At 43.3% G+C, this 265000-nt stretch overlaps 3 protein-coding genes across 5 annotated transcripts in view; all 3 read left to right on the forward strand.

Moving 5' to 3' along the window:
• UBTD2 (ubiquitin domain containing 2) overlaps nt 1–21036 on the forward strand; it is a 109404-nt gene extending 88368 nt beyond the window's left edge. The window contains exon 3 of the mRNA XM_056574822.1: nt 20504–21036. Coding sequence (XP_056430797.1) covers nt 20504–20901 — 398 coding nt within the window. The 3' untranslated portion in view covers nt 20902–21036. The remainder of the gene's footprint in view (nt 1–20503) is intronic.
• Nucleotides 21037–87681: 66645 nt separating this feature from the next.
• STK10 (serine/threonine kinase 10) lies at nt 87682–211795 on the forward strand. 2 transcript variants are annotated; one of them, XM_056574824.1, is made up of 19 exons: nt 87682–87869; nt 124071–124235; nt 156849–156897; nt 158360–158509; nt 165189–165261; nt 166843–167037; nt 167426–167507; nt 172746–172877; nt 173001–173504; nt 177430–177560; nt 178534–178657; nt 180096–180275; nt 180763–180855; nt 181530–181659; nt 191592–191716; nt 192879–193067; nt 196266–196391; nt 208096–208209; nt 209875–211795. In XM_056574824.1, exons 1-19 carry the CDS (start codon nt 87834–87836, stop codon nt 210010–210012), a joined length of 2736 nt encoding a protein of 911 aa, XP_056430799.1. In that variant the 5' UTR covers nt 87682–87833; the 3' UTR covers nt 210013–211795. The 2 variants fall into 2 exon arrangements, with proteins under 2 accessions (XP_056430799.1, XP_056430798.1); XM_056574823.1 differs by lacking the exon at nt 87682–87869 and adding an exon at nt 89587–89866.
• Nucleotides 211796–247882: 36087 nt separating this feature from the next.
• The window catches only part of SH3PXD2B (SH3 and PX domains 2B), a 153642-nt gene continuing 136524 nt past the window's right edge, over nt 247883–265000 (forward strand). The window contains exon 1 of one of the 2 annotated variants that reach the window (XM_056574825.1): nt 247883–248281. In XM_056574825.1, coding sequence (XP_056430800.1) covers nt 247976–248281 — 306 coding nt within the window. In that variant the 5' untranslated portion in view covers nt 247883–247975. The remainder of the gene's footprint in view (nt 248282–265000) is intronic. The other variant, XM_056574827.1, reaches the window with a different exon arrangement.

The raw sequence follows: 265000 nt of genomic DNA on the forward strand, positions 1-265000 counted from the left end.
GAGGCCTATGTCCCCCAAAAATATCGCCATTGATGAGTCCCTTTATTAGTTTGAAAGGAAGGCTCCATTTCCGCCAGTACATTCCCAGTAAAAGGGCAAGGTATGGTGTGAAATTATACAAGCTCTGTGAGAGCACCTCAGGGTACACTTACAGATTTAGGGTATACGAAGGGAAGGATTCCTGCATTGAACCCCCAGAATGTCCCCCCATCCTGGGAGTTAGCCGGAAAATTGTGTGGGAACTTGCGTACCCACTGCTTGATAAAGGTTACCACTTATACGTAGATAACTTTTATACAAGCATCCCCCTCTTCAAGTCTCTTTCCCCCAGAGTCACTGTTGCTTGTGGCACTGTGCAGAAAAATCAGAGAGGCCTTCCAAAACATCCTATAAAAACGCCAATCCCTAGGGGTGAAAGTAGGGCCTTTACTAGTGACAATATATTGCTGGTCAGATATAAGGACAAGAGGGATATCCTTATGCTGACCACCATTCACAGTAATGGCAGCACCCCTGTCACTGTACGAGGTACCGCAATACCGGTCCTCAAACCGGATTGTGTCCTGGGGTACAATCAGTATATGGGAGGAGTTGATCTCTCGGATCAAGTCCACAAACCATATAGCGCCATGCGCAAAACCAAAAAGTGGTACAAAAAAGTAGAGGTGTACATGGTCCAGACGGCATTGTACAACGCTTTTGTACTATTCCGGAGCGCAGGCAATAGGGGAACATTCCTTCATTTTCAGGAGGTAGTGATCAAGGCCCTGATCTTTGGCAACCAGGACAGAGCGGGTCCAAGTACCTCTGGAACTGAAGGCGCCCGTATTGTACCAGTTCAACATTTTCCAGGACAGGTCCCACAAACTGGAAAATCGTCACGGTCCCAGAAAAGATGCCGAGTCTGTTCTAAAAAAAGGGAGAAGAAAGGACATCACTTTCCAGTGTGACACCTGTCCTGAAAAAACGGGCCTCTTTATGAAGGAATGCTTCAAGGCGTATCACACGTCTATAAAGTACTAAATTTAAAATTTTCCCCATTTTTATCTTTCCCAAAATTATCTGCGCTTTGTACATGAGCCATTTGTACAGCGCTTTTGTTCTTTTCCAATGCCTTGGTGACGTTGTACAGAAGCTTGGGACCACAGCTATGTACATCGCTTTTCCGATGCATTAGCAACACAGGGACTTTTCAGTCCCTGGTTGTAATAATCCCCAAAAAGTCTCAAGAACGTTGATCCAGGGATTAATTCTGATTGCCATATTTGGAGTCGGGAAGGAATTTTTCCCCCTGGGGGCAAATTGGCATCCGCCTCAAGTTTTTTTTTTTTGCCTTCCTCTGGATCAACACAGTAGGGCAGTGTTTCCCAACCAGGCTGCTTCCAGCTGTTGCAAAACTACAACTACCAACATGCTGGCAGTCAGTTTTGCAACAGCTGGAGGCACCAAGGTTGGGAAACACTTCAATAGGGGAAGGTTTACTAACTGCGGTGTTTTGGTACACCGCATGTAAGTAAAACTCTGCAACTGTCAGCCACCCCTATGCAAATCATTAATTTAGGCCTCAAATGTGCATAGTGCTCTCTCACTCCTGAGCCCTGTTCCATTTGCCTGGCAACAGTATAGGGCCACATAAGGGGCATTTCTATACTCGAGAGAAATAGCTTTTTCTCCTTTTACCTCTTATAAAAAAAATGTGGGCTACATATGCATGTTAGTGTAAAAAAAAATACATTTTCTACACTAACATGTTGGTGTAGCCCCATACTTTTAAGTTTCACGAGATAAAAGGAGAAAAAGACCCCCAAAATTTGTAAAGCATTTTCTCTTGAATACAGAAATACCCCATGTGTGGCCTTAAAGTGTTCTGCGGGTGCACAACATGGCTCAGGAGTTAGAGAGCACCTGAGGCCTAAATTGGTGATTTGCACAGGGGTGGCCAATAGTTGCAGCATTTCAGACATAAACCTAAAACAAAAACCTCCCACATGTGACCCTATTTTGGAATACACCCCTCAAGGAACGTAACAAGGGGAATAGTGAACCCTAACTCCACACAGGTGTTTGACGACTTTCCGTTGAATGGGGATGTGAAAAAGGAAAATTGTATCTTTAACACTAAAATGGTGCTGTTACCCCAATTTTTTCTTTTTCACAAGGGGTAATTGGAGGAAATGGACCCCAAAATTTGAAGCCCAATTTCTCCCGATTTAGAAAACACCCCATATGGGGATAAGTGCTCTCCTGGCGCACTACACTACAGACCTGTAGTGCGCCAGCAGAGCACTTATCCCCATATGGGGTGTTTTCTAAATCGGGAGAAATTGGGCTTCAAAATTTGGGGGGTATTTTCTGCTACTACCCTTTTTTTAAATGTAAAATTTTTGGGAAACCAAGCATTTTAGGTAAACATTTTTTTTTTGTTTTTTTTTTTTAACATATGCAAAAGTCGTGAAACACCTCTGGGGTATTAAAGCTTACTTTACCCCTTGTTGCGTTCCCCAAGGCGTCTAGTTTCCAAAATGTAATGCCATGTGTTTTTGTTTTTTGTTTTTTGCTGTCCTGGCACCATAGGGGCTTCCTAAATGCGACATGCCCCCCGAGCAAAATTTGCTCTCAAAAAGCCAAATGTTAATCCTTCTCTTCTGAGCATTGTAGTTCGCCCGCAGTCCACTTCAACTCCACTTATGGGGTACTTCCATACTCAGAAGAGATGGAGTTACAAATTTTGGGGGGTCTTTTCTGCTATTAACCATTGCAAAAATGTGAAATTTGGGGGGGGGGAACCCACATTTTAGTGAAAAATAAAAAAATTTTTACATATGCAAAAGTCGTGAAACCCCTGTGGGGTATTAAAGCTTACTTTACCCCTTGTTACGTTCCCCAAGGGGTCTAGTTTCCAAAATGTAATGCCATGTGGGTTTTTTTTTTTGCTGTCCTGGCACCATAGGGGCTTCCTAAATGCGGCATGCCCCCAGAACAAAATGTGTTTCCAAAAAGCCAAATGTGACTCCTTCTCTTGAGACCTGTAGTGTGCCAGCAGAGCACTTTTCACCCCCATATGGGGTGTTTTCTGAATCGGGAGAAATTGGGCTTCACATTTTGGGGGGTATTTTCTGCTATTACCTTTTTTTAAAAATGTTAAATTTTTGGGAAAACAAGCATTTTAGGTAAAAAAAAAAAAAACATTTTTTTTACTTATGCAAAAGTCGTGAAACACCTGTGGGGTATTAAGGCTCACTTTATGCCTTGTTACATTCCCCGAGGGGTCTAGTTTCCAAAAGGGTATGCCATGTGTTTTTGTTTTGTTTTTTTGCTGTTCTGGCACCATAGGGGCTTCCTAAAGGTGACATGCCCCCCAAAAACCATTTCAGAAAAATGTTCTCTCCAAAACCTCCTTGCCGCTCCTTCGCTTCTGAGCCCTCTACTGCGCCCGCCGAACAATTTACATAGACATATGAGGTATGTGCTTACTCAAGAGAAATTGGGTTACAAATACAAGTAAACATTTTCTCCTTTTACCCCTTGCAAAACTCAAAAATTGGGTCTACAAGAACATGCGAGTGTAAAAAAAAAATGAAGATTTTGAATTTTCTCCTTCACTTTGCTGCTATTCCTGTGAAACACCTAAAGGGTTAAAACACTTACTGAATGTCATTTTGAATACTTTGGGGGGTGCAGTTTTCATAATGGGGTAATTTATGGGGTATTTCTAATATGAAGACCCTTCAAATCCACTTCAAACCTGAACTGGTCCCTGAAAAATAGCGAGTTTGAAAATTTTGTGAAAAATTTGAAAATTGCTGCTGAACTTTGAAGGCCTCTGATGTGTTCCAAAAGTAAAAACATGCCAATGTTACGATGCAAACATAAAGTAGACATAGTGTATATGTGAACCAGAATTTTTTTTTATTTTGAATATCCATGTTCCTTACAAGCAGATAGCTTCAAAGTTAGAAAAATGCTAAATTTTTTCATCAAATTTGGGGATTTTTCACCAAGAAAGGATGCAAGTTAGCACAAAAATTTACCACTATGTAAAAGTAGAATATGTCACGAAAAAACTATCTCTGAATCAGAATGAGTAAAAGCATCCCAGAGTTATTAATGTTTAAAGTGAGTTATTAATGTTTAACCTGTGCAGAGGAAAAGTTTACCAGTTGCCCACAGCGACCAATCAGATCGCTGCTGCTTCTTTTTTTTTCCAGAGGCCTCTTTAAAAATTAGAAAAAGCTATCTGATTGGTTGCTATGGGCAACTGGTTAACTTTTTCTCTGCACAGAGTTTGATAAATCTCCCCCAATTAAAGGAGAAATGTGGCGCAAAACTTTTACCTTCCCTTGTGCCCGGGCTGCAAAAACAAAAAAATAAATAAACAAACTTTCTCCTTCCTACGTTCCCCCATTGTGCGGATATCGGCGTCCCGGCGCTGCTCTGCTCCCTGCTTTTTAGGCTCGGAAAGTCACACTACAGTCAGCGTATTTCCGGCCGTAGCAATGTCCCGCCTTGGTAAGTGATAGGCTGAGCGCACTGTCATGTAAGGAGCTTGGGCCCAGTCTTCTCCCTGCTGCCCGGCCTCCTTACATGACAGTGCGCTCAGCCTATCACCAGCCGATGTAGGGCATCACTGCGGCTGGCGATACACTGACTGCAGTGTGATATTCTGAGCCTAAGAAGCAGGGAGCCAAGCAGCATTGGAGGACCGTGATGCCAATATCTGCGTAACGAGGAAATGTAGGAAAGTAAGTTTTTTATTTTTATTTTAGTTTTTAGTTTTTGCAGCCCGGGTACAAGGGAAGGTGAAAGTTTTTTGCACTGTATTTCTCCTTTAAACTATAAACTGCTCCACACTTCTTCACACAAGCTTTGATATATATTCCCTATAGAGTCACTTTTCCAAGTAAATTGCAAATTTATTTTTGCTAGTTAAGAACAAGGATCAGTAAAACCTTTATCTGTGAAAACCTCTAAACCCAATGTTCTCTTCAGCCATTTCTGTGGTTACATTTGTTCTAACAGTGTAGTGTTGATGTTCTTTGCGTTTTTTTTTTTGTTTTTTTTTCCTCCTGACAGATCCCATTCCTTGGTTTCGTCAGAAGTGCACATCAAAAGCCAGCTGTTCTTAATTGGGCCATTTTTGTTCTCCCAGATTTCACATGTCCCTGGTAAATAATACACTGGGGGGAGATTTATAAAGCTGTCTTATAGAAAGATTCATTTTTTTTCGGCCATAGCAACCAATCACAGCTCGGCTATCATGTTACCAGAGCAATATAGCAAATGAAAGCTGAGCTCTGTTCCCTTGGCTACAGCGCAGTGATGGGACTCCTTCGGCACATTCAAACATGTTCAATCTTCTGTCTGAATTCAATTCTGCGTTGAAAGTTCTGTTACAGAACTTCTGGAATATGAACTGAGCAGCAGAATCCAATTGAGATCAATAGGAGTCTGCTGCTAGTGTAAAAAGGCATTTAGGCTATGTTCACTTGTCAGAATTTCTGCATGAATTTATATTCAATACACCTTAATGGGATTCTGCAGTCCCACTGAACTGCTGCTGCAGAATTTCCACGTTCTGCTGCTGCAGAATTTCCGCCGCAGGAATAACATTGAAGTGAATGGGCAATTAATTTCTGTGGAGTTTAACATAGCCTTCGACATAGCCATAGACAGCTTGATGACTCTTCCACCCTGTACTTGGAGTTGCTGCACTTTGCTGCCTTGTTACTGCAGAGGAAGTTATCAATAAATGGTCCATTTCTGTAATACAAAGATAGGACAAGCTTGAAGTAACCTGTGTATATGTTAGTTAAAACTAGTTTTCCCTAGTGAAAACTAGTTTTAACTGAATGCCTTTGTGAAAGCTAGTATTCACTGCTTTCCCCCAGTGAAAACTAGTTTTTACTGACCACCTTTGTAGAAACACCAGTTAAAACTTGTTAAAACCAGTTTTTACTGAATGCCTTTGTTGAAACACCAGTTTTTACTAAACGCCTTCGTACAAACTAGAATGTATCCCTTTGTGAAAACTAGAATGGACTTATTATTTTTTAAATTTTTTTTAAATTTTTTTTTTGCTTGGTTATTTGTGACATATTGTACTTTATATTGTACATTTTGATGATACATGCATTTTTTTTTTTTTTTTGCATTTTTCTAGATTAGAAATGATCTACTTGTAAGGGAGAGGTCATGCCAAATAAATCTATTTATTAGGGATGTCCCGATACTATTTTAAGACAGAGTATGAGTACCAGTACTGTAATTACAATACTATTTTAAATGTCATGTGACAGTTTTTTTTTAATGGGAAAAATGGGATGTTTTCAATTTGTATTAGGGAAGGGCTTTTTTTAGATAAAAAAAAAAAAAAAACATAATGAAGGTAAAATTAAAACCCCCAGATTGGTGTCCCATAAATGAAAACCCTCATATAAGCTATGTAGGTAGTAGGTAGCACCCTTATTAGCTTGGTAGTTAGCCTCCATAATAGCTTGTAGGTAGCAGATAGGAAGGGGTTAAAACTAGTTAACTAATCAAACCTGTTTGAGGTAAATGTCTCAAATCTTTCCTCTGACCCCAGCAGGCTTCTGTGTGAGTAATGTCACAGTACAGGGATAATAACCCCCATGATGTCACAAGTACAGGGATAATATACACAGTGATGTCACAGTATGGGGATAATACACAGTGATGAGTGATGTCACATTGCAGGGATAATGCACACAGTACAGGGATAATACACAGTGATGAGTGATGTCACATTAGTGATAACCCCAATTATGTCACAGTACTAAGATAATCCACTCAGTGATGTCACAGTACAGGGATAATAACCCCAATGATGTCACATTACAGGGATAATGCACACAGTACAAGGAAAATAACTCCAATGTTGTCACTAGAGATGAGCGAACTTTTGAAAAATTTGATTCGGCCGGTACGCTGAATTTTCCGAAAAAGTTTGTTTTGATCCGAAATTTTTCGCAGTGAATCTATATTAAAAAAGGCGCTTTCTAGCCTACACACAGCCTCTATAGGGGTATAGAACACTTTGCTGTGTTCTAAAACGCATATGGAGTGTGCTGGGGTAGTGAAATAATACTGTTATTCAGAATAACATGCAGATTACCGGCATCGCTTTTAGAATCACTGCCGCAAAGCAGCACAATGACAGAGCCTGGTGGCATCAGTGTCAGGAGACCATATAGTGGCTGAATGACACAGCGTGGAGGTGTTGGCAGCATGAGGAGACCATATAGTGGCTGAATTACACAGTTGGATGAGGCTGAAGCATGAGTACACCATATAGTGGCTGAATGGCACATAATGGAGGTGTTGGCAGCATGAGGAGACCATATAGTGGATGAATGGCACAGCCCGGAGTTGCCAGCAGCATGAGTAGGCACTAGGCCTTCACACTCCCTAAGATTAAAAGATTAATTTAGAAATTTAAACCGAATATTTTGGATAGTGTGTGCTACCTATGATAAAATATAAAAATATGAATTTCCCAGGCCCAGGCCCAGCAGCGGTATCAGTAAACCATATATTGCCTGAATGACACAGCCTGGAGTTGGCTGATGCATGAGGAGGAGATCATTGAAATGTCTGGGTTTTTTTATTTGAAATTTAAATCAAACTTTGAGGGGCCCGGCCCCCATCGTGTGGGTACGAAGGACCAAATCCAACAAGCTCCCACAGCAACATCAGTAAACCATATATTGCCTGAATGACACAGCCTGGAGTTGGCTGATGCACGAGTACACAGCAGGGCTTCACAATCCCACCAAACCAACACAACAATTTTAGAAATTTATGAAGAAGACTTTTGGATAGCGGGTGCTACCTATGAGAAAATTTTAATACCCAGGCCCAGCAGCGCCATCAGTAAACCATATATTGCCTGAATGACACAGCCTGGAGTTGGCTGATGCATGAGGAGACCATTGAAATGTCTGATTTTTTTTATTTGAAATTTAAATCAAACTTTGAGGGTCCCAGACCCCAGCGTGTGTGTACGGAGGACCAAATCCAACAAGCCCCCACAGGGCTCATGTGGCTGTGAGATGTAGGCGCAACATCTCCATTGCCCTGACCGGACCTTAAATGGTGTAATGGTTATTATTCTTGAAAATTAAAGTTTATTACTGAGAAAATTATGATAAAATTTTAAAATAAATGTACCCAAGAGGGTTTAATAACCCCATACATTGCACCATAAATGTTGAAATTTTAATTAAGCATGTGTGTATCTATTTCACCAATTGTAGAATTAAAGGCCCAAGCCCAGAAGCATCACGAAGGCAAGTAGTTCCTGGAAGACACAGAAGCAGTCCGGAGTAGGCATCAGCAGTACCCAAGAGGATTTCATAACCCCTTACATTGCACGATCAATCGCGAGATCGAGCAATAACAGGTGTGTGATGCCCTCAGATGTCCGGGGCTGCACGCACGCTACACTGAACCGACCAGCATGTGTCTATCCTTCACAGACAAGTGCGGGTAACCCGCTCAACCCCGTTCGTTATAGGGATTGGGGATTGCAATTATTTGCCATGAAAGAAGAATTCCAACTAAGTGCAGGTCATAAGCTCAGGTTCATGAAGTCCCTGGCCTTTGTACACACTGCCTGTCTCTACTACCAAGTGGATGGTTTAGTGAGGTGCTCGGATAGCCATCGGGGTAGGCGATGGCCCTGGCAGAGCGCCGAGAATTTAAAGATCATTGTTGAAATTAGCATTAAGCATGTATTAGCTACTGCTAAACTTCCAAAAATTAAAGGCCCAAGGCCAGAAGCATCAGTGAGGCAAGTAGTTCCTGAAAGACACAGGATGAGCCAGGAGCAGGCAATCACAGTACCAAAGAGGGTTTCATAACCCTAATTGATAACCCAAGAGGGTTTCATAACCATAATTGGGAAGTGTTGGTGTAGCAGCATGGTCAATCTACTCTGAGGCATCTAGCATTGGTGGCTGGAAATCCTGGCTGATCCATCCCTGAGTCATCTTGACAAACGTCAGTCTCTCCACATTTTCAGTGGACAGCCGAGTTCGCCTTGGGGTGACTATGGCCCCGGCCGCACTAAACACCCGCTCTGATGGCACACTACTGGCCGGGCAGGACAGCTTTTCCACAGCAAACTCTGCTAGTTGCGGCCATAAATCAAGTTTGGCTGCCCAGAAGTCCAGCGGATCATAAAATGGTTGTTGGCATGGCCATGTCAAGGTATGCCACCACCTGCTGGTTCAGGTCCTGCTCCATGTCTACCTGCTGCTGATGAGTTGCTTCACTATGCGGGTGAAGAAAGTTACTCATCGGCGACTGTAGACTCAGGCTGATGCTGATTGAGCTGGTACTGCTCCTGCCCCTCCCCTCCCCAGCAGCCATGGCAGTGGAAGGTGAGCGCAGAGGGCCCCCCCCCCCCCCCGAGTCAGACCTGCGAGTGGATGGACCATGTGGCCGATAGGCATCGGACAACTTACTACGTAGAATCTCTGTAGTAGGTCAGTTTGTCCTCCCTCTCAGTGGGTGTAAAAAAGGCCCCCATTCTGGGACGGTAGCGAGGGTCTAATAAGGTGGAGATCCAGAAGTCATCCCACTGACTAATTTTGACAATTCGGGGGTCACTACGCAAGCAACTGAGCACTCATCGTGCCATTTGCGCCAGTGACTTGGAGGGACTACCTGCCTCCATCTCCACTGCATACTGCCACGGTGTGTCTGGGTCCTCTGTCTCACCTTCCTCATAACCCTCCAGGTCCTCTGGCTGCTCCTGCTCCTCCTCTACTGTCCGATGACTAGAAACACCGGCCATCTCATCCAACCTAAACTGTGCTCCACTCTGCCCCTCATCCTCCTCCTCCAGTTCAGCCCCCACAGGGCTCATGTAGTCTTGAGATGTAGGCGCAACGTCTCCATTGCCGTGACCAGCCATCGTTTCAATCATTTGTTGTAGGAAATGTAGGAGTGGAATGACGTCGTTCATGGCGTTATCCAGGCGACTTATAAATGTGGCTTCCTCAAAGGACCTGAGCAAACGACAGGTGTCACGTATGAGCTGCCACTGGTTCACATTGAAGTTACACAGGGGAGTAGTCCTATCTGCTTGGATCATCAAGAAATCGGTGATGGCTTTTCTTTGTTCGTATAGTCTGTCCAACATATGGAGGGTGGAATTCCAACGTGTGGCAATGTCACAAAAGGACTATGTTGTGGGATACCGTTCTGACGCTGCAGCTCAAGGAAGGTGTGCTTGGCGGTGTACGAGTGGCTAAATGCATGCACAGTTTCCTTGCCATTTTCAGGATGTTTTGCAAATGGGGTGAAGACTTGAGGAAGTGCTTGTCAACCAGATTCAACACGTGTGCCATGCAGGGCGCATGTTTCACACGGACACAATGTTCTTCCCGTTGTCAGTCACAATGGTTCCCATTTCCAGATTTCGTGGAGTAAGCCATACTCTGATTTCTTTACGAATGAATTTTAGTAGTTCCTCCCCTGTGTGACTCCGTTCGCCAAGGCAAACCATGTGAAGAACCGCTTGACACCACCGTGCCCTACACACATGGTACGATGAAGGGCCACCAAGATTTGGATGTGCAGTGGAGGCCGAGGACACGGTAGAGGATGAGGAGGCGGTGTCGCACACTGTAACAGGACCAACTGCCTGAGAGCATGGAGGAGGAAGCGATGTGACCTGTCTCAAGTTGCTGTTGTGGCTGTGCAGGAACCAAATTTACCCAGTGGGCCGTAAAAGACAAGTATTGTCCCTGCATGTAGTTACAGCTCCACATGTCGGCGCTGCCGTGCACTTTTGAACACACCAACAGGCTCAAGGACTGGCCCACCTTCTTTTGTACAAACTTATGCAGGACTGCAACTTCTTCGCAAAGAAATGACTGCTTGAGACTCTCCACCTCGGCTCGGCACAAGCCATCAATTATCTGAAAGGTGCAGAGTCCACCACTTGAAAAGCGAGGGACTGCAGCACCAGCAACTTGGACAGGAGCACATTCAACTTCTGGGCCGTTGGATGAGTGGGCGCATACTGTTGTCTCTTGGACATGGCTTTGCCGATGGATTGTTGGCGGAATGGCTGACTAAAAGCAGGAGAAGCGGGAGCATCTGGAGCGACAGGAGGGTTTGACACACAGCTCCCTTCAGCTGAGTTGGTGGAGACTTGGCTGGATGAAGGAAGGAGCGGATGGCCACTGGGTGATGCAGCAGGCTGGACCACTACATCGGAGCCATGGTTCTCCCAGGCAGCTTTATGGTGGCGAAGCATGTGTTGATGCAGGGCCGTGGTGCCGACATTGGGACCCTGGCTACGCTTCACCTTCTGCCGACAGATCTTGCATGTGGCTACGTGAACCTCCTCCGGATGCCTGATGAAAAACTTCCACACCGCCGAGTAGCTGATTTTCCCACCCGCAGTCCGCACTAACTGACTGCTACTGGCGCCGTCTCCAGGAACCCCTGTTCCACTACCTCCTGTAAAGTTGGCTGCCGCGAAGCAGGTGGTCTCCCCCGGGCACGTTTGGCTCCTGAATTTCCACTCCTGCCACCATGCTGACTGCCAAACGTGCTACCGCCTTGCTGCCTCAAGGGCAACCTGTAACTCTCTTCTCCTGATGATGATGAAGCCCCTTCTGCACCCGGCTCCCAATTGCGATTGGCTTCATCATCATCAACAGGTGTGTGCACGTCACTGATGTCCTCCTCAGGTTCCCCAACAGTGTCTGCTTCAGGACCCTGAACCCTTGCAACACCGCCTCCCACGTCACTCTCCGCATCCACTCTCCCGGCGCATGTCTCCTCCCCTTCTTGGCTGGGCAGTAGCTGCTGACTGTCCTCTATTAAATCGTCCTCAGTAAATGGTGAAGCTGAACCCACAGCATAAGATACTTCTCTAGGAGAGGGAACAGCATAGGACAAAGGCAATGGGAGGACAGGGACTGCTCCCGGGCCATGTCAACTGAGGGTTGTGTCTGAGGAACCCACCGACTGTTGACTGGGGGTGTCAGATGTCACTTGTGGTGATGTGGATGAGTGTGTTAACCAATCGACGACGGCAGGTGGGTTGCTGGTCGTGACACGACCGCTGGCTAACGGGAGCTCAGGCCTCTCGCTGCGACTCCTGCTGCCACTCGCTCCTAGTCTGCTGCCAACTCTGCCTGAAATATTTAGGCCTCTGCCACTCCTCTGTGCACGTCCTGGCACTTCTCTGCCTGACATACTTAGTGCGTATATGAGGATATTACAATACGCTACACTACTCTTTAACCCCTTAACGACCAAGGACATATATTTACCTCCTCGGCCGACTCCCGCGATATAAAGCGGGGGCACGCGGTGACCCCGCGTCATATCTGGTCGTTCCGGCATGTATCTGATGCTATTAACCCTTTAGACGCGTCGTTCAAAGCTGAATGCCGTGTCTAAACCGGAAGTGAAAGCTGCCTGGCTGCTCAGCGGGGCTGATCGGGACTACTGCAGTGAAAATGCGGTGTCCCGATCAGCTGGGACACGAGCGGAGGTCCTCTTACCTGCCTCCGGCGTGTCCCCTCGGCGATTGATTGCTCCAAGCCTGAGATTCAGGCTTGAGCAATCGACCGCCGATAACCCTGATCACTGCAAAGCTATGGCTTTGCAGTGAACAGGGTATATGATCAGTGTGTGCAGTGTTATAGGTCCCTATGGGAGCTAGAATCACCCCCCTTTTCCCATAAAAAAAACACCATGTAAATAAAAATAAATATAAACATATGTGGTATCGCCGCGTGCGTAAATGTCCGAACTATAAAAATATATCATTAATTAAACCGCACGGTCAATGGCTTAGGCGCAAAAAAAAATTCCAAAGTACAAAATAACGTATTTTTGGTCGCTTTTTATATCATGAAAAAATTTATGGTACCGCTAAAAACTTCAGATCAAGGCGCAAAAAATAAGCCCTCATACCGCCCCATATGTGGAAAAATAAAAAAGTTATAAGGGTCAGAAGATGACAATTTTAAACGTATACATTTTTCTGAATGTAGTTATGATTTTTTAAAGAAGTACAACAAAATCAAACCTATATAAGTAGGGTATCATTTTAACCGTATGGACCTACAGAATAAAGATAAGGTGTCATTTTTAACAAAGAATGTACTGCGTAGAAACGGAAGCCCCCAAAAGTTAAAAGATGGCATTTTTTTCTTAAATTTCCTCGCACAAGGATTTTTTTTTTCCGTTTCGCCGTAGATTTTTGGGTAAAATGACGGATGTCACTGCAAAGTAGAATTGGTGGCGCAAAAAATAAACCATCATATGGATTTTTAGGTGCAAAATTGAAAGGGTTATGATTTTTAAAAGGTGAGGAGGAAAAAACGAAAGTGCAAAAAATGGAAAAACCAGTGGTCCTTAAGGGGTTAAACAGTATTTAGCAGCAGATGATTACTTATGGCTGTCCTTTCACGGTATGTAGGCCCTTGACAGATTAACAGGTACAAGATGGTACACTACTTGGATGTACGTATGCGGTATGCACTGATGAGGGCAGAAGTATGCGCAACAATACGCAGAAAAAACTGTTTTTTTTTTTTGTTTTTTTTTTTAAAACACCAGCCGGTGAATACTATTGTTTGGACTTTGACAGTATGTAGCCCCTTGACAGATTAACAGGTACAAAATGGTACAATACTTGGATGTACCTATGCGGTATGCACTGATGAAGGCAATAGTATGTGCAACTATACGCAGAAAAAATAAGTATTTTTAAAAAACACCAGCAGGTGATTACTTTTGCTAGGAGTCAGGACTTTCCCTGTATCTAGACTTGTTACAGATACAGAATAGTAGACTGCTTCGATGTAGGCATGTGTTATGCACATATTAGGGCAGACAAATGCACTACAGTCCGCTGAAAAAGAACGTATATGTGAACAGCAGCAGGACCCAACAGTGCAGCACCACAAAAAAAATACAGGGATTAAACCCTAAATTGCCCTCTGTCACACAATTCTGAGCAGCAGATGATTTGTGGAGCAAAAAAAACTAAATTGCGCTGAAAAATCAGGTGGTAAGATGGTTGATAAAGTTCAGGCAGCTTGGAGATCTGTATGAGGCAGCTGACAGCTATCTGCCCCTCTCTGCTGCAATGCACAATAATGTGAATAGGAGGTTTAGCAATCAATGATCCTTCTCAGTGTAACAGCACAGCACTCTGCACTCCTGCCTTTCCCTAATGCTGATGTGACTAGCAGTTGCAGTGTAACACTGTGGTATGAGCTATTCACACACTCACAGTCCCGTCCTCTCCATCTGAGTGCATAGATGTAATGAAGTGAGGCAAGATGGCCGCCGATTATATAGGGGCTGTGACATCACAGGGGTCAATGAACACTGATAGGCTGCATCTCACATGTGATTCAGGGTCAGCCCGCCTATCTTCATGCCCGCCGCAGTTTCCCGCCCTCCCATAATCCCCTGCCCCATGTACTCACATGTGGATCCGCCATTTTAGCTCTCCCAATAGCCTGGAACGCTGTAAAATGAAGTTTAATGAAGCAATTCGCACGATCGAATCTTGGCGATATTCGCATTCGTTGCAAATAGAATATTTCATGAAATTCGTAACTAATTTGGGTTCGTCAGCTTCGATTCGCTCATCTCTAGTTGTCACAGTACAGGGATAATACACACAGTGATGTCACAGCACAGGGATAATGCACAGTGATGTCACAGTACAGGGATAATGCACAGTGATGTCACAGTACAGGGATAATGCACACAGTACAGGCATAATAACTTCAATGATGTCACAGTATAGGGATAATACACAGGGATGTCACAGTACAGGGATAATACACAGGGATGTCACAGTACAGGGATAATACTCTGTGATGTCACAGTACATGGATAATACACACAGTGATGTCACAGTACGGGGATAATGCACACAGTACAGGGATAATACACAGTGATGAGTGATGTTACATTACAGGGATAACCCCTAAGATAAAGCACACAGTGATGTTACAGTATAGAGTAAATATGCAGTGATGTCACTGTGTTGGGGTGGGGTAGTATAAAATGGCAGGGGCCAGGGCACAGTATTTATGCTCTTACCTTTGTAACTTGCTAATCTTCAGTTCTCTTGCAGTCTCCAATCTTTGCTCTGACCCCAGCAGGCCTCTGTGTGAGTCTGAGATCACATTCACAACAGGAGACGGGGTGGCGGAGCTGAGCAGACAGGCAAAGATTGCTGAGTGTATGGCAGTGTTTCCCAAGCAGATGTTTCAAAACTACAACTCCCAGCATGCCCTGACAGCCTTTGGCTATCTGATAATGCTGGGAGTTGTAGTTTTGCAACAGCTGGAGGCACCCTGCTCCGGAAACACTTATATATGGACTCACTCAGCAGCTGACATTTGGGCCACTTGTCTATTTATTTGGAGAACAGGCCCTGAATGTTTTAACCTAGTGACACCCCTGGCTCTCAGCATATTACAGAAGTCAATCACATATCTGTAAAGTCCTGCACTATCCGTAGCTCCGTAACATCCCACATCCAATTAGCTGTTTTCCCCTTGTGCCGAACTTTGCAAAGTAGAAATATTTACAGAAAAATATAATGGTCTCCCTTGAAGTGAATTTCCATAAAAGTTTATGAACTCCTGGTCTTCTGCTGCGATCCTCAGAGGCACCTAGTGCTGATGCTGTAAATTCATGCACGCTCACTACTAGAAGCTTCACGCTCCCCCAGGCAAAGTGACAGACCGGAAGTGACCACAGCAGTGCTCTAGTCCCATCCGCAGCTTTGTCCATCAGCCATCTTGTGTCCATGACTCGTGGACAAGCTGATGCTGCTGCGGGATTAGTCAGGGTCCCAGGAGTTATGGGGACCCCCAGTGACGCGATTTTCTAAGACCGTTTTCTTTCATAAATGTGATTTTTTTTTTTTTAAGAAGCATATTAGATAAACTATTGTTTTGCCAAGATGTACAGCATATGAAAAGTTTTTTTTTGGTGCTTTGCGGAGGGGTACATGGCTATGCAAGGATGACGTGGTCGGCCCGCACGACCGTGCTTAGCGGAGGGGGTATGTGGGTAGAGGCAGCGTGGTCAGTCCACATGCGCGTGCTTAGCAGAGGGGGGGGTACACAGGGTATGCGGAGGCGGCGTGGTCAACCCACCACGAGTCGGGTGACGTTACACAACCAATAAGAATCCTTCTCAAGCACCACGTGTGAGCTAGATGAACTTTGCACGTGTGAGCTAGATGAACCTTGATCTCAAGCACCACATCTAAGCTAAGTGAACTTTGACCTCTGTGGAAACAGTTTGAACTGAGTCATTTTGTTAAAACTAGTTTTCTTTACTTTAAAGCAGTTTTAATTGACATTAATTTTTTGATTAGCAGTAAATTCTAGTTTGTACCAAGGCGTTCAGTAAATATTCTAGTTTGCACAAAGTCGTTCAGTAAATACTTTAGTCAGTAAGAAGGCGTTCAGTAAAAACTGGTTTTAACTAGGAAAAATCAGTCAATTCTAGTTTTCACAAAAGCATTCAGTCAAAACTAGTTTTCACAAAGGTATTCAGTCAAAACTAGTTTTCACTGGGGAAAAGCAGTCAATGCTAGTTTTCATAAAGGTATTAAGTTAAAACTAGTTTTCACTAGGGAAAACTAGTTTTAACTAACCAAAAACTAGTTTTAACTTTAACATAAATAACCAGTGAAAAAGAAATGGAGGGGGTCCAGCTCCTGGGTAGAGGTATCCAATAAAACTTAACCTTTAATGGCAACTAATTAAAACATGGAAATTCGCCACAAGGTGGCGAGTGACATGTCACTAAAAACAAAAAGGGGGGTGAAACGCCGACGCGTTTCGAGCAGTTGCTCTTAGTCATGGCGTTGGTACCTAGTCACACGGGGGTTTAAATACCCACTGGCATATGGTCGGGTCCCACTGTGGAAAAAACTCCCCGCCTCCGTCAAACAGGATGTGACGTGGCATAGGGAAGGTAGTCAGAGAGAAGGGAAGGTGCGGCCAGGTAAGAACTGACCAAGTGGAAAAAGATGGCTGATTAACCCATGAGTGACCGGTATGTCATGTCAGTCTAGGGATGGTAACATCCAATGTATGCAAGCAATGCAGTATAATAGTGCAGCGGCCGCTCGTGGGGTATACCCGGGTAATTAGACTGTCATAACATAGTCAGCATTAGAAAGAACCCCGGGCACACTAAAAACAGAATATGGTAATAAGTAAATAAATAAATAAAACGCATATTGTGAATTCCACCCTATATGTCCAAACTCGCATATAAATATGATAATATGCATGGGAGTTTAACCCATAGCAAAATATGATATTGTAATAAACATATTTAACGATTAGGCGAGTTAGATGCTTAAATACGATGCGCACAAGACCACTAATAGAAAATATATATATATATATAAACACATGTTGAGACTGTCTCAGAGACATAATAAATTCATAAATATTTTAGTATTCAGACACATGGGAACCTGTGGGTAAGCACATATTGCAATAGGGGACAGGAATCGCAACAAAAAAAAGATAGAAAATAAAACTCAGAAAGTAAGTAGGTTCTACCATAGCCACGGTTAAATGATATACAGAAAACACCATATAAGGCTGGATGAAAAAAAGATACTAATTTAGTAAAAATACATGAGGTCATTTCTATAGTTAAGACCCATAGGAGCACGTGTTTCCATCCTTAAGATCCAAAAAGCCTCTCTCGTGTGAAGGGCATGTAACCAATCACCCCTGAATGGGGTACTTTTTCAATTCCCTGAATGGAAATGGTGTTACTTTTCCCTTCATGGTGCTCCACTAAATGCCTGGTCAAACCAGACATTGATCGGGAGGAAAAGTTAGGGCGAATGGCAAGATGTTCATAAATCCTTCTTTTTAATTTTCGCCCCGTGCACCCTATGTATTGCATTCTGCATGCAACACATGTTGCACAGTATACAACATATTCGCTGTCACAATTAATAAAGCTTTTTATAGTGTAGCTAATGCCTGTTGCTACTGACACAACCTGGTGGGAGGAGGGCATTAGAGTGCACATGTTACACCGGGACCTACCACATTTGTGGCTCCCATTAGTGTGGAGCCATGTATTAGCGGGTTTGTCAACCGGTAGATCACTGGGTGACAAAATGGACCCCAGAGATCTAGCTTTCTTAGCTACACATCTAACCCCTCCAGACAGCAGTTTCGCCATGTCGTCGTTTTGTAACAGTACCGGGATATGCTTGGTGATTATATTTTTGATTTGATCAAAATTTTGGCTATAAGGAGTGGTGAAAGTAGGAGTGAAACACCATTCCTTATTTTCTTCATGTGTCGGAAGCAAATACTCATCCCTAGATTTGGCATCAGCAATGGATTTTGCCCTAGCAAGTGTGGCACCACTGTATCCCCTACGTTTTAGGCGTCCAGTGATGCCAGCACTTGCTGACTGATAGAATGTGTCATTCGAGGATGCCCTTTTTGCCCTTATGTATTCTCCTATGGGGAGATTCTTTGTGGTATGTGCAGGATGTCCACTTTGGGCATGCAAAATGCTATTGCCCGCTGTGGTTTTGCGGAACATACTTGTATCAATTTTTAGAGTATGTTTGTTACCCATCAGGGTGACATCAAGAAAATTGATCGCTTCTTTTTCTCTGATCATAGTGAAGCGTAGATTCAAATCATTGTCATTAAGGCCAGACAAAAAACCATCAAACTAAAATAAAATAACCAGTGCGTTTTTAAGATTTCTATAAGCTTGGTTTTGACAATGCTGCCCACTAGCTGGTAATGAATTACGTTTCAGATTCACGCAAATTATCAAGTTTCCCAGTTAGTTTGTTTAGAGTTGCATAGACATAGTGGATTATACAGTGTGCCAATAAAAAAGTATAAATGGTCCCCAACTTTCCGGCAGTTCATACGTACCTATTCATTTAAATGGAATTCAAAGTACAGAGTCTGTATGATGGCACAGGAGACTCCAGGTGGCATTATAGGATACCCTATACAGAACTATATTAGAGGTAATTTATCATCATCCTTGCCAACTTTCCTGGAATGTCTGAGGCCTAATGCTGAGCAGCCGGGCAAAGGTGAGTTTTAAATGTCTGGTCTGAGGTCTGTAAAGGGATAAAGTAAAATATACAAAATAATTAAATATTACAATGAATCGTGGTAAAAAAAATTGTATAAAATCTAATAGCCGGCAATTAACATATTAGCAGAGCTGGATACTAACTTGTTTATCTCCAGAACTGGACTGTGGATCCAGGTTCATGCCTCATTTTAATCGGGTTCACCTGCATTATAACCCTGTGTATTGGGTTTACTGGAACCGGTTGTCCGTTTCCCTTAAAAATAGAAAAACTGGTGTTCAGGAGAATGGTGTTTTATAGCATTTTTCTTATTTTGTTGCAATGCTCGAGAGGTGTGATTACAGAATTATTGCCAATCTCTCTTGATAAGAATGAGGTCACGGGATACACATTGCAGTGTAACCACAAAGCCACTGCTAACCGTATCTCTGTGTCATACCCAGGCAGCAAGAAGCTGTGCCAGCTGACACCAATACAAAAAATAACACATTTTTAATGAGAACCGGCTGAGAAACATGTGCAGAATAGCAGTCCAATAGCAATTGAAGGTTCTTAGGTTTGGGGACTTGACATCTGCTTAGTTTTTGTGCGCCACCTGCAGGACAAAGTGGTTACCACAAGAAATCACTTTTGTAAAGCTTTTTTTTAGGAATTTTCATAAAACGGAGTAAGGTATTTTTAACTGAATATATGCCTAAAATTATTGAAAATTGAGGGTAAAGAATTATTAGACAAGTGCTACAGTTTTTAAAATAAGGTTTAATGCATTATACAGATTAATGTGGTTGAAAAAAAATACGGTATTATCTGTGAGCTGATTTGTGGTTACAGTGATATATTTGGAATCTGCTTTTTACACCAAGCAGCAAGATGTTTATTGCTAACTGTGGAGTACATTGTAGAATATTACAGAAACCTAGGTTAGTTTAAAAAAAAACTCTGTCCATTCACATTTGTGAACACATTCTTTTAGGGTATGTTAACTTGAGTGGATTAGGCAGTGGCTGAGTGGCAGATAACCGAGGGTTGTAGTCAATGGAGAATATTCAGAGCAAGGTCTTGTTACCAGTTGGGTACCTCAGGGATCTGTACTGGGACCAATATTGTTTAATATTAGTTTAGTATATTTAAAAGAAGAAAAACTACCACAAGAGGACATAGTTTTAAATTAGAGGAGCAAAAGCTTAAAAGTAATATGAGGAAGTATTATGTATACCCAGTATAATGGCACATTGCATGCCTATGGTTCTGTATTATGGGCTGACATACCTAATGTTTTTCTCTTTATAAATGTTGTTTTCTTCAATTTATTATAAAATGCTTACAAATTTTGCTTTCCATTTTTTTTTTCTTCTTTTTTTTAAGGTGCCCTTACTGAATGCTATGACGAACTGGGAAACCGCTACCAGCTACCTGTTTACTGCCTTGCTCCACCCATTAATATGATAGAGGAGAAGAGTGACACAGAAACCTTGGATATCCCTGAGCCACCTCCAAATTCTGGTCATGAATGCCAGCTGCGCCTGCGCCTCTCAACAGGCAAGGACCTAAGGCTGTTGGTGCGCAGTACTGACACTGTATATCACATGAAGAGACGCCTTCACACTGCGGAAGGGATGGAACCTACCAGCCAGCGCTGGTTTTTTTCTGGCCGGCCACTCACAGACAAAATGAGGCTGGAGGAGCTGAAGATTCCCAAGGACTATGTAGTACAAGTAATAGTGAGCCAGCCTGTTCCAAATCCCACACCAGTAGAGAATTGACCATCTCAAAGACTATGCTCACTGTCCTCCTCCTCTTTACTCAAATAACTCCTTGCTATGTTTGTACGCAGCCTGTAACTTTTTTTTTTTTCTTAATTCTTCTCATAAATCCTGAGTTGTCAGAGCAATGTAACCCATTGCAGGCCTCTTTGGCATCACAGGACTATGTAGCTGGTTCAGTGGACATGTGCAGATGAGTGCAAAAGGAAGAGCCGGGCCTTCCTCTGAGTTTTATGGGAGGGTGGGGGAGGGGAATCAGTCATATTTCTTAAAAATGCAACAAGACTTTTTATAACATAAGGAAAACTATCTTTTTTTTATCTGTTCTATAAAGGTTTGGACTGTACGTGGAGTATTTAGCATTGCACTTTTCAAAAACAAAATAATGAAAATTTGAAACAACCAAATGTGTTGTCATGTTTTGTGAAAACTTTGCACCTGGCTGATTCTCTTCATTGCGGAGAGGTTATTATCACAATGTAATGGTGAATGACTTAAAGGGTTAGTCCCGTCAAGACATATATGGCATGTCCACAGGATATGCCTTAGATGCAGGTCATACTTATCTTGAGATCAATGGCCCTGGCCCCTTCCAGCCTGACTACAGCCACTGGAGGCGGTTGGTAAGCCAATTAATGCCAAGTTGGCTGCTTCACACACAGTTTGTGTAACCCCTGTTGACATTAATAGTTGTGTAAACAGTATAGCACCACTAACTGTGCTGTTTCTGTGATTCTCGAATACCTCTCTGGATCTCATATAAACTGAACAGCTCATTCAGCTGTTTCTGGCTTCTCCGCCATCTCCAGCAGCCACATAGGGGTCTGGGGCCCTCATCGGATCCGGATCTTTCAGACTTTTCCTGTGGATATGCCATAAATGTCCCAGTTGGTAATACCACTTTTAATTTTTTTGAACATTGTAATATACTATATTATTCTCCTATTTTACATCATGATTTGAGCAGAAATTTAAGCCAAACATACAAGTTGAGATGCAAGAACTCTCCATTCCTCAGGTCACCCTCTGTGCAAAACTTATATTACCTGGGCAATATTGATCACTCCTGATTGGATTAGTAGCCAATACACAATCCCATCAATGCAATATCTAATGACAAGAGGTTCTTAAAGGGGAAATTTAAACAGATTTGTAAATTACTTCTATTAAAAAAAAATCTTAATCCTTCCAGTACTTATTAGCTGATGTATAAAACAAAGAAATTTGTGAATTTCTTTTCTGTCTGACAACAGTGCTCTCTGCTGACACCTCTGTCCGTGTCAGGAACTGTCCAGATTAGAATCATATCCCCATAGAAAACCTCTCCTGCTCTGGACAGTTCCTGACATGGACAGAGGTGTCAGCAGAGAGCACTGTTGTCAGACAGAAAAGAAATTCACAAATTTCTCTGTAGTAGATCTGTAATATACAGCAGCTGATACTTGAAGGGTTAAGATTTTTAAATAGAAGTGATTTATAAATCGCTTTAACTTTCTAGCACCAGTTAATAAAAAAAAAAAAGTTCCCACCGGAGTTCCTCTTTAAGTCATAATGCTACTATTTATTTCTAAGCAACCAATGGTTATAACTTTAACATGTTTAATATTTTTATACGTTAAGTGCATCATTTGTGAAAGGAACTGAATTGAAAATGTTATGTTTTAAAGATTAGACTCTGGTTTAGTAAGGATTGTTCTAAATACATTCATTATTTCACCAAAGCATTCCTATATCCACAGTAGGCCATGCAGAGGTCATTGGGCTCATTAAAGCCCTATTACTATAGGTTCACACAGTGCACTTTTTGATGCATCCTATTTAGCTAAACCAGGAGATGTAAGGTCTCAAGTTTACAACCATATTATGGCTCTGATCAACCCCCAAATTGTATGGAGCCATAACAGGTCAATCAAAGTCTGTCAGACTATCTTTTTATATGTCATTAAATTTCATAATTTTTTTTTTTTTTTCTGTCAGATGTCGCATGAATCTGAACAGAAAAAAAGTGCCATACTCTATATTCTGGACATATGCTATGCTGGAGGCAATGCTTCTAGAAGGGAATATGTCCCCAGTGGAGTGGCACATGAAGTGCCTAGGGCAGGGACCCTTCTTAACTTCATACTTTTTCTTCCTTCTGGATCTACTGTAAGTTTTGGCTAAAAAAAAAAAAAATGCATCAAGCTGTGAACCTAACCTAAGGTGCAAAAGTCCCATTCTCAGTGCCTGGTTGCACCATGTGTTCTGTATTACAGATTTATCAATGGGTTACAGATGTATCCCCATATAGTCACAGCACAATCCAAGGGTAACACAAGCAAGTTACCGTAGGTTCACTCTCTTTCTAAACCTTATGTCAGTTGCAGCAACAAGCCATGCTGTGGTTTTTTAAGAAAAATAACACACTAGAAAAGCCTTAAAGTGCATATTCTACTTGCAAAATTAGAATGAGATTTTTTTTTTCTTATACGTAAATATGACAACTAAGGATTGCACTTTTGCCACTGCAATAAAATAACAGTAAAATGTAAAGCATGTTCCTGCACTTGGGCAGAAATGGTGCCGTTTGTTTAAGGTTTGTCACACCAAAGGGTGCAATTCTGATGGGTGAATAGTTTCTGGAAAATGTTCCTGGAACTTTTTTTTTTTTTTATGTAAAAAGCATAGTCGTACAGCAATTAAAAAAATGCAAGAATGACATGGGTTTATTTATTTTATGTGTTTCCAGACTATATATAGAAATGTTTACTGCATGTTACCCTAGGGCTCTACAGGAGGTACACATATCAAAAGACATTTTAAAGTCTATACAATATTCCATTTAAAACACTAAAGAAATCATTTGTTTATTTCATACAATATTACGTGGTTTGTAAGGTCACTGTACTAGTGGATATTCAGTATTTCCACCTTCATTAAAGGGGTACTCTGGCGCTTAGGCATCTTATCTCCTATCCAAAGGATAGGGGATAAGATGCCTGATCGTGGGGGTCCTGCCGCTGGGGACCCCCGTGATCTTGCACGCAGCACTCCAGTTAAAATCAGTCCCTGGAGCATGTTCACTCCGGGTCTGATTACCGGCGACCACGGGGCAGGCGGCGTGTGACATCAAGCTCCGCCCCTCAATGCAAGCCTATGGAAGGGGGGATGACAGCTGTCATGCCCCCTCCCATAGGCTTTCATTGAGGGGCGGAGCGTGACGTCACACGGGGGCGGAGGCATGACGTCACACACCGCCTGCCCTGTGGTCGCCAGTAATCAGACCCGGAGCGAACATGCTCTGGGGACTGATTTTAACTGGGGTGCTGCGTGCAAGATCACAGGGGTCCCCAGCGGCGGGACCCCCGCGATCAGGCATCTTATCCCCTATCCTTTGGATAGGGGATAAGATGTCTAAGCGCCGGAGTACCCCTTTAAAGTAATAAGTTCTGTTATTTTCATTACAGAACATCACAGTCTGTCTAAGTTCCTCAATGATAGTATAGTTCTGTAATGTCATTCCATTATAAGGAATAACTGCTTCATTTGACATATGGCTCCATTTGCCTGCTTTCATTTATTTTGGTGTAAAAGCCATTCCTACAAGCACAAGATAAAAAAATATGTAAATGTAAGCCACATCAACAAAAAAACAACAATAATGAAACCATAAAATATACATTAACTTATCTCCAATGCATTCAGGAAGTCTTCACATCCTTTCTGTTTGTTACAGCCTTGTGCTACTAAAAAAAAATCAATTTCCCCCCCATTATTCTGAACTCAATGCCCGATAAGGAGAATGTTACTCATGATACTAATTTATTAAGGTAGAACTATAAAATTTTGCCTGGACTTAACTATTCGTACCCTTTACTATAACACTTGAGTTAGCGCTGGAAGCCTCCAATATCTCTATCATTTTTAAGATTTTTCTTTACTTTGATTGGAGTCACCAGTGGTAAATTCAGTTGATTAGACTTGACAAAACCATGGCAACAAAAATGAATACATCCCTAAGTGAGAATGTCCAAATATTTTGTGTGGCCACTATTACATTCCAATGCTGCCACAAGCCTCACAGGTTGACCTCCCAGCAATGCCAGCAGCACTAATACTTAGATTTGCCAAAGATAACCACTAGATATGATGATGAGCACGTGCACTCAACTTCTTTGGTCGATCATGGCGAGGACTGTTTGGAACCTATTCTGTGAAAATGCTGTATGGTCTTTCCTACAGTGCTGCAGATCACGTTCAGCCTATTGACAATATTCTTATAGCCTAGGCCATCTTTATGCAAAGCAACACATTTTCCATATCCTTCAGATAGTGTTGCCATGTTGAACTTCCAGTAACCAGAATTAGTGAGTATGAGAGATAACACTACATTTAAGACACCTGCTTCCATTTACACCTGAGACCTTTTTAACAAAGGGATTTTCCGGTGCAAAACAATATAAATATAAATATATATATATATATATATATATATATATATATATATATATATATATATATATATATATATATATATATATATATATATATATTTTTTTTTTTTTTTTTTTTATTTTTTTTTTTCATATCAACTAGCTCTAGAAAGTTAAACAGATTTGGCTTCTATTAAAAATCTTATTCCTTCCAGGACTTATCGGCTACTGTATGTTCCATAGGAAGCTGAGTTGTGCCTTTCTGTCTGACCAAAGTGCTCTCTGCTGACACCTCTGTCCATATCAGGAACTGTCCAGAGTAGGAGCAAATCTTCATAACAAACCTCTCCTGCTCTGGACAGTTCCTGACACAGACAGGTGTCAGACAGAAAAGAACTCAACTTCATGTGGATCATACAGAGGCTGAGAATTCTTGGATGGATTAAGATTTTTTAATAGAACTAATTTACAAATCTGTTTTAACTTTCTGTCACCAGTTGATTCTAAAAAAAAAAACTTGACTACAGGGCCATTTATATGGACACACCTTAATAAAATGGGAATGGTTGGTGATATTAACTTCCTGTTTGTGGCACATTAGTATATGTGAGGGGGGAAACTTTTCAAGATGGGTGGTGGCCATTTTGAAGTCGGACATTTTGTATCCAACTTTTGTTTTTTCAATAGGAAGAGGGTCATGTGACACATCAAACTTATTTCACAAGAAAAACAATGATGTGCTTGGTTTTAACGTAACTTTATTCTTTCATGAGTTATTTACAAGTTTCTGACCACTTATAAAATGTGTTCAATGTGCTGCCCATTATGTTGGATTGTCAATGCAACCCTCTTCTCCCACTCTTCACACACTGATAGCAACATCGCAGGAGAAATGCTAGCACAGGCTTCCAGTATCTGTAGTTTCAGGTGCTGCACATCTCGTATCTTCACAGCATAGACAATTGCCTTCAGATGACCCCAAAGATAAAAGTCTAAGGGGGTCAGATCAGGAGACCTTGGGGGCCATTCAACTGGACCACGACAACCAATCCACTTTCCAGGAAACTGTTCATCTAGGAATACTCGGACCTGACACCCATAATGTGGTCGTGCACCATCTTGCTGGAAAAACTCAAGGAACGTGCCAGCTTCAGTGCATAAAGAGGGAAACACATCATCATGTAGCAATTTCGCATATCCAGTGGCCTTGAGGTTTCCATTGTTGAAGAATGGCCCCACTATCTTTGTACCCCATATACCACACCATACCATCAATTTTTGTGTTCCAACAGTCTTGGAGGGATCTATCCAATGTGGGTTAGTGTCAGACCAATAGCGTTGGTTTTATTTGTTAACTTCACCATTCACATAAAAGTTTGCCTCATCACTGAACAAAATCTTCTGCGTAAACTGAGGGTCCTGTTCTAATTTTTGCAGCACCTGAAACTACGGATACTGGAAGCCTGTGCAAGCATTTCTCCGGCGGTGTTGCTATCAGTGTTTGAAGAGTGGGAGAAGAGGGTTGCATTGACAATCCAACACAATGGGCAGCACATTGAACACATTTTATAAGTGGTCAGAAACTTGTAAATAACTCATGAAAGAATAAAGTTACATTAAAACCAAGCACAAAAAACTAAAGTTGGATTCAAACTGGCCGACTTCAAAATGGTTACCACCCATCTTGAAAAGTTTCCCCCCTCACATATGCTAATGTGCCACAAACAGGAAGTTAATATCACCAACCATTCCCATTTTATTAAGGTGTATCCATATAAATGGCCCACCCTGTAGTCATATAACACAGTAGGGAAAATGGCAAATTGGGCCCAATTTGAACATTTCCACTAAGGGGTGTACACACTACTGTTGCCAAGACATTAATGGCTGTGTTATTTTGAGGGGACACAACATTAACACTTATACAGGCTGTGCACTCACTACTTTACATTGTAGCAGAGGGTAATTTCTTCAGTGATTTCACATAAAAAGATATAATAAAAAATTTACAAAGATGTAAGGTGTGTACTCACTTATGTGAGATACTGTATTTAATAGATTACTATTTATTAACTAAACTTTTTTTATTTTGCACCTAATGTCCGTATGCTAGTTTTTATTGGTACTGTTTTAGGATACACATGACTTTTTGATCATTTTCTTTTCAGCTTTTTTGGAAGGCAGATAAACAAATTAAGCAGTCGTGTAGTTCCTTTTTTTTTTTTCAACATGCATGATAAATAATGCAATCATTTTTATTGTTTGGGTCATTACAGATGTAGAGATAACAAATTATGTAGAATATATTTAATATACATTTTTTTATGTAGAATATATATATTTTTTATATAGTCAGCAGATCGCTGGTATTCATATACCACACTAGTACAGAATTGAATGCATCATGCTATGGCATTTATTCACACTCCCCAATAGCCCTTTTTTGCAGACCCATTCACTTTAATGGGCTGAACATAGTCTAATTCTAACTTAGTTTAGTCCAATTCCTGAACATATCCTGTGGATGTGCAGGACTCTAAAACATGGTCTACGCCCAGAAACTGGATATGTTCAGGAAATGGACCAAACATAATCACAAATCGACTATAGACGTCAATGGGACTGCTGGGAAAGTGTTAGTCAACATCGAAATTACTTTTTGACAAGTTGCCAACGTAAGGCTGAAAACGTAATGTGAATGCCGCCTTTAAATAAATTTAAACTTTTTCTCACCTCTAAAAGTCATATTGACAGTTGTCATTTTTTTTTCTTTTCATTTCCTTACTGCACACATTCTATTTGGAATCAATATTGTTATGCATAATATTTAGGTAAAGTACTATACATCTCTGCGTCATAAAGGAGATCTGTCATCGGTGTCACCTGCACTAACCTGCTAGCAACAGCAGCGGTGATGTCACTAAGCTCCGCCCATGCTCCAAGTTGGCTCCTGAACGGAAGATTGTGGTAGAACCACAGCACGGTAAGGGACCAGGTAAGTATCTTTGTCATCAGCATCACCTGCACTACCTGTCTGTACCGACCGGTTAGTGCAGGTGACACTGATGACATATTTCCTTTTAAAATGTGTCAGATTTAGCTGGGTGGTCTGTGATAATGGAAATAATAAAGAAATATACATTTTGACGTGGAGTTAGACCCTGCTAAGGCTCTTTTACCATGTTCTGGTTGCTGAGGCCACAGTAGAGAAGCCTTGTGCTATCATATTATTGCTTCTTGTCTGTTTTTTTACCTTTCCCTGGTGAAATTCATTGATAGGATGACATTGGGAGTAAATATGAACACATGACTATGTCCTTTTTCTAATTATTAAAAGGAAAAAAGGCCACAATTATGTAAACTTGGATCAACATAACAGTATCTTATGCCTTGAACAAGCACTGCTTATCTTCCTGGCAGCAGAATAGTTCTATGTGGGAATTATGAGCGAAGTTTATTTATTTATTTTATTAAAGCAGTATGTAGCTGCCACAAATATTGAACAGCACAGTCACAAGCCATTCCCAGTGGTGCTGTTATTTCAACAAATGAAAGATGTATCCTTCGATGTGTTGTAACCTTGTGATAAAAATCCCACTTGTTGCATAGAAGAACATGTGAAAAAGAAAAATGCTTGGGGACCTTGTAAAAGAAACATTTGCACTATAGAGTATACAGTGATTGAAAACTGAGGAGGATATCCACTCTGAAGCTTGGAACACTAGACTTAGTAAAAATAAAGACTCTGCTGACACTTTGCTTGGGGACACATTTCTAGAGAGCTGCCAATGTTATGTGCCAGCACTAGGCTTATAAAGTTGCCTACTGTATGTCTGCTATTTTCTGGCCAACATATCTTGACCAAATATTTGTCAATAAATCACTTTGTGGCATATGTTTGAATAAAGGTAATTTAAGGCCTTTCAAGTCTATAAGGAAGAAGAAACTATATGTGAATAGAGAGTTAATCTGGAACTGCTCACAACATGTCCGAATCGCAGTCTATGATGGAAGGTGTAGTCATTATCTCAGTAGAACACAATGGAGGAGATTTATCAAAACCTGTCTAGAGGAAAAGTTGCCCATGGCAACCAATCAGATCGCTTCTTTCATTTTTGAAAATGCCTCTGAAAAATGAAGGAATCGATCTGATTGGTTGCTATGGGCAGGTTTTCATAAATTTCCCCCACTGTTTTTGTTCAAACGGTGGCTCAGTCCATAACAGTCCAAACAAATAGAAAAGAGGAAGACGGCTACTTACTGTAACATAAAGATAGTGAATCCTTTATTGATCAGGCATACCGATAAGAACCTCTGGTAAGGGGCAGAGGGGACGGTGCAGTTTTGCGCAGATGTTCTTCTTCTGCCAGACAACAATGTGCAGGCTGAGAAAGTGCATCGGCGCGAAACTGTGCCGTCCCATCTACACGCCTCTGCATATGTGAACTCTACCCCCTGCCGGAGGTTCTGGTCTGTATGCCTTATCAATAAAGAATTCCCTATCTTCATACGATGGTGAGTGTCCGTCTTCATCTTTTCCATTTGTTTGGACTATAGGGAGGAAGCATTTCTTGATGTATATGCTGATCATAGTGCTCAAGCCCAGTGTAAACATACTTACAGTATACAACAGAACACACAGAGCAAGAAGATTCCATTATTTTCAATTCTTGTACTTGTGACTTTCGACTCAAGAATATCACTTTGCCTTCCAACTCTAAACAGGTCCTTAATTCTGTGCTTATAGAAATTCTTAATACATCTTTATTGGGGTTGAGGTTCAATTTTCTTGATACAAAGCTCAGATTCCCTGCACAGACAGAAGTAAAGGTTAGTTGGGTTCAATTGTAGTGACTGTAGTGCTATGACCGTGCCATTCCATATTAACTCCTGTCTGCTTTTTTACAGGTCGCATTGTTGATCCATTATAGTTAATGGCTGATTATAAAAAGTCTCTTTATTGCCACTTCTTTCTACCAATTGATAGGGTCACAGAGATTGGATCTAGCAATAATACACCTTTACTTCTTTCCTGAGACAAAAGAATGCAATTTTGAAGACCCCTTCACACTACAGAAATTTTACTCAGAATTTTCACAATGAAATGCTGGGGCAGATTCCGCTTATAGAAGCCTCCTTTGGAATCATTGCTTAACCCCTTAACGACAATGAACGTAAATGTATGTCATGGTGCCGTGGTACTTAACGCACCATGATTTACATTTACGCACCGCCATGATCATGTGTGGCAGGTCCCGGCTGCTATCGGCAGCCAGGGACCCGCCGGTAATGGCGGACATCCGCGATCGTGCGGATGTCCGCCATTAACCCCTCAGATGCCGTGATCAATACAGATCACTGCATCTGCGGCAGTGCGGTACTTTGGATGATTGGATCGCCCGCAGTGCTGCCGTGGGTATCCGATCATCCAGCATGGCAGGTCCCATTACCTGGCTCCAGCTGTCTCCAGGGGTCTTCTGCTCTGGTCTGAGATTGAGCAGACCAGAGCAGAAGATCACCGATTAATACTGATCAGTGCTATGTCCTATACGTACAGTGCATAGTGAAAGTATACGGCCCCCTTGAACTTTTCGACCTTTTGCCACATTTCAGGCTTCAAACATAAAGATATAAAACTGTAATTTTTTTGTGAAGAATCAACAAGTGGGACACAATCATGAAGTGGAACGAAAATTATTGGATATTTTAAACATGTATAACAAATAAAAAACTGAAAAATTGGGCGTACAAAATTATTCAGCCCCCTTGAGTTAATACTTTGTAGCGCCACCTTTTGCTGTGATTACAGCTGTAAGTCGCTTGGGGTATGTCTCTATCAGTTTTGCACATCGAGAGACTGAAATTTTTGCCCATTCCTCCTTGTAAAACAGCTGGAGCTGAGTGAGGTTGGATGGAGAGAGTTTGTGAACAGCAGTTTTCAGTTCTTTTCACAGATTCTCGATTGGGTTCAGGTCTGGACTTTGACTTGGCCATTCTAACTCCTGGATATGTTTATTTGTGAACCATTCCATTGTAGATTTTGCTTTATGTTTTGGATCGTCTTGTTGGAAGACAAATCTCCGTCCCAGTCTCAGGTCTTTTGCAGACTCCATCAGGTTTTCTTCCAGAATGGTCCTGTATTTGGCTTCATCCATCTTCCCATCAATTTTAACCATCTTCCCTGTCCCTGCTGAAGAAAAGCAGGCCCAAAACATGATGCTGCCACCACCATGTTTGACAGTGGGGATGGGGTGTTCAGGGTGATGAGCTTTGTAGCTTTTACGCCAAACATAACGTTTTGCATTGTTACCAAAAAGTACGATTTTGGTTTCATCTGACCAGATTACCTTCTTCCACATGTTTGGTGTGTCTCCCAGGGGGCTTGTGGCAAACTTTATACAATACTTTTTATGGATATCTTTAAGAAATGGCTTTCTTCTTGCCACTCTTCCATAAAGGCCAGATTTGTGCAGTATACGACCTATGGACAGAGTCTCCCACCTCAGCTGTAGATCTCTGCAGTTCATCCAGAGTGATCATGGGCCTCTTGGCTGCATCTCTGATCAGTCTTCTCCTTGTATGAGCTGAAAGTTTAGAGGGACGGCCAGGTCTTCGTAGATTTGCAGTGGTCTGATACTCCTTCCATTTCAATATTATCACTTGCACAGTGCTCCTTGGGATGTTTACAGCTTGGGAAATCTTTTTGTATCCAAATCCAGCTTTAAACTTCTCCACAAAATTATCTCGGACCTGCCTGGTGTGTTCCTTGTTCTTCATGATGCTCTCTGAGCTTTAAATGGACCTCTGAGACTATCACAGTGCAGGTGCATTTATACAGAGATTTGATTACACACAGGTGGATTCTATTTATCATCATTAGTCATTTAGGTCAACATTGGATCATTCAGAGATCCTCACTGAACTTCTGGAGAGAGTTTGCTGCACTGAAAGTAAAGGGGCTGAATAATTTTGCACGCCCAATTTTTCAGTTTTTTATTTGTTAACAAAGTTTGAAATATCCAATAAATTTTGTTCCACTACATGATTGTGTCCCACTTGTTGTTGAATCTTCACAAAAAATTTGTTTTATATTTTTATGTTTGAAGCCTGAAATGTGGCAAAAGGTCGAAAAGTTCAAGGGGGCCGAATACTTTCACTATGCACTGTAGCACTGAACAGTATTAGCAATCAAATTATTAAAGTGTCAAATGATTAAACTATTAAAGTGTAAAAAAAATTTAAAAGAAAAAAAATTTGAAAAATCCCCTCCAATAAAAAAGTAAAACATAAGTTTTTCCCATTTTACCCCCAAAAAAGCGAAAACATTTTTTTTTATACACATATTTGGTATCACCGCGTGCATAAAAATCTGAACTATTAAAATATATAGTTAATTATCCTGTACGGTAAACGGCGTAAACGTAAAAAAAAATATAAGTCCAAAATTGCTGCTTTTTTGTCACATTGTATTCCCAAAAAATTTAATAAAAATGTATAAAAAGTAAAACCTAAGCAAAAGTGGTACTGATAAAGAACTGCAGATCATGGCGCAAAAAATGAGCCATCATACCGCCCCATATACGGAAAAATGAGAAAGTTATAGGTGGACAAAGTAGGGCAATTTCAAACATACTAATTTTGTTAAAATGGTTTGAGATTTTTTTTAAGCGGTACAATTATAGAAAAGCATATAACATGGGTATCATTTTAATCGTATTGACACACAGAATAAAGAAAACATGTAATTTTTACCGTAAAGTGTACAGTGTGAAAACAAAACCTTCCAAAATTTGCTAAATTGCGGGCTTCTTTTCAATTTTCCTACATAAACAATATTTGTTTGGTTGCGCCGTACATTTTATGGTAAAATTAGCGATGTAATTACAAAGTACAATTGGTGATGCAAAAAACAAGCCCTCATATGGGTCTGTGTATGGAAATATAAAAGAGTTATGATTTTTAGAAGGCGAGGAGGAAAAAACGAAAATGCAAAAATAAAATTGGTCTGGTCCTTTAAGGCCAAAATATGACTGGTCCTTAAGGGGTTAATGTCAGTCCTGTTCACTACAGCATAGTGCAGGGACTTCTCTGGTGCATTCTGCTGGAATCCAACTCCGTGTGAGAAGTTCCACTATGGAACTTCCGTAGTGTGGACTGAGCCACAAACTCCCATTAAGATCAAAAGGATTCTGCTGCAAGCGAAATTTCTTCATTAAAATTCCTTAGTGTAAACAGGGCCCAAACACTACAAGGAGCTTGAAAGCTTAAAGGAGTAGTCCAGTGGTGATTCAGTGGTGAGCAACTTATCCCCTATCCTAAGGATAGGGGATAAGTTGCAGATCGCGGGGGGTCCGACCGTTGGGGCCCCCCGAGATCTCCTGTATGGAGCCCCGACAGCCGGCGGGAAGGGGGCGTGTCGACCTCCGCACGAGGCGGCAGCCGACACGCCCCCTCAATACAACTCTATGGCAGATCCGAAGCGCTGCCTTCGGCAATCTCCGGCTCTGCCATAGAGATGTATTGAGGGGGCGTGTCGGCCGCCGCTTCGTGCGGGGGTCGACACCCGCTATCTCGGCGGAGAGCCGGGGCCCCGTACAGAGAGATCGCAGGGGGCCCCAGCGGTCGGACCCCCCGCGATCTCAAACTTATCCCCTATCCTTAGGATAGGGGATAAGTTTTTCACCACTGGACTACCCCTTTAATGAATACTGTTTATTCACTGAACTCCATAATAAAACAAAATGCAGGAACCTCCTAGCCAGCCAAGAACTAGTCAGCGGAAATACATGTACAGAATGATCTAGAACACTGCTGCTAGATGGAAGATGAGGAGTCCATAGTTTTATTGTAAATCACTGCAATGTGTTCTGACACTGATAAGGATACTTGCCTATTGCTGGGCCTTGTTCGCCCATTATCTTCCTTATTTGGGCGACAGGCTTGGTGCATGGGTGGCGGTCCAGTAGCACACTGATGTCACTCGCTGCTGCTGCTTCTTTAACCCCTTAACAACGCAGAACGTATATTTACGTCCTGCGCCGGCTCCCGCAATATGAAGCGGGATCGCGCCGCGATCCCGCTTCATATCGCGTCTGTCCCGGCGCTCATCAACGGCCGGGACCCGCGGCTAATACCACACATCGCCGATCGCGGCGATGTGCGGTATTAACCCTTTAGAAGCGGCGGTCAAAGCTGACTGCCGCTTCGAAAGTGAAAGTGACCCAACTGCTCAGTCGGGCTGTTCGGGACCACCGCGGTGAAATCGCGGCGTCCCGAACAGCTTGCAGGACACCGGGAGGGCCCTTACCTGCCTCCTCGGTGTCCGATCGACGAATGACTGCTCCGTGCCTGAGATCCAGGCAGGAGCAGTCAAGCGCCGATAACACTGATCACAGGCGTGTTAATACACGCCTGTGATCTGTGTAAGAGATCAGTGTGTGCAGTGTTATAGGTCCCTATGGGAGCTATAACACTGCAAAAAAAAAGTTAAAAAAAAGTGTTAATAAAGGTCATTTAACCCCTTCCCTAATAAAAGTTTGAATCACCCCCCTTTTCCCATAAAAAAAAATAAAACAGTATAAAAAAAATTTTAAATAAACATATGTGGTATCGCCGCGTGTGTAAATGTCCGAACTATAAAAATATATCATTAATTAAACCGCACGGTCAATGGCGTACGCGCAAAAAAATTTCAAAGTCAAAAAAAGCGCATTTTTGGTCACTTTATACCATTAAAAAGTGATCAAAAAGTCCAATCAAAACAAAAATCCTACCGCCCTGTACGTGGAAAAATAAAAGTTATAGGGGTCAGAAGATGACATTTTTAAACGTATAAATTTTCCTGCATGTAGTTATGATTTTTTCCAGAAGTACGACAAAATCAAACCTACATAAGTAGGGTATCATTTTAACCGTATGGACCTACAGAATAATGATAAGGTGTAATTTTTACCGAAATATGCACTGCGTAGAAACAGAAGCCCCCAAAAGTTACAAAATGGCATTTTTTCTTCGATTTTGTCACACAATGATTTTTTTTTTCCATTTCGCCGTGCATTTTTGGGTAAAATGACTAATGTCACTGCAAAGTAGAATTGGTGACGCAAAAAATAAGCCATAATATGGATTTTTAGGTGGAAAATTGAAAGGGTTATGATTTTTAAAAGGTAAGGAGGAAAAAAACGAAAGTGTAAAAACTGAAAAACCCTGTGTCCTTAAGGGGTTAAAAGAGTAGTCTAGTGAAAAAAACGTATCCCCTATCCAAGCCCCCTTTTAGCCGACTGCCGTATTCCCTGTATCTTTTTAGACATCTTCAGTATATTAGTATAACATTTTGTATTCCAGCAGTTACCACTAGAGGAGCTCCTTGCATAGGGATTTTTATAACTCTTATTGAACTCGCTGTAAATTCTCATTGGACACCATTTTTATATGCAGTGAAATAAATGATCACAGTAATGTTTTTACAAACTGCTCAGAGTGGTGTTTGTGGGCACAAAAACCTATGTAGAGAAAGAGTGGAGCAGTTGTCCATAGCAGCCAATCCAATTGCTGCTTTAATTTTTTTTTTTCAGCGGCCTTTTAAAAACAAAAATTGGGTTGCTATGGACAACTGCTTCACTCTTTTTCTACACAGGTTTTTCTAAATTTCCCTCTAAGAAACCACCCAAATCTGCCTGTCAAGCACATTGTGATGGATTCACTACCTCAGACTGTAAGTTTATGAACTGTTTGCTATTGCTTATCTGTCATTTGTTTTTACTCTATGCAGCATACAGAAATTCTAAAAAAGTTAAAAACAGCAAAAGCATTTTATGAAATAATAAAGGACAAGGGGGTCGGCAATTCTGGACCTCATTTTTTTACTGTGTTTTTTTATTTCACTGCAAAAAAAACGCCAGAAAAAAATGCCAGTGCAATTTCCTGCGTCTGACATTTTTTCAGGTGTTTTTGCATTTGAGTTGAAATTGCATCGTTTTTGGCCCCTTTGGTGTTTTTTTCAAAATGTGTTGGATACCAAAAAAATGTATAAATAAATAAATAAAAAAAGGATGTGGTAGGGATAGGAAGAAATTTATTTAAGGACATGTTTATTTTTTATAATGTACTTTTACTTAATTTTTAATAAAGTGTGGATCTGTGTTTCCCTTTTTTTTCTCAATTTTGAATTAAGTACTACTACTCCCAGCATGGAACAGACTGTTCCATGATGGGAGTAGTAGTACCTGTACTAATAGACCTATCGCCCCGGATGTCAGTCCTGAAACCCGATGCGATCGTCCATTATATAGCAGAGATGCAGAGCGGCTCTATACAGCACTCGCATCTCTGCACTATACTCCAACCGGCCAGGTATGTGAATAGAACATCCCTCATTCGTATATTTTCCGTCCAGAGTGGTGATTGGCCGGAAGGTTGCAGCCAATCACTGCTCTCAGTGGGAAATGAGTGATGTTCTATTCATATCACTGGCCGGAGTATAGTGCAGAGATGCGGAGCGCAGGAGAAAGCCGCTCCGCATCTCTGCAATAGATAGGACGATCTCATCGGGTGTCAGGAGTGATACCCGCTGTGATCTGTCCTTAACTGCAGGTACTACTGCTCCCATCATGGAGCAAACTCTGCTCCATGTTGGGAGCTGTAGTACCTGCATTAATAGACAGATCGTAGCGAGTGTCACTCCTGACACCCTCTGTGATCCTCCTGTATAATGTATAGATGCTGCCGGACACTCTTCTATGGTCCCCTGCACTGACTTATATATACACCTATTCATATTTCCCGCAGAGAGTTGTGATTGGCTGGAACGAACCATCTGGCCAATCCCAGCTCTCTGCAGGAAATATGAATAAGTGTATATATATGGCAGTGCAGAGGTCCATGGAAGAGGGGCTGCCACATCCATACATTATACAGGAGGATCGCAATGGACCCGGGGCAATCTGTCAATTAGTACAGGTACTACTACTCCCATCATGGAACAGTGTGTGTCACATGCTGGGAGTAGTAGTACCACCTAAAAAATAAAGACAAAAAAGTGAAAAAAACACACAAACACACACAAACACACACACACACACACTACATTTTTATTATTGTCGGCTATATTTTTAGTGCCCTGCCCGACCACATAAATTGATCCCTGTTTAAAAATTAACAAACATTTTGTTATAAAAAAGATACATTTAGTTGCATGCAATTTTTCCCATCACTACTGTATCTTTTTTCATAAAAAATTTTTTTTTAATGGATAAGGTATCTCCATCACTTTTTTGGAGCGCTAAAGTCCAAAAGACAATAAAAAAATGCCTGCAAAAACACGAAAGTTAAAACCCACATGGCTTTTCTCTTGGCGTTTTTTTTACTCCCATAGACTTCTATGGGAGAAAAACACCACGATTTCAGGGGAAAAAAACCGCCATAGGCTCAACATGCTGCGATTTTGCATAACCGCCAAGGAGCTGAAAAATGCAAAAAAAGAGTGAAAAACACCAAAAGGATAAAAAAAAAAAAATGACAAACTGAAAAACGTAAAAAGAATTTTACGATTTCTCATTGATTTATAGCTAACATCTGGCCGCATCATTTTTTGGCCAAAAAAACGCCATGTGGCAGAATTGGCGCTTTTTGAGGCGTTTTTCCCCAAAAAAAACAAGTGGAATTCCAGCCTAAGAGGATGTCTATTATTGGCGCTACAAAAACATTAAACTTCATCATTTTTACTTTGTAATGACATCAATCATTTCACAACAAAATCTACGGCAAAGCCAAAAATATATATATAATAATTTGTGGGACAAAATTTGAAAGAAAAAAAAAAGCAATTTTGTAACTTTTGGGGTCTTCCGTTTCTGCACAGTGCATTTGTTGGTAAAATGATACCTTAGCTTTATCCTGTAGGTCCATATGATTAAAATGATACCCAATATTTATACGTTTGTTTTTGTTTTACTTCTTTAAAAAAAATTATAACTTCTTGTATGAAAATTAGTATGTTTAAAATTGTCCTCTTCTGACCCCTATAACTTTTTTTTATTTTTCCATATACAAGGATGTATAGGGATAATTTTTTTCACCGTGTTCTATAGTTTTAACGGTACCATTTTTGTTTTGATCACTTTTTCACATTTTTTGGGTGTATTTTTTTTATGTATACGCCATTGATAATGCATATTAATTAACTTTATATTTTTATAGTTTGCATATTTACACACGCAACGATACCACATGTGTATGTTTATTTTTGTTTACATGTTTGTTTTTTTAAATGGGAGAAGGGGGGGGGGGTGATCCAAACTTTTATTAGGGAAGGGGTTAATTCAAAGGGGCGACCTAATAACTATGTATAAATATATCAGAGATCTCTCCCATGATTTGTACCCAGGACTGTATCTATAACAAGGGGGCATCCTCTACGTCTTGAGGAAAGAAGGTTCCTACACCAGCACAGACGGGGGTTCTGTACTGTAAGAGCAGTGAGACTATGGAATTCTCTGCCTGAGGAAGTGGTCATGGTGAACTCTGTAGAAAAGTTCAAAAGGGGTCTGGATGCATTTTTGGAGAATAATAACATCGCCGGTTATGTATACTAGATTTATAGGGACAGAATGTTGATCCAGGGATTTATTCTGATGCCATATTTGGAGTCGGGAAGGAATTTTTACCTCTAGTATGAGGGTTTTTTGCCTTCCCCTGGATCAACTCAACTCAGTAGGGACTCATTAGGGATATAGGTTGAACTTGATGGACTCTGGTCTTTTTTCAACCTTATGAACTATGTAACATTTAATAACTCTTTTTTTTTTTTTTTTTACACAATTTGTTTGCCTCCATAGGGGACTATTATATAGTAACACAGTTTGGTAGGTCGAAAAAAGACAAGAGTCCATCAAGTTCAACCTAAAACCCTACTGTATGCACAAAGTACTGGTTCCACTCACCACCTGTTAGGGAACATGCATCAGCTGAGCACGGACGTGCCGGACCCGCCCTCGGCCAAGTACAAATTGTGAACAAAGAAGTCGTCCAGCTCCCGGGATGCAATAAAAGAAGTATTCTTTATTAATCCAGCAGATAGGATAGACACATAGAAGCAGAAGCGTCTGACGCGTTTCGCACAGAATGTGCTTATTCGTAGACGGGCTTCTCAACTTAACACACAGTTTAAAATACAAGTAAAAAGAGTCACATGACCCGTTACATCATTGGTTCGGTACAAGGCATTACAAAAAACCTGGATAGTGGATGAGTGGACGATGGTCTCCGTGTCTCAATGGGTGGCTACCTGAAATCCATATACATTGCTTTCCGTGTGACTTGATAATCCAGTGTACAGGTTACTGGACACGGCAAAATCATGAATCATGAATTGCATGAATTACTCAAGAGCATTATTGATTTAAAGCATATATAAAACAATCGTACTGGGAGATATGATATATTGCACATTAATTTCCTTTAAGTGTTGCTATGGGTAACCACCCAAAGACTTCAGAGACGACCTTCGCTTCTCCACTTTACAGAATATATAAATTCTTCCTGATTTATCTAGAGGATGAATAAATAGAGAAAAGAAGAAAGATGGGAATTACAAGACTGTTGGAGTACATATTGTGAGTTGTGAACAATTCAAGCCATAACGGACAATGGAAACAAGGATATAAAATAACATAATCATTATTGTGTACTCTAAGAAATAAAGAGGCGACAGTAATTTTTTCATGGTAAATGAATAGTTTCATAACCCATAAAGGCTATGAACACGCGACTACTAAGTCTAGCCTCTTATTAAGTCCCTTTGGCTGTCTGGTTTCCAATAGGAACATCCAATATGTTTCCCTATTATGCAGTTTTCTTATGAGGTCTCCACCCCTAGGACCTAATCGGACCTTCTCCATGCCTGTAACTTTCAAGTGTTTGTGGTCCCCGGCATGGGTGTCCCTGAAGTGCCTAGTTAGCATGGATACACCAACTGAATTATTACCTATGTCTGAGACATGCTTCCTGAACCTAGTTTTTAGGGAGTTAGATGTACAACCCACATATTGTACACAGCATGCCACACAGCATAAAACCCTACTGTGTTGATCCAGAGGAAAGTGAAAACCCCCATGCGGGTGATTACAATTGCCCCAATGACAGGAAAAATTCCATCCCGACCCCAATATGGCCATCAGAATAAATCCCTGGATCAACATTCTATTCCACATAAATCTAGTATCCATAACTCTCTAGAAAAATATCCAGACCTCCCTTGAACTTGTTTATTGAGTCAGACATCACATCACCATGGGGCAGAGAGTTCCATAGTCTCACTGCTCTTACAGTAAAGAATCTCTGTCTGTGATGATGGTGAAACCTTCTTTCTTCAGATTGTATACACTATGCCATAGAATAGCATTGATCAGTGTTACCGATGCTCGATTGCTCTAGCCTGCCGTGGCTGACTGGAGTAGAGGAGCATCGAGGAGGCAGGTAAGGGCCCTCCCGCCATCCTACTAGCTGATGGGGACACCTCGGTTTCAATGTGGTGATCCCTATCAGCTAGACTTTGCCGGAATATTATTATTATTTTTTTTTCATTGAAGACGCTGCAATCAACTGCAATCGGTGATGTCAGGCATTAGCCATGGGTCCTGGCAGCTGATAGCCGCCAGGACCATCCCACTATGAAGTGCACTCAGTTCCTGAGCGCACATCATAGAAGGAGAGTGGGTGCAGGGCGTGCAGGTATGCCCTGCATCCTTAAGGAGTTAATAAATGTGTTTAAAAAAGGAGAAAAACAAAAACTGTTAGGAATGCGATAAATGATAAGAATGCGTACAAAAACAAGAAGGTAGTGAGGAAATGTTAAACAATTATAAGGACAGGAATAAATTCTGTGAAAAATAAAATTAAACTAGCAAAACTTGCGATAGAGAACGATTGCCACAGAAAGTAAAAAGAACCCCAAAATATTCTTTACCTACATAAATAATAAGACATTTAAAACTGAAAATGTTGGCCCCTTAGAGGAGTACTGTGGTGCTGTACAACTTATCCCCTATCCAAAGGGCATACTTACAGGAGACTTGGGGAAAGGCTCACCAATTCACTCACAAATGAGAGGAATTAATCCAGCATCACCTCTGCAGATCACCCAGCATCCTACGAGTTGCCTGCAGTACACTGGTCCACCTACAAAGAGGCTACATGGCATTTCAGATTTTCTGCATTAAGAAGTGGATAGACATGGTTGATGCCTACCGTTCTGTCAAGTAGGTGAGAGAACTGTTGGTGCATTTTAGTATTACAAAAACAGCTAAATCCTCTCGCCAACAGTTTGCCATTGTGCTCAGTCCAGTTCTAAGTCCCAGGGACAGAGCACAACTGACACCACCTGTTCCCTACCGATTTCATTGACTTGAATTGAGTCCATCAGGGACCCGGTAGTTTACCAGAGGAAAAAAATGAAAAACATAGCCCATGCATTATTTTTTATCCGCTAAACTCTCATAGTTTTGACAGGTTGGCCGATGGAGCTCCATATAACGGAGCCGACCGGCAGTGTAAAATTGGCCTTATGCGCCTTGCACTTCTCTTAATTCTCCAAGCTCCTACTACAGGGGCTGTCAGTTATTTGATTATATAGTTCCTGGTGTCTTCTTCTGGAGAGGAGACTGGGATCCTTCCACCCTGAACACTGGCTGCCACAGGATTGCTGCCGTGCCAAGAGAGAACACATGCTTGCAGTAGTAGTGAAGAAGTGACCCCACCTTCCCCCAGTACTAATACAGTCAGAAAACACACACTGTGTAGAGTACCACAGACTTTGCTGAGCAGATCATTTAACTGTTGATGTTCAGAGAGAAAAGAAAAATCAGCTTTAACCTCTGCTTGGCACAGTCTGCTATACTGTATACACCCAATAAATAATAGTCATAAAGTTTACATTATACCGATATACAAGGGCCATATACTATAACCACATCATGACCATATATTACTTCTATATAGGGTTTGAATAAGTTGCCCATAGCAACCAATCAGATCACTTCTTCTTCTTCTTTCATTTTATCCCCTTGGGGATGAAGCCCATTATGACCCTAAGGACGGGAGCATTTTTTGCACATTTGACCACTGTCACTTTAAGCATTAATAACTGTGGGGTGCTTTTACTTATAAATTTGATTCCGAGACTGTTTTTTCATGACATATTCTACTTTATGGTAGTGGTAAATTTTCATCGATACTTGCATCATTTCTTGGTGAAAAATTCAAACATTTGATGAAAAATTTGAACATTTTGCATTTTTCTAACTTTGAAGCTCTCTGCTTGTAAGGAAAATGGACACCCCAAATAAATTATATATTGATTCACATATACAATATGCCTACTTTATGTTTCCATCATAAAATTTACATGTTTTTACTTTTGGGAGACATCAGAGGGCTTCAAAGTTCAGCAGCAATTTTCCAATTTTTCACAACATTTTCAAAATCAGAATTTTTCAGGGACCAATTCAGTTTTAAGTGGATTTGAAGGGCCTTCAAATTAGAAATACCCCATAAATGACCCCATTATAAAAACTGCACCCCTAAAAGTATCCAACATGACATTCAGTAAGTTTGTTAACCCTTTAGGTGTTTCACAGGAATAGCAGCAAAGTGAAGGAAAAAATTCTAAATTGTCATTTTTTACACTCGCATGTTCTTGTAGACCCAGTTTTTTTATTTTTATAAGTGGTAATAAGAGAAAAAGCCCCCCAAAATTTGTAGCCCAATATCTCTCGAGTAAGGAAATACCTCATGTGTATGTCAAGTGTTCGGCGGGCGCAGTAGAGGACTCAGAAGGGAAGGAGCAACAATGGGATTTTGGAGAGTGAATTTTGCAGAAATGGTTTTTGGGGGGCAAGTCACATTGAGGAAGCCCCTATGGTGCCAGAACAGCAGAAAACCCCCAACATGGCCTACCATTTTGTAAACTACACTCCTCAAGGCACGTAACAAGGGGTCCAGTGAGTCTTAACACCTCACAGGTGTTTGACGATTTTTCGTTAAAGTCAGATGTGTAAGTGACTTTTGGAAAGCAAATTCGTTTGGAATGGTTGTCAGGGGCCATGTGCGTTTACAAAGCCCCCCGTGGTTCCAGAACAGTGGACCCCCCCCACATGTGACCCCATTTTGGAAACTACACCCCTCACAGAATTTAATAAGGGGTACAGTGAGTATTTACACCCACCTGGCGTTTGACAGATCTTTGGAACAGTGGGCTGTGCAAATGAAACATTTTATTTTGTGGGGCATAAATGCTCACTGCACCCCTTAATACATTATGTGAGGGGTGTAGTTTCCAATATGGGGTCACATGTGGAGGGGTCCATTGTTCTGGCACTATGGGGGCTTTGTAAATACACGTGGCCTTCAATTCCGGACAAATTTTCTCTTCAAAATCCCAATGGCGCTCCTTCTCTTCTGAACATTGTAGTGCGCCAGCAGAGCACTTTACATCCACATATGGGGTATGTTCTTACTCAGAACAAATTTTGGGGGGCTTTTTTCAATTTTCCCTTGTGAAAATGAAAAATTCAGGGCAACACCAGCATTTTAGTGAAAACCTTTTTTTTTTTTCATTTTCCCATCCAAATTTTATGAAAATTCGTGAAACACCTGTGGGGTGTTAAGGCTCACTATACCCCTTGTCACGTTCCGTGAGGGGTGTAGTTTCCAAAATGGGGTCACATGTGGGTATTTATGTTTTTGCGTTTATGTCAGAACCGCTGTAAAATCAGCCACCCCTGTGCAAATCACCAATTTAGGCCTCAAATGTACATAGTGCGCTCTCACTCTTGAGCCTTGTTGTGCGAACACAGAGCATTTTACGCCCACGTTTGGGGTATTTTGGGGGTCTTTTTTTCCTTTTACTGCTTGTGAAAATAAAAAGTATGGGGCAACACCAGCATGTTAGTGTCAAACTTTTATTTATTTTTTTACACTAACAGGCTGGTGTAGCCCCCAACTTTTCCTTTTCATAAGGGGTAAAAGGAGAAAAAGCCCCCCAAAATTAGTAGTGCAATTTCTCCCGAGTATGGAAATACCCCATATGTGGCCCTAAACTGTTTCATTGAAATACGACAGGGCTCTGAAGTGAGAGAGCGCCATGCGCATTTGAGGACTAAATTAGGGATTGCATAGGGGTGGACATAGGGGTATTCTACGCAAGTGATTCCCAAACAGGGTGCCTCCAGCTGTTGCTAAATTCCCAGCATGCCTGGACAGTCAGTGGCTGTCCAGAAATGCTGGGAGTTGTTGTTTTGCAAAAGCTGGAGGCTCTGTTTTGGAAACACTGCCGTACGATACGTTTTTCATTTTTATTGGGGTGGACAGTGTAAGGGGGCATATATGTAGCGTTTTACCCTTTATTATGTGTTAGTGTAGTGTTTTTAGGGTACATTCGCACTGGCGTGTTACGGTGAGTTTCCTGCTAGGAGTTTGCGCTGCGGCGAAAAATTTACCGCAGCCCAAACTTGAAGCAGGAAACTTACTGTAAGCCTGCCCGTGTGAATGTACCCTGTATGTTCATATGGGGGGGGGGGGGGGCAAACCTCCAGCTGTTTCAAAACTACAACTCCCAGCATGTACTGACTGAGGAGTTGTACTTTTGCAACAGCTGGAGGCACACTGGTTGGAAAACCTTCAGTTAGGTTCTGTTACCTAACTAAGCATTTTCCAACCAGTGTGCCTCCAGCTGTTGCAAAGCTACAACTCCCAGCATGTACTGATCACCGAAGGGCATGCTGGGAGATGTAGTTATGCAATAGCTGGAGGTACACAACTACAACTCCCAGCATGCCGAGACAGCTGTTTGCTGTTTGGGAATGCTGGGATTTGCAGTTTTGCAACATCTGGAGGGCTACAGTTTATAGACCACTGCCCAGTGATCTCCAAACTGTGACCCTCCAGATGTTGCAAAACTACAAATCCCAGCATGCCCAGACAGCAAAGAGCTGTTTGGGAATGCTAGGAGTTGTAGTTTTGCAAGATCTGGAGGGATACAGTTTAGAGACCACTGTATAGTGGTCTCAAACTGCAGTCCTCCAGCTGTTGCAAAACTATATATCCCAGCATGCCCAAACAGCAAACAGCTGTCTGGGCATGCTGGGAGTTGTAGTTTTGCAACATCTGGAGGGCTACAGTTAGAGACCACTGTAGCCCTCCAGATGTTGCTAGTCAACTTACTGGCTTCCGTAGGATCCAGGGAGCCGTCCTCTTCTGCCGCACGACGTTGCCGCCTGCCGATCACCGTCGCCCGCTGCCTACGGACGGGTACGTGCACGTCGGCATTTGGTCCCCTTCATTTCCCCGTTCTGCCCCACCTATTGTGGGTGGGCAGGACGGGGAAAATGAAAGTTAACCCCCCCTGCCTCCGATCTGCTATTGGTGGTCGCGTCTAGACCACCAATAGCAGGGATAGGAGGGGTGGCCCCTCTGCCACCTCACTCCTATCCCTTCAGGGGGATCGTAGGTGTCTTAGACAACCGCGATCCTTCTTATATTCCGGGTCACCATAGACCCGTAATGACCCGGAATCGGCGCAAATAGCAAGTGTGAATTCACTTGCGATTTGCGCTGATCGCCGACATGGGGGGGGGTCTGATGACCCCCCCTAGGCATTTGCGCAGGGTGCCTGCTGATCGATATCAGCAGTCAACCCGGTCCGGTCCCCGCCCGGCGGGGACCAAAATTCCCACGGGCGTATGGATACGCCCTTCGTCCTTAAGTACCAGGCGCAAGGGCGTATGCATACGCCCTTCGTCCCCAACAGGTTAAAAAGGGCCTCTGAAAAATCAAAGAAGCGATCTGATTGGTTGTTATGGGCAGCTGATCAACATTTTATCTACACAGATTTTGATACATTTTCCCCAATAATTAATTATGGTATTGTTAAAGGTGATCTACAGATAGTCATAGGTGACGTCTTCTCTGATTGGAGTGCTGCACACTTTATTAGTGCCCTCTTGAAGTACGGTAATAGTGCTACTTAAACAGAAATAATGCCCTTTTTTACCATAAAATAATAATTCCATTACACGTCCCTCTAACTGTGGATCAAAAATAGATGAAAACTGTTTTAGAACCCTTTATTTAACTTGTATTAGGTTATTATAGAGGGAAGATTGTTACATATTACTAACACACCCACTGTCTGCATATAGGCCCATTTCTTACCACTAATGGTGTAATCATACAATATTGTACTTGAATGTTCGGAATACAATTTATTTAACTTTTTTAGGGCAAACTGTTTTATTTTTATATTTTGTCAGTTGTCTTTGGCAAAAGAAGATTCTTCTGCATTGCTGCAGAGCTCCCAGAAAGATTCGGGTGGAAAGACTGCACCATAGGAAGGGGAGAACTTCAAGACATTCTGTCTATGGAGGTTGATGTAAAGTCTTGTTACATACCAAGTGTACTCATGTTTTACTTTTAGAAGAAAATGAGCCATTGTTCTAAATATAATCAGATAATGTTTGTATGAGAGCAACCAGTTAATTACATTGCATTAGTGACTTGTTTGTCTAAGATCTGTATCTTAAAGTCATTATCTTCCTTTTATTAACTCTCATGAATGGTCTCGCAACTATACTATTTGATTTACTTTTATATTAATATACAATGCATTCGGAATATTTTCCGACCCTTTCACTTGTTATGATGCACCCTTGTGCTAAAAATAAAAATATTAATTTAAAAACTAAATAAATTAATAAAGTAGCTCTAAGTCTTCCCATGTCTCTTGATCATCTCTGAGATGTTTCTACACCTTGATTGGAGTCACTGTAGTAAATTCAGTAGATTGGACAGAATTTGGAAAGACACAGTCCTGTCTATATTAGGTCTCAGAGCTGACAATATATATCAGAGCAAAAACCAAGACATGAGGAGAAAAGAACTGCCTGTAGAGCTCAGAAACAAGACTGTATGGAGGCTCAGACCTGGAGAAGGGTACAAAAACATGGAAATTTCCAAAAGTAGTGTGGACACCATAATGCTTAAATGGAAGAAGATCCTGTGGGCAGATGAGTCAAACTTTCAGAAGGTCAACCATCACTGGAACCCTCTACCATTCTGGGCTTTATGGCAGAGTGGCCAGAAAGAAGCCTCTCCTCAGAAAAAGACACATGAAAGCCCACCTGGAGTTTGGAAAAATAGTATCTAAAGGAAATTCAGACTGTGATCAGATTCTTTGGTGTGATTAAACCAAAACTGAAATTCCAGTTTTGAAATTCTCCCGCGAAATCCAGCAGCCGGATGTACAATCATGGTAAATTCTCAATGGCAACTATAAGCAGCTTGGCAAAGAAGCTGGCAATTTAAAGTGTTACTGTTATTCATAAAAACTTTTGATATGACATGTCAAATATTTACATCAGTCGCATTCTCAATGCTGTGACCCCGACTGATCTCTAGATATAGCCAGGAGAAGTGTGCAGCAGTGTGCCTCACTCCCCAGTTAGGTTCCATAGACTTATAATGCAGCAAATGCTTGTTCGTCAGCTGTCGTTACGATGCGCTGATGTAATAATCAAATGACTGATTAAGCCATGTGAGGGCTCTGTATACAAGTGCCCATCACTGAGATCGACGCTTGTTTACAGATGGACCCAGGGTGGCTAACTGGGCCATAAAGCATGCTCATCCTGCTGTATTTGACCATACAGAATGGATGTCTTCAATATGACCACACCCACTGAAGTTTTAAAAAAATACAAAATAAATAGCTACAACATTTAGCCTCTTAAAGACATGCGACAAATATGTAGGTCCTGGTGCCCTGGTACTTAACCCACCAGGATGTACATTTTCCGCCTGTAAATGAAGCAAGCTTGCATTTTACTTTTTTTTTTAAAGTCTAAAAGTCACAAACTTTTGCGAAAGTACCTCCCAAAAGTCGTAAAAATACACCAGCCCAGATGTAGCTTACCTTTATGGTGTATGTGTAGAAAAGTTTCATGATTAAAAAAAGTCAAAAAATGTTGTGCAAGGAATAAACCAGATACATTTTATTTAGGAAATGTGTAACTGCACAAAAATTATCAAATGTTCTGCAACCATATAATACATTTGGTGAAAACTATCTTGTTTTAATTACCATTCTTATAGATTTGGATTCTAAACATAAGAAGGGGCAAAACAGCACCACTACATCTTCAGCTCATAGTTTGGGAATTTTGTAACATCAATAGGATTAATGTCATTCAAAGGATTAACCAGTAGAGGGCACCACAACATTTCATAAGAAAAGTAAAAATTCCTATAAAAAAAAAAAAAACACACATTTAAAAAAGCTCAGGAAAGTAAACTACCCTGTAATGTAATGTATTGAGCTTTTGGCTGATTTGGCACATAAACATGTTTGCAACTTTTGAGAAGGCAGATAAGGGAAATTCCGAAAGTGGATTGTTATATAATCGTACGTGACAACACTTTATATAATAAGGAATGACACATTAAATAATAAGGCATGCCATTGTATGTAATGATAAGGAAGAAGACAGCATATAATAAAGGAGGACATTGTAAATAATAATAATAAGAGGGATGGCACTGTATAATAGTAAGGAAGAAGCGATAGGTAGTCCGTGTGGCACTAATGAGCTGCTGACTATGCTCAGCAGCTGGTGGCCTGGGTGCAAGCCACTGCTAAGACCAGCCTGGTAGACATATGTTTATGAAAGATCTACAGCCAAACGAGGGGCGTACCCAGAGTATTTGGCACCCGGGGCATATCCAATATGTGTCCCCCTTTACACATGAAAATATTACTTAGCTACTAAATATGTTAGTCATGCAGTTACCAAGTAACACCAGTATACAAGAAGTAACTAGCCCCATAACATGTTACCACAATACTGTAACTCAGTGTTTACCAAGTTGGGTCCTCAAATACCCCCAACAGGTCATGTTTTCAGAATTTTCTTAGTGTTTCACAAATGATATACTTGTGGTGATGCCCAATGCAAAGACCATAGTTATTTCACCTGTGAAAGACTAAGTAAATCCTAAAACATTACCTGATGGGGATACATGAGGACCTCGGATGGGAAACACTGCTGTAACTGAACAAATCCTGTATACTGAGACCAATATTACCAATAATACCAGTAAGCAAGGAGGCATATTATCACCTTAGATAATACCATCATACTGTTACTGACCAAATCCTGTATACTGAGACCAATATTACCAGTATACATGGAGGAACATTAACACCATACATATTACCATCATACTGTTACTGACCAAATCCTGTATACTAAGACCAATATTACCAGTATACATGGAGGAACATTAACACCATACATATTACCATCATACTGTTACTGACCAAATCCTGTATACTGAGACCAATATTACCAGTATACATGGAGGAACATTAACACCATACATATTACCATCACACTGTTACTGACCAAATCCTGTATACTGAGACCAATATTACCAATAATACATGAAAAAATATTAACATATATATTACTCTCATACTGTTACTATCCAAATCCTGTATACAAAACAATTATTACCCCAATAAAAGGACACATAATACCGCCACACCATGACTACTACCATTACAACAAATAGTGACTAGATATACCACTATACTGTTATTGAATAAAATCCACTATATACAGACCAATATTCCCCCATTAAGTGACTAGATAGACGTAGATATCAACACTACACGGGCCATGAAGACCATATAGGTGATCACATTATGTTAAATGTAGTAACTCACATGTGATGTTTTGTCTGATCAGAGCCATTGACTATACCTTTTCTTCTCTATCACGACTTATCTCTGCAGAATCTGCCAAACATTTTCAGCCCACCCTCCAGCACCATCCTCTATACAAACTCCTCATCCTAATTGAATTGCCCCATATAGTAGTTACACTGTCCCCATATGGGAGTAATTCCCCCCATACTGCCCTCATATAGTATTTAGGCCTCCACATTACCCCATATCATAGTTAGCCCCCCTCTCAGTCCACATATAGTAGTTAGGCTACCCACACTGCCCCCATACATTAATTAGGCTACTTACACTGCCCCCATATAGTTAGGCCCCCACACAACCACTTGACCTCCATATAGTTGTTAGGCCCCCTCTTAACCCCCATATAAAAGTTAGCCGCTTTCAAGATGTACCCACATTGCAATGCTTACGTGTGGCTGAAACCATGTTTACATTTAGTTAGTGGGATTTCCAAATGGCTTATTAAGTGACTTCATATTAATGTAGTTTTATCCCAATACCATAGTTGTTAATAGCCTCATGGTTTTCCTTGAGAAACTAAAATATTACTGACTAAATTTTGTTTCAATTAACAAGATATTTGAATCCCCCTGCCTACTGCATGAAGGCATGGTTTTGGCCACACGGAGGCACTACAATGTGGGAGCAAATCCTTACTCAAACTGTAAGCTATGTGGCATTTCATCTATATGTGATGCTCTGCTGCTGGCCTTAGCCTGCTCTTTTTTGGGTGGCCGCAGGTTAGCGACAGTAACGCTTATGTGTTTTGTTATTGTTACTACCTTCGGGCATCATACACACACATATGAGGGAGCAAAGAAGCATAAGACAGCAACAGCTACTGATCCATGCACAGACCTGCTGCCTGCTCAAAGTGGTATTGCTGGCGGAAACGCAAGAATCTAAATCTAAAAAGTTATGGGGGTATTTATCAATTTTGCTTGTTGACAGTTTCTTCTTACTCTTTTTTTTTTCACTTTGGTTTTTGCGGATGTGTGCCAAATTTATCATTTGGCGCACGCTGTTAGTAATTTTAGATCAAAAGCCAAAATCACCTGTTCACAGCGCCTTTTACACAGAACTTACCGCCACAGAGGACAGCATATTTTACCCTGTAGAGCAGCCATTTCGGAGTCCCTCCTGCAGTATATCAGCAAGCGACATGAGTTATTTTCTTTTGTGGGGTTTACAGCCACCATGTGAAATGGATTTTATTTTTAACTTGAGTGTTTGTTTTTTTTGGTTACCTTTAGTGCTTACCTTTCCTGAAGCTGTGTGGCCATGTCCAATGCTGGCTCAACGGAGGTTGAAGGTCCCTGAGAGACAACCATAAGGCAGGATAGTAGTGCACAGCCCGGAGGTGTCGCTGCTTTCACAAAAAAAAATGTTTCATGTATTTTGACGCCTTTACATTTTCTGACATTGCTATGTGTGTTTTCCATGTACAAAATTTCTTGGTGGTGAATTGCATAAAAAAAAAACTAAAGGCACAAAATTGCGCCAAAGATTGGTGCAAATGATGAATTACTGACCAAAGTAAAAATCACACACTGGACCGTGTGATTTTGAGCAAGTTTAAAAAATGACAGTGAAGAGAATGCGCCAAACTTTCGCACAAAAAGACACTGTGCCAAAGTTACGGGGGGAAAAAACACATAAATCCGTTGATAAATACCCCCCTATGTCAATTTTCAGGAATTACCTCTTGCCATAACATAATATACTATGTCATGGGTTGTAAAAAATCTCAAATGTATCTGTTCAGATATTTTCTTTCCCTATGATCTCAGCACATAAGAGTTTACTTGTTACCTAAACAATGCTCCGAGTCACCTCTTATTTCATAATTTACTCTACAGTCAAGATCTGATACCTAAAGTCTTTCCTATTGTCAATGCAAATTATGCCTGCAGGAGTCCACAGTACAAATCATATGCATCTTTAAACCCAACCACATGTGAAATATATTGCCCTACAATCACGTCATTGTCATCCTTATGCACAGTACATTTTGCTTGGCAGCAGTCACCTATGAGACATGACCATACAGGTACTTAGAGTAATACCGGATTAAAAGTTCTACATCAAGAGTGTTTAATTCTGCAGTGACTCATATGGGCTGATCATGCGTTTGTGTTGTTCTCTTATTATACCTTGAACTTTGACTCATTGATTAAATATTCTAGGAATAAATCATGGCACGTTTGCTATAAAGATTATATGAAATGCAAGGATCCACCGCTAGTGAACCTACAGTGGGGATCAAAAGTTTGGGCACCCCAGGTAAAAAAAATTATTAATGTGCATAAAGAAGCCAAGGAAAGATGGAAAAATCTCCAAAAGGCATCAAATTACAGATTAAACATTCTTATAATATGTCAACAAAAGTTAGATTTTATTTCCATCATTTACACTTTCATAATGACAGAAAACAAAAAAATGGAGTCTGCAAAAGTTTGGGCACCCTGCAGAATTTATAGCATGCACTGCCCCCTTTGCAAAGCTGAGACGTGCCAGTATCATGGATTGTTCTCAATCATCATCTGGGAAGACCAGGTGATGTCAATCTCAAAGGTTTTAAATGCCCAGACTCATCTGACCTTGCCCCAACAATCAGACTCATCTGACCTTGTATGTCACGGCCCCACCCCCGTGTGATGTCACGCCCCCTCCCATAGGCTTGCATTGAGGGGGCAGAGCGTGACTTCACAATGCTCCGGCCTTCGTGATCGCCACTAATCAGACCCGGAGCGAACATGCTCCACGTGCTATAACGTGGTGCTGCGTGCAAGATCACGGGGGTCCCCAGCGGCGGGACCCCCATGATCAGGCATCTTATCCCCTATCCTTATCCCCTATCCATAGCGCAGGAGTACCCCTTTAATTATAAGTAAAGGGAATAAATACCAGGTGATAGGTACAGTCAGGGGGTGTGAATTAAAATTCCCTGAATTGTCAGGTTGGGTTCACATCACGTTTTCAGCCATATGGGACCACATACAGCTGGGGGAGCTATAACTGGGCGCTCCCGTATCCCTGCCGTATGCCACCCGTATGTAATTCATTTCAATGAGCCGACCGGAGTGAAACACTGACTCCGGTTGGCTTATTTTTGCCCCGTATACGATTTTAGGTCCGGTGGAAAACCGTTTACGGGGCAAAAATTATCCAACCGGTCGGCTCAATCCAATGAATTACATACGGGCAGCATACGGCAGGGATACGGCAGCGCCTGGTTTTATCTTCTTTCCAGCGGTATGCGGTCCCATATGGCTGAAAACGTGATGTTAACCCAGCCTCAGACAAACTATAAACCCTCCTATCAAAGGAACAGAAAGGAGTTTCAAGAAACTGTAAATAGGTGTTTCATCAGGACAGCCTAGTCCTAAGTTATTTAATGACAGTAAAATCAAATTTTTCGAGGATTGGCCACAAGTTCTTTTTGAGACTACATTGGAAATATATTGAGAATGTTGTTGTGTATTTTGTCATTTAATTAATTAGATTTCTCCAATGGGAACATACACATTAAAAGAGTACACCGTCCCTAGACATCTTATCCCCTATCCAAAGGATAGGGGATAAGATGTCAGATCGCCGCAGTCCCGCTGCTGGGGACCCCCGGGATTGCCGCTGCGGCACCCCGCGGGCCGTGACGTAACGACGGGCGGAGCGATGACGTCACACTGCTCCGTCCCCTGTATCGCCCGTCATTACGCACAGAGCGAACTCGCTCTGTGCAGTATTGACAGCAGGGTGCCGCAGCGGCAATCCCGGGGGTCCCCAGCAGCGGGACCGCGGCGATCTGACATCTTATCCCCTACCCTTTGGATAGGGGATAAGATGTCTAGGGGCGGAGTACCCCTTTAATGTAATGATCAAATTTTTCACCATCAATAATTTATCAATGCAGCAAAACTTGCACCACAATGGGGGACATTTATAAAAACCTGTCCAGAGGAAAAGTTGCCTAGTTGCCCATAGCAACCAATCAGATTGCTTCTTTCATTTTGCAAAGGCCTTGTCAAAAATATAAGAAGAAATCTGATTGGTTGCTATGGGCAACTAGGCAACTTTTCCTCTGGACAGGTTTTGATAAATCTCCCCCTATAACTTTATACTGGTATGCTACATTACCCAATATCGTTACCATTATCCCTTTATATGATTTTTTGAAGTATTGATATCAGTAAAAAAAAAAATTTATTTGGATATCCCTTTATTACTTGGTTGACCACAACTTTTCGTCCCAATTCAAAAATAGATTACAATCATATCCTTTTTTGTAATACTGTTATCTATGTAAATTTCCCGATTATTTGTGAGATGGAAAATCATGGTTGACCTCAATTTATCGATGTAAATCATACTGAATCACTTTGATATTGCACACATTTTTTTTTAACATAAAATATCAAGAAACATAAAAACAGATACAACTTTCTTTTTTTTAACTGATAAATAGCATGAAACACACTACCATCAGTCTGCAGGGGCCCCGCCGCTCCTGTGGATCCACTCGTCCTGGATCCCCAGCAGACAGCGCTGCCTTCTCCTGCATGTGCGATACACGCACATACATGGGAGAAGGCATCCCCTCTGTGTGAGCCGTACGCAGAGGAGACATGACCTTTGCCCCACGCAGGCGCCGATAACATCACTCATCGGCAGGAGGAGGAAGGAAGACGGGGTTGCGCTCGGGAGAAGATCGCTACGTGGGAAACATACAGGTGAGCATCATTTTTTTTCAAAAGGGGAGAGGGGAAAAACTCTGCTACCTACACCTACTGGGGGGGGACTCTAATTCTGCTGTCTACACCTACTGGGGGGGGGGACTCTAACTCTGCTGCCTACACCTACTGGGGAGGGGGGGGACTCTAACTCTGCTGCCTATACCTACTGGGGGGACTCTAACTCTGCTGTCTACACCTCCTGGTGGGGAGGGGGGAAACCTCTGATGCCTACTGTGGGGGGACCCTGCTGCCTACACCAACTGTGGGGGGACTCTGCTGCCTACACCTATTGTTGGGGGACCCTGCTACCTACACCTACTGTGGGGGGACCCTTCTGCCGACACCTACTGTGGGGGGACCCCGATGCCTACACCTACTGTGGGGGAACTATGCTGCCTACACCTCCTATGAGGGAACTCCACTGCCTACACCTACTGTGGGGGAACTCTGCTGCCTACACTTCCTACTGTGGGGGAACTCTGCTGCCTACACCTACTGTGGGGGAACTCTGCTGCCTACACCCACTGTGGGGGAACTCTACTGCCTGCGCATAATTCTATCTACTACTAGGGACTATCTACTATGTTCCTGCCTAGCTAATATGGGGACAAACTACCAAACTAATAGGAGGGCTACCTACATAGGGGGTTTTCATAATGCCCCTCCTGAGACTAGACTCTGGATCGGCAACTGGGTTGAGGGGGTGCTGGCTACCTACTTGACTAACTCCCAGGCTACCTAACTTTGTACCTGGATGCCTAACTACAGAAAGTAGGTGGAGCACAGCACTGGACCCATCCATTGGGCCCGTGGTCACCTGGACTGCCAATCCAGAAAACATCCATAGAGAGATGCAAAGGACACAGCACCAGTCTGGAGGCTCCGGTCAGTGAAAATAGAGCTGTAGTTTATTGGTTACAAAAAGTGACGTTTCGGCTCCATATGAACCTTTATCAAGCATTGCTTGGTAAATGCTCATATGGAGCTGAAACATTGCTTTTTATAACCAATAAATCGAGATTTTCCTAGCTTGTGACGGAAAATATAAGTTATATGAAGACAGGAGGCGAGTATCTTATGCATTAATCTTTCTTTCTTTAATGCTCATAGCAGAAACATCATGCAATTTTTTCAAAACAAAAAACCACAATTCCCAGCAGTCCCCTGTACACTCCTCCCCTCCTAGCCTGACTGGCTGCTATAAAAGGGGGCTGCTTGTAGATCCTCTTCCTCTTTCTTTATGCGAATTTCTTGAACGGCAACCGAACCATCGAACACCGGAACCGTGCCGCTTGGACCCTTCCGAACCGCCGGCCAACAGGACCGCAAAACTGTTAATGAACAATGTCGACAGAAAACATCAGTCTTCTACAATACCAGGACGTCTTCACCGTCTCCGCTCAATACCCTGGAAAGACAACAAACAGTATAATAGGGTTGGGTCGGGAGGGAAGATACTCGCCTCCTGTCTTCATATAACTTATATTTTCCGTCACAAGCTAGGAAAATCTCGATTTATATATCAGACAGGAGGCTCATATCTTATGCAAGTTTAAAGCTAACTTCGAATAAAAGAAGACAAAACATAACAGTTAAAGAACAGATACCGACACATGTTCTTCTGGCCTGAAATAGAAATGGCGAAAAGTCGTCTCCGACGACCAATCAGCCGCCAACAAGAGGTCTGACAAAGAACCTCCTGAAGTAACCACTTTCGTGGCCATTGCTCCTCTAGACGAGTGAGCACCGAATAGGGAAATATCAATCCCTGCTAATTCCATGGCTGATCTCACCCACCTGGCCAAAGTGGCCGAGGAAACCGGAAGGTGCGGCTGCACGTAAGATATTAACAATTGGCTATGATTAAGCGACCGTACCGACGCTGTCCGAGTCTCGTACATCTGGAGACAGCGCACCACACAAAGTTTGGGGTGCGACGGAAAAAAGGGATAGAATACTGATTGCAAACCCGTTTTGGTTCGCCGAACCACGGAAAAGCGTACTCCCTCAGGTGAGAATTGACGCCTAGAGATGTCAAGAGCTCTAACATCCGATACTCTTTTAATGGAAACAAGACATAATAATGTAGTCAACTTAAAAGACAGGAGTTTCAATGACAATATCTCGTTGTCTTCCCAAGAGGAAAACGTATCCAACACCCGGGAGACATCCCAAGTAGAATGGTACCTAGGACGAGGAGGACGTTTAAATTTAACTCCCCTGAGGAGACGACACACTAACGGATGTTTACCAACCGGTAACGAGTCCACCGGGCAATGATATGCCGAGATGGCGGATCTGTACACATTTAGAGAACTATAAGATTTTCCTATCTCAAAAGAATCCGCCAGGTAGTTCACTATGACTGGAACAGGTGCTTGAGTGGGATCAACTTGTCGTTGATCACACAAACGAACCCACAAGGCCCATGCAGATCGATACGCCGATCTAGTCCCGGGGGCCCAGGCCAAGGCGAGGAGATCTCTAGCTGATTGTGAAAGTTCGCCACCTGGGTCTGGCACCCCGAAACCAACCACGCTAGGAGCGTGAGATTGCCCTCCAGAACCAGAGGGTGAAGACCCTTGGCTGGATTCGTTAGGAGACGAGGTGAGTGCGGAATTAATCTGGGATAGTCCATTGACATCCCCAACAGGAGAGGAAACCACGGTTGCGTCGGCCACCATGGAGTGAGCAGAACCACCGTCGCTTTCTGAGTTGCAACTTGAAGAAGGACTCTGATAATCAGAGGGAACGGAGGGAACGCATAATGTGTCCCTGTCGCCCACTTCTGGCGGAGTGCGTCCACTGCAGACGCTTCCGGGTCCGGCCTCCAACTGTAAAATCGGGGTAACTGACAGTTGAGGCGTGAGGCAAAGAGGTCCGTATGTAATGGGCCCCATAATTCTTGGAGCGCCAGGAAAACCGACCGATCCAGGGTCCAATCGCTGGAGTCGATCAAGTAGCGAGAATTCCAGTCCGCCACCTCGTTGGCGACCCCTGGAAGATATTCCGTTATAGGAAAGATATTCCGGGACAGACAGAAATGCCAAAAGTCGGACGCAATGTCCGTCAAAATTCTGGATCTCGTGCCTCCCAGGCGGTTGACATATTGTACTGCCGCCACGTTGTCCATGCGTAATAATACGCAACAATTGGACCTCTGTCTCAGGAAGCTTCTGATAGCGAAAAACGCTGCCAGGAGTTCCAGAGCGTTGATATGGAGAAGAGATTCCTCTTCTGACCATATCCCTCCGGTGGAGTCCTGCCCGCAACGAGCTCCCCAGCCTTGGCGACTCGCATCGGATTCTATGATCACATCCGGACAGGAGTTGAATATCGTCCTGCCGTTCCATTCTACGGCATGACGCAACCACCAATGCAACTCCGACACCGATTCGGGACATAGTGTTACCTCGTCGGCGTACCGTAAACCCTGCCGGAGATGCAGGGTTTTGAGGCGTTGGAGTGCTCGATAATGGAGTGGAGCTGGGAAAATCGCCTGAATGGAAGCCGACAGTAAGCCGACTATCCGTGCGATCAGCCTCAAAGAAGTTTGACCCTTGCGTAAAACCGCTCTGATTTCCTTGCGAATCAGAGCCAGTTTTGATGTTGGTAGACGTAAAACGGCTAGTTGGGTGTCCACTAGAAAACCCAAAAATTCCATCTCTTGGGCCGGATGTAGCACCGACTTCTTGTGGTTGATGAGGAATCCTAATTCCTCTAACAGAGCCACTGTCCACTGCTTGTGTAGCAGAGCTTGAGACCTGGACCGTGCCATGATCAGTAGATCGAATGGAACGAAGATGGTCGGCACTTCGGTTTCTCACCCGGTGCACGAAGAAAACGAATATGCAGTTGAAGAAGTCTCGGCACTCGGGATTTCTTTTCAAAGGTTTATTCAAGTATTTCCAGCGTACTGCTGCACGCGCCTCGGCTCACACCTGAGCCTTTCAAACAGCTAGTGAAATTTCCGGACATGACATCATTTAAATCATACAAAGGTAGGCGTAACATAGATATGTAAATTTCATGAAGATATAACATAGATATCACCTCTATCAGTAACATAGTAATAATCGCGAAACTAGCGAGTATATAACTAGATACAAAATAACAACATATAATTTGAACATAGCATACTTCTGACAGTGTTCACATTCAAGCGGTTTTTTGCTGTGTCTGTTTTCTCACAGACACAGCAAAAAACCGCTTGAATGTGAACACTGTCAGAAGTATGCTATGTTCAAATTATATGTTGTTATTTTGTATCTAGTTATATACTCTCTAGTTTCGCGAATATTACTATGTTACTGATAGAGGTGATATCTATGTTATATCTTCATGAAATTTACATCTCTATGTTACGCCTACCTTTGTATGATTTAAATGATGTCATGTCCGGAAATTTCACTAGCTGTTTGAAAGGCTCAGGTGTGAGCCGAGGCGCGTGCAGCAGTACGCTGGAAATACTTGAATAAACCTTTGAAAAGAAATCCCGAGTGCCGAGACTTCTTCAACTGCATGATCAGTAGATCGTCCAGATATATTATGAGTCTCACCCCCCTGTTCCGAAGAGCAGCTACCACGGGTTTCATTAACTTGGTGAAACACCACGGGGCCGACGACAAACCGAATGGAAGGCAAGTGAATTGCCACATTCGGTCTCTCCACAGGAATCTTAAGAATTTCTGTGAGGAAGGGTGCATTGGGACGGTGAGATACGCGTCTTTTAGGTCGATTTTCACTAGCCAGTCTCCTGGCTGCAGAAGATCTCTTAATAGATGGATGCCTTCCATCTTGAAGTGACGATATGTCACATGCTGGTTTAGATCTCTTAAGTTTATCACCGGGCGATAGCCGCCGTCTTTCTTCTTGACTAAGAAGAGGTTGCTGACAAAACCTGGAGACTGGGGGTCTACTTCCAGAACAGCCCCTTTTGTCCGAAGTTCTAGTAGTTCCTCGCCTATGAGGGCTACATTTTGAACAGAAAACCGTATTGGTTGTGGAATAACATTTAGAACTGGCACAGACAGGAATTCTACGGTGTATCCCATCACCGTGTTGAGAACCCAGGCGTCTGCCGTAATCGTGGACCAGACGTGGGTAAAATACATTAGCCTGCCCCCCACTAAGGTACTTGGTAGTGAAAGTGGAAGGGTACTCACCAGTTGTCGGGCGTGACCTGGGATAACCACGTCCCCCGCGTCCTCTCCATGGTCGACCCCGGGGGGGAAAAATGGTTGGTGTACGGGCTGGTATTGTTGGGCCCCTGGTCTATTGTAGGGCCTGAAAGAAGCATTGCGGCCAGCAGATCGGCCTCTGCTTCTGCCGGCCTTGCCAAAAACCTTGACGGGTTGGCCAGCCTTCTTTAGTGAAGATTGGGCCTTGTCAAGGCTTGTGAAGAGGGACACAAATTTGTTGATATTCTTAAGTAAGTCCTCTCCAAACAACATTCCCTCAGCCGAGGGACCTGATTCGCTCTCAGCTAAATGTGACAGTTGAGGCTCTAGTTTCATGAGGATTGATCTCCTCCTTTCAATAGAGCAGGTAGTATTTGCACTACCAAGCATACACACGGCCCTTTGGGCCCAGCCTCTTAGTTGCTCCAAGTCGACCGGTTGGGCCGTGGAGGCCGCCTGTTCCGATAAATTTAGAATTTTGGTCAGTGGCCCTAACATATCCAAAATTCTGTCTTGGATGAGCTTAAAAGAACGCTCAATCCCTTTCTTTGCGTATCTACCGGACCGCGTCAGGTATTTGAGCAAGACGGGATCTGTTTCCGGCGTTAACCCCTTAAGGACCCGGGCTTTTTCCGTTTTTTCATTTTCAATTTTTCCTCCTTAACTTTAAAAAATCATAACTCTTTAAAATTTTCACCTAAAATTATATATAATGGCTTAATTTTTGCGTCACTAATTCTACTTTGTAATGACATTAGTCATTTTACCCAAAAATCTACGGTGAAACAGGAAAAAAAATCAATGTGCGACAAAATTGATGAAAAAACACTATTTTGTAAGTTTTGGGGGCTTCTATTTTTACGCAGTACATTTTTTGTCAAAAATGATACCTTATCTTTATTCTGTAGGTCCATACGGTTAAAATGATACCCTACTTGTATAGGTTTGAATTTGTATCACTTCCGAAAAAAATCATGAATACATGCAGGAAAATGTATACGTTTAAAATGGTCATCTTTTGACCCCTATAACTTTTTTATTTTTCTGCGTTCAGGGCGCTTTGAGGACTCATTTTTTGCGCCGTCATCTGAAGTTTTTAGCGGTACCATTTTTGTTCTGATCAGACTTTTTGATCACTTTTTATTCACTTTTTTGTGGTATAAAAAGTGATCAAAAATGCGCTATTTTGGATTTTGGAATTTTTTTGCGCGTACGCCATTGAACAAGCGGTTTAAAAAGCGGTATATTTTTATAAATCGGACATTTCCGCACGCGGCGATACCACATATGTTTATTTTTATTATTATTTACATAATGTTTTTTTTATTTTTGGAAATGCCGGGTGATTTAAACTTTTATTAGGGGAAGGGATAATTGAAAGGGTTAATGATTTTTTTACACTTTTCTTATGCAACATTATAGCTCCCATAAGGGGCTATAACATTGCATTAATTGATCTTTTACACTGATTGATCCATCTCCATAGGAATGGATCAATCAGTGTTTTCGGCGATTGAATGCTCAAGCCTGGATCTCAGGCTTGAAGCATTCATTCGGCGATCGGACAGCACAGGAGAAGTTAAGAAGACCTCCTCCTGTGCTACAGCTGTTCGGGATGCCGCGATTATACCGCGGTGATCCCGAACAGCTCCCTGAGCTAGCCGGGCACTTTTACTTTCGTTTTTAGCCGCGCGGCTCAGCTTTGAGCGCGCGGCTAAAGGGTTAATAGCGCGCGGCACAGCGATCAGTGCTGCGCGCTATTAGAGGCGGGTCCCGGCTTCACTATGACGCCGGGCCCGCCGCGATATGATGCGGGGTCACCGTGTGACCCCGCGTTATATCGCAGGACCGGGACCCATGACGTATGCATACGTCATGGGTCCTTAAGAGGTTAATGTCACTTTTTTAGCAATAAAAGGTCTAGGGCATTCTGCCCGTAATTTGTTGCGATTGGACCGGTCGATAGCCCTTCTGGTCCAGAACTCTATATACTGAGCGACCTGAGGTAGCGGTGCCCAGTCTCCTGAACGTGGATGCGAAATAGCATCAGGGCTGAAAAATGGCTGCCCTAGTGTATCTAAAATCGCCTCGTTTGGCGTGCTTGTTGTGGCATCATCGAAGTCTGCCATGAGCCCCGCATCTGAGTCCGCAGACTCTGAATTATCATCATCAGCCATCTCCGATGCGGTAGATGAGTCATCATTAGAGGTGTCAAAAGAATTGGGTTTAGACCGTCTGGTGGTCTTATGCCTCTTTATTGTCTCCTTGAGGCCCAAGGGTCGTACTTGTTCAGATTGATGCGGGGCGTGACAGGCCGGGTTGGGTCCTGTCTGGGACATATTATTATCTTCCCCTGTCGGGGAGTCGAGTTGGGCTGACACGTGTTTCTGTTTAGAACGGGCTTTACCCCCTGTAGGTTGGATGCCCGATGTAGTGGCTTGTGGTTTAATAGGCAGAGTAGCTGATGCTAAAGCAGCTTGGACAGATTTGTTAATAAGGTCCTGAAGTTGTGAAGGTGACATAAATTGGGAAGCGTCTAGCTCCATAGTACCACCAGCAGCTCCAGACAATATGGGTACAGGGGTAACAAAATGATTATCTTCAGACATGATAGTATAATAAGCTACAAGTAGCTAGGATATAAATAGCGCGGTATCTACAGATAATTCTATGAGGTAACAGACCCTGGGTCTATGCTACCTGTTCACACACTGCTCACAGTAGTATTGACTAGGCAAGGAAGCCTACTACAAGATAGCTCGATTAAGCAATGTAGCCACAGGCACACAACAGACCGTACGCGATGCTGGCGCTCCCTCACTCCGTTCGCACAACACTGGCGGCGGGAAGAAGGGGCGTAAACCAGCTACAGGGTTCGCGGCCGTAGTCTCGCGAGACTCCGACCGCAAGCGCTGTGATAGGTCGCGTGGCCTATGAGGTAAGCGAGAGTGTCCGGAGTGCGTCACAAAACCACGCCTCCGACACCCTGAGCCCGCGAAGAGAGGATCGCGGCGGGAAAAAACTGGCAAGAAGACGCGCGAAGGCCCCCCCCAAGATGGAGTACGGTAAAGAACAGACTGAGAGAGAGGGGGGGGGGGAAGGAACGGAGGAGAGAAGATAAGGACAGTAAATAGGAGCGTGGAGGTGTGTGCGGTAAATGACACACAACCTGCACGCAGATGAAAGCTATATATTATATATATAGATGTGAAACCAATAAAACGTACAAAATAACAATATGAAAATCTGCAGTAATGAATCTTATATGAATGACCATATACAATAATGAAATTATATATATAATATTATAAATATGAAAATATATAACGTACAAATACTAGACAATATACTTAACTTGCTGCCAGAGCAGAAAGAAAGAGGAAGAGGATCTACAAGCAGCCCCCTTTTATAGCAGCCAGTCAGGCTAGGAGGGGAGGAGTGTACAGGGGACTGCTGGGAATTGTAGTTTTTTGTTTTGAAAAAATTGCATGATGTTTCTGCTATGAGCATTAAAGAAAGAAAGATTAATGCATAAGATACTCGCCTCCTGTCTGATATATAACTTAAAATTATTTTACATAGCTTAAAGTGTTTCTAATATATAATATTAAGTTTATTGTGTGTGTAGGGGTGGTGGAGGGATTTGGGTAGAATAGGGGCAGAAGTGTGACCAGCAGCAGAGCATCGCAGGGGGCCCTTACTTTTTTTGGTCTGGGGGCCCTGAGTGTTGTCAGTCCACCTCTGTACGTCTGACATAAAATTATTATACACATACGATTTGATTTATTTATTTTTGCATATAATTTAAGGCCATCCATTTCAACAATACGTTTGATGCATGCAAAAATCGTGATGCAAATGCAGCCTAACTAGTAAACCAATATACCAATCGAATACCAATATACATTCATGGCCATAAATGTTGGCACCCCTAAGTATTTCTCACAGAAAAGGATTGCAGTAACACATGTTTTGCTATACACATTTATTCCCTTTGTGTGTATTGGAACTAAACCAAAAAAGGGAGGAAAAAATGCAAATTGGATATAATGTAACAACAAACTCCAAAAATGGGCTGGACAAAATTATTGGCACCCTTAACTTAATATTTGGTTGCACACCCTTTGGAAAAAAATAACTGAAATCAGTCGCTTCCTAAAACCATCAATAAGATTCTTACACCTCTCATCCGGAATGTTGGACCACTCTTCCTTTGCAAACTGCTCCAGGTCTCTTATTAGAAGGGCGCCTTTTCCCAACAGCAATTTTAAAGGGGTATTCCAGGATTTTTTTTTTATTTGACTATGCTAAAGGGGCTGTAAAGTTAGTGTAATTCATAATATAGTGTCTGTACCTGTATGTGATTTTCACCCCAATGTTTATTTTTAACAGCATGCAAAATGACTGTTTTCTCAGATTTTTCCCAGGTTGCAGTGCGGCCGAGACCTGACTCCCTAGTCAGCTGATGACAGGGAGCCTGTCTGCTTCAATGGGTGGAGCCATCACTTGGTGGGAGAGAGCTCAATCTGCAACTAATGCAACAGCTGTAGGCACCCTGATTGAAAACCATAGGGCTTTGAATGGATGCAGCTCATTTATGTTTCAATGGGGCTGATGTGTGGGAGGGAGGAAAATGGAATTGTGGGATTTGTAGTCAAAAAAAGAAAAGTCAAACAGGAAATACCAGTTCACAAAAAGCTAGCCACAATGTTATGGTAATCTCAAAACATAGCCATTTAACCCCAAGACAAGCGCGGATCCTTCCTAAGCATGTCCATTACTGTCTGGCAGGTGCGTACTAAAATAACCTTATGGTGGATAACCCCTTTAATATCTCTCCACAGATGTTTAATGGAATTTAGATCTGGACTCATTGCTGGCCACTTCAGAACTCTCCAGCGCTTTGTTGCCATACATTTCTGGGTGCTTTTTGATGGATGTTTGGGGTCATTGTGCTGCTGGAAGACCCAAGATCTCGGACGCAAACCCAGCTTTCTGACACTGGGCTGTACAGTGCGACCCAAAATCCATTGGTAATCCTCAGATTTCATGATGGCTTGCACACATTCAAGGCACCCAGTGCTAGAGGCAGCAAAACAACCCCAAAACATCATTGAACCTCCACTATATTTCACTGTAGGTACTGTGATCTTTTCTTTGTAGGCCTCATTCCATTTTTGGTAAACAGTAGAATTATGTGCTTTACCAAAAAGCTCTATCTTGGTCTTCTCTGTCTACCAGATGTTTTCGCAGAAGGATTTTGGCTTACTCATTTTGGCAAAATGTAGTCTTGCTTTTTTATGTCTCTGTGTCAGCAGTGGGGTCCTCCTAGGTGTCCTGCCATAGCGTTTCATTTCATTTAAATGTCGACGGATAGTTCACGCTGACAGTGATGCTCCCTGAGCCTGCAGGACAGCTTGAATATCTTTGGAACTTGTTTGGGGCTGCTTATCCACCATCCAGACTATCCTGCGTTTACACCTTTCATAAATTTTTCTCTTCCGTCCATGCCCAGGGAGATTAGCTACAGTGCCATGGGTTGCAAACTTCTTGATAATGTTGCGCACTGTGGACAAAGGCAAATCTAGATCTCTGGATGTAGACTTCTAACCTTGAGATTGTTGATATTTTTCCACAATTTTGGTTCTCAAGTCCTCAGACAGCTCTCTTCTCCTCTTTCTGTTGTCCATGCTTAGCGTGGCACACACAGACACACAATGCAAAGACTATGTGAACTTCTCTCATTTTTATCTGCTTTCAGGTGTGATTTTTACATTGCCCACACCTGTTACTTGCCCCAGGTGAGTTTAAAGGAGCATCACATGCATGAAACAATCTTATTTATCCACAATTTAGTTTTTTCACTTTTTTTTGTTTTTTGTTTTAGTTCCAATACACACAAAGGGAATAAACTGTTACGCAGAGTGCTCCGGGCCCCAATTCCTCCCCGGAGCGCTCACGGCGTTCTCCCGCGTGCAGCACCCCGGTCAGACCCCCAGTATCACCGGCGGGGATGCGATCCGCGTGGCGGGACGCGCCCGCCCGCGGGTCGCATCCAAATCCTCTCACCTGCCCTGTCCTTCTGTCCCGTCCCAGTGCGCGGCCCCGCTCTCTAGGACTCGCGCACGCCGGCTCTCTGAAATTTAAAGGGCCAGTGCACCACTAATTGGTGCCTGGCCCAATCAAGTGTAATCACTTCCAAACACATAAAAACCCACTTCCCCTTCCTGTCCTTGCCGGATCTTGTTGCCCTAGTGCCCTGAGAAAGCGTTTTGTGTGTATCCCCTGCCCGTGTATCCAGACGCTTGCTGTTGCCCCTGACTACGAACCTTGCCGCATGTCTTGACCTTCTGCTACATCTGACCTCGCCTTGCCTTGTCCTTGTGTACCGTGCCTGTCTCAGCTGTCAGTGAGGTTGAGTCACTATCGGGTGGAACGACCTGGGTGTTACCTGCCGCAGCAAGTCCATCCCGCTTTGCGGCGGGCTCTGGTGAAAACCAGTAACCTCTTAGATTCCGTTTCCCTGGTACGGCCCACGCCATCGCCTCACTGACACAGAGGATCCACTCACGTGTCCTCCCCGCATACCAGTCTGGAACCTGACATAAACATGTGTATAGCAAAGCATATGTTACTGCAATCCTTTTTTGTGAGAAATACTTAATCATCTTGAAAAATTTCAGGGGTACCAACATTCCCGGCCATGACTGTATACTCAAATGCCCTCAGATACTACTACAATGTTTTAGTTATTACACAATGTAACCTCTTAGGATGATCATTACCAATGATCTGTGGCACACAAACAATCATGACCAGTTAATAAACTCACACATTACATTTTTATAAAGGTATGTTATAGAATATGGTTCTTGAAAAACCACCTCTGCAATTTCTCAGTAGTAGTCTCTTGTCACGGCACACCACACACTATATGGTGGACAATTTTTTGAAACAACCATCTTGTTTCTTTCATTCCAAGAACCCTATGAAAATCTGTCAACTGTGCAAAATGTTTTTGAGCGAGTCGTGGAGACATGTCTATAAGTCAACGATCTCTCAAGAGGCACACTACCCAAAAGTGTGTAGAATGTATGTCTTCAGTGTCCAGTACAACCTGAATACTGCCACACACTGTACCCCAGAATATAATACTGCCACACACTGTGCCCCAGAATATAATACTGCCACACACTGTGCCCCTAAGTAAAAACTGCTACACAGTCTCTGCAAATAATACTGTCACACACTTTGCCCCCGAGTATAATACTGCCTGTCACGGTGCCGGCTGGCAGGTAGTGGATCCTCTGTGCCAGAGAGGGATGGCGAGGACCGCGCTAGTGGACCGGTTCTAAGCCACTACAGGTTTTCACCAGAGCCCGCCGCAAAGCGGGATGGTCTTGCTGCGGCGGTAGTGACCAGGTCGTATCCACTAGCAACGGCTTACCTCTCTGGCTGCTGAAGATGCTGAAGATAGGCGCGGTACAAGGGAGTAGGCAGAAGCAAGGTCGGACGTAGCAGAAGGTCGGGGGCAGGCGGCAAGGATCGTAGTCAGGGGCAACGGCAGGAGGTCAGGAACACGGACTAGGAACAGACAAGGGAACGCTTTCACTAGGCACAAGTGCAACAAGATCCGGCAAGGGAGTGCAAGGGAGGAGACTAGATATAGCCAGGGAACAGGTGGGAGACAATTAAGCAAATTGGGAAGATTGGGCCAGGCACCATCATTGGTGCACTGGCCCTTTAAATCGCAGAGACCCGGCGCGCGCGCGCCCTAGGGAGCGGGACCGCGCGCGCCGGGACAGGACCGAGGGAGAGCGAGTCAGGTAAGAGACCTGGGATGCGATTCGCGAGCGGGTGCGTCCCGCTGTGCGAATCGCATCCCCAACGGCCATGACAGAGCAGCGCTCCCGGTCAGCGGGAATGACCGGGGAGCTGCAGGAAGAAAGACGCCGTGAGCGCTCCGGGGAGGAGCGGGGACCCGGAGCGCTAGGCGTAACAGTACCCCCCCCCTTGGGTCTCCCCCTCTTCTTGGGGCCAAAGAACCTGAGGAAAAAAAACTCAATTTTTCCGTGATGAGGTCCGATGCAAATTAGGAGGGGTCTGGCGAGACTGGTCACAGGAACGTAGAACCTGTTGATGAGAGAGGCCAAAAAAAATTTTCCTGCAGATCCGGAATCCAAGAAGAGCATAGTAGAGAAGGAGAAGGTAGAGGCAGATATCCGCACAGGCACAGTAAGGCGTGGAGAAGCAGAGTTGACATCAAGAACTGTGTCACCTTTGTGCGGAGTCGGCGTACGTCTTTCCAGGCGGGGAGGACGGATAGGACAATCCTTCAGGAAGTGTTCGGTACCGGCATAGTACAGGCAAAGATTCTCCATGCGGCGTCGTGTCCTCTCTTGAGGTGTCAAGCAAGACCGGTCAACTTGCATAGCCTCCGCGGCGGGAAGCACAGGAACAGATTGCAGAGGACCAGAGGAGAGAGGAGCCGGAGAGAAAAAACGCTTCGTGCGAACAAAGTCCATATCCAGGCGGAGCTCCAGACGCCATCCGGAAGAACGCATGTCAATGCGAGTGGCTAGATGAATGAGTTCATGTAGGTCAGCAGGAGTCTCTCGTGCGGCCAGAACATCTTTAATGTTGCTGGATAGGCCTTTTTTAAAGGTCGCGCAGAGAACCTCACTATTCCAGGACAACTCGTAAGCAAGAGCACGGAACTGAATGGCGTACTCGCCAACGGAAGAAACACCCTGGGCCAGGTTCAGCAGGGCAATCTCGGCTGAAGAAGCTCGGGCAGGTTCCTCAAAGACACTTCGAATTTCCGAGAAGAAGGAGTGTACAGAGGCAGTGACGGGGTCATTGCGGTCCCAGAGCGGTGCGGCCCATGACAGGGCTTTTCCGGACAGAAGGCTGACTACGAAAGCCACCTTAGACCTTTCAGTAGGAAACTGGTCCGACATCATCTCCAAGTGCTGGGAACATTGCGAAAGAAAGCCACGGCAATACTTAGAGTCCCCATCAAATTTGTCCGGCAAGGACAGGCAGAGGCTAGGAGTGGCCACTCGCTGCGGAGGAGGTGCAGGAGCTGGCGGAGGAGAAGATTGCTGGAGAAGTTGCGACTGAAGTTGGTGCGAAATGGTGGACATTTCCGACAGCTGACGGGTTAGAAGGGCGATCTGACGGGCTTGCTGGGCGGCCACCGTGGTTAGGTCAGCGACAACTGACAGAGGAACTTCAGCGGGATCCATGGCCGGATCTACTGTCACGGTGCCGGCTGGCAGGTAGTGGATCCTCTGTGCCAGAGAGGGATGGCGAGGACCGCGCTAGTGGACCGGTTCTAAGCCACTACAGGTTTTCACCAGAGCCCGCCGCAAAGCGGGATGGTCTTGCTGCGGCGGTAGTGACCAGGTCGTATCCACTAGCAACGGCTTACCTCTCTGGCTGCTGAAGATGCTGAAGATAGGCGCGGTACAAGGGAGTAGGCAGAAGCAAGGTCGGACGTAGCAGAAGGTCGGGGGCAGGCGGCAAGGATCGTAGTCAGGGGCAACGGCAGGAGGTCAGGAACACGGACTAGGAACAGACAAGGGAACGCTTTCACTAGGCACAAGTGCAACAAGATCCGGCAAGGGAGTGCAAGGGAGGAGACTAGATATAGCCAGGGAACAGGTGGGAGACAATTAAGCAAATTGGGAAGATTGGGCCAGGCACCATCATTGGTGCACTGGCCCTTTAAATCGCAGAGACCCGGCGCGCGCGCGCCCTAGGGAGCGGGACCGCGCGCGCCGGGACAGGACCGAGGGAGAGCGAGTCAGGTAAGAGACCTGGGATGCGATTCGCGAGCGGGTGCGTCCCGCTGTGCGAATCGCATCCCCAACGGCCATGACAGAGCAGCGCTCCCGGTCAGCGGGAGTGACCGGGGAGCTGCAGGAAGAAAGACGCCGTGAGCGCTCCGGGGAGGAGCGGGGACCCGGAGCGCTAGGCGTAACACTGCCCCACACAGTGACCTGCACTAGGCTGTCAGTAGTCTGAGATTATGTGAGAGGGGTTTTATAGCTCTGCAGATAATCATTGTAGGGATTCATCTACTAAATCTCTGCATTCCTGCTCCCTGCAGTAATGAACTATCAATTGTATGCAGTGCTTGTTTGCAGTGTCCCTGCATAGCAATTAATAATATATTCAAACTGTCAAGTCAACTGAGAATCTGTAAGGTTCCTTTTTTTCTTATATACTCTGTAGAGTGCACACTGCTGCTACATTCCTATAGATCTCCAGGCAGTTCTCTTGACAGTTAAAAGGATTAGGCCTTTTCAATCAGACAAGCCAGAAAATACGCAGTTCCAGTAACGTTAAGCCTAACCTTGCCACACTTCTGATGACATCTCGTCTTCTATATGTATTCTCATCTATGCTGATCTCTTATGAAATCACAAACAGAACAGACTAAGTCACATAAGCTCTTGCAAAATCCTGCATAACAATAACTTTTTTGTCTACGCATGCCAATAATAGTTATTGCCCACCAGACCTGAACAGTATTTTCATTCATGTTTCAAATGATACTGAAATGTTATGATTCTAACTGTGTGTAGCTGGTATTCAACCTTTTTCTTTTATTCTATTCTTTACTATAACTAAGTCATGTGAATAATATGACCAGTAACAAATATTTGTAGACAGTGCTCCTTCAAATTACAATATTATTGTACCGGATTATTTATATTATACATTGATAGTCAAGACATATACGCATGCAGCAATACTAAATATGTTTCTAAAAAAAAAATTTACACTTTTTGGGGGTAAAATAGGAAAAAGGGACAAATTATATTTTTATTGGAGAAGGGACTTTTTCACATTTAAATTTTATTTTTTATTTTTACTTTTTATGTTCCCATGGGGGACTATTTATAGCAATCAATAGATTGCTAATACTGTTCAGTGCTATGCATAGGCATAGCACTGATCAGTATTATCGATGATCTTCTCCTCTGATCTGCCAGACCAGAGAAGAAGACCCCGGGAGAGCGGTGGACGCCGGTGAGAGAACCTCCATCTGCCATCATGCCGTGGCTGATTTGATCATCCATTCAAAGTGCCCCATTGCCGCATATATAATGATCTGTATTGATCATGCCATCTGAGGGGTTAATGACTGACATCAGCGCGATTGCTGATGTCTGCCATTTTCAACAGGTCCCTGGCTGCTGATAGCAGCCGGGACCTAGCGTACATGATGTGAGCACTGCTTGCGTCATGTACCGGATGTAAATGTACGTCCTGGTGCGCTAAGTCCCAGCGGATCAAGGCATACATTTATGCCCTATGTCCTTAAGGGTTAAAGGAAAACTGTCAGATATTTTCTCCCGCACTATCCACTGCTGGATAGTGCAGGAGACGCTGATTAAAACGAGCCCTACCTCACCCGGATCCGCCCGGCTATTCACCCGCAATTGTAGTTTTATTCTATGTGTATATCTTGCTGTAACTGGCACGGGCGGGGCTTCTGCAGGATAACTGGCACTGATGTCAGCACCGCTTATGAATATTCATTTTTTCAATGTCAGTACCTCTGCATCACTTTGCTTTCACACATGGGGTATTTCCGTACTTGGGAGAAATTGCGTTACACATTTTTGGGTGCTTACTCTCCTTTTACTTCTTGCGAAAATTTTAAATATGGGACTACTGGAAGCAGTGATACGACACTAGGAAACACATTGCATGAAAGGACATAAACCAGTTTAATTACTCCAGTGTGTAAGTCACCTCAGTGCCGCAAATGATACCTACCACAGTTCTAAGGAATTTGTCTGGATTCGATCGTCTGGGTAGGAGCAGCCTCAGTGAGATATCACCATATATTTTGCCATACCCAGTCTTTAACAATGTGATCTGGTAAGTGCAGATTTACATTGTGCATATTATCTGTGATTGTCAGTCCCTCTGTACTATGGAGAACTATCTTATTCCTATTCTTCATGTTATAGGTTTAAACTGAAATGTTGTAAATATTTTGTGGAAAGTAGTCATTTTCGCCAACCATTATTATGCCGCAGAGACACCTGTTTACTTCACGTTGTATTTCCCCTCTCATCAGTCTTGTTAGTAAAGTTTCTCATGTTAATGCTTGAACAAAGATTCACTTGTGATTCTAATAACATGTTTTACCACTGGCGAAGTTACAGCTGCATACCTTTCTTTTATGTTATTTTAAATCTATCGTGCCATCAGCTCTGTCTAAAGGCAACAATATGACCTTTCTTGCAAAATCATACCAATTTTCAATGGCCCTTTTTTTTTTCTTTCTGTTACATGTTTACAAAGTCAACCTACAAAATTGTCCTAATGCAATCTAAGGAATGTGACATCGAACAAATCGAACAACTCTGTAAAGTTGAAATACAGATAATACTAGGATAGAGCTAAACCATTGTTCAGGAAAGGGAGCTCTTGGGGGCTTAAAAACAGCTGTAAGAGCAGTAAAATCACATTGCCACCAATCTAAAGAGTTAATCCAACAAAACCTTAAAAACCTTAAAACATTTTAAAATGACAGGCATGCTTTATAGTTTAATGTAATGTTTTGTGTATTTTTAACCCTTTTTCCATTGTTACAGATCGTTTTGGAATGAACTAGAACCTGACAAGTCCAATCTTATGCTGTATGCCACCTTTCTATTGGGTATTAGTCGTGACATCAGGGGATGGGATTCCTGTGTCATTAATCTTCCTTGTCCAATGCTCTATTTCTGATCCAATAAGCATAGCTGTATCACTGCTGTATACATCTATGCTCATTCTGCATTTAGAAGTTAAGTGGTGGTCCTCTTTAGGAATTGACAGCCATCACAGCAAGCACACTCCTACAGGGGCGGCTGTCAATCAGTAAACTACGGTTTTTAGGTCCGGTCACAAAACCGGAAACGGGGCAGAAATGAGCCGATCAGAGTCACTGTTTGACTCCGGTCAGCTCATTAAAGTCAATGGAGTTCGGCGCCGGTACGGCTGGGGTACAGTAGTGCACAGTTTTCCCCTCCCCCAGCTGGAACTCTGCAACCGTAGTGTGAATGCAGCCTTATTCTGCCCTTAGGCGTCCAATGGACAGTCCCACTCAATGATTGACAACCGCTCCTATAGGAGTGTGCTTGCTGTAATGGCTGTCAATTCCTGAAGAGTAGCACCACTTAACTTCTAAATGCAGAATGAGCATAGATGTATTTCAGCAGGGATTGTGGCTGGAAAGCATAGGTGAGTGTTTGTGCATGCAATTTTATGTGTCCATCCATTACCCATGAACCATCCTGGATGTGTACTTAATCTCAACATCTACCAATACTGTTTACTATGTAGCACTGCAGCCATGGTCAGTAAGAAGGATCTCAGATAGTCAGCTACCAGCTATCAGCTTCCCCTAGCTACTATGAGTTAAGTTGCACTATGACTGTTAATGGAACATCATATTTCTAGGTTTACACAAGTATCATTTTTTTCTTAAGATGGACCAAAAAAACTAAAATATTGGTGGTGCCAGTCACCAATGCTTCTCTGAGTACCCCAATTACTTCAAAGGGATCTGTTGGGTTTCCTTCAAGGTGCATTTAACCAGACAAAACTGCAACCGAGTATATTTTATGGAGTCAAGGCTCTTAATAGAACTTCTGATAGAGATGTGATAGAAGTCTTACATGTGTGGTCCTCTGTTCTGACAACCCAAAACAGTACAAACATGAAAGACAACTTGATTGGGGAAGATCTCATAGAACTCTGTTTATACTAGCATCATATGGGCCCAATGCATAAAACAGCAGTGACAAATCAGTTTAAAGCTGATGCCACTGACTTATGTTGTCCGACAGGTTTATGGTGGTTTTGATATTAAGATTATTGCTGCTGTACTGAGATAGCATTGCAATAGAAAAACCTTGAACCTCTATTCAGAATCTTTTATTACCTTCTATCAGAGGGTGAGAAATGTACTTACAAGTGTATGGTCACATGCGGCAGAAATTAGTATTCTGCTACAATTCTCAGCCTGCACCAATTTGTGTGGATTGTGACGCAGATTTCCTGCTGGACATTATGCAAATGAAATTGGAAGCATTATTACTGTATTGATACACAGGGAAGCACACTGGTAAATGGGAACAAAGGAGGAATTAATATTGTATGGAAATATAGGGGGACATAATTAGTTCATAGGGACACAGGAGGCACACCGAGAAGAATTATTACAGTATGGGGACACAAAGGGCGGGACACACAGAGGCAATATTACTGTATGGGGGTACAGGGGCAGTATTAAATTATGAAGGCACAGAAAAAGCAGGAAATCTGCTGTGAAATAAACTTGTCCCCTATTCACAGGATAGGGGTTAAGTGTCTGATAGCGGGGGTCCAAACGCTGGGACCCCCCATGATCTCCGTGCACGGGGCCCCGGCTCTGCCACGGGTTTCCCGTGCAGGAGGTGTGCTGGCCACAGCATGACGCCGTGGCCGACATACCTCCCACATGTATCTCAATGGGAGAGGTGGGTATGCAGTGTTCGTGCCTTCCCGCCTCTGCCATAGAACTGTATGGGGAGGGGGGTGTTCATCAACCTCAGTGAGGTCGACGACACATGCATTAGCCGGCGCACAGCGCGGCAATGCCAGGACCCCATACGGGAGATCACGGGGGTCCCAGTGGTCGGACCTCCCACGATCAGACACGTATCCCCTATCATATGCATAGGGGATATGTTTATTTCACTGCAGATCTCCTTTAATACTGTAGACACAAGGGGGGGGGGGCATTATTATCGAATGGAGGAACAGTTGACATTGTTACACAATGGGGCACAGGGGGCATTATGGCTATACATTGTTACTCTGAGGGGCAAACATGGCAATATTAATATATGGGTACACAGGGGCACTATTACTGTATGGACACATAGTAGAGCTGTTACCTGGGGGCATTATTGAGTGGTCCTTTTTGCGAATGGGATCACAGTTAGGGCATTATCATTCAGTGAAGAGCATAGTTGAGGCATTATTAAAGGTATTATCCAGCATAAGGTGATTTTAGTATGTACCTGGCAGACAGTAATGGACATGCTTAGGAAGGATCTGTGATTGTCTTTTTGCGAACTTGTATATCCTGTTTCAGTTTTCTTTTTTGACTACATATCCCATAATTCCATTTTCCTCCCTCTCACACATCAGCCACCCCACCCATTGAAACAAATGAGCTGCATCCATCGAGACTTGTGGTTTTCAATCAGGGTGCCTACAGCTGTTGCATTAGTTGCAGATTGATCTCTCTCCCACCAAGTGATCCCTCCACCCATTGAAGCAGACAGGCTCCCTGTCATCAGCTGACTAGTGAGTCAGGTCTCGGTCGCATTGCAACCTGGGAAAAATTGGAGACAACAGTCATTTTGTATGCTGTTAAAAATAAATATTGGGGTGAAAATCACAGAAGAATTGTGAGAAAACCGTCACACACAGGTACAGACACTATATTATGAACTACACTAACTTTACAGCTCCTGTAGCATAGTCAAATAAAAAAAAAGATTCCTGGAATACCCCTTTAACCCCTTCATGACCCAGCCCATTTTCACCTTCATGACCTGGGCATTTTTTGAAAATCTGACCACTGTCACTTTAAACATTAATAACTTTGGAATGCTTTTACTTATCATTCTGATTCCGAGATTGTTTTTTCGTGACATATTCTACTTTATTTTATCGGTAAAATTTCACTGATATTTGTATCCTTTCTTGGTAAAAAATCAAAAAATTTCATGAAAATTTTGAAAATTTAGCATTTTTCTAACTTTGAAAGTCTCTGCTTGAAAGGAAAATGGATATTCCAAATAAATTACATATTGATTCACATATACAATATGTCTACTTTGTGTTTGCATTAACAAATTGACAAGTTTTTACTTTTGGAAGACATCAGAGGGCTTCAAAGTTCCGCAGCAATTTTCCAATTTTTCTCAAGATTTTCAAAATCGTAATTTTTCAGGGCCCAGTTCAGGTTGGAAGTGGATTTTAAGGATCTTCATATTAGAAATACCCCATAAATGACCCCATTATAAAAACTGCACCCCCAAAGTATTCAAAATGACATTCAGTAAGTGTTTTAACCCTTTAGGTGTTTCACAGGAATAGCAGCAAAGTGAAGGAGAAAATTCTAAATCTTCATTTTTTACACTCGCATTTTCTTGTAGACCCAATTTTTTAATTTTTACAAGGGGTAAAAGGAGAGAAATCACCCTAAAATTTGTAACCCAATTTCTCTCGAGTAAGGAAATACCTCATATGCGTATGTAAAATGTTCGGTGGGCGCAGTAGAGGGCTCAGAAGGGACGGAGCGACAATGGGATTTTGGAGAGTGAGTTTTTCTGAAAGGGTTTTTGGGGGGCATGTCCCATTTAGGAAGCCCCTATGGTGCCAGAACAGTGGACCCCCCCACATGTGACCCCATTTTGGAAACTATACCCCTCATGGAATGTAATAAGGGGTGCAGTGAGTATTTACACCCCACTGGCGTTTGACAGATATTTGAAACTGTGGACTGTGCAAATCAAAAATTTTATTTTTCATTTTCACAGACCACTGTTCCAAAAATCTGTCATACACCAGTGGGGTGTAAATGCTCACTGCACCCCTTATTACATTCCGTGAGGGGTGTAGTTTCCAAAATGGGGTCACATATGGATATTTATTGTTTTGCGTTTGTCATAACTGCTGTAACAATCAGCCACCCCTGTGCAAATCACCTCAAATGTACATGGTGCACTCTCCCTTCTGGGCCTTGTTGTGCGCCCCCAGAGCACTTTGCGCCCACATATGGGGTATCTCCGTACTCAGGAGAAATTGTGTTACAAATTTTGGGGGTCTTTTTTCCCTTTTACCTCTTGTGAAAATGAAAAGTATGGGGCAACACCAGCATGTCAGTGTAAAAAATGTATTTTTTTACACTAACATGCTGGTGTAGACCCCAACTTCACCTTTTCATAAGGGGTTAAAGAAGAAAAAGCCCCCCAAAATTTGTAAGGCAATTTCTCCCGAGTACGGCGATACCCCATATGTGTCCCAAAACTGTTGCCCTGAAATACGACAGGGCTCCAAAGTGAGAGAGCGCCATGCGCATTTGAGGCCTGAATTAGGGATTTGCATAGGGGTGGACATAGGGGTATTCTACGCCAGTGATTCCCAAACAGGGTGCCTCCAGCTGTTGCAAAACTCCCAGCATGCCTGGACAGTCAATGGCTGTCCGGCAATACTGGGAGTTATTATTTTGCAACAGCTGGAGGCTCCGTTTTGGAAACAGTAGCGTACCAGACGTTTTTCATTTTTTGGGGGGAGGGGGGGCTGTGTAGGGGTATGTGTATATGTAGTGTTTTTACTTTTTATTTTAGGTTAGTGTCAGTGTAGTGTAGTGTTTTTAGGGTACAGTCACATGGGCAGAGGTTCACAGCAAGTTTGCCGCTGGAAGTTTGAGCTGCAGCGCAAAATTTGCGCCATCTCAAACTTGCAGCACTCACTGTAAACCTCCGCCCATGTGAGTGTACCCTGTACATTCACATTGGGGGGAGGGGGCAAACATCCAGCTGTTGCAAACTCCGAGCATGCCCTTTGGCTGTCCGTGCATGCTGGGAGTTGTAGTTTTGCAACAGCTGGAGGAACACTGGTTTGGAAACACTAAGTTAAGTAATAAACTTTCAAGTGTTTTGCAACCAAACTTAGTGTTTCCAAACCAGTGTGCCTCCAGCTGTTGCAAAACTACAACTCCCAGCATGCATGGTCTGTCAGTGCATGCTGGGAGTTATAGTTTTGCAACAATTGCAACAGCTGGAGGCACTGAGGTAGGAAACGGACAATGTTTCCCAACTAGTGTGCCTCCAGATGTTGCAAAACTACAACTCCCAGCATGCCCAGACTGCCAAGGCATGCTGGAAGTTGTAGTTCGGCAATATCTGAAGGATCAGATGTTGCTGAACTACAACTTCCAGCATGCCTGGGCAGTCTGGGCATGCTGGGAGTTGTAGTTTTGCAACATCTGGAGGTCCACAGTTTGGAGACCACTGTATAATGGTCTCCAATCTGTGCTCTTCCAGATGTTAGAGAACTACATCTCCCAGCATGCCTGGACAGACTGAGCATGCTGAGATTTGTAGTTTTGCAACATCTGGAAGAGCACAGATTGGAGACCATTATACAGTGGTCTCCAAACTGTGGACCTCCAGATGTTGCAAAACTACAACTCCCAGCATGCCCAGAAAGCCAAAGGCTGTCTGGGCATGCTGGGAGTTGCAGTTTTGAAACTCTCAGAGGCAGCAGTGAGATCGCTTTACGGCGATCTCACTGCTGCCAATGAAGATGCTGCACTGCTGCCGGAAACTCACCTCCGGGACGCAGGGCAGCCAGGACCGCACGGAGGACGCCGGGACCGCACGGAGGACGCCGGGACCGCTCGGGACACCGCTCCGACGGGTAAGTGACGCCGGGGGACGGGACAGGGACACTTAGCAGAGCGGTGTGTCCCCCGATCCCCGTGATCAGGACTCACACACCGCGCTGCTAAGTATTCTGATAGCGAAACGCTGCTATCAGCTAGTCAGATTTGACCAGCTGATAGCAGCGATCGCTGGGGGGGTGGGGGACGAAACCCCCCGTGGTCGCACGGTAAGATGGCTGGCTATCAGTGATAGCCACCATCTTTCCGGGCGCTGCGGGATGCCGCGAGTAGCGGCAGTAATGTCCATGACGTACCTGTATGTCATGGGTCGGGAACACCTTGCCACCCATGACGTACAGGTATGTCATAGGTCGGGAAGGGGTTAATGAGTGGGGCACAATTAGTTAGGACATTATTATTGCATAGTACACTAATTGGGGCACCGTACTCCATGCAGAGATGAGTTGCATTTGGGAGAAGTCATCATGGCGATCTGTGTCAGATGGAGAAGGGATGGAGAACAACTCCAATCAGAGAAGACGTCACCTGTGAGTCACTGGATGTAACTGTAATCACTTACATGGGCTACAAAACTCCTATATAGACTAATATCTACCACTGCTGACGTCATTGCTGCTGTTTGCTAGCAGCAGGGCCCAACAGAAAAGCATCAGCGGGGACGCTCCAAGCACCCATGCTCCAAGTTGGCCCTGAAACGGATATGGTGAAAGATAGCAGAACAGGAGCACGGAACGAGTTCAGGTAAGTTTGGTTGTCATCATTGTCACCTGCACTACCTGTCTGTACCAACAGGTTAGTGCAGGTGACACTGATGACAGATTTCCTTTAAGTAATATCCAAGAAGAAAATATTGATGAAGGGGTGTAGCTACTCCAGTGTTTTATTTCAACACTGTAATATATATAACGCTATTTATAACCATGGTACAATTAACTATTTTTGATGCACTGTGTATTAGCATAATTATACCATCAGGATGTAGTATATACTTATCCAGACATATGTGTGCACAAGTAATTGATACGATCAGGATTGCAGTTAGTTTAGGCATTATGATGGGGGCATTTATTGTAGGGTGCATTTTATACTGTTAGTTTTATATATTACTGTATATTCATTTGATAGATTCTTCTTTCTCGTGTCCCATCCCCTTTTAACATATCCTTTTGTATTTATGTCTTTATGGGATTAGTGATTTGATTTATTGATAAAATCTTTATATGAATTTATTGTATTTTTTTTTTAAGTTGTAATATGTTCATATGTGTCAGATACACTGCATATTTGATGCACGGGAAATTCATTCTGAAACACCACCTACATAAATAGGATCCTTCACTGTGCATCAATACCTACACAGGTAAGAAAACCTTATACGGGTCTGCACTCTCCACGGACTATGGTATCTAAAGCAAACACGACACATAATGACTCAGAGACCGATGAGTGGAGGCGAAAGAACTCCCCAGTACTGTATACAACTTCCCAAGTGCGGTATGCAGAGAACCCCTGGAACTCCATAGACCTTCCCCAAGTGCAACATACAGGGGTAGCTCCCCAGTACTTTATATACCTGCCCATGGTGTGGTATACAGAGAAAGTTCCAGGGTATGCTATATACTTGCCCTCAGTGAAGTATACAGAGAGAGATCCCTGGTACTCTATATTTGCCACCCTGGGCGAAAGCTAAGTTTGCCACCCCTTGAACCTGCCCATTGGCTTTGCCCTTTGACATTCCCCACCTTACTACTGGGGTGACACTCTGTAACAAACCTCCTCCTCATGTGAGCACCTTACTACTGGGGTGACACACTGTAACGAACCCTCTCCTCATGTAATTACCTTACTACTGTGGTGACACACTGTAACAAACCCCCTCCTCATGTAATCAATCACCTTACTACTGGGGTGACACACTGTAACAAACCCTCTCCTCATGTAATTACTTTACTACTGGGGTGACATGCTGTAACAAACCCACTTTTCATGTAATCACCTTACAAGGGTGACACACTAACAAACCTCCTTCTCATGTAATCTCCTTACTACTGGGGTGACACACTGTAACAAACCACCTCCTCATGTAATCTTACTACTGAGGTGACACACTGTAACAAACCTCCTCCTCATGTAATCTCCTTACTACTGGGGTGACACACTGTAACAAAAATCCTTCTCATGTAATCTCCTTACTACTGGGGTGACACACTGTAACAAACCTCCTTCTCATGTAATCACCTTACTACTAGGGTGACACAGTGGTGCTGGCTGGACAGGTACTTTGGATGCTAGCTTGCTACTTACTTACTTTCAGCGTGCAGAGCAGCGCCCCCATCAGGAGGACACTCTAGGCGGCTGGCTATTTTCCTATAGGCAGAAGAGGCCCTGTATACACCTGGTCCCAGTGCAGTATACAGAGAGATTCCTGGTACTCTATACACCTTCCTCTGATGCGATACAAAGGGAACTCCCCTGTACAATATACAACTGCCTCGATGCTGTATACAGGGGTATGTGATGTCCCAGTATAGGTACACGTTCCTTTACTACCTGTAGGCCCTGTCAGGTTGAGTCCCTCAGTGACCTGGGGGCTCTCCTGCAGGGACTCCCCTTGTTCTCCTGTTGGTTTAATAAATGTGCGCATGTTCCTTTAATGCATAGACAAGATCCTTATGTCTAGATAGTATACAGGAACTTTGGAGGTCTTAAGAACCTGTGTTACATGATTTGTTGTAACATGTAATCCCAGAGAGCACCAGCTTTAACCTATGACCCACAGCTTGACCAATGGGCTTTAGTCCAGCCCCCCACTATATAAAGGGGTGGCCATCTTTAATTAGCTTTCTTTCCTCAGACTCTTCTGAGAGTAACATCTAAGTCTTTGCTGAAGCAGCTACCAGAGATCTCAGGACAAATGTTCAGCATCTGGAGTACAACAAAGCTGCAAATCTCCAGTAAATCTACCAGTTTATGTCTGCTGTCACTACAACTAGTCAAGTCCTACACATAGTCAAGTCAAGTCTATTTACAAGTACAAGTCAAGTGTATTACAAGTATTGGTCCAGCAAGCTGCGAGGTCCTCTGGGTACTGGTCACCTCTCTGGAAATTCTGTCCTTAGCTGTGAAGATCATTACACCTGTCTTCTATTCAGTAAAGCCTCTGTTTACCCCTAACTGGTTGTGGATTCTTTATTCACAACTAGCCCGTGGGATAGTGGAGAATCTGGGTGTGTGGTATTCCGGAACCCGAAAACCACACTGGCGTCACGAACACATAGGGGTTAATACCATCCGACCCCCGGGGTTAATAACATCTGATCCCACCACTCTCACTGCAACACCCATGGTCCCGCCATTCACTGCAGCGGTGCACCACATTTATTTTTGGCATTCTACGAACAGGATACGGATGTGTGCCTTAACAATTCAGTCACCAAATCAAGTCTGACCACCCATCAACAGTATGCAGATGTGTGCCAAAGGCAAGTTGCCGCAAGTCCTACCCCCCAAACCTCCTCCTCATGTGAGCACCTTACTACTGGGGTGACACACTGTAACAAACCCTCTCCTCATGTAATTACCTTACTAATGGGGTGACACACTGTAACAAACTTCCTCCTCATGTAATTACCTTACTACTGTGGTGACACACTGTAACAAACCTCCTCCTCATGTAATCACCTTACTACTGGGGTGACACTCTAACAAACCCTCTCCTCATGTAATTACTTTACTACTGGGGTGACACACTGTAACAAATCCACTCTTCATGTAATCACCTTACAAGGGTGACACACTAACAAACCTCCTTCTCATGTAATCTCCTTACTACTGGGGTGACACACTGTAACAAACCCTCTCCTCATGTAATTACCTTACTAATGGGGTGACACACTGTAACAAACTTCCTCCTCATGTAATTACCTTACTACTGTGGTGACACACTGTAACAAACCTCCTCCTCATGTAATCACCTTACAACTGGGGTGACACTCTAACAAACCCTCTCCTCATGTAATTACTTTACTACTGGGGTGACACACTGTAACAAACTTCCTCCTCATGTAATTACCTTACTACTGTGGTGACACACTGTAACAAACCTCCTCATGTAATCACCTTACTACTGGGGTGACACTCTAACAAACCCTCTCCTCATGTAATTACTTTACTACTGGGGTGACACACTGTAACAAATCCACTCTTCATGTAATCACCTTACAAGGGTGACACACTAACAAACCTCCTTCTCATGTAATCTCCTTACTACAGGGGTGACACACTGTAACAAACCTCCTTGTCATGTAATCACCTTACTACTGGGGTGACACAGTGGTGCTGGCTGGACAGGTGCTTCGGATGCTAGCTGGCTACTAACTTACTTTCAGCGTGCAGAGCAGCACCACCATCATAAAAAAAGTTTTCAAAAAAAGCGGAAATTATGTTGCACGCCAAAATCCCCATGGAAAAGCGCGCCAAAGATTCCCGCCAAGGCCAGCATCCCACTCCCGGGTGTGGAAACAATGTTGTGGTGTCCAGCCCCAAGAAACAATAGTCCATAACTGAGCATTTTGTACAAGAAAGGACAATGCTTAATAAGTATTACATTTTCCATGTCGAAATGTGTGACAAAACATGAGAAAAAACAACATGAAGACTAGGGATGGGAGAGGGGGGGGGGGAGGAATGTCAAGGGGGGGGGGGGGGGTGGACGAAGAGGATGAACCGCTGTGCCGCTTCCGGTCCCAGGCCCCGCTGATGACGACCTTCCAGCTGGCGGCTATCTTGTCAGAGACCAATATAAAAGGCAAGGCGGAGTTTGACCTCTTCAGTCCACAGGTAATGCGGGAGAATGGTAGTAAATCCACCTACAATGGAGGAATGGGTTGCAAAGGTCCATCAGATATGTAGATTTGAGGAGCTCTGCCATAGGGCACAGAGGACGCATGACAAGTTCTTGAAGGTGTGGTCACCTTGGTTGACCTCGACATACAACAAACAAGTTAACGGCAGTTGAACGGTACCTACTGTCGTATGTAACCTCTCTATTCTTCTTGACCGATTATGGCTAACTACAGTCTATCACCCCCTACCCCCCCCCCCCCCCCTTGACATTCCTCTCCCCCCCCCCTCTCCCATCCCTAGTCTTCATGTTGTTTTTTCTCATGTTTTGTCACACATTTCGACATGGAAAATGTAATACTTATTAAGCATTGTCCTTTCTTGTACAAAATGCTCAGTTATGGACTATTGTTTCTTGCCCATTGTTACTTGTTGTATCATGTAATACCTATTACGCATTGTCCTTCTTACGTAAACTGTTCAGTTATGGGCTATTGTTTATCGCTCATTGTTCTTTGTTTATATTGTAAATCTAATAAAAACAGATTTGATTAAAAAAAAATAAACGGAAGTGCGGGAGTAGAGCAGTAAGATGGCGGAGACCCAGCAGTCCACGAGTGACGGGAGTCCCAAGATGGAACTGGAGCCTGCCCCCCGAGGAGTCTAAAGCAGGAAGATTCCCGGGAGAAGCTGTGCCACAAGCACTGGTGACAGTGCCTGGCTCTGGAGGTTCCGGTCAAGTACCCACTGCTGCGCAGACTCTGATGATGCTTCTCTTAATTAAGTCACTGATACTGGGGGCCCCTGTATTCACCCTTTAGTGCCCAGCAGTGACTGCACCCTAAAGGGGGAAGCACTAGAAGGGAGGTCCCACCAGGTAAAGCCCAGGCCGCAGCAGCCCCAACAACCCCAGCCGCTGCATCCCTACTCTAGGCCTCTTAAAGGGCCAGTAGCCCACATGTTATCAAGGGCCCTGGTCATGAGAAGAAAATGGTGAGCCAAGATTAAAGCACATGCTGCCGTGTCAACGGCGGATGGCTATATCTTCTGTCTCAGTTGTGTCGCATCCTTAAAAAACGGCAACAGAGTAAAAAGACTGATCCTGCCCCCTATCAACAAGTTTGTCAGATTTGCACTAGGATGATAGAGGCTGTGACCCAAGAGGTGCAAACAAGAGACTTAAAGGAGATTTCCACAAACTGATCCCGGGCAACATAGGCCAAAATCTCCAAAAGGCCTTTCAATCTATCTGCCCCCTACAAACTGTCTACATTTGAAAAGTCAAGGTGTTAGACTAATTGCCTGGGGGCCTGATCCGGCCCACTCTAGCAGCCACAGAGCTGAGGCCAGGTCTACAGGCCTCCAGAGGTTCATCTAATTGGACAACTATGGCCCCATCCTACCTGTCCAAGTCAACAGGACCCGTTGGTCTCTTCCCTCCAAGTGTTAAAGGAGCCATAACCGAGGAGGAGCACCCTGATCCCTCAGCGATGGATCTCAAGTACCAAAGTGATCCCTCAGTGATGGATCCCAAGCAAAGTCATTCCAGTCAAGGTTCCTGTCCAGGTATGCCCAGGCCTACTCCTATGAGCGAGGAGGTTTGGCCTGATCATCGGGCACCAACTCATGTACCCAGGCCTACTCCAACTGTCAAGGAGGTTTGGCCTAACCAACGGGTACCCACGAAAGTTCCTGGGCCTACTCCTGCAGAGGCGGAGGTTTGGCCTGAAGAGCAGGCACCAACAAGTAATCCCTCTGTGGCGCAAGCCACTGCAGTGCAAGTGGTGGTTACAGTTAATCCCACCATCACTAATTCCAGTCTGTCCCATGTGTCCTGGGACACCCACATTGACCCCATGCAAGGGGCCCAGTCTCGCAACCCTAGGTACATCTCTAAACCTAGGACCCCACCTGGAAGGCAAGACTTGGAAAGAAAATTGCCTGAAAGAAAGAACGCTCTCTAAGTAACTTGTGTACAGTAAAATACCAAACTTGGTCGTGAGACTAGCTGCCTGTTGTGCAATAGCACTTTTATGGTTTCAGGTTTCCAGCAACCGTTCAAGATATGTATCTGACAAGACTGTGTCAAGAAAAGTTCTTCCACTTGTAACTGCAACCAATCTCGTAAGTCATGTGCCCGGCTTCAACCGAGAGACTCCTTGCTGTAGGACATTCTATTAAGTAATGTGCCCGGCTTCGGCCGAGAGACTCCTTCTGGTAGGAGATTCTATTAAGCTGCATACCAGTCTTCTCATGATGGGGACCCTGAGCTTAGGGCTGGGCGATGTGGCCAAATATTTGTATTGCGGTATTTTTTTTTAACTTATGGCGGTTCCACGGTATATAACGGTATTCCCCCCTCCCCCCCAAAAAATGATTAGCCTAGCTGCGCTGCCCCCATCGGGGTACTACTCACATCACCCGCAAGCGCTGCCCTCCTCGTCCTGTATGTTGCAGCCGTCGGCGCTGACACTCTATACTGTATCCCTATGCCCGGGCTGCAAAAGGTAAACAAAAATAAGATAATGCATGTCCAACGTCGGCCTTACGCTGGTGACGTGAACGTCGGACAGCCGTCAGCCTATCACTGGCCATAGCGATGTTCCGCCTCGGCCGGTGATAGGCTGAACCCACTGTCATGTAAGAAGCCGGCTTCTTACATGACAGTGCGCTCAACCTAACACCGGCCGAGGCAGAACATCGCTGCAGCCAGTGATAGGCTGATGGCTCTCAGATGCTCATGTCTCCAGGAAGGCTGAGATGTTCACGTCTCCAGGAAGCTGGTCCGGACCGACGGTGAAGGTGAGTTAAGGTTTATTTTGTTTACCTTTTGCAGCCCGGGCATAGAGATACAGTATAGAGCAGTAGTCTTTAACCTGCAGGAGTTGTAGTTTTGCAACATCTGGAGGTTGAAGACCACTAGTATAGAGTATCAGCGCCGGCAGCCGTAACTCGCGGGTCACATATGATTAGTTCCCTGATGTGGGGACAGCGCGCCGCAGCTGATAATTCATTCATTCATTAATTCATTAATTCCCGAGGGGGAGAGGCCAAACCGGTATTGCGGTATGGGTAAAAATTTATATCGTGCAGCACAAAAATTTCGGTATTCGGTATGAACCGGTATACCGCCCAGCCCTATCTGAGCTGACTGAAAAATGAACTCCTTATGTACATAAACTACTGAGCAGTACATGAACTCTAAAGTAATATATTTTGGTTCAGTAAAAATGGTTACGGAGGTACACTGACTTGTTGTGGTTCAAATGTGACAGTTCTGTCCTGTATTGTTAATGTCAGTAATAAGTAAAAATGTATAAGGTTGTTGTACACCAAAAGTCATTGTGTACAGTCATGTATGATGTTTGGTTGTCTTCTTGTAGGGGGTTTATCCTGACACGCTCGGGAGGAGCACATATTACCCCCATAGCCAGCATCTAGTGAAACAAATGTAAATAGTATGTGTAAGTATACTACAGTACACATAGTCCAGTATACACAAGTCAAGTATACTTCAGTCACATAAAATAGAGCTGTATCACTCACATTACAGTCTACTAACGGTAACATGTCTAATGTATCTAATGTCATATATCATCCTGTTCGTGCATAGGAAACTTTCCTGGCCAGTAAGTATTCCTGAAACTAACCTAAAGCACGTAAACAGTAAAGGTAACATGAATGTGAAAGTGTTATCTGTATCAAATGTCTAGCATGGAAATGTCTAGAGTAAACCAAAAATAGTTATCTGGGAGATGTGTTTTATGCCAAGGGACTCCAGTAGCCAAGGCATTGGGCAGAAAGCCTCCAGCACCCCAATCCGCAACTATAAGTCTAAAGTCATAAGTCTAGTTGTGTATACAATGTTTAGTAAATAATGTCTAGTATATAGTCTAGTTGTGTACAGTGCATCACATGCATAGTATATCGCATGCATAGTCAAAAATGTCATGTTCTGTCTAGTAAACAGTTATGAAAGTCAATAAATGCATAGTTAAAAGTGTCAGTTGTGTATAGTTAGCTATAATATGCATAGTCCAATTATAAAATGCATATTCCAGTTATGAAGTGCATAGTAAAGGTCTTTACAAGTGAAGAAAATGTATATGTACCAGTCCTATATGACCATCAATCCGGTTCACAATCCTGTTCAACTACAAAAGAGCGTGTATGGACTATTATACAAAGACTCTGGGCCAGATTTATCAAACTGTGTGAGAGAAAAAGTGGAGGGATTTTTCCACAACAACCAATCACAGCTCAGCTAATGAGCTCTGGTAAAGTGAAAGTTGAGCTGTGATTGGTTGCTGTGGAAAAATCTCCCCACTTTTTTTCTCTCTCACACAGTTTTATAAATCTGGGCCTCTAATGTTATTCGTTATTTCACCAGCCTGAAATGGACGTTTGTGCATAAAATGCCTCAGGACTGCATCTGGCCCCGCGGCCACTTCGTTCCTTAAGCCTGACAGTACCTTACGTCGAGGACGACTTATGTTAAGCGAGGGGGTTTGCAATGTCTCAGTACAGGTATATGTTCCTGTACTACCTGTAGGCCCTGTCAGGTTGAGTCCCTCAGTGACCTGGGGGCTCTCCTGCAGGGACTCCCCTTGTTCTCCTGTTGGTTTAATAAATGTGCGTATGTTCCTTAAATGCATAGACAGGATCCTTATATCTGTCATGTTATGTTATGCAGTTACATAATTTGTTGTAACATGTGCTCCCAGAGAGCACCAGCTTTAACCTATGACCCACAGCTTGACCAATGAGCTTTAGTCCAGAACCCCACTATATAAAGGGGTGGCCATCTTTAATTAGCTCTCTTTCCTCAGACTCTTCTAAGAGTAACATCTAAGTCTTTGCTGAAGCAGCTACCAGAGATCTCAGGACAAATGTTCAGCATCTGAAGTACAACAAAGCTGCAACCCTCCGGTATGTCTACAAGTCTATGTCTGCTGTCACTACAACTAGTCAAGTCTAATTACAAGTCAAAGTCAAGTGTATTACAAGTATTGGTCCAGCAAGCTGCGAGGTCCTCTGGGTCCTGGCCACCTCTCTGGGAAGATAATTACACCTGTCTTCTATTCAGTAAAGCCTCCGTTTACCCATAAGGCTAGGTTCAGACTACGGAATTTTCGCCTGCAATTTCAAAGCGAAAGGAAATTTCGCTTGCTAAAACGTATAGTGTAGGGAATGGTTTTCCGTCCACAATTTCACACTTCGGAATTTGTGAAGCGGAATTTGTGAACGGAAAATCCGCTTGGAAATTTCCGCCTGAAGAAAGGCGTTGCCCTTTGTTCAGGTTTAAATCCGCGCGGAACACATTGCAGTCTATTGGAGACTGCAGTGTCCGCGCGGTCCTAGTGCCGACTGATTCAGTCAGCGATGGCCGCACTCGGAATCTCCGGGCAGAAAATTTCCATAGTCTGAACCTAGCCTAACTGTTTGTGGACTCTTTATTCACTACTAGCCCGTGGGATAGCGGAGAATCCGGGTGTGTGGTGTTCCGGAACCCGAAAACCACACTGGCGTCACGAACACATAGGGGTACCATCCGACCCCCAGGGTTAATAACATCTGATCCCACCACTCACACCGCAACACCTGTGGTCCCGCCATTCACCGCAGCGCTGCACCACAGGTAGCTCCCAGGAACTCTGTACACCCGCTCGTGGTGAGGTATACAGGGGGAGCACCCCAGTACTTCATACACCTGGTCCCAGAGCAGTATACAGAAAGAGCTCCCCAGAACTCTATCATGCTTCCCTTGGTGCAGTATACAGGGGGACTTACCTGTACTCTATATACCTCCCCCATTGTGGTATACAGAGAGAACTCCACAGTACTCTATACACCTGCCCCTGATGCTATATACAAGGGAAACTCCCCTGAACTCTATACACCTGCTCCCGGTGTGGTATACGGAGGTAGCTCCACGTTACGCTATACACCTGCCCCGCTGCTGTATACAGGGGTACCTTCCTCTTCTATGTACGCCATACACCTGTCCCAGAGTGGTATATTTTTTTATTTTTTAAAATCTAAGAGCCGTCCCAGAGCGGTATTTTTATTTATTTTTAAATCTAAGAGCCGTCCCAGAGCGGTATACAGCAGGTACTGAATCTCTCCGCCAATTCTCGCATCCAAAAATAAACCTTCCCCGAGCGGCTCTCCTTTATAGCGCTCACTCCGCAGACACGCCCCCAGGCTGCCATCTAGCATGTGTCTGTAGGCTCCGCCCCTGGACGGTACAGTGGGCGGGGCTGGGAGATGACGGTTCTCCTCAGGGTTTGCGCTGCAGTTCACAGTAGTTTCGCTGCCGCTGGAGCTGTAACCGGGACCGAGTGACCGGCTCTTCCCGGGGGAGCCCCGCCATGGCTTTTGCCAACTTCCGCCGCATTTTGCGTTTCACTAGCGATAAGAAGAGGCTGCGGGAATACGAACATGTGCGGAGGGACGTGGACCCCAACACGGTGTGGGACATAGTCGGAGAACTGGGGGACGGAGCTTTCGGTAAAGTGTACAAGGTGAGCGGGCTGCCTGGGTCAGTGATGGGGTCGTGTGAGGGTACAGGTGGCACACCTGCCGTCAGCTGGACAGGAGAAGCTAGAGCAGGGTTTCCCAACCAGGATGCTTCCAGCTGTTGCAGAACTACAACTCCCAGCATGCCCGGACAGCCGAAGGCTGTCCGGGCATGCTGGGAGTTGTAGTTTTGCAACAGCTGGAGGCACACTGGTTGGAAACTATGCACTAGAGTGAGGGGGCAGGTGATGTCCAGGATTACCGCACAGCCCTACACGGGAAAATAGAACAGTTATTAGAATTTTGCGGTTTTGAAATCGCACCTTGTATGAATACAGTTCTAGCCCGGATTGTTAGATGCCCCATTATTCCGCACTGTATGGCAGTGGTCTCCAACCTGTGGCAAAACTCCAACTCCTAGCATGTTGACTGTCCGGGCATGCTGGGAGTTGTCGTTTTTTCCACAGCTGGAGGCACACTGGTTAGAGAGCACTGTTGTACGTTATGTCTCCTACATAGGTAGGAGCGTCTGTAAGGGGAGCCCCCCTGTAATGGGGGGGGGGGGATCCCATTGTGTGGATTAGTAGAGCTGTCACTGCCACATTGCTATGATGTACCTCATCCTCCACTCTCATGGCTATAGAGCACTCATTGCATCACTACATGACTGACTGCTGGAGCGTGCCAGGTAACACTTCACATTGTTAGTGTAAAGCAGAGGGTTCCCCTTTAACCTCTTAAGGACACAACCCATTTTTATATTTGCATTTTCCTCTTGTCCTTATTACATATTTTAATAGTTCGGACGGCTCCGTATGCAGCATTACCAAATTATTATTAATAAGAATAAAAATAAATAATATTGTTTTGATAAATGAAATGAGGAGGGTCATTTTAATTCTTTTCAAAGGATGGGATTTTATTTAATTAAAAAAATAATTTTTTATTTTACTTCAACGCTTAAAGCATACCTGTCAGATCCAACAAATATATATAATCACTCAGTACCTAATCCTGACCATGTACATCTAATTTTTGTGTCTAGCACCTTTATTTTTTTTTTTATTACACTTTTTTAGTTTAGCTCACTAGTCTGAATTCCTCTCAAAGGTAGGGGGTGTGGTCTCACTGTGCAGGTCTCCGCCCCCTCCCTCAGTATGTTGTCTGCTCACATCTTCCCTAGCATTAGCAAAACTACAACTCCCAGCATGTCCTCACTGTCAGGGCATGCTGGGAGTTGTAGTTTGACAGTTTACTGTACCCTAAACCTCTGCCCGCTATGCCCTCCCCACAGCGCCGTTTTCCGGGGATTGGCAGCTCCTGCGGGGGTGTCTTCTGCCCGCTCAGTCTGGTCAGGAGATTTATCCCCGCACATCCGCCACACTGTAAAGGACTCACCCGGGTGGCAGTGTCCGGGGGTTTTCAGCTCCCCCTCCTCTCCCGCTAAACATATATAAACATACTACCATGCAGTGGATGCTCGGGATGTGGGGGTGATGCCGATGCACCGCGACGCTTCCCCATCCTGCTCAGAGGCTCACTGAGGTCCGTGTGTGCGCTTGCTCCCAGCGCTGGATCTGCTGTCAATCAGAGGATGAGTCCATGACATAGGGGATGACCGCTGGACACGGCAGACTGATATGTGTCCAAGCATGGAGGGGGAAACCCTAGTTGACTGGCTTTTTCACCTTGAATTAGATAACATTTTCTAATGAAGGCAATTGCGAAACCTATTGGTTTTGCATGCTTTACAACATGTTAAACATTTTTGTATCTGACAGTGCCCATTTAGCACTTTAACACTTTAAAGGGGTACTCCGGCGATAAACATCTTATTCCCTATCCAAAGGATAAGGAATAAGAAGTCTGATTGCAGGGGTCCCGCCGCTGGGAACCCTTGCGGTCTCCGAGCCGGCAGCGGAGGCGTATGTAGCCATCAAGCCTCCTCCAATAGACATTAATGGAGGGGGCGTGGCATCTGTAGTCGCCAGTCATTGGGCACGAAGTGGAGTTCGCTCCGTGCACGGATGACCGGGGGGCCGCACCGGATATCGCAGGAGTCCCCAGTGACTGGACCCCCACGATCAGACAGCTTATCAGATAGGGGATAAGATGTTTATCGCCGGAGTACCCCTTTAAGTCCCCATTCACTGTACAATGCTATCGTGATCGGCGCTCTACTGATATAGCCTGGCTCTACCAGGTTGCATCAACTATTTAGCGGCAGATGGCTGGTAAAGGGACCCCTGCAATCATACTGCAGGGGTCCGATGAGCAGCAATAACTTACTATAATCTGTTTGTACTTGTTTTAGATGCCGTAATTGGCTTTGATCACAGCGTCTAAAGGACTAATGATGGGCAGCAGCGAGATCGCTGCTGCCCGTCATTAGCAATGGGTCCCCGGTTACTGATAGTAGCCATCACACCCCGCCTATGAGGTGAGTACCACACCTGTCTTCAGCATATGTGTGGCATTGCAGCTCAGTTCCATTTGAAGTGAATGGAGCCATGTTGTAATACCACATACAACCTGAGGACAGGTGTGGTGCTGTTTTTGGAAATAATTAGCTCAGTTTTTTTTTATTCCTGTATAACCCCTTTAAATGGTTACTGTAATTTTTATTTGCTAAAAAGAAAAAGTATCTACACCACAAAAAAATGCATCTTGTCAGTGTAAAATGACGAGAGTTTTTTTGGGGCGTTTTTATCATGCCAAGAATATGGCAAAAAAAAAAACAGTCAACCATAGCATTTAACGGGAGGAAGTAGGGCTGGGCGGTATACCGGTTCATACCGAATACCAAAATTTTTGTGCTGCACGATATGAATTTTAACCCATACCGCAATACCGGTTTGGCCCCTCCCCCTCGGGAATGAATGAATGAATCATCATATAATCAAATGTGACCCGCGAGCGCTGTTCTGCCCCCCCCCCCCCAATTAATTATTAGCCCAGCGCTGCGCTGTCCCCATCGGGGTACTACTCATATGTGTCACCTGCAAGCGCTGCCCTCCTCGTCCTCCTGTTTGTTGCTGCCGCCGGCGCTGACACTCTATACCAGTGGTCTTCAACCTCCAGATGTTGCAAAACTACAACTCCCAGCATGCCCGGGCATGCTGGGAGTTGTAGTTTTGCAACATCTGGAGGTCCGCAGGTTTAAGACTGCTGCTCTATACTGTATCCCTATCCCCTGGCTGCAAAAGGTAAACAAAATAAACTTTAACTCGCCTTCACCGTCCTTCCGGACCTGCTTCCTGGGGACGGGAACGTCGGACAGCCGTCAGCCTATCACCGGACGCAGCGATGTTCCGCCTCGGCCAGTGATAGGTTGAGCCCACTGTCATGTAAGAAGCTGGCTTCTTACGTGACAGTGGGCTAAGCCTATCACCGGCGGAACATCGCTGCGGCTGGTGATAGGCTGACGGCTGTCCGACGTGGCCGACGTCAGAACATGCGTAAGTTTATTTTGTTTACCTTTTGCAGCCCGGGCATAGGGATACAGCATAGGGATACAGCATAGTGTAGAGTGTCAGCGCCGGCGGCCACAACAAACTGGAGGACGAGGAGGGCAGCGCTTGCAGGTCACATGGGAGTAGTACCCCGATGGGGACAGCGCTGGGCTGATAATTAATTTGGGGGGAGGGGAGGAGGAGGACGAAATACCGTTCCATACCGTGGAACCGCCAAAAGTTACAAAAATTCCATGATACACACATTTGGTCATACCGCCCAGCTCTAGTAGGAAGGCCACTCTACCCACCTGTCCTATTCCTGAGAGCCCCAGTTAGGTAAACCCCTCCCTTTCCCAGGATTGCAGGACTGAACCTACATGGTGAGCTGCCCATCTGCCACTGAACGGGGGACCCAAATTCCTTCTCAGACTGGCATCTACTATAGCCCCAAAAAGGAAAAGTGTCTGGGGGCTGATAAATGTGCCCCTTAACCTAAGCACCTTTGTTACCAATGCATATAATCCAGAAAACTGTCATGATCACATTGTAAAATCTGCCCCCAATGTATATTAGAACGTTCTTTCTTGCTCTGGTGAATAGTTTCTACTTATGTAACTTCTTACAGCCCATTTACTGTTTGTCAAAGGGCCCTAAACTAGGATGATTTCTAAGCAAAACTGCCAGATAGCAATGGGGTGTCCGAAGTCAATTGTCTGCCTGTATAGCAGCGTGGAGCCTTCTTTCCTCCCCCTCTCATCTCATATATTGTTTGGTTAGCTTGTGTAGAAAAATAAGATTTACGTCATGTTGTGTGTGGATCTGTGGAATACAGAACCCTCCATAATAGTACAGTTATGGCACCAACTTTGGCTATCGCACAGTTTGTAGCTTCATTGTTTTTAGACCTTTTAGTTGAATGTTTGTTTCTATTGTTACTAAAGTACAACTATAAGTATTTCATAAGTTTTTTTATTTTTATAATTTTTTTAACTATTTTATAGAAAAATACATAGTTTATGCAAAGACTCAATATTTACAGTGTTAACCCTTCATTTTCAAGACTTGTAATTCTCCCTATTATGCTGGATACCAGATTCTGGGCCACATCCTGGCTGAGGACAACCCATTCTTTCCTGTAGTTGATTCAATGGGAATGTCACTGAAAGTCTTAAAGGGGTACTTCGAGGCATCAACTGGTGCCAGAAAGTTAAACGGATTTGTAAGTTACTTGTATTTAAAAATCTTAATCCTTTCAGTACTTATCAGTTGCCGTATAATACAGAGGAAGTTCTTTTCTTTTTGAATTTCTTTTCCATCTGACCACAGTGCTCTCTGCTGACACCTCTGTCCATGTCAGGAACTGTCCAGAGCAGGATAGGTTTGCTATGGGGAATTGTTCCTGCTCTGGACAGTTCCTGACATGGATAGAGGTGTCAGCAGAGAGCACCGTAGTCAGACAGAAAAGAAATTCAAAAAGAAATGAACTTCCTCTTTAGCATACAGCAGCTGATAAATACTGGAAGGAATGCGATTTTTAAATAGAAGTAATTTACAAATCTGTTTAACTTTCTGGCACCAGTTTATTTAAAAAACAAAGAGTACCCCTTTAAGGAGCATCTCTCATACATAATATGGGTAATACTTAAAGGCAATCTGTCATCATTTTCATCTGCACTAACCTGTGGGTACAGACAGGTAGTGCAGGTGTCACTGATGACAACGATACTTACCTGATCCAGTTCCGCGCTTTGGTTATCCAGCTATCCTCTTCTGTATCTTCCGCTTTGGGTTTGACTTGGAGTATGGGCGGAGCTTAGTGACGTCACTGCTGTTGTTTGTTAGCAGCGGGACCCAGCAGAGAACAGCAGTGGTGATGTCACTAAACTCCGCCCAGTGTAGGTGACACTCATGATAGATTTCCTTTAATAGGATCACCAAGGGGCTTCTCTTGTCAAATTAAAGGGGTATTCCCGTCTCGTTCATTTATGACCTAATCTAGATGCGTGTTCCACCACTGGGACCTGCACCTATTTCCGAATGCAGTAATTATTCTTTTTTTAAATAACTAAGCTTGCATTTGACGCAGACACGTTGTAGTCCCCTGTCAGCATCCCTTTTTTCCTGGTTACCAACATATATCACAAAATCTGCACCATATAATATGTAAAGATATTCTGAGGATTGAGATCAGTTTTTAAGTCCCAGCTAAAATAAAACTAGAAGTTATTCTGGTTGCATGGTCTCTGCCCTTCCTTTGTGGTTATGTGTAATGTGTTGCTAAATTACTTTGGCTTCTGGTTCACATAGGAGTCAGTTTAGCATTAAACAGCTCAATTAATTCCTTATACTTCTGACTACAGTATGTGTAACTGTGACCGGTTCCAGTATGCTACCATTTATTTTAGAGTTAGAGCTGTATTTATTCAACACAATCGCTGACTCCTGTTATATATATTTACTTATACCGTATATACTCGAGTATAGGCCGAGTTTTTCAGCACGATTTTTCGTGCTGAAAACACCCCCCTCGGCTTATACTCGAGTGAACTCCCCCACCCGCAGTGGTCTTCAACCTGCGGACCTCCAGAGGTTTCAAAACTACAACTCCCAGCAAGCCCGGGCAGCCATCGGCTGTCCGGGCTTGCTGGGAGTTGTAGTTTTGAAACCTCCGGAGGTCCGCAGGTTGAAGACCACTGCGGCCTTCAACATCATCCAGCCCCCTCTCACCCCCTTTAGTTCTGAGTACTCACCTCCGCTCGGCGCTGGTCCGGTCCTGCAGGACTGTCCGGTGAGGAGGTGGTCCGGTGGGATACTGGTTCCGGGCTGCTATCTTCACCGGGGAGGCCTCTTCTAAGCGCTTCGGGCCCGGCCTCAGAATAGTCACGTTGCCGTGACAACGACGCATAGGTGCGTTCATTGCCAACGTACTTCTGCGTCATTGTCAAGGCAACGCCTCTATTCCGGGCCGGAAGCGCGGAGAAGAAGCGCCCCCGGTGAAGATAGCAGCCCGGACCACCTCCCCACCGGACCACCTCCTCACCGGACAGCCCTGCAGGACCGGACCAGCGCCGAGCGGAGGTGAGTACTCAGAACTAAAGGGGGGTGAGAGGGGGCTGGATGATGTTGAAGGCCGCAGTGGTCTTCAACCTGCGGACCTCCGGAGGTTTCAAAACTACAACTCCCAGCAAGCCCGGACAGCCGATGGCTGCCCGGGCTTGCTGGGAGTTGTAGTTTTGAAACCTCTGGAGGTCCGCAGGTTGAAGACCACTGAGGGCGAATGATGAGAAGAGGATGATGAAGGGGGGTGGGGATGATGAAGGGGGGGTGTGGGATGATAAGGGGATGATGAAGGGGGGATGTGCGGGATGATAAGGGGATGATGAAGGGGGGATGTGTGGGATGATAAGGGGATGATGAAGGGGGGATGTGTGGGATGATAAGGGGATGATGAAGGGGGGATGTGCGGGATGACAAGGGGATGATGAAGGGGGGATGTGCGGGATGATAAGGGGATGATGAAGGGGGGATGTGTGGGATGATGACAAGGGGATGATGAAGGGGGGATGTGTGGGATGATAAGGGGATGATGAAGGGGGGATGTGTGGGATGATAAGAGGATGATGAAGGGGGGATGTGTGGGATGATGACAAGGGGATGATGATGAGGATGTTAATGACGGGTCTGGATGATGACAGGGGGGGATGAGGTATTTCCCACCCTAGGCTTATACTCGAGTCAATAACTTTTCCTGGGATTTTGGGTTGAAATTAGGGGTCTCGGCTTATACTCGGGTCGGCTTATACTCGAGTATATACGGTAAGTGACACAGCTACACAGATCGCTGGAACTAAGCAGCCAATGCACTATTAGGTCTGCATTAGGGATTGACCAAAATAGATTTTTTAGGGCCGATACAGATGCCGATAATCTGTAACCTTTCAGGCCGATAGCCGATAACTTATACCGATATTCGGCTTATTGGCAGAAAGTGGCCAGGCCAGGTACATGAAATGGGGGGGGGGGGGGAATTAAGTATATTCCTCCCCATTTCATATCCAAATAGTTAAAATGTATCTGTCGATAGCAAAAGATTTTTATATATTGCAGATAATTCCATTATATGTATATTTGTAGTATAGATTGGTTAAAAATTGTGTATATTTTTGGGTGAAAAAAACGCTGTCCCTGCAGCTATTGTATGTTTCTCTGTCCAAATACAGAAGTGTGGGCAGGACAAGCAGAGCCCTGCTTGTCCTCGGGGCGCGGAGCCCTGCTTGTCCTCGGGGCGCGGAGCCCTGCTTGTCCTCGGGGCGCGGAGCCCTGCTTGTCCTCGGGTCGCGGAGCCCTGCTTGTCAACCCACACTTCCTGTGTTTGGTCTCTTCACATAGACACACAGGTTATAGCTGAAGGGACAAAAATGTACACAAGTTTTTAACCAATGTTTATTACAAATATACATGTTATTTTCTACATTGTATTAAAAAGTTTATTGCTAAGGACAGGTACACTTTAACACAACATGGAGGTAATTGGGCCACTTCATTTAACCAGAGTGGGGACAAGGTGATTTTAGTGCTCCTGCGAGTCCCCTCCATGGTACACAGCTATTTCTCATCCTCTGCATGTCAAGGGGCACAACCAGAGCTGTTTGCCAGTACTACACACAGGGACATTCTTACTTCTCTAGCCCATTACAGGATAGCTCCTACTGCTGTCTTCTATGCCATAACATATAGGGATCGACCGATTATCGGATTGGCCTATATTATCGGCCGATATTCATGATTTTTTAAAGTTATCGGTATTGGCATCTAACCTTGCCGATAATGCTGATGTGTCCAGCGCGTGCGCCCCCGATACCTGCTGCTGTGCAGCCCAGCTCCGCTGTCCCGTTTTCCCGATCGCATCATGGCGTCCTATAGAGGAGCATGTGACACACACATCACTCCTAGCCCCCCTGCGCCCAGGTTAATGCTATGGAGGAAGCAGAGTGACGTGTATGTCACATGCTCCTCCATAGGATGCCATGATGCGATCGGGATAATGGGACAATGGAGCGGCAACACCTGAAGACAGCCGCAGGTGAGATGTCTACAAGAGGGGGGGCTGTACATAAGGGGGAGGGCCTGCTGTCTATCAGGGGGGAGGGCTGCTGTCTATCAGGGGGGAGGGCTGCTGTCTATCAGGGGGGAGGGCTGCTGTCTATCAGGGGGGAGGGCTGCTGTCTATCAGGGGGGGGGGCTGCTGTCTATCAGGGGGGGGGCTGCTGTCTATCAGGGGGGGGGGCTGCTGTCTATCAGGGTAAGGGGGGGGGCTGCTGTCTATAAGGTAAGGGGGGGGGCCTGCTGTCTATAAGGGTAAGGGGGGGCCTGCTGTCTATAGGGGGGGGGGACCTGCTGTCTATAGGGGGGGGGGGCACCTGCTCTCTATAAGCAGGGGGGGGCACCTGCTCTCTATAAGGAGGGGGGGGCACCTGCTGTCTATAGGGGGGGGGCACCTGCTGTCTATAGGGGGGGGGGCACCTGCTCTCTATAAGGGGGGGGGGCACCTGCTCTCTATAAGGGGGGGGGGCACCTGCTCTCTAAAAGGAGGGGGGGCACCTGCTCTCTATAAGGAGGGGGGGGCACCTGCTGTCTATAAGGAGGGGGGCACCTGCTGTCTATAAGGAGGGGGGGGGGGGCACCTGCTGTCTATAAGGAGGGGGGGGCACCTGCTGTCTATAAGGAGGGGGGAGGGGGCACCTGCTGTCAATAAGAAGGGGGGGGGACCTGCTGTCTACAAGGGGAGAATATCGGTATACGTTACCGGCTATCGGCCTGAAAGTTCACAGGTCATCGATATCGGCTCTAAAAAATCATTATCGGTCGATCCCTAATAACATACTGCTGGTGAAAGTTCAGTGGACTGAAGGGTGATTTCCAATACACTGCTAAAGTTGGCATATGAATGGAGAAGGGATTACTGATGCACTTGGTTTACAAGGTGTATGTTCGCCCGGTGGAATGTCCGTAAGGAATTCTGCTGGAATATTCCTCACGTACATTCTGCTGCAGCAGAGTCCTGTTGATTTCAATGGGTTTCTGCTGCACTGGGCACATGGTGGAATTTCTGTGGCAGATGTCTCTGCTGCAGAAAGAATAGACTTGACATTTTTTCCTGTGGATTTCTCTTGGAAATGCATTGAGACATTTATGAGCCTGCGCATTTTCCAGGTGGACATTCGGCACATTTTCCTACAGTGTGAACATAACCTAAGCAACTAAATAATTAAGCACAGCTTCAAATCTGCAGCATCACGTATGCACAAGATACTGTACGTGTCAATACACCCTTAAAATATATATACAAACAAAAACAGCTTGTATAAACTTTCAGTTCTCATGTTCTGCTGCCACATCCATGGAACCATCTATCTCACTATAAATTCTCCCACAGTTCTGCTACTCACTTTCAGGGTGTATATATTATTTTTTAACTTTAGTGGTTCCAGCCACATTCATGACGTCATGTGTGAAACCATGCCAGCTATTCTGTATTTTGAGGACTGATAAGCGGTGCATAGCAGGAAGCTTGTGTAGTACAATGGGGGGATTTATCAACAGGTTTAGACCTTTTTTTGTGGATAAAAATGTCTGTTGCGCGCAATTTTCTGTCACAAATTTTGATACTGGTACACAAAGTGACTTTTCTTAAAAAAACAAGTTTGTTGCAAATCTACACCAGCCCAGACCTGGAGTACAAAATTTACTTGGAGAGCAATAAAAAAAAATAAAAAAAAAAGTCAACATTTTTGCACAGTGGGGTAAAAAGTCTTAGAAAAGCTACAGAGGAGGAATCATACAAAGTGGTGTTCTGAAGTGATGTATTTATTTTTTTCTTACGTGTGCCAAATTTATCACTAGCTGTGCGATTTTATGATAAATGTAACACATAAGGAAAACACTTTTTTTGTGCGACTTTTGTGGGTAAGCAACAGCCTTACCTAAGCAAATTTCAGTTTTCTCTTTGCAGTGGCCACGTATTTATTATGTGCAAAAGTCGCACGTAGGCAAAAATAAAGTCGCAAACTCCTTACAAAAAGTTAAGTTTGCTCCAGGTCTGACCTGGAGTGCAAAACTCCCATACAAGAGCAAATTTAAAAAGTCTCACAAAAGTCTCAGCTGCAACTTTTGTGTTTTGTTTATGTGCTCCAAATTCATCGACCCCATGTGATAGTATGATAAATATGTAGCACATAAGCAAAACAAAAGCAAAAAACAATGCCTTCAGAACTCGCTTACCAAAGAAAAAATGATAACTGTTCCTCTGAGTTTTGCCACTGACTAACACCCTTCTGTGGGCTTCCTTATCAATTCTAAGCTGTGAATTCCGATATCAAGTTGTGGCTTAGGGTATTTCCTGTAAGCTAAAGTGACATAAGGGTAGCTTCTATAGATTGTAACTGTCTTGGGAATAAGAAAAATAGGAACTTATTATATTTTAACACGTTATGACCTATAAATATGGTTCTGTGATGGAGAAACTTGTGTAAGTTGTTTCAGATCCGATATACTTACAATGTAAACCTGTTGTCACCACAGCGCTGGTCTCCAGTGTCAACAACGGCAGCAGCTTTAGGGTATTCACACTGAGGAATTGGGGCGGAAATCAAGCAGAAATTTTCTGCCTCAAAATATTGTTACTTTTCCACAAGAACTCACAGAGATTTTGCGCGGAATTGGAGCGGAATTGGAGCGGAATTCCACACGCGGAAATGAAAATTTCAAGCGGAGGAGGAGAAGAGTATAATAAATTTATTATCTTCTTTTTTTATTTTTATTTTTTTCATGCGGAAATTCTGTGCAAATTCCACACGATTTCCGCGCCATTTCCGCGCCAATTCCTCGTGGAAATGATTCTGACTGAAAAAAATAAATCAACATTGATCTCTATGGGAGTAAGACGCTGATTCCGCCTGAAAGAAAGAACATGTTCTTTCTTCAAGTGGAACATACTTCCTCGTCAGAATTCTGCTTGAGGAAATTCCTCAGTGTGAACTGAGGGGCAGAAATTCTGCACAACTCTATGGGGATTTCACTGCTGAATGAATTGGAGAGGAAAAAGCGAGCAGAATTATTCGTGGAAATTCCTCTCCAATTCCTCAGTGTGAACGTGCCCTTATAGTTGCAATGAGAAACTACTGCACTTTTTACTGCACTTTTTACTTGTACTCCATATATTTATTTTTTTATTTTTTTGGGTGTTTCGGAATTTTCTGTGAAAACTAAATTTAATGACACCACCACCAGCCATACCCCCTGCCTAATATTGTGTAGGTCCTCCTCATTTAGCTTAATCCTGCTGAAGAATGGTCTTCACAAGACATTTATAGGTGTCCTTTTATCAAAACCTGTCCAGAGGAAAAGTTGTTGAGTTGCCCATAGCAACCAATCAGATTGATTCTTAATTTTTCAGAGGCCTTTAAAAAAAATAAAAATAAAAAATGATGAAAGAAGCGATCTGATTGGTTGCTATGGGTAACTCAACAACTTTTCCCCTGGACAGGTATTGATAAATCTTCCCCACAGTCTCCATAGCCTTGTGTATGTATATCTATTTGTGAAGTATGTTTCCACATTGATCAACTGGTGCCAGGAAGTTAAACAGATTTGCAAATTACTTCTGTGAAAAAAAAAATCTTAATCCTTACAGTACTTTTTAGCTGCTGAATACTACAGAGGAAATTATTTTCTTTTTGGAACACAGAGCTCTCTTCTGACATCACGAGCATAGTGCTCTCTGCTGACATCTCTGTCCATTTTAAGAACTGTCCAGAGTAGGAGAAAATCCCCATAGAAAACATATGCTGCTCTGGACAGTTCCTAAAATGGACAGAGATGTCAGCAGAGAGCACTGTGGTCAGAAAAAAAAAGAATTTACTGGAAGGATTAATATTTTTAATAGAAGTCATTTACAAATCTGTTTAACTTTCTGGCTCTTTCTGGCAAAAATAAACTTTTCCACTAGAGTACCCCTTTAAGGATACTTCTTGAAGTGCCAAAGACTCCCATGGTATTAATTCAATGCCTTATGTAGGGAGATCCACTGTTCAATCTTTGGTATCATTGTATCCCCAGAGGTCACTATGATGGCATATTGTATGTATGTTTATAGATTGTAACACTGTGGCCCTCATTTACTTAGAAAATCGGGTTGTAAGTCTATCTTGCTTTCTTACCCGACTGCTTTTTTCCCTGGTATTTATTATTATGTTGCATCCTGTTTGTCGCACGTGGGTTTTGTTGGTTTTGGTTTCCAACTCCTCTGAGTTGTCGGGAAAAAATCCACAGCAATTCAACAAATTTGGGTTGGAAACCTTTATAAATACGTGGGAAAGCTCCGAAATGTCGGGTTACGCCCCTTTTTCGGGTTTGGGAGAATCCACATCGGGTCCGTCGGGAAAAAATGTTGCATCGTGTCGCAGACAGGCGCACGATGTCTGCGACATGTCGCAGACAAACATGCGCCACAAAAAACAGACAAAAGAAGTCGGGTTTAGAATAGTAAATGAGGGCCTGTGTGATTCATGTTATTTGCATCTCTATTTGCTGTTACGCGGTTATGAAGCTACAAGGGCGACAGTTTCATGCCAAAACAAAGAACCAAAACACAGATGCATTACATGCCGATTGCCAGAAAGGTCCTTTTATTGTCTTTTTATTTTTTGTGTATATTTTTAATGTGGAATATTCTTGTGCACGTATTTTAAATTTTTTGCTTAAGAATTCACTGCAATTGATATCCGCATCATGGAAAAAAAGTGATCTGCTGGATTCATTGCAGAGTTGCCTAGTTGCAGTTTAGCCTCATAGAATGAGGATAAATCATGTACAAATCTGCAGACAAATCCACAGCAAAGACATTGCACATCAGGATCCGGAATTCTACCACTGAATAACAAGTTTTTTTTTTCTCCTGGCATTGTATAAATTTAACCCAACAATTACCTAGCACATGTGCACTGCATAAAATGAGCCTAAAGCACTTTGGGCTGTTATGGCAGCATGGAATACTAGGGCTCTGTTTGCATCTACATCTGAGCTTCCCTTACTCATAAAGAAGGGCAAAAAATGACACAAGTGTGAACAGATCCATACCAATTGCTTGCATTGCTGTCTTACTGGACTGTTTATAGCAATAATGGATAGGATTTCTGTTTCTGCACTTTGCCAGTGTATAAAAGCAGTGTTTCTCAACAACCAGGGTGCCTCCAGCTGTTGCAAAACTACAACTCCCAGCATGCCTGGACAGCCTTTGGCTGTCCAGGCATGCTGGGAGTTGTAGTTTTGCAATAGCTGGAGGCACGCTGGTTGAGATGGAATGGGATAAAGTGAAGAAACGCACTCTTGAAATCTCTTGAAACCCTATGTTAAAGGGGTACTCCAGTACTAGACATCTTATCCCCTATGCAAAGCCCATCCATCTCTAACCGAGCGCCCTGGCGTTATAAACATTTTATGTTTATTTTTATTTATGTCTATGTGAGAGGCAGAGATGTGTATCTCCGGATCTCCCATAAATAGATATGGAGGGGACGTGTCTGCCACAGCTTCGGGCAATGGTTGAGAGTAATCCGGCACGAATTGCTCTGTGCACGCGGAATACCAGGGTCCCGGACAGGAGATCGCAGGGGGGCCCATCGGCCGGACCCCCTATGATCAGACAGTTATCCCTTATCCTGTGGATAGGGGATAAGATGTCTAGTAGCGGAGTACCTCTTTAAGTTGGTGTGGTTTAATGGCATAATACTCCAGATGTTGTACAATTATACATTTGGCTGTGTGTCTGTGTTTTATTTAGTGAATTTCCTGCATTGAATGGTGTATACAATGTATTTCATGGCTGTTGTCTTTTACTCAGCATTTTCTTTAGTTGCAACCGAAAGTCGTGAACAGAGTTGACTCAGAGCTACATCCTGTGCACACCCAAATGCAACTTCTTATCACACGCCTGAGGCCTTGCTGTTTGTGTTGATAAAACGAACATAAGTCTCAACTAATACCATAGATCACCATTCCCGTCTTCCCTCCCTTGTCCCCAACCCTGTGGCCCTGATTTTCCAATGTATCAGTTGTTCTAATGTTTTGTGTTAATACTCCGTAGATCTCGGCAGCCTGTCTGCGCTCCTAGAAGGTTTATCAACATGCAGCCCTCTTAGCAAAAAATAGTGTTGTGTGCCGAGCGCTGTTTACTCACTTAACTGTTTGATTCCTATTGGGTTAATATATAAGCAAATGAAATGTAGCTGCTTGTTCTTGGCACGTGAAGGGGCTGTTGTCCTCTTCTCTCGGTCATAGCCCTATTCTTGGCGTGTTTACACAGATATTGGTCACTTAAGCAGTGTTATCTGAAAATAGCATTATATCTAGGGACTTGGTTGGTTCCGAGAGAATCTTTTGCTCATATCCACGAAAAGGAAAAGAGTATACTACACAGATCCATACCAATTGCTTTATTATTAACATGGGAGCTTATGGGTGATGGATGCCACTGTGTGCCTAGAGAGTGACATCTGTCGGAGGTATGTGTTGGGTAATCCTCATTTAAAAAATAAAGAAGTATAAATATATGGCAAAAGTATAAGGACACCTACACATTACAACTACAGGAGCTTTTTAGGATGCTCAGTTTTAAATCATTAGGCATTAATATGGAGATGTCGCCCTTTTGTAGTTTCCGCTTTCAATCTTTTGGAAAGACTTTCTACAAGATTTACACAAAAAAGGAGGGAGTCGTCTCAAAAAAATGGAGATTTATCAAAACCTGTGTGGAGGAAGAGTGGACCAGTGGCCATTAGCAACCCATCAGATGGCCTCTCTAATTAAAAAAAAAAAAAAAAAAAAAACTCGTTGCTATGGGCAACTGCACCATTTCTGCACAGATTTTGATAAATCTCCCCCTTTGGTCTTTTGGAGAGGTTTCACTTTAGTAAGGGAAGTGGCTCAGGAGAGCCTCATGTTACCAAAAAAAGCCTGGCCTGCAATCTCTGTTCAGGTTTATCCTAAATGTGTTCGATGGGATGGAGGTCAGGGCTTAGTGCGGGCTAGTCAAGTTTTTCCATACCTAACTCATGCGGTCAGCCCTTTATAGATTCTGCCATGAAGTAAAGAAATGTCATGAGCTGGCTTTTTGCAGTGGTGGTGTCCTATTTACAATACCACACTGGATTTCAGTGAGCTCTATAGGAGGACCCATTATTTCACAAATGTTTGTAAAGGTGACTGGCAATGGGACTGGGTAAAACCCCTAAATTCAATGATTATTAGGTTTGTGCCAGTTCTGTTCTCCATATAGTTTGTGGTCGTGGCCCATGATAGTGGAATTGGACGTACTTACCAATGCTTGTCTTGATCTGTTTGTTTCACAACTCGTCCACCTGTAAAACACATCCTGCCACTGAACACACATGCCTTAACCTGGACTGATACTAACTGACCCTTATTACTGAATCTTAACAGCGGTTGAATTGTGCCCAAACCGCGAACGAGGGCACGCCTATAGTGGGCATGCCCTATTGGTGATAAATGAAAAATGGGTTTGGGAGGGTGGGCAACGCTGTGCGATGAACGTGCCGGCTTGCAGAGAGGCCGAACGTTAAATACACCCGGCCCCTCCCACAAATTCAGCCGTAGGCTTCCCACTTGTGGTCGTGGCCCATGATAGTGGAATTGGACGTACTTACCAATGCTTGTCTTGATCTGTTTGTTTCACAACTCGTCCACCTGTAAAACACATCCTGCCACTGAACACACATGCCTTAACCTGGACTGATACTAACTGACCCTTATTACTGAATCTTAACAGCGGTTGAATTGTGCCCAAACCGCGAACGAGGGCACGCCTATAGTGGGCAAAAAATGATAACACGGTTAGGTAAATGGTGAAAGCAAATGACTTTTATTTGTTACAGCACTAAAAATCTGAATACATCCGCCATTTCTAACTGGGGGTTGGGAATGTATGCCGCATAGGCATCTGAGTTCCATCTTCCTAATTTTTTAAGTATATGGACCGGTACTCCGTGTTTGGAGGCTGCTCCAATGCGGAACGAGTGTCCTGAGTAGCAGCGTGGGTCAAGACCTAACAGCCTAATCAATGTGCGTACATGACTGACAAACTGAGCGGTGGTGAGGGGAGCTGAATCAAATGGCAGCAATGGCCTTACCTCCGGTTTGCCATTCATGATGTTTACCCACTCCGCGAGTACTGCTAGGGGGCACCAGGGGTTGCCGGAGGGATAATACCGCACCACAGTGGACTCCCTGCAGGTTTTTGTGACCCGTAGTGTCAGCTCTGCATGACTTTGCTTGACGCTAAGTTGGCCTTTGTCCACGAAAGGTGCTGAACGTGACGCACAAGTGATCTCCCCAGGCCTCAAAAACCCATAGAGCGCTAAATATATGCCGACCTTGATAACCTTGGTATGAAACCACCCGAACGGGGCGGAGTCGAGAAGAGTCGACATGTCTCTGAAGATTTCCCCTGTGATAGGTTGCCGTGTACCCACCCGCGGGATGGAGTTAGAATTAACCCCTTTTAATGCAGCTTTGATGAGATGTATTGAGCATATGGAAGGCTCCTCAGGGAATTGTAATGCATGGTAGTGTTGAATCCCGGATATATGCAACTTGATGGAGTTGTATGACAAGCTCAGGTCAGAGTGGCAAAAGGCAATGAACTGTAGTATAGTGGAAATGCTAAAGCCCCAAGGCAAGGCGTGTCTGTCCAGAAACGAGCTATATAAGCTGATGGCTGCTGCGTAAGCCTTCCTTGTCTTTGGGGCTAATGAACTCTTCACTAAAGTTTCTGCTATCAGGGAGTAACGCCTCAATCCAGGGTTAGCACCCGATGTGAAGGCACTGTGGTGGCTACTGGCTCCGCACCTGGTGAGACCTGAAAAAAAAGATCATAGTTACCCCTAGACAAGGCATCAGCCGCTGTGTTGCAAGTTCCCGCTATGTGTACTGCAATGAAGTTGAAATTGTGTTGTAGTGCTATCCATACCAGCCTGCGCAAATAACTCATGACCTGTAATGATTTGGATCTGCCCTTGTTAACTGTCTGTACTGTGGCCAAATTGTCACAGAAAAACGTGACCGTGGAATTGGACCATGAGGATCCCCAGACGTGTGCTGCTGCCACTATGGGATACACTTCGAACAAGGCGGAAGTGCGGCTGAACCCAGGGACATCCATAACCTCCGGTGGCCATCGGCTGGCCATCCACTGATCGCCATGGATTGCTGCGAAACCCAGTGTGCCTGTGGCATCCGTGTACACCTTAGGGGAGTCGATAGTGACAGCTGGCAAGAAAATTGAAACCCCATTCCACTGACTGATGTGATCATGCCACATGTGTAAGTCTGCCAACGCCTCAGGACCTAACTTGACCTGACTAACTGACTTTGTTGCTAGTGACAGTAGTGCCAACAACCTTGATACAAAAGATCTACCCTGCGGAATTATCCGCATCGCGAAAGCCAGCATGCCTAGCAAGCTCTGGAGTTCAACCCTTGATGTCACTCGTGTTCTCATGAATTTCTGGATGGTTTCTTTGATTCTACTGAGTTTGTCTGCGGGCAGGCTGGCCTGCATACTCTCTGTGTCTAGTACCACACCTAGGAATGTAATCTTGACTGATGGTCCCTCCGTTTTCCCATGAGATACTGGTATACCCAGGGTGTCGAATAAAGACCTCAGTGCTAGCAGACTGTTGGGATTACCGCCTGGGGGATCTAACAGGAGAAAGTCGTCCAAGTAATGTATGACGTGTCTACAACCTGACACATTTACCAGTACCCAGTGCAAGGCTCGTGCCAGCTGTTCGAACAACCACGGGCTGCTCTTGGAGCCGAACGTTAGTCTTGAGGCGAAATAGTACATGCCCTGCCATTTTATGCCATACCACTTCCACAGCTCTTCTGCTATTGGTAGCAACTTGAAGGCATCGGCAATATCTGCCTTTGCTAACCATGTACCTGGTCCCAACTGAAGAATGGCTTGTATAGCGAGGTCGACTGAAGCATATTTCATAGCAAATTCTTCAGATGGGATCAGGGCATTCAAACTGGGTACTACAGAGGAATATGGGGCAGATAAATCATAAATTAAACGTTTTTTATTGGAGAATTTTCCTGTCACCACCCCGACCGGACTGACCCTCCAAACTTCGAACGGTGACGTCTGGAATGGCCCGATGATGAAGCCTTTGGTCAACTCCTGTTGAATTAATTCCGTAACGACCTGGGGTTGTTGCGTGGCTGACCGTAAATTCTCACACTCAAAAGTAGATTGAGGTAAAGACACTAAGCCTGTGTGGAAACCCGTCCTAAAGCCTGTGAGTAACCATTGTACCCAGTCTTGTTCCGGGTGATCTGCCAACACACCAGCCAACGCATCCACCTGGACCCCGCCTAGTCAAGACTGCTGTGACTTCTGAGAGCACATTGAGCTGGGATGGGCCCGGAAGCAAAGCAAGCACACATGCAACAACCTGCAGCTGCTGAAATTGCAACTCGCCAAGTTGTAGTTGTTGCACACCTGGCTCCTGCCCAGGTACCTCACAGGGCGCCCCAGTTTGTCTACAGCAGTCGAGAACTTGTGCCCGGGAGCAGGAGAAGCCGTGACCCCCCTACTGGTACTTGGCTCTGGCTCATGACTGATGCTGGAACACCACGGGGCTGTGTGCGAAATAGACTGGCAGATGGTGCAGGTCGGTGCCTTCAACCCAGCAAAATGCTTACAAAACAGTTCGGTGTCCACCACTCCCCAGTCTGTTTCGTAAGCGAACTGACTGACCCCTGCCGCAGCCTTTGCCGCAAAGGACTTGTGGTACTCGTAGAAGTACGACCCGCCATATTTGTAAGCAAACTCTGATAATTTGTATAAATACAGATCCAGCTCCTCCCTCCTCTCTGGTTTCTCTGTGCAGATCACATCCCTGTATAGACTGAAAGCAATCACAAACTCTACTATTGTGAGCTTGCGGTTTAACCTGGCATCCTTGCTCTTGAAGACCACCGAGACCTCCCCACATGCTACCGTCTTCGTCTCAGTGACGTCTTGAGTGCTGATAAGCAAGGATGCCAGGTTAACGTCCTTGCCGTCCAGAATATCCTTACGGATGGAAGCGGGAATGAAGTGTGATGGCGTGATTTTTGGAGGTGTTATTCCCCTACCTACAGGAGCTGCCACCACGGGTGTAGCTGGGGTTGCGGGTGCAACCGCCGCAAGGGGGACTGATGCTTGGGACGCACTACCCCTCTCGAATGTGTCCATTCTGGATTCCAGGCTGGACAAAGAGGACATCATGCTGTTCATCATAGAATGCAGTTGTGCCAGGGACGTGGCCACTGTCTGCCCCGACATGTCCTGCTGACTGCCGCTCGCTTCCTGTCCTGATATTAGCAGCTTGTATAATTCCGCTTTCCTAGCTGACGCCGGAAATGGAATTCCCTTCTTGCGAAGCTCCTCCATCAATCTGGGAATTGTCCAGGATCTGTACGCAGTGCCTATTCCCTGCTCGGAACTCCTGGCAGGGGTTTCTGGGACAGACAACGTGTCTTCAATGTCTGATGCGTTCGACATGATGCCACCACCTGTCCGGGCCATGACGGGTGCCGGGGAGAGATTAATGAAACATGAAAACCATGTATGCCTCCCGATTCTAGTTGATAACCCCTTCTGCTACTAACCTGCCAACTACCACCGTCAACCGTCAGGCAAGGACCTAGGACAACACGATATATTAAACATGCTATAATATTCCTACTATCGGCTCAGGTGCCTACCACCTCACCGTGTACTACCTGGAACAACTCTCCTGGCCCGGTAACCGTGACTATACTAGACCATCCCAATTGTCGTGAAAACCATGATCGTGGAACAGTGAAGCCGCCAACATTGATACCACCGTGACATATCTGCACATAAAGTTCTAAGGCCTGAAGAAGCACAAGCCCCTGTCGTGACCCGTGTGAACGCAACGTGTTGCCTCGTGCGAATTGCTCTGAAAATATGTCAGCAACTGTCTTGTCGTGGTTCCGTCCTGCTAGATGTTTTCAGGAGATAGTATGATTACTTGTTGTTGCTGTGTATTGCTCTGAAGACGTGTCAGCAGCAATCAGTCGTAGCTACCCTCCTGAAGAAACGTGTCAGGATAAGTGGATCTGCGCTTAATCGTGCGTGTACCGTGTGGTATGCTCTGAAAACGTGTCAGCAGCAAACCAGATGTAGGTTACCCCCCTGAAAACGTGTCAGGACAACGGGTTAAATTCCTACACATGTATGACGTATGGTACGCTCTGAAAACGTGTCAGCAGCCAATAACTGTTATATCCCCCCGCCACCCTGCATGCGTGTCAGGGTAATGGTTCACTTCTATTCATGTGTGTAACGTGATGGTATGCTCTGAAAGACGTGTCAGTAGCAAACCAGCTGTAGGTTACCCCCCTGAAATCGTGTCAGGACAACGGGTTAAACTCCTACAAATGTGCGTAACGTGTGGTATGCTCTGAAAGACGTGTCAGTAGCAAACCTGGCTGTAGGTTACCCCCTGAAAGCGTGTCAGGATAACAGGTTAAACTCCTACATATGTGCATCACGTGTGGTATGCTCTGAAAAAACGTGTCAGTAGCACACCTGGAAACGAGTCAAAGATGACCAGCTGTGGACTGCTGCCCCTAAATCGTGTCGGAATACGGTTGCTGGTTACTCCTATGAGTGCCGTAACGTGAGCTATACGGTGTGCTCTAGCCACGTGTCAGTAGTCCTTGTCGTGCGGGAGTGTCAATAATATCTGCTCCTGTGTGGCGTTCTGTATGTCCTGTGAAGCTAGTCATGGGGCCTGTCCAAGGAGTAACACTCCTCCCCCTTTTTTTATTTATTATTTTTTTATATATTTATTTATTTTTTTTTTTTTTGTACATGTACGTCTATGCACACCCACATGTACATGCATACGCATCTGCACTCACACCTCTGCATGTGCGTACACCTGCGCATGCCTGTCCTGATGCGTCCGAAGCCAATAGTTGTTTCAGAGGTTTGGCCTGTGTTTGCTCCTGTTCTATTGTAGTATACTGGGATCTGCCCCACTGCACGTGGTGTCCCCGTGATCACATCTCTAGAGTAGTCACAGCCTGTGCCTTGTCAAATCAACCATTGCTGTCAGTGTATCTCAGTAATGTGCATCAATTGACAACTACCGGTTCCCAGTGCTAATACATATACCTTGGAACATACCTATGAGTTTTGACTGTTTTGCCAGGACTTGTCCCCCGCACTTTTATGCCTATAAAGTATAAATGCATAATATAACAATACCCAGCCACATAATAATTTATAACCATCGTCAGGATTGAAGACCTTATGCCCTCCTTATGTTTGTCAGCGATATGCATTTGGCACGTGCCCTGTCACAACCAACCACCGCCGGAAATTACTCATGAAATAACGGATGTGTGCCGCCAATCAACCCCCCCCCCCCCCTCAGACTCTAGCACTGCCATCTATGCGTCCCCGGCAGAATCAGCTGGCTGCGAACCTGCCGTCCCCCCTGGCGAGGAACCGTTTGCGGAGCTGTATGTTCCACGAGCGTGACCACTATAAAGGCACCTGTAGCCAGCACTTACCCGTCCTCTGGATTCAGTCCTGGAGACCGATGCGTGTACCCTCGCTCAACGCACGCCGCTCTCCGACCGGAACCGGAAGTCCCCGCTTGCTGACGTCCCTTCCTGTGACGTACCCAACGCTGTGCGATGAACGTGCCGGCTTGCAGAGAGGCCGAACGTTAAATACACCCGGCCCCTCCCACAAATTCAGCCGTAGGCTTCCCACGTATTGTACTTGTAACAGACCTGTGATGGCCATTGATCTTGATAATGAAGTGGATGAACAGCTGCTGTAGCACAATGTCCCGTTCACTGTATTTCCTCTGCACAGCAACCTTGTGCAAGTTAATGGGACCAGCTACAGTTCCCTGGATAGCTAGGAGCATCACTGTACAGAAAAAATCTCTCATGAGTGGTCAGACCCCACCATTCATAGAGTGACTCCATATGCTAGCGATATGCCATTACTTTATGACATATGAATACCCCTCTAATGGTATTGATATTGGAAACTGTGACCCAATCAAATTTCTAATTAGGATGTTCCAACCCTGAGTCTCTGGAGTTCCTCTTGGGGCGGTTGCCCGTCTGCCAGCATGATGCAGTAAGGCTGTATATGTATTTCTATGTTAGCGTGTTTTCAGTGACTACCCAAACCTCTTGGTGATCTCCTGAGGAGTGATGCTGTCTGCTGGGATCTCCCTGTGCTGTTTGCTATGTATAGCCACAATAGTGTTTATAAACATCTTCCACTGGATTACAATGTGTAGAATTTCTTTCCTATCAACAGATCATAAAACATTTTGATAGGAAAACTCTGTAAAGTCATAACTTTGGCTTTATAAATTGCACAAACCCCATTGGATGCTTGCCTTAGTAAAGGTGCATGTTGGTTGGCATTGGGCATGTTATAGCTACCTAATAATAAGGGCATTGTGACTGTCATGGGTGGCGTTGACAGCACTGTGGTTTATCAGGCAAGGGGTAAAATGTGGCTGTGGAAATATTTGGCGTAAAAGCGCGGAACATCGAAATCAACCTTGAAGATATGACTGTCTGATCCAGATAGGGAAGGATATTAATGGTCTATTCACACGTACAGTATTCTGTGCAGATTTGATGCGCAGGATGTTCTGCTGCAGATTTCAATGTAAACTGAACACAGCTTTAAATCCTGCGCTTCAAATCTGCACAGAATACTGTACGTGTGAATAGACCCTTAAAGTGAAGATTGTTGCTGGTATATATCATACCCTTACACTAGCAGAATCGCCTTCTTGTCTTAACTCGTGTCCTAAAGGTTCCACAGGTATTTGCAAAGTCTAGCAGCGTCCCTGGTACAAAGATTAGGCAGAAGGGATATAAACTAGGATGTTATTATATAAAGGGTTAAAATGTACTTCCTCATACATTGTGGTTGTGATTGATGTGTCCCTCCCTTCAGTGATAGTATTTCCCTTTCTGTAGCCTTCCTCCTTATATTGGGGTTTTGCTGCAGTGTGTGAACACATTATAGTAGAAAGTATCTTCTCCATTACACAGGATTGCTCAATTTGCAGTTGAATTCCTTAGGGTGTTACAGAAGACTATATATAATCCTTCTGGATTAGCAGTGCTGCAAGAAAGATCAAAAGACCATAATGTACACAATTTTGTAAGAATAAACTTCACTACTGTTGCAGTATATTAATGGATTTGCTGTGGATTTTCCCAATTTACTTAAAGTGGTACTCCGCCCCTAGACATCTTATCCCCTATCCAAAGGATAGGGGATAAGATGTCTGATCGCGGGGGGCCCACAGTTGGGGACCCCCGCGATCCCTCCTGCAGCAGCCCAGAGCTAAGTTTTCTCTGAGGTTGATGATGGGCAGTGCAGGGGGCAGAGCATTGTGACATCACAGCCTTACCCTCATGACGTCATGCCCTGCCCCCTCAAAACAAGTCTATGGGAGGGGGCGTGACTCCCCTTCCATAGACTTGCATTGAAGGGGGGGTGATGTCATGAGGGGGCGGGCCGTGATGGGCTCGTGCTTAAATAATCCGATTTCACACTGCTACCAATGTTAATGCAAGTAACTGTTCACACTTCACACTTCACACACAATTCACAGTGTGCTGTGGGCCCGGCCAGGTATGTGAGTGCAGAAGGAGCACTAACTGCATCGGTCGGTGTTCCTCCCAGTCCCAGGGCCTTGGCAGTGCACTTCTATTCAAATGGGGATACATGCACTGCTTTACAAATGAGGGTACACAGTTACACACTGCTATAAACATGAGGATATGAGGATATTTGCTGAGCTCTGCTCCCTAGTGTCTGTACATTCCTATTTGAGGGGTAGGGGCGTGCAAAGCATGCTCTGCACCCTCATATATATGCCTATAGGTCTGTACATTCCTATATGAGGGTGCAGAGCATTGCACCCTAGTGTCTGTACATTCCTATGTTAGCGGAAGTAGGTGGGATTGGACACAAATGTTGCAGGAGCGTGCGGGAGTGGAGCAAACACCCTGCAGGAGTGGGCGGGATTGTTCAAAAAAATCATCAGGAGTGGGATTGAAAAAACAGTCCCGAGCAGGGCTCTAATGTGCAGTGCAGTTTCTCCTCCAAACTTGGTGTGTTATATGACATCCAAACAGTTCTGTTGTTCTCTCTTCTGACCACACGATATGCAGTAAACTTTAACCGGTTGCCGTCTAAGGACGGGCTGACTCTTTCAGACACGGCAAGTGGTGTATGACTCAAGCCCGTGCCACACCGCATGGCCCCCAGCTGATTCTTGAAGCTGGGGGCCGCCGTTAATAGCTGACACGCCGTTAATAGCTGAGAGCCGCAGACAGCTATTAACCCTTTTAGATCGCCGCTGTCAAAGTTTATAGCAGCATCTAAAGGGATATTTAAACCAAACCATCCCTGGTGGCCCAGTGGGGTGGTTCGCCCCCCTATCCCCCCCCCCCACAGCGCAATCGCAGGGGGGCGTTCCACTGTGAAGGTAGCCGAAGGGCTTACCTCACCTGCTGCTGCTTTCCCGGCTCTGTGATTGATTAAGCCTGTCTGAACCAGGCTTTATCAATCAGGCACAGAGAACACAGGTCAGTGTGGTTCTATGGAATCTACCGATTCCTCCTAAAAGTCCCCTAAGGGGACTAAAAGTGTAAAAAAACAAAAAAAAAAATGTAAAAAAAACACCCATTAACCCCTTCCATATTACATAGTAACATAGATCATGAGGTTGAAAAAAGACCAGAGTCCATCAAGTTCAATCTATATCGCAAATGAGTCCCTACTGAGTTGAGTTGATCCAGGGGAAGGCAAAAAACCCTCATACTAGAGGTAAAAATTCCTTCCCGACTCCAAATATGGCAGTCAGAATAAATCCCTGGATCAACATTCTGTCCCTATAAATCTAGTATACATAACCAGCGATGTTATTACTCTCCAAAAATGCATCCAGACCCATTTTGAACTCTTTTACAGAGTTCACCATGACTACCTCCTCAGGCAGAGAATTCCACAGTCTCACTGCTCTTACAGTAAAGAACCTCCGTCTGTGCTGGAGTAGAAACCTTCTGTCTTCTAGACGTAGAGGATGCCCCCTTGTTATAGATACAGTCCTGGGTATAAATAGATCATGGGAGAGATCTCTGTACTGCCCCCGATATATTTATACATAGTTATTAGGTCTCCCCTAAGCCTTCTTTTTTCTAAACTAAATAACCCTAATTCTGATAATCTTTCTGGGTACTGTAGTCCTCCCATTCCCCGTATTACTCTGGTTGCCCATCTTTGAACTCTCTCCAGCTCCACTATATCTTTCTTGTACACTGGTGCCCAGTACTGTACACAGTATTCCATGTGTGGTCTGACTAGTGATTTTGCAGCAGTAGAATTATTTCCTTGTCGTGGGCATCTATGCCCCTATTGATGCACCCCATGATTTTATTAGCCTTTGCAGCAGCTGCCCGACACTGGTCACTACAACAAAATTTACTATTAACTAAGACTCATAAGTCCTTTTCCATGTCAGTTGTCCCAAGTGTTCTCCCATTTAATTCATAATCCCAGCCCAGATTTTTCCTCCCCATGAGCATTACCTTAGATTTATCAGTGTTGAACCTCATTTGCCACTTCTCAGCCCAAATCTATCCAGATCCATTTGTAACAGTGCTCTGTCCTCTATAGTGTTCATCTCTTTACAGAGTTTAGTATCATCTGCAAAGATTGCTACTTTACTATTCAACCCCTATACAAGGTCATTAATAAATATATTAAACAGAACAGGACCCAAGATGGACCCCTGTGGTACCCCACAAGTAACAGTCACCCAATCAGAATAAGTACCAATAAATAATAACCACCCTCTGTTTCCTATCACAGTTACTTACCCACTTACACACATTCTCCCAAGCCCCATCCTTCTCATTTTATACACCAACCTTTTATGTGGCACCGTATCAAATGCTTTGGAAAAATCCAGATATACGACATCCAGCGATTGCCCCTGGTCCAGTCTGGAGCTCACCTCCTCATAAAAGCTGATCAGGTTAGTTTGACAGGACCGATCCCTCATAAAGCCATGCTGATATGGAGTCATACATTTATTTTTATCAAGATACTCCAAAATAGCATCTCTTAGAAAACCCTCAAACAATTTACATACAACGGAGGTTAAACTAACAGCCCTATAATTCCCTATTAAAAGTTTGAATCACCCCCCCCCCCTTTTCCCAAATTCCATATAAAAAATATGTAATCATAATAAAAAAAATAAACATGTGGTATCGCCGCATGTGGAAATGTTCGAACTATAAAAATATAATGATTAAAAGGATTAAAAGGAAAATTGAGGCTCAGGATCTTGAATACTGGATAGACATTTATTAATTAATTGTAAAAAATATGTAATGTGCTCTGTGACGCACAGGGCCCTTGTGGGTCAGCGGGGACACAAAATACAATTTGATGAATTATAAAATTACATAGATGGCATACAATACATTATAATATAAATATATAATAAAATACAATCAATATAAAAGCCACACGTCTGTGGATATTCCAGCCTGTAAGAATAAAATTAAATAGTGGTGCACCTGTCTTTTGAATAGGAACGAATATGTAAAGTGCAGAATTGTACTGTTCAATGCGCTGTTTGTAGAATGAGTGGTGTCCATTGGCAACAATGTAACAATTATTGCGTGGTAACAATGTAGCAATGTCTGGTATACTAGCAGTGTTTATGAACAAACAGTAGCAATGTTAAGTATACTTGCAGTACTGAATTGCTGAAGGATAGATCGCCGCTTAGAGACTCTGCCGTCTCATATGGATAGCGGTCATAGTGGGCTTCAATGATGGGGACTGCAGCGCTTCAATGAGCCGTGAATTTTTCCAAATTGCGTAGAATGCGTGGAGAGAATGTTCAAATTCACGGTCTTATTATGTGTGGCATATGCTGATAGAGACTCAGCCGTCTCTGAAGTTACAGCATTAATGAAAGATCCAGGTTTTTTTGAGGCTGTACAGGTAATCCCCGATGCAGTCAGAGGGTATGTGGCGTCCTCATGGCCGTGGCAATGCGCAGAAGTGCCTGGGGCTTAGCGGATGCCGTATAAGCGCAATAGCTGTATTCCAATATAGAGGCTGGATATATGTGGCGTTAGTAGCGGAGCTGGACGCGTTTCAAGTACTCCATAGAACTTTTCTTCAGCAACTTTAAGATGTGTTCTGCCGGATATCACCGATCATGCTGATGTCCAGCATGAACCATTTCTACTTAAAGTCCAAAGATTAACTGCCGATTAGCCCAGGGATGCTGATTGGGATCACTGCGGTGAAATCGCGGTGTCCCGATCAGCTGAAAGGATGGCTGGAGGTCCCTTAGCGTGCTCCGTCCCGTCCGATCATTGCTCCCAGCACTGCAGCCAGCCATGGAAGGCAGTGGTAAAGGAGCGCTGATAACACTGATCAGTGCTATACTATGGCATAGCATTGATCAGTGTATACATGTGTATTGCTACCCGGTTAAAAAAAAAATATGGTATCGGGACATCCCTAGCACCAAACCAACAGAAACTGCACCTCAACAGACAAGGGAGTATGCTTTATTAGAAAAAGGTCTAAGCCTGGAGTAGACAAGGAAAACTTAGACTAGAGATTCTACAGATGTGTCTGATTCAGTTCTGTGCCACTTTGATAAATATGTCATATCTAAGATTTTAATAGTTATGGAAATACACTGCTCAAGATAAAGGGAACACTAAGAAAACACATCCTAGATCTGAATGAATGAACTAATCCTATGAAATACTTTCGTCTTTACATAGTTGAATGTGCTGACAACAAAATCACACAAAAATGATCAATGGAAATCAAATTTATCAACCCATGGAGGTCTGGATATGGAGTCACACTCAAAATCAAAGCGGAAAACCACACTACAGGCTGATCCAACTTTTATGTAATGTCCTTAAAACATGTCAAAATAAGGCTCAGTATTGTGTGTGGCCTCCACGTGCCCGTATGACCTCCCTACAATGCCTGGGCATGTCCCTGATGAGGTGGCGGATGGTCTCCTGAGGGATATCCTCCAAGACTTGGACTAAAGCATCTGTGCCGTTGGTGGATGGAGTAAGACATGATGTCCCAGATGTGCTCAATCGGATTCCGGTCTGGGGAATGTGTGGGCCAGTCCATAGCATCAATGCCTCCCTCTTGCAGGAACTGCTGACACACTCCAGCCACATGAGGTCTAGAATTGTCCACCCTTTGTCTGTTCCATTTGCACAACAGCATGTGAAATTGATTGTCAATCAGTGTTGCTTCCTGAGTGGACAGTGTGATTGCCTTGGAGTTACATTGTGTTGTTTAAGTGTTCCCTTTATTTTTTTGAGCAGTGTATATAATATTATACAAATAGAGAAACACAGCCGCACATCCACCATTTGTATTTTGATCTACTTGCTTCTCTGCATAATTTAAAAAATGAACAGGTTGTTAGTAAACACTATGATTAAAAAGTACAAACCCACTCGCCGGGCGGCGACCACCGCCTCTGAGACACCATGCCCACAGGGTGAACGACCCAGTGGCCGGGCAGCCTCACTGCTGCCCGACCAAGCCCCTGATTTTGGGCCGGTCCACCCCACAGACAAAGCATCACAGAAACAATGGCTGCCACAGAGAACCGCACCAGTGTGAACACTTTCCATGTGCTCCCTGCCAGAGGACTGGGAAAATGTAAGGAGGAAACCCATATGCAGTCTCCTGCTAATTAAAAACGCCTGGGCCGATCGGGTGGAGTGCTGGCCATGAAAGAAGGGAGACTACAAATTGGGGATCAATCGATTATCGGTTTGACCAATATTATTGGCCAATATTCACGGTTTTGGACGGTTTTGGCAATTACCTTGCCGATAATCAGATAATTCCCCGCCCCCCCCCCCATCTACTTGCTTCTCAGCATAATTTAAAAAAGTAACAGGTTGTTAGTTTACATTTTGATCAAAAAGTACAAGCCCACTCACCACGTCAAGGCCACCTAGTCAGAGTGGGTCCCTAACCTAACACTGGCATAGCGCCAGGCGGCCACCACTGCCTCCAAGACACCAGCCCACAGGGGGGAATAATATATAATATTATTGTTTCACCAAATCCATGTTTGTCCCATAGAAACATTTTCTTTGAATATGACACGTGTCCATTAAGAGCTAGGCTATTTTTCCTTTCCCAAGATGGGCAGATTTTTAAATAAGGTGACTTCTATACATTTAATGTAGGTCATTTATTTATATGATTATTGTCTTTGTAAACCTAATGCATAAGTCTTTATCTGGAGCTCTTGTAAACTGGCATTCTTTTACTTTTAAGTTTAAGGTAGATCTTGATTCTTACATTCTGAACGTCTGCTATAATAATAATAAGAGAAAACTTGTGTAGCCGGTTATTTTCTAGTTCCCATGTGAGGTTTACGTCTGTTATCATTCTTCTTTATCAGTTCAGTAAATATAAATGATCAACTTTCAAACTCCAGAACATCCAAGGTGACAGAATGAAGGGGACCTAGCATGGCCAGTACACAATTGTTCACGTATATGTGGTCTCCTGTACCTCAGGTAAACAGCTAATCGGTGTGGTGTCATGCCTCTTAATGAATCTGCCAAATCTAATGGCAGCAGAAGTTTACAAAAAACTGGCATTTGCCCGTACCTTAAAGGGGTTCTCCGGTGCTTAGACATCTTATCCCCTATCTTATCTCTTATCCCCTATCTGATTCCCGGCGACCACAGAGGACTGCTTATGACGTCACGCCTCCGCGCCCGTGTGACGTCACGCTCCGCCCCTCAATGAAAGCCTATGGGAGGGGGCGTGCTCATCTGTAGTTGCCCACACTGGAAGAGCAGTGGTCCCTAGGAAACCTGAGCTCCTACCGGCTTTGGTTTAGAGCCTATTACTAGAGGCATAAAAATATATAATTTATTATTATTTTTTTTCTAAATAACATCTACATTTGCCTCAGTTCTGTAGAATTGTGCAGTCATACCCTTGGCCAGTGCACTGTCCGTGCCAGGTTATGTTCAGGCCTGCTGAGCTCAGTAGCTTTCTCGTGTAATGTGTATATACATGCGGGCACACCCACAATGTAAGCTAGCTGAATGTGTACAGACATAGCAGTACAGGAAAATCTGGAAGGCTTCTTAAAGGAGTATTATGTTGGCTCTTGTACAAGTGCTGTATAATTAATAGGTGCTTTCTAACTTTTACTTTAGTTCTCACACTTTATTTGAAGTTAAAATGCCCTCCCTCAATGCTCCAATGGATGGGGAGACATGGCGGCTTTCTATTCACTAGGTGTTGTGCTTTCATGGTTAATGTTTGAATTGCATTAATAGAAAGTAAAGCATGGCTTAATGTTTTCATCATATTTTATATGCAATAGCTGATAAGCCTGTCTTTTAAACATATCCTGGATTCTCTACCATTTGTTCAGCGTGTGGTGACTGGGTAGTGCAGGTAATAGTGTAGGGTATGTTGGTATTAACCCTTTGTTGTCGTGTCGCGAGGTTTCCTTAGGGTAATGGTCCTACCGCCGACTGTCCCAGAAACGGTAGGGAGAAATAATTGAATGTCCACAGCAGATATTGATGAAAACCGGAATAAACTTTACTGCATATTTTATGCAACTGAAGGTAACAAAACAGTATTTGTATAGAGGACCGTAGTTCAGGTTCCTCACAGGTTTGCTGGGACTTCTAAGTATAATGAGCTTTGATTTGCTAGCCACTAATTGAGTTGCAGTAGTCACACAGGATTTTAGTAGTTTTGAGCTGGAAAACTCACGGTTTAGTGGCTGCGGAAGATAAGGCTTCAGGCCTAGCTTGAATTGATGATTTGTGCTGAGATGTGCTTTCTTTAAGTGCCAGGAACAAGAGAGAGAATTTAGTGGCAGCAGCCCCTTATATATTAAGGGGGTGGGACAAAGCTTATTGGATAGCCAAACCTGTCAGTCCTGACCTCTGGAACTCTGGGTATATCACATGACCCAAAGGTCCTTAAATCATAGCATAACATAAATTAAAGACATGTGACCTCTAAGGTCCTATACAGAGGTATCCTAGATTAAATACATAAATATATACATTAAATATTGCATATTAAGAGGCGACTAGGGTTTAGCCCTTCAGGAGAGCCCATTAGCATGGAGGGACTCTGTCTGAGGGGACTCCAGACAAAAGGGACAGGACATGACCTGTACTGGGACACCACAAGCGCTTACAGGAAAACTAATTAAATTTACTCCACCAAGAAGACTGGAGAATTTCTGTGCTCCATAACAAAGCCGTTTAAAGTGTATAATTACCTTTTTAAATTCCATTTTATAGTTTTCATAAGAAGGAAAATTGACATAAAAAGTAAAGTACCTTTGTATATTCTTTACATTACTTAGGGTGCATTCACACTACATTTTATACCTTCGTGGCACAAATTCGACACACCTGCTGCCGTATCTGTGCTGGACTCCATAGTGACCCTAGCGGAGTCCCCTAGTGACTTCTTCAGGTCATTTTCCGACCGTATCTAACTTTTAGCCCGTACCATGCAGCAGACCATGATTTCCACTCCGGGGTAAGTGTCTCATATGGTCAGAAAATTACCCGAACGGAGTCACTAGGTGACTCCGTTTTGGTCGACTTTAATTAATAGGGTCTGGCAAGGATACGACAGCAGACAGTATTGAGCTTATTTTTCAATGAGGACATTTATCAATGCTTTGTACCCACATTTTTCCCATCCACTAAACAAATTGTAAAACATAACTTTAATTAAAGCCGATAAACTGATTAAAAACCTCTACCCACTGGTCCCGTTGGTGTAGCAAAACAACAAAAATCAATAAAGCAACAAATGCCACTGCATGTCAATCTAAAGTGCATGTATATGCTGTTGTGGCTGCAGTCCACAACAATCCAGGGACCAGATAGGTGATTATTAACACATCGCCCACTCGACTTTTCACCACAATCAGTGGCTTTCTCAAGGACTTTAGGGCAAATGGCCACACTAGAAAACTAGCGTTAAGTTACAGGTCGATCAGTCAAGCTGCCAGAGTTCGTTCTGATTACTTACGGCCCGTTCCTAGCTGAAGTTATATTAATCATTGCTCTTCAAGGGATGTTCTGGCCCCCACCTTCCGAGACCAGCCCAAGTGACAGCCTGCTCTGCCAGTCACCGGCTAAGATTGAGTTCCCGTCTCAGTTGCTGATTGGTTGAGTGTACCATCACTTAAGCTCATCTCAGAGGGTTAAGGCCAGGGCGTGCCAAGGACGGGTAAGTAGCAGAGCCCATAGAGGAGGTCCTGTGGCTAGGGCATAAGTTAGTACCCCTTTAAGCAGTGTAGCCTTTCAAAGTGAATAATGTATCATTGTGATTAGGGAGCTTGTCTGTTTCACGATACCCAGGGTTTCAAAAAAAAAATAAGAGTGTAAATATAAGCTGGGATAGACACATACTATAATTACTGGATGTAAGATCTTTTGTCTGATAAGCGTTCCTCTAATCTTCAGACTATGCGTGGAGAGACACCGCTGCACATTGGGTGAAATAGCTGCGAAGGCAACCATATTTCTCCCAGCAAGTATCGTACACAAGACCTATTACTAAGAATAGGAACCGCACATGATACCTGCTGAGTTTTGTATGGTTGCCTTGGTAATTCCGTCACCTACTACACAGTTCTGTCTCTTAGCATCCAATCTAAATATCTGGCAAGAGAGACATTAGAGGCATCTAATCCACCTATTATCAAGCATGCAACGTTGTCAGACAAGACAAATCCTAGTTTCTCAGAACTTTTACTACACATGAGAATTCTCAGGGCATAGGGGAAAGCATCAGAATTCTCCTTCCATTCTTATTTCTGTCAGATACTGATAGTATGCCCGGTGCTTTTGCATTTTAAAGTTTTTTCCTCTTGTGGAAATATTTGCAGCTTGTGTTTGATAGTTATGTGCTACTTTTATGTGCCCGTTGAGTATTATACAGATATTCTTGTGCTGGATTTTTAAAGTATGATTTTGCTTTTGGTTTCTTAGCTTCCTTTGTAGTGAATATCCTGTCATTCCCATTAGAGATCACTACTCTGTAATTTTCTTTTGTTTCATATGTCTTTTGAAGTTATGGGTTAAAAGAAGTTCATGCAGTAAATTTAAACACTTCAAGGGTATTCCCATCATATAAAGTGATTGTATATATGCTGACAGTGCATAGGTTAGGATTCATCCTCTGGGTTCCCCACTGGTCCTGACAATGAAGAAGCTGTACTGCTGATTCAGGGTTACAGCCACTGCAATGTCTTTTTCTGCACAGTGTTGCCCCAGCCATCTGAGGTACTGTAGCACTTCCCTTGCATGCCTGGGAGCACCGCAATACATGGAAACCCAGTGATTCAGCACTGTGGCCATGTTCTTCTCCAGATCAGATGGGGGGGGGGGGCACATAGATCATATAATGATGACATATTTTTATTTTTGCAATCCTAGCAATATTTAATGTTGATGAACTGTTTTAGACTCTTTAAGTTATTTATTGGTTTCTTATGTTTTTTAGGCTAAAAACAAGGAAACTGGCATCTTGGCTGCTGCCAAAGTTATAGACACCAAAAATGAGGAGGAGCTGGAGGACTACATGGTTGAAATAGAAATACTTGCGACCTGCAATCACCCCGGCATTGTAAAGCTACTTGGTGCTTATTATTTTGACAACAAGTTGTGGGTAAGTACTTCTGTACTTCTGTTTCGTTGTCAATTTATAAATACATGTTCAGAGTCATTTAAAGGGAACTGGTCACCAGTTAATGTTGCCCAAACCAAGAGAAGTGTGGAACACTGACAGGCTTCTTCTGTACAATGATGGATGATTCAGATGATTCATAGTTATGAAGCTGTCTGGGAAGTCATGGGCAGTCCCCTGTGGCTTTTCCCTTCCCTGTCAACCTTGATTGCTAGATCGATCTCTTTTTGGTCATACAGTGAGATACTTTACTCAGGCTGGAGGTGTGAGGAAAAGCCACTGGCGACTGTCCCAATGACTTAGCGTTTCGTTCCCTGTCAGCTGTAAAACTATGATTCCTCGAAATGCTAAGTGTATCATTGGAGCCTGCTAGTGTTTAGGGCAACATGAAAGTGATGATGGGTTCCCTTTATTGCTAGAGGTTAGCATAGATGTCCACTATGCCTTGATGTTTGTGCCAAAACTTTTGTGACCTCTAAGTTAGCTGCATAGCGAGTGACACTATTTGCCACCATTTTGCAAAACTTGTGTTAACTTCTATGTGGAGTCTAAGGAAATGGCAAAATAGCGACATCTGGTTGCAGTTAATGTTACCTGGTTTATGTAGATATGTAGTCCTAGCTGTCCATTTAAATTACTCTTCAGTTCTTATAGGAAATCTGACATCAGTTTCATCTGCGCTAACTTGTTGGTACAGGCTGGTAATAATTATCACTGCAGCTGCTGCTTTACCAGGCCCGCATGTGAGCGGGCTTAGCCCCTTAATGACAATTGACGTAATTGTACGTCATGGTGCCATGGTACTTAATGCACCATGACATACATTTGTGCTCCGCCATGACCACGAGCACCCGACTGGTGCTCGCGTCATGCGCGGCAGGTCCCAGCTGCTATAAGCAGCCAGGGACCCGCCGATAATGGCAGACATCTGTGATCACTCAGATGCCCACCATTAACCCCTCAAATGCCGTGATCAATACAGATCACGGCATCTGCAGCAGTGCAGTACTTTAAATGGATGATCGGATTGCCCGCAGCGTTGCCACGGGGTTCCGATCATCCGTAATGTCGGACAGAGGTCCCCTCACCTGCCTCCGTCCATCTCCAGGGGTCTTCTGCTCTGGTCTGAGATCGAGCAGACCAGTGTTATCGGTGATCTTCTGCTCTGATCAGTGCTATGCCCTATACATAGCACTGAACAGTATTAGCAATCAAATGATTGCTATAAATAGTCCCCTATGGGGACTTTTAAAGTGCAAAAAAAAAAAGTAAATTGTGAAAAATCCCCATCCCCAATAAAAATATAAATCATCAGTTTTTCCCATTTTTACTGCCAAAAAAGCGTAAAAAAAACGTATAAACATATTTAATATCGCCACGTGTGTAAAAGTCTGAACTATCAAAATATATTGTTAATTATCCCGTACAATGAATGGCGTAAAAAAAAAATAAAGTCCAAAATTGCTGCTTTTTTGTCACATTTTATTCCATAAAATTTATAAAAACATTTGAAAAAGTAAAACCCAAGCAAGCTTGGTACCAATAAAAACTACAGATCACGGTGCAAAAAATGAACCCTCATACTGCCCCATATAGGGAAAAATGAGAAAGTTATAGGTGGTCAAAATAAGGCAATTTCAAACATACTAATTTTGTTAAAATAGTTTTGAGATTTTTTTTTAAAGCGGTACAATTATAGAAAAGCAAATAATATGGGTATCATTTTAATTGTATTGGCCCACAGAATAAAGAAAACATGTCATTTTTACAGTAAAGTGTACAGCGTGGAAAAAAAAAACTTCCAAAATTTTCTAAGTTGCGGTTTTCTTTTCAATTTTCCCACATAAATAATAATTTTTTTGGTTGCGCTGTACATTTATGGTAAAATAAGGGATGTCATTACAAAATAAAATTTGGTGACGCATAAAACAAGCCCTCCTATGGGTCTGTGGATGGAAATATAAGAGTTATTAATTTTTGAGGACGAGGAGGAAAAAAAAAAGCAAAAATAAAACTGGCCTGGTCCTTAAAGGGGTACTCCGCCCCTAGACATCTTATCCCCTATCCAAAGGATAGGGGATAAGATGTCAGATCGCCGGGGTCCCGCTGCTGGGGACCCTGGGGATCACTGCTGCAGCACCCCGCTATCATTACTGCGCAGAGCGAGATCGCTCTGCACGTAATGACGGGCAATACAGGGGCCGGAGCATCGTTACGGCACGGCTCCGCCCCTCGTGTCGTCACGGCCCGCCCCCGTCAATACAAGTCTAGGGGAAGGGGGCGTGGCGGACGTCACGCTGCTCCAGCCCCTGTATCGCCCGTCATTACGCACAGAGCGAACTCTCTCTGCGCAGTAATGATGGCGGGGTGCCGCAGCAGCGATCCCCGGGGTCCCCAGCAGCGGGACCGCGGCGATCTAACATCTTATCCCCTATCCTTTGGATAGGGGATAAGATGCCAGGGGTGGAGTATCCCTTTAAGGCTAAAATGGGCCTGGTCCTTAAGGGGTTAAGTAGCAGCAGTGGTGACATCAGCGTGCTCCTGAAGGATCCGCTCATGCACCTTTCCTGCTGTCCGAAGAAAGATAACTTGCGAGCGAGACCACGAGGTCCCATTTTCATCAGTGTCATGCACACAACCAGCATATATCAACAAGTGCGGCTGACGCTGATAACAGATTCCCTTTTAGGGTATGGTCCCATATACAGCTTATGCAGCGTATTTCCCCATGCACAACATAGTCTGCAGCAATGGGAAATACGCTTCATATTCTCACGTGATCATACACACAGGGCTGGCCGGCGGCAGCCCTACATTTTCGGTGATGATTGTAGATTGTGACACTAAAGCGTGGGCGCGCCTCCAATCTTCACTGAAAACGCAGGGCTGTTGCCGGCCTGATCATGGATGATCGTCTGAGATCACATAAGTGGTACGTGGGACCGTACCCTAAAGAAGCGTAATTGGTTGTCTGATATTTCTTTGGTCTCTAGGAAATATTTCTGATTTTGGTGCATTTAACCCTAAAAGCACTGCAAGCAATAGTGTTGTGGTAAACGGTGATGGAAAGGGTTTAGCTTATTTAGCTGTGGTTGTCCTGGGGTTCATGCCTCTTAGGAATCTCTATGTCACACCTCAAGTATGCTCTATGTTGTAATACATTTCTATTCTCTGAGAAGGCTTACGTGATAAGATGCTGATGTTGTTGACAAGTGCATGCCTAGGAGATTGAGGTTTGCTTGTGCCTGTGTAACATGTGACACACCAGGCCGGCCCAGCTGTCAGCATGTTTAGTCAGTGAGTGCTGGTTTACCAAAGGTTAGACTTTAGTTACATAAGTGAATTTCTAGGAGCATGTGTCAGAGAAATGAAATTAAAGGAACCATTTTAGCACTAATGTTTAACCCCTTAAGGACCAAGCCCATTTTCACCCTAAGGACCAGGGCATTTTTTTTGGCAAATTTGACCACTGTCACTTTAAGCATTGATAACTCTGGGATGTTTTTTTTTTTTTTTTTTTACTTGTCAATTCAGATTCCGAGAGAGTGATTTTTTATTTTTTTTCTACATATTCTACTTTACATTAGTGGTAAAATTTCATCGATGCTTGCATCATTTCTTGGTGAAAAATGTGAAAATTTTGCAATTTTTTTAGCTTTGAAACTCTGCTTTAAAAGGAAAATGCATATCACAAATAATTGATATATTGATTCACATATACAATATGTCTACTTTATATTTTCATCATAAAGTTGATATGTTTTTACTTTTGGAAGACATCAGAGGGCTTTGGCTCAGCAGCGATTTTCCAATTTTTCACAAAATTTTCAAAATCGGAATTTTTCAGGGACCAGTTCAATTTTGTAGTGGATTTCAGAGGCCTTCATATTAGAAATAACCCACAAAAGACTCCATTATAAAAACTGCACCCCTCCAAAGTATTCAAAATGACATTCAGAAAGTGTGTTAACCCTTTAGGTGTTTCACAGGAATAGCAGCAAAGTGAAGGAGAAAATTCAAAATCTTGAAACATTTTTTACACTCTCATGTTCTTGTAGACCCAGTTTTTGAATTTTTACAAGGGCTAAAAGGAGAGAAATCCACCTCCCCCCCCCCAAAAAAAAAGTGTAACCCAATCTCTCTTGAGTAAGGAAATACCCCATATGTGGATGTAAGGGGTTCTGCGGGCACAGTAGAGGGCTCAGAAGGGAAGGAGTGACAATGGGATTTTGGAGTGAATTTTTCTGAATTTTATATTTTTACAAAGGGTAATAGGACAAAATGCCCCCCTAAATCTGTAACCCCATTTCTTCTGAGTATGGAAGTACCCCATGTGTGGACGTTAAGTGCACTGCGGGCGTACTACAATGCTCAGAAGAGAAGGAGTCACATTTGGCTTTTGGGAAGTAAATTTTGCTGAAATGGTTTTTGGGGGGCATGTCACATTTAGAAAGCCCCTATGGTGCCAGAACAGCAAAAAAAAAAAAAAAATGCATGGCATACTAACTTGGAAACTAAACTCCTCAAGGAACGTAACAGGCAGTTCAGTGAGCCTTAACAGCCCTAAGGTGTTTGATAAATGTTCATTAAAGTGGGATGTGAAAAGGAAAAATTTTATTTTTTTGACACTAAAATGCTGGGGTTACCCCATATGTTTCATTTTCACAAGTGATAATAGGAGAAAATGTCCCCGTAAATTTGTAAATACATTTCTTCGGAGTAAGGACATACCTCATATTTTACGTAAACTGCTCTGCGGGTGCACACCAGGTCTCAGATGAGCAGGAGTGCCAATCAGCTTTTGGAGAATTTTGTCAGGGACCTTGAGCATTTACAGAACTACCATGGAAACAGAATAACGGGACTCCCCCTCAAGTGCCATCATTTTGGAAACTACACCCCTCAGGGAACGTAACAAGGGGTACAGTGAGTATTTACCCCTCACAGATGTTTGGAACATTGGGCCGTAAAATTACGGCCCTTCATGTCACATTCCCCCCGCCCCCTCTGTCGCATTTCCCCCCCCCCCCCGTCACATTCTTCCTCTCCCCCCCCCCCCCCCCCCCCCCCCCCCGTCACAATCATCCCCCCCCCCCTTCTCACCTTGTCCTGCAGCAGCATACACTGGGTTTGCCGGGCAGATGTCAAACCTAGTGTATTTGCTGCAGAACAAGTCCTTTCCCCTTCAGCCAATCACAGGCTTTACACCACTGCGGCCTGTGATTGGCTGAGAAGGGAAAGGTCCAGTAAGATGAATGGTGAAGAGAGCAGGGACCAGAGCGCACGGAGGGGAACGACATCTGCAGGGACCGGGATTAGGTAAGCAAAAGTTTTTATTTTTTATTTTACTCCTTTTTCCTTTTACACTTAGCTCAGTGTTTTTCTAACAGGGTGCCTCCAGCTGTTGTGAAACTACTACTCCCAGCATGCCCGGACAGCCTTTGGCTGTTCGGGCATGCTGAGAGTTGTAGTTTTGCAACAGCTGGAGGCCCCCTGGTAGGGAAACACTGACTTTTAGTATTTTTCTTTACCTGCTCTGGCCGGCCCACACCACGGGAGCCAACCAGAGCAGATAATCGCATGTTTTCCCCGGGGCTGCATCGCTATATCGCATTGCTTTTGCGATATATCGTGCAGCCCGGCCGGGAACTCTGCAATTCTACCCCGAGCGTGACTCGGGGTTACCGATCCTGGCAGGGAAAATTAACCCAGAGTCACGCTCGGGATTACCGCTCAGGAGGTTACAATTTTTTAAGGAGTGCGTATATATGTGAATAAGCCCCTTTCCTAATAAGAGTTCCGATAATAAATGGTTCCGATAAAAACTACAGATCACGGCACATAAGATTACCCTCATACATCCCTGTATATGGAGAAATTGGAGTTATGGGGGTCAGATGGGGGGGGGGGGGGGGGGCTTGCCTCGGGTGTAAAAGGAGCTACAGCTCTCGCGCCGCTAATAGCCTGACATGCTGCGATCACCGTGGCCGCTATTAAACCATTAGATCACCTCTGTCTAAGTTGACAGTAGTGTCTAAAGGGATCTTATATCCATCCCTGGTGGTCTAGTGGGGGGGGGGGATCGTACTATTTTGGTTGAAATTATTTCATCTACCAGGACAAGTGGATTTTCTTGAGGGACAAGTAGATTGTGTTCCGCTTTAGTCCCTTGGACAAGTATTTTTTTATTTTATTTTATTTTTATTTCCACACCCCTGGTACAGTATTCTGCTCAGATTTCATGTGCAGGATTTGATGCGCAGGATTTTCTGCTGCAGATTTCAATGTAAACTAAATGACTAAACACAGCTTCAAATCCTGTGCTTCAAATCTACACAGAATACTGTACATGTGAATACACCCTAAAGGTCTATTCACACATACAGGATCCTGCGTAGATTTAATGCGCAGGATTTGTAACTGCCTATTAGAAGCTGTGCTCAGTCATTAAGTTTACATTGAGATCTGGAGAAGAAAATCCTGCGCATCAAATCTGCACAGAATACTGTACATGTGAATACACCCTAAAGGTCTATTCACACATACAGGATCCTGCGTAGATTTAATGCGCAGGATTTGTAACTGCCTATTAGAAGCTGTGCTCAGTCATTTAGTTTACAATGAGATCTGCAGAAGAAAATCCTGCGCATCAAATCTGCGCAGGATCCTGTATGTGTAAACATACACATAGGGTCTATTCACACGTACAGTATTCTGCGCAGGATTTCAATCTGTGTTCAGTCATTTACTTTACATAGAAATCTGCAGCAGAAAACCCTTCGTATGAATTCTGCATAGGATATTGTTTGTGTGAATAGACCCTAAATCAGAGAATCTTGTTCTCAGTCTTTTAGTTGTTTTTACAATCTAACAATATAAAAAGCAACTAATAAGACTGCAGATATATAAATAGTTTAACCAATGTATATTACAAATATACACGTTATTATCTTTAATATATGCACATTTTTTGCAAATGACAGTGCCCATTTAAGATATTCATAACAATTTGTAATCTTCCAACATTCCCATCTAATTTGCCAGAAACTGCATCATTTTTTTAATGTCAGCATAGATGATCACTACAGGTGTCATTACTGCATATTTGGCTGCAGTATATCCATTGTGTATTGTTCTAAAACCACCTTCTATTTGTGTTCAGCAGAGGATCAGGGCTTTCTGTTCTATTCTACAGCTACAGCTATGTTGTTTATCTTGTGGGTGAATCTGATGCAGGTGATGTGTGGATGAGGATTCCATAGTGTTCCACGGCGTTAACTCATGATTCCCCTGCTTCCATTCTCTAGTTCTTTGTGCAGCTTGTTTCAGTGTAACAGTGTGCGGTAAGATGTATAAATCACCAGGTCTCATTGCCTAAGGGGTTGTAGTAATGAATGTGGGTGTTAATGCCAGGCATCACTAACTGGATTGGGTGGTTATATAAACCGGTTCTCCGGAATTTTAGTTGTTTTATCCCATCGTTCCTGTAGGTTTACTACTTTCAGGAAAGCTATATCCGTTTATATAGTTTTGTGACAGGAGCTTGTTATGCTGCATTCTTGAATACAGCATTGATGTGTTTACTGTACAGGAATACATGAACATTACTCTGACAGGTACATTTTATTGTTGTACAAAAATGTGTAGTATTTGCTCAAGATTTTATCAATATATGACAAAGCATGCTTAGTCTCATGGGGGGAGATTTATCAAAACCTGTCCAGAGGAAAAATTGCTGAGTTGCCCATAGCAACCAATCAGATCGCTACAAACTGTGGTCTCCAAACTGGGGTCCTCCAGCTCTCCAAACTGGGGTCCTCCAGCTCTCCAAACTGGGGTCCTCCAGCTCTCCAAACTGGGGTCCTCCAGCTCTCCAAACTGGGGTCCTCCAGCTCTCCAAACTGGGGTCCTCCAGCTCTCCAAACTGGGGTCCTCCAGCTCTCCAAACTGGGGTCCTCCAAACTGGGGTCCTCCAAACTGGGGTCCTCCAAACTGGGGTCCTCCAAACTGGGGTCCTCCAAACTGTTGCAAAACTGACTCCCGGCATGCTGGTAGTTGTAGTTTTGCAACATCTGGAGGTCCACAGTTTCAGACCACTGATCTATAGCTTTTCACACCCAAATCATTCAGTTTTCTGTGCAGGAAACCTAAGCAGCTGAGCGCAGTATTCCGCTGTCAGTCCCATAGACTTTATATAGAGCAGCATTGCACATACATTGAAATTCCTACCTATTACGGTTGTGGTTTCCCTGATATATGCTACTGAGAGGCATCTGTACCCTTCTGAATGATACCAGTCATATGGTGAAAGATAAGACAGGAGACATACTCCTCCTTCGCATTCTATTCTTTTTACAGTGCAAAACGGGGTAGATTCTTCTCATGGTGACCTCTCAGAAGATAAAGCCTTAGGCTCTGTTATGGCGTATGTTTCTGACAGCAGCTTTGACTGTTGACATATCCGTTTTGTAATGGTTCTTGACAGTTCTAATTGACACCTAATAGGTCAGTCAAGTGTCTGTCATTTTATAGTATAGAATAGTACATAGTGCTATGAAAGTCTGCCTGTCTAGACAAAGATTAAAAACCAAATGTGGACTGAGCCTGTAGAGCAGCGTCTCCCAACCAGGGTGCCTCCAGGTGCTGCAAAACTACAACTCCCAGCATGCCCGGACAGCCTTTGGCTGTCCGGGCATGCTGGGAGTTGTAGTTTTGCAACACCTGGAGGCACCCTGGTTGGGAGACACTCCTTTAGAGTGATATTAGACAGGCAAACTGCTGCCTGAGTTCTGTTACATGGCTGTTATTGTGTGGGCAGCGCCATAGGAATGATGGATCATTCATGGGGCCCTTAACTCTTATCATTAGCCTCTCATTTACACAGGGCGATGTGCGGCTGATGAATGAGGATTTTTCAACATGACCAAACCACCCGACCAGTCGGTGAACAAGTGTTTGCTCGTCCATCGGGTGATCACTGTGCCCATTACACACGGTGCTTACCGGTCTATTCAGGTAATAATCGCTTTGTGTAATGGAGCCCTTACTTAAAGCACAATAATTTGGCTATGGTTTGTATGACGTCATTTTGAATGGGTACACAATATTTCCTAACTCAATGTGTACTCACACATGACCAGAGGTTTAATTTTACTATAGTTCAGTGATAATCCTGTGACATGTAAATTCACCATCAGTGTATTCTTGCACAATGTGGTCAGAATATGTTATTGCTGAAATTACTGCCTGTGCTCGGGGTTGGGATTTTGAACTATTGCTTCTTTCCTATTTTATGGTACACTGAAAATAGATTTAAAAAAAAATAATAATAATAATAAAAAAAATAATAATAATAAAAAAAAATAATAATAAAAAAAATATATATAATATATATATTTAAGCTAAAACTGCTGACAACCAACCCATCATGTGAACTCAGTTTTGTTGATGATATAGTGTACAGGCTCCAGACTATAGGGTCATTTAGACAAAGAGAGAGAGGGGAGACAAATCCCCCTTAAAGTCATTTTCACCCAACTGGAATTTCTTGCAAAGTGACTCAGTAGAGTAGGAGACAAAATTTACTACAATACAGTAAACAGAGATAAGAATCATCTTTAGCAAGAAAAGACAATTGGTCATTATATCCGGCAGCGGCTTGGCATGGCTGTGATATGCTTTAAAGAGGCCTTACCATTAGAAAGTCTGCAGCAGAAAATCTGCAGCAAAAATATGCACTTGTGAATGTACCCGAAGACATGATTGTTATGAAAAGTAATGTTGGTTAGACCTGTGCTATATTTATCTTTTACAATTTCTACTTGGCATCTTCCTGTAAGACATGTTTGTGAGAATATTTTATGTTACACCCATCCTCATACTATTCCTGTGTGTCTTACACATTACGGTCAGTACTGTGTCTCGTCAGTCATTGAGCTGTTTATCAGGTTCTTCAAACATGTTATCACTGACTTTGTATGGGTGCTGCGTCTGGGGAAACCTTCCCTTCAGTGTAGGCTTTAAATATGTGTCGCATTGCATATAAAGTAATACTAATATCCTCCAAACCGATTTTATATAGAAGGATTTTTTGTTTTTTAAATCAACTTGTGCCAAAAAGTGAAACAGATTTGTAAATGACTTCTATAAAAAAATCTTGATCCTTCCAGTACTTATCAGCTGCTGTATGAGCCACATGAAGTTCTTTTCTTTTTGGATTTCTTTTCTGCCTGTCCACAGTGATCTCTGCTGACCCTTCTGTCCGTGTCAGGAACTGTCCAGAGCAGGAGAAAATCCCCATAGCAAACATGCTGCTCTTGACAGTTCCTAAAATGGACAGAGGTGTCAACAGAGAGCACTGTGGACAGAAAAGTAATCCAAAAAGAAAAGAATTTCCTCTGTAGTATTCTGCAGCTAATAAGTACTGGAAGGATTAAGATTTTTTAATATAAGTAATTTACAAATCTATTTAACTTTTTGGTACCAGTTGATAAAAAAAAAAAAAAAAATGTTTCCACCGGAGTACCCCTTTACAAACGATACTATATGCTTGATGCTAACATATGGCAACCAAATGTTGCTGCTCAAGCACTAAATGTTCTTTTGCCCATTGAATGAGCGTATTCCTAGTAGACTGCACAAAGCAAGACATCTATTCATATGCATGAATCCTTTGAGCTAGTGGGCAGATAACACTTGTCTTCAATAGGGACATTGTTAAACTTCTTGGTCTGGTATTCTGAGCACTATACAAAAACTTTATTCTTGCAACCCCACCTACAGAGAGCGTTTCTCCAGCACTGACGCACAGACCTGCTTGTTTTCTCAGTAATGTCATCCTTGAGACATTTAGTGCAGAATAGGGACATTTACTGATGGTAAAGAGCGTTGTTTGTTTCTCTGACCATGTCTGTGAGCGGAGTACCCCTTTAATGCCAGGATTGATCCTGGGTGATTAACCTGAAATAAAAACTTGGTAGTTTGCTCCAACACCTGGCAGTACTTCAGAGGTTAAAGTCAATCTTTATTCAAAAACATGTGCCCTTCCAACATTATAAATGCTCCATCCATCCAATGTGTTTTCCAGGCCTGAAATCGAATTTTAGCCATGTAATTTTAGTCATGGTACCTGTCTCTGTATACTGTCAGGGCTTAAAGGGGTACTCCGCTGCTCAGCGTTTGGAACACACTGTTCCAAATGCTGGAGCCGGCACCGGGAGCTTGTGATGTCATAGCCTCTCCCCCTCAATGCGCCCGCCCCCTCAATGCGTTCACAACAGTTTGTTCCAAATGCTTAGCAGAAGAGTACCCCTTTAAATGGGCACTCTCAGATACAATAACATTTGATATGTTATAGAGCATACAAAAACAATGGGGGAGATTTATCAAAAACCAGTGTAGGGGAAGAGTGGTGCAGTTGCCCATAGCAACCAATCAGATTGCTTCTTTAATTTTTCGCAGTCCTAAATGGGCAACTCAGCAACTTTTCCTCTAGACATGTGTTGATAAATTTCCCCCAATATGTTTTGCAATGGCTATCATCAGAAAATTTTCAGTATTTCATACTGAAAAAGCCAGTCAAAAAGTGGCCACTAGGGGTCCCACTGCCTCCTGGGACACATACCAGGCCTTCAGTGTCCAGTGGTCATCGACACATTATGGACACCATGAGTGTCTGACAGTGATGCAGGCAGGTCTAAAACTGCTGTGCTTGCTCCCGGCCCTCTGTGAGTCAGAGCAGTGTTAGGCTGGGTTCACACTACGGTTTGTCATTACGGTTCCCGTATACGGCTGGGAGGAGGGGTGGACGGGGCTTAATCGCGGCGCCCGCACTCAGCCGTATTCGGGAACCGTAGTTAATGTATGTCTATGAGCCGACCGGAGTGGTTGACCACGTTTTTGCTTGTGGTCGGGAAACCGCATACGGCCGAAAAAGCAGTGAACCGCAGCCTCCGGTCGGCTCATAGACATACATTAACTACGGTTCCCTATACGGCTGAGTGCGGGTGCCGTGATTAAGCCCCGCCCACCCCTCCTCCCAGCCATATACGGGAACCGTAATGACAAACCGTAGTGTGAACCCAGCCTTAGGGAGGGGGAGGAGTCATCACAGTGAGGAGAAGAGAAGGACATGCCTCTGCATGGACAGAAACCTCACTCAGCAATGATGGCAAGTAAATAAAGGTAATTCTGTTAGAAATATAGGTTGTAGACACACAAATTAGATAGATGTACATGATCAGGATGAGGTAGCGCCTAAGAGAACTGTTTAGTTTTTTTTGTTTGTTTTTTAGGTTGTACTAAAATTAAAATTTATAATTGTAGCATAGGTTTGGTTTGCATCCCATTGTGGAAGTATGTCACCAGTGTACATTGGGATACCATGCATAAAAAGGTATGCCGAAGCATTTCTGTGGCATTACTTTGGTGTACACATTGACGAACATAGTCTGCTATGATTACATTCAGTCCCAAACATATACTGCCAAACATATGCTTATAGTTCTAGTGCACCACACTTTTGAGAGTCCTGGGAAAAAAGTATCGAAAAAGACCAAACATAGTCTCAAGTAGATTACATTTGTCCCATTAAAGTCAAAGAGCTTTCCACATATATTATTGTTGGTATTCTGCTATGGTTACATGTTGTTATCTAGCTTTTTGTTCTAATTTGCCTCACTTATTATAGTTTCCATAATTACACACTTGAACTCCCAATCTGTGTGAACATCACTCAGTGTAACCACATGGAAAAGAGAACACAGTAACACTTCATACGAGGTCTCATCACACTAACAATTTGACAGGATCCTTTATCATTCAGAGGCCTGAACAATTCTGGAAGAAGTACATTGTAGTGTCTGCGTGGCTTTGTGTTTTGTAGTCATCTAGTTGGTATGTAAGGGGTTCTTGTTTCTGAATAACTGTAGTGTCTCTGCTGTGATACATACTACTATATTGTGGCTCTGTATAAAACCTCCTTCTTGTACCAGACCATAACACTGCACCCATACCATATGCATCCAATTAAATATAGAGCTATATGGAATTTTTTTTATTCAGATTGGTCCCATAAGACAATGTATTTTCACCCTCCTAATAGGGGACACTTCTAATAGCGAACACATCTGTGCTGAGCAACACGCTCCCAATCGCAGACAACCAAGCTTATGCGCCAGCCCTACCTTGTTCACAGGGCTGCCTTCAAGGGGGTACGTTGAATACCCCAGTAGTGGGCATGAGCTCCCGTTGGCCCTGGCCCTCACTACAGCCCCCTGCAGCAGCTGTTTAGACAATAGTCTCCTCCTTCTGTACCTCCACCAGCCACATGATTCCTCCCCCCCATGCTACTTAATTCCCCCCTGTGCCAAATCATCCCCACTTTGTTACATCTTGTGCCACATAATTTCCCCTTGATTCCCCCCTGTGCCATTTTATTCCCTCTTTATTACCCTCTGTGCAAATTTATCACCCGCTCTTTACCATCCCCCTGTGCCATTTCATTCCCCCTTTATCCCCCTGTGCCAAATTATTCACCTCTGACCCCCCCCCCCCGTGCCCCTTTATTACTCACTGCTCAGGTGCATGGGCTCTGCGTCTTGGCGTACTTGACATTCCAATGCACTGCACTGACTTGTCACTTTAAATCAGTGATCAGCAGCAGCTGCTGGCACTGACAAGTTTTACTGTATAACAGTAAGCAGAACAATTTATGTTGTTACAGTATTACAGTACAATGATGTTTTTTATATACAGTACTTTAATAAATCATTACTTTTCCTAATTGATTACATTGTTGAGGTTTTTTTTTTTTTTAAAGCCTCATTATAGTGCAAAATGATTTCTTTATAATATCATGTTTTATAGGTAATTACTAGAGATGAGCGAATTTTTGATTCCCCGAATTAAAAAAAAAAATCGACTCTACCCGAATAAATTCTTGGCAAATTTTTATTAGAAATATATTATAATAATGTTTTTAATAAAATAAAATAAATGTTTTTTAGGTAGTACTACTACTCCCAGCATGGAACAGACTGATGGGAGTAGTAGTACCTGTGCTAATAGACCGATCGCCCCGGGTGTCACTCCTGATACCCGCTGCGATCGTCCTGTATAATGTATATATGTGGGCAGCTTTCTCTCATCTAGATAGGACAATCGCATCCGGTGTCAGGAGTGATACCTGCTGTGATCGGTCTATTAGTACAGGTACTACTGCTCTCATCATGGAACAGTCTGCTGGGAGTAGTAGTACTAAAGAGCAGATAAAAAAAAAAGTTTATTATACCAATGCTTCCTAAAACTAATAGCCTAAAAATTAGCATGGATCCCTGTAAACTATAAATAAAGATTCTAACTAAAAGGAACAAATAGATACCGTAAATACCAGTGCTATATTAATAATAAATGTAATTTATTGGTGAATAAAAATATCTGTCAGCAGGCAACTTTGATGTAGGTGTTTATAAACTCAGTGGTACTCCAAATTTTTTAAAAAAACAAGACCACTATAACAAGAATAATATACAAATTATATAAGAACAATAATTAAAATTACATATATGTGCCAATAATAGAGGTATGGTTTACATACCTATTTACATACCTATTTGTTTCCGCGGCTTTCCCTGGTTTAGTGGCTGCGTGAGAATAACTGAATGATTGTAATTATATAAAATTCACTGTATGTATAGTATAATAATTAGGTGCAATACTCAGTCATATACTTCGTACCTATTTGTTGTCTGGGGAGGATGGGACAACAAAAAAGGCATGGTATTCATCAAGTTGCTGACAATAGTATTAATATTTCCAATGATGTTTGTCTAGAAATGATACAAGAGTTGAGTATTATCAGCAATTCATATAGGTAATGAAGAGTCAAAGAGAGATGCTAAAATCCACATACTGTTAGTGTCATAGATATCCTGTATATCCAGTATTGGTTAGTGGTACAGTAGGTGGATTTTAGCATATGACACTTACAGTATGTGTATTTTAGCATATCTCTTTGACCCTTCATTGTATGAATTGCTGATGCTGATAATACTCAACTTTTGTATCATTTACAGACAAACATAATTGGAAATATTAAAGTGGTTATCCAGGAAATAACTGTTTTTGTTATATATCAACTGGCTCCAGAAAGTTAAACAGATTTGTAATTTACCTGGGTATATAGGGTTATAGCACCGAGCGCTGAAGGTAAACTGTGGAAAAAATACTCTGCTGCGCAACTTCAGTACACTTCTCTGAATAATGTACAAATAGATACAAATGTAAAACATATATATATAACAGGAGTGCGCGCTGAGTTAGTGAGTAAAAGGGGGAAAAAAGGGACTGATATATAAATATCAACCTACCTGAATAGAATAGAAATGGATATCGAATCCTGTTTTAAAATGGATGTGTAGGTTTAAAGGCTAGAATAGGGTCAGAGGAATGAGGTCTACAACTGATGTAGTGTCTTTGCTATTTCGTTAAACGGTAACTCACTGCACGTGTGATGCTTCAATCCTGAGTGGGCTGGTTTTTTGAGGACTGCGGCGCTGCGACTGTTGTCCTTCGATGTCTCTGGTCTGTTCCGGTAGGTCTTTGATCTTCTGGCGGGGCAGTGGGAGAGAGCTCCGGCCGGTAGCGCCTCAACCAAACCGCATCCACGCCGCAAAGTGGCTAGTTGGAATGAGCCGAGGATAGTGACGTCACTATGGGGGCACGGAAGGTCCGCAAGACTTGGTCGGTCGACGCGTTTCGGAAATGCTACGGACTTCCGTCGTCGGGATTTGTAACTTACTTCTATAAAAAAAATTATTAGTACTTATGAGCTACTGAAGTTGAGTTGTTCTTTTCTAAGTGCTCTCTGATGACAAGTGTCTTGAGAGCTATCCAGAGTAGATGCAAATTCCCATAGAAAACCTATTCTATTCTGTGCAGTTCCTGAGACAAGCAGAGATGTCAGCAGAGAGCACTGTTGCCAGACAGAAAAGAACAACTCACCTTCAGTAGCTGATAATTATTAGAAGGATTAAGATTTTTTAATAGAAGTAATTTACAAATCTGTTTAACTTTCTGGAGCCAGTTGAGCTAAAAAAAAAAAAAAAAAATTTCCTGGAATACCCCTTCAAAACTTTTGTCAGCAATTTGATGAATACCATGCCTTTTTTGTTGTCCCATCCTCCCCAGACAACAAATAGGTACGAAGTATATTACTGAGTATTGCACATAATTATTATACTATACATACCGTGAATGTACACTTCCTTTTACTGTCTGTCACCGGTAGAGGGGGGCACTGGCTGTGACTGGTACAGAGGGGCACTGACCGTCAATGGTACAGAGGGGGCGACACTCTGGCTGTCACTGGTTGTTTGTGGGGGTGTTGTTTGCAAAATTACATAGAGCAGCCTGTAGTCCGTGTGTGTTGTCATTTGCCGTCTATGCATGGGTATTCTGTACTTCTGAATAGAATACTGGTGGCACTGTACTCTTCTGCTCTCCATAAAGAATCACCTGTGTTCTGTGATTTCAGTTTGAAGCCCCTTTTTTAAGCCAGGCTCTCTTTTGTAAATCACGCTCTCCCGATAGGATAAGTGCGTATTTTTCTTTTGGCAGAAGGCCAGTGCACCATTTTTTGCCGGTTGCCAGAATTTCAGGGCATCCATGGTCATTTTATCTGCACATATCTGTAGGAAATCTAACATATATTTAGTGCTGGGCGGTATGACCTAAAATTAATATCACGGTATTTTTTTGAATTATGGCGGTATCACAGTATTACCGCTCTCCTACACCCCCCGGTGTTAGCTACATGTCATCCCCGACTCTCCTGCACTCACCCCACCTCCTCACGGGTCTCACCGGCTGATGTCGGCCGGCAGCTGCTTTTCATGGAGGGAGGGAGAATTCTAGTATACCGCCGGGGAAGGAGCACATTACATGGGGAGGGAGCGCGTTACACGGAGAGTGGCGCCTGTTACAGGATTCTCCGCTCATCACGCACCGAGTAACATGCATGTGCCCGGCTTCCTGTCATGCCCGTACACTCTGGAAACTGCCTCTATTGTTCTGGAGGACTGTCAATACTCCAGAACCATAGATATAGTTTCCAGAGTGTACGGGCATGACTGGAAGCCGGGCACACGCTTTTTACTTGCTACGGACCCCCTGCTCATGGTCCGGGAAAGGTGAGGGCTCCGCTGGCTGGGCTCTATAATTAATTCGGAGGGTGGGGAGGGGCCCGACCGGTATAGCGGTATGGGCAAAAATCCATATCATGGGGGAAAAAAACCGGTATACCATATGAACCGGTATACCGCCCAGCCCTACATATATTTACATATTATTGTCAAATGGTGGTGGTAAAACCAAACAATTTTGCAAAACTGCAATTTGACCATAACTTGCAAACCCACTACAGTATTATGGTTACATTACACCTTTTTGCATGGTTCAACTTAGCTTTTATGCTATTGTTTTTAACAAATATAACAGGCATATTGTCTGGTATTAAGGCCATATCATATAGAACACATTCCTTTATATTTTCCTACCCACTGAAGTCAGTGGAAAGCAGCTGCAGAAAATAAACAGTTATATATGGCATGTGTGACACTACCCTTAAAGGGAAACTGCCAGTAACTAGATCATGCTCAGTGTCTGACTGCAGAGTGCATGCCTTCCCCTTCACCCACTCCTCCCTGCACAGCTTGGTTCTGGAAGATAAGTCCTGTACATCAATTGTTCAATACAGGGAGGCGTGCATCCAGAGACTCTGCACCACCTCCTTGACACTTAAAGGGGTACTCCAGCCCTAGACATCTTATCCCCTATCCAAAGGATAGGGAATAAGATGTCTGGTCGTGGAGGTCCTGCCGCTGGGGACCCCCGCAATCTCTCATACTGCACCCACTTGTCATCAGCCTCACAGAGCAAAGATTGCTCCATGTCTGACTCACTATACAGGGGCCGGAGTATCTTGATGTCACGGCTCCGCCACCTCATGACATCATGCCCCGTCCCCTCAATGCAAGCATTGAGGGGGCGGGGCGTGACATCATGAGGGGGCAGAGCCGTGACATCAAGATACTCCGGCCCTTGTATCGGGAGTCGTCAGACACGGAACGATCTTCGCTCCATGAGGCTGATGACAAGTGGGTGCAGCAGGGAGATAGCGAGGGTCCCCAACGGTGGCCTCCCCCCGTGATCAGGCATCTTATTCCCTTTCCTTTGGATAGGGAACAAGGTGTCTAGGGCCGGAGTACCCCCTTTAAACTCTAAGCACAATATACAGCTGACAGATTACTTCAAAAGGGGTTGGCCACTTTTAACACATATTTTAATTTAAAGAAAAAAAAATGAGTATAATGTGGGTATAACACATGCCCCACTTGCCCCTCTGTCCCTGTATGCAGCTGGACGACTCAACATATCATAGTTATGGAAAATCAAAGTCATTACAACCTTAGATGTGAGATGTAGCTGCAGGTGGAAATCATGAGTGACCCATAAGGCTGGTCTTATTCATGATGCTGAACATATTACTGATGCTTTCTAGTTCAGTATCCAGCACGTGTTCACACCAAACCCCTGAAGAATGTGCCTCTTCTACTTACTCAGAGGAACACACATACCCTTGTGGGCTGCCTGCCTTCCATCCTATTAGCGTGACTGTATCCTACACTGGAATCACACACATTCCCTGGATACCAGGGGTCCTGGTGTTTGGCTTTACGTTTATATGCCTGGATGCCATCTCTTTACCTATAGTGCTTTATAACTTGCGGAAAATAGCTGCTGTGTTTATACAGATCGTGGTATACTTGTCAAGCTTTCTTTCAGTGGACAACAGTCAGCCGTGACACCTGTATAAGTAATACTCAATGTGACTATGCGGCTAGGGGTGGGTTCTGACCTCTCTAGTGGTTTCCATTTTATTGCACATGCTTCTTTGGTAGAACTTACTTATGAATTACCTGCCAGTATTTTTAAAGTAATGTGGGATGGAAGGATACAGAGTGAAAGCAGTTATATGGAAAAAAAAGAGTGAGGGATGTTTGACTTAAAGGGGTACTCCCGTGGAAAACTTTTTTTTTTTTTTTAAATCAGCTGGTGCCAGAAAGTTAAACAGATTTGTAAATGACTTCTATAAAAAAAAAAAAAAAAAAAAAAAATCTTAATCCTTCTAGTACTTATTAGCTGCTGAATACTACAGAGGAAATGATTTTCTTTTTGGAACACAGAGCTCTCTCCTGACATGACCACAGTGCTCTCTGCTGACATAATGACCACAGTGCTCTCTGCTGACCTCTGCTGTCCATTTTAGGAACTGTCCAGAGCAGCATATGTTTGCTATGGGGATTTTCTCCTGCTCTGGACAGTTCCTAAAATGGACAGCAGAGGTCAGCAGAGAGCACTGTGGTTGTGACAGAAGAGAAATCCAAAAAGAAAAGCATTTCCTCTATAGTATACAGCGCCTAAACAGTACTGGAAGGATTAAGATTTTTTAATTGAAGTCATTTACAAATCTGTTTAACTTTCTGGCACCAGTTGATTTAAAAAAAAAATTTCCACGGGAGTACCCCTTTAACCTTGCTTGAACCTTTATTTCGGTAGAAGTTATGCCATTGCCAGAGGGGTCTAGCAGCTGTCCGTTTCCTTTTTTTTTTTTTTTGATATTGGGAGAAATAGCTACGGACAATAAATTTAGGGTATATGGACAACAGCAATGAAAAGAACAGCAGTGACTGTTATATTATATATTTTTTTGCTCTGATTTTAAAATGATTACGGTACTTAAAAAGAAAAAAAAACTGAACTATACTGTAAGACATTGTCACCTAGTACTTCACAAGTGACCACCTTGTTTTCTTCAGAGAGGAAATCCTTTTTAAGTTAACTTCTTTTCAGAGCCACTTGCCGACCCCCTTTTCTCCTCTGTCACTGGCAGGCATACATGCAGCTCAGGATCTCGGCCTCGGACAAGGTTTGATAAATCTCCCCCAAAGTTTGTGCTTGGATTTCATTTCTGTGGAGATAACCCAACTGTCCCAACTAATAACCTTCTGAACTGGGTATTAAAGGGGTACTCCACTGGAAAACATTTTCTTTTAAATCAACTGGTGCCAGAATGTTAAACAGATTTGTAAATTACCTCTATAAAAAAAATCCCAATCCTTTCAGTACTTATCAGCTGCTGTATACTACAGAGGAAGTTCTTTTCTTTTTTAATTTCCTTTCTGTCTGACAACATGCTCTCTGCTGACACATCTGTCCATTTTCGGAATTGTCCAGAGTAGGAGCAAATCCCTATAGCAAACCTCTCTTGCTCTGGATATTTCCTAACATGGGCAGAGGTGTCAGCAGAGAGCACTTGTGGTCAGACAGAAAGGAAATTCAAAAAGAAAAGAACTTCCTCTGTAGTATACAGCAGCTGATAAATACTGAAAGGATTGGGATTTTTTTTTTATAGAAGTAATTTACAAATCTGTTTAACTTTCTGGCATCAGTTGATTTAAAAGAAAATGAAGGTTTTCCAGTGGTGTACCCCTTTTATAGTTTTAATGCAGTATGGCTATAGGTCTGATGTTTGGGTAAATTATTAATTTTGGCCTGAGCCATGTGAAATTACCCTCAAATATCTTGTCCTGCTTTATGAATGTGCTATGTTAGGTCATCTTGGTGTCGTAGTACAAGGGACCCCCCCTGGCAGCACAAAGGATCCCCATCCCACAGTGTACAGCTCTATGTGGTTGGATTACAAAGTAACATACATTTTTTGGAGTCAATGGCTTTTTTATTTAGTTATAGTTCAGCTCATGGAACAACTGTACATTCCATGTAAAGCATGCTGGGAATGGGGCAAGGGCTCACGTGGCATGCTTTTGTCCAACATATTTAGCATGATCATGTATTATGTACCGTATTTGTGGGACACGCCTAAATATGAGATGAAAAAAAATGCCCCTCTGCTATAGATACTTTCCCACATGCAATAATATGTGCTCCTGTATTTGCCACTTCTTTATCTGCGTGCCACATAATATGAATGCTCCATTGGATAAAAATGCATTTCTTCTGGACTTATCTCGGGAGGTCTGGAGCTCTGGGGAGAAACTTCCAGTGGAGTGTTATAGTCCATGATCCATGTATAGCTAAAGAAAGCAGAAAAACTTTTCTTATAAAGTGGTATGACTGTAAATATAGCCCTCTGATAAGATTTATCTATCTAAGGTTTTATTCACATGTACAGTATCCTGCACAGATTTTTATGCTGCTGATTTCAATGTAAACTAAATGACTGAACACTGCTTCAAATCTGCAGCATCAAATCCTGTGTATCAAATATGCACAGGATACTTTACATGTGGATAGGTCAAAAGACCCTAAAGGCAGTCACACAGGGCGAATCCGCAGGGTATTTCACTGGGGAAGCACTGATGGCAGTCACAGAGGGATTGCAGAGCGAGCTTCCGGCTGCAGCCAAGTAGCTCTGTGTGTGTTGTTCTGCAGTCGTGACGGCCGACGGTGTATCCGCAGAGTGAAATACGTGGGCGTATTCGAAGCATGGGACCCTACCTTAAAGGAGTATCTATTGAGTGATTAACTGAAAGAATCATTGGCCCATGCCCATTAAAGGGTACCTTTCATCAAAAAAACTTTTAATATATTATAGATAAATGTATGCAGAATAACTTTCCAATAGCAGGTTATTAAAAAATACGCTTCTTTCTATCTAATTTTCCACTTTGAAAAAATGACCACTAGGGGTCTCCCTACCAGTCCTTTTTTTATAGATTTCAGACTCATGCTGGAGTCCTAAATCTCAGACTGCAGCTGGGACACAGACAAGCACAGCACTGCTCCCTGGCAATGAGCAGTGCTGAGTTTGTCTGTGTTCCGGCTGCAGTTTGAGATTTAGGACTCCTGCATGAGTCTGAAATCTAGAAAAAAAAAAAAAAAAAAAAGACTGGTAGGGAGACCCCTAGTGGTCATTTTTCAAAGTGGGAAATTAAATATAAAGAAGCATATTTTTTAATAATATGCTATTGGAAAGATATTCTGTATACATTTATCAAAAAAACTTTTGATATATTATAGATAAGAGGTACCCTTTAAGTCTAATCTATGTCTCTTCATATTTTTTATGCTTAGGGTTATTTTGACACCCAATAGTACTTTGGGCATTGACTATGATGGGTCACTAGAACACATAAATTAATGGAAACATGTTGTACGGACCCCCGTCACACCACTTTTTTGTGAGAAGTATTAGTAAGATTATCTTCTATAGCAGTAGTCTCCAAAAGATGGTCCTTCAGAGGTTGCAAGACTACAACTCTAAGCATGCCCGGACAGCCGTTGGCTGTCCGGGCATGCTAAGAGTTGTAGTTTTGAGATATCCGGAGAACCACTTATCTATAGTCTTTGGTGAAAACCTGGTGGTTCCCCTACAGTTCCAGTGCAAGAAAAATGAAGCCTTATTTGATTCCCCTTAAAATCACTGAATAAGCCCCTCTTATCCCTTGTAATGGACGGTTCTACTTTCTAATAACATTGAAGCGATGAATTTTAAAGGGGTTATCCAGGAAAAAACTTTTTTTTTTTTATATATCAACTGGCTCCAGAAAGTTAAACAGATTTGTAAATTATGTAAGTATGTAGATACATAAATGAATGTCCGGCACAGCACTGGCGAGCAAAGGGTATGTAGTGGTATGATTGGATCCGAGCGTCAGGAGTGCAATGAGATCACTGAAGGTGCAATACGGGGTGCAGGTAAGGAAAGGCTACATACACGTGTCATCAGAGAGCACTTAGACAGAAAAGAACAACCTTAACTTCAGAAGCTCATAAGTACTGAAAGGATTAAGATTTTTTAATAGAAGCAATTTACAAATCTAAGCAGTAGAAGAAAACCGCACTCACCCTTCAGTAGTGCACCGATACTTTATTGCAAAAGAACCGTGGACATGGACACAAGACAGCAGGATACCGGCAGGAACGCCAGGGCTGCCCTTGTGTTCCTGACGGTATCCTGCTGTCTTGTGTTCATGTCCATGGTTCTTTTGCAATAAAGTATCGGTGCACTACTGATGGGTGAGTGCGGTTTTCTTCTACTGCTTAGATTTGTAAATTACTTCTATTAAAAAATCTTAATCCTTTCAGTACTTATGAGCTTCTGAAGTTAAGGTTGTTCTTTTCTGTCTAAGTGCTCTCTGATGACACGTGTATGTAGTTTAGAAGCAAATCCCCATAGCAAACCTCTTCTAAACTGGGCGGTTCCCGAGACACTTGTCATCAGAGAGCACTTAGACAGAAAAGAACAACCTTAACTTCATAAGCTCATAAGTACTGAAAGGATTAATATTTTTTAATAGAAGTAATTTACAAATCTGTTTAACTTTCTGGAGCCAGTTGATATATATAAAAAAAAAGTTTTTTCTTGGGATACCCCTTTAATGTCGAGTTGGTTTCTAGCTGGCTGGGAGGTTTGCTGTGCGTTCCTCTCCATTATCTTACCATGCTGGAATTATTAACTAGTTAGACTTGTCGGACCTTCTGCTTTCAATGACTGATACGTTATTGACTTCCATTTGTAATTTGTTTGCTTAGTATGGGTGTGATTCCTCATATGGGTGTGCTGTAAAATAGTGGAGGGAATTTCTCGCATCAACTCCTTAATGGTTACTAAAGTCTTGGTTTACTCCAAATCAACCCCATATAGCTCAGGCCTGATCTTCCACCACTCTTCACCATATATACTTATGTAGTACACAGCCCTATGGCGTGCCCACTGCTGGCACAGAAGCAGCTGGTGCTGAATGTAGTCTCTTGCAGGAAGAGCACACAGCCCCTGGGGTACAGTCTGTCCCTCTGAAATATTTAGCACCAGTGCCTGGATCTTCGGGCTATGTCTCTGCTCATATCTATGACATATCTCCAGCATATTTCTCTTCCTTGTAGTCTACATGTTTATATCCCACATACCAACTGCGATTCTTATAAGAGAATTAACAATGTAACCTATAAGTGAGTTCATTTCAGCTCCAAGGCAGACACATTTTTGTAGTACAATGTGGATGTCTGGCATACCACTCAGTCAGCTCGCGAGTTTATTCAGCACAGCTTTATCCCTCTAGAATGCATATTTTTGGTCTTGACCGTAGTTCAGGATCGTGTGAAAGAACAGCCCAGGCCTCCGCTGTCCTTTTGTAAAAATCGAGCCTAATGTTTCTGGGTCTTTTAGCTGGTTGAACTCTTATTTGTATATGGAGTAGCATTCCTCTGCGTAAAAGTAAAGTTTAATCCTTAATTAAAGGAGCACTCAATAGCCATTTAAAAAGCTATTTTAATAGCCATTTAAAAATGCTTGAAGTAAAAATCTGGGCTGATGCCTAAAAGGCAGCTTTATTACCCCACTACAATGCTGTTTCAGTCCTGGTTCGTGCCCATGTGATTTGGCGTGGTCACTGAACAAAATTGAGAAAAGAGAACACACCATAAGCGATGCACTCCCAATTTATACAAAAATATTACAACGTTTATTAAGGCAACACAAAAAAGACTTCACATCTTAAAACACTTAAAAAGCTCAAAAAGCTACAAAATGAGAAGACTGGTATTGATAACTCTCTGGACATTCTGTACATTATGCACAACAATATGCAAAATTGCTAAACCTCTTTATATAATCACAACTCCAATAATTAATATGGTATAATGTGATGTTCTCTATAATAAAAAGTGCTAGTGTAACAAAAAAGGTGAACAAATCGTATACCAAATAACATAGGAAAAATTGTTGTGTATAAGACTAGATAACCAAGCACGTATACAATGTAAACAATATAGCAGATGCCGATCAGGGGAAAAGAGGGTAGCAAAGATGGATGGACATAGTAAAGGTACTGGAATCACTCAAGCCCTACATTTTCTGTTGTAAAGCAAATTTCTTGGGGGTTTTGTAATGTAGAAGAGCCGAGACCCTCATTTTTGTATTATTGTGTTGGCAATATGACTGTCCACATCCCACAACTACTGCTGTGTGGACCAGAAATCACTTTCTGTGAACATCTGAGATGCCTGATGTTTGCCTCAGAGAAAGCGACGTCCAATCTACATAGCATAAGTTGTGGAATGCAGACACGTGGGTGAGTTGCCGGACCATATTGATATTAAAGCTGGGAAAGAAAGCAGCCCAGAAAGAGGAGCATCAGCCTGGCTAGTAAACTAGCTTGTAAGTGGCGGGCAGTACATTTTTGGCTGGAGTGCTCCTTTAATAGAAAGTTATGCATTGCTGTAATCACAGTTTTCATATTTGTCTCTGCAGTCAGTGAACTGGAACATGGTCATCCAGAGGCTAAAAACACATAACCTAAATCTGACTATATTGAGCGTTCATGTGTTCTCAATGGAGAGAGGGAAGAAAGATGGAGGTGGCTTATCTTTGTAAAACAACCATTGATTGGGAATTGATGGACTATTATACACATTAGATGGTCATTCAGTCCTGCCAAAATCTGCAGGATCGGGCAACATGTATGCAATATGTGTGGCAAAGCTTGAAGGGGTATCCCCATTTGGATATGTCCTAAGTGGAGATGCATGTCCGACATCTGTAACCAGCATCTTGAGCGAGAGAGAGAGAGCGAGAGAGAGAGAGCGAGAGAGAGAGAGCGAGAGAGAGAGAGAGCACCTGACACCTTCCAACTGGCCTGTGGATGCGGAAAACAGCAGAAATGATTGTTTTACACAGTTTATGTAACTCGCCTGTAGGATAAAGTGGTATTCCGGGGAATAAAATATTGATATGATGCTGGGCATGCCAAGAATATAACAAACAGGTAATACTTGCATACCCTGGTCCACTGCAGCTCCTGTTCCACATAATTCTAATTCCCTGCTGCTGTTTCTGCTTCCGTGTTGGGGAGTTCGAGAAAGACCTTCCCGTTAAACCAATCACTCGACCCAGTGGTGTCTTCTCTCGGCCACTGATTGGCTGAGTGGGCAGGTCCTGTTATGACATCCCGACCCAAGAAGCCAGCAGAAACAATGAGCACTAAGACTGGAAGTGCGCAGAACTGGGGCTGCAGGGGACCTGAGTAGGTAAGTTTGACCTGTTTGTTATTTTCTTGTCATGCCCAGCAACTTAACTTAAATTTTTTCCTCTCCCGGGAATACCACTTTAGTGGGAGTTGCATAAACAGCTTAGCACACTGTTTCTGTAACTCTGGTTAGCAATTGTTGGCGGACAGAGGGACAGAAGTTTGACTGTAGGGTCATGCTACACACGTTATATTTGTAGTCTTTAGCCGTAAAGATGCATAGTGAATTCAGAAAGTTTAGATCCTTTCGCTTTTTTCACGCGTTATGTTGAGTCCTTGTGCTTAAAGGAGAATATGCTATGTTGCTGTGTTTGGTTTATATGAATGTGATCATACAAAACCTAGGAATCGTACTGTACAGCATCCTACATGCCTTGCTTTACAGCTAAATACTGTCTTTGTAAATATCTGGATGCTTAATGCTTTAGAAAATTTGAGAAAACTAGTGATCTTTTTATACCTAGCTTGGTAACCAAGACGAGAAGACTGGAACTCGTTTCACCACCATCAGCAATGGGGATTCTTTATTGTAAGAGCAGGGAGACTATGGAACTCTGTTCCACATGTTGTGATGTCTGACCCAATAAACAAGTGGGGGAGGGGTGTTTGGATGTTTTTCTGAAAAAATATATTATTACATCTTATTGTTACTAGATTTATGTGGACGTTGATCCATGGACTTTTTCTGAATGATAATTTGGAGTTGGGAAGGCATTTTTCCGCTGTCATGGGGCAATTGTCATAAGCCTAATTGGGGGGGGGGGGGGCCTTTATTTGGATCAGAACAATAGTGTTTTAGGTTGAACTTGACAGGTTCTTGAGTATTTTTTTTTTGTTTTTTTACTTTGTAACTATTAAGGGGCCTTCTTACCTTGATACTTGTGAGTTAACGTGTAAATACAATGCACACAAGTGTCTTGTGAAAAATTTGTCCCCAAACAAGTCTTTGAGTCTTAAAAGTTGTCCTCTACTTTGGATCCTTTTCAGGTAAACACAGCTGTGTCTTGACCTTCACCATAGTTTGGTATAGAGAAAGGAAATATGTGGGGGAGGAAATGATCCTGTTAATGATAAAAACTTGTGCTGACTTCTAAGACCATACAGAGCTGCTTGAGTGTCAAGTCGGCTATTTGCTTCTGCGGCATAAATCTTCGTCTGTTCTGCACATGGATTTTCACCTCCTTGGCTGATCATAATGGGTTTTTGTGAAGATCGTACATCAAAAGTCAAGGATAACCCAACCACCCTTTTTATGTTTCGCAAAATAGCAACCTGTAATATTTCTTTTAAGTAGAACAGTTATTGCGCCAGTGATGAGACGTCACACCCTCAGTTTGGTGTTCTCGCCTGTGAAGCAGTAAAAGATCTAAGTTTAGAATCCCTTGAAGAAGAAAATAAAACACTCAAGATGTTTTGATCCCAATAATGTTCTAGGTGTCTTAACTGCAGTGCACATATTCAGCCCAGCTGGTCTTACAGGTTCACATGATACAGTTCAGCTGAGTCCACGATTTCATCAGGACTGGCTATATGCATAGGAGTGTGCCGAATTTCCTTTCACAATAGATGTTGGGAGCAAGACTGGGCATGTTGGATTGCTCTTACACAGGGGTCAAGTCTTGGGGGGGGAAAGTGATGGAACTCGCCCAAGATTTCCACTCTGGCATGGTAATGCAGGACTCTTTCTAATAGAAACAGTGTTCCTGCTGTGGAGAAAGTGCAGGAACTCAGTTCCCACGCGTTCCTGCAGGACTTGAGCCCTGCTCTTGCAGATGATTAGCTAAGACCAGAAGAACCAGCAGTAGCCATTTGTCATTTCCCTATTGAAAGTGCGTTTATGCTGAATATAATGCAATAAACAGTTTTTTAAACTTATGTTCATTGGAAGTGCTGCAGTTTTTACAGTTAAAGTGGACTGTGACCCGGGCCCTGACTTAAATACACCCAAAAGTGTGATAATGATACAGAGACTGCAGCTTTTTTTCTGGGAATAAATTTCGTGTCCCAGAGCAGTTACATCTTCGCTACTTGGACTCTGTTCGGGTGGTTGGAGTTCCCCAAGATGCCTGAGATACTAATGTAGTTCTGATATAAAAATGTATTTTGTTGTGTTTTTTTTAGTGTTATCAGTATACTGTCACTTTAATGCTGTACGTGCTACACACTAGTTGTTTTGGTATTTAAAATGTAATTAGCTAAAATAGCTTTAACTAGTCCATAAAATATTGCAATGATGTCTATAAATTAAATCATAATAAAACTTATGAAAAAACGTTTAGCTTTTGGCATCCATAAAGCCTTGCCATATGTACTGATCAATGTCTGATCTGAACCAGAAGCAAGATTTCAGTGAAGGGTGAAATTCCAGACAGTGGTTACAGTGGTACCTGTGTATGCTCCGAATACCTCCCAGGTTTCTTTTTTTTTATAAAATTGCTTAGTGGCGACTTTAAAGGGGTACTCCACTGGCCAGTGTTGCGGCTGCGTTCGGAACTTTTAGTTCCGAACACTGTGGTGCGCTGCGGGGGTCGACCACGCCCCTATAACATCAGGCCATGTCGCCTCAATGCAATTCTATGGGAGGGGGTGTGGCGGCCGTCACGCTCCTCCATAGACTTGCACTGAGGGGGTGTGGCCTGATGTCACGAGGGGCGTGGCCGACCCCCGCAGTGCACGCACATCATTTGGTACTAAATGTTCCAAATGCAGCCGGAACACTGGCCAGTGGAGTACCCCTTTAACTTGCCTTTCAATCCAGATAAGTGATACTTGATGCACACTCAGGATAAAGATTATACCCATTTCTCTCACCCACGCTAACCGTATAGTCCCACTGAATGTCTTTCTCCAACATTTCTACTTGCTGTCTTTGAAGTTTGCTAGTATCCGATGAATGTTCCATTTGGATTATGCTTGTTTTGCTCCATTGCTTTTTCTTCACTTATAGGGGTACTCCGGTGAAAACCTTTTTTCTTTCAAATCAACTTGTGGCAGAAAGTTAAACATATTTGTAAATTACTTCTATTAAAAAATCTTAATTCTTCCTGTACTTATTAGCTGCTGAATACTACAGAGGAAATAATTTTCTTTTTGGAATGCTCTCTGATGACATCACGAGCACAGTTCTCTCTGCTGACGTTATTATAATAATAATGCTTTATTTATTGTTGTCCTTAGTGGGATTTGAACCCAAGTCCCCAGCACTGCAAGGCAGCAGTGCTAACCACTGAACCACCATGCTACCCTTAGCATGCATCTGCTATGCATGGTTGCTAAAATGGACAGAGATGTCAGCAGAGAGCACTGTGCTCGTGATGTCATCAGTGTTCCAAAAAGAGAGGAATTTCCTCTGTAGCATTCAGCAGCTAATAAGTACTGGAAGGATTAAGATTTTTTAATAGAAGTAATTTACAAATATGTTTAACCCCTTAAGGACCAAGGACATATGAGTACGTCCTTGGTCCCACTCCCGTGATATAACGCGGTGTCCCACGGTGACCCTGCATTATATAGCGGCGGGCCTGGCATCATAGTAAAGCCGGGACCCGCCGCTAATAGCGCGCGGCACTGGTCGCGGTGCCGCGCGCTATTAACCCTTTAGCCGTGCGCTCAAAGCTGAGCCACGCGGCTAAAAGTGAAAGTAAAAAGTGCCGGTTAGCTCAGGGAGCTGTTCGGGATCGCCGCGGTGAAATCGCGGCATCCTGAACAGTTGTACTACAGGAGGAAGGTCTCTTACCTTCCTTCCTGCAGTCCGATCGCTGATTGAATGCTTCAAGCCTGAGATCCAGGCTTGAGCAATCAATCGCCGAAAACCCTGATCAATGCATCCCTATGGAGATGCATTGAACAGTGTTAAAGATCAGTAAATGCAATGTTATAGCCCCCTATGGGAGCTATAATATTGCAAAAGAAAAGTGTAAAAAAATCATTAAGCCTTTGAATTATCCCTTCCCCTAATAAGTTTGAATCACCCGGCATTTCCAATAATAAAAAAAATAAATAAACAAACATATGTGGTATCGCTGCGTGCGAATATGTCCGAATTAACCCCTTAAGGACCGGGGTTTTTTCTGTTTTTGCATTTTCGTTTTTTGCTCCTTGCCTTTAAAAAATCATAACTCTTTTTCAATTTTGCTCCTAAAAATCCATATGATGGCTTATTTTTTGCGCCACCAATTCTACTTTGTAATGACGTCAGTCATTTTGCCCAAAAATCTACGGTGAAACGGAAAAAAAAATAATTGTGCGACAAAATTGAAAAAAAAAACGCCGTTTTGTAAATTTTGGGGGCTTCCGTTTCTACGTAGTAAATTTTTCGGTAAAAATGACACCTTATCTTTATTCTGTTGGTCCATACGATTAAAATGATACCCTACTTATATAGGTTTGATTTTGTCGGACTTCTGGAAAAAATCATAACTACATGCAGGAAAATTAATACGTTTAAAATTGTCATATTCTGACCCCTATAACTTTTTTATTTTTCCGTGTATGGGGCGGTATGAGGGCTCATTTTTTGCGCCGTTATCTGAAGTTTTTAACGGTACCATTTTTGCATTGATAGGACTTATTGAATTTTTTTGCGCGCACGCCATTGACCGAGCGGTTTAAATAATGATATATTTTTATAATTCGGACATTTCCGCACGCGGTGATACCATATATGTTTGTTTTATTTTTATTTACACTGTGTTTTTTTTTTTTTATTGGAAAAGGGGGGTGATTCAAACTTTTAATAGGGGAGGAGTTAAATGATATTTATTCACTTTTTTTTTTTTTTCACTTTTTTTTTTTGCAGTGTTATAGCTCCCATAGGGACCTATAACACTGCACACACTGATCTTCATCATTGATCACTGGTTTCTCAAAAGAAACCAGTGATCAACGATTCTGCCGCATGACTGCTCATGCCTGGATCTCAGGCACTGAGCAGTCATTCGGCGATCGGACAGCGAGGAGGCAGGTAGGGGCCCTCCCGCTGTCCTGTCAGCTATTTGGGATGCCGCGATTAGCCGCGGCTATCCCAACTAGCCCGACTGAGCTAGCCGGCCACTTTCGGTTTCGCTTTTAGCTGCGCGGCTCAGCTCTGAGCGCGGCTAAAGGGTTAATAGCGTGCGGCGCCGCGATCGGCACTGTGCGCTATTAGAGGCGGGTCCCGGCTTCACTATGACGCCGGGCCGGCCGTGATATGACGCGGGGTTACTGTGTAACCCCGCGTTATATCAGGAGAGCAGGACCAAGGACGTACCGGTATGTCCTTGGTCCTTTAGGGGTTAAAAAATATACCGCTAATTAAACCGCACGGTCAATGACGTACGCGCAAAAAAATTCCAAAAAAAAGTCCAAAATACCGTATTTTTTGTCACTTTTTATATCATGAAAAGATGAATAAAAAGCGATCAAAAAGTCAGATCAATGCAAAAATGATACCGACAAAAACTTCAGATCACGGCGCAAAAAATGAACCCTCATAGCGCCATGAATACGGAAAAATAAAAAAGTTATAGGGGTCAGAAGATGCCAATTTTAAACGTATAAATATTCCTGCATGTAGTTATGATTCTTTTCTGAAGTAATACAAAATCAAACCTATATAAGTAAGGTATCATTTTAACCATATGGACCTAGGGAATAGAGATAAGGTGTAATTTTTACCGAAAAATGTACTACGTAGAAACGGAAGCGCCCAAAAGTTACAAAATGGCTGTATTTTTTCAATTTTGTCGCACAATGATCTTTTTACCCGTTTCGCCGTAGATTTTTGGGTAAAATGACTGATTTCATTACTAAGAAGAATTGGTGGCCAAAAAAATTAGCCTTAATACAGATTTTTAGGTGCAAAATTTTAAGAGTTATGATTTTTTAAAGGTAAGGAGGAAAAAACGAAAAAGCAAAAACTGAAAAATGCCCGGTCCTTAAGGGGTTAACTTTCTGCCACCAGTTGATTTAAAAGAAAAAAGGTTTTCACCGGAGTACCCCTTTAACTCTCCCTCTCCTTTGTGGAGACACATTGAATCCATATTGCTTGGTTAATTATGCTTAAAGGGGTAATCCAGTGGAAAAAATTATTTTTAATCAACTGGTGCCAGAAAGATAACCAGATTTTGTAAAAAAAAAAAAAAAAGTTTTCCAGTGGAGTACCCCTTTAACTCTTTCCTGACCTATGACATACCGGGAAGTTATGGGTCAGGTGAGGGGAATATGGTGCAGGCCCGGGCATCTGGTCTGTGTCATAACCAGCAGATGCTATTATGTTTTTTTTATAGAATGTAGTAGTTATATTATGCCTTTCCATAATTGATACAATTTGGTTGTAGATGTTGTTGCATTATTTCACTATAAAAACAGGTTAAAGCATGTTTGTGGCTTTATTGATTGTTTCTATTTGATGCAGTAAACTTCATGGATATTATTAATGCTATTTGGCACCTGTCACATTGTAGGAATGCTGGGCTCATTCTGATCATATCTTGTTCTTGTTTTACAGATCATGATAGAGTTTTGTCAAGGTGGAGCAGTGGATGCAGTAATGCTTGGTATGTATGCCTTATCTGGACACGCAACTGGTTTTACTTGAGATAATATGTATTTTGTACTTCAGGAATGAATCCTTTATTACTGAAATAATAAACAAACACAATGTAACTGTACAATCTCTTATACCTTTCATGTCTTTCATTGGACACATTTCGTAAACCTCCACAGCACAGAACATAAATTGACTTAGCAAATATAACATTTGTGCTGAAGGTCCGTTCCAGTTCAGTAAGAGCATTTCAATAAAACCTAATGGACCCTATTGAGGTCACTGGGATCTGTGATTGACAGTTTGAATTTAGTAGAAACCTGATCTTTCACAGCATCACAGATTACTGTATAAATGTCAATGTGAACACAGTCTTTTTCTTACTTTTTTACTAAGCTGATGATCCCTTTCGGTATATTTACATTTTGTTCCCATAACCATTCAGGGTAACAATGTGCAGTGATTGCCTTCAAGAAATAATATATTGTTAGAGATCCCATTACAACCAGTACACAACAGTACAGTTTAAATATTATTTATGGTGATCTGTAATTGGTGTAAAAAAAAAAATAGCTCCTTTTTCTGCATTTCTTCATAAAGAAAACAAATTCTACACCATGTACTGTATAGGAAAAGGTCACCTAACAAACAAAGGCTCTTTTCCTTCATATTGCGGCATTATACTGCACTGCAAGTAAGTTCAGTGATTTGACATAGGGAGTAGTAGTTTGATATAACCAATACGGCCACCCCCAACACATGCCTACTGGCTACCATTAACTGTTTCCTCACTATAGTCGATCATAGCTGGTGGCAGGAGATGAAAGCCTTATGAAATATTTTGCTGATGCCATCCTACTGAAATTTCTTCTACTAAAGAATAAGAAAATCAAGATTGAAATGTACATGTCACTTGAAGAAAAACTCTTGACATGTCCTAGAAACGTGTCCGAAGTTTTGATCAATCGGAGTCTGAGTGTTCAGACCACAACCAATCGCTAGAACGAGCCGGGAGAATAGCATGGCTGAGTACTTTTTTTCTGTCTGAACACTTAGACCCCGACTGATCAAAACTTTTAACATGTCTTTAGGACATATCCATTTTTTTTTTTTTTCAAGTGACAAGTACTATTTTATTACTATTTTAAATTTTTAATCTTGATTTTTTTATTCTTTGCTAGAAGAAATCTCTAGGACATTTAAAAAAAAATGTTATTAGTTTTTTTTTAAATAAATGACAGTGCACATTTAAATTGCAAAACAATTTTATGTTTTAGCTGTATCCCCAGCCCAACAAGGAAATCTAAAAAATACTATTTCTGCTTTCCATCCATTAGCATCATACTGTGTACTATTCTGTGAATTGAATAATGATTTTATTTTATTAATGCTTTGTATTTTATTTTTATTTTGTACATGTGGTTAAAATTTGGATACGGTGACTGATCTTGTGGTTTTTGTTCTGATGACAGAATTGGATCGTGGACTGACAGAAGCTCAGATCCAGGCCACATGCAGACAGATTTTGGAAGCGCTGTCATACCTCCATAGCATGAAGATCATCCATCGGGACTTGAAAGCAGGGAATGTACTCTTAACCCATGATGGAGAAATCAAGCTGGGTGAGAGAAGTATCTGTGAATGGGATATGTTAAAGAGGAACTCTGTAGTCAGTATAAAAAAAATTAGTCTTTTACACCATTTTTTAGCCTCTAGTGAGGAGTTGAACATGGTTTTTATTTTGTTGCACAAAACTCCTTTGTCTCCAAGGTTAAAGTGGCTACAAAGTGGGGGAAAATACTAAAAATGTTTTATACTGAGCCCAGGTCCACTGTAAATAGGAGGCTATGGGACTAACGTTCTATATAATTACTACCAGACAGTTCTTACAGGATCTGATGTACATACTTGTTTTAAAGGGGACTTACTAACCCTTCAGTTCTTCTAGAATATTATTGCATCATGAGCAGTTAATAATAAGCGTAAATTTGGAAACTTTTTGAAAATGATTTTAGTTAACGTGCATTAATTGTTCATCCTTTACATTTTAGCCTTTTTGAGATTTTTCGAGAATGACCGTTAGTGTCTTTCTTTCTTTTTTTTGTGTGTGTGTGTGACTTTAACAGCCGTTCTCGTGATGGGGAGCAACGGGCAGCAACGGGTCCCAGCGGCTCCCATTTACTATTATGGGGGCTGCCGGGCACCATTATGTTTTGATGGGAATAGTGGGAGGAAAAGACAGCACAGGCAGTTATTTTTCTCCTGCTATGTCCCCGGGCTCTCCCGATGGTCGTCACACTGCCGTGTCCTAGCGGCAGTGGGAAAGAAGCCTAATGCTGCACCGATTTTTAAGTGAGCATTTAGGTATGACATTTTTGGTCTCTTTTTATGTTTAAAAACTTTATAGATCAAATATACCTTATGCTTTATGCTATGGAGTTATGTTATGGAGACCTAAAAAGGTTTATACTGTAACTTTTACTGTAAACATACTCGCTGTGCAAGTTCATGTTAAAAGAACACTAAACATAGTCCCTCCTAGAAATTCCTCCTTTATATCTTTATTTCCTTGAGTCCTATTTTATCTCCTATTACAGTCAATTGTATGAAATGTGTTAAGCCAAGACCCTTAGCTAAGTTCCACCCCCATCAGCCAAAAAGGAAAGCAATCAGAAGGAACTTCAACAGTCCGGGAAATTTTTTTTTTTCTTGTAGAGTGCAGCATAGGCTATTATTAGAGAATAATCTACAGTTGTTTTTGTATATGGCTTTTAGCTGATGTTGTGTACATGGGATAAGTGCTATCTTGGTTTATAAATGCACAACGATGTGTAAGGTGTAATGCAGTCTACATTTCCCATGAATCCTTTGGCTTTGGTAGAAAGTTTCATCATTGCCCCATGTCATCTGACTAGGCTGCTTACGCTGATCACCCAAGTGATCTCATTATACTTACAAGTCAGTTCACACTATGTAGTTCTAATGCATTTTCTTACTTTTTTATTTTTTTTTTTAAACATCTTCAGGCTTTGTTCACACTTCTAAATTGTCGAAAATGCTAAATTTTTACAGAAATTATGGTACTGCAGTACCGTTAATAAGCCGCAGCATTTAAACACAGCCTTAGCTGTTTTTGCAGTAATTTTCTAAAATTGTGGTAAAAATTATACGCTTTTACCATATTTTGCACAATTGCCGTAAAATCTCTATTTTTGCCATGACATCACTTGGAGCTAGTAGGAGGGATATGGTAGGTGATGATGTCATTCTATGGTCCACAGGAAGTGAGAGTCTGACCTCCTATTGGAACCATTAGGTGCTGGAGGTTTTGGAGAGTCAGGAATGTGATCACATGACCAAATTAGAGTAATAAAACACATGGATGCAGCTGTGCAGGAATAAAACAAATGGCGCTGTAGGACTTGTGATGGTGAGTGTGCATGTTATGAGCAAAAAAAAAAACAGATTGCTTCTTTAGCATTGTTGTTCTTTGCCAGATTTCTACTTGAAAAGCACAAATCCTGCTGAATGAAAAACAGTGCGAGCAGGTTCATCTTCTGTTTGGTTTTATTATGAATTCCTTGTTTAAATGTGTATTATAGGCTTATCTGGCATTTCAATATTACACCATCTTAGTGCTAGAAGATCATTGTCAATAAGCTGGCCATTTCCTATGGATCTTTCTGTTGCAAGATGCAATAATATGGAGTCGGGTGGTACCTGTATGCTGCCAATGATTCATACATATACAGTATGTCTCGGCTTCAGTGTGTGTTGCACAGTCTTTACCTCTGCTGAAGTCGAGGTTAAATTCCCATGTCTAAAACAAACAGGGCATTCAGTGTGGCCATGTGTTATGTCACTGACTTAATACTCTGTAGTGGAGCGCTTTAATGCAATCCAACAACTCAATTTTTTGCCAAGAGGCTATTATTCTAGTTTAATCCTTTTCAGTTGCAGTAGAAATTTCCCGTGAGGCCCAGAACTTTATATTTGGCTAATGCTAAACAGTACTACAAGAATGAATCGGATAGTAAGCCTGCATGCAGCACCTCTGTCTGAGGTTGCATGGTGGAAAGAGGAAAGCTTCTTGTTCTGAAGGCGTTCTGCCAAATTTTGAAGACACTTTATGTAAATTGCTTTATTCCTCAGTTCTGTGGTTTTCGAAGTAGAAATTTCCAAAAATAACTATGGACACATGGTAGGTGAAGGCATTTTGGACAACATAAAGTGAGTTGTTTTAATACAAGACTAAATATATTTTTTTTATGTCAGATCTCTGAAGTGCAACTCTTGGTAAATAGTTTCTTTCACTTCCTATTTACTTAGATAACCTCAGTGCAGAAAACAAATCCCTGTGTTCATGAACCCAGTGGCCTCTAATGCAGGACTGTCTAACACTGTCCTCACTATTGTGCCTTGTGTAATATCTACTGCTCTCTCTGCTGGATAGCCAGCCTGAATTCACTGTGTCTCAGTAGAGCACCAAGTACAAAACTAGGAGGCCAGTTTTAACCAACTCATGTTTTTCCATTATACTAAGTGATGGATAATGACAGCGTGTTAATACTGGTCATCTTCTAATAAGGGAAATTGGGGAATTCCAAAGATAAGAAGAAAAACTTGTAGCTGGTCTTGCAAAGACTTTTCCCTAAGCCCTGTCTATGTATATAGGACACACTCACAAGCATGGGATTTAATTTACAGCTACTGCATATGACCTCCTTCAGCACCCCCCAAAATTAATAAATACCACACCCCAGACCCTGTTCATAAAGTTATAGACTGTAGCCCAGAACACCCCTGTGTACAGACCTCTGAACCCAGTATACAGACCCCGGGGTCCTCTGAACCCAGTATACAGACCCCGGGGTCCTCTGAACCCAGTATACAGACCCCGGGGTCCTCTGAACCCAGTATACAGACCCCGGGGTCCTCTGAACCCAGTATACAGACCCCGGGGTCCTCTGAACCCAGTATACAGACCCCGGGGTCCTCTGAACCCAGTATACAGACCCCGGGGCCCTGTGAACCCAGTATACAGACCCCGGGGCCCTGTGAACCCAGTATACAGACCCCGGGGCCCTGTGAACCCAGTATACAGACCCCGGGGCCCTGTGAACCCAGTATACAGACCCCGGGGCCCTGTGAACCCAGTATACAGACCCCGGGGCCCTGTGAACCCAGTATACAGACCCCGGGGCCCTGTGAACCCAGTATACAGACCCCGGGGCCCTCTGAACCCAGTATACAGACCCCGGGGTCCTCTTAACCCAGTATACAGACCCCGGGGTCCTCTGAACCCAGTATACAGACCCCGGGGTCCTCTGAACCCAGTATACAGACCCCGGGGTCCTCTGAACCCAGTATACAGACCCCGGGGTCCTCTGAACCCAGTATACAGACACCGGGGTCCTCTGAACCCAGTATACAGACACCGGGGTCCTCTGAACCCAGTATACAGACCCCGGGGGCCTCTGAAGCCAGTATACAGACCCCGGGGGCCTCTGAAGCCAGTATACAGACCCCGGGGGCCGCTGAAGCCAGTATACAGACCCCGGGGGCCGCTGAAGCCAGTATACAGACCCCGGGGGCCTCTGAAGCCAGTATACAGACCCCGGGGGCCTCTGAAGCCAGTATACAGACCCCGGGGGCCTCTGAAGCCAGTATACAGACCCCGGGGGCCTCTGAAGCCAGTATACAGACCCCGGGGGCCTCTGAAGCCAGTATACAGACCCCGGGGCCCTCTGAAGCCAGTATACAGACCTGGCATTCACTTCCTCACGTCTCCCTGTTACAGCACCTTCACTCCAGGGTGTTGGGAAATTTGTCGACTCTTCTGCAAGATTTCTTAATGTTCCAGGAGTCTCACATGAGGCAGGATATAATCCTATTTGACAACTCTCTGGGCATTTAAGTGTAGAGATGAGACCAAAAGGCCTCCTCCAGTCCATAGAAAGATATACAACAGGATGCTTTTTCTTCCACAAAGCTGTGTTGTTGTTTTTTTAATTCGGTGCCCTATTGGCCACAGTTACTTTATTTGGGGTCAGACCATTACACTGATCAATACTGTTGCTTCATTCTACCCTTGAAAGGTCAGCGTGTTTTGCTTTCCTCATAGATCACTACCTATACTGTATCAAGCTGCAGCCTACAGTTATAAAGCAGAGCTAAGATATGAATGTGTTGCAGTGTTCTCTGCTTTCATTTGTAAAAATACATTTTGTATGTTACTATTACACAAATAGAGATCTCTGGACTATGTATGCACGATTAGAAGGCTGTATAGGACAATATACTGTATTATGTTGTATACGTTCACATATACGTAATACACTGTGAGAGCCTTTTGAGGTTTTCCTAAAATGGCAGTGTCTCAGACTCTTCTATATGTTATGCAGACATGTTATGTATGAAATGAATCCAGTACTATGTGTAGATCTCTCTGGTATTCCAGATGAACACTTGTATCATTATTTATTCTGTCTCTTTGTGAGGGGTCACAGCGGACTCTGTGAATTGTCAAACTTTACAGTAAGGAGAACAGGGATTATAAGAGTGTAAGTATATAGGATTGGTCATGAATCTGCTAGATTTAGGGCCCATGCACATGGGAATGGAGGATTTTTTTTTTTTTTTTTTTAAATCTAGAAAAACCGAATCCACAGTGTACAATGCGTGGTATGTACTTTGAGTTGTTACTTGGTGGGGGCACCTACAAATAAGGCAGTTATAGTACCTAACGCCAGTTACTAAGACAAGTAAAAAACAAGTTACTGCATAAGGGGCAGAAACAAAAGGGTGATGATGGCGCAGCAGTAATATAGCAAGGTTGGAGAGAGTACTTGTATCAACAGAAGTAATGATGAGAGTACTGTACAGGCAATAATGGAAGTACCAGATAAGGGAGCACCAGCAGTCGAGGAAGCAACGGTAGGAAAATGCAAGTGTAAATAAGAGTAACAACATCTTAGAAAGTACCAGCAGAGGTAAAAGATGGCTGTGCCAAAAATACCAGCAACAAATTGGAGCATTGGAGAGAGAATCTGCACCAGTATATTAAAATACATGCAATGTTAAGAATACCTCCAGGGATGAAGGTACCAGAAGATGTTATCTGCTCCAGATGGAAAAGTTCTGCCTCTTATTGTAATACAGGAGAAGCACCATTCAGTCACATTGACATACAGTGCACATTTTCCCCGCAGAAGATAATCTTTTTCCATCCTCAACATGTCTGTTGCATATTGTTTGTAGGCATTTCATATTTTCCCCATTGACTTCAACAGGGAAGTTAAAATCTGTAATAAAATATGCAGACAACCATATTCTTGCTAGTTTGGCTTCTGGCTAGATGTGGAACTGCAGCAAACATTTGTAGTTGCAGATTTCAAGTAAATGAGTTGTTTCATAAGTGGACATAGGGTGTTTTTCCAATTTTTTGGAGGTTTGTTGACTTGGATTTTTAAGCATACGAACATATTACGCTTATATATAAATAAATCCCGATGTACAGGGGTCCCTGTTTGTACAACACTCTTACAGGGACTGCTGAGGGGGCATTCTGACCTGACATCTTGGACCTCTGTGACAGGCATACCTATCCATATCATTCCTTGGGACCTGAGTGAGTGGTCCATCCTTGGATCTACTGCATTTTTTTTTTATCATTGCATGTTTTTTTTTTAACCTTTCTTACTCCATGCTACTAATGCAAGAGTTGTCATTATATCTTCACACCTTTGTGTGTTCTCCCCTGATTAACCCGAAATACTACATAGGGGGAGGGGGAAATCGCATCAGGATTAGACATTGTGTCACAGGAATTGGGGGGGGGGGGCTCACTATACAGGGTCAGCATCAGCTACCCTTATTTAGCTACTGTACCCCTTATATATTGTAGTGACAACCCCTATTTTTATGCAAGTCTGTTAAATTTATCTATATTTATTTTGGTTTTGTTTTTGCATTTGCACGGACCTTGTTTCTATACCTGTTTTCTTAATGCATATCTACAAAAGGTTATATATGTTATGTTATGTATGTTATTCTTCTTTTAGTCCTAATTACTCCATTATAAAGCCAATGGGGTTTAAAGGGTTTTGCCACTATCTGTTTGGAAAATATTATCCAGTGTGACTCTTGTGGGTATATTATAAACTGAAGACAGGTTATTCCAGTGCATAAAGATTCTGTTTTTGACATTATGGTAATATTCTGTGACTGTGTCTCTTATAATGTTTAATAGACCAAGTAAAAACCAGTAGCTTGATGGTTTTTCAAATTTTTTTTTTCCAGCTGATTTTGGTGTCTCAGCTAGAAATGCAAAAACCTTACAAAGGAGAGACTCTTTCATAGGAACCCCTTACTGGTAAGTTGGTTTTCTTTTCATTCTGAATGGTCTGAGGATGTAATGTGTCTCATTTAAAGGGGTATTTCAGTATCTTAAAATGTTTCATATGTTGCAGGGTGCACAATAAATATAAATTATGCTCCCCTACCTTGGTCCCTGCAGCTCCCTTTCCTGTAGCTTCAGATCTCTCGCTGCTTCTAAGACATGTCATTTAAAGGCCTGCCTGCTTAGCCAGTCACTGACCACAGCGTGTGTCCCGTCTCTGTCATTGGTCTCACTGAGATGACTTATATTCGAAGTAGCAACAAGTTTTGATGATTGGGGGACCTGAAAGTGCTAGAATAGGCCCTGCTGGGGTATAGGACTATCGTATATATTTTTTTTACTGTGCACCCAGCAACATATGAACAATGTTAAGTTACTGAAATACGCCTTTAAGGAGCACCGAGCTGGGTTACTTGACCATGGACTGGGTATGATATTGTGGCTTAGCTCTGCATAATGCCTTTAGACTGAGAGGGCCTGGCATGTGAAGTCTTATTGGACATGAGAAAAAAAGTATGCAAACAACAGGCACTAAAAAGCTCTCTTCCTTCTGGCAGAAAGCTACTAGTATTTCCATTATCAAAAATCTATGAAAGACGTGGTGTTTTTCTTTCTTTTTTGTTATTTTGGTTGGTAGGGGGATGGTTGTGCAATTGGTGAAGGATCTCGAAATGGCAGATACTTATTAACCATAAGTTTTCTAGTATCATTTTCTCTAGTAGTTTAGGAGTGGATAGGCTAAATACTGCAATATGAATACATGTCTCCTGTTTAACCCAACAGAAATGCTTTTATAGCCTCAATGGTCCCTCAGTCAGGGTAGTGCTGGTTATTCTCCCTTCCTTCTATTTAATATATATTGCAGCTTTTGTGGCCTCTACAAGGGTATGCTTATATTGCTGAGAACTTCTAAATGTTTTCCTTATGTAAAGCTGATGTAAGCAGAGAACTATCTTGGTGTAAGAGTACAAAATATGCTTAGAATGAAAAGCCTTGAGGATTGTATCATACCACCTTATTTAAAGTGCACACGCTGTTTTAAAGAAATTATTATTATTATTATTATTATTATTTGTGAATGGGTAAATGGAGCCCAGATTCCCTGTTCTCTCATACAGTGAATGAGGTTGCCCAGTACTAGAGCAAAGGGTCTTCTTTTTCCAGAACTGGCAACCTATGGGTTGTCTGCTAATGCAGCACAAACCCATTGAAGTAGATTTGGCCAACCTGTAATACCAGATTTAACTTATAAACAATAGTGAAAGAACATAAGCCTGAAAAGTAAGTTTACAGAAAGTAGCAGAACTGTCTTCCTGCATTGCTTTAAGACAGGAATTCTCTGTGTCATACTGTGTATACTTATTCGCATTAAAGCATGTTGATATCCAGATGTACGAGGAATGTTTTTCATCAACATATTTAACTTTTTTACAGCAAATCCCCTTTTCAATGCCTCTTAAGTTTTGACAATGTAACACATTAGGGGCTATGAAGATGTTGGGAGGAAAGTGAGAATTGTCTTGTTCATATAAACATTTCCTCTTCTGTTCCCAGGATGGCCCCTGAAGTGGTGATGTGTGAGACGATGAAAGATGCTCCATATGATTACAAAGCTGACATTTGGTCTTTAGGAATAACGCTCATTGAAATGGCTCAGATTGAGCCACCACATCATGAACTTAATCCCATGCGAGTTCTGCTGAAAATTGCCAAATCTGAGCCACCCACTCTCACTTCCCCTTCAAAGTGGTAAGTGTTGTGAATTTAATTTAGGACCCATGCCAATTTTTTTTTTAAGTTTGCAAGGTCAATGGAATGGGCATTCCAATCATTTTAGCATTTGTATAGTATTGGGACCTAAAACAACGTTCTTTCCATAGTCCTCATAATGCTGTACCCGCCATTCCTAAAAATATCATTGCTGCTTCCGTTTAGAAATTCAGACAATCAGTATGTTCAGATGCTTGTCCGCTCTTTCATGTCCCTGATCTCAGCAGTGCTGATCGGAACTGGGGCCAGAGCTGCTAGGGAAATGAGTAACTGAAAAATAAAAATAAATCCTGCATCCTTTTTTTTCCGACATGTCCCCATCATATTGTATCTGTAATGACATCACTAACTGTTGTGTTGTTGAAAGGTCTCAGGAGTTCCGGGACTTCCTGAAAAAGGCTCTTGATAAGAATCCAGAGACCAGACCAAGTGCCGTGAAGCTCCTGGAGGTGAGCCAAGCTTCTTCTACCAACAATGAGTATTATCAAGAAGATTACTCTGTTTTGTACATATTTTTCCTTCATGCTGTTCCTTTCACAGTTATTTTGAGGTGTTATACAATTAATATGCAATAGTGGTCTTATCTCAATATCCAAAGTAATAATCTTAATTTCTTTGTATGCGACAGTAATTCAGTCTTTTGACCAGGTTTACATGTAGCTATCACCTTGTGACCGCATGTATTAAGCTAAGTTTCTACTTAGTATTTTTTTTGTGTGCGTTTAAAAAAAAAAAGCCCCCATGACGTTTTTTCTTTGAAAAAACGCTGCGGCCAGATGTTAGCTGTAAATCAGTTCAAAATTAGCAAAGTTTCAGTTTGGCGCTTTTTTAAATCCTCTTGGCCTTTTTTTTTTTTTTAAGCTCCTTGGTGGTTTTGCAAAGTTGCAGCATGTTGAGCCTATGGCGTTTCCCCCCCCCCCCCCCCCCCCCCCTGGAATCGTGGTGTTTTTCTCCCATAGAAGTCTATGGGAGTAAAAAATAAAAAAAAAACACCAGAAAAACGTGGGTTTTAACTTTGGCGTTTTTGCAGGCAGTTTTTATTCTCTTATGGACTATACTGATCCAAAAAGTGATAGAGATACTTTTTTTTTTTATAAAATTTCGTAGGGTACCTTAAAAAAAATAGTAATAATAATTTTAAAAAAAAGATACAGTAGTGCTGGGAAAAAAATTGTATCTAACGAAATGTATCTTTTTTTTTTTTTCTGCTATATTTACACTTTTAACATAGTAAAATTGAAAGTGAATTGCCTCATGGCAAATAAAGGTGCATATAAGTCTACACAAAATGCAGTGTTTTGCGTACAGATTTTAAAAGCACATGAAAGTACACGTATGTTACGTATCTCCCCCTCCCGATCCATTAAAGACAGCCCAAAAAATACATCCAGCTATCATCTTCCAGAAGACTGGGTAAGGTCAGATCCGAATGTGCAGGTTAAAGCCAAGTACAGCAGAATGTGCCTTGATTAGAGATGCAATTTTCTTCTGCCAGTGACTGCCATGTAATACCATTCATTTTTGGTATTCACATTTATGCAATAGGCTACGTCCATTTCTTGGACGGTAAACATTTCCTGGCTACAACTGCTTTGCTACACAACAGGTTAAAAGGGGTATTCCGGTTTAGGAAAATGTATCCCCCCCCCCCCCCCCCCCCCCCCCGCGTCGGCAGGTGCCCTCTATGCATCTCCATGGAACAACCAAAGCACTGTACTCATGCATCTCCAGCTCTTCCATAGAGATGCATAGAGGGGGCATGTCGACCACGGTTCTTGCGGTGGTCGATGCAGCTCCGTGCATGGGGAGAGCCGGGGCGCCAGGCAGGAGATCCAAGTGGTCAGACCACTCAGGATCAGACACTTATCCTCTATTCTTTGGATAGAGGCAAAATTTTTCAAAACTGGACTGCTCCTTTAAATATTAAATCTTAATATGCAAGTTGTTGAAAATACAGTTGATGATGTGTAAAGACAGGGCATCCATCAATAGCATTATCAATATGGATCCAACATAGGACATTGGTTAACATCAAAACAGCGGCAAGCAACAATGACATTTGCAGCATCTCCTTTATGATAGATTACAAAAGGATCATTCAGTGTTAAAGGGGTACTCCGATGGAAAAAAAAATTTCACATCAACTGGTTCCAGAAAGTTAAACAGATTTGCAAATGACTTCTCTTAAAAAATCTCAATCCTTCCAGTACTCACCAGCCGCTGCACACCACAGAGGAAGCCGAGCCGCCGTCCTCATCCTGACCACAGTGCTCTCCGCTGACACCTCCGTCCATCCCAGGAACCGTCCAGAGCAGGAAAGGTTTGCTATGGGGATTTGCTCCCTCTCTGGACAGTTCCCGACACAGACAGAGGCGTCAGCCGAGAGCACCGCGGTCACACAGAGAAGAACAACCCAACCTCCTCTGCAGTACACAGCAGCCGACAATCACCGGAAGGACCAACATTTCCCAATAGAAGTAATTTACAAACAGTTTTCCACTGGAGTACCCCTTCAAAGTTAAACCAATCCAAAAAGCAATCTTCTAACTTGTTTTTTGGAGGCCATATCAGTAGACTTGTTGAATCACTGGAAATCTCCCCAGTGGTCTCCAACCTGTGAACCCCCAACCGCCGCGAAATGTATCTTTTTTATAACAAATTTTGTATTCATTTTTAAAACAGGGATCAATTTATGTGCGCGGGCAGGGACCTAAAAAATGTAGTCAACAATAATAAAAATGTAGTGTGTGTGTTTTTCACTTTTTTTTTTTCTTTTAAATTTTTCAGGTAGTACTACTACTCCCAGCATGGAACACTCTGTTCCATGATGGGAGTAGTAGTACCTTTACTAATTGACAGGTCACCCGTTTCACTTCTGACACCTGTTGCTATCCTTCTGTATAATTTATAGATGCGGCTGGCCGCTCTTCTATGGACCCCTGCACTGCACATATATACACCTATTTCCTGCAGAGAGCTGTGATTGGCCAGATGGTTCCAGACAATCACCACTCTCTGTGGGAAATATGAATAGGTGTGTATATATATATATATATATGTCAGTGCAAGGGACCATAGAAGAGCGGCCGCCCACATCTATACATTATACAGGAGGATCACGGCGGGTTCCAGAAGTGACACTCGCTGCGATCTGTCTATTAATGCAGGTACTATAGCTCCCAGCATGGAGCAGAGTGTGCTCCATGTTGGGAGTAGTAGTACCTGCAGTTAAAGAAAGATTACAGTGGGTGTCACTCCTGAAACCCGCTGCGATCCTCCTTCATCCCTGAGATGCGGAGCGGCTTTCTCCTGCGCTCGCATCTCTGCTCCATACTCCTGCCGGCCAATCACTATTCATATTTTCTACTGAGAGGTGGGATTGCCTGATAACCATCCGGCCAATCCCCATTCTGCGTGGAAAATATGAATGAGTGAGGTGAATTTCTATTCACATCACTGGCTGGCCAGAGTATAGTATCGCGGCCACTCTCCCTGCTCTGAGCTAGGCAGAGAGCTCCCGCGATGTGCGAGTATACTGTGACTCGCACATCGCAGTGTGTCTGCACGTAGCGGCATATTGCCACTACGAGCAGGCACATGTAAAGACAGCATAGAGCGGCCTTCACCAGCCCGCTCGTGTGAACGTCCCCTAAGCCATGATTTGACAAAGTTTTTGGCTGTGCAATGTTGAAATGTGAAACATTTATTTTTAACATAGTCTCTGTCAGTGATTTTCAGTAAATCAGTAGGTTATGCATACTATTACTACCGGTGAACCGGGCCTGAAGTCTTTTTTTTTTTTTCTTTTAATGCTGCACTAAAAAAAAAGTAGCGCACCTGCGATCTATGGCCACTGCTGTTCTGATGGTGCCTTGTCCTCACTGATCATTCCTGATCTTTGGCCAGGCTGGGCACTAATAAAAATGAAAAACAAAATACTGGAAAACCTCTTTAATTTGCACCACAGTATCACCAAAATAAGATGCAAAATATTTATAATTCTTCCTCTAAGGTGCCATGCAAATTACACACAGCATGGGCATACTTAAAGGGGTTATAAGGAAAATAGAGCAGATTTCTTATAAAAAAAAAACAGCACCACACCTGTCATCTGGTGGTGTGTGGTATTGAAGTGAAAGAAGCCTAGCTGTATTACCCCACACAACCTGAGGACAGATGTGGTGCTGTTTTTGCAATAATTTAGCTCTGTTTTTCTATTCCTGGTAAATTCCTTTTATGGGAAGACATTGGGTAAAACAGAGGAAGGAATGGACATGAGGATAGTTATGAACAGCATACTGAATTGTAGTAACCAGTGCCAGGCTGTTGCTGCTAAAACAGATTTTTAGAGGTAGGCAGCCAAAATAATAAATGGAATCTGAGGAGGGCAGTTATGTAAAAAAGACAGCTTAGAGGTGACCTAATATCTATGTATACATATATCAAGGGACAATGAGGGAGATTTATCAAAACCCGTGCAGAGGAAGAGTGGTGCAGTTGCCCATAGCAACCAATCAGATTGCTTCTTTCATTTTCCACAGGCCTCTTTAGAGGCCTGTGGAAAATGAAAGAAGCAATCTGATTGGTTGCTATGGGCAACTGCACCACTCTTCCTCTGCACGGGTTTTGATAAATCTCCCCCAATAAGATTATATTTCAAATTGCCTAATTTACCTAGGAATGTTTCTACAGATGTTTCTACAGATGTTGCTGCAGATTACTTATTGGCTGTGCACTACATCTTTGTAGTGCGCCTTGGAAACTATTAAAGACTAGATTTCTTGCTTTTGTACATTCTTTCTGTGGCACCTTATGCTGTCGGTGTAGAATACTGCTTCTGTATGTACTGAGCAGGGAGGCATTCACTGGAAGCCTCATTGCTCAATTGTTGTACAGTAACATTTACTGAGTAAGCAACAATACATACAGCATCATCATTTACTGCGTCCCTTCTCCTTTTTGTACTTTATATAGTGCTCATTATTGTGAGCCACCAAAAGTACTGTGTGTGTGGTGATGAGTATGCTTCTCGGCACACGGACACCTCTCCGTGCAAACTGTATAATTCATACCTGCAAGGCACAAAGTGAGTGTGCTAGCATGCTGTGGTCCTTCTATGTCATGCCATCTCCATATATTTGCTTGTGGCTAAATCTGTGTAACAAGTGAGCATCCTCTACATCTGAAGGAAAGGGTTCTACACCAGCACAAAAGGGGATTCTTTACTGTAAGAGCTGCAAAGCTATGGAGCTCTCTGCCAGAGGAAGTTGTCATAGCGAACTCACTAATGGTTTTAAAGGGTTATGAATGACTTTCATGTGTAATAATCAGTTATACCTACCAGAATTTGGTGGCTCCTTGTTCCAGGGATTTATTCTGTACTATATTATACTGTATTATAAAGATTGAGGAACATTGGCTGCTCCTTGAGTTTTTTTTTTTCCTTCCCTTGGATCAATGCTGCAGGATAGTAATCTTTTTGTGTATTAAATGTGGAGTTTCAGTGCTATGGGTCAAAGCTGAGCTTTGGGAATTATAAAATAAAAATATTAAATAAATAACTTAATTATATAATTAATCAAAGTCAAGGAAATATCCTTTGTCTGATTTACTTCTTATTTTGAAGCATGTTCTTAAAATAAGTAAAATATGTTAATGTTCTGTCTTTTTTGTTTTGGTGTGCCCAGCATCCATTTGTAAACAAAGGGGTTAACAACAGAATTTTACGAGATCTTGTAGCAGAGGCAAAAGCTGAAGTACTAGATGAAATAGAAGAAAATGGAGAACCAGAGGAAGAGGAGTCACCAGACCCAATCTCTGTAAGTTGTTCTTCTTAGTAAGTCTTATATGCACTTCATAAATAGAACTTCTTCATCTTATGTATGTTGAATATTCTATGGTGACTAATATTTCATGTTTATTTTTTTATATGTATTTATTAGCCACCTACAAAGAATGAGAGCCAGTATTCATTTGATGTGGAAAAGGGCACAAAGCCCACAAGCAATGGTCCAAAATCTTATGACGACCAGTTACATGGCCAAAGCCCAGACAGCACTATAAGTAGCAAGCCTGACAGTATAAGATCATCTGGGAGTATCACACAGAACCTCAATGGTGAAGAACAAGTGAAACCAGATATAATCATTATTAACCCATTACTCCCCTCTGAAATAAGGAATAATTCAACAACTGAGAATCACAACCTGGACAGGGGGAAAGAACAGGAGAAATCTGTGTTGAATGGTCACAGGCCAAAGAACAATCGTCTGTCTGCAGAATTCATTTCCAATGGAAGCTTTGACTCTCATTCCCGTTTCTTTAGCAGTCAGTACAAAAGGGATTCTGATTCAGGCAGTAACTCTGCATCAGACAGTATGGACCTCAGTATGAACTTGTCAGCCGATCTCTCCATTAATAAAGAGACTGGTTCTCTATCCATTAGGGTAAGTTACATAACTTTCTTCTTAATGGTCGTGATGTGTGAGTTGTTATCTGTGATGACAACTATGTATTCAGGTTGTCCTTGTTTTACATACACACACACGCACATTTTTTTTTATATGCGTGTGTGTATGTAATATATATATATATATATATATATATATATATATATATATATATATATTACATACACACACGCATATAAAAAAAAATGTGCGTGTGTGTGTATATATATATATATATATATATATATATATATATATATATAATATTATATATATTTGTGTGTGTGTGTGTGTCAGTGAAACCTTCCTGCAAAGTTTTATTGTGTTGGACTTGAGCCGTCCTTGTGTTAGGTGACCTGCCATTCATATGACTGACTACCATGTTATACTACATTTACCCTGCATTTAAGTTTTTTTCAGATGGAGAGGGCGTATTCATCACTCCAGAATGGTAGTGTGCTTTATATCAGTCCAGCTAACGCTTGGCATTGCACATGGCAACCTCAGGTCTGTCTGCAGCTGCTTAGTCATTGGTGCACCCAATGGGGGGAGATTTATCAAAACCTGTCCAGAGGAAACGCTGCTGAGTTGCCCATAACAACCAATCAGATCGCTTCTTTTATTTTTCAGAGGCCTTTTCAAAAATGAAAGAATCAATCTGATTGGTTGCTATGGACAACTCAGCAACTTTTCCTCTGGGCAGGTTTTGATAAATCTCCCCCATAATGTTACTACTGTGGCTTCTGGCAGCAGTTGATGCATTTTCAGTAACCGAACATTCATTTGGCTGACATATCTCTCTCAAACCCGACTGGAGGGGAGTTATGGCTGCAACTAGACTGTTCTGATGCCCAGTAGGGTCAGGCGGAAAATATCCAAAATGCCCAACCCTTCTTTCCTCTGACATACACCTTAGTTTGCTGAGCATACCAAAGGCAGGTGGGGTATTTGTTTGGTCAAGTTTAGTAAAAGGTATATAGGAACCTTACATAGATTTTTACATGCTTATTGGTTTAGTACCGTGCTTGGCATATCCATTCTGTGAGTTTGTATGGCTTCAGTAAGTTTGTATTTTTTACTCCTAGATGTTACAAATCATGCTGACAGGTGTAGCTGTAGCAGGATGGCGGGTTGACAACCTACATTAGTAAAGTGGCATCCTAAGGCAATGTTGTAACAATATGTGGTTAAAAATGTATGCACACAGTAAGTAAAGGGCTAGCGCTGTACTAAACTCCATTGTTATCTCCAGCTGTGCGCTTTGTAAATGATTCATCCAGGCTACTGGCCTGTGCCTGCTCACCTCCATGTCATGGAACATGTCCACCAACCTGCTCCTTTCCATGCCCGAGATGTTACCATGGAGTGACCTCACTGTTGCCTTGACAAACACTGTGTGATCATTAACAGATGACATTCACCAAAAGAATCCAGGAATGTGTGTGCATGTTCCGTGCAGTGAATTTCATAACTAGAAGCATCTAGCTTCTCAGGCACAAAATATTTCTGCCGGTTCAACGCCAACCACAATTCCTCATACCTTCATTGTCTCAAGGAAGTTTATTGTGTTAGGAGAAACGCTGATGACAAGTGTGTGTGTGTGTGTGTGTGTGTGTGTGTGTGTGTGTGTGTGTGTGTGTGTGTGTGTGTATATATAGATGGATAGATATATAGATTAAATAAAGAGAGAGAGTAAAGACGTCATAAAGTGTTGTATTCACAGCTACACAGGAATTAGAGATGCACACAACCTAGGCTATAAAAATGCCCCCTGTTTAGTTGTTTGTATTTAGTATTGAAAGGGAATGTAGGAAATTCTTCCAAGCTGGTTTATTTGTTCTGGCACATAGTTACAAAAATATTGGGAACTGATCCTTTATATGCTGCATGGTCAATGTGTTGGCCTGCTGTTTACAAGGAAAGCAACATACAAAGCTGGTTATCTTGCATTAAGTAAGAGCAGCAACAAGTGTTTTGTTTAGATCCCACAATACGGATTAGTCATTCTGGGTATAAGGCTTTGTTTCGCCAAAATAGCACAGCTCAATGGTTTATTTTATTTACTAAAAATTGGATGGATGCCATTACATTCAATGAAGTTTGTCAAATACTTTTGGAATACACATTGAGCAGATCCATCATGGCTGTTTTTTTCATTGTTCTTCATTGTTACACAGATGTGAACCCAGCTTAAATATGATGTCTTCTACCTCCCTTGCTGTCAGTTTAGTAACAGTCAGATTGCTAGGGATATACTTATTAGAAAGCACTGGCATATCAGCAGAGTAGGGTACTCAAGTCCTATAGGCCCTCCCCAGAACCGTGTAGATGAAGGGCACAGCGTTTGGACTCTGATGCCATGCCAGGGGAAAAAACAAAACGTTACTTGTCCGTCCATCCCCTGCACATAGTTGAACACTTAACAGCCAATCAAAGCTCACCTATTAAGGGAATGTTACATGAAAAAATGACCTATTGTTTAAATCAACAGGGAAAAGTGAGCCAGTTGACAGATACAATTAGATCCACCACCTTTTACAACAGGGATCAGCACCCCCCTACCTGTAGAATGACCTCTCAAAAGTTTACAGACAATACCTAGTAGCGTCTTCAATTCATCTAAATGGGACAGGTCCTGTCTATTGTATCTATGCCCATGGGTGCTGCAGTAAAGCTTCTTACTAAGGAGCTCAAGCAGGAGGACAGTCCTCATTATCATGTACAAAAAAAGTGATTACATGGACAGCCAGAAAATAGAACAAGTTTAAGTATCTGTCTGTAATGGGGAACAAAAGTACACATTAAATTTGTTTTACCAGAGTAATTTGAGGGGAAAAAAAGTTGTCGAAAATAAATCTGCTGAAAATCTGCCATGGATAGCTTGCCCTCATTCTTCCGCTGCAGTTTTGCAATAAAATCTGCCCATGTGAACGAGCACTAAGGGTACATTTACACGTACGAGATCTGTGGTATATTTTCAGCAGCAGATTTCAGGTTGTTGAATCAGTACAAATAGTTGAACCCAGCTTCAAATCTGCAGATCAGTAGCATTAAATCTATATGTGTAAACACATCCTAAACATACATCACATATACAGAATCAGCCATATATTTTATGCTGCAGATTTCAATATAAACTACCGTAAATGATTGAACACAGCTGGAAATCTGTAGCTTCAAATATGCCTCAGATTATGTGTGTGAATGCACCCTAAATGTCTCATAGATGGGAGTTTTTCATAGTCTGAATTCATTCTAAGCATAGTAATGCTTTATTTATGTATGGATATTTATTTATTTTCTATTTTTTGAATTCCCCAAATTCACAAAACTGTAAGCGAAAATGATATATCCTTAATTTATATACATGAAATTGTGTCACAGGTAATCAGTCTATGGTGAATGTAGCTGAAGTGGCAGGATTTACCAGCAGACTGGCATTTATCATGTAAATTATCTTGGCTGTATTCCATGTTGTCACAGTTGTGTAGCCCATTTAATTTATTACAATGAAAAATCTGACTACTAGGTCTGTCAGTATCACATAAAAGTTGTCGGAGTAGCTCTAGCCAAAGAATTATATCCATCATGATTGTAAGTAATGCCTACCAATACATCCATAGGACTGTGCCTGACACAGTCTTCAAAAGACATGCTAATAAAATGTGTTGGCGTTGTCCAGAACACCCATAATGCAGCTTTTATTTTTCAATGAGATCGAAAAACATGATCTTGTTGTTTTTTGGATGTAACAGCACCCTCTACAGGTTGTCAAGCAGTTTCCCAAAGCATTTTGCTCTCAAAATTGTATATATTTTTGTGTGATAATTTGAGCCATAAAGCACTTTGTTCGCCAATCACAGTATTAGAATATTGAAATATTTTATATACATTTTCTAAATGCTAGAATTTATTTTTCTAGGAGTCCCGGCTTCACAACAAGACTTTGAAACGCACCAGACGATATGTAGTTGATGGTGTGGAAGTGAGTGTCACCACCTCTAAGATTATCGGAGATGATGATAAGAAGGATGAAGAAATGCGTTTTCTGAGGTACACAGGATTGTTATTAAGAAGGTTCTATATTAAATATTTTGTGCTACTTGAAAAGACAATGGACATGCAAGAGTGTAGTTTAGAAGTTGATAATCCTCAAGTCTATTTCAGGATAGATTTCCAGGTGATGAACAATTGACTTTCTATACTGTAGCCCATTAAAGGGGTACTGCAGTGAAAAGTGTCAGATCGCGGGAGTTCTGACCACTTGGACCCGGATCGGCACATGCTTCATTCATTCTCTCTATGGGCGTATCGAAGAGACCCAGATGCTGTATTTGGGAATCTCCAGCGCTCCCATGAAAAATGAATGTACATGTGAAACCTTTTCAGATTAAATGTTTTTAATTCCTCCCTGGCCTTTGATCTCTTAAAGAGTACCTGTCACCAAACTAAACTTTTTATATATCGTTCCTTATGTAATTAGAAGACACTTTGCTATTTACTTGCTGTTAAAATTCTCAAACTTTTTATGTTTTTAATGTGATTATAAAAAACAGCCACTAGCTGGCTTGGTTCTGTTCACAGCACAAGTTAAACAGTTAGTTTGGTCTCCTCCCCGCCTGGCAGGAGACGAAACTCAGGAAGTGCGTGCGGGGCATGGCGAGGCACAACTCTTGCCTACGTGGGAACACCCACTTTCTCCTGCCAGGAGCTTGCACAATGTGAGCAAGGGGAAAGATTTAAGGGCAGGAGGAGTGTTAGGAGTAGTTAGGGAATATAATGTGAGTTAGTTTAGAAAATATGGTTTGATGACAGGTACTCTTTAATATAAGCTCGCCTTTCTAAAGGAAGCTCGGGTAGAACACGTTTACAAAAGGGTACATTTAGTGACTGGATGGGACTAGCAACATGTACCCAGGACCTCAAACTATACAAGCTCTTGATAACTAAAAGACAACTGTAATGTAATAAATGTAATTCCTTTTATCACAGTCCTTGCTTTTGTTTGTTTTTCCATGAATCTCAGACGTCAGGAGCTTCGTGAGTTGAGATTGCTGCAGAAAGAAGAGCACAGGAACCAGGCCCAACTGAATACAAAACATGTGCTGCAGCAGGAGCAGATGACACGTCGCTTTGAACAGGAAATGAATGTAAGAAACTTTATCTTGTCAGTTAACACTTCCTAAAGTAGATAGGAATCCTCTGTGTTCCCATATATTAGTCAGGTATGCTCTATTTTCCTGCCCTCATATAGTAGCTGGGTCTGCACAGTGCTAGATGTGGCCTCTATGTCTGCGCTTGTTTGCCCCTGCCAAGAGCTGGCTGCAGCCTCTGCATCTTCTGCTTATGAAGTGCAGCAGACATGGAGGACGGAGCCAGCACTTGCTGGAGAAAGCACAAGCAGTGTCATATCAGGTTTTGTCACCTGCGTGGTCACACATGGTGGTGACACATAAATAAATGACAGCTGAATCTGTCAGGGCTTTCCAAACTGGGTGGCACAACACACTTGTGTGTCGCAGCAATCCTCTGGTGTGTTGCAGGATTGTCCGGTCTCTCAGCAGCAGTCACTGCTGCTCACTGATTTAAAGTGGCTCCGGAACCGATTGCCTGTTCAAGATTAGCAGCCCGTAACTAGGCCACCTTAAATCAGTAAGCAGCGGTGGCTGCCTGGACTGACGAGTGATGCCCCAGATGTTGCGCCGAGGAGTGGAGCGCAAGGGTGTCCCTTGTTGGTTCCACGCAGAGGACGTTGCTGGACCTGCCGAGCCCCTGAACCTGCCGGAGCACACCAGGGGTCACAGGCCAGGTGAGAAAAAAGAAGGGGGGTAGAATTATGGCACTGGGGATCAAGGGGGGATGAAATGGCACAGAGGGTGATGAAGGGGGTAATAAAATGGCATATGGGGTAGCAGTCACATTTCTAATGCTTATACTGGTATTATGTCATGCGTCTTAGGATGCGCAACGTGATACGTGCAATTGGTGGTACAGTGAGGGGTGTGTCACCAAACTATGCATATCTAAAAAGGTTGTCACCAACCTGAATAGGTTTGAAAGCTCTGAGCTAAGTCTTTGGTCAGCTTTAGTGTTACCTGCTAGTGATATGGTGTTGACCCTAATACAAAGTTTTAGTACTGCTATGACATCCCTGGTGTCATTAGTACACGATTATTTAAAGCTTATTATTTATTTATCTGAAGCTCCGTTAATCAATTTTTGCCACAACCAGAGATCCTCAGTTCCCTGGTCCTTGGCTAACACCTCTGCAGACTATGGCACCCAAGCATTCTTTAATTGCTTTTCTTTATTTAGGAACATTAATTGCATAATCTATTTTGAGCACTAATTTCCTTATCCACTAAATGGGTTATCCGATAAATGCGTTCATGTATTCCTACCCCTTATCTCCTGCATTGTCTTTCTTGATATTTAAAGGAAAATGTACTTTCTTCATTACCATGCTGATTGTCAGTACTTTTTTACGTCATAGAGTATGTTAAGTTGATCCACATAATTGTCAGTAAAAAAAATAGTCCCTTTGCATGCATACTAACTGGGTTGAATTTGAAATATTTTTTTGTTAAGGGAAAGAAAAAGTTCTATGACACAGAACTGGAGTTACTGGAGCGACAGCAAAAACAACAGATTGAGCGGATGGAGCAGGAGCATGCCACTCGCAGGAGAGATGAGGCCAGACGCATTCGTATTGAGCAAGATCGAGAGCATGCAAGGTTCCTTGAGCAACTAAAGCTACGGAAAAGAGAGGTAACTTGCTGTTTTGTATACAGTTGTTCTTGATTTTATTGCTCTTTAGGATCAGGTCTTCCAAGGATGTGCTGTAACCCTAGAGATTTGTTTATCTTCCCTGGTTCTTGAGACAGTAAAAATGACACCCTGCATGGTCCTGACTGTTAGCTGTGAACACAGTATTCTATGTTCTCCATTCTAGTTTGACAGTCACATCCAACAGACTCAAAATTGACTCTAATTTAAGTTGTTCTGCTCCAATTTGTTACATAAAGTATGTCAAAGTGTTGACACAAGCCTTATTAATAGTGGAGCTTTATTATCAGATGAATAGGTACGTCTGCGGGTTGCCTTTGTTGCCTATGTGTTTCAGAACAGGCATCTTTGTTTTGGAACGAAAGTCTTGTGGAAAGACAAGTATCTTTTTTTATCAGTGGGAAAGTGCTTGTGCTGCTAAAGGTTTGGATGTTCTGTCAGATCTTCACTTACCTCTGTCTGTCCACAGATGAAGGCATCCTTGGAAAAGCTTCCCAGGAATCAACGCAAAGAAAGTATGAAACTGAAAATGGATGATTTTTCTCAGAGGAAGCAATTTGAGGTAACATCCACTACTGTGGGAAATAGTTTAATGATATTGTATTACTAATATGCCAGTCTTAGATTATGGAAGAGCAGCATCACGATGTGTTTAATATGATTTGCTAAATGCTAACCTCTAAGTGTTAATTTACCTAAACTGGGATTTTGGAAGGGAGACTGTGGTGTTAGGAATCAGACTACCAGGGGAGGGGAGTATCGGTTCTCTATTTCCATAGTGTCGTGTTATGAAAACATATCATTGAAAGGATACATTCAGCAAGTCCCTACGCAAGGTGCATGGTTTACCTTGCAGGTAACACTGTGCCTCTGTTTTTAGAGAACACAGGAACTATCTGATCCAGGTTTCTCAAACTGGATCTGAAGGTTTGCCAAGTCCTCCTTGGATTAGCTTCTTTGCTGCTTTTGTGTTCCTAGTAATCTGTGGAATGTACCAGAGATCTGCTGCATGGCCTCATGTTCGCGTCTCCACCTTTTTATGCTATTTTATTAGCGGTTATATTTTACACCTAGTACTAAACAAGTGTGTGTGTGTGTGTGTGTGTGTGTGTGTGTGTGTGTGTGTGTGTGTGTGTGTGTGCGCGCGCGTGTGTTCCTACTGATGTACTTGACTGAGTTTATAAGATACTTGTATAGAAATTCTATATCACTTTGTTCTTTTGTTTGTCACTACAGGAGCAGCAATTCTTAAATAAGCAGAAAGAAGATATGGCTATGGCTATGACTGCTATCATACTGGAGAATAAGAAAGAGATATATAGCAAGGAAAGAGAATTCCTTAATAAAAAACAACAGCTTCTCAGAGGTGATTGTACAACTGAATCTACATTGCATATATTGGCCATAGAGATAAGGATTCTGTCAGCAGATCACAAGGATCTAGGTAGCAAAGACTAAAGCTCTACTAGGAATCTACAAGGAAACCCCAAATTTCTGATTTCTACCATAGGAAGAAACTGTTCCATCAGTTTGATTTTACTTTTTTAACCCCTTAAGGACCAGGCCATTTTACACCTTAGGACCAGAGCGTTTTTTGCACATCTGACCACTGTCACTTTAAACATTAATAACTCTGGAATGCTTTTAGTTATCAATCTGATTCAGAGATTGTTTTTTCGTGACATATTCTACTTTAACATAGTGGTAACATTTTGTGGTAACTTGCATCCTTTCTTGGTGAAAAATCCCAAAATTTTATGAAAAATTTGAAAATTTGGCATTTTTCTAACTTTGAAGCTTTCTGCTTGTAAGGAAAATGGATATTCATAATATTTTTTTTTTTTTATTCACATTTCCAATATGTCTACTTTATGTTTGCATCATAAAATTGACGTGTTTTTACTTTTGGAAGACACCAGAGGGCTTCAAAGTTCAGCAGCACTTTTCCAATTTTTCACAAAATTTTGAACCTCGCTTTTTTTCAGAGACCAGTTCAGGTTTGAAGTGGATTTGAAGGGTCTTCCCATTAGAAATACCCCACAAATGACCCCATTATAAAAACTACACCCCTCAAAGTATTCAAAATGACAATCAGTAAGTGTTTTAACCCTTTAGGTGTTTCACAGGAATAGCAGCAAAGTGAAGGAGAAAATTCAAAATCTTTATTTTTTACACTCGCATGTTCTTGTAAACCCAATTTTTGAATTTTTACAAGGGTAAAAGGAGAAAATGTATACTTATATTTGTAGCCCAATTTCTCTCGAGTAAGCACATACCTCATATGTCTATGTAAAGTGTTCGGCGGGCGCAGTAGAGGGCTCAGAAGCGAAGGAGCGACAAGGGGATTTTGGAGAGTACGTTTTTCAGAAATGGTTTTTGGGGGGCATGTTGCATTTAGGAAGCCCCTATGGTGCCAGAACAGCAAAAATAACCCACATGGCATACCATTTTGGAAACTAGACCCCTTGGGGAACGTAACAAGGAATAAAGTGAGCCTTAATACCCCACAGGTGTTTCACGACTTTTGCATATGTAAAAAAAAAAATTTATTTTTTCACTAAAATGTGTGTTTCCCCCCCCAAATTTACCATTTTTGCAAGGGTTAATAGCAGAAAATACCCCCCAAAATTTGTAACCCCATCTCTTCTGAGTATGGAGGCACCCCATAAGTTAGCATGAAGTGCATTACGGGCGAACTGCAATGCTCCGAAGAGAAGGAGTGATATTTGACTTATTGAGAGCAAATTTTGCTCGGGGGGCATGTCGCATTTAGGAAGCCCCTATGGTGCCAGAACAGCAAAAAAAAACACATGGCATACCATTTTGGAAACGAGACCCCTTGAGGAATGTAACAAGGAATAAAGTGAGCCTTAATACCCCACACGGGTTTCACGACTTTTGCATATGTAAAAAAATATTATTTTTTTTTCACTAAAATGTGTGTTTCCCCCCAAATTTCAAATTTTTGCAAGGGTTAATAGCAGAAAATACCCCCCAAAATTTGTAACCCCATCTATTCTGAGTATGGAGGTACCCCATAAGTGGACCTGAAGTGCACTACGGGCGAACTACAATGCTCAGAAGAGGAGGAGCACCATTGAGCTTTTGGAAAGAGAATTCGTTTGGAATGGTAGTCAGGGGCCATGTGCATTTACAAAGCCCCCCGTGGTGCCAGAACAGTGGACCCCCCCCCCCCCCACATGTGACCCCATTTTGGAAACTACACCCCTCACAGAATTTAACCCCTTAAGGACAATGGACGTACTCCTACGCCCCCATTTCCGAGTCCTTAAGGACCGAGGACGTAGGAGTACGTCCTGTCCATTCCCGGCCCCCTGCCGCTAGCCGGAGGGGAGCCGATGCCCGATGCCTGCTGAAATCGTTCAGCAGGCATCGCGGCATATCGCCCAGGGGGGTCATTATGCCCCCCCATGTCGGCGATGGCCGCAGATCGCTGGACAATTCAGTCCAGTGATCTGCGGCGATTCCGGGTCAATCGGGTCTCCAGTGACCCGGTGACCCAGAATTACTGGCTGATCGGGGCCGTCAGAGACGGCCCCGAACAGCCAGAGCCTGCCGACCAATCAGGGCGCCTGCTGCGGGTGTCACTCCCGCACCCACTCCGCCCCTCTTCCGGAGGACGTGAGCGGGTGCGGGACGTGCACCCCTGGTGCTGGGGACCCTGATCCCCGGCGTTAATGTTGGGATCGGGGCCCCAGGAGCGACGGCGGCGGCGGGACTGACCTGCAGCGTCGATCAAGCAGCAGGAGGTGAGTGACAGCCTCCTGCTGTTGCTTAGCAACAGCTCCCAGCATGCAAAAAGGGCATGCTGGGAGCTGTAGTTATGCAACAGGAGGAGGCAGACCACCACAACTCCCAGCATTCCCTTATGGGCATGCTGGGACTTATGGTTTTGCAACAGCTGGAGGCACATTCTTTCTATGGAAAAGTGTACCTTCAGCTGTTGTGTAACTACAACTCCCAGCTTGCACAAACAGCTAAAGTGCATGCTGGGAGTTGTAGTGGTGCATCTGCTGGTTGCATAACTACAACTCTCAGCATGCCCGTTGGCTGTCGGTGACTGCTGAGAGTTGTAGTTTTGCAACAGCTGAAGGCACACTGAGTTAAGTAGCAAACCAGTGTGTCTCCAGCTGTTGCATTACTACAATCCCCAGCCAAAGTAGTATGCCTCCCGCTGTTGCATAACTAAAACACCCAGCATGCCCTTCCGCTGTCCGTACATGCTGGGGGTTGTAGCTTTTGCAACAGCTGAAGGCACACTGGTTGCAAAACACTGAGTTTGTTGCCAAACTCGGTGTTTCACAACCAGTGTGCCTCCAGCTGTTACAAAACTACAACTCCCAGCATGCACTGATAGACCGTACATTCTGGGAGTTGTAGTTTTCCAACAGCTGTATGTTCCCCCCCCAATGTGAACGTACAGGGTACACTCACATGGGCGGAGGATTACAGTAAGTATCCGGCTGCAAGTTTGAGCTGCGGCAAATTTTCTGCCGCTGCTCAAACTGCCAGCGAGAAACTACTGTGAACCCCCGCCCATGCGAATGTACCCTAAAAACACTACACTACACTACCACAAAATAAAATAAAAAGTAAAAAACACTACATATACACATACCCCTACACAGCCCCCCTCCCCAATAAAAATGAAAAACGTCTGGTACGCCACTGTTTCCAAAACGGAGCCTCCAGCTGTTGCAAAACAACTACTCCCAGTATTACCAGACAGCCACTGACTGTCCAGGCATGCTGGGACTTTTACAACAGCTGGAGGCACCCTGTTTGGGAATCACTGGCGTAGAATACCCCTATGTCCACCCCTATGCAAATCCCTAATTTAGGCCTCAAATGCGCATGGCGCTCTCACTTTGGAGCCCTGTCGTATTTCAAGGCAACAGTTTAGGGCCACATATGGGGTATCGCCGTACTCGGGAGAAATTGTGTTACAAATTATGGGGGTATTTTCTGCTATTACCCTTTTAAAAAATGTAAAATTTTTGGGGAGCCAAGCATTTTAGGTAAAAATTTTTTTTTTTTTTTTTACATATGCAAAAGTTGTGAATCACCTGTGGGGTATTAAGGTTCACATTACCCCTTGTTACGTTCCCCGAGGGGTCTAGTTTCCAAAATAGTATGCCATGTGTTTTTTTTTTTTTTTTTTTTGCTGTCCTAGCACCATAGGGGCTTCCTAAATGCGGCATGCCCCCAAAGCAAAATTTGCTTTCAAAAAGCTAAATGTGACTCCTTCTCTTCTGAGACCTGTAGTGCGCCAGCAGAGCACTTTTCACCCCCATATGGGGTGTTTTCTGAATCGGGAGAAATTGGGCTTCAAATTTTGGGGGATATTTTCTGCTATTTTCCTTTTTAAAAATGTAACATTTTTGGGAAACCAAACATTTTAGGTAAAACTTTTTTTTTTTTTTTTTACATATGCAAAAGTCGTGAATCACCTGTGGGGTATTAAGGTTCACTTTACCCCTTGTTACCTTCCCCGAGGGGTCTAGTTTCAGAAATGGTATGCCATGTGTTTTTTTTTTTTGCTGTCCTGGCACCATAGGGGCTTCCTAAAGGTGACATGCCCCCCAAAAACCATTTGTCGCTCCTTCCCTTCTGAGCCCTCTACTGCGCCCGCCGAACAATTAACATAGACATATTGAGGTATGTGCTTACTCGAGAGAAATTGGGTTTCAAATACAAGCAAAAATTTTCTCCTTTCTACCAATTGCAAAAATTCAAAAATTGGGTCTACAAGAACATGAGTGTAAAAAATGAAGATTGTGAATTTTCTCCTTCACTTTGCTGCTATTCCTGTGAGACACCTAAAGGGTTAATACACTTATTGAATGTCATTTTGAATACTATGGGGGTGTAGTTTTTATAATGGGGTCATTTATGGGGTATTTCTAATATGAAGACCCTTCAAATCCACTTCAAACCTGAACTGGTCCATGAAAAATAGCGAGTTTGAAAATTTTGTGAAAAATTTCCAAATTGCTGCTGAACTTTGAAGCCCTCTGGTGTCTTCCAAAAGTAAAAACTCATAAATTTTATGATGCAAACATAAAGTAGACATATTGTATATGTGAACCCAAAAATGTTTTATTTTGAATATCCATTTTCCTTACAAGCAGAGAGCTTCAAAGTTAGAAAAATGCTAAATTTTCTTTTTTTTCATCAAATTTGGGGATTTTTCACCAAGAAAGGATGCAAGTTACCATAAAATTTTACCACTAAGTTAAAGTAGAATATGTCACGAAAAAACAATCTCAGAATCAGAATGATAACTAGAAGCATTCCTGAGTTATTAATGTTTAAAGTGACAGTGGTCAGAATTGCAAAAAACGCTCTGGTCCTTAAGGTGTAAAATGGCCTGGTCCTGAAGGGGTTAATAAGTGGTGCAGTGAGCATTTACACCCCACTGGCGTTTGACAGATCTTTGGAACAGTGGGCTGTGCAAATGGAAAATTAAATTTTTCATTTTCACGGATCACTGTTCCAAAAATCTGTCAGACACCTGTGGGGCGTAAATGCTCACTGTACCCCTTATTACATTACATGAGGGGTGTAGTTTCCAAAATGGGGTCACATATGGGGGGGTCCATTGTTCTGGTACCATGGGGGCTTTGTAAACACAAGTGGCCTTCAATTCCGGACAAATTTTCTCTTCAAAATCCTAATGGCGCTCCTTCTCTTCTGAGCATTGTAGTGCACCCATAGAGCACTTTACATCCACATATGGGGTATGCTCTTACTCAGAAGAAATTGGGTTACAAATTTTGGGGGGCTTTTTTTTATTTTCCCTTGTGAAAATGAAAAATTTAGGGTGACACCAGCATTTTAGTGAAAAAAAAATTTTTTTTTTCATTTTCCCATCCAACTTTAATGAAAATTTGTCAAACACCTGTGGGGTGTTCAGGCTCACTATACCCCTTGTTACGTTCCGTGAGGGGTGTCGTTTCCAAAATGGGGTCACATGTGGGTATTTATTGTTTTGTATTTATGTCAGAACCGCTGTAAAATCAGCCACCCCTGTGCAAATCACCAATTTAGGCCTCAAATGTACATGGTGCGCTCTCACTCCTGAGCCTTGTTGTGCGTCCGCAGAGCATTTTACGTCCACATCTGGGGTATCTCCGTACTCAGGAGAAATTGCGTTACAAATTTTGGGGGTCTTTTTTTCCTTTTACTTCCCGTGAAAATAAAAAGTAAAGGACAACACCAGCATGTTAGTGTAAAAAAAATTTTTTTTTTACACTAACAGGCTGGTGTAGACCCCAAATTTTCTTTTTCATAAGGGGTAAAAGGAAAAAAAGCCCCCAAAATTAGTAGTGCAATTTCTCCCGAGTACGGAGATACGGAGATGTGGCACTAAACTGTTTCCTTGAAATACGACAGGGCTCTGAAGTGAGAGAGCGCCATGCGCATTTGAGGACTAAATTAGGGATTGCACAGAGGTGGACATAGGGGTATTCTACGCCAGTGATTCCCAAACAGGGTGCCTCCAGCTGTTGCTAAACTCCCAGCATGCCTGGACAGTTAGTGGCTGTCCGGAAATGCTGGGAGTTGTTGTTTTGCAACAGCTGGAGGCTCTGTTTTGGAAACACTGCCGTACAATACGTTTTTTTTATTTTATTAGGGGGACAGTGTAAGGGGGTGTATATGTAGTGTTTTACTCTTTATTATGTGTAAGTGTAGTGTTTTTAGGGTACAGTCACACTGGCGGGTTTACAGTGAATTTACCGCTAGGAGTTTGCGCTGCGGTGAAAAATTTGCCACAGCCCATACTTGAAGCAGAAAACTTACTGTAAACCCGCCCGTGTGAATGTACCCTGTATGTTCACATGGGGGGGCAAACCTCCAGCTGTTTCAAAACTACAACTCCCAGCATGTACTGACAGACCGTGCATGCTGGGAGTTGTACTTTTGCAACAGCTGGAGACACACTGGTTGGAAAACCTTCAGTTAGGTTCTGTTACCTAACTCAGTATTTTCCAACCAGTGTGCCTTCAGCTGTTGCAAAACTTCAACTCCCAGCATGTACTGATCGCCGAAAGGCATGCTGGGAGATGTAGTTATGCAACAGCTGGAGGGATCGCAACCACAACTCCCAGCATGCAGAGACAGCTGTTTGCTGTTTAGGCTTGCTGGGAGTTGCAGTTTTGCAACATCTGGAGAGCTATAGTTTAGAGACCACTGCACAGTGGTCTCCAAACTGTGGACCTCCAGATGCTGCAAAACTACAACTCCCAGCATGCCCAGACAGCAAACTGCTGTCTCGGCATGCTGGGAGTTGTAGTTTTGCAAGATCTAGAGGTGCACAGTATAGAGATCACTTTGCAGTGGTCTCAAACTGTAGACCTCCAGCTGTTGCAAAACTGCAACTCCCAGCAAGCCTAAACAGCTCTCTGGGCATGCTGGAAGTTGTAGTTTTGTAACATCTGGAGGGTTACAGTTTAGAGACCACTATAGTGGTCTCAGACTGTAGCCCTCCAGATGTTGCTAAGTAACTCACCGGCTTCCGTCGGAACCAGGAAGCTGCGTCGCGGTCCTCTTCTTCCGCCGATCATTGCCCGCTGCCGCCGCTGATCGTCGCCCGCTGCCGTCGCCGATGGGTAAGTGGATCTTCGGCGCCGGTCCCTGTCGGTTTCCCCGTCCTGCCCCGCCTATTGTGGGTGGGCAGGACGGGGAAACCGAAAGTAAACCCCTCCGCCCCCGATCTGCTATTGGTGGTCGCGTCTAGACCACCAATAGCAGAGATAGGAGGGGTGGCAACCCTGCCACCTCACTCCTATCGCTACAGGGGGATCGTGGGTGTCTAGGACACCCGCAATCCCCCTTCTATTCCGGGTCACCATAGACCCGTATGACCCGGAATCGGCGCAAATCGCAAGTGTGAATTCACTTGCGATTTGCGCCGATCACCGACATGGGTTGGTCTAATGACCCCCCTGGGCATTTGCGCGGGGTGCCTGCTGATAAATATCAGCAGTCACCCCGGCGCGATCCCCGCCCCGGCGCGTGGCGGGGACCGAAATTCCCACGGGCGTACAGGTACGCCCTTGGTCCTTAAGTACCAGGGAGCAAAGGCGTACCTGTACGCCATTGGTCCTTAAGGGGTTAAAGGTGTACTCTGGTGGGAAACATTTTTTTTTTTTTTTTATCAACTGATGTCAGAAAGTTAAACAGATTTGTCAATTACTTCTATAAAAAAATTAAGTACTAGAAGTATTATCAGCTGCTGTATAGTACAGAGGAAGTTCTTTTCTTTTTTAAATTTCTTTTCTGTCTGTCCACGGTGCTCTCTGCTGACACCTCTGTCCATGCCAGGAACTGTCCAGAGCCAGAGAGGTTTGCCATGTGGAATTGTTCCTGCTCTGGACAGTTCCTGACATGGAAAGAGGTGTCAGCAGAGAGCACTGTGGTAAGACTGGAAAGAACAACTTCCTGTGGAGCATACAGCAGCTGATAAGTATTGGAAGTATTAAGATTTTTTAATAGAAGTCATTTACAACTTTCTGGCACCAGTTGATTTAAAAGAAAATAATTAAAAATGTTTTCCTCCGGAGTACCCCTTTAACTTGCCTAAACCAGATTCTCTTGGAGATGAGTGGTGCTAGACCTAATTTTGATGACTTGGTCACTCTAAAGAAACCTCATATTCTGCTTTTAAAAGCATTGTCCCACCTTGCTGTTTCAGTTTACCATCCAGCTCCTACCCGTCTGTGGCCGTAGGAGGAGGTCTGAATAAAAAGAAACAGCCAAAGCGGTGAAGTTGTACAATTTGCATAACTCCTATTGAATTTAAAGAAGGTTACGCAAACTGAATAATCCACTGAGCTACACTATTTATGTAACTGTAGGAGATGCATAAACATCGGCGCTTGGCCATTTGTTTATCTTCCCTGCTTTGACTGCTTACAGCTTTTCAGACCACCTCTTGCAGCCGCAGACAGGCAAGAGGAGCTGGCCGGAAAACTAAAACGCAGAGGTGGGACAACCCCATTAAGGCAGAGATTATACAGCGTTAAATGTGTGGAATGTCCGCGTGAAAAACATGTGTGGACAATCCATACACTTTAATAATCCGGCAGGTGCTAGGACCGCTCGGAAATGTGCTGTCGACAATGCATTTCCGAGTGAAATCCGCAAAAATAATAGACAAGTCTATTTTTGTGAAAATCTGAATCGGGAAATTCCACCATGTGAACAATTCAGCAGAATCTCATATAAAGCAAAATGTTCGTGTAAAATATTCCGGCGGAATTTCGCTAGGACACTCCACCGTATGAAAAACCCTGTTGGTTATTCCCATCCAAGGGTGCGTTCACATCTGCATATTTTCTGCTGCAAATTTGCAGAAGTCAATAGGCAGCAAAATCTGTAGAAGATCTATCTTCAGCAAAAAAAAAAATGTGTGAACGCACCCTTACTAGGATATGCCATTATTTTATGATTCATGAGTGGTTGACCTTTGGCATACCCACCAATCCTGAGAATGAAGGGGCCACACTGACACTGGTCACCCTTTGTACGAGGAACTGCAGCACAAATCCATTCAAATTAATAGGGTAGTCTATAGTTCCCTGCAAATCCGGAAAGCCTGACATACCAGTGTGCCTTTAATTAAAAACTGGAAAATAGAACAGAAAATGTCATGTCAGTACCCATAATTTAAAATAGAATGACATGAAACATTGTCTTTAGCTTAAAGACTCTCTCTGCTTAAAATCACAGAAAATAGGCCAAACTAGTTACAGGTACAAGGACAGGTAAAAATGTGCTCCCACCACTATGTAGACCGGCCTCAATGCTATACGAGGTCGCAAAGATGCAAAATACTTATGAATGACTACTCACACACCTACTATTTATTAAGGGTAGCTGCTTAGTATTAGAACTGCATATAGATAGGGCATACAAAGGGTTGTCCAGCAGAAAGATTTAAAGGAAAAAAGAAAATTAGCCTTTCTGTTTAAAAAAAAAAAAAAAAAAAAAAAAAAAAAAAAAAAAAGGAAAATGTAAACCTTTACACGCTCCCTCTGGTAACACTCTCCATGGTCTTTGGTGCTCTTCTCTTCAGAGTGCTGGGGGTCCATACTTCAATTGACACTTTTCAATAATAAAAATAAAACAAAATCTTCTTTAATGACCTTTTTAAGAATGTGCTGTTTTGTTTTCTGATTCTAGGTTTTAGGAGAACTGCTCTGAAACGGCATATTTGTGTTTGATAAACCTAACATTTTTACATTGCAATACTGTGTATTTTTTGCCTTACAGACAGGGAAGCTTGCGTTTGGGATTTGGAAGAGCGCCACCTACAGGAAAGACATCAACTCAGTAAGCAGCAGTTAAAGGACCAATATTTCTTACAGCGTCATGAGCTGCTCAGAAAGCATGACAAGGTACAGAACAAGCAGAGGCTTCCATAATAAAATTTCTAGATACAGCGTATCCCTCCCTGACTTATCACCTTGTAGTGACCTATTGTTGCTACATTTGTATCCCCCTGACAAACTATAAACCACTTTTCACTTTCAAATAATGCTGACTTTGCAGTGTTATCAAATTCCTGCAATTTATATGGAATATATATTAGACAATTTCAGATAACACCATACTTTTCTGGATCACTAGGTTAAAATGTAATATAAAGGTTTGTAAAAGTGTAGCTCTGTTCCTCTGCTACCACTGCCTGCTGTTCCCAGCTCTCTCTGCTTAAAATCACAGAAAATAGGCCAAACTAGTTACAGGTACAAGGACAGGTAAAAATGTGCTCCCACCACTATGTAGACTGGCCTCAATGCTATACGAGGTCGCAAAGGTGCAAAATACTTATGAATGACTACTCACACACCTACTATTTATTAAGGGTAGCTGCTTAGTATTAGAACTGCACATAGATAGGGCATACAAAGGGTGCCAGCTACATGATCACGTGTAGTGCAGCAGTACAGCCTATTAGTTAGGCCCATATTATTCAGAACCAGAAAGAGCGGTTAGCAGTAGGACCATGAGCATTTTATTTTCATGTCTCTCTACCAGTTGTACATTTTTTTCTGGGGCTGGACAACCCTTTTTTAAAGTTGAGCATTTGCTTGGATCAATAGGTAGCACCAGAGAGCTGAAGTCTTCCTTCCATAGAAGAGCTACTGTGCATACACAACCCTCGGACAAGCATGGCAATGCTTCTGGATTTAAAATGTACTTGTCATTTAAAAAAAAACTTCTGTCCCAAAGACATGCTGAGACCCCCACTGATCCGGTGAATAAATGGGGAGAAGGACATGGCGGTAGCGCTCTTCATTCTTCCACTCATATCAATCTCTGTCCTCTGAAGAATGCTACTGTGTGCACTTTTCCCAGTTCTCTCTCTTGATGGATCTGTCACAGCACTGAGACATGTAAAAAAAAAAGACATATTTTAAATGACAAGTCCACAAAAACATTTTAGAAGCACATAATCACATACAACCACTAGTTTATTTTGTCCACCACTGTTATTTATTCTGTATGTGTTGTGCATGTAGACTATAGTGTAATATAATTATATTTGTAAATTTTCAGGAGCAAGAGCAAATGCAACGATACAATCAGCGCATGATTGAGCAACTTCGATTACGACAGCAACAAGAAAGGGCACGCTTACCTAAAGTACAGAGAAGTGAAGGGAAGACACGCATGGCTATGTACAAAAAGAGTCTTCATATCAGCTCCTTTTCCAGTGCTTCTGAGCAGAGGGAGAAAATTAAGCAGGTAGATTAAACAAAGGAGGTTTGGAGTTTTTTTTTTCATTTTTTGGTACCAAACTCTGCATTTTATTAAACATATATTTGTATAATAACAACATGTATGATTTAAAGGGTGTGTATTGGCAGGGAGCTCACTTATCTAGATAAGACAGGAGAGAAGTAATATTTACACAGTTAAAGCTCTGTATGTGTGTTCCTTGGTCTGTGCTTTCTAGACACTGGAAAAATCCTGAGCTTTCTATCAATAGATTTCTATTCATTTTGGCTGCCACAAAGTGCACTCACTCTGCTTTAGTAACTATACAGCAAGTACAAGAAGGAATATGGCCACCCAAAGAGAAAGTTTACACATCAAAAATAGACAAAACATTAAAAAAAAAGCCCCCACTTGTGATTTCCTCAATCCTGTGATTGGTGTATTCTTCATTCCTCCTGCAATTGGGGACCATGTTGCTTTAAAAGATAGGGCCTCATGAGTGTCCTTTCTTGGATGGGTGTTTAATCTGTGCTGTCAAAATCTGTTTGCCTTTTGGGACTAAAAGGGGGCAGCTGCTCTGAACTTTACGCAGTGGGTATCACTTTATAATAAAAGATTAAAAAGCGGTATACTTATGGTGTAGTTCATATAGGTTAAATGATTGTGAATGCTAGAATCTCTTTTTCTTTCTCTGCACAATACTTATCCACTGTGTTATGTCTTGTGTTTTGCACATCCCTCAGGCACTGCACTAAAGAGGGAATTCCTGTGTCACACATTGCCCCCCTCAGGCTTTGCTGCCGGTAGAATTTAGTAACAGTTTTGCCTGGAGTGTCCTTTAAAGGGGTACTCTGGTGGGAAAACAATTTTTTTTTTCTTTCAAATAAACTAGTGCCAAAAAGTTAAACAGATTTGTAAATGACTTCTATTTAAAAATCTTAATCCTTCCAGTACTTATCAGCTACTGTATGCTCCACAGGAAGTTGTATTTCTTTCTGGAGTTCTTTTCAGTCTGACCACAGTGCTCTCTGCTGACACCTCTGTCTGTATCAGGAACTGTCCAGAGCAGGAGAGGTTTGCTATGGGGATTTGCTCCTGCTTTGGACAGTTCCTGACATGAACAGAGGTGTTCGCAGAGAGCACTGTGGTCCGACTGAAAAGAACTCCAGAAAGAAATACAACTTCCTCTGTAGTATACAGCAGCTGATAAGTACTAGAAGGATTAAGATTTTTAAATAGAAGTAATTTACAAATCTGTTTAACTTTCTGGCACCAGTTGAATTTGAAAAAAAATAATGTTTTCCACCGGAGTACCCCTTTAATGCAAATTGGTTTCCTATTTTTATTGTATATTCATTGGTGCACATTCACTTGGCTGTTTCTATATATCCCATTCACCTTGATGGAGAGTGGCCACATATTTGCATCACTAGGCATTCCTGTTTTTACAGTAATTTTTGGCATATCCATTTTCGGTTTCTGGAGCGATCATGGAGTCAAGTTCGCCATGCATCTTTTTGGGGAGTTTTCCTCCTTTCAGGAGATGTGTGACCACTTCCATCTCCCTCGGGGTGCCCAGTTTCGGTACTTCCAGTTGAGACATGCGGTGGAGGCGCAATTTGGCTCTCTGGATATGACTCCGGCATTTTCTGAGGTGGAGTTGCTTCTGGGGGCCACCGACCTCGCTAAACCCCTGACCCAGGCTTATGCTTTGTTGCAATTGGTAGGTCCTGATCCGTTTGGGTTAGCATTTGTGAAGTGGGTGGCGGATATCCCTGAGTTGACTGAAGATCACTGGCGAGAATTTACCAAAACGTTTTACCCTACGGTGGTCAGTGTGAGGGATTTGCTTATTCAGATGCGGCTGGTCCTCCGTTTATACTTCACTCCGGTTAACTTCTTATTGGAGTTTCCTCCTCAGATACTTGTTTCAGATGTAATGCAGATGTAGGTTCCCTCTTTCATGCAATGTGGAGCTGCCCTTGTGTGGAACCCTTCTGGAGCGAGGTGATGCAATTTATGGTGGATCACTTAGACTTCCCCTATGTGTTTTCCCCGGTTGTCTGTCTACTGGGGGTTATTAATGACTTGGCCACGGGCTCCCATAGGTGCCTTCTTGTTAGATTTCTATTGTTTTGTGCTCGGAAAGTATTGATAATGGCATGGAAGAATGCCTCTTCCCCCCCCCCCCCCCCCATTTTGAGATGGTTTAATTAATAAATATGTACCGTTGTATAGGATGTTGTATACTAGCCGTAAATGTCCCAAGAAATTTGATAGGGTCTGGATGTGGTGGGGGAGTCGGTGGTTCCCCCTGAGAGGGTTAGTTCTCCTAGTTACGTTGGCTGTCTGGACTGGGCTAAAAGTTGGGAAGAGTGCTCCGGGATTGTGTGTGTGTGTGTGTGAACGTCTGTTGTCTGTCTTCGTGTCTGCTGTGTGTTGTTGGCCGGCTGAGGTCTACCCGGAAGTGTTTTTTTGGCCCTGCAGTTATCACTCCCTTGTTAGGCTGTTTTGGTGGGTGGGTGGACTTTATGCTGGGCCACTTGTGACTGTAATATTTAGTTTTTTGATGTCTACAGTTGCATAAAAAGTTATAATAAATAAATAAAAAAAGAATGTAGCTAGCGATAAAAATATAAGATATCTGGGCAGGTTTTTATGTAAGTCCTGTTCCTTAAAGAAAAACTCAATCGGTTCACCCACACTAAACCCAATACACTGGGTTATCATGAGTCAGGAGGAGCATGGGTGAACAGGAGTTAGACGATGAGTCACTAACCAAAATCTGTTCTGTAGGTCCAGAGATATGTCTCCTATAAGATCCTTTTCTTTATTCCCTGGATCGAGCACAGGACATGGGGCTCCTCCGGCTTAATTTACATATGCATGATCTGTGTCTTCATGTCCTAGTGACTCCAGTCGCTGGTCACGTGAGCGCTCTGCTTTTTGCATGGAGTGCATGTGCCGGCTGAGCGCTCACGTGACCAGCGACAGAACATGCATATGTAAATCGAGCCAGTGCGATTCAGGAAATAAAGAGAGAATCTTATGGTGGACATACTGGTGATCCATCATCTGACTCCTGTTCACCACACTATAACCCAGTATATTGGGTTTAGTGTGGTTGAACAGGCTGACAGTTCTCCTTTAAAATTAAGTTTGAATGACATATAACATAAAAATGCTGTCATCCCAGAATCTGATTAGAAAAGGTCTTTCCTACAGTTCTCTCAGCAGGAAGAAAGGCGACAGAAGGCAGAGAGACTGCAGCTACAGCAAAAGCATGACCAACAGCTAATGGAGATGCAAGCCCAGTGTGACAGCAATGCCAGAGAGCTACAGCAGCTTCAGGTAAGGGCATCGCATCTGTTTAGAATACACAGATGTTCATGAAATGCACAAGCATGTATTAAAATGTTTTTCATTTTCTAGTAAACTTTATAAGCTCCATAAAGGTCCATTATTTAGATAACGGCCTAACTAGTATCCTTAAAATGTACTTGTCATTTGCAAACACATTTTATATAATGTAGAAAATAGCATATATATATTTGTTTTATAAATTGGTTAAAAATGGTTATATTTTGGGTGAAAAAAATGCTATTTTGTCCCTGTAGCTATTGCCTGTGAGTCTCGGCTAGGACAAAATACAGAAAGTATGGGGGAGAGTAGCAGGGCTCTGCACACTGAGGACAAGCAGGGCCCTGCTTGTCCTGCCCTTGTATTTTGCCGAGACACACAGGCAATAGCTGTAGGGACAAAACAGCCTTTTCTCGTTCGGCTCCATTGGGGGACACAGAGACCGTGGGTATATGCTTCTGCAACTAGGAGGTTGACACTAGGCAACAAAAAGAAATTCTGCCCCTCCCATCAGGATATACCCCGCCTACAGACTCTGAGCTATCAGTTTTAGCCTAGTGTCCGTAGGAGGCAGACACAGGTCTGGAGTTCTTTAGACCTGGTATTTTTACTTTCTCATTTTTTAGTTTAGGAATGTGTATACAGATTTTTCTCTATCGGCTCCATTGGGGGACACAGACCATGGGTGTATGTTACTGTCTCTAGGAGGTATGACACTATGGCAACAAAAAAGTCAGCTCCTCCCCGCCTCAAGGCCCTGAGTTAATCAGTTTTAGCTTAGTGTCTGAAGGAGGTGGACATGGTCTGGAATTCTCCAGACCAGGTCTTCTGTTTTATTATTTTCCTAGTTAGGGATGTGTTAGTTTTTTATTCCTTTTTCTTTTATGTTTTCAGGTGGGGACTCAGGAACTGCGGCTCACTGTTTCCCCATTGCGAGGGGGCACAGACATTGCATATATGCGCTGTTCACCCCCCCCCCACCCCCCCTCGCCAACAGTCAGCGCCTGGGTTGTACCTCATTGGTCCAGGTCCCCCTATTCCCTGCTCGCCTCGCTCGCACATGGTAGCTGGGCGTGATGCAGGTGACAGAAAGCTGACTGAAGACCTCACAGAAGACTCCATTAGGTAAGTTCTTCATACTGAGGTGAGTATATATCCAGAGCGGAGTTCTTTCTCCATTAGGTGCTGACTTGCAACCTCTGGAGACCCTCAGTTTTTGGCCCACCTTCCAGGGTGTATGGGGCTGGCCTGTGCTAGGGGCTTTATCTTTATTTCTGGGGCGAGCAGTGGCATATTTGGCTCATTTTATTCTTATATAAGCGTGTATGTGTGTGTTTTTTTACTATGTGGCTGACAGCCGCAGCGCTTACTATGCGGCTGACAGCCGCGGCGCTTATACTGTTCGGGCGCAAGTAGCGCCGACTTACTTTCGCTTTCTGCAGCAGTCTTCTGCCGTCGAATATGTGTCTCGCCTGCTCACCTCCCCGCGAGCGCATATGCGGCTGACATGTGCGCTTGGGGCAAGGAGCGGGCGCCATTACTATCTTCTTCTTCGGCATTTGGCGGCAGGGGCGCTATAGCTCCACCCACAGTGCCGCCAGAGCTTACCTGAGGCGCGAATCGCTCTCCAATCAGCGCCATGCGCGCGATTAGGTGACAAGGGCCAATCAGACAGTGCCCCTGCTCCAGGCATGCCCCTCTCTGGCTATTGGCTGTTTTTTTGTTCTCCCTCTCTATCTACACAGAGCGGAGTTCTCCTCACAGCAGCTGCTCTGGGGACACAGACTCCTCGGGGAGAGAATTCTTTTTTCATTAGGTCTGTACCAGAACTGTTCCTCCCTCTAAACAGACAACTGGAGCATTAGTTTGCCATTTTGTCTGTAAGAGCTGTAATTCCAAAATGACTGGTTCTGTTGAAGCCACTTGCTCTGCCTGCTCCACTGCTCCCCCAGACCCCCTGGTAACCCCGGATGCTCTAGCAGTCCCGGTGGATTCGGCCGCCCCTCCAGCCTGGGTTCTTCCCTATCCCAGTATATGGATGACTTGACTCAAGTCTCCCGTTCGGTGGCTGAGGCCTCCTGTGATGTGGTGCCCCCCTCGTGGGTCCCCCCCCCCCCCCCCGGTGTCATCTGGTCATAAACGTCGCTCCTCCAGAGGACGTTCCCAGAGTCACCGCTCTGCCTTGCCAGAGCCGCGTACCCGATCAGGGTCGCCCCCCTCCAGGGCTGCCTACACTCGTTCACATTCTCTGGTGAACTGGCGGATGAGGCTTCCGAATCGGCATCTGACTCAGAGGACCGCTCGGATACAGTTGAAAAGGTGAACTCATTGGTTGCAGCCATAAGAGACACCTTTCACTTAGAGGACCCAGGATCTTCAGACGGGTCTCCTGAAGTATCCTTTCATCGAGCTGAACCAGCACCTCAAATGTTCAGCTCTCACGCTGAATTTGACACCCTTCTGGAATCTGCCTGGAAACATCTGGACAAGAGGTTCCCGGGAATGAAGAAGGTTCAAGAGGACCTTGTCTCTAAAGTGGTTTCCCCTCCCTCAGTGGATCCACCAATTTCCTGCCTATCTAAGGCTACTACATTGCCGCTAGCAGACGCGGCTGCCTTCAAGGATCCGACGGACAAGAAGGGGGAATCCTTGGCGAAGTTTGCCTCTGAAGCAGCAGGCTCTTCTCTGCTACCTACCTTCGCCTCTGCATGGGTGTCCAAGGCCCTGTCGGTGTGGTACTCAAAACTCTGTCAGGGTATCCTAGCGGGATCCCCCCCAGAGGATCTGTCTGCTTTGGTTCTCCAATGCTCTAAAGCTGTGGACTTTCTGTGCACGACTTCCATGCAGTCAGCCCGTTCTACTGCCTTTGCTGTGGGTCACCTAGCGGCCCTCCACCGTTCCATGTGGCTTAAGGCGTGGGATGCGGAAGCAGCCTCCAAAAGGTCTCTCTCCGAGCTTCCTTTACTGGTACCCGTCTTTTTTGCAAGCGCCTTGACTACTTCCCAAAGGAAGTCCTCTTCCTTCCGGTCCTTTTGGACTTTTGGCCCCAATAAGAGGTCTGGGCAGGCGCCTTCGCGGGACAAGAAGGCTACATTGTTCCGGGCTCGCCATCTTGGAAGTCGGACACCAACCGTTCCGGCCGTTTTGCGGCCAAATCGGGCAACCGCAAACCCACTTCCGCATAAAGTGAAGCCCCCACCCGCAGATTTTTCTCGAGTGGGAGGTCGTCTTACTTTTTCGAGACATCTGGACCACACACATTCAGACATTCAGGACTCTTGGGTCAGGGACGTGGTGTCCAACAGATCTGAATGTTTTTTTTTCAGTCCCGGGCACCCCAGTGACCTTCTCTGGCGAAGCAGTTTCGGGAGGCCCTCCAGTCGCTGCTTCTCCAGGGAGTTATTGTCCCCGTTCCTCCAGGGGAATGTTTGCGGGGTTTCTATTCCAATCTTTTTGTGGTCCCCAAGAAGGGCGGTTCTGTTTGGCCAATCCTGGACCTCAAGTGTCTCAACCGTCGTCTTCTCATCCGCCACTTCCGAATGGAATCTCTCTATTCAGTAGTGGCATCCACGGAACAAGGGGAGTTTCTTTCTTCAGTGGACATCAAAGATCCCTACCTCCATGTTCCAATATTCCTGGCCATCAGCGGTACCTCCGCTTTGCAGTTCCGGAGGGGCATTTTCAATTTGTAGCCCTCCCCTTTGGTCTGGCCACTGCTCCTCGGGTCTTTACCAAGATCCTTGCGCCTGTGATAGCACTGTTGCGGTCGAGAGGAGTCTCAGTGATCCCTTACCTGGACGACCTTCTCATCAAGGCTCCCACCAGAGTCCAGACTCTGGAGAATGTGGTTCTCACTCTCCAGACCCTGGATCACTTCGGGCTGATGGTCAACCGGGACAAGTCTGTCCTCTCTCCCACCCAGTCTCTTATCTTCTTGGGACTTCAATTCAACATGGCCTTTGCCCGGATTTGCCTTCCGCCCAGGTCCCAGTTTCCATCCGCATTTGCATGGAAGTCTTGGGTCGGATGGTAGCGGCCTTGGAGGCCGTACCCTTTGCCCAGTTTCTTTATCGTCCCCTTCAGCTGGCGATTCTCTCTCGATGGGACAGATCTCCTCTGGCTCTTGATCTCAAGACTGCTCTCCCTCTTCGGATCCATCAGTTTCTGCACTGGTGGCTCCGCTCCCCCCTTCTTCAGGGGCGATCATTTCTTCCCCTCCACTGGCAGGTAGTTACAACAGATGCCAGTCTGTCGGGCTGGGGTGGTGTGTTCAGGGATTGGACGGCTCAAGGCCTCTGGTCTCCCCGTCTTCCGATAAACATCTTGGAACTGAGGGCTATTCTTCTTTGTCTTCTTCATTGGGAGTCCCTGTTCAGTCCCGCTCTGTCCGCGTCCAGTCGGACAACGCCACGGCCGTAGCTTACATCAATCGGCAAGGCGGCACTTGCAGCTCGGCAACCATGGCCGAGGTGACAAAGATTCTCCTCTGGGCGGAAAACAAGGTTCCGGCCATTTCGGCGATTCACATTCTGGGTGTGCTCAACTGGGAAGCGGACTTCCTCAGCCGGTTCTCCGCTGGCTCCGGCGAGTGGTCTCTAAATCCAGAGGTCTTCGCGCAGATCTGCGACCTCTGGGGGCATTCCAGACGTGGACCTTTTCGCGTCTCGGCACAATCGGAAGATTGTTCCATTTGTGTCAAAGTTCCGGGACCCCTGGTCCTAGCCGTGGACGCCCTATGGTTCCTTGGGCGGGGTTTACCCTGCCCTATCTGTTTCCTCCCCTTCCGCTCCTTCCCAGGGTTCTGAGGAAGCTCAAGGCGGAGGACGTTCCCGCCATACTGGTAGCTCCAGTTTGGCCCCGAAGGATCTGGTACGCCGACGTAGTCAGGCTCCTGGACGACACTCCGCTGCGCCTTCCACTTCTTCTGGACCTGCTGTCTCAGGGTCCTCTTTGCCACCCCGACTTACAGTCGCTGCATTGACGGCGTGGCTTTTGAGAGCCTGCGGTTTCTCTTCCCAAGTCATTTGCACCATGCTCAGGGCTCGTAAGCCCTCCTCGGCAAGAATTTACCACCGTACCTGGCAGTCTTATTTTAGTTGGTGTGAAGCTCAGGTCTTGTGTCCTGTTACTTTTTTGGTTTCCCGTCTTCTCTCTTTCTTGCAGTCGAGATTGGAACTGGGGTTGTCTCTCAGTTCCCTTAAGGGTCAGGTTTCGGCCCTTTCTATTATTTTCCAGCATCCTCTGGCTTCTAATTCTCATGTCCGGACCTTCCTTCAAGGAGTGGCACCTGCTGCCCCGCCGTATTGGTCCCCTTCTCCCTCGTGGGACTTAAATCTGGTTCTGGGAGTCCTCCAAGGTCCCCCTTTTGAACCCCTTAGGGAAGTGTCCTTGTGCCTTCTTTCCTGCAAAGTGGCATTTCTTATAGCGATCACCTCTATTCGGAGAGTGTCCGAATTGGCAGCTCTTTCCTGCCGTTCTCCGTTTCTGATGATTCACCAGGACAAGGTCGTTTTCCGGCCAGATCCTTCTTTTTTGCCTAAGAACGTTTTGGATTTTCATCTCAATGAGGACATCGTCCTTCCGTCCTTTTTGTTGCGCTCCTTCTCATCCCAAGGAGCGTTTACTCCACAATCTGGATGTGGTGTGGGCCGTTCAGTCCTACCTCTCTGTCACCGCTTCCTTTCGTCAGTGCAATTCCTTTTTCTTCCTTACGGAAGGTCGTTGCAAGGGACAACCTGCTTCCAAGGCCACCATTTCTCGGTGGATCCGGACTGCCATTTCGGAAGCCTATCGCTGTCGTGTGAAGATCCCTCCCTTCAGGGTTTTGGCTCATTCTACCCGTTCTGTTGGGGCATCTTGGGCTCTCCAGAACAAGGCCTCGGCCTTGCAGATCTGCAAGCGGCTACCTGGTCGTCTTTGCATACTTTCTCGAGGTTATACCGGGTTCATACCTTCGCATCGGCTGATTCTACTCTGGGCCGGAAGGCACTGCAGGCAGCGGTGGTTGAGCCGTCCGCCTAACCGGGTTTTCTTCTTCCCACCCAAGGGACGGCTTTGGTACGTCCCATGGTCTGTGTCCCCCAATGGAGCCGGTAGAGAAAAGGAGATTTTTTTAATACTTACCGTAAAATCTCTTTGTCGAAGGATCCATTGGGGGACACAGCTCCCGCCCTTTTGGGTTTCTCTTTGGTTCTCTGTCCGAGGGTGTGTTCAGTTATATTTTTTCTGGTTCTCGGACAGTTCGTTTTTTCTGTCGGTCCTCTCCTATTGCTCTGGAACTAAAAGTGATTAGCTCAGGGCCTGGAGGCGGGTATATCCTGCTGGGAGGAGCCGACTTTTTTGTTGCCATAGTGTCATACCTGCTAGAGACAAAAGCATACACCCATGGTCTGTGTCCCCCAATGGATCCTTCGAGAAAGAGATTTTACGGTAAGTATTAAAAAATCTCCTTTTTCCCTCCCTTGTTAGGTGGGGGTTCAGGAGCATATCGCTCACTGTTCCCCCATTTGCGAAGAAGAGGCACAGGCATAGAGTTATGCACTTTCAACACCTTCTCACCACCGGCCAGCACCTGGGGTTGTACCTTGGGTCCTGGTCCCTCTACCTTCCCTGCTTGTCTCGCTGTCTCAGCCCGGCATGATGCAGTTGCTTAATAGCTGGCTGAAGACTTCGGTAGGTAAGTTTTCCAGGGACAGGTTGAGTATTTTCCCCCATCTCATCCCCCCCCCTTCCCCCTCTCTTTCCTGGGGCCTTTCATTGGGGTTATCAACCTCTGGAGTCCCCCTGTTTTGTGCCCACTCCTCCAAACCTCATGTTCCAAGGACCGGTTTTCCCCTGCTCGGCCATCCTGAAGTCTGGGGGGCTTTGTCAGTTTCTGGAGCCAGCTCTCTTTATCCAGGCACATTTTTCAGAGCCCCACAGTCCGCAGTTGCTCTTGTATAAGCGAGTGGTGCGCTGGCCACCGCTACATTCAATCTATGCGCCCCTTCCTGTCTGCTGCGCTGCACGTGCTCGGCCGGCAGTTTCCTTTAACTTTCGTCCGCCTCCACGTGTGAGGCGACTGGCGTGCAGAGGGTCACTGATTCAGGCCGCGGGTGCAGCCTAATCGTGGTGTTTAGCTCCGCCCACTGCCCGACGGCCAGGCATATCAGCGGGGATCCCACACCCTTCTCACCACGTCCTATTACCTTTCAGCACACGCACTGGGGGGTCACTAACCTGCAGGGGTCATTTCTGGGTGCCTCCCTCCTCTCCTCCAATGAGGGACAGGCTGGATCTGGCTCTGCCCCTCTCTCTCTCTCTCCTGGACAGAGTGCTCCTCACACTACAGCCTGCTTCTTCTCTCCATCTGAGGAACACAGAAATGGGGTGAGACTGCTCCATTTTCTTTTTACCATCTTCCTTTTTGTTTGCACCTATGTTAGAACCCAGACACCCCAAAATTAAAATGCCTCTAAGGTTCTACTGAACCCACCTTTCCTGCCTGCACCATTGTGTGCCCCGATCCTCCTGGTCCTTCCTCCCAGGATGTCCCGCTGGAGCGTACGGGCTCTTCCAGGGCCCCTTCGAAAGATTTGTCGGATCTTGCTTTTCAACTCTCTAATGCTGGAGACTAATTGTGCTCTGCTTCCTTGCAGTCTGCCCATTGTACGGCTTTTGCCACAGGTAACCTGGTGGCGATTCGTCGCTTCATGTGGCTCAAGGCCTGGGATGCCGATGCTGCTTCCAAGAAGTCTCTTACTGAGCTTCCTTTCTCTTGGACCCGACTCTTTGGAAAATGAGATTATCTCTGAGGCTACTGGCGGTAAGAGCTCATTATTACCGTAGAACAAGTCTCGCCGTACCGATCCCTGCAGGAAGTCAACCTCCTTTCGGTCTTTTGGTTCGGGTCGGGCATTCAGACCAGCGCCCTCACAGGATAAGAAGGCTCCTTCCTTCAAGGCTCGCCCCTCCTGGAAGTCTGATAACCGTTCGGGCTGTTTTGTGACCAAGTCGGGCACCCGTAAGCCTCCCTCTGCCTGAAGGGACTCTCCCAGCCGGAAATTCTTTTCAGGTGGAAGGTCGTTTGTCCCTGTTCCAGGACGTTTGGATTGCCCATGTGCAGGACTCTTGGGTCCGAGATGTCGTTTCCAAGGGGCCACTTTTTTCGATCCTGCCCTCCTCGCTCTCCTTCCTTGGCGGTGGCTTTTCGGGTCACGCTTCGGACCCTTCTCAATCAGGGAGTGATCATCCCAGTTCCTCCCAAGGAGCGTTTTTCATGGTTCTATTCAAACCTGTTCGTCCGTCCCCAAGAAAGGGGGTTCCGTCTGTCCAATCCTGGATCTGAAACTCCTCAACAGTCATCTACTCTTATGTCATTTCTTTATGGAGTCACTCCTTTCTGTGGTGGCATCCCTGGATCAAGGGGAGTTACTTTCCTTGGTGGATAGCAGAGACACTTACCTTCACATCCCAATTTTTCTGGTGCATCAGAGCCATCTCTGCTTTGCCGTTTCGGAGGACCATTTTCAGTTTGTGGCCCTTCCTTTTGGCCTGGCCTGGTGATCGCTATCCTGTGAGCCCGGGGTGTGTCCATGATCCCCTTACCTTGACGACCTTCTGGTCAAGGCTCCAACCAGGGACCAGAATCAGGGGAGTCTCCTCACTCTTCAGACCTTGTCCTGATTGATCACCCAGCTGAAACGGGAAAAGTACAACCTCATTCCAACCCAGTCTCTGATCTTCTTGGGACTCCAGTTCGACACAGCGGCCGTCTGGGTTCGGATCCCGCAGGGCGAGTGCTGTGCTCTGTGAACAGAAGTTCATCTTCTCTGTCGTCCTTTTCCAGTTTCCATTCGTTTCTGCATGGAAGTCCTGGGTCAGATGGTGGTGGCCATGGAGGCTGTTCCCTTCTGCAAGTTTCATTGTCGACCTCTTCAACTTTCTCTTCTGTCCCGGTGGGACAAGTCTCTGCTATCCCTTGATCGCAGGATTATTCTTCCCCCCCAGGACTCGGCAGTCCCTCCTGTGGTGGCTTCAGTCTCCTCTTCTTCGACAGGGGCGATCTTTCCTGCCCCTCCACTGGCAGGTCATCACGACTGATGCCAGTCTCAGCGGTTGGGGGGGGGGGGGGGAGTTTTCAGGGATCGGACAGTCCAGGGCCGTTGGGCCGAGCTCTTCTCCCCATTAACATCCTTGAGCTTCGGACCTTCTCCATTGGGAGCACCTTCATCCCATTCATGTCCAGTCAGACAACTCCACAGCTGTGGCATATGTCAATCCCCTGGGTGGCACTCGCAGCCCTGCAGCGATGGCCGAGGTCTCCAGGATCCTGCTCTGGACGGAACTCAGAGTTCCCTCCATCTCGGCGATTCTCATCCCGGGAGTGGGCATTTGGAAGGCGGAATTCTTCAGTCGCTCCTCTGCCGACCCCAGCGAGTGGTCTCTTCATCCAGAGGTGTTTGTGGAGATCTGCAACCTCTGGGGCACTCAGGACGTGGACCTCTTCGTGTCTCGCCACAACCAGAAAGTTCTTCACTTCATCGCGAAATCCCAAGATCCTCTGGCCCTAGCCGTAGACACCTTAGTGATCCCCTGGTCGCACTTCGTCCTCGCCTATCTCTTCCCTCCTTTTCCTCTCCCTCCCAGGGTCCTGAGGAAAATCAAAGCGGAGGGCATCCCCACCATTCTCGTGGCACGCCGACGTTAGCCTAGTGGCCGACATACCACTGTGCCTCCCAGTTCGTCCTGACCTACTCTCAGGGTCCCCTTTGCCACCCCAATTTACTGTCGCTGTATTTGACAGCGTGGCAGTTTAAACCGCGGTTCTAAGGGCCAGGGGGTTCTCTCCAGTTGTTTTCTCCCTTCCACGCCTTCTTTCCGTTTTGCAGTCTGGGCTGGAACAACTGTTGGCTCTCAGTTCCCTTTAAGGGTCAGGTGTCTGCTCGCTCCATTCTCTTTCAGCGCCCCCTGGCATCCGACCCTCACATCCGCACTTTTCTGCAGGGTGTAGCTCATACGGCTCCACCGTACAGATCCCTTACTCCTCCGTGGGATCTGAATCTGGTTTTCAGTGCTTTGCAGGGTACTCCCTTTGAACCTCTCTGGGACGTTTCTCTTCAATTCCTTTCCTGGAGGGTGGCCTTCCTCATTGCGGTCATTTCCATTAGGAGAGTTTCGAAGTTGGTGGCTCTCTTCTGCCATTCCCCCTACCTGGTCTTGCACCAGGGCAAAGTTGTTTTCAGTCTGGTCCCATCCTTTTTGCCTAAAGTGGTCTCCGCCTTTCACCTAAATGAGGATATCTTCCTCTTGTCCTCTTGCCTAGCTCCGTCCAATCCCAGGGAATGGTTGCTTCATGGTCTTGATGTGGTACGGGCCATTTGGATTTACCTTTTTGGTCACTTCATCCTTTCGTCAGTGTAACTCTTTCTTTGTGCTTACGGAGGGTCATTGTAAGGGATTTCCTGCTTCGAAGGCGACCATTTCGCGGTGGATCCGTTCTCCCATCTCGGAAGCTTACCGCCTCAAAGGGAAGACTCCACCTTTCCGGGTCTCGGCTCATTCCACTCGTTCCGTCGGGGCCTCCTGGGCTCTCTGCAACAGGGCTTTGGCCTTGCAAGTCTGTAAGGCGGCAACCTGGTCGTCCTTGCACACTTTTACTAAATTTTACCAGGAGCACTCTTTTGCGTCCGCTGACGCTGGCTTGGGTCGCAAGGTTTTGCAGGCGGCTGTGGCCCAGCCTTCCACCTGAGTTTCTTGGGTTCTCTCCCTCCCCGGGGACTGCTTTGGTATGTCCCACAGTCTCTGTGTCCCCGAATGGAGTCGAACGAGAAAAGTAGACTTTTATGCTTACCATAAAATCTTTCTCGTAGGATCCATTGGGGGACGCAGCACCCACCCATTTGTTCTGGTGTCGTTGGTTCCGAGGGTTAGTTTGGTTATTTTTTTTTGTCTGTGGTTTCCTCGGACAGTTGCTGTTTTTTTTTTTTTTCCTGTCAGTCCTCTCCTACTGCTTTGGGACTAAACTGATAGCTCAGAGTCTGTAGACAGGGTATATCCTGCTGGGAGGGGCCGACTTTCTTTTTGTTGCCTAGTGTCAGCCTCCTAGTGGCAGCAGCAAATACCCACTGTCTCTGTGTCCCCCATTGGATCCTCTGAGAAAGATTTTACGGTAAGCATAAAAATCTACTTTTTTCACCCAGTAATATAGACATTTTTTAACCAATGTATAGTACAAATTTACATATAATGTTACTATCAACATTATATAAAAAGCTTTTGCAGATGACAGTGCCTATTTAAGGCTGTGGTCCAGGACAGTGTTTCTCAACCAGTGGGCCTCTTGCAAAGGCTAAAGTCTTTCCAGGCATGCCGGGAGTTGTAGTTTTGCAACAGATGGAGGCACAATGGTTGAGAAACACTTGTCTAGGTCAAGTAATAAATAAATCTAATATGAATAATGTATTGGCTATGAGTAAAATATGCCAAAGTATAGCATCTGTCACAGATGCCTTAAAAACTGCAGCAATATCACTCTCCATTTATAGACAACACTCTATAGCTAAAAAGTTAAAGATAGTGAAAAGGTGGACATTCACACATATATTTGACACCTTTTTTTTCTCTGGTTCGTTCTGGTTGTGTATATAGTGAAAGGCTTCCTTGTATTGATCAAAATCTGTTATTTGATCTTTTTTATGCTTTGGCCTATTTCTAGAATGAGAAGTGTCACCTTTTGGTGGAGCACGAGACCCAGAAACTAAAGGCTTTGGATGAGTCCCACATACAGATGCTAAGAGAATGGAGGGAAAAGTTACGACCACGCAAGAAGGTGAGAATAAATCATTTTAAATTGTGACATGTCAACTTTTTTATTTAATGACAGGCACAGAGTTTTGATTGGCTGAGACCCCCACATTCATTATAATTGATCAGGGAGAAGCTTCTCATAGCATGCTTCACTGAAAGTCTTATAATATATCTACTTATAAAGTAAAGATTTATGTTATTTGGGAAAAAAAGTCCTGATCATTCAGTGAGAACAAGATAAAAGTGAAATGGCAAAAAATTGATGATTGATTTGTATCAAAATGGAAATTAGAGGAGGGTAAAAAGGTAAAGCATGAAGTGGTTGACTAAAAATACATACATTTGTGGTATGTAGAACACATGTAGAAAAAGGTTGCTGCCATGGTTTTCTATGTTCCTTTTTTGCTGTTATTCATGGGCAGGGTTTGTTTTAATTTTTTATAATAGGACCATCCCTTTAAGGACAGTTTTGCAGCATGTTTCTCAAGGAATACCACCAACATTCACAAATTTTATTCACATTTATTTAAAATGAGAATGTTTATAGTGATTAGGCTTTTACAAAAAATTAGTTGTCACATTTCTCAGTTTATGCAAGAGACCCCTGAACATGCTTTGTTGTCTCAAGTACAAATTAAATTTATTTTGTTATCCTCTTTAATCGCAAGTGAATTGTTTATTCACTAAAGCCTCTGACTGCCTGGACACACTGAGAGTTGTAGTTTTGTAACAGCTGGCAAGTCACAGTTTGGGGAACACTGCACCAAAGTATTCCTATAGAGTAAATGTATGGCATTATAGATTTGCTGTATACTACCGCCACCTAGTGGAAACATATAATAATGCATTAGTATCCTAAATGAATAAACCAAATACAGGATTTCACTCGAGTTAATGTCATTCAAGGATTGAATTGAAATACCTATGAAAGCCTTACATATAATTCTGGTGCTATATGGTGACTTTCATAGTTGTATCACCAAGATTATCACCAGATCAAAGGTTATCAAGGTTGATTGGAAGCAAAATATTCCATGAAGAAAAAAGACAATAATTGATCCTAAACGGATATACTTGTATTCATCACTGCTCCTTAAAACAAATATGACTCAAAATTCTACCTCTAAAAATCCTTAGTTTACCAGCAGGGCAGAGACTACTTTAAATTTATTTATTTTTTTTACAAAAACATAACGGGAGATATCTTCCTATCCTTTACTACCATTAGTAATTCTGACACCTAGACCCTAGAAACTGTAGGTTCAAATTAGGGATCGACCGATATTGATTTTTTTAGGGCCGATACCGATAATCTGAACTTTCAGGCCGATAGCTGATAACTTATTCCGATATTCCGGTATAAGTTATCGGCTATTTCTCTCTTTTCTTTATAATCGGTCGATCCCTAGTTCAAATGCATTTTCCCCATTTATTTACAAGGTTTATCTGGAAAATAGAAAAATTGTCTGCTCCTACTAGTTTATAACTCCCAATTCACTTCTGCCGACTAGTGTGGAATAAACACTCCCATTTTATGGGAGAAGATTAGAGACGGTCGCCAACCCCGAAGAATGACGTCAACTTTTGTATGTGTATGGACAGCTTCTTCTGTTATTATCTATGATTATGCAATATAGTTTATTACTTTTGCAGCTTTAAAAAGTACATATTTTTTGTTTTGCAATAGGCTCTTGAAGATGATTTAGAACAGAAGAAACAGGAACAGGAAATGTTCTTTCGCATGAGTGAAGGAGCAGGAGGACATAATGGATCAGTTCATCAACCATCCAAGTTCTATGCCTACAGTTCAGCTGAGGCTTCATAAGAATCAGAGATTCTCAGACTTTAATACCTATCTCCTGAATAATCTGAAAAAAGACTTTGTTAAACCTTGCCAATGAACTATTCCTGCACTTACTGTATTCTGCAAGTGTAAAATATGAAGGAACACCTGACACCCAGAACATCTCAGAAAGCTGAGGGAGTAGTGCTGTAGCCAGACATCTTAGAAACTAAGAGCGTTTAAGAGCTTCAAGTTGTGGAAATGCCATATCCATAGTTATAAAACAGAAAGCTGCATTGACTTGCACAAAGAGAGGGATGGCAAGTAAAAACAGGTGCCCTATCTTAAAAGTTGTGATGTTCCTTATATGCCAAATGGTTACAAATACTATTTCTACAGAAGGCTCCTATAATATATTTTGTGCCAAGCAGTGCATGGGATAGTAATATAGAATTGGTTTTCCCTTACTTGGGCATATGATTGAGAGCTTCTTTCTTTTCAGTATAACTGCATAGCCTGTCTATCTCTTCCCTGTACATTTATTTGGCCATGGTTATTTGGCTTTAGCTGGAACTCTGGCACTCGACTACATTTTATACAGCACTCCTTACACTTGACGGATTTGACACATCACAATATGTTATATTAGTGGGATGAGCCTTTTGGAAGCCTACTCTATTCACCTATATATATGGAAAGAAATTGACTCATTTTCCTTACAACATTTCAGCACATGTTTATATAAGAAGTAAATAAATAATACATATTGCACTATCTATTCACATGTGATGCACAATGGGGAAGATTTATAGAAGATTGCTAAATCTCTGCCTAAAGACATGTCAAAAGTTTTAATTGGTTGGAGTCTAAGGGTTCAGACACTGACCAGTTGTTAGAATGAGCAGGGAGAAAAGTGCAGTCAACCAAGACAATCCCATAGACCTATTTGATCTCACTTAGAATGTTCTTTTCCTAGCTAGTTCCAGCTAATCACAGTTTGAACACTCAGACCCCAACCGATCAAAACTTTTTACATATCTCTAAATGTCAAAAGTTTTTTTTTAAGTGACAGTGCCCATTTGATAGAAAGGTATGCAACAAAGCCAAAAATAGTGTGTTGTTCGGCCGTAAAATTATATATTGACAAGGAAATGTGTACAGTTTTGTGGATGCCAATACGACATGTCTGAAGGTCCTTGATAGGGATGTAATACATCTAACTGTTCTGGACTTGAAGCTGTGTATGTAATGCAGCTGGTAAGTAGTGACTGCTGGCCAGTCTTACAGTGCACCACATTTAACTAAAGGGCACTTGGAACATAAGGAAATATATTAGTTTACTATTATCTAGTGGCCAAAGAATGTGCTACCTGGTTAACAATGCCTTGCCGCCTAATAGTTTTCTGTCTAATATTGTTACATTTAGTTTGGGAGGACTGTTTGCCATAAAGTATCACTTTTGGTTAAGAACAATAGACCTACATAGAAGAATCTATCATCTGTTGAGAAGACATGAAGTGACCTTTTCATATAGATTCTATTCCTGATAATAATTTTTAACAGTTGTGATACTTGAAAGTTATGAATCCTGTTCTTAGTAGTTGCTGCTAAGCTCATTTCACAAAAAGTGCCCTAAGACAAAGTGCATTTATTAATAACATATTTTCCTCCTTACAGCAAGCTTATATTCATATAACAGGACAATGTTCTTTATTAGATTAATGCAAATATGTATTATTTTCATAAGGGTTTTCTGCCGGGTAAAACACTGTAAAATGTAAATAAGATTATAATAAAGTAATAAGAAAATGAAATGTTAACCAAAGACTTGGAGAAAATCTGTTTCATTTTATTTGAGTTGTTAAAGGGGTACTCCGGTGGAAAACGTTATTATTATTAGAGATGAGCGAACTTACAGTAAATTTGATTCGTCACGAACTTCTCGGCTCGGCAGTTGATGACTTATCCTGCGTAAATTAGTTCAGCTTTCAGGTGCTCTGATGGGCTGGAAAAGGTGGATACAGTCCTAGGAGACTCTTTCCTAGGAATTTATCCACCTTTTCCAGCCCACCGGAGCACCTGAAAGCTGAACTAATTTACGCAGGATAAGTCATTAACTGCCGAGCCGAGAAGTTCGTGACGAATCGAATTTACTGTAAGTTCGCTCATCTCTAATTATTTTTATTATTATTATTATTATTTTTTTTTTTTTTTTTTAAATCAACTGGTGCCAGAAAGTTAAACATATTTGTAAATTAATTCCTGTACTTATTAGCTGCTGAATACTACAGAGAAAATTATTTTCTTTTTGGAGCACAGCACTCTCTGCTGACATCTCTGTCCATTTTAGGAACTGTCCAGAGCATCATATGTTTGCTATGGGGATTTTCTCCTACTCTGGACAGTTCTTAAAATGGACAGAGATGTCAGCAGAGAGCCCTGTGCTCGTGATTCAGCAGAGAGGACTGTGCTCGTGATTCAGCTCTGTGTTCTAAAAGGAAAATAATTTCCTCTGTAGTATTCAGCAGCTAATAACTACTGGAAGGATTAAGATTTTTTTTATAGAAGTAATTTACAAATCTGTTTAACTTTCTGGCACCAGTTGATTTAAAAAAAAAAAAAAAAAAAAAGTTTTCCACCGGAGTACCCCTTTAAGTAAAGGAGTATTCCAATTTGGGACAAATGTTTCTAGATGCAGGTCCCACCTCTGGAACCTGCACCTATCTTAAGATCAAGGGCTCCCCAGCCCCCTCCCGTCTGCTTGTTATTTATCAAAGTTGGTCAAGATGCCGAAAACAGCCTCGCCAACTGTTTTACACATTTTGCATAACTCCCATTAACACTGTTTAAATAAATTTGGGAGTACCTCGTGATACTACTGTGTATGCAACTCCCATTGAAGTCAATGCGCTACCTGAAGTAAAATGAGTTGCACAAATTGCATTAAAAAAATCTGCTCGGGGGTGTGTGGCCGGAAGCTCATGTGGTAAGATGTGCCCTCATGAGCTGCTCTCATAGCGGTTAATATCCCTGCAAACTGCTTTCAATTAGCACCAGTAGCGTCTTAAAAGGATCCTTTAATGTTCCTTTGAACCTCCTGTACACCTGCTTTTTCTCTCCCACGGAATCGCCCTAAACTGTCGGCACTGGTGCATGTATCAGTACACAGCTCCCGCCACCCATGCCTGAATACCTACACTGGTGAGAAGAGATGAGTGAAGTTACAATAATTCGATTTGTCACGAACTTCTCGGCTCGGAAGTTGCTGACTTTAGCCTGCATAAATTAATTCAGCTTTCAGGTGCTCCGGTGGGCTGGAAAAGGTGGATACAGTTCTAGAAGAGAGTCTCCAGCCCACCGGAGCACCTGAAAGCTGAACTAATTTATGCAGGCTAAAGTCAGCAACTGTTGAGCTGAGAAGTTTGGGACTAGTCAAATCACCATAAGTTCGCTCATCTCTACTGGTGAGAGCTCGCGCTGGGTTCTGGAGGACTACAGCTCGTCCTTGTGAGCACCCAGGATCTTCAGCCTGCCTCGGAGACTCTCTGGAACACTCTCCCTCCGGTCTATCAGTCGGCTCCCTTCACACGCGGGTGAGTCATCTAACAGTGGTCAGCGCCATTACTGCCTCACGTGGCGCGCCTCACACTCCTACAGCGCAGCCCGCTGTATTTCATATTCCCTGAAACATGGGAGACATTGCCTTTACCCGACAAAGAAATAGATATTGGTGTGCAGCTACACATACCCTAACTGGCCCCCTCCATACCCTGATATCCAGGATTGTATTGTTTGAACCTTTTACCAGATGCTCCACACAGATGGACCAGAACATATATTAACCCCTTCAGGCCACAGATTATATAAACCTCACATTCTCCTGTGCATTCAGGGGGTGATCCTAATTCTGGACTCACTTGTATTCACTATCTGCAGTGTTATTTTTATGATTGAGACACCTATTTCCAGCTTTGTCCACAACTGCTTTTCTGGATTCCTAATATTCTGCACTTATTAGGAACTGTAATTGAAGGACATAGCATTAAAATATGTTCCAGTCTCTGAATATCTGATTACCTGTTCAATCCTCTGCTGCCATCTGCTGTCCAGTTGTGGAACTGCATTTAATTTTGCTGCATTAGCTTGGTGTGTGCATCTTTTTGCTTATCCACATTCTCCATATATAGACTGAAGTTTTCATGGGGAATCAGAAAAGACAGAAACAAAATCAATCTGGTAGGTCATCTAGATCACAATCAGTTACTACTATCCACCTGCAACCTGATACGTCATTGCTTCTAGAAGATCTTCTGTCATATACTCAAAGTGCACCACCATCTCCGAATAGAAAATCTCTCTCCAACTCTGCCCTCAGTCTTCCATCAATTGAAGGTCTCTCTGTATCCCAAGCTAAAATGACTGACTCTAAACGTGATGCTACAATCCCTATCAATTGTCGTTCTAGATACTCACTGGCTGAAACCAGCTCAAAAGAACAACGATCGTCGAGATCCCTGAATCAACAAGCTAAAAGAGTGCGCTCAACTGCTACTTATTGGGATCTTGTTCCTACTGACTGTGTGTCCTCTCCTCTGAGGAAGAAACATGACCGGTCCTCCTGGTCTCTGAGATCCACCAGCTCTGAAAAAGGGAATCCTCATGAAGATGGAGATGATGCCTGGAGGAATTGCCTTTCTCACCTCCCAACTAAAGATGACATCAGAGATTTCATGGGAGAGATGAAAGATAACATTAAATCTGAGCGGTGAGGCATGATATTTGCACGGTCACGCAAAGAGTTGATACCTTGGAGAATGATCACGATGAGACCCACCTGTATATCACTTCCCTTCAATCCACAGTAGCGGCACAACCTGACCACATCTGAGAATTCCAAAGACATTTAGAAGATCTTGTAAAGGGGTCGCCACCATAATATACGTGTACAGGGTCTACCGGAAGCAACTCATGACGAGGATCTGAAAATCACCCTCGAAGCTATCTTTAATAACATCTTGGAAGCGCCGCCATCCCATAAAATTCAATTTGACAGAGCACACCGAGCACTGCGCCCCAAAGGTGCACCTTCATCTCCCCGTGATGTCATATGTTGTATCACAAATTACTCCCTCAAAGATATTATGGCTAAAGCCTGCAGGCTGAGAGAAATTGACTTTGACGGAGCCATCCTCCAAATAATGCCTGACTTATCGTGGGTCACTTTACAAAAAAGAAGGTTGCTTAGATCTTTGCTGCAATCCTTGAGGGAACAGGATATTAACTACAGATGGGGTTTTCCCTTCAGTCTCACTGCAAGACGCAATGGTCAATCTGCTATGTTGAAAACGGCCCAGGAGATATATACTCCTTTTGGGAAATACTGGACATTCCGGTTCCAAAACTGGGAACTTCTTCCACCCCCTATCTGGAAGAAAATGTCCCCACGACAAAAGAAACCATCGCACTCATCCATCTCTGTCTCCCCAAGAACACTATGTCGAGAGACTGCTAATGATAATAATGGCTAACTTGTTTCTCACCCATTATGTCTTTCTTTGCTAGTTAAATGGGTACTCCGGTGGGGAAATAAAAAATTTTAAATCAGCTGGTGCCAGAAAGTTAAACAGATTTTTAAATTACTTCTATTAAAAAACCTTAATCCTTCCAGTACTTATTAGCTGCTGAATACTTCAGAGGAAATTATTTTCTTTTTGGAATACAGAGCTCTCTGCTGAATCACAAGCACAGTGCTCTCTGCTGACATCTCTGTCCATTTTAAGAAGTGTACAGAGTAGGAGAAAATCCCCATAGCAAACATATGCTGCTCTGGACAGTTCCTAAAATGGACAGAGATGTCAGCAGATGAGAACACTGTGTTCCAAAAAGAAAATAATTTCCTCTGTAGTATTTAGCAGCTAATAAGTACTGGAAGCATTAAGATTTTTTAATAGAAGTAATTTGCAAATCTGTTTAACTTTCTGGCACCAGTTGATTTTAAAATGCTAATTACTGATCTGTTGCCAACTTTAGCTTAACCCTTTGGGACAGAGGGTTTTTCTGTTTTTGCACTTTCGTTTTTTTCCTCCCTACCTTTTAAAAATCACAAACCTTTCTATATTGCAGCTAAAAATACATCTTCTGACCCCTATAACTTTTTCCGCGTACAGGGCAGTATGAGGGCTCATTTTTTGCGCCATGATCTGTCGTTTTTAGCAGTACCATTTTTGTATTGATCGGACTTTTTGATCGCTTTTTATTTATTTTTCATGATATAAAAAGTGACCAAAAATACGCTAGTTTGGACTTTGAAATTTTTTTTGCGCGTACGCCATTGAATGTGTGGTTTAATTGACAGTATATTTTTATAATTCTGACATTTCCGAACGTGGCGATATCACATGTTTATTTTTATTTACACAGGTTTTTTTTTTTTAAATGGGAAAAGGGGGGAGATTTAAACTTTTATTAGGGAAGGGGTTAAATAATCTTTATTAACTTAGTTTTTTTTCACGTGTATTTTGCAATGTTATAGCCCCCATAGGGGGTTACAACACTGCATACACTGATATTTTACATTGATCAATGGTTTCTCATAGGAAACCATTGATCAATGATTCTGCCGCTTGACTGCTCATGCCTGGATCTCAGGCACTGAGCAGTCATTCTGCGATCGGACAGTGAGGAGGAAGGTAGGGAACCCTCCTGCTGTCCTAAAGCTGTTCAGGATGCCGCAATTTCGCCGCGGCGATCATGAACAGCCCCCTGAGCTAACCTGCATTCGTTTACTTTCACTTTAGATGCCGTGTCTAAAGGGTTAATAGCACACGGCACCGCGATCAGTGCTGTGCGCTATTAGCCACGGGTCCCGACCTGCTATGATGTGGGGCCACGGCATGGCCCAGTGTTATAGAAAGGGAGTGGGCGAAGGGCGTACAGGTACGCCCTCCGTCCAACAGGGTAATACCGGGCTTAAACATAACTAGTTGTTATTGTTCACTTAAGACCGCTCCATTTTATTGTCTGTAGTTTATTGCATATAAGCAGTGGGAAAGAGCTTATCTCTATTTCCCTTTTACTTTGCCTATTTGACTTCCATCATTTTATCCTCCCTTGTTGAGGAATTGACTCTTCCCTTCTAGCTTAGCTATTTTTAGGTGCGAGTCTTAGGTAAAATTCCTCCGATAACTTAAGTGAGGATTGCTTCCTCCAGTTAGTTTGAGGTATTCCTTACCATGTTTGAAATGACTAGTTCAAAACTTATGCTCTTTATTGTATCAAGTTCTATGTCTAACCTTTTTTTTTATTTTTTTTTTCCTTTCCTTGTCTCGCATGGTCATCTACCTAATTTGTCTCTGACAACACATAACTTACCTGATCATCCTCTCTCCAGATTTTTACCTAACTCAAAATATATAAAGTAGACACTGCGTTTATTCAGGAGACTCACCATGACGAGTTCCTTTAAATTTGCTTCTAGAAACTATCCAATAGCTCACGTAGCCACACAGGATAAAAAAAGGGTTGTGTCGCTATATTAATCTCTAAACACTGTCCCTTCGAGGTCACATTGACCTACTCTGACCTTAACGGTAGATATGTAATTTTATCTGGTACTTTAGCCAACACCCCAATTCCCCAGTGTAACATTTATGCTCCGAATCTATCTCAGATTCCATTTTTAACTCTGGTTTTTGCTAAATTAGCCCGATTGCCCCCCCCCCCCCTCCCTCCTTCATCTCTAACACGCCTCTGTCTACCCTGTTTAGACAATTAATCGGATGTTATCATTTATATGATCTCTGGAGAGTCTCCAATCACACTAGTAGGGAATACACTTTCTATTCTCACCCCCCATACAACACACTAAAGTATTGACACCTTTCTGGGTGACCTCTTGGGCCTCCATCTTACCGAACAAGCTCAGATCCATTCCATTACTTGGTCAGACCACACTCCAGTTACGTTGGATCCCAGAGCAACTCTGACTCCTAGGAGACGTCACTGGCATCTGACTGAGTCGCTTCTTAAGACTGAGGTCAACAGAATTTCTTGGAGGGTGTATAAAAGATTTTTTTCTCCAGAGCTTAGGTTCTGTCTCTTCCTATTCCACTCTATGGAAAGCTTACAAGGCTGTTTTTAGGGGTCATTGTATAGCCCTATCATCTCGTTTCAAAAGAGATAGACTTTAGATTACTAAGTAAACACGGGACAAACTAAAAGTTCTGGAGGAAAGAATGACATGCCATCCTTCAGTTGTCACCCTTAGGCAAATTGTTAGACTGATATCTCAGTTGAAAGATATCGCTGTTGGGTTAGTAGAAAAACTACGGTACTTATCTTTACTAAACATAAATACTATATGAAAGCTAATAAACCTGACTCCCTCCTAGCCTCTCAATGGAATTTTCAATCTGTTCATGCCATCCCCTCAGGTATAAAAGACTCAAATGGTCTTCTTGTTTATGCACCAGATCGGATGGCCAAACTATTTCAAGATTTTTATCATAAGCTTTATAATTTTTCAACGGTATTACCTCTAGGTGGGGGAATAGCTTCCTCTGAGATCCAAACATACCTAGATTCCTGTGGTCTCCCATCTGTAAAATCTGAGGACCTTCCTATTCTAAATTCCCAATTTTCTACAGAGGAATTACAAAAGGTAATTAACAATTTGCCAAATGGGAAAAGACCGGGTCCTGAAGGCCTCCCTTACCTCTACTATAAAACATATTCAGACATACTCCCCCACACATAACTTCTTCCTACTATACTCCCCTGTCCCCCAGACCATGTTACATTCTTATATCACAGAAATACCAAAGACAGGCAAGCACCCATCCGATTGCTCCAATTATAGGCCCATTTCTTTATTAAATTCTGATTTAAAACTCTTTACTAAGCTCCTTGCTAACAGGTTAGGCGCTATACTCCCCTCTTTGATTAACAAGGATCAAGTAGGATTTGTGATGAACAGACAGGCCGGAGATGGTACCCGACGAGATGTAGACCTAATTAATGTACTAAATAAGATGAAAACTCATGAACTTTTCTTGAGTTAAGATGCCGAAAAGGCATTCAACAGGCTGAGCTGGCCCTTTTTTAAGGTCAACTCTACGTCCCTATAGGCTCTCAGGTCCCTTCCTTGCTGCCGTCTCCGGACTCCCCCTCCCTCCGTACCCTCCCGTCAACACAGGTATGCCTTCCACATGCCATTTCCTGTAAAAAAATAACCCAAATCCGCAATAACCCAAATATTCAGGAAATTAAAATTGGTGCAAGGGAATTTAAAATTACATTATTCGCAGATGACGTGCTATTATCCAGTTGTAATCCCTTGATATTCCTACCTAATCTACATGAGACCTTAATTAAGTATGGCCGTCTCTCCGGGTACAAAATCAACCCTTAGTACCCTTACCCTTAGTATCCCTAAAACAATCCTTTCCATATAAATGGCAAACTGAAATATTAACTTACTTAGGAATACGCCTCCCCCCTAAATATTTGTATAAGTCTTTGTATAAGTCTAATGTCCCTCCTCTTTTACATGATATTAAAACCCTTATGACTAAATGGTCCTCCTTGACGCTTTCTCTTTTTGGGAGAAGATCCACGATCAAAATGTCCATCTTGCCAAATATTATTTATCTCCTAGAATCACTACCCATCCCTATTCCCAAAGGTATGCTAAGATTTATTTGGAGGGGAGGTTGCCACAGATTTCCTGCTTCTGTCCTTACTACTAAAAAAATCATATGGAGGTCTAGCGGTTCCTGATCTTCATAAATATTACCTTTCGGTACATCTATGCAGAATCCCTTCCTGATCAACATTCTTGGCCTTTAACAAATGGACAGAGGTGGAGAAAATGTGGGTTTTCCCCATCCACCCAAGGTTCGAAAGACCCCATAATACCTTCAAACAAATTATTGGGTCCCATGAAATTGACAATCAAGTTGTGGTTGCAAGCCCAAGACTTATATTCTCTAAAGTCTAATAAAACTCTCCTCCCCCCCCCCTTTATTTAACCCACAAATTCCTGGTAGTTGTGACATAGAGGTAATTACCCCTTGGATTAGCTCTAACCTCTTTCAGTAGGCTGATATAATAGAACCCTATAAACGGACACTCTTACCATTTCTTATTCTGCAGTACAAATATGATCTTCCTAGGGATGCTTTTCTGTTTTTTCAGGAGATTAAACATTTGGGCGTGACCACAGATGACTCCCCATTCACCCCACCCACCTCCTTTGAATTATTATGTAGAGGTTCCCATTCCACTAGGGGTTTGATTTCTGATATTTATAATATCTTGTCCTCAGAAGGAGGCATTTCTAATCACAGACATACGAATGGGGAGCTTATATTGGTGAATCATTGCCCACAACCTAGTGGCAAACTATTTGGGCAGCAGTGGTCAAATCATCCTCCTGTATATCATACCAGGAAAATGAATATAAAATTATAATGTTCTGGTACCATACCCCTGAGAAGTTGAACCATTTATTCCATTATGTACCGTATCTCCTCTATTCTGGAGATGCTAGACTGGAATCGGTTCTCTCCAGCACATATTCGTCTTCCTCTCAATCCGGTCACATGTCTTCTGAATATCTTCCCTTCTGAGTTCCCCAAACACCTATCTAAACTACTACTTCACATTTTGACTGCCCGATGGTGGAAACGCCCCGAGGACCACCATTCCAGGCATTGGTAGATAAGATCAGAGAAATCTGCAGAATGGAATGTATAGCTGCGAGTTTCGACAATAAATTGCATGTCTATCAGAAGATATAGAGACCTTGGGAGGATTATGATGACATGTTGAACGATAGCTAGTTCTGTGTTAACATCTTATTAATCTTGGCCATGCAATGAATCTATTCCTTTGCTCCTGACCTTCTTCTTCTTTTCTCTTTCCCCCTTTCTCTTAGTTTTCTCTTGCTGGCCCTTGTCTTCCCTCCTCACATCCCTTCTTTAGTCTCCAATTTTCTTCTTTTTTTTAGTATTATATACAATGACTCAAGTATTTAATTTGCAAGATTTGATATATCATGTTTTCTTGTGTAAATTTGTATATGAGACACTTTGTACTTTGTTTATACACTTTGGCCCAGATTTATCAACTGTGTGAGGGGAAAAAGTGGAGAGATTTTCACACAACAACCAATCACAGCTCAGCTAACCAGCTCTGGTAAAGTGAAAGCTGAGCTGTGATTGGTTGTCGTGGGAAAATCTCTCCACTTTTTCTCTCACACAGTTTGATAAATCTGGGCCTTTGTTTCTCTTTCCTCTTTTATGGAAAAAAATTATGAATACACAGTAATACAAAAAATAATAATAATAATCTGCTCAGTGATCTTCAGCCACAAGCAGGCCAAGGGGAAGCTAGGTTACCCTTGTTCCCAGATTGGAATACCTCTTTACATATTTATTATAGGACCTGCCCAACATACAATTTGCAGAAACTAGCACTTCCCTCCTATGCATTTCTATTAGGAAAAAACATAAGTAGTCCTGCAATTTTTATGTACAATTTCATGAAAATTGGTGTTTAGAAAAAAAAAGTTTCTCAGAAAACTGAAAGTTTCAAGCATCAGAAGTATTATTCACCACTTGAGGGCAAAAGAGAGTAAAGTCCTAAATACAGTGTAAGGTCTAAAAGGCAATGCTTCCTCCCGAAACCCACCCTTATTATGTTACAGAAGGAGAAATAATGTACAAGAAGCTTGGAATGTGCATCTTTTGTGCACTGGGTGTGTTATTTTTTAAGGTCATAGTGTTTCATAGGGCTAAAACCTCATTGCATAGCTAAATATGTTCCAGTAACCTTAACTCTGGTTCTCGAGTGCCTCATTAACCCGCATAAGAACAGTTCATCTTTGTACTCAATCCCTGTGGTCTCTGCACAAATCAAAATGACTTCTCTGTAGGTCCTCTTACAAAGTGTTTTTCCAAGACAAAACATCCAGTGTTCTATGAAGCATATGTACTTAGATCAGTTTTGCATTAGTAGTAAATAGTAGGTGGAAGTGTAGTATACTGTTCACTGTGTTATCTCAGGAGTCCAGACAAGAATTCAATGATTTAACACCTTAAGAACCAAGGGCATACCTGCAGGAGCTGAGCACGCTTCAAACCCGATGGGTCCTGACTGCTATCAGCAGTCAGGATCCACAGTTAATGCCGGGCATCGCCGATTGGGCCGTTGCCCAGCATTAACCCTTCAGACTCCGCAATCAAAGTTGATTACACTGATAAGAAGAGATTTAAGCACAGCAGATAAATAGTAAAACATTTTAAACTTTTAATTCATGAAAAATATAAAACAACAAATAAAGACATGATACAAGAAAAAGGAACAAAAGGCACCAGGTACAGCAGAACAATGATGGGTATATGAGCATGCTATATGACAGCAAGTATAGTGTCCTCGGTAGCTGAAGAAAGACTACAATAAAGGCATATGGCTCCAAACAAAAAAGTTGGGCCTGGATCAATAATAAGCATCTCAAAAAGCTGCCAGGGACAAATCGTACAAAAGGGTCAATAATAACAAACAAGTACAGGGTGCCAGACCATATCCACCAGACCCCAACGATCATTTCGCTTTCTAAAGTGCTTCCTCAGGGGGCGTGATCAAAGTTGATTGCAGCGTCTAAAATGTGGGATTAACGATCCCAGAAGCTCAGTGGAGCTGATCGGGACCATTGCAGTAAAATCGCGACGTCCCGATCAGCTGAGTGGATGGCAGGAGGACCAAACCTGTCTCCTCGCTGTCCGATCAGTCCTCTACTGCTTCAGCAGGCTGGAGTAGCAGATCACTAATAACACTGATCAGTGCTATGCTAGGACATAGCATTGAACAGTGTATGCAATCGAAAGATTGCATTATCATATGTGGTACCGCCATGTGCTTAAATGTTCAAACTATTAACATATAAGGTTAGTTAAACCGCATGGTCGATGGTGTACACGTAAAAATAATACCAAAGTCAAAAATGTTACATTTTTGGTCACTTCATATACCATAAAAAAATAAAAAGAGATCAAAAAGTCCCATCAAAATACAGTACAGATAAAAAAAAGACCATGGCACAAAAAATGGGCCCTCATATAGCCCTGTATGCAGAAAAATAAAAAAAAGTTATAGGGGTCAGAAGATGACAATTTTAAACATACAGTCATGGTCGTAAATGTTGGCACCTCTGAATTTTTTCAAGAAAATGAAGTAACACATTTTGCTATACACGTTTATTCTTTTTGTGTGTATCGGAACTAAACCAAAAAAGGGAGGAAAAAAAGCAAATTGGACATAATGTCACACCAAACTCCAAAAATGGGCTGGACAAAATTATTGCCAACCTTTCAAAATTGTGGAAAAATAAGATTGTTTCAAGAATGTGATGCTCCTTTAAACTCATCTGGGGAAAGTAACAGGTGTGTGCAATATAAAAATCACACCTGAAAGCAGATAAGAAGGAGAGAAGTTCACTTAGTCTTTGCATTGTGTGTCTGTGTGTGCCACACTAAGCATGGACAACAGAAAGAGGAGAAGAGAACTGTCTGAGGACTTGAGAACCCAAATTGTGGAAAAATATCAACAATCTCAAGATTACAAGTCCATCTCCAGAGATCTAGATTTGCCTTTGTCCACAGTGCACAACATTATCAAGAAGTTTGCAACCCATGGCACTGTAGCTAATCTCCCTGGGCGTGGATGGGAGAGAAAAATTGACAAAAGGTGTCAACGCAGGATAGTCCGGATGGTGGGTAAGCAGCCCCAAACAAGTTCCAAAGATATTCAAGCTGTCCTGCAGGCTCAGGGAGCATCAGTGTCAGCGCAAACTATCCGTCGACATTTAAAACACTATGGCAGGAGACACAGGAGGACCCTGCTGCTGACAGAGAGACATAAAAAAGCAAGACTACATTTTGCCAAAATCCTTCTGGGAAAACATCTTGTGGACAGATGAGACCAAGATAGAGCTTTTTGGTAAAGCACATTATTCTACTGTTTACTGAAAACGGAATGAGGCCTACAAAGAGAAGGAACACAGTACCTTCAGTGAAATATGGTGGAGGTTCAATGATGCTTTGTGGTTGTTTTGCTGCCTCTGGCACTGGGTGCCTTGAATGGGTGCAAGGCATCATGAAATCTGAGGATTACCAACAGATTTTGGGTCGCACTGTACAGCCCAGTGTCAGACAGCTGGGTTTGCGTCCGAGATCTTGGGTCTTCTAGCAGGACAATGACCCCAAACATACGTCAAAAAGCACCCAGAAATGGATGGCAACAAAGCGCTGGAGAGTTCTGAAGTGGCCAGCAATGAGTCCAGTTCTAAATCCCATTGAACACCTGTGGAGAGATCTTAAAATTGCAGTTGGGAAAAGACGCCCTTCCAATAAGAGAGACCTGGAGCAGTTTGCAAAGGAAGAGTAGTCCAACATTCCGGCTGAGAGGTGTAAGAAGCTTATTGATGGTTATAGGAAGCAACTGATTTCAGTTATTTTTTCCAAAGGGTGTGCAACCAAATATTAAGTTAAGGGTGCCATTTTCAGGGGTGCTAAAATTTCCGGTCATGACTGTACTAATTTAATTGCATGTAGTTATAATTTTTTTTTTAAGTAATAAAATAAAACCTTCAGAAATTGGGTATCCTTGTAACCGTGTGGACCTACAGAAAAAGATAAGGTGTCATTTTTACCGAAAAGTGCACTGCATAGAAATGGAAGCTCCCAAAATTTACAAAATGGCATTTTTTTTTCACCCCACAAATTGTTTTTTTTCTGCAGACATTGGTATAAAATTAGTGATGTCATTACAAAGTACAATTGGTGACGCAACCCCTTATATCGGTTTGTAGGTGCAAAATTGAAAGTGTCATGATTTTTAGAAGAGAGGGGAAAAAACGAAAGTGCAAACACGAAAATTGGCCTGGCCCTTAAGGCCAAAATGGGCTTCTTCCATAAGGGGTTAAAAGGTCTATTTGTTAGTGGTAAAAAAAACTTTGTGAGTGATGCTGCAGAAGAAAATTATGGAGTTGTCTTAGGATAGACATGGGTAACATGTTACTAAAGTATGACTTAAAAGGGGTTCTCCAGGGAACTAAAACCATAGCTCATCCTTTTCCTCTCATCAACCTATTTATTTGTTTAAATATCATTCATTAACTATATAGAGCAGTTTTCCCTCTTTATTTGTCACTTGCATGCATAAAGTGAGGGAATTACATCATCCAGCCATCCATTCTGTCTCTGTCCAAATCCCTCTCTAAAAGTAGCCTTTGTGTGCTTTTGTCCTGTGTGAATACATGCTAAATTTATCAATGAATATTTTAGAACACTGCTGCGTTATAACCAGAAAACCCCACTGCTACATAAGTGAGTGAATTTTATCAGAACAATTCCAATGTTGAAATATTGTATTCAACTTTTTAACAGCTAAATTAATTTTCCATTTCTTACAGCCAGGCAGAGGAACAATAGATTTTTTTGGCTTGACCTGCACATTTCTAGGGTGGCCTCCTGACAAGGAGTGTTTTCAAATGTAAAAGAAAACATGGCAAACTGGAGCCCTCCTACCTAATATACAAGGAAAGACCACATGGACTTAAAGGGTACTCCAGTGGAAGCATTTTTTTCAAATCAACTGTTGCCAGAAAGTTAAACAGATTTGTAAATTGCTTCTATTTAAAAATCTTAACGCTTGTGGTACTTATCAGCTGCTGTATGTTTCAAACAAAGTTATTTTCTCTTTGAATTTTCTTTCTGTCTGACCACAGTGCTCTCTGCTGACACCTCTGTCCAGTTAAGGAACTGTCCAGAGAAGGAGCAAGTCCCCATAGCAAACCTATCTTGCTCCGGACAGTTCCTACAATGGACAGAGGTGTCAGCAGAGAGCACTGTGGTCAGACAGAAAAGAAATTCAAAAAGAAAAGAGCTTTCTGTAGTAGATTTTTAAATAGAAGTAATTTACAAATCTGTTTAATTTTCTGGCACCAGTTGATATAAAAAATTTTTTTTCCAGGGGAGTACCCCTTTAATCCTTCCAGTACTTATCAGCTGCTGTATACTACAGAGGAAGTTGTATAGTTATTTTCTGTTTCACCACAGTGCTCTTTGCTGTCTGTGTCAGGAACGGTCCAGTGCAGGAGAGGTTTGCTATAAGGGTTTGCTCCTTCTCTGGACAGTTCCTTACATGGACAGAGGTGTCAGCAGAGAGCAATGTGGGCAGACTGAGAAGCACATACAACTTCCTCTGAAGCATAGAGCAGCTGATAAGTCCTGGAAGGTTTAAGATTTTTAATAGAAGTAATTTACAAATTTTTTACCTTTCCGGCACCAGTTGATTTGAAAAAGTTTGTTTCCCACCGCAGTACCTCTTTAACCCCTTAAGGACGGACCCATTTTTTACCCTAATGACCAGGCTTTTTTTTTTTTTTTTACTTGACATATGTCTCTTAAAATGATAACTTTAGAATGCTTTTTTTGAGTGGAGCAATTCTGAGTTTTTTCGTGACATATTGTATATCAGTGGTGCATTTTTGTTGACACATGCAGCATTTTTGTGAAAAACTCCTAAATATTGTGTAAAACTGGAAAAAAAAATTTAATTTTTTTTATGGTGTTCAATGCGCAGTAAAAGTGATGTTATCTATTCTGTGGATCGGTATGACTATGGCGATATCCATGTTATATAGCTTTTATGTTCTTTTTCCTTTTCTGAGCAAAATTATATTTTTCCCTTTTTTGGGTTCTCATTTTCTGACAGCCGTAACTTTTTTATTTTTCTTCCGACGCCATTGAGTGAGGGCTTATTTTTTGCGGGACAAGCTGTACTTTTTATTGGTATCATTTTTGCAATGCATGCTACCTTTTGATCTTTTTTTTTTATTCCGCTATTTGGTGAATTTTGCGCCTTTTTGTTGTATTTTTACGGCATTGACTGTGCGGCATCATTTACATTATAGCTTTATAGTACACGTCATTACGGACGTGGCAATACCTAGTATGAAATATGATATTTTTTTTTTTTTTATGGTACAGGGCTTTTATTGGGAAAAGGGCTTTTTTTTATTTATTTATTTATTTATTTTTTACACTTTATACTTTTATTGAAGAACCTTTTTTTTCTTCACTTTTTACAGGTTATATTATGCTGCAATACATTTGTACTGCAGCACAGCATGACCTGATGAGCTGCAGACACTACAGCCTGTGCGATCCAGCCTCTGGCTGCCATAGCAGCCAACAGCGACCTGCAATCGTATTGCGGCACCGCCGTTGGTGAAAAGGGGGTGCACCCTCCCCTTGTCAACACCATAGATGCCGTGATCAGGATTGATCATGGCATCTATGGGGTTAACGCTGCTGTGACCGGCGCGATCTAGGGGGGGTGCAGATACTACACCTAGCACAACATTAATCAAACATTGCACAACCCCACAATATGACCAATACGAGGGCAAGACCAAAAGATATGAAAAACAGACCCCACACCAACTCCACAATGCCAACACTGGGGAGGGATAGATGGGTTCAGTCTATTAAGCAATTCTGACAAGTGGTACCAGCCCATAAGCATCCTATATTGAGTTTTCTTAGACGCAGTGCAAATGGAGGCTTTGGAAGCCCGCTCCCAGATTACATTCCATTGGGGAAGGGAAATGCTAGCATTCAAAACCTCCTCCCAGCAACTCATATACCTATGGGTCGGAGCAGCACCATCTAAGGGAGCATTAAGGATAGAGTAAATATCTGAAAGAAGACCTTTAGTCTGCGGGCCACTACAGCAAAGTCACTCAAAGCTCGTAGGCAATGGAGACTAAGGAAAAGTTGATGACAGTGACTCACCGGAGTAGGTCAGTCAAGGTAAATATTTTATCTTTTTCCCTTTTTCCTGTTATACTATGCTGCAGTACATCTGTATCACACTGAATTTCAGTCTGTGCAATCCAGCCTATGGCTGGACCTCATAGGCTGCCATCGTACTAGGCATCATCTGGCCTCCTTCTGCCATGGCAACCAACGGGACCCCGCAATCACATCGCACTGTCGCTGTTTGTGAACAGGGGGAGCCCCTTCCCCCTGTCAATCTCATACATGCCATGAATCAGGACTGATCATGATATCTATGGGGTTATTGCTGCCGAGACTGGCGTGATCCCGGTCACAGCAGTTGCAGTGGGACTTTGGCTTTGATTGACAGCCGGGTTCCTCTGGCGATCTCCTGCAGTGAATCGCGTTGTGCAGAAGATCGCTAAGATGTATGTATACGTCAAGTTGCGTACATGTCAACAACTGTGATGAATACATACGTCCTGAGGCAGGAAGGAGTAAATTATTGTAGTTGTACATATTGATATATGCATATAGGTTATACAGATATGCTTTAAAGTGAACCTGTAAGCAGTGTTAAGCTATGAAGAGAGAACATTGCCAATGATAGGGGTGGCCAAGCTGCATGATGAGACCACATGTATGACTCCACTCTCCTCCCAAACACCTGTACGGCTTTCAGGGCCGGATCATCATTGGCGCTATGGAGCGCCTGCTCCGGGCCCTGTGCCAGCAGGGGGCCCCCGTCACACTTGGGACATCCCTGTGTCCCGAAAAATCTTTTCAGGGCACAAGGATGTCCCGTCTGTTACCTCTCTGCGGCGGCCCCCGTGTTAACTTTACGCAGGGCCCGCCGGGAGTTTGTGCATGCAGGGACGTCACTGACGTCCCGTGCGGGTGCCCATAGAAGAAATGTAGAGCGGAGCGGAGCAGCGAGGAGGACGCGCGCGCAAGGTAAGTGACTAGCGGCACTTCATCTTCAGTGTTCCGACCTCCACTCTCGGGACCTACTGCTATGGCCCATAGGCCATAGCAGTAGATCGTGACCCCTGTCCCCGGACCAGAGAAGCAGTGGTCAGAACACTGAAGTAGGACAGTAAACAAGCATACAGCCTCCAGCCATACACTGTATATGGCTGAAGGCTGCATGTCTGTGGGGGAACTGTACTGCACCTAATGTGGGGAACTATACTGTACCTAATCTGGGGGAACTGTACTGCACCAAATGTGGGGGAATTATACTGCACCTAATGTGGGGAACTATACTGTACCTAATGTGGGGGAACTATACTGCACCTAATGTGGGGGAACTGTACTGCCAACCTAATGTAGGGAACTATACTGCCAACCCAATGTGGGGGAACTATACTGCCAACCCAATGTGGGGGAACTATACTGCCAACCCAATGTGGGGGAACTATACTGCACCTAATGTGGAGGAACTGTACTGCCAACCTAATGTGGGGGAACTGTACTGCCAACCTAATGTGGGGAACTATACTGCACCTACTGTGGGGAACTATACTGCACCTAATGTGGGGGAACTGTACTGTACCTAATGTGGGGGATCTGTACTGTACCTAATGTGGGGGATCTATACTGCACCTAATGTGGGGGAACTGTACTGCACCTAATGTGGGGGAACTGTACTGCACCTAATGTGGGGGAACTATACTGCACCTAATGTGGAGAACTATACTGCACCTAATGTGGGGGAACTATACTGCACCTAATGTGGAGAACTATACTGCACCTAATGTGGGGGAACTATACTGCACCTAATGTGGGGAAACTATACTGCACCTAATGTGGCGGAACTGTCAGGGGGGGCAACATAATGAAGTGCTCCGTCTTCCAGGCCGCCTTAATCTGGCCCTGAGGACTGTCAGCAGTTTTGATATCTCAAATGTTTCAAAACTGCTGACAGGTCCAATTTAAATGTACTCCCTTGTTAGATACTGTGAGATACTGTAGAATGTACAGTATCTCACTTAAAGGGGTACTTTTCAAATCAACTGGTGCCAGAAAGTTAAACAGATTTGTAAATTACTTCTATTAAAAAAATCTTTAACCTTCCAGTAATTATCAGCTGTTGTATGCTCCAGAGAAAGTTAAGTAGTTCTTATCAGTCTGACCATAGTGCTCTCTGCTGACACCTCTGTCCGTGTCAGGAACTGTCCAGGGAAGGAGAGGTTTGCTATGGGGCTTTGCTCCTTCTCTGGACTGTTCCTAGAACAGACAGAGGTGTCAGCAGAGAGCACTGTGGTCAGACAAAAAAAGAACTACTCATCTTCCTCTGTAGTATACACCAGCTGATAAGTTCTGGAAGGATTAAGATTTTTTAATAGAAGTAATTTACAAATCTGTTTAACTTACTGGCACCAGTTGATTAAAAAAAAAAAAATTTCCACTGGAGTACCCTTTTAGGTAAGTACACCCCTCACATTTTGTAAATATTTTACTAAATATTTTCATGTGACAACACTGAAGAGATGACACTCTGATACAATGTAAAGTAGTGAGTACACAGCCTGTATAAAGTAGTGTTTGTTACTGTCCCTTTAAAAAAAAAAAGTCCGGGGAGGAAGACCGGAGGACGCGGCAGGGGACGGGGGGAGTGCTGGGGACCGGCCCCGGTACTTACCTCTTCCCTGAAGACCCGGATCCCGGCGATGAAGACAGCGGCGGCGGCGACAGGTGAGTAGATCTTCAGCCACGGTCGGGCCCTTTACCACAGTGCACGTCGCCGTAAAGCGACATGCATTGCTGTAATGGGACCCTGTATACTACAACTCCCAGCATGCCCAGACAGCCCTTGGCGTCTGAGCATGCTGGGAGTTGCAGTTTTGCAACATCTGGAGGTCCACAGTTTTGGGACCAGTGTGCCCTTCCAGATGTTGCAAAACTACACATCCTCAGCATGCCCTTACTGTCCAGGCATGCTGGGAGTTGTAGTTCTGTAACATCTGGCCCTTGTAACATCTGGACAGTTTTGGCATACTGGGAGTTGTAGTTTTGCAACATCTGGAAGTTCACAGATTGGGAACCACTGTATTAGTGGTCTGCAAACTGTAGTCCTCCAGATGTTGCAAAACTGCAACTCCAAGCATGCTGGGAGTTGTAGTTCGGCAACATGTGGCTCTAAAGATGTTGCCGAACTACTACTTCCAGCATGCCTGAGAATGTTTGGGAGTTGTGGTTTTGCAACAACTGGAGGCACACTGGTTGGGAAACATTGTCTGTTTCCTAACTCAGTGTTTCCCAACCCGTGTTCCTCCAGCTGTTTCAAAACTATAACTACCAGCATGCACTGATAGACTGTGCATGCTGGGAGTTGTAGTTTTGCAGCAGCTGGAGGTCCCCCCCTGTGAATGTACAGGGTACATTAACATGGGCAGGGGGCTTACAGTGACTATCAGGCTGCAAGTTTGCAATGCAGCAAATTTTGCGCCGCAGCTCAAACTCTCAGCGGGAAACTCGCTGTAATCCCCCGCCCGTGTGACTGTACCCTAAAAACACTACACTACACTAACACAAAATAAAAAAAAGTAAAAAACACTACATATACACATACCCCTACACAGCCCCCCTCCCCTCCCCAATAAAAAAACGTCTGGTACGCCACTGTTTCCAAAATGGAGCCTCCAGCTGTTGCAAAACAACAACTCCCAGTATTGCTGGACAGCCGTTGACTGTCCAAGCATGCTGGGAGTTTTGCAACAGCTGGAGGCACCCTGTTTGGGAATCACTGGCGTAGAATACCCCTATGTCCACCCCTATGCAAATCCCTAATTCAGGGCTCAAATGCAAATGGCGCTCTCACTTTGGAGCCCTGTCGTATTTCAAGACAACAGTTTAGGGCTACATATGGGGTATCGCCGTACTCGGGAGAAATTGCCTAACAAATTTTGGGGGACTTTTTCTCCTTTAACCCCTTATGAAAAGGTAAAGTTGGGGTCTACACCAGCATGTTAGTGTAAAAAAATATTTTTTTTTTACACTAACATGCTGGTGTTGCCCTATACTTTTCATTTTGACAAGAGGTAAAAGGGAAAAAAGCCCCCCAAAATTTGTAATGCAATTTCTCCTGACTACGGAGATACCCCATATGTGGGCGCAAAGTGCTCTGGGGGCGCACAACAAGGCCCAGAAGGGAGAGTGCGCCATGTACATTTGAGGTGATTTGCACAGGGGTGGCTGATTGTTACAGCAGTTTTGACAAACGCAAATAAAACAAAACCCCACATGTGACCCCATTTTGGAAACTACACCCCTCACGGAATGTAATGAGGGGTGCAGTGAGAATTTACACCCCACTGGTGTCTGACAGATCTTTGGAACAGTGGGCTGTGCAAATTAAAAATTTCGTACAGCCGACTGTTCCAAAGATCTGACAGACACCAGTGGGGGGGTAAATGCTCACTGTACACCTTGTTACGTTCCTCAAGGGGTCTAGTTTCCAAAATGGTATGCCATGTTGGGGTTATTTTGCTGTCCTGGCACCATAGGGGCTTCCTAAATGCGACATGCCCCCCGAGCAAAATTTGCTCTCAAAAAGCCAAATATGACTCCTCCTTTTCTGAGTATTGTAGTTTGCCCGTAGTGCACTTCAGGTCAACTTATTGGGTACCTCCATCCTCAGAAGAGATGGGGTTACAAATTTTGGGGGGTATTTTCTGCTATTAACCCTTGCAAAAATGTAAAATTTGGGGGGGAAACATATTTTAGTGAAATTTTTTTTTTATTTTTTTTTTTACGTATGCAAAAGTCGTGAAACCCCTGTGGGGTATTAAGGCTCACTTTATTCCTTGTTACGTTCCTCAAGGGGTCTAGTTTCCAAAATGGTATGCCATGTGGGTATTTTTTGCTGTTCTGGCACCATAGGGGCTTCCTAAATGCGACACGCCCCCGAACAAAATTTGCTCTCAAAAAGCCAAATATGACTCCTTCTCTTCTGAGCATTGTAGTTCGCCCGTAGTGCTCTTCAGGTCAAATAATGGGGTACCTTCATACTCAGAAGAGATGGGGTTACAAATTTTGGGGGGTATTTTCTGCTATTAACCCTTGCAAAAATGTGAAATTTGGGGGGAAACACACATTTTAGTGAAAATGTTTTTTATTTTTTTTACATATGCAAAAGTTGTGAAACACCTGTGGGGTATTAAGGCTCACGTTATACCTTGTTACGTTCCTCAAGGGGTCTAGTTTCCAAAATGGTATGCCATGTGTTTTTTTTTTTTTGCTGTTCTGGCCCCATAGGGGCTTCCTAAATGCAACATGCCTCCAAAAAACCATTTCAGAAAAACGTACTCTCCAAAATCCCCTTGTCGCTCCTTCGCTTCTGAGCCCTCTACTGCGCCTGCCGAACACTTTACATAGACATATGAGGTATGTGCTTACTCGAGAGAAATTGGGCTACAAATATAAGTATACATTTTCTCCTTTTACCCCTTGTAAAAATTCAAAAATTGGGTCTACAAGAACATGCGAGTGTAAAAAATGAAGATTGTGAATTTTCTCCTTCACTTTGCTGCTATTCCTGTAAAACACCTAAAGGGTTAATACACTTACTGAATGTCATTTTGAATACTTTGGGGGTGCAGTTTTTATAATGGGGTCATTTGTGGGTTATTTCTAATATGAAGACCCTTCAAATCCTCTTCATCCCTGAAAAATTTTGAGTTTGGAAATTTTGTGAAAAATTGGAAAATTGCTGCTGAACTTTGAAGCCCTCTGGTATCTTCCAAAAGTAAAAACTCGTCAATTTTATGATGCAATCATAAAGAAGACATATTGTATATGTGAATCCCCCCCAAAAAATTTTTGGACTATCCATTTTCCTTACAAGCAGAAAGCTTCAAAGTTAGAAAAATGCAAAATTTTCACATTTTTCATCAAATTTGGGGATTTTTCACCAAGAAAGGATGCAAGTATCGACCAAATTTTACCACTATGTTAAAGTAGAATATGTCACGAAAAAACGATCTCGGAATCAGAATGATAAGTAAAAGCATTCCAGAGTTATTAAAGTTTAAAGTGACAGTGGACAGATGTGCAAAAAATGGCCGGGTCCTAAGGTGTAGAATGGCTGGGTCCTAAAGGGGCACTCCGGTGAAAACCTTTTTTTCTTTTAAATCAACTGGTGGCAGAAAGTTAAACATATTTGTAAATTACTTCTATTAAAAAATCTTAATCCTTCCTGTACTTATTAGCTGCTGAATACTACAGAGGAAATTCTTTTCTTTTTGGAATGCTCTCTGATGACATCACGAGCACAGTTCTCTCTGTTGACATTATTATAATAATAATAACTATTTATTGTTGTCCTTAGTGGGATTTGAACCCAAGTCCCCAGCACTGCAAGGCAGCAGTGCTAACCACTGAGCCACCATGCTGCCCTTAGCATACATCTGCTATGCATGGTTGCTAAAATGGACAGAGATGTCAGCAGAGAGCACTGTGCTCGTGATGTCATCAGTGTTCCAAAAAGAAAGGAATTTCCTCTGTAGCATTCAGCAGCTAATAAGTACTGGAAGGATTAATATTTTTTTAATAGAAGTAATTTACAAATATGTTTAACTTTCTGCAACCAGTTGATATAAAAGAAAAAAGGTTTTCACCGGAGTACCCCTTTAAGGTAACCTGTCAGCTGCATTTCCCTTTCCAAACCGTGGACGCCGTTAGGGCATGGAGACTCATGGTATCATTTATGTATCTGTCTGAACGTCTGAACTTCCATAACGTATGAAAATGCATTTGTCCTCTGGTGCCAAGCTGAAATGCCTACTCTTCTCCCTTCGTATACACAGCACAGAAATGAGAGTTTGAATCGGGTCTCAACACTGGAAGCGGAGACCTGACTATCAATAAAGCAGGGACAGGGATGGACAAGGGCAAGCCTCACTTAATGCACCCCCCCCCCCCTTACAGGCTCGTCCTGAAACGGCAGCCATGTTCTCCAAAGGCTGTTTTGTAAGCCAGGTCTGGGCTGGTGTATATTAACGCTGTCTTGCAAGGGGTTTGCAACTTATGGTGAGACATTCACACTTGATAAATGTGTTACCACTGCAAGTTTAAAGGGGTACTCCGGTGATCCAGCGCTCTGAACATTTTGTTCAGAATGCTCGGAGTTGGAGACCGTGATCGACTTTAAAAATGAAGTAAAATTTTGCAAGATTGTACTTTTTTGCTTATGGTGTAAAGTCACAAAAATTTTTACTTTTGCACACGTGCAACATTTCATGCACCTGTTATAAGCAAAAAAAATAAATGCTCTAAAGACAATAATGTATTACACTGTTTCCTGTGGTATACACATTAAACATACAATATGGGGGAGATTTATTAATACCTGTGGAGAGACAGCTTAATTCTTACATTCTTAACAAGGCCTCTGAAAAATGAAAGAAGCGATCTGATTGGTTATTATGGGCAACTCAGCAACTTCAGTCACTCCACAGGTTTTGATAAATCTCCCCCTATGTGAAGCTAGGATAAACTCAGAAGTGGAACATACAGTGGGGATCAAAAGTTTGGGCACCCCAGGTAAAAATTTGTATTAAAGGAGATGTCCGGCGCAGACTTTTTCTATTCCGTCCTGCCCGGGCCGCAAAAAAAGACAAAACAAACTTTCACTTACCTCCATATGTTGCCCCGGAGCTCCGCAACAGCTGATCGGTCGGCCGGGCTGTCTGCTTCCTACTTCCTTTAGCCCAGTACGTCACACAGCACTTCAGCCTATCACTGGCCGCAGCGATGTCCCGCCTTGGCCGGTGATAGGCTGAAGCGCCGTGTGACGTACCGGGCTAACGGAAGTAGGAAGCAGACAGCCCGGCCGACCGAACAGCTGTTGCAGAGCTCCAGGGCAACATATGGAGGTAAGTGAAAGTTTGATTTGTCTTTTTTTGCAGCCCGGGCAGGACGGAATAGAAAAAGTCTGCGCCGGATATCTCCTTTAATGTGCATAAAGAAGCCAAGGAAAGATGGAAAAATCTCCAAAAGGCATCAAATTACAGATTAGACATTCTTACAATATGTCAACAAAAATTAGATTTTATTTCCATCATTTACACTTTCAAAATAACAGAAAACAAAAAAATGGTGTCTGCAAAAGTTTGGGCACCCTGCAGAATTTATAGCATGTACTGCCCCCTTTGCAAAACTGAGACCTGCCAGTGTCATGGATTGTTCTCAATCATCATCTGGGAAGACCAGATGATGTCAATCTCAATGTTTTTAAATGCCCAGACTCATCTAACCTTGCCCCAACAATCAGCACCATGGGTTCTTCTAAGCAGTTGTCTAGAAATCTAAAACTGAAAATAGTTGACGCTAACAAAGCTGGAGAAGGCTATAAGAAGATAGCAAAACGTTTTCAGATGTCAATATCCTCTGTTCGGAATGTAATTAAGAAATGGCAATCATCAGGAACAGTGGAAGTTAAAAGCAAGATCTGGAAGACCAAGAAAAATAACAGACAGTACAGCTCACAGGATTGTGAGAAAAACTATTCAAAACCCACGTTTGACTGAACAAACACTCCAGAAAGATCTGGCAGACACTGGAGTTGTGGTACACTATTCCACTATAAAGAGATACTTGTACAAACATGGTCTTCATGGAAGAGTCATCAGAAGAAAACCATCTACGTCCTCACCACAAAAATCAGCGTTTGAACTTTGCAAATGAACATATAGACAAGCCTGATACATTTTGGAAACAAGTTCTGTGGACCGATGAGGTTAAAATTGAACTTTTTGGCTGGAATGAGCAAAGAAAATAACCTCTGTCCAACTGTTAAGCATGTGGGTGGATCACTCATACTTTGGGGTTGTATTGCAGCCAGTGGCACAGGGAACATCTCACGAGTAGAAGGAAAAAATGGATGCTAACTTGATGGCATCTGTGAAAAAGCTGAAGTTAAAGAGAGAATGCCTTCTACAAATGGATAATGATCCTAAACACACCTCAAAATCCACGGGGGATTACATAAAGAGGCGTAAACTGAAGGTTTTGCCATGGCCTTCACAATCTCCTGACCTAAACATAATTGAAAATCTATGGATAGACCTTAAAAGAGCAGTGCGTGACAGACAGCCCAGAAATCTCAAAGAACTGGAAGACTTTTGTAAGGAAGAATGGGCAAAGATACCTCAAACAAGAATTGAAAGACTCTTGGCTGGCTACAAAAAGCGTTTACAAGCTGTGATACTTGCCAAAGGGGGCAGTACAAGATATTAACTCTGCAGGGTGCCCAAACTTTTGTAGATGCCATTTTTTTGTTTTCTGTTATTTTGAAAGTGTAAATGATGGAAATAAAATCTAACTTTTGTTGACAAATTATAAGAATGTCTAATCTGTAATTTAATGCCTTTTGGAGAATTTTCCATCTTTCCTTGGCTTCTTTATGCACATTAATACAAATTTTTATCTGGCGTGCCCAAACTTTTGATCCCCACTGTATACAGGGAAAAGTGAAATGGATAGATCTGCAAATTTTTCTGTGTTTTTAGAGCTATTTTTGCCTTTGGCTCATAAATACTGATGTAAAATACAGAAATTATAATGAAACACAAAAATGTATTCAGTCTCATTTATTTTGTATTTTTTTTTTGCTTAAAAATGTGTTAAAAAAATCCTGTGTGATTCATGCATTTTTTTAAAGCAGTTCTTGTAGCATTTCACTAAAATAGTATTTGTGTGTGCTGTCATTTTAAAACTATTTCTCTCCACTAGATGCCCTATGTGATTTCTTGCATACTAAAAATGGCTCACTACCCCAGAAAACCGCTCAAAAACCTTGGCCACTAGAGGGGAGATTTATCAAAACCTGTGTAGAGGAAGAGTGGTGCAGTTGCCCATAGCAACCAATCAGCTCACTTTTCCATTCAAGAGGCCTGTGAAAAATGAAAGCAGCAATCTGACAAGTTGCTATGAGCAACTGCACCACTCTTCCTCTACACAGGTTTTGATAAATCTCCCTCTATGTGTTTTCTTTCTGCTGTCCACTGCCTGTTAGGGACATTCTGTCTCTACTTACAGCTGTAGAAAGACAGATTATGGGGGGGGGGAGGGATGAGAGTCTGTCATGTACTCTCTTCCCCCCCCCCCCCAAACCCCCAGGAGAATCTGCACTGTCCATGCAATGTGAATCAAGGCTTGGTGTAACCCTTATCTTACTGCACTGCTGCTGTTTACTTCTTTTCTTATTATAGCACCTTGCAACGCCAGTGGATCACTAACCCCTTCTCCCCCCACCTGACATCTATAGTAGTGTACTGTATAAATCATTGCCCAACACTGTGCTATCCTGTTCATTGCTTAGAGTAACCCTTTCCTTACTGTTTTGATGTTTCTTTCATGTCTGCTCGCATAGCATTTAGATAGGGGTAGTAACTTATCTGTGTTAGTTTTAATCCTGATTTTGGTTAAAAACTACTGATAAAATACTAATTGCAGGAAATTTACTAAGCTTTTAAGGGAAGCGCCCCTCCTTTGTGCCTGTTTTTTTGGCATACATGCCAATTTTTTTTCCCTGTAATTTAATTCACTTAACCTCTTAGGGATGCATCCCCGATCCTTAAGGACCCAGGGGGTACCTGTAAGCCTGTGGGAATTCCGGTCCCCATGCTCGCCTAGCGGGGACCGGACTGGGATGCCTGCTGAAATCATTCAGCAGGCATTCCGTGCCAACACCTCGGGGGGTCCTGAGTCAATTCAGACCGGCAATCTGCGGCGATTCTGGGTCATACGGGTCTCCGGTGACCTGGAAAATAAGGGGGATCGGGGCTGTCCAGCACACCCACAATCCCCCTGAAGGGATAGGAGTGAGGTGGCAGGGGTGCCATCCCTCCTATCCCTGCTACTGGTCGGTCAGAAGCGACAGATCAATTGCAGATCGGGAGCGGGGGTGATAAAGTTCGGTTCCCCCCCTCTGCCCACCCATGGTAGTCAGGGCAGAGCGGGAGAACTGTGCTGGCAGCGGAGGTCCCCTACCTATAGCGGGCAGCAATCGGCGGCGGGCGACTTCCTCTGCGTGCGGCAGCGGCAATCCTGCAACTGACCCAGTGAGTTGTTGCCTACCAACATTTGGAGGGCCACAGTCTGGAGACCACTATACAGTGGTCTCTAATCTGTAGCCCTCCAGATGTTGCAAAACTACAACTCCCAGCATGCCCAGACAGCCGTTTGCTGTTTGGGCATGCTGGGATTTTTAGTTTTGCAAGATTTAGAGGGGTACAGTTTGGAGATCACTGTGCGGTGGTCTCTAGACCATGGCCCTCTAAATCTTGCAAAACTACAACTCCCAGCATGAATGAACAGCAAACGGCTGTCTCAGCATGCTGAATATTGTAGTTGCGTGCCTCCAGCTGTTGCATAACTACAACTCTCATCATGTCCTTCGGCGATCAGTACATGCTGGGAGTTGTTTTGCAACAGTTGGAGGCACACTGGTCGGAAAATACTGAGTTATGCAACAGTTTTCCAACCAGTGTGCCTCCAGCTGTTGTAAAACTACAACTCCCAGCATGCACAGTCTGTCAGTGCATGCTGGGAGTTGTAGTTTTGCAACAGCTGGAGGTTTGCTCCCCCCCATGTGGGTACGGGGTTTACAGTGAGTTTCCTGCTTCAAGTTTGAGCTGTGGCAAATTTTCCGCTGCAGCTCACACTCCTAGTAGGAAACTCACCTTAAACCCCCGCCAGTGCGAATGTACCCTTTAAAACACTACACAAAATAAAGGGTAAAACACTACATATACACACCCTTACACTACCCCCCCCCTTCCTCCCCGATAAAAATGAAAAACTTCTTGTACGGCAGTGTTTCCAAAACAGAGCCTCCAGCTGTTGCAAAACAGCAACCCACCCGGCATTGCCAGATGGCCATTGATTGTCCGGGCATGCTGGGAATTTTGCAACAGCTGGAGGCACCTTGTTTGGGAAAAAATGGCGTAGGGTATTTTTGGCAGCGGAGGCAAGTGTAACGCTTGCATCCATGTCCGCCCCTATGCAAATCCCTAACTTCGGCCTCAAATACGCATGGCGCTCTCTCACCTTGGAGTCCTGTCGTATTTCATGGCAACAGTTTAGAGCCACATATGGGGTATTTCCGTACTCGGGAGAAATTGTGTTACAATTTTTTTTTTTTGGGGGGGGGGGCGGGGGGGTCTTTTTCTCCTTTATGAAAATGAAAATTGGGGTCTACATGTTAGTGCAAAAAAAATAATAATTCATGCTGGTGTTGCCCCATACTTTTCATTTTCACAAGAGGAAAAAGGAAAATTTGTAAGGCAATTTCTCCTGAGTACGGAAATACCCCATATGTTGACGTAAAGTGAAATGCAGGCACACAACATGGCTCAGGAGTGAGAGTGCACTATGTACATTTGAGGCCTAAATTGGTGATTTGCACAGAGGTGGCTGATTTTACAGCGGTTCTGACATAAACGCAAAAAAAACACCCACATGTGACCCCATTTTGGAAACTACACCCCTCACGGAAAGTAACAAGGGGTATAGTGAGCCTTAACACTCCACAGGTGTTTGACAAATTTTCATTAAAGTTGGACATGAAAATGCATTACTGCACCCCTTATTACATTCCATGAGGGGTGTATTTTCCAAAATGGGATCACATGTGGGGAGGTCCACTGTTCTGGCTCCATGGGGGCTTTGTAAACGCACATGGCCCCTGACTTCTATACCAACCAAATTCTCTCTCCAAAAGCCCAATGGCGCTCCTTCTCTTCCGAGCCCTGTAGTGCGCCCGCAGAGCAGTTTACATCCATATATGGGGTATTTCCATACTCAGAAGAAATAATGTTAGAAATTTTTTTGGGGGGCTTTTTCTACTATTACCACTTGTAAAAATGAAAACTTTGGGGTAATACCAGCATTTTAGTGAAAAAAATCAAATTTTTCATTTTCACATCTAACTTTAGTGAAAATTCGTCAAACATCTGTGTGGTGTTAAGGTTCACTGTACCCCTTGTTACGTGCCTTGAGGGGTGTAGTTTCCAAAATAGTAAGCCATGTGTTTTTTTTTTTTTTTGCTGTTCTGGCCAGCTCCTTACATGACAATGCACTCAGCCTATCACAGGCCGAGGCGGGACATCGCTGCGGCCTATGATACGCTGACGGCTGACGTTACCGTCCCCAGGAAGCAGCAAGAGGATCGCAGCAGATGACAGTGAGGATGGTACCGGGGGAACGTAGGAAGGTGAGTTCAAGTTTATTTTGTTTATTTTTTAAGCCCGGGCACAGGAATATGTAAAATTCATGCAGAACAGATGTCCTTTAACAAACTTTCTGAATGTCATTTTAAATACTTTGAGTGGTGTAGTTTATATAAAGGGATCATTTATGGGGTATTTCCCACAGAAAGGTCACTCAAATGAAAAATTCAGATTTAGAAATTTTCGTGAAAAATTGGAAAATTGCTGCTAAACTTTGAAGCCCTTTAATGTCTTCAAAAAGTAAATAAAAAATTATCAACTTTATGTTGCCAACATAAAGTAGACATATTGTATATGTGAATCAATATATAATTTATTTGGAAAATCCATTTTCCTTACAAGCAGAGTTTCAAAGTAAAAAAAATTCTACATTTTCAAATTTTTCATGAAATTTTTGCATTTTTCACCAAGAAATGATGCAAGTTTCGCCGAAAATGTATCACTAACATAAAGTAGAATATGAATTTGATTCCGAGATTGTTTTTTCGTGACATAAGTTAAAGTGACAGAGGTCAGATTTGCAGAAAAATGGCTGTGTCCTTAAAGGGGGTATTCCAGGATTTTTTTTTTTTTTAGTTGACTATGTTACAGGGGCTGTAAAGTTAGTGTAGTTAATAATATAGTGTCTGTACCTGTGTGTGACGGTTTTCTCACAATTCTTCTGTGATTTTCACCCCAATATTTATTTTTAACAGCATACAAAATGTCTGTTGTCTCAGATTTTTCCCAGGTTGCAGTGCGTCGAGACCTGACATCACTAGTCAGCTGATGACAGGGAGCCTGTCTGCTTCAATGGGTGGAGGGATCGCTTGGTGGGAGAGAGATCAATCTGCAACTAATGCAGGGGTGTGGAATTTTTTATAAAAAACTACTTGTCCACAGGACTAAAATGGAGCAAAATCTACTTGTCCCTCATGACGATCCACTTGTCCGAGCCAATTTTCGCTTTTACGCTCTCATTTTTTCCTCCTCGCCCTATAATAGCCATAAATACCTACTATAACATACCTTTTAATTTTCAATAACATTCTCTGAACCCAAAAAAATAAAATAAAAAATAAAAATAATTATATATATATATATATATATATATATATAAATATATATATATATATATATATATATATATATATATATATATATATACACCGTATTTAATCGGCGTATAACACACACTTTTTAGGCTAAAATTTGTAGCCTAAAGTCTACCTGCGTGTTATACGCCGATAAGCCGCTGCAGATCAATTATTTAAAGCGGGCGCTTTAAATCAATGAACTGCAGCGGCTTTGCAGGTGCAAAGACCTGCCGCCGCTGCCGGCTTCTCTGCCCCTGCCTGTTCTGGGGTCTAGAGCCCTGCTGCCGGCACTTCTCTCCCCCTGGCTATCAGTGCCGCTGCCCGTTCTCTCCCCCTGACTATTGGTGCCGGCGCCCCCTTGCCAGGGGGAGAGAAGCGGTGCCGGCAATGGGGCAGCGGCGCCGACAGCCAGGAGGAGAGAAGGTGCAGCGGCGCCGCTGCCCCGTTGCCTCCCCCATCCCCGGTTGTATAATTACCTGTTGCCGGGGTCGGGTCCGCGCTGCTTCAGGCCTCCGGTGTGCATCCCCTGTGTCGTTGCTATGCACTGCACGGCGCGGCGCACTGACGTAATGCGCCGTGCAGTGCATAGCAACGACGCAGGGGACGCACACCGGAGGCCTGAAGCAGCGCGGACCCGACCCCGGCAACAGGTAATAATACAACCAGGGATGGGGAGGCAACGGGGCAGCGGCGCTGGCAATGGGTGCCGCTGCCCCTTCTCTCCCCCTGGCTATCGGCGCCGTTGCCCCATTGCCGGCGCCGCTTCTCTCCCCCTGGTCGGCACCGATAGTCAGGGGGAGAGAACGGGCAGCGGCACCGATAGCCAGCGTGAGAGAAGCGGCGGCAGCAGGGCTCTAGACCCCAGGAAAGGCAGGGGGAGAGAAGCAAGCAGCGACGGCCTCTCTCCCCCTGCCTTTCCTGGGGGCATTTTACCAAGGATATTTGGGTAAAAAACTTTACCCCGATAAATACGGTATATAAATATATTAGGTGAAGTGAAACTGAAATAGTAAAAGATAATTTTGCAGATTTGGTGGTTTTCTTTTCTACGCCATTTACCTTGTGGTCAGATAACATGTTAGTTTCACACTTTAGGCCTGATTACAGTAATACCAGATTTGTATAGTTTACGCCATGTTTTACTAATTGAAAAAAAAATTCTGAATTTTTTCAAATTTTTTTAATTGCGGGGGTCTGCAGTGTATGGATCGGGCATAAGTCCGGAGCCCGCTCCATACAGACTGCTGAGCGCCGCATCCTGGCCATTAGCGGCGGTGTGAGGTGGAAACTTGTGCCCCGTGCAGACTTGCGTCCGCTCCTCCCCTCTGTTCTCCAAAGGTTTCTGAAGCTAGAGCTGGAGGAGCGAAGGCAGAGGATGCAGGTCTGCACGGGTATAAAGAAGCTACGCTCCCCTCATCTCCCCCCACAGGTCTGCATGGCAGAAGGAAGGCAGAGCAGGGGAGAGATGACGTACACAGCTTCTCATCTCCCCTACCCCTGCACTGCCTTCAGAGGACGCAAGTTTTTACAGCCGGGGGCTGCAGAGTACGGAACGGCCAGGAGTCGGGAGCCCGCTCCATACAGACTGTAGAGCGCCGCAGTGCTTGTCAGGTCCAGCCCTGCTTGCCCGAAGCCGGGCTAAGGGCCGGAAAAATGTCCCGGGCGTCGGGTGATAGGAATTGCACATCCCTGTAATGCAACAGCTGTAGACCCCCTGATTGAAAACCACGTCTTTTCAATGGATGCAGCTCATTTATGTTTCAATGGGTGCGGTGGCTGGCGTGTGGGAGGGAGGAAAATGGAATTGTGGGATTTGTAGTCAAAAAAAGAAAAGTCAAACAGGAAATACAAGTTCACAAAAAGCTAGCCGCAGTGTTATGGTAATCTCACAACATAGCCATTTAGTCCCAAGACAAGCGCAGGTCCTTCCTAACCATGTCCATTACTGCCTGCCATGTACGTACTAAAATCACCTTATGGTGGGCTGTGTCCTTAAGGGGTTAAATTCTGTGAGGGGTTTAGTTTCCAAAATGGGGTCACATGTGTTGGGGGGGGGGGGTCTACTGTTCTGGCACCATGGGGGCTATGTAAACGCACATGGCCTGACTTCTATTCCAAACAAATTCTCTCTCCAAAAGCTCAATGGCGCGCCTGCTCTTCTGAGCATTGAAGTGCGCCCGCAGAGCACTTTACATCCACATATGGGGTATTTCCATACTCAGAAGAAATGGGGTTACAAATTTTTATCTCCTATTAACCTATGTAAAAAAAAAATAAAAAAATTGGGGAAAAACCCAGCATTTTACATATCCAACTTTAACAAAAAGTAGTCAAACACCTATGAGGTGTTAAGGCTCAATGTACCGCTTGTTACGTTCCTTGAGGGGTGTAGTTTCCAAAATAGTATGCCATGTTGGTTGTTTATTTTTTTTTATTTTTTTTTTTTATTTTTTTGCTGTTCTGGCACCATATGCGACATGCCCCCCAAAACCATTTTAGTAAAATTTGCTTTCCAAAAGCTAAATGTGACTCCTTCTCTTCTGAGCCCTGTAGTGCACCAGCAGAGCACTTGACGTCCAAACATGGGGTATTAATATACTCAGAAGAAATGGGGTTACACATTTTGGGGGCATTTTCTCCTATTAGCCCTTGTAAAAATGTAAAATTTGGGGAAAAACATAATTTAAATGAAAAAAAAATTTCATTTACACATCCGACATTAACGAAAAGTCGTCAAACACCTGTGGGGTGTTGAGGCTCAGCGGACCCCTTGTTACATTCCTTGAGGGGTGTAGTTTCCAAAATAGTATGCCATGTGTTTTTTTTTTTTTTTTTTTTTGCTGTTTTGGCCCCATAGGGCTTCCTAAATGTGACATGCCCCCCAACTTTGCTGCTATTCCTGTGAAACACCTAAAAGGTTAACAACATTCTGAATGTAATTTTGAATGCTTTGAGGGGTACAGTTTCTATAATGGGGTAAATTATGGGGTATTTCTCACAGAAAGGCCCCTCAAATCCACTTCAAACTTAACTGGTCCCTGAAAAATTCAAAATTTGAATTTTTAGTGAACATTTTTAAAACTGCTGCTGAACTTTGAAGCCCTCTAATGTCTTCCAAAAGTAAAAGCATGTCAACTTGATGATGCCAACATAAAGTAGACATATTGTATATGTGAATCAATGTATCATTTATTTGAAATGTCCATTTTCCTTACAAGCAGAGAGTTTCAAAGGTATTAAAATGCATCAAAATTTTCATGCAATTTGGGGATTTTTCACCAAGAATGGATGCAAGTAACGATGAAAATTGATCACTATGTAAAAGTAGAGTATGTCACGAAAAAAACTGTCTCGGAAGCAGAATAAAAGGTAAAAGCATCCCAGAGTTATTAAAGGGGTTCTCCGGTGCTTACACATCTTATCCCCTATCCAAAGGATAGGGGATAAGATGCCTGATCGCGGGAGTCCCGCAGCTGGGGACACCCGTGATCATACACGCGGCACCCCGTTTGTAATCAGTCCCCGGAGTGTGTTCGCTCCGGGTCTGATTACGGGCGACCACCGGGCCGGCAGCGTGTGACGTCACGCCTCCGCCCCCGTGTGACGTCATGCTCCGCCCCTCAATGCAAGCCTACGGGAGGGGGCTGCGTGGCGGGGATACTCTGGGTGAACTAAGGGGAGGGGGAGTGAGTTGAGCAGCGCGACAGGGTTGGGGGGGGGAGAGTTGCGGGCAGCGCGGCGGGGAGCGGTATGTGCTCCGGTGTTCACCTATACAGTATGCCTCCAGTTGTTTCCCCACTACAACTCCCAGCATGCCCTGACAGCCAATAGATGTCAGGGCAAGCTGGGAGTTGCAGTGGGGAAACAGCTGGAGGCACCCTGTATAGGTGAACTACGGGCGGAAGTTTCGGCCCCAGCAGGCATCAGTGACGTGGTGCCTGCTGGGGAAGTCTGCCTAGTAGTGAGCACACTGCCAGGCAGACAAAAAAGCATTTTTAATATGTAAAGGGAGGGGGTTAGGGATAGATGGGTAATAGGCAGGGACAAAAAAAAAAAATAAGTGATGGTGGGAGCTACCCTTTAAGGACCAGACCAATTTTATTTTTGCATTTTCGTTTTTTGCGTCACCAATTGTACTTTGTAATGACATCACTTATTTTACCCCAAAAATGTACGGCTCAACCAAACAAATATTATTTATGTGTGAAAATTGAAAAAAAAACTGCAATTTAGAAAATTTTGGAAGGTTTTGTTTTCACGCTGTACACTTTCCGGTAAAAATGACATGTTTTCTTTATTCTGTGGGCCAATACGATTAAAATGATACCCATGTTATATGCTTTTCTATAATTGTAACGCTTAAAAAAAATCTCAAACTATTTTAACAAAATTAGTATGTTTGAAATTGCCTTATTTTGACCACCTATAACTTTGTTATTTTTCCCTATATGGGGCGGTATGAGTGCTCATTTTTTGCGCCATGATCTGTAGTTTTTATCAGTACCACTTTTGCTTAGGTTTTACTTTTTATAAATTTTTTTATAATTTTTTTTGGGAATAAAACGTGACAAAAAAGCAGCAATTTTTGACTTTTTTTTTTTTTTTTTTTACGTTTACACCATTCACCGTATGGGATAATTAACAATATATTTTAATAGTTCAGACTTTTACGTACGCGGCGATACCAAATATGTGTATTAATAATTTTTTTTACGCTTTTTGGGGGGTAAAATGGGAAAAACTGACGTTTTTATTTTGGGAGCAGATTTTTCCAATTTTTTTACTTTTTTATTTTACATTTTTTTTTATTTTTTACACATGCTCTGATCTGTGGGGTTTTCCTCAGCTCAAATCCAACCCATTTTCTGTGGAAACCTTAGTAAATATGTTGTTGTTTTTGTGAAAATGTCGAGATCATGCCCCTTTTGGGAGGCCACACCCCATTTCCCCCAATGGCCACGCCTCTTTTTGGGTTTCTTAGCAAAATGAAGAGTTAGTCAGGGTTTTTTCAATTATGGCGCAGACAGAATTTTTGGCGCAATGCTACAGAATCTGGCGCACAACCCGGCAAAACATGTCGGGTTTGCAAAAGTAAATGAGGGCCATTGTGTTGGAAAAAATTAGCAAATTCATCATACTTGTGCAACATAAAGATGCATTTTGAGCAATCAAAAATTGCAGTGATGTGATGCCCATAGCAAACCTATACTGCTCTGAACAGTTCCTGACATGGACAGAGGTGTCAGCAGAGAGCACTGTGGTCAGACTGGAAAGAAATTCAAAAAGAAAAGAACTTCCTGTGGAGAATACAGCAGCTGATAAGTACTGGAAGGGTTAATATTTTTAAATAGAAGTAATTTATAAATCTGTTAAACTTTCTGGCACCAGTTGATTAAAAAAATGTTTTTCACCGGAGTACCCCTTTAAAAAATACCACATAGAATAGTTTGTCTGATATAACCCCGGACACCATGTCCAAAACCCAACAGACCCCCATTAAAGTCAAAGAGGTCCATTGTAGCGCTTCATAAGAATGATGCAGATGTGAACCCAGCCTTACAAACAAACAGTGTGCAGCCCCTGCCATAAAGGGGTCTCCCGCTCTCAGTCCTCAGGGGTAGTCACCCAGCTTTCTCAGTCTTCCAAATGCCAAGTGTGTCCACTGTAATAGTGATGTCTCCCTCAGTGAGCACTGTGCACAAGGAAGTGCAGTAGTATTGGCCATAGAGGTAGTCACCCAGCTTTCCCAGGCCCGGCTAGGGCGGATTGTGATGATGTAGAGGACAACTGCTGGAGTGTGGAGTGTTAGCTCTGCGGTCTACTGCAGTCCTGTCAGATAAGGGTTAAGTATATGGTAAAGCTTCATCTCACCGCCCGGGACATGGAGGGGCTGAGCTGGAGAGAGTTGGCCGCTCCTCCTCACAGACACAGGGGAGGGGAAGACTGGCGGTGCAAAGAAAGGAGACGAGCTGCTCAACCGGGGAACCCACCGCTCTCTGCCTCCTTGTCCCCCGGCCGCCTATGTGAAGAGACCGGAGCTGCCAGGAACACCCGCTCACCCCATTGTGTGCTGCCCGGCGGAGCCATGCCAAGGAAAAGCATCGTGCAAGTCAGCGTGCAGAACGTCCAGAAGCGACGTAGCCCCAACAAGCACTATGTGAGTGGCCATTGTATGTGGGGAGGAAGACGGGGTCCGGGGCATCCCTGGGTGACCCAGTCTGTGGTGCCCATAGCTAGACCTATTAGTGCCAGGGAATGCCACATGTGGGCACAAGAGATTGTTCTTTACATAGTATTATTACTAATATTGGTAGTTATATTTCTGCTTCCCACACGTTACTTTGTATTCTAACCTATAGGTCAGTGGTCTCCAAACTGTAGACCTCCAGATGTTGCTAAACTACAACTCCCAGCATGCCCGGACAGCCGTTGGCTGTCCGGGCATGCTGGGAGTTGTAGTTTAGCAACATCTGGAGGTCTAAAGTTTGAAGACCACTGCTATAGGATCTACAGGTAATGTAAGGGTACTGCTGTGCGGCAATCGCACAGTGTAAACGCCACTTTACGGCTGGGTGTGTTTGCCAACAGCCTTATCCTCCTAATTGCAGCCTGGCACTGGTTGGGATTTGGCACATGATGCTCCCGGCGGAGCTGACTGCGTGTTTTCTAGCCGTAAAAGATTTAAAGGCAAAAGTGCGGCAGAATGTGAGGTGGCGGGCACTGGGATGGGTACACGGTGTCACCTACTGAGCTGGGGTCACTGTTTGGGAAGTGGCGCTAGGACCCTATAGATGGATGGATGAGTCGGGCATTAGTGACCTACTGTGACTGACCCTAAGCGTATAATAGTGGTAAAGTGCTCGCAGTGTCCAGTGCGGATCCATATTGGGAAATATCTGAAGTGAAGGATCCACCGTGTAATGGGGGCGGCTGCTTTACATTCAGGTCCATTTTACTATACTACAGGAAATGGCTTTATGAGCAATCCCCTAGTATACGGTTATGGGAGACCCTCCCTTTACCAGCAGCATTAAAGAGGCACTCCTTACTGAGGCTCAGTACGTAGTGATCAGCGTCTACCTTTTGACCATCTGGTCCTTGCTGTGTTTTAAAGATTCGTAATATGGAATATATCACGCAATATTGAAAACAGACATAGAAGATTGATGGCAGAATAAGACCACCTGGTCTAAGTTTGTCCGTACATTATTTTCTTTTTATCTTTGAATAGATATACATTTTTTCCTATTTAGAGGAAGCCCATTGTCTGCTCATCCTCCACTTGGATGTAGTGGTCTCACTGTTCTGGAGGTTGGTGCTGGACCCAGTGGTGGGACCAGCATCTATCAGACATCTCCGGCCTTTCCTGTTGTAAGCAATAAACATCCAAGATGAGAATAAGGTCTAGTTCAGACAAGAGTAATACGCCGACCATACAAATGTTCCCATATTCTGCTTATTCAAACCTTATCAGGGCTGTATTTTACAGTTTATGCTGCCCAAGGCACTTGGACTACATCCGTCCCATTAGGGTAATTCCACAGTTGGAATTTTTCATGTAAATCTTTTATAAATACACTGAAAAAACAGCAAGTTACATTCAGGTTTTGTTGGCTGGGTTCACGTATGTCTGGCGTCCGACATAGATGAACTCGGCCTGAATCTCTACACAACTGATGACAACATGCATTAGGCTTGGTTCACATCAGGTTTTTCCCTATACAGGACTACATACGGCTGGGGGGAGCTAAAAACTTGCGGTCCCATATGTAATTAATTTCAATGATACGACCTGAGTGAACCGGTCGGCTCCTCTTTCCCCGAATGCGATTTTCTACCGGACCTAAAACTGTGGTTGACTACGGTTTTAGGTCCGGTAGAAAACCGCAAACGGGGAAAAATGAGCCGACTGGTTCACTCCGGTCGGCTCATTGAAATGAATTACATACGGGCGTCATACGGCAGGGGTATGGGAGCACAAGTTTTTAGCTCCCCCCCCCCCCCCAGCCGTTTGCGGTCCTGTATAGGGAAAAACATGATGTGAATCCAGTCTAAGTTGTCATCAGTTGTGTTGCATCCGGCATCCATTGTTCCTGCACGCCAGGCAGCAAGATGCGTTCCCCTGTCTGATGCCGTCCAACGTGTCCAAATTGAGGCGCTTGATGATTGGGAATTGTCCCATTTAAATGAATGGAATCAGTTCTAGCATCAGTTTCCCTCCGATGCTTTTGAGCAAGCAATGGAGGGAAATGATGACTGAGGCTGGACTTATGTGAATGAGCCCTTACAGCTTTACCGTGGATGGCAATCCTGTGCACAGAATTTAGTGAAATCACACATCAATCACAAATCCATAACATAGTGAGTGGCTGAGGCTGTGAATATACAGCTGTTTTGACCCATGTGGATTCAACCAAAGGGGAAAAAATATTTTTTGTACTCAATGCTACAGCATGATGCTGACAGCTACATCAAAAGTACATATCTTTTTTTCACAGACTGAAGTGCTGCCCCCCTCAACACTGCTGCCCTAGGCACATGCCCACAGGTGCCTAATGGCAAATACAACCCTGGGTATTAAGCTCTAGGGTAGGGTCACATGTAGCGCATCCGCATTGTATTTTACGCTGCGGATGCATTGGCGCAAGTCACTAGGGTCAGCTCCCTGCTTTTGCCGGGTAGCCCTTCAGATCTGCTACGTGCAGCCACACAGGGCTGTATGGCTGCAGAAGGGAGCATGTTCTACTGACTGGCATTGGTGAATCCGCTGAATACAATACACTGTGGATGTGCTGTGTGTGACCCTATCCTTATAGGGTAACTCTGATCAAATAAACTTTTGATATATTTTAGATTAATGAATATTGAATAACTTTCCAATAGCATGTTAATGAAGAATATGCTTCTTTCTATTGTATTTTTCCCGATCAGTCCTGTCAGCAAGCATTTCTGACTCATGCTGGAGTCCTAAACACTCAGAGCTGCCAGCCTGCTTTGTTCACAGCCAAACAGGCTGTGAACAAAGCAGGCTGGCAGCTCTGAGTGTTCTCCTTTGTGAACAAAGCAGACTGGCAGCTCGTAGTGTTTAGGACTCCAGCATGAGTCTGAAATGCTTGCTGCCAGGACTGGTAGGGAGACCCCTAGTGGTCATTTCTTCAAAGTGGAAAATTAAATAGAAAGAAGCATATTTTTTAATAACATGCAATTGTAAAGTTATTCTGCATACATTAATCTATAATATATCAAAAGTTTTTTTGATGAGAGGTACCCTTTAAAGTGCACCTGTCAGTAGGAAAACAGGGATGTATTTAAGTACATGGCTAGATATTGCTAGCCACCGTGATTTTAGGCAAACCATTTTTCATTTTAATATTGTTTTCGATTTAGAAAATAGCCTATTTAAATATGCAAATGAGGCTTGAGTGCCCAGGAGGTGTTTTCCAGCACAGCAAGTGCCTAGACAAGCGCAGCCCCATGTGCTCTTTAGAACCACCCCATGGCGGGCTTGCTTCCGCCTAACCTGTTTGACTGACAGCCACTAAACAAAGGACATGGGTTGGACTTACCTGGGTGCCTGTCCTGCTATGGACAGTAAACAGCAAGAAAACATCTACCGGTGCATAGCGGCTTTAGTATGATTTAAGACCCGAGATGGAATTGTATCTTATGTCTGTGCTAATGCTAGTGCTGGTAGAATGCCATTAATGAACAGCACATGCCCTAATGACAATGAAGGAACGCATTTTCTCCATTGCTGCACATCTGGATTATTGGCATTATACCCACTTGTCAAGAGCCGACAGTGTAGTATGCGAAGGTTACGGTGCTCGCTGGTGATTCTTTTAGATGATAGTCATGTTTGTTTGTGCTGTGTGATGGAGCTGTTAATACATGTTTTATACCTGGCAGGGCTGGTTTATAAAATACCCAGCATAGTAACCTGATTTGGCAGCTTTGCCCTCAGGAAATACATTGTGGTGATCGGCTCCTTTGTCAGCATGTACCTGGCTGAACTCTTCATGCACTGGAGTGTGAAATAGAACAGTGCCCCCTTCTGGACACTTCATCTACAGTGTAAGGTTTACCTTACAGGTGAAGGTTGGTGCTACTGCTCAATAAAATCGCTCATTCAACATAGGATGGTGTAAAGAGGAAATGTGTCCTATGCACTACTATTTTAAGACGACTTTTGTCTTAAAGAAATACTCCGGTGAAAATTTTTATTAAATCAACTGGTGCCAGGAAATTAAACAGATTTGTAAATAACTTCTATTAACCCCTTCCCGCTATTGGACGTATGCATACGTCCAGGCGAATTACACGTTCGCGCAAATGGACGTATACATACGTCCAAGCGATCTCCTGCTCTGCCGCGGGCAGCGCAGGAGATCGCGGGTGGGACTCAGCTGTCAATCACAGCCGGAGTCCCACCGCAGCTGCCGGGGCCGCGATCGCGCCGTTCCCGGCAGCATTAACCCCATAGATGCCGTGATCAGTTCTGATCACGGCATCTATGGTGTTTGCAGGGGGAGCGCTCTCCCCCTGCCCATCAACGGCGGCGCCGCGATAAAATAAGGGGGATCGGGGGTGTCCAAGACACCCTCGACCCCCCTTGAAGAGATAGGAGTGAGGTGGCAGGGTTGCCACCCCTCCTATCCCTGCTATTGATCGGCGGAGCGGCCGACCAATAGCAGACTGGGGGCGGGGGGGTTAAAGTTCGGTTCCCCCCGCTATGCCCGCCCATCGGTGTCCGGGCACAGCGGGGGGAACCGTGCAGTAGCGGCGGCGGCGGCAGCGGCGGTCACTTACCCCGCGGCGGAGCTCCAGATGACGGCGGCGGTGGAGGTAAGTATGACGCCGCGTGTCCAGAGTCTGTTGCCTAGCAACATCTGCAGGGCGACAGTTTAGAGAGTGGTCTCTAAACTGTCGCCCTCCAGGTGTTGCAAAACTACAACTCCCACCATGCCTTGACAGCTGTTTGCTGTGTTGGCATGCTGGGAGTTGTAGTTTTGCAAGATTTAGAGGGGTTCAGGCTGGAGATCACTGACAGTGGTCTCTAAACTGTAGCCCTCCAGATATTACAAAACTACAACTCCCAGCATGCTCAGACAGCAGTTTGCTGTCTTAGCATGCTGAGGTTTGTAGTTTTGCAACATCTGGAGGGCCACAGTTTAGAGACCACTGTCAGTGATCTCTAGCCTGAACCCCTCTAAATCTTGCAAAACTACAACTCCCAGCATTCAGGAACAGCAAATGGCTGTCTCGGCATGCTGGGAGTTGTACTTGCGTGCCTCCAGCTGTTGCATAACTACATCTCCCAGCATTTCCTTTGGCAATCAGTACATGCTGAGAGTTGTAGTTCTGCAACAGCTGGAGGCACACTGGTTGGGAAATATCGAGTTAGGTAATAGGTTCTATTACCTAACTCAGTATTTTCCAACCAGTGTGCCTCCAGCTGTTGCAAAACTACAACTCCCAGCATGCACGTTCTGTCAGTGCATGCTGGGAGTTGTAGTTTTGACACCCCCCCCCCCCCCCCCCATGTGAATGTACAGGTTACATTCACACTGGCGGCGGATTACAGTGAATTCCCTGCTTCAGGTTTGAGCTGCCGCAGCTCAAACTCCTAGCGGGAGACTCAGTGTAATCCGCCGTCAGTGTGAATGTAACCTAAAAACACTACACTACACTAACATAAAATAAAGAGTAAAACACTACATATACACACGTACACTGCCCCCCCCACCACCCCTTCCCCCCCAATAAAAATGAAAAACGTATCCTACAGCAGTGTTTCCAAAACGGAGCCTCCAGCTGTTGCAAAACAAAAACTCCCAGCATTTCCGGACAGCCATTGACTGTTCAAGCATGCTGGGAGTTTAGCAACAGCTGGAGGCACCCTGTTTGAGAATCACTGGTGTAAAATACCCCTATGTCCACCCCTATGCAAATCCCTAATTTAGGCCTCAAATGCGCATGGCGCTCTCACTTTGGAGCCCTGTCGTATTTCAAGGCAACAGTTTAGGGCCACATATGGGGTATCGCCGTACTCGGGAGAAATTGCCTAACAAATTTTGGGGGGCTTTTTCTCCTTTTACCCCTTATGAAAAGGTAAAGTTGGGGTCTACACCAGCATGTTAGTGTAAAAAAAAAAACATTTTTGTACACTAACATACTGGTGTTGCCCCATACTTTAAAATTTCACAAGCGGTAAAAGAAAAAAAGCCTCCAAAATTTGTAACGCAATTTCTCCTGAGGACGGAGATACCCCATATGTGGGCGCAAAGTGTTCTGGGGGGCGCACAACAAGGCTCAGAAGGGAGAGTGCACCATGTAAATTTGAGGTCTAAATTGGTGATTTGCACAGGGGTGGCTGATTTTACAGCGGTTCTGACATAAGTGCAAAGCAATAAATACCCACATGTGACCCCATTTTGGAAACTACACCCCTCACGGAATGTAATAAGGGGTACAGTGAGCATTTACGCCCCACAGGTGTCTGACAGATCTTTGAAACAGGGGTCTGTGAAAATGAAAAATAAAATTTTTAATTTGCACAGCCCACTGTTCCAAAGATCCGTCAAATGCCAGTGGGGTGTAAATTCTCCCTGCACCCCTTATTACCTTCCGTGAGGGGTGTAGTTTTAAAAATGGGGTCACATGTGGGGGGGTCCACTGTTCTGGCACCACGGGGGGCTTTGGAAATGCACATGGCCAAATTCTCTCTCCAAAAGCTCAATGATGCTCCTTCTCTTCTGAGCATTGTAGTTCGCCCCCAGTGCACTTCACGTCCACTTATTGGGTATTTCCATACTCAGAAGAGATGGGGTTACAAATTTTGTGGGGCATTTTCTGCTATTATCCCTTGTAAAAATGTAAAATTTGGGGGAAAACAAGCATTTTAGTGTAAAAAAATATATATTTTTTTTACATATGCAAAAGTCGTGAAACACCTGTGGGGTATTAAGGTTCACTTTACCCCTTGTTACGTTCCCCAAGGGGTCTAGTTTCCAAAATGGTATGCCATGTGTTTTTTTTTTCTGTCCTGGCACCATAGGTGCTTCCTAAATGCGGCATGCCCCCAGAGCAAAATTTGCTTCCAAAAAGCCAAATGTGACTCCTTCTCTTCTGAGACCTGTAGTGCGCCAGCAGAGCACTTTTCATCCCCATATTGGGTGTCTTCTGAATCGGGAGAAATTGGGCTTCAAATGTTGGGGGGTATTTTCTGCTATTACCTTTTTTAAAAATGTAAAATTTTTGCTAAACCAAGCATTTTTGGTAAAAAAAAATCATTTTTTTTACATATGCAAAAGTCGTGAAACACCTGTGGGGTATTAAGGTTCACTTTATCCCTTGTAACGTTCCTCAAGGGGTCTAGTTTCCAAAATGGTATGCCATGTCATTTTTTTTTGCTGTCCTGGCACCATAGGGGCTTCCTAAATGCGACATGCCCCCCCGAGCAAAATTTGCTCTCAAAAAGCCAAATATGACTCCTTCTCTTCTAAGCATTGTAGTTCGCTCGTAATGCACTTCAGGTCAACTTATGGGGTACCTCCATACTCAGAAGAGATGGGGTTACAAATTTAGGGGGGTATTTTCTGCTATTAACCCTTGCAAAAATTTGAAATTTGGGGGGAAACACACATTTTAGTGAAAATAATTTTTTTTTTTTTACATATGCAAAAGTCATGAAACACCTGTGGGGTGTTAAGGCTCACTTAATTCCTTTTTACGTTCCTCAAGGGATCTAGTTTCCAAAATGGTATGCCATGTTTTTTTTATTTGCTGTTTTGGCACCATAGGGGCTTCCTAAATGCAACATGCCCCCAAAAAACCATTTCAGAAAAACGTACTCTCCAAAATCCCCCTGTCGCTCCTTCGCTTCTGAGCCCTCTACTGCGCCCGCCGAACAATTTACATAGACATATGAGGTATCTGCTTACTCGAGAGAATTTGGGCTACAAATTCAAGTATAAATTTTATCCTTTTACCCCTTGTAAAAATTCAAAAATTGGGTCTACAAGAACATGCAAGTGTAAAAAATGAAGATTTTGAATTTTCTCCTTCACTTTGCTGCTTTTCCTGTGAAACACCTAAAGGGTTAAAACACTTACTGAATGTCATTTTGAATACTTTGGGGGGTGCAGTTTTTGTAATGGGGTCATTTATGGGGTATTTCTAATATGAAGACCCTTCAAATCCACTTCAAACCTGAACTGGTCCATGAAAAATAGCGAGTTTGAAAATTTTGTGAAAAATTGTAAAATTGCTGCTGAACTTTGAAGCCCTCTGGTGTCTTCCAAAAGTAAACACTTGTCAATTTTATGATGAAAATATAAAGTAGACATATTGTATATGTGAATCCAAAAAAAATAATAATTGGAATATCCATTTTCCTTACAAACAGAGAGCTTCAAAGTTAGAAAAATGCAAAATTTTCAATTTTTTCATCAAAATTTGGGATTTTTCACCAAGAAAGGATGCAAGTTACCACAAAAATTTACCACTATGTTAAAGTAGAATATGTCACGAAAAAACTATCTCGGAATCAGATTGATAAGTAAAAGCATTCCAGAGTTATTAATGTTTAAAGTGACAGTGGTCAGATGTGCAAAAAAGGGCTGCGTCCTAGAGGTGAAAATGGGCTGTGTCCTTAAGGGGTTAAAGAATCTTTACCCTTCCAGTACTTCTTAGCAGCTGTATGCTACAGAAGAAATTCTATGATTTTTTTTTTTTGTCTTGTCCACAGTGCTCTCTGCTGACACCTGATGCTCGTATCAGGAACCGTCCAGAGCAGGAGAAAATCCCCATAGCAAACCTATGCTACTCTGGACAGTTCCTGACACGGACAGAGGTGTCAGCAGAGAGCACTGTGGAACAGACCAAAAAGAAATGAAAAAAGAATAGAATTTCCTCTAACATACAGCTGCTAATAAGTAGTGAAAGGATTAAGATTAGATAAAGTAATTTACAAATCTGTTGTAGTTTTGCAACAGCTGGAGGCACCCCTGTTTGGGAGACACTGGCCTATACTATATACTACTATATAGTCCAATATGCTGGGAGTTGTAGTTTTCGTTTGGGGCAGCTGATGAGCCACAAGCTATATCAGGGAATGCTGGGAGTTGTAGTTAGTAACTAACTGCAACTCCCGAATTAAATTAAAAAAAAGCAATCAAAAAGTCACATCAAAACAAGAATGGAACTGTGAAAAACAGAGAGGGGAGATAAAAATGAGCCCTCATACAGGCCTTTATAAGGAGGAAAGGTATAATAATAAAAAGGTATAAGGGTCAGGATAGGACAAAATCCCCCCCCCCCCCCGCATAAGTATCCTATGATGTCGCGCAAATATGCAAATTAGCATGGCTGGTATTTTTTTCGGCAAGAAAGGTGGCAACCCTAAATGTAATACCTCACACCACCAATAGGGAGAGTCCAGTGTTTTCAGGAACTGGTCTGCAGCTGTTGTATGTAAACCTTGTAGATGCCACTGAGCTCCCATTTGTGCTGTGGTATCTAAACACAGTTAAAGGGGTACTCTGGTGGCAAACTTTTTTTTTTTTTTAAATCAACTTGTGCCAGAAAGTTTAAGAGATTTGTAAATTAGTTCTATTAAAAAAATCTTAATCCTTCCAGTACTTGTTAGTTGCTGAATACTACAGAGGAAATTCTTTTCTTTTTGGTACACAGTGCTCTCTGCTGACATCTCTGTCCATTTTAGGAACTACCCAGAGCAGCATATGTTTGCTATGGGGATTTTCTGCTACTCCGGACAGTTCTTAAAATGGACAGAGATGTCAGCAGAGAGCACTGTGCTCGTGATGTCAGCAGAGAGCTCTGTGTTCCAAAAATAAAATAATTTCTTCTTTAGTATTCAGCAGCTAATAAGTACTGGAAGGATTAATATTTTTTAATAGAAGTAATTTACAAATCTGTTTAACTTTCTGGCACCAGTTGATTTAAAAAAAAAAAAAAAAAAATTCCACCAGAGTACCCCTTTAACCCCTTAAGGATGCAGGACATAAATGTACGTCCTGGTGCGGTGGTACTTAACGCACCAGGACGTACATTTACGTCCTGTACATAACCGTGGGCATCGGAGCGATGCCCATGTCATGTGCGGCTGACCCTGGCTGCTGATCGCAGCCAGGGACCCGCCGGCAATGGCCGATGCCCGCGATTTCGCGGGCGTCCGCCATTAACCCCTCAGATGCCAAAATCAATACAGATCCCGGCATCTGTGGCAGTACGCGACTTCAATGAATGATCTGATCGCCCGCAGCGCTGCTGCGGGGATCCGATCATTCAGAACGCCGCACGGAGGTCCCCTCACCTTCCTCCTTCCGGCTCCCGGCGTCTTCTGCTCTGGTCTGAGATTGAGCAGACCAGAGCAGAAGATAGCCGAAAACACTGATCTGTTCTATGTCCTATACATAGAACAGATCAGTATTAGCAATCATGGTATTGCTATGAATAGTCCCCTATGGGCACTATTCAAGTGTAAAAAAAAAAAATCCCCTCCCCCAATAAAAAAGTAAAACGTCTGTTTTTTCCTATTTTACCCCCCAAAAGTGTAAAAAATAAATTTAAGACATATTTGGTATCGCCACGTGCGTAAATGTCCAAACTATTAAAATAAAATGTTAATGATCCCGTACAGTGAACGGCGTGAACGAAAAAAAAAGTCCAAAATTGCTACTTTTTTAATACATTTTATTAAAAAAAATTATAAAAAAATGTATTAAAAGTTTTTTATATGCAAATGTGGTATAAAAAAAAGTACAGATCATGGCGCAAAAAATGAGCCCTCATACCGCCGCTTATACGGGAAAATGAAAATGTTATAGGTCATCAAAATAAAGGGATTATAAACGTACTAGTTTGGTTAAAAAGTTTGTGATTTTTTTTTAAGCACAACAATAATATAAAAGTATGTAATAATGGGTATAATTTTAATCGTATTGACCCTCAGAATAAAGAAAACATGTCATTTTTACCGCCATTTGTACGGCATGAAAACAAAACCTTCCAAAATGAGCAAAATTGCGTTTTACCGTCATTTGTACGGCATGAAAACAAAACCTTCCAAAATTAGCAAAATTGCGTTTTTCTTTTTAATTTCCCCACAAAAATAGTGTTTTTTGGTTGCGCCATACATTTTATGATATAATGAGTGATTTCATTACAAAGGACAACTGGTCGCGCAAAAAACAAGCCCTCATACTAGTCTGTGGATGAAAATATAAGAGTTATGATTTTTAGAAGGCGAGGAGGAAAAAATGAAAACGTAAACATTTAATTGTCTGAGTCCTTAAGGCCAAAATGGGCTGAGTCCTTAAGGGGTTAATCGTTAGGTAGTTGCTTCCCCCCCCCCCCCCACAATTATTTAACATTGTTAACCTATCCAGGGGCTGTTATAACCCCATTAAAGATGGTGTCACATAATAGACATTCACTTTCATGTTGCAGATGCTGCAGGTCCAGCCCCCCTAAACCCCTTTTTGGCCAGATATGGAAACTTCTTAGTGGGTGAATTCTTCTTCTAGACATGGTAGGACTGAGCAGCCACATCTGATGTGAACTTCTCATTCTCCTCAGGTCGCTGCACATCAGATGCTATTGATCACTTTGTCCTGATCCTGCAGGCAGACTATGACACAGCACTAAGGCTTGCCATTGAAGTACTCTATTGAAGTGCTACAGTAGAGCGGCCTCCCTACCATAAGTCAAAGATGAAAGAGATCACTGCCCATCTGTAAACGTTCATCTGCGACGGACAGTCTATTATATAGTTGTGTGTGGCGGCTGAGCACTTTGAGGCTTTTTTTTGTGTATATTGCAGATGTTCCCTCAGGGAGTGACCTCGTTGCTTGTCCTCTTTAGCACCCACTTGCCATCTTTTGGGATCCGTATGACTAGGTTGTTTGCATGTTATTGTGAACGTCATATTATGGTCTGTAAATGGAGTCTCCATAAAAAGTCAATGGGGGAGATTTATCAAAGCTGTCTATGTCCTGCATGAATATAGACCAAACTACAGAGTGTAAGGCCGGTCTATTGTGCGCTTAATTTATCAAAAGGTGCACGGACTTCGGGATCTATGCTGTAGACTATATTTATACCTGCTTCAGTATGGTCAGACATTTCAGCGTACTTTCGGCAAAAGCCGCTATTCATAAATTAAGCACCAATGTAGAGCTGGGCGGTATGAGCAAAAATGTGTATCACTGTATTTTTGTAACTTATGGCGGTTCCACGGTATATAACGGTATTTCTTTCACCCCCCAAATCATGTGACCTGCAAGCGCTGTTCTGCTCCCCCGTCCCCCCCCAAATCATGTGACCCGCGAGCGCTGTTCTGCTCTCCTCCCCTCCCCCCCAAATCATGTTACCCACCAGCGCTGTTCTGCTCCCACCCAATTAATTATCAGCCCAGAGGGGTACTACTCACATATGTCACCCGCAAGCACTACCCTCCTCCTCTTTGTTGCGGGCCACCAGCAGGGGAACTCTATACTGTACGCCAGTGGTCTCCAACCTGCGGACCTCCAGATGTTGCAAAGCTACAGCTCCCAGCATGCCCAGACAGCCAACGGCTGTCCGGGCATGCTGGGAGTTGTAGTTTTGCAACAGCTGTAGGTCCGCAGGTTTGAGACCACTGCTGTATGCTGTATCCCTATGCCCGGGCTGCAAAAGATAAACAAAATAAACTTTAACTTACCTGCGTCTGCCTCACACTGTTCCTGGGGACTGGAACATCGGACAGCCGTCAGCCTATCACTGGCCGCAGCGATGTTCCGCCCCGGCCAGTGATAGGCTGAGTCCACTGTCATGTAAGAAGCCGGTTTCATACATGACAGTGGGCTCAGCCGATCACCTGCCGGGGCGGAACATTGCTGCGGCCAGTGATAGGCTGACGGCTGTACGACGTTCCCGTCCCCAGCGTAAGGCCGACGCAGGTAAGTTAAAGTTTATTTTGTTTATCTTTTGCAGCCCGGGTATAGGGATAAAGCGTACAGCAGTGGTCTCAAACCTGCGGACCTCCAGCTGTTGCAAAACCACAACTCCCAGCATGCCCGGACAGCTGTTGGCTGTCCGGGCATGCTGGGGGTTGTAGTTTGGCAACATCTGGAGGTCCACAGGTTGGAGACCACTGGCGTACAGTATAGAGTTCCAGCGCCGGTGGCCCGCAACAAATAGGAGGAGGGCAGTGCTTGCGGGTGACATATGTGAGTAGTACCCCGCTGGGCTGATAATTAATTTGGGGGGAGCAGAACAGCGCTGGCAGGTAACATGATTTGAGGGGAGCAGAACAGCGCTGGTGGGTCACATATGATTAGTTCCCCGATGTGGGGACAGCGCAGCGGACTGATAATTCATAGGGGGAGGGGCCAAACCGGTATTGTGGTATGGGAAACATTCATATCGTGCAGCACAAAAATTTCGGTGTTCGGTATGAACCGGTATACCGCTCAGCCCTACACCAATGCATTTTCCCATCTAAAATAGACTAGAATGCATCATGCTCTAAAAGTCGCGAAAAAGTCGCACCTATTTAGACTGCGACTTTCTGTGCGACTATTTTAGATGGGAAAAACAAGTCTATAAATCCTTTGATAAATCTCCCCCAATGTGACATGACTGAGCTGATCCTTACTCGATGCATTTTAGTATTATCACCCAGAGCTTCCTTTAGGCTACACATCTTCAATGCAGTGCTCTGTGGAAGTCAGGCTGGGTTTACATGCGGCTGGTTTTTGCCTTTTTTTTCATGGGATTTCTATGGCTAAATGCAGGAAAAAACATTTTTTTTGTGTATATTGCAGATGTTCCCTCAGGGTGCAACCCCCGTAGCTTGTCCTCTTTAGCACCCACTTGCCATCTTTTGGTTAGCTAGACTGCAAATTACTGTAGTTTTTGGTTGCATAGAGGGACATTTATCAATGTTTACTTATGTATTCTTTTTTTTTAGTAATTTTTTCCTTACTTTTTTTTTTGCTTATGTGCGACTTATTTATCAACTGGTTTCAGCCTGTTGATAATTTTCTTTCACGTAAGCAATTTTTCCTTTTTTTACTTTGGTAGTAGCTTTTTCTGCTCCATGTTTGAGCTGGAGTAAATTTTGTCAATTTTTAACCTTGTTGCGACTTTTTTTTGCGCAGTTGCGACTGTCGCAGTTAATAAATACCTGACTACCCGTAGTCCATTTTAAAATTATTACTACGTAGTCAATTTTTAGAAAACTTGCTTTTCTCGCTTTCCAGTCAAAATGTTGCACGAAAAATCGCGTAGTCGCAGTTGTGACAATTTTGCCACAATTATAGTAAAGAAAACCTGACTAAACCCGTTGATAAATGTCCATAATAGTTTTTACGGTTGTAGCACAGCTGTATAGTGGAAAAGTACATTGGAAAGCTGTAACAAACGCATGTAAAAAAATGTAAAAGCTGCAATAAAACATGGAACAATCCCACAGTGTGCTCATCTGGCCTGTATTCTGTTCTCCTTATCAGATTACTGTTCAGGGGAATGTAAGTCACCGAGCCGCTTTAGGAGACATGAAACAAGCAAGGACAGGCAGATCTGAAGTGTAAATGCTTGTAGCAATGGGCTATGCTTCAGGATCAGTACAGGAGAAGTAAGGAAGTGTAAAATGGAAGGTTACTTTTGAGTTTTATCTAGATGTCAACTGAAAGCTCTTATGTCCAATGAGTCTATATTGTCAGTGACAGATCCTATTGACTTTCAAGAGGTATCCAGATACATGGCAGCTTGTCGGTCAATGCTGAGAGAGGCATAGGTGTGGGGTCTAGGGATCACTCTCTTTACAGCATATACCGTATTTTTCGTCCTATAGGACGCACCGGCGTATAAGACGCACCCAATTTTTAGGGACAAAATCTAAAAAAATAAAGATTTTTAACCCAATAGTGGTCTTCAACCTGCGGACCTCCAGATGTTGCAAAACTACAACTCCCAGCATGCACGGACAGCCGTTGGCTGTCCGGGCATGCTGGGAGTTGTAGTTTTGCAACATCTGGAGGTCCGCAGATTGAAGACCACTGCAGGAGGAGGTAATACTCACGTGTCCCCGCCGCTCCGGACCCGTCACCGCTGCCCTGGATGTCGCTCCATCGCTGTTGCCGTGTCCCCGTCGCTCCGAAACGTCTCTGCTGCCGGCCGGGTATCCTCGCTCTCCGTCGCCGCCATCACGTCGTTACGCACGCCGACGCACGTACGCGACGACGTGATGACAAGGAAGGAGAGCGCCGGCCATACAGGGGATCCCTGAACGGAGAAGACACCGAGGAGGTAGGTAAGGTCCCCCCCGGTGTCCTGTAAGCACTAACCCGGCTATTCAGTCGGGCTGTTCGAGACCGCCGCGGTGAAATCGCGGCGGTCCCGAACAGCCCGACCAAACAGCCGGGTTAGTGTCACTTTCCCTTCAGACGCGGCGGTCAGCTTTGATCGCCGCGTCTGAAGGGTTAATACAGGGCATCACCGCGATCGGTGATGTCCTGTATTAGCCGCGGGTCCCGGCCGTTGATGGCTGCAGGGACCGCCACGATAGGGGTGTATTCACCGTATAAGACGCACCGACTTTTTCCCCCCAGTTTTGGGGAAGAAAAAGTGCGTCTTATACGGCGAAAAATACGGTAGGTTATCCAGCTTTATAAAATGAATGGTCTATCTTCAAAATAGATCAGCTGTTTGAAGGGGCTGTGGTGGTCCTGCAAGTGCTGTAGCCTCTTAAATGTTTGCTAGTGATTGTACTTGCATGGCCGTACTTTTATCAGCAGCAGTGCACGATCCTGCACCTTTGTCCAATTGAAGTGGTAATAGTGTTTCCATACAGGTATGAGTGCTGGTAAACATTGAAGAGGCTGCAGCGCTTATAAAAGCGCCGTGGCCCCTTTAAACAGCTGATTGGCTAGGGAGCAAGAGTCAGAACCATGCCGACCTCCTACTGATGACCATCAGATTCATAAGACTGAATAACCTCTGTAGCTATAAGTGTTCATACTGAGGGAATCGCTTGCTGAATATAGTGGATCTGCGCTGTTTAATACGGAATAGAATCTGTGCTTATTTCACCCGTAATTTGCTGTGAAAATAAGCACTGAATTTCAAAATCTTATTTATGGCGTAATCACTTGTATACTATCCAGCACATATTTGATGCATAGGATTTGATGCTGCAGCTGCATTTGATGCTGTATTTAGTCATTAAGTTTACAGAAAACTCTACAGCATAAAATCAGCAGATTTTAAAGAAACCTATATGTGTGAATAGACCCTTAATGGGCTTTTACGGGCACATTCTTCTGAAAGAATAAACGTGCTCAATCTTTCATCAAAATCCAATTTTTCATCAGAAATTCCACTACAAAACTACAAACATGTAAATTGAGCAGCAGCCGCCTCCTATTGAGCACAATGGACGGCCACTTCTGCAGAATTAGTTTAGAATTGTCTTCTGGAAATTACAAGGGGAATGGTAATAAAGCATGAAACTGAGATTGTTTCAACATTTTGGAGTGTCCATGATAAGTTCCATCATTACTTATTTTTTTATGTTATGACTGCTTCCAGCTAAGTGATATACCATATTACTCATATGATCATATAATTGTAATTGTTGGATTACAAGGATGCTGGGCTTAAGAGCATTTTCATAGGGCAGAATTTCCAAGTGAAAATTTAGCTCTGAAATTCCGGTGGAGCAGCCTCCCATTGTTTTCAAAAGGATTCTGCTGCACCATGCACTTGGAAGAATTTTTGCAAGAATTCTGCAACGGAAATTCATATTTGGGTCATGTTTATTCTTTCAGAGCAATCCGCTCAGACTTTTCTAGGTGGATGTTCCGCTGTC

The sequence above is a fragment of the Hyla sarda genome, chromosome 4 (genome assembly GCF_029499605.1).
Source record: "Hyla sarda isolate aHylSar1 chromosome 4, aHylSar1.hap1, whole genome shotgun sequence".
Classification (NCBI taxonomy): Eukaryota; Metazoa; Chordata; class Amphibia; order Anura; family Hylidae; genus Hyla; species Hyla sarda.

Excerpts from the sequence above, each read along its gene's own strand:
- STK10 (XM_056574823.1), top strand. The coding sequence starts at position 89,714 with ATGGCTTTTGCCAACTTCCGCCGCATTTTGCGTTTCACTAGCGATAAG. Across the intron at positions 89,867-124,070 it reads CTTTCGGTAAAGTGTACAAG|GCTAAAAACAAGGAAACTGG; the intron begins GTGAGCGGGCTG and ends TATGTTTTTTAG. Across the intron at positions 124,236-156,848 it reads ATTTTGACAACAAGTTGTGG|ATCATGATAGAGTTTTGTCA; the intron begins GTAAGTACTTCT and ends CTTGTTTTACAG.